Source organism: Mesoplodon bidens (genome assembly GCF_964165515.1).
Source record: "Mesoplodon bidens genome assembly, chromosome: 7".
Classification (NCBI taxonomy): domain Eukaryota; kingdom Metazoa; phylum Chordata; class Mammalia; order Artiodactyla; family Ziphiidae; genus Mesoplodon; species Mesoplodon bidens.
The window spans coordinates 90310463-90594360 of NC_138164.1; the positions used below are offsets into that span (position 1 = coordinate 90310463).

At 38.0% G+C, this 283898-nt stretch overlaps 3 protein-coding genes and 1 long non-coding RNA gene across 5 annotated transcripts; 2 read left to right on the forward strand and 2 right to left on the reverse strand.

Annotated features, from left to right (window-relative positions):
* Window positions 1-16274: 16274 nt before the first annotated feature.
* Window positions 16275-76674, reverse strand: LOC308620672. The gene is made up of 3 exons (XR_014016353.1): window positions 76614-76674; window positions 46023-46072; window positions 16275-16380 (listed from the first exon to the last, which is right to left on the reverse strand). It is a non-coding gene; the product is annotated as an uncharacterized lncRNA (long non-coding RNA).
* A 219-nt stretch (window positions 76675-76893) lies between these two features.
* Window positions 76894-93280, forward strand: EIF3M (eukaryotic translation initiation factor 3 subunit M). The gene is made up of 11 exons (XM_081240509.1): window positions 76894-77013; window positions 79475-79607; window positions 80418-80556; window positions 80840-80963; window positions 81120-81214; window positions 86038-86121; window positions 87255-87354; window positions 87980-88061; window positions 91605-91748; window positions 92564-92624; window positions 93086-93280. The coding sequence occupies exons 1-11, from the start codon at window positions 76972-76974 to the stop codon at window positions 93204-93206; spliced, it is 1125 nt and encodes a 374-aa protein (XP_081096635.1). The 5' UTR covers window positions 76894-76971; the 3' UTR covers window positions 93207-93280.
* A 99-nt stretch (window positions 93281-93379) lies between these two features.
* CCDC73 (coiled-coil domain containing 73) lies at window positions 93380-231202 on the reverse strand. Its single transcript, XM_081240508.1, has 18 exons — window positions 231033-231202; window positions 196550-196702; window positions 179851-179922; window positions 169103-169174; window positions 167422-167457; window positions 166410-166484; window positions 153417-153455; window positions 147532-147667; window positions 147210-147289; window positions 134424-134555; window positions 133850-133909; window positions 132351-132455; window positions 114428-114538; window positions 109935-110069; window positions 104730-104916; window positions 102140-103645; window positions 98983-99116; window positions 93380-93907 (listed from the first exon to the last, which is right to left on the reverse strand). The coding sequence occupies exons 2-18, from the start codon at window positions 196685-196687 to the stop codon at window positions 93689-93691; spliced, it is 3237 nt and encodes a 1078-aa protein (XP_081096634.1). The 5' UTR covers window positions 196688-196702; window positions 231033-231202; the 3' UTR covers window positions 93380-93688.
* A 30340-nt stretch (window positions 231203-261542) lies between these two features.
* On the forward strand, window positions 261543-278255 carry PRRG4 (proline rich and Gla domain 4). 2 transcript variants are annotated; one of them, XM_081238645.1, is made up of 6 exons: window positions 261543-261672; window positions 262367-262479; window positions 267782-267945; window positions 269343-269391; window positions 270674-270806; window positions 275106-278255. In XM_081238645.1, the coding sequence occupies exons 2-6, from the start codon at window positions 262377-262379 to the stop codon at window positions 275338-275340; spliced, it is 684 nt and encodes a 227-aa protein (XP_081094771.1). In that variant the 5' UTR covers window positions 261543-261672; window positions 262367-262376; the 3' UTR covers window positions 275341-278255. The 2 variants fall into 2 exon arrangements, with proteins under 2 accessions (XP_081094771.1, XP_081094772.1); XM_081238646.1 differs by lacking the exon at window positions 261543-261672 and adding an exon at window positions 261712-261973.
* The last annotated feature ends 5643 nt before the right edge of the window (window positions 278256-283898 follow it).

Here is a 283898-nt window from a genome sequence, read left to right on the forward strand (position 1 = left end):
TCCAAAAGGGGTGAAGTGTCTCAAGTTGGTGTTTTCCTTCTGCTCCCAACAGAAGCCATTAAGAGCCATCAAATTTGAGTTCAAATCCAAGATCACTAAGCACGGAAGGAGGCAAACCACCAAGAGAGAGTGAGTTGATGGAAAAACAAGCATCTAGTTTAGACCCCAAGAACTTTGGATATATATTTTCATTTGCAAAAGTGTATAGAGCAATTATTAAGTGCTAGGCACTATTGTAAAGTTTTTTTTTCCAATTTTAACTTATTTAATTCCCATAGCAACTCTATGAAGCAAGTACTATTGTTATCCCCATTTTATAAAGGAAAAAACGGAGGGACAGAGAGATTAAGTAATTTCTTCCAGGTCAACATTTCTTTTTTTTTTTTTTTTTTGCGGTACGCGGGCCTCTCACTGTTGTGGCCTCTCCCGTTGCGGAGCACAGGCTCCAGACGCGGAGGCTCCGCAGCATGTGGGATCTTCCTGGACCGGGGCACGAACCCGTGTCCACTATATCGGCAGGCGGACTCTCAACCACTGCGCCACCAGGGAAGCCCCCAGGTCAACATTTCTAGAGTGGTAGAACTACAATTTGGATTCAGGCAGTTGGTTCTAGAGTATGCACTCTTCATCTCTACATTTTGTTGACTTTCTAACATAGAATGTCTATGTGTGACAAATTTAAAGAAATGAGGACTTCCCTGGTGGCGCAGTGGTTAAGAATCCGCCTGCCAATGCAGGGGACACGGGTTTGAGCCCTGGTCCGGGAAGATCCCACATGCCACGGAGCAACTAAGCCCGTGCACCACAACTCCTGAAGCCCTTGCACCTAGAGCCCGTGCTCCGCAACAAAGAGAAACCACCGCAATGAAAAGTCCGTGCACCGCAACAAAGAGTAGCCCCCACTCACTGCAACTAGAGAAAGCCCGTGCACAGCAATGAAGACCCAACGCAGCCAAAAATAAATAAAATAAATTTTTTTTAAAAGTTAAAAAAAAAGGAGTGGAATACCAAAGATAACCAAGCAACAAAGGACCATCAAAGGATGACCAGGTAGATTTGAAAAAGAATAAAAAAGAGACAAAAATAAAATGGTTGAAAATAAACATTTAGTAAACATGTTAAATGTCTGAAGAGATACTTAGTGAATTAAAGAAATATCTGAAGAAAACATCCAGAATGTAGCTCAGGAAAAAAAGGAAATGGAAAATATGAAAGAAAAATTTAAATATATGGAAGATAGAATGAGAACTTCTGATATAAATTTAATTGGAGGTTTGGAAGTAGAGGATAGAGAGAATGGAAGATACATAATATCTGTAGCTGAGAGTTTTTCAGAACCGATGGAAAGACCTAAGTCCACAGATCTAGGAAATACAGCACATCCCTGGAAAGATAAACGAACAAGCAATTTATGCTTTAGGCATGTTATAGGGAAACTGGAGGACACCAAAGACACTGAGAAAACCTTAAAAGCAGCCTGAGAAAAGAAAGATCACCTGCAAAGGACTAACAATTAGACTGTCAGGCTTATCAAGAGTAATTGTGGATGCAGGGAGTCTGTGAAATAATTATTCAAAGTGTTGAAGGGAAATAACTATCCACTGCACATCCAGAAAAGCTACACTTCATAAATAAGAGTAAAATAAAGTCATTTGCAGCTAATCAAAAGTCAGCAGACATTTACTAAAGGAGTTCACATCCATCTTTCAAGATTCATCTCAAATGCTGTTTCTTCCATGGAACTCTGACCTTTGAATCCCCATAGCATTTTATTTGAGGCTTTCTCATGACGCTTCCCAAATTCAGACATAGACTGAAGTTATTTGTGCCCTTTCATAACATGCTGTCGCCCCTGCCACCGCTCTTACCCCACGCCCACCACCAGTAAATGCCCCAGGAACTCTTTGGTGTCTAACTCACTTTAACTCTTAGTATAGCTCCTATCATGATACTTGCATGAAGTATAGGTGCATGATAAGTATTTGCTGAAGCCTACTGGCCAGCCTTCTCCTATGGGTTTCATAGACCATCAGTTCCAAAATATGCTCCCTTCAAAAGGCGTTTTATGAAACTGGTATAGACAATCTGATTTACAAAGCAGAAATAGAGACACAGACATAGAAAAGAAACGTACAGATACCAAGGGGGAAAGGGGGGGTTGGGAGGAATTGGGAGATGGGGATTGACATATATTCACTATTGATACTGTGTATACAATAGATACCTAATGCGAACCTACTGTATAGCACAGGGAACTCTACTCAGTGCTCTGTGGTGACCTAAATGAGAAGGAAATCCAAAAACGAGAGGATATATGTATACATATAGCTGATTCACTTTGCTGTACAGTATAAAATAACACAATATTGTAAGGAAACTATACTCCAATTAAAAAAAAAGGGGGGGTTGCGTTATGGCCGAACCCTCTTCCAAGTGCTGAGATCCACAGTTTAATTGTTTTAAGCCTACATTTCCCCCAATTTTTTGCCCACAGAACAACTCCTTCCACTTTTTACTCCATGAATATCCCAAGAGACTGGTGTTTCTAAGAATACCTTTTGCAAAAATACTGCAGAAGGCAATCACTTATTTGAGTGTCCAAGGCCTGAAGTCAACATCTTGGATCCTGGTTCTATTCAGAGCTAATCATATAATTAGTTCTAAGTCATTTATCCTCAGGTTCCTTATTTGTGACAACATTAGCAGGTGACCCCTTCTAACTCTAAAATTCTATGAATTAAAGGGCATTGCCTTAGATCCTTTTTGACCCACCTCCTAGAGTAATGGAAATAAAATCAAAAATAAACAAATGGGACCTAATGAAACTTAAAAGCTTTTGCACAGCAAAGGAAACCATAAACAAGATGAAAAGACAACCCACAGAATGGGAGAAAATATTTGCAAAGAAGCAACTGACAAAGGATTAATCTCCAAAATATACAAGCAGCTCATTCAGCTCAATATCAAAAAAAACAAACAACCCAATCCAAAAATGCGCAGAAGACCTAAACAGACATTTCTCCAAAGTAGACATACAGATTGCCAACAAACACATGAAAAGATGCTCAACATCACTAATCATTAGAGAAATGCAAATCAAAACCACAATGAGGTATCATCTCACACTGGTCAGAATGGCCATCATCAAAAAATCTACAAGCAATAAATGCTGGAGAGGGTGTGGTGAAAAGGGAACCCTCTTGCACTGTTGGTGGGAATGTAGATTGACACAGCCACTATGGAGAACAGTATGGAGGGTCCTTAAAAAACTAAAAATAGAACTACCATACGACCCAGCAATCCCACTACTGGGCATATACCCTGAGAAAACCATAATTCAGAAAGAGACACGTACCACAATGTTCACTGCAGCACTATTTACAATAGCCAGGACATGGAACCAACCTAAATGTCCATCGACAGATGAATGGATAAAGATGTGGCACATGTATACAATGGCATATTACCGAGCCATAAAAACGAACGAAATTGAGTTATTTGTAGTGAGGTGGATGGACCTAGAGCCTGTCATACAGAGAGAAGTAAGTCAGAAAGAGAAAAACAAATACCGTATGCTAACACACATATATGGAATCTAAAGAAACAGTACTGATGAACCTAGTGGCAGGGCAGGAACAAAGATGCAGACGTAGAGAATGGACTTGGGGACACAGGGTGGGAAGGGGAAGCTGGGATGAAGTAAGAGAGCGGCATGGACATATATACACTACCAAATGTAAAATAGATAGCTAGTGGGAAGCAGCCACATAGCACAGGGAGATCAGCTCAGTGCTTTGTGACCACCTAGAGGGGTGGGATAGGGAGGGTAGGAGGGAGGCTGAAGGAGGAGGGGATATGGGGATATATGTATACATATAGCTGATTCACTTTGTTGTACAGCAGAAACTAACCCAACAGTGTAAAGCAATTATAAAAAAATAAAGTGCATTGCCCCTTATAGTCAGTCAGTCAGTCATTCTACACATACTAAATTCCTACTGTACGGCAGTGTGCACAATCCTGGGCATAGCGTGGTGAACAAGATAAGCATAGTCACTGCTTTCATGGAGCTACAAGTTGAGAATAATTTTTCTAGAGCTCACTATTAGAACAATGACTTCCAGAACCAAATGTCCTCTAGTTAAAAATTGGGAATTTACTGTTTCACGTATTATGTGTATCAGGTTGTGGAGTAAATCTCTAGAATCTAAACGTATGGTCTAACTAGGCTTATGATTCTATTTCACCTAGGAGCTCCATTGTAAGCATCGAGAATTGAACACGTCAAAAATTGAAAACTAAGTGTATCTAGTTTTTAATCTTCATCTTTAACTTTCCTTGTAATGGCTCAATCCTCTATAGTTTAAAAAGCAAATTTTGATGATACAGCACCAATTGAGCACTTTTGTGAGCAGACACTGTTCTAAGCACTTTATACATCATACAGCTGGTGAAACTAGGCTTTGACCCCAGGAAGTATGGATCTGCAGTCTGTGCTCTGAACCTTAACTCTAAACTGCCACTATTCCTATCGTCAAACACTGTTCAGTAGGTTTTCTGCTGGAAATTTAAGGGTTAACATCTCTGAAGTGCTGAACAATCATACAGGATTTTTAAATGTTTAACTCCAGCCAGGTAGTGTACTGAGGGGGTAATGAAAAAATTAAAAGCTTTTTTTTTTTTCCTTTTTGACTAAGCACTAATCTTCGTGGTTATGGATGTATCCATGTGCCAGAAAATATTGAGATAATAAGTTAACATAAAATTGGTGATAGAGTTTTAAACCTGACAGCACCATGTGTCTGATACGTTTTCTGAAAGTAATTGTAAGATAAGACTCCACTCTCAATTCTAAAATTCTTTCCTCAAAGACTGCCAGCACCACACAGTTTTTGTCATTGTATCAATTATATAGAGAAAAACTACAGTGCTAGGAGTAGAGGACAGTTTTAAGCATAAAACAGTAAAATAACAAAGTATAATCAATGAAATGCGAACCACACAATGTCAGTGAGAATTCTTGGCATTTAGTTTTAGAAGCCATTTTGCATGGAAATGAATAAAATATAAACACAGTACTTTATCTAGGATATGACAAGAAACTTCAAGATTGTAGTGTGCATTAAGATAACATTCCAAACCTATCCTTTCAAGTTTTCAGCCAAGAATTTGTTTTTATAATTTCTTTGCAGTTGGCAAACAGCTAGCCTCTACTTGAGAATATCAATTTTCATGCTTATGGTCCCAGTCCCATTGTGTGTAACTGTTAACGTGCTGTGTGACCTTGACTAAATCACTCCCCGCCACCCCAACCCAAATGGAGGAGTGGGATCTCTCAGGCCCCTTCTGGTTTTAAAATTCTGTAGTTCTAGCCTATGGATCATGACATAAACACCATAAAAAATGCTTGCTAGAAGATTGGATTTTTAAAAATTTGTGCTATTTAAGCATTTTCAAATGACCGCTCTTATAGCCAGCTGTACAGACCATAAACCACGGCAGTCAGTTCCTATGGGTGATTTACTTGGTTTTGATGCTGGTTAGCAGCAGCTGTGCTGTCTCAAGTCACCAAGCACCTTCTGTAGTTCACAGAAACAGTCCATCCACATGCTTCCTGAACTCCCCAACACGGACAGGGTCTGAGAGATTCTGGGCAAAAGAAGTAGGATCACAACCGCCATGGGCCATCAGATGGCCTTGAACACCCTCCAAAGATGGAGGCGGTGTGGACCCCTTGATCCACTGCTTAGATCCCCGCCTCGAGACTGAAGTGCTTATGCCCCCAGCTGCTGGGAGTGTTGGCTGCTGATGGTTCTTCAGCGGAGACCCTCTCTGGAGATAGCCTTTGGCTGAAGAGAGCTGCTTTGCCCAAACCCACACCCCTGTTGGGGGCAGGCTACATGCAAGGACTGCAGATTCCACCGACAGGCCAACCCCTTGCCCCAGTGGGGTCCAACTCTGAAGGGCCAGGCCAGTGCTGGAGCTCTGGTAGGGTGGCCTTTCATCATGTAGGGTGATGCACATGTGCTGCATCACAGAACACCTTCTCCCTTGGCCCACAGGTGTTGCCCCCGAGCACTCCCCTTAAGCTTCCGGCACCAAGATCTCTGTCTCGGAGTCGGTGCCAGGAATCAGAACCTGCCACAGAGACTTACAGACCTGAGTTCGAATTATATCTGCTTAACTCTGGGTCCAGGAGTAAATGTCCTCTCCAGTGAAATGGAATAATAACTACTCATAGAATTGTTTATTATATGAATATGAGGAAATGAACCCAAAGCACGTAGTGGATGATTAGTAACAACAATTTCACATTTATCAAGCATTTATTATATGTCCGGTGCTGTTTTATGTACTTCACCACATAAGAACTCTATGAGGAAGATAATATCCCTATTGTACAGATGAGACAGCTGTGGCACAGAGAAGTTAAATGATTTCTCCAACGTTACACAGCTAATAAAAGTCAAGAATTCAAACCCACGCTGCTTGACTGCAGAAATAGCATTTTTAGCTGAAAAACTCTGCTGCTTCCCACTGAGAAAGGAAAATTGTTTAAATATTTGGATGATGGTACACAAAAGCCTAGTAATGTCACCTGATTCCAGAAGTATCTTTAAAACAAAACAGTTAGAAAACATTTACAAAGAATTTCTGTACTCCTATTGTTTATATTTTTGTGTTGCTATAGATTGTTTATCTTTGCTTCAGATCGACCCTTTTTCATCAGTTGCAGGGTAGGAGACCTAATCTGATGTGATGGTGGTTGTTCCACAAGATAACTTTTTTTTTTTTTTTTTTTTTATTATTATTTATTTATTTATTTTTATCTATTTATGGCTGTGTTGGGTCTTCATTTCTGTGCGAGGGCTTTCTCTAGTTGTGGCAAGTGGGGGCCACTCCTCATCGCGGTGCGCGGGCCTCTCACTATTGCGGCCTCTCTTGTTGCGGAGCACAGGCTCCAGACGCGCAGGCTCAGTAATTGTGGCTCACGGGGCCAGCTGCTCCGTGGCATGTGGGATCTTCCCAGACCAGGACTCGAACCTGTGTGCCCTGCATTGGCAGGCGGACTCTCAACCACTGCGCCACCAGGGAAGCCCCACAAGATAACTTTTTGCTATTTGTTTCTCTTTTAATGAAACATGTGCTGAGTTTCTATTTTAATGAAATGTGCTAAGTACAAGGTCAAAGAGTAACTAAAACAATGACATGTTTCATTATTTGGTCGTAATTTTGTATACTAATAAGGTTTAGGTTCTATCATATTTCCTACAATTTAAAGTATCTCCCTCACCTGGGTCCTTATAATGGAAGTACCTTATAACAGAGAAGACCACTATGACAAAGACCCCTACTATGCCCCTTCTGACCCCTCATTGGCAGTTTACCCTTGTATTCACTTCAGAGTAGTTATCTGTTAGCATCCGATGGAAAGCATTTGTTTCACATTTCACTTATAATCCGAAGGAATTTACACCATAATTTTTATCTCAGGGGATAATGTGTTAACAGTACTTGTTTGGATCCCTGTTATACTTTTAAGGTCAGGAAAGCCTCTTTTACTCTTTAAGGCACAAGTCTGTTAAAGTTTTTATGATTGGCCAACAAAGTGGTTTTTCATCTTCTGCTATTCGATAACTAAGGTATAAGAGAGTTCCTTCTACACCAAATAAATTAAACATCTAAATAATTTATAGCTCCAGGTACATTTGCCAGACTAGCATAACTGAATAAAGCCAACAGATTAAATGTTCCCTTGGCAATCAACAAGGGCATGATATACAGCACCTGGGCTGCCCCATTGGGTCTCATTATTAAATCACAGGCAAGAGCTCAGAATCCCAGGGTCCCGAGTGACAGGTAGGAGCAGACTTTGGGCGGAGCCTTTGCTCCTCCCAGGTATCATAGCAGTCATGACTCCTGATCTTTGGAAGTGGAAAACTCTTAGTACAATGGAGATAGAGAGAGAAAGAGACGGGCGGAGGCAGAGAGGAAGAGAGACAGACTGCATGTTTCAATGAAGAAAGACTCCAGTTATTTATATATCACTAAGTTGGGAATTCATCAACACAACACTGTGCATTTGCACAATCTCAGAGCAAAAGTTAAAAAGAGTTAGGGAATATTTTGTATATGGGACCACCGTTTATCACCATCAAGGGTCAGAACAAGAACTAGCTTCAAAAGTAGACTACATTTCCCTTTCTACTCTCCAGGTTTTGACCAGCACCTGCCTTTGTGCAGGGAAGGAAGGTTTGGTTTCCAGAGCTGATGGCAATGTTTCCAGAGAAACATTAGAACTCAGGATTTAGGGAGTTACATGTAATATCCAGTCTACCTCTTGGAAAAGTTTTATGTGCCAGAAACCAGTCATCGGCTCTTTAACAAAGGGAATTTATTAATCAAAATGTGGTTTTAAATTTGCATATTTAATGATGGGAGGGTCCAGATGATCAGTAGAAAGATGAGGTGGGAGGCAGCAAATATATATTTAGTCAGTGGAGAGCCCACTTTTAGATGCTATTCTCTGCACCAGGCAGACAAGCAGAGAACCACTTAAAATAACAGCAATGTCAACAACTTCTCTCCCCTCTTGAAAGGACTTATGGAAATCTAAGTGCCATAAGGAAACTATGGAAGGTAGAACTAGGCTTGTACTTCTTAACTATTGTTGGCACAGCTTCTCTGAGGACGAATGGGATAGAGGAAAAGAAAAAACCAAAACATTCCCAGTGTATTGTATACTGACACCTCTAGCAATTACCTGATGTCTGGTCCTGTGATAGTCCCTCTGGGATGGGGGAGAATCGGAGGAAGCCAGGATAAGGGTAGTGGGGCAATGATTTAGAGCGCCTAAGCTCCTAAGTATCTGAATTTAAAGTAAAACCATTACACTGGGTTCATTGCTGGATTCTCATGGGGTACACTAATTTTTCATTTTCATTTAGGAAGAAAGGGTGAAAGAGAAGCTTCCCATGCCTGGTGCACGAACGTGGCCTTGAAAATGTCCACAGAACTATTGTTGTCTTGTTGAGTCTGCAGCCAGGAAGGCAGAAATCACTGCAGCAAAGCAGGTGTGAACGTCCCCCTGCTTCAGAGGCAGCTCTCTTTGAAGCTGGAAAATCAAGGACGCTGGTACCTTCAAGGAAACAAGGATATAATTATCACTACACCCAATTGGCCCGTGACCTTCCATTCCTCAGGCCTGCCCTACTCCCTTCACTGGCACCAGCCCAGGTCCTCACAGACTGAGCTCTGTCCCAGATCGCTCAGCCCAAGGAGCAGCCCACTCCCTCGCCCTTTGAAAGTGTTCTTAATCTCTTTCTACTGCGCTGCTCTTGCTGACATAAATCCGCCAGCCCAGGGGGCCTCTGAGCCCCCCACAGAGGGAGGCCCTTCAGGCCAAGTGGAGTCTGAGCAGCGAAGGCGTAGAATTTATGCTTCCTCTCACCTGTGCCGTCTGTCTGTGGCCTCTGCTCCAGGCTGTTTTTGAAGGTTTGACCAGAACCTCCCAGCTCCCTGCCAAGTCTGCCATCATCACCTCAGTCACAGAAGCAGACTTCTCAAGGCCACTGGAAGCTAATAACAGGGACTCTCAACTTCATTATTATATTTGAAATGTTGAAAGCCAAAGCCTAATAAAATAAGTTCAGAAAAACAAAAAGAGCTATAAATTATCATTTGAAAGTAGTGGCTAAAGAACTCATCTACTCAGAATACCTGGGGGCTATTTCTCAACCACAGCAATAATCCAGTATTTGGTTTCCTTCCCTGCACTGTGCGAAAGGCTTGGCTGTGTTCTCTTAGCACAGATTCTTTTCTGCTTCTATGATCAAGTGTCTAGAATCAAAAGTTACACAACAGACACTCTCTACCCAACTTTTTCACACACACCCATACTCCCCACCCAGCCTTGGTCCTAAAGGTTCCACTGAATTGTACTAATTCTTTTTGACCGCAAGGAATTATCCTACGTTATCACCAATCAATATTCATTGCAAATTTACCTTTTATTTATTTTAAGATAAGAGTCAAATTCTATTTCCTTCATTTCACAAAGACTACCTATGTTAAACTGATATATTAATGGAAAAACATAATAATGGAAGCATTATTTCCTGTAAAATCAGAAATAAACTAGGGATGCCCATATCACAGTTATCATTATACAATATTAGGATTTTTGGAAATTCTAGACCAGTGGGTCTCAGCTGGTGGTAATTTTGCTTCCCAGAGGATATTTGACAATGTCTGGAGCCATTTTTGGTTGTCACAACTTTGGGAAAACTATTGGTATCTAGTGTGTAGAGGCCAGGGATTCTGTTAAGCATCATACAATGCACAGGACAGCCCCCACAAGAAAGAATTCTCCAGCCTAAAGTATCAATAGTGCTGAGCTTGAGAAACCTTGTTCTATACAATGCAACAAAACATAAAACATAAATAAGAGAAATAAAGTTTAGAAAATAATTTTCATTAATTGAAAATAACAAGTATCACCTAGAAAAGCAAATAAGAAACAATTAAACATTATTAAAATTTATAAAATAATAAATAACATAGTTGGATAAAATATTTTCAATTGCATGAGAGACTAAGAGTCTTTAAATTTTCCTATGGGCCTATTTATCCATTCTACAAAAATTTTCTGAGAACAGAAGGATTAGTTTATAAAAGAATACTCAAGAGGTATGCGAAGACTTTTGCATTTCAAAACTATGGAAACAACTAAGAAATTTTAATAATCTAGCCTATAATACTGTAATACAAAACATTATAGGAAACCTAAGTAGACATATCTTCCCAAACCATAAGTTGGACTTGAGGACTTTTAAAATAAATTTATTTATTTATTTATTTGGCTGTGTTGGGTCTTCATTTCTGTGCGAGGGCTTTCTCTAGTTGTGGCGAGCGCGAGCCACTCTTCATCGCGGTGTGCGGGCCTCTCACTGTCACGGCCTCTCTTGTTGCGGAGCACAGGCTCCAGACGTGCAGGCTCAGTAGCTGTGGCTCACAGGCCCAGTTGCTCCGCGGCATGTGGGATCTTCCCAGACCAGGGCTCGAACCCGCGTCCCCTGCACTGGCAGGCAGACTCTCAATCACTGCGCCACCGGGAAGCCCCCTAGGATTTTTTTAAAAGGTTGTCTAAAGCACCAAAAAATTACTTTGGGGTGATGAACACACACACACACACACACACACACACACACACACACACACACACACACACACACACACACACACACACACACACACACACACACACACACACACACACACACACACACACACACACACACACACGCCCCTTTGGCAGATAAGAGCTTTCCCAGTGTTTCTAAATAAGGACAGTATTCAAATGCATCATGGAAACCAAGGTAATCTATAACAATAGGTTATTATGATTCAGCAGATCATATTGTAGGTAGATGTAAGTTTCTTGAGGGAAGGGCCCATATCTTACTGATTTTTCCATCTCTGTAATTGACACATATCAGGAACCCAATAAATATTTGTGAATTAATGAAATAAAGAAAATATAAGCAGAGATGATCTTTGAACTCTCTAGACAAAAGTTAACTTACAACTCTAGCAGTTGTAATTCGGCATCTAAGAACCCACATCTGAAAAGTTAAGTGAAAAGTCAACATTTTAATAGAAAGTTTTGCCTCATGTTACAGCTATATTATATAAACATAGGGTGAGCCAACAAGAATCAACCAGTGATGTTCTACTGAGAACAGTAAACCCAAGTTTTAAATGTTGAAGACTTGAAAGAATCTATAAATATCTACATGATATACCTAAGTATATCGAAAATTTCCTTCATCTTTCAGTTCATTTTCATAATAAGCCTTCAAAATTTGAGGGGAAGGGAGGGAGGAAAGAAGCAAAAGAAGGCCAGATGAAAAGTAAAAATAAGGAAATAATCAAAAGCCTTCCCTTTATCCCTTCCATGCAATCTCACAGCCTCTCCCTAGAATCCTTGGTCCTGAATGTTTAATAACGAGTATTCCATAGTTTCAAGGGGATGAAGGCCCCACAATCCAGTTTAATATAAGGTCATCTGAAATGCTGTAGTGGGACAGGTTCATGGTCCAGGAAGCCTCAGACAGTTTCACCAGGGAACATATTCCAGAAGGTCATTGTTCTCTTTGATATAAACTTCAAAGCTTAGGGACAAGAAAAATAATAGTTACTGTTCACTGAGCACTTGCTCTGTGCCAGACATCTTCCTAAGGATGTGTTACATTTTTCTGGGCTAACCTTCATCACAGCCCTCATCTTCCGATGAGGAGACAGATGTTTTGGAGGTAACATGAGCAGGCCACCATGAGCTGGCAGAGCCACGATGGGAATCAACACCTGTAAACCTCCAAACCCAGGCTCTTATACAAGTACCACACTGTAGATGTCACCACAGCACCACATTTCCCTCAGTAACCCACTCTTCATGGTTTAGTCATAAAAGCTTCAAGTCAGCAAGCATTTGGTGGGAAAATACTAGCACATGAAGGGAGAGAAGGGACATAAAGGAAGCACATGTCCTTGGCTAGAAGGACATGCCATCTTCTTGAAAAGATGTGACAAGAAATAGGCAGCAAAAAGTACCAACTGTACAGAGTGCCAAAGGGAAGTTACACCACATGTCAAGATGGATGGTATAGGCAAAAACATGTGGATGACCAGTGAGCAGAAAGATAAATCACCACATGGCATTAGTAGGGAAAGTCTCACTGAGGAACCGAGATATGATGGGAATCTCACAGGATTTGGACAGAGAGAAGAAGCAAATGTTGTTCGGGTCAGTTCATGCTCACCTGGGCTGCTAGACCAAATGGTGGCCAGGCTGCAGAGCACGGAGTAGTGCTTGGCCGAGAAAGAGTATTCAGGGTGACAGCTTATCAGACACATAAGCGTGTCTAGAGTTTGATGAGCAAGTTGACATTCATGTGATCAGTATGACTGTTTGAGACTTGAGTCCTACTTGGCGTTTGTCATCTGCTAAGAGTGAATCTCAGCTCTGCCATTTACCAACTGTATGACCCTGGGGAAGTTACTTATCGTCTCTGTGCCTCAATGTCCTCATCTGCAAAATGAGCATAATAATAGTATCTACCTTCTAGGATAGCTGTGGGTTGAATAGGTTAATTTATATCACATGCGTGGCACGGAGCCTGGCATGTGCACGTGTGATATGAGGGTTTGCTATTGTTCCTTTTCCATTTTCACCATTCCGCACTCAATGTTGCGGGGTGTTGAGGTGGGGTGGGAGAAGAAAGGAAGGTTTCACACAGCAATTCCTTCTCCTAATCACCTGATTTATTTGAAATGCCTCTTTTGGATATTGTCCAGCTTCTGAATATCTTTCCTGTGTTCTCCAGAATGGCACAGAGAAACTGTCAAGTTTGCTATGAAGACTGCAGCTCTATAACAGCTTTGGGTTCCAATATTCATCCCTGGCCTCTTTTCCCATCAGCAGTATACTGGGCTGATGTCTAACAGTTATGACTGGTAGCACGGGGTCCTCCACCATTTTTTCTATGTCATGTGCATTATTTCAGCAGACTTAGTAAGAACAAGGATGAGAGTAAGGAATCAAAAGAGGATGAAAGGTAAAGAAGAGAAGATAAATAAAGTGAGAAAAAGAATTTCCTTGTACTTAGCTGTCACTCTTCAAATGGCTTTTTGCCACTACTCAAATTGGGAGAAGGCAAGAAAATCAGTATTTATTGAAATTACTGTAAGCCAAGCATGGTCCCATATATTTCACACATTCAAAGAGATTAAGTACCTTGCTCGTACTCGTGCAGCTATTAAGTGGGAGAGCCCAGCTTTAGATCCAGGTCTACATTTAATTAGACTCAGTAAATATTAATGGAGCAGCTTGACAGTCTATGCACTGTTCTAGGAACTGGGGAGACCAGAGTGAAGAAAACAGATCAAAATCCCTGCCCTCATGGAGCTCACGGTCCACTGGGCAGACAGATGATAAGCCAGATAGGCAAGTGAAACATAAAGTGTTAGACAGCAGTAAGCCTTATATAGGAAAAAAAATAAAATGGAAGAGGAGGAGAGGTTGGGATGGGAAGGGTGTAATTTTGGAAAGGACCGTCGGGGAAGGTGTCACTAAGAAGGTGACAATTGAGCAAAGATATGAAGAAACCAAAAGTACGAGACAGGTGTGCATCTGGGGAGACAACCTTCCAGGCTAGGGGAAGGGCAAGGGCAGAGGCTTTGAGGCAGGAGTGTGCCTGCGATGGTGCTGGAGGAACAGCCAAGACCCAGGGTGGTGGAAGTGAGGCAAAGGAGGAGGGGAGCAGGAGGGAATGCAGCCAGTGACGGGGCAGAGCGCCCGTGTCTGCAAAAGCCCCAGCAGGGACACCTTCTAGGGAGGTGAAAGGTAGCTGGAGGTTTCTTTTCTTTCTCTTTCTTTCTTTCTTTCTTTCTCTCCTTTTCTTCCTTCCATCCTCTTTCTTCCTTTCTTTCTCTCTCTCTTTCTTCCTCTGTCTCTCTTCCTTTCTTTCTTTCTCTCTCTTCCTTCTTTCCTTTCTTTCTCTCTGCCTTCCTCCCTTTCTTTCTCTCTCTCTTCCTTCCTTCCTTCTTTCATTTCTTTCTCTTTCTTTCTCTTTCTTCCTTTCTTTCTCTCTCTCTTTCTTCCTCTCTCTTCCTTTCTTTCTTTCTCTCTCTTCCTTCTTTCCTTTCTTTCTCTCTCTCTGCCTTCCTCCCTTTCTTTCTCTCTCTTCCTTCCTTTTTCTTTCTCTCTCTCTTTTGCCCTTTCTCTTTCTTTTTCTTTCTTTCCCTCTCTCTTCCTTCCTTCCTTCTTTTGTTTCTTTCTTTCTCTTTCTCTTTCTTCCTCTCTTCCTTTCTTTCTCTCTCTTCCTTTCTTTCTCTCTCTCTCTCCCTCCCTCCTTCCCTCCCTCTCTCTCTCTTTCTTTCTTTCTTTCTTTCTCTGCACTGCACAGCTTGCTGGATGTTACTTCCCCAACCAGGGATTGAACCCCTACCCTTGGCAGTGAAAACTCTCAGTCCTAACCACTGGACCGTCAGGGAATTCCCAAAAGGTAGCTGGAGGTTTCTGACATGATCTGACTTGTACACCTAAACAGGCTCATCTTCTTGATGTGTTTGAAATAGAATGAAATGATCAGAATAAAACAAGGGGGAACAATGAAGGGGACATTGTAATAACCAGGAAAGAGATGGTCATAGCCAAGGAGTAGCAACGAGAGTAGTTAATTTAAAAGGGTCAAATTGGCTTGGATATATTTCAAAGGTATAGCCAATAGGATTTCCCTGCAGACTGGACAGGGGTATAAGAAAAACAAAGCAAAACAAAAAGCCAGGAGACAAGAGGGACCCCAGAGTTTTCTGCTCCAGCAAATAAAAGAATGGAATTGTCACTAACGGAGATGGAGAGAGAGGTTCAAGATGACTGTTAACACATCAGGACGGGGCTTCCCTGGTGGCGCAGTGGTTGAGGGTCCGCCTGCCGATGCAGGGGACACGGGTTCGTGCCCCGGTCCAGGAACATCCCACATGTCGTGGAGCGGCTACACCCGTGAGCCATGGCCGCTGAGCCTGCACGCCCGGAGCCTGTGCTCCGCAATGGGAGAGGCCACAACGGTGAGAGGCCCGCGTACCGCAAAAAAAAAAAAAAAAAAAAAAAAAAATCAGGAGGGGTAGAGCAACCTGGGCTGCAGGTATAAATCGGTCTCAAAGCCCATGCTCTAGCTAATAGCTTAAGAACTTGGAATTTGGGGATTTGTACCTGTTTATGGGGACGGGAGGAAGAGTTTTCCAGAGTAATGAGAATGAAAAAACTAATCAGAAAATCTCAGAAAAAAAAAGTCATAGTTGGAGTTATGACTTTTATTTTTATTTTTTTTTTTTTTTTTCTTTTTGCGGTATGCGGGCCTCTCACTGTTGTGGCCTCTCCCGTTGCGGAGCACAGGCTCCTGACGCGCAGGCCCAGCGGCCATGGCTCACGGGCCCAGCCGCTCCGCGGCATATGGGATCCTCCCAGACCGGGGCACGAACCCGTATCCCCTGCATCGGCAGGCGGACTCTCAACCACTGCGCCACCAGGGAGGCCCTGGAGTTATGACTTTTAAAGTCCTGATCCACCCAAGCTTTTTCTGATTATCTGGGCCCTTTCTTACCCTCCCACCTCAAATAAAATCTGTAAATGCCCAGGTTGGTTCTGGCCATCACTCTCAATGGGAACGAATGGACCTTTTCACACTAACCTTTAGAGAAACAGTGGTTCTCTACGTGTTGACACTCCTTCAGGACGACCATGAACTCAGGCGCTCTTTCCACTCTTCAGTTCGTTGGGCTACTGGCTGCCTTGGAGCTCTTGGCCATTTCAGAGTTTTTCTAGATTGACAAAGGAGGAAAATGGCAGGTCAACTTAATCATTCAAATAACCCTGCAGTGTGTCAGGAGATTCATCAGTTTCCTTATCACTTGTGTTTTCTTATCTTGGTTATAAGTCAGGGTCACTGTGATTTTTTAGGACAGCATATGAAAGGGAAGAGGCAATTGATCATTGTAGGAATAAAAGACTGAGCTTGACCCAAGAGCAGATGTCTTTTCTCATGAATATAGGAAGTTTCACATGCTCACATCCTCACTGTTCAGTGCTTGTGAGCTGGATCTGGGATTTGGGTTCAACATGTACTGATCTCCTACACGACAGAGGTCAAGCGCCCCTGCCTGTGTTAACCTCATTTAATCCTCACAACACTGAGAGGTGGCATTACCTTATGTTACAGTGGGGGGAAATGAGACTCAGAGAGGGTGAGCAACCGGCCCAAGGCCACACGGCCTGTGAGTGGCAAGAGCCAGCCTTCCCACCCAGGTCTTTAGGGGCTCTTACTTCCAAGCCACATTTTTTTGCCTCATAATATAAGGAAATAATGAAAGATTCAAATGCAAAACAGATAATCTCTAACTCCAGTGTTAGTCAAAGATGACTTTTCTTCTCTTTGGAAAGGAAATATCCATGTAGAGAAATTTGACCTTTGAATGTGGAAATTATACTTATTTGGCAGGAGAAAGTAGAAAAACACTTTATTCAATGCCTAAAAGATGCGATAACAAAGACAGGAACTTTCTTTTTTCCATTTGCTCAAAAGAGTATCCAAATTCACGACATAACGTAACATTGTGTGTGTGTGTGTGTGTGTGTAGGTGTGTGTGTGTGTGTGTAGAGAAAGAGAGAGAGAGAGACAGAACACTAGTAAATGCTTATTCTGGGTAGGTACTCTGTTAAGTGCTTTCCAAACGTGATTTCTCTGAATCTTTGCCTCGTGAGGCAAATACTATTATCTCCCCTGTTTTACAGGTGAAGAAACTAAGGTTAGGGTTTGTGTACTTACCTGCAGTACACAAAGCTTGAGACCCAAGATTCCAATCCAAGTGGACCTGAGTAACTCCCCATTTCCTCTGCAGCCCAATACACACCATTTGAAAACAGTACCCCTGTTGAAGTGGCTACTCTCAAACTTCACATGTGGGTTTGTTAATTGATAGTTTTCAGGCTGGCACTTTTTTTTTTTTTTTTTTTTTTTTTTTTTTTGCGGTATGTGGGCCTCTCACTGTTGTGGCCTCTCCCGTTGCGGAGCACAGGCTCCGGACGCACAGGCCCAGCGGCCATGGCTCACGGGCCCAGCCGCTCCACGGCATGTGGGATCCTCCCGGACCGGGGCACGAACCCGTGTCCCCTGCATCGGCAGGCGGACTCTCAACCACTGCGCCACCAGGGAAGCCCCCAGGCTGGCACTTTTGATTCCATCAGAAAAGTTAGCATATTCTTTGGGCCCAGCAATTTCATTTCTAAGAATTCTCCCCAAGGAACTAATCAGGAATATGTGTGCAAAGATTAATATGTAAGTTCTATACATTCTTATTTAACTTATTTATCATTATGTTATTAATACAGATACTATGTTATTAGACTCAAATGTCTACTAGGAACTACATTAGATCCATTATGGCACATCCATATTGAAATAATATGAAGTCATTAAAAATCAAGGTACATTAAGTGAACACAAGCAAATACTATCTCAATTGTATAATACACATGTAAAGCATATAGTATGCACTGAAAAACATACCTAAAGAGATATACTAAACTTTCTGTAAAGACACAACCTTGTTTAATTTGACCTAAGGCTGAGAAGAGGCCTATTTTAGCCAGAGGTTCCATGCAGTGTCTTCGCGAGGTACTGTAGGGATCTATACATCTTCCCATTGCTCAGGGAACAAAGTCCAGACTTCTTAAGTTGTACAGTCCTTAAGTGACTCTGGTCTTCTGATCATCTATCCTCCTTCTTCCTGCATTGCTCGCTACGCTTGACCCACACAGGCCCTTTTTAGCTCCTGGACTGTACCTGCTCAGTCCTACTCCTACGCGGGGCCTTTGCACATGCTGTTACTTCTGCTTGGAATGACCTTCCCCATGCTTCTCGTGGCTGGTTTCTTTCTTCAGGTCTCAGCTTAAATGTCATCTCTTCAGGGAGTCCTTCCTTGACTACAAAACGTAAAGTCGGCCTCCTCTTTTATTCTGCCCACAGCATCCTGCTCTTTTTCTTTTTTTAGCACATATGATGATTTGTAATGACGTATTTATGTGTTTCATGTGTTCAGTGTCTGCCTTCCCATAGAAGCGATGCCCCGTGAGGGTAAGATCCACATCTGTTTTGCTCACCACTGTATACTTGATGCCTGCTCAGAGGTTATTCATGGCAGGTACTCAATAAAGACTTGCTGAATGAAGGAATGAAGGAACAAGGTTAACACCAAGTTATTAGGCACTGACTCTGTACCTAACAAAGTGCAGGGAACATTTAGAAGCTTGTTGGATAAAGAAGACAGGGCTGAGATAGTAGGTGGCTGATAATCAGTTTAAGTCAGTGTAACACACAAGCTATAGGAATTCATACAAGGAAATGCTTCACTTGTTTCTAAACCATTTTCTAAGAATGGCTCATTGGATCTGAACTGTGTTCTGCATCCTAGAAGGAATGTGAACTGGAGAGAAATATCACTGAGCACAGGTCTCCGATTTTCTAAAGGGATCTAGGGCCAGGTACATAGGTTGATGTGGAATCATTGTACCACTTTGCATGTGCTCACAGCCTCTTTTGCCTCACACCGTCCGTCAAAATCTGACTTGCTTCTTTACGCAAAGAAAGAGGACCTGCAGTCCTTCAGTCTGAGGGCTTGTCCAAATCCCTAGAACAGCGGTTCACAAATAGAAGTCATGTCTCCGGAAGAACCATTTGAAATACTAAAATAGTGGGGGAAGAAAACAGCAAATCACTTTTGTGTTGAAAGAGAAACTTTTATACGTAAAATCTTGTAGGAGGCTTAAGAACAATTATAGGAAAAATAAAACACATAATTCTACATGTTAACTGAATATTTCCCCCCCTGCAGATTGGAAAATGGCAACACGTATCTGATTTTATAAACAGAACATGTAGGGCTAGCTTAGGGTCCATCAGCGTTCCTAGGGAGTGCTGTCTTCAGACATGAAATTGGGTGTTTGCAGTGGGGGCTGGCATGGCATAAATATTTTCCAAGCTCTATTCAAACAGCAACTTCTATCTGCTACCATGCTATCAATTTTTCCAACAGTTGATTGCAAATTCACCACATAAATCAATCTGTACAAGAGGTCAGAAGCCAACCACAGCCAATTAAAACCTCTCAGCAATAATTCATCCAAGATCTGAGTAAGGATTTTTTTTTTTTACAAGTCCTAGGAGGCTCTTGTTTATTCTAATCAGATCAGTAGAGGAAGAACTAAATTGGGTAGGACCCGCATTTTTCTCTTATCCCAGGACACAAACTCAGATGTTTTTATAAGGAAAGGAAGAGGAAGAGGAGAAAGATATGAGGAAAGAGTGGGCTGAAGAATTTAGAACACTTTCTCCACATAAAGTAGTGTTCCCGGGGCTCTCCCCAAGGCTTGACCTGCTGCTGACTGCTTCCCCTGCTTGACGTGGGGAGCTTGTATGCCAACCTATTTGGGGTCTGAGTCCTGTCAGTGTTGTGTGCGACAAATAAATACAACTAACTACTATTTAGTGAGGGCCTGTGACACGTCAGACCCTGCGGGAGATTGAAATAAATTCAATATGTTTATTGCTTTTTTAGGAGACTTTAGACTAAAGAGGATTAACCAGGTGTGAGAAAGTGCTGGAAAAACTAGGAGACTATATAGCATGTACCATAAATATATAAACATATAACCACACACACGTATTAATATACTATAACTCTGCAGCTTTAACTATATTTTCACTATAGAACTGTGTTGGAAGCTGAGTGAACTTGGACAAATGACACAGCTTTCTAAACTTCTGTTTCTCATCCGTTAAATGGGTAATAATAGCAGTACCAACTCATAGGCATGTGGTAGATTAAAGAAGAGATTTGCAAAGCACTAGCATGCTCTCTGGGCCCCTGAGCACCCACTCAGTGCGGGCTACAATTAAGAATGATGTTAGACTCTAGGCCTTGCTGACGTGCTCCCTGCTTATCAGCTCGTTTGGTTTCAAGATGCTCCCTCCAGCCCCAGGTCTAGCCAGCCTCTTGATTGATCACTCCCGGGGTCTGTGATGCCATCTGCTGGAGGTCAGGACTGAGGACGTGCAGGCTCCCCCAGGCCCGTGGCCCATAGCCGCCTGGACCTCCTCCTTGTGGCAGCACAGCCCAAGGGGCAGCCCTGCTCTGTCGGAGGCGCCCCGTGAGGCTCAACACTCTCCTGCCTGATCAGCAAGGCTCTCCTTTAATCCCGCTCTCAGACAGCCTCGGGTGCACAAGCAAACCTTCCAGATCCTTTTTATAACAGAATGCTTTACTTTCTGATTATAAATGTAAAATAAACACTTACTATAATAACTTGAACAGATTTGAAGTGTATAAAGGAGAAAATTAATAAGCCCAGATTCGAAGTGTATAAAGGAGAAAATTAATAGTCTCCCTCCACCCTCTTTACTCCCTACTCGCTATCCCCATCCTAAGGTAACAAATGGCAATCATTCTGTGAATATCCTCCCATGACTTGTAAATACTTTAAAAATACCTCTGAAGTGTTTATACAAGCACATGCAATCATACAGACATATGATAAATATTACATCTCCGATACTGCTTTCCTTTCCCCGACCGTGCAAAGTATTGTGACATCTTTCCCAGCCATTATTTAGAAACTCTAGACAAAACCGTGAGATCTTTACCCAAGTTCTGCAGGACATTCAACAAAGTAAATAGAAATATCAGCTTTGTCTTCCTGGTGACTATCTTTTAGGTTTCATCCAAAGAGGTCCAAGTCTTTAGGTTCCAAAAACCTTTGGGATGAGGAAGCAAGTCAAAGAACTCCTAACTTTTATTTCTCAGTAAAACCAGAGTATTTGTGGCTATTTATGGTCTGTTTCCCATTCCTCGGAACTTCTCTGTCTTCAGCGTTTTTCTAGGTTTGGAGATGTGTGCAAAGGAAAGCTGGAAGCAAGAGACACTGTCTCCCTCTCAGAGATCTCTAACTACCCACACATGGCCCTAGCTGAGGATGAGGAAACGTGTGTGCTGTGCAAATTTTGCCCACTCTGTGGTTACCCTGTACAGAGAGACCCGGCCCTCAACCTCACCAGCCAAGAGTGCAGGGCCCTTCAGGAAAACACATCACAATAAACAGGGTATACCTGAGACATTTAGCTGTTGGAACAGCTGGCATTTTCATGAAACTGGCTGAGGCGAGTCCAAGAGTAGTTAGAAGTCACCTTTCTCATCAAGTCCTAGGTAATTCCTGAGAAACTGAACATGAAGCCAAATCCTGCCCCATACCCAGGACTCCAGAGAGACAGGAGGGAAGAGTAGAAGTTCACGATGGTGGTGGCCAACCCGACTGTCCCCTTCCCTTGCTCTGAATTCATCCCCAGCATCATCGGCAGGGACAGAACCATCTAAAGGGATGGTTTAGATGAATCTCACCTCTTTGGGACAAGAGACCAACACATCCTCTCATCCACCCTGTGTTGGGGCAAGAGCATAAAGAGAAACAGCTGAGTGAATCAAGATAAGAGCTAAGAAAAAGTAGTGTATCCTGGGAGAGAAAAAGGTGCTCTGACACCAAGCTTAAGCCCCTAAATCCCGCTGAGCACTAACAAGGATAAGGAGGCTCCTTCCAGCTGGAAATAGAACAGCCCTCATAGAGTTATTTATCACCGGCCCACCGTGTTTATTATTGTGAGAGCCAGAGAAAGTGACCACGTTAATGGCAGGTTAAAGGGAAATCAGAACACGGGATTTGTGAGACTCCTGGAGCCTGATGGAGATTAGAAAGCCAAAGTCACAGGGCATGGAGACCCACTCTGATAGACACACATACACATTCCCTTATCACACTCTGTGAGTATGTTTACCATTGGACTGTGAGCTTCCTGAAATAGGGGTGATGGTTTATTCCGTGTACATCCTCTCTCAATCACCCTTTCACAGGAAATGAGATTTATGAAGCAGAAGCTCAATAAATATTTGTGAAATGAACTCTATCAGTGAACAGAATCTTTTCTGATTGTCAGTGAAAACAACTTAACCTTCAGCTAATGCTATTCAGAGTCTGGTATATGAGGGACAAGACTAGCCAGGGCACGAGGAAGAGACAAGCTGAAGTTAAAGAAGATGCTGTTCCCAACCTTTGCAGCGGATTGAGTAGATGAGCTTTCACAAAAGGGATAACTCCATGTGTTAAAATAAACTTTTTTTTTACTTTCTCACTAAAACTCTTTTAACATGGTGGTCAAATCCCTTCCATGTTTTCATTTTAGACATGAGCCTTAAGATATAAATATAAATATATATACCCCAGCACAGTGGCTGATATATGCCTCCCCCCAAACCCCCCATCAGTGCTGGTTTCCTTCTCCTTTCCCCTGTCCTGTGGACTTTAATTCATGGAAGTTGGAGTAAACTGATGCAGATTCTTTCCTGAGAGCGCAATTAGGCAGGAAGAGGGAGGATGAGGGCCCAGGAGGACTATCAGTGAGAAACTGGGGAAAAGGTTCTGTTTTGGTGAACACTATAGTTTGCCTGCAAAAAAAGTACACATGGGAACCAGGATGAACATATTCAAGAAAAGTCCAGCTGATAGGGATCTAACTTAGACTCTCCTCAGAAATCCATTTCTACATTATACGCTGCAGTTTGTTCTAGTTCCTCATCTCTCCACTCTAAAAAAAGAAAACATGTTTACAGACTTTATGAAGAACCCCATGTTGACTTTCTTTGAACAGGACATAGAAAAAAAATTGACAATGGAAGGTGTCCCACAAAAGCTGATAACAGAAAGAAATGAAACCTTCCCCCAGTCCTCCAACCCCACCCCTTCTTTGAACAATGAAATTTAAATTATTCGTGGCCTATTCTGGCATTTACTTAGAGGAAGCATGCAGATTCATAATGTTAGTAATTAAATATGTTCTTTTGTTTGAAACTTCTTTACATTCTACAAGGAGACAGAAAATGGAAAGTAGATTCCTCAGATTCTATAAAATAATAGAATAATATACCTATATATACTAGAAAATAGTATTACAGGTAACTCTGCTTTCTGGCAACGTAAACTCTGATGTGAGCATTACTCAGTTTTTGAGAAGTCTTTGTCAAATTTGGCATTTCTCAAATTTGTGTAAGACTCCTTAGAAGTGCTTAACTGAAAAGCTACAGAATTAAGACAGAAAAGCCAAAGTGAGAATCTGAAGCCATCTTCCCCTCTGATTTAGTTTAATTCTGTTAATATATTTTTCTTCTAACTTTTTCTTTCCCAGCCATGTTTTTCCAATGCCATCATTTTAGTTTCAAATACTATTGCAACTGTGCTTTTAGAATCTCAATATTTTGCACTGACATTATAAATGAATTCTTTTATTCAATAAATATTGATTGAACTGCCAACACTGTACCTAGAACTGAGTTTTAAAAGATTAATAACATCTCTGAGTCCGCCTTTTCCTATAGCCCTGCTTTTTAAACCATAGTAATATTTCATATACCTTGTTCTATATGCCCTAAAAAATAAAACAAAACTAACCCGGATATAGAGGGAACGGAAAGTAGATTGCAAACACGACAAATGAATAGCATAACTACACTAAAGGAGGGGGGATGAAAAGAGCTGAGCTAAGTAACCATGGAAAACAGCATCTCGACTGAATACTGTCAGGCCAAAGACAACTACTGTAAACTACTGTATTCTATTTAGTAAACACGTGTTTCATTAAATGTTTACTAGAACAAATAAATCAATATGTTGTAGATAATCACAGCCTGATTTCTCACTGTTGATGAAAGACGTTGCAAATAAGGAAAGGGGAAAGGTTAAAATGAATGCTGTGGTGTTGAACTGAAATCCAACCTATCAGTATAAACTCATAATATTATATATATATATGTATATATGTGTACATACGTACACCGATCAAAACATAAAGATACATACAGAAATAGAGATGGGTATAGATGGTATTGATGCATATATATGAATGGTTTATAGATATATATAATAATTTCCTAGCTGTCTGCTGAGAGGGCCTAGAAACCATGGTACTCAGTCTCAGTGATCACATCTAGTGCCCAGATCTCGGTTTCTAAACATCATTCTCCAATAAAAGGAACCAGGGCTCCTTGGAGAAGTGGCAGGGCAGGGGCAGGGAAAACACAGAGAGAAAATGCAAAGTCCCAAAATATGTCCCTAAAGATATTTATTAGCTACAAAGGGAAAGACGGTCACTCTTCAGTGGAGAGACTTTTCAGATACTACCTTAACCAAATGATCAAAGTTAAAATCACCAGTTATAAAATATACTGACATCATGATCCCCTTGGTTTGAGAAGGACACCACATCATTTCTAGCGTTCTGGCCAAAAATTTATCACCTCACTCTCATCATGAGAAAACATCAGAAATCTAAATTTAGAGATATTCTACAAAATGAGGGTTACTCCTCAAAAGTGTTAAGGTCATAAAAGATTTAGAAAACCTAACAAATTGCTACAGACTAAAGGAGGCTAAGGAGAAATAACAACCAGATGCAATGTAGGGTGCTGGATAAGTTCCTGGAACAGAGAAAGAACAGGGGAGGGGGGGAATTGTGAAATTCAAATTGTATCGATGTTAATTTCCTGGGTTTGATAATTATGCTGTGGTTATGTAAGACATTGTTAACATTTGAGGAAGCTGGGTGAAGGGTATCTAGGAACTCTTTGCACTATTTTTGCAACTTTTTTGGTAAGCTTAAAACTAGTTAAAAACAAAAGTTTTTAAAAAGATGTAAAAAAAATGTAAAGACATTTTTGCCCTCAAAGAGAACTTAATGGGAAATAATAGTGGAGGAGATTGTGGGTTAGGATGCTTCACCTACATAGTGCATTGCTGCTTCTGACAGCTCCCCTATTTACCTGTATACTTAACCACCTTCTAACGTATTATGTAACTTACTTACTTATTACATTAGTGTTTATTGCATGCTCCCCTACTAGAAGACAAGTTCCTCGAGGGAGGGTCTTTGTTTTGTTTACTGGCTTATCTTGAGATCCCAGAACAGTGTCTGGCATAATATAAGCAATCAACATATATGTGTTTGATAAATGAATGTAAACATATTTGCAAAAAAAGAAATGCAAGACAGCCTAATGTATAGAAGATGCAGCAAACTCAGATGCTTCAAGGTCTGGCCAGGTAACTAAAGTATGTGAAGGGGTGACTTTTGTTTACTGGTGTATCTCATGTGACCCAGACAGTGCCTGCTATATAGAATATACTCAATAAAAACTTGCTAAAAGAATTAATATGAGACTTTTTTTTTTTTTGCAGTACGCGGGCCTCTCACTGTTGTGGCCTCTCCCGTTGCGGAGCACAGGCTCCAGGCACGCAGGCTCAGCGGCCATGGCTCACAGGCCCAGCCGCTCTGTGGCATGTGGGATCTTCCCAGACCGGGGCACGAACCCGTGTCCCCTGCATCGGCAGGCGGACAATATGAGACATTTTTTATTAGTTAGATGCAAATTATGCATCTGACATTTTAGTAGTGTTTTAATCATGTAAACATCACTATAATGACTTATACAAGATTTAAGGAGGATAAAACTAAATTTACTGGTCAATGCAAAAATATTTTGAATTTTACTTTTTTCTGCTCCATACTAAGAATTTTACTTCCTCTGTGATTTAAAAAAAGAAACGTTTGTTGAAGGGAAGAGATATTTCTCAAATATGCTGTACTAAGATGTAGTGATAGTATCATATATTGCTGATGGCAATGTTAATTGCTATAACTTTTCTAGAAAGCATTCAACACTGTGTATCAGGATTCTAAAAAAAATGTGCTTTGGTTTTCACATAGCAATTCCTCTTCTGGAATCTATCTTCCAAATTGAACAATGTAGACATACTCATCACAGAGTTGGTGATACAATTGAAAGAGTAACCAAAAAAGTATATCAACAAGGTGAAAATGGGTAAGTACATAATAATATATCCAAATTATGGACTATTTTGCAGGCACTAAAATGCATGTTTATGAGTCGCTTTTAGGACCATGGGAAAGTGCTTATGCTAGAATGTTAAGTGAAAAAGAGGAGGATACAAAACTGTATTGGCAGTATTATCACAATAATACAAAATATTATTGTAAAAATGAAAATATGCACATATGTAAACTGAAATTTTTTCTCTGCTTCTTTATACTTGCTTTTCAATCTGTCTACAATTAATGTATACTATACTTTTCTTTTTTTTTTTTTTTTTTTTTTGGCTGCATTGGGTCTTCGTTGCGGTGCGCGAGCTTCTCACTGCAGTGGCTTCTCTTGTTGCGGAGCACCTGCTCTAGGCGCGCGGGCTTCAGTAGTTGTGGCACGCGGGCTCAGTAGCTGTGGCTTGCCGGCTCTAGAGTGCAGGCTCCGTAGTTGTGGTGCACGTGCTTAGTTGCTCCTCAGCATGTGGGATCTTACCAGAGCAGGGCTCGAACCCGTGTCCCCTGCATAGGCAGGCAGATTCTTAACCACTGCGCCACCAGGGAAGTCCCTACTATACTTTTAAAAGCAGAAAAGATGCCTATGATAAAATATAAAAACATTTGATTGATTAATCTTAAAAATACTATTAAATAAAGAAAAAGTCAAATGCCAAATGAAATTTGTTTAAAAACTTACAGTATTACCAGAATAAATGCTAAATGGATCCAAGATCTAAATGTAAAAAATAAAACCAGAACATTACTAAAAGGAAACATGTTGAATTCCTTTATAACCTGCACTGGGGAAAGTCTTTCTAACTATGACTCAAAGGCTGGAAAACAATAAAAAGAAAAAAATAATAAATTTAAATGCATTAAAAACTTTTTATTGAGTAACAAAATAGCACCATAAGCAAACTACATCAATAATAATAACAAAAGATAAATGGTGGAAGGGGGATATTTGCAACTTTTATTTATAATAAGGACTAATTTCCTTAATATACAAAGGGCTCTTAAGAAAAAGTACAAAACTTGACAGAAAAATGGGCATAAAACGTGACCGTACAGCTTATAGAAACAGATATACAAATAACTCAAGTATATTATAAGATGCTCAACTTCTTTCATAATAAGAGAACTGTAAACTAACACTGCATGAGATGCCATTTCTTACCCATTAGCTGACAGAAACCTAAAAGCTTGATAACTCTGTGAGGCTGTGGGGAAACAGGTTTCTCACACATTACTGGTAGGATGCACAACGGTATATTCCTATGGAAGAGAACTTGGCTATATCTATCAAAATTATACATGCAATTACCCTTTGACAAGCAGTCTTACTCCTAAGACTCTGCTTTGAAGACAAGATGAATATGAAACAACGTATGCATGAATGAATATAGTTATTCACTATATCATTATTTCATGGCAAAAGATCAGAGATGGCCCACATGTCCATTAAAAGGGAATGGCTGGATCAACCACATAACAGCAAGTTTCACAGCCATAAAAAAGAACGATGAACCAATACAGAGACCTCTCCAGGATATACTGTTAAATGGAAAAAAAAAAATCAAGATGCAGAACTGCATTATAGTACACTACCTTTTATGTGAGAAAGAAGAGGAATGTGAATATATACATGTATTTGCTTATTTTTCTAAAAAGAACTACAAGAAGGATAAGTTGCAATAGGATTAAAATGTTTATTTATGGGGAGAGGGGTTGGGGATGGGAGTGAGACTTCTCTGAGGATATAAAAAAGATACATTTTATATCATCTGGACTTTTGAAGACTGTAAATGTTTTATATGTTCTAAAAATACACTAACATCAGATGGAAAAAACAAACAAGCCGTAAAATTGAAGCAAAATAGAAATAAAAGAACTTAATTGTACATAAAATTGATATCATAACCACACAGAGAAAAGAATTTTTCAAGGTAACTTTTGAGCATAGTATTCTTTAATGGGATATATTGTAAGGACAAAAAGAATTGTTCATAAGTCTTAAACTCTACTCAGGTTTACAGAGAGCAAGAGAGAAAAATATCAAGCAAATGTGGCAAATATTGAATTTGTTGAACGTATGTAAGTACCTAGTGGGTGTGGATCAAGAATTCAAACCCAAGACTGTCTAAGCCCCAATTTTATGTTCTTGATTCTTATGCCATGATGCCTGTGGGAAGGGGAAAGTCTGGAAAAAGTGCTTTGTTCCCTGACCCAAAGGAATGAGTTGACCTATAAAACTTTTTCTTTTGATAGTTTTGATCAATTACTGTTTCATATTTAACATTATTTCTATAAACCAGGAGTTGAAAACTATTCCTAAGGCAAATTTTTATAGTCCCCACCACCTCCTTTTGGCTTACACCTACCCTGCTTCCCTCATTTACATTACCTGCCTCTCCCCTTTGACAACTGAACTTATGACTTTACATGAACCTTTTACATTTCTTAGAGTTATTCTTGCAAAAAGACTTGGTGTGTCCACACAAAGACTTATACACAAATGTTCATAGCAGCTATATTAAAATAGAAAAAAACGGGAAGAAAAACAAATTTTGGTACATCCATACAATGAAATGCTGCTCAGCAATAAAAAAGAGCAAGCTAGGGATACACACAGAAACATGGATGGATTTTTTTTAATGTTTTGCTGAATGAAAGACAGACACAAAACAATATATACTCTATGATTCCATTTACATGAAATTCAAATCTATAGTGGGAAAACAGATCAGTGGTTGCCTGGGCCTGGAAAGTGGGATGGATGGGGGCCATGGACCATGAGGGACACAGGGAGATCTGGGGGGGTGATGAAAATGTGCTTTATCTTGATTGCACTGGTGGTTACACAACTGTGTGCATTTGTCAAAACTCATTAAACTACACATTTAAAATAGATGCACTTAATTGTATGTAAATTATACTACAAAAAGTTGAATTTTTTTAAAGCACCCTTGTGTCTATTTTTTTTTAAATTCTCCTTGCTCCATTACCATGTGTACAATTTGTGACCACTGTGCTGTAAAGATGTTCTAAGGAGACTGGGTCTTCAACTTGCCACTGCCTACAAACAGATCTTTCTGGGAAAGATCAGATGGGTCTGTTTGGAAGTCAGCACTGTTTTTCCATCACCAAGGGGACTGCTGCGGAACACCGCCCCCAAAGTTCATTATCTCAGCATTTAATGTTTTGTTTTTGTTTTTTCAAAATACAGAAAAGTAATTAGAAGACATGATGGGCAATAACCTCTGTGCCAAATTACCTTGTTTTAATTTGATGATGCTTTTGAATTGTTCAAGCTCAAATAATTAATTTAAAAACTGCCAGTCTCATAATAGGATTTTTTTTTTTGGAATGTGCATGCCAAATATTATAAGGAATGTTTTTCTCGGTAAAATCTTAACCCCCTAAGACACACAATGACCACCGGACCACTGATCTGCTTCAAATATTCGAAAGCTAATAAGCCACAAGTTCACAGGGGGAAATTATTGCCTGGCCAGCCTCTAGCAGTCTAGGTTCGACTATTTCTTTAGTGACATTTATAAAACCCCATTCCTTTAATCAGATCATAAGAAGACCGAATCAGGTTTCAGATTCACTCGGGGTTGATAATTGAGCTCATTCTTGAAAGGCCTGAGGAGCACTAAAGCACTGAGGTGAAACCATGGAAATTAGTGATTTGAATAGGAGAATCATGAACTTTGGTAAAGAAAACATTCCCCGTCGGGGCGTTCATGGAACAAGCTTTGCCGAAACCTAATAAGATTAATGAAGGTAAAATTAAGGAAAACACCGTGAATCTTGTTTTCTGTGGGAGAAAAAAAGGGAAAGGGGAAGAAAACCATCAGCCTCATTTACAGCCTGAACTATGTAATGAGGGGCCCAAGTGGAGGGGCCCAGCCCTACGGGCCTTCTTGCTGAGGAAATGCAGCCTCCAATTCTTTGTTGTGCGGCTGCGAGGGTTTGCCTTGGGAATAGCTGGCCTTCCTAAATGACACTGGAGCAGAATTCCACGCCATCTTTTGTAAATGTTTGTTCTGCGCAAGGGCAAGGCGAACTTCCTAAGTGGGTAAGCTGGCTGAAGATCTGAGCAAGCTTAGAGAAGAGAGTCAGGCCTGCCCTTGAACTCCGGGAGCTGAGCACAGCAGCTCACACATGCTCAACCCTGGCTTGGGGCCCGGAAGCAGAGCCCCAGAGCTCCAGAAAGGTCGGGGGCATCCAAAACCAGGCCTCGCGTCTCCTTCTAAGTAGGCATTTTAGTGAGGGCAAGTAGGGGGTGACCCTGTTTAAATCGGGTTTTTGCTGATACAGCCTTATAGGATGGCCTCTCAGCCCCTGAAAGGGTGGCTGAGTTTTAGTCTCATCTATAAAATGGTTGACAACCTCTCGGGTAGTTCATGGAAGATAGATCTGTGAGCCACATAGAACCCATTAAACGTTCGGACTATTCATTTACCATTTATACCTAGCGCCTGCCAGGCTGTGGAGTAGGTACTCAGAAGTGATCGTTGAATATACAGACATGACTTCAAATTTAGCCTATGAGCAAAGCCCTCCGTCTAATTTTAGCTTTTACTTTTCTCCCAGCATCTTCTCTTCCTCTAGAACGTGTTCCCTGAACCTTCAAGTTTACTGTCCCTGCTCTTCAGTTGACTACAGTCTCCTCCTACTGTCCCCTCGTTCATGTCACCTGGGCCACACTGGCCTTCAGGGAGTCTGTAAACCCAGTAGGGCACACCCCACCTCAGGAGCAGCCTTCCCCCAGACATGTGTGGCTGCACTTTGTGATAAAAATCACAAAGTTACATGTCTTTTATGGAGTCAGTGAGAATTGACTGTGGGGTCTCTACTCATTTATTCAGAGCCTTTTCAAGAGTTATCCCTTTGTCCTAAATTCTAGATCTCTATCTTGGTTTCTAGTGTTGAATGCCATGTCATCTACCAGTACCTCTTGAAATCGTGAACTGAACTTTTGTCAGTTCTCATGGTGGGTGTAAGAATGGCTTTTTAAATAAAGCATCTAGTGAGATGCTTTAATATTCCTATCCTTAGTTAATACTTTCATGTTGTCACTGTTTTAAGAACTCATTGCATATATTTGGCTTTTATTACTCCGAACTTCCAAACCTAACAGTGTTTTTCATGTGCTAAGAATGCCCATGCTTCTTTGAAGATAGAGGAAGGGGGCATGGGCCAAATCATGTGGCTATGTGGGCAGACTCTGGAAGCTGGGAACAGCCCTCCGATGACAGCCAGCGAGAAAACGGAGATCCCAGCAAGGTCTCTTCTACCAACAACCTGAATAAGCAAGGACCCTCCAGAAGGGAACCCAGTCCTGCCAAAACCTTGATGTTAGCCCGGTGAGACACACATTAGACTTCTGACATGTACCAACACGTACATGAACTTACGTAGAACTTCAGAACTCTAAGATAATACATTTGCATCATTTGAGCTGCTAAAAAAAATGCTCATGCTCTTATTGATTCTACATTCTCAACAGATAAAGAGGCATTTAAATATTCTGAGGCTGACCACATTCTGTTTTACAGTATGTTGTTATAACTGTTCTATTTTATTATTATTATTAATCTCTTACTCTGCCTAATTCATAAATTAAACTTTATCATAGATACGTATACATAGGAAAAAACATGGTGTATATAGGATTCAGTACTATCTGCCGTTTCTGCCATCCACTGTGCGTGCTGGAATGTATTCCCTGTGGATAAGGAGAGACTACCGTATTATTATTTTTTGAGCCGCAAGCATGTAGTATGTGTGAAGCAATGTGCCAAGCATCATGGAGGACACACAAAAAAATTCTGAACCATGATGCCGGTGTGCCCTATAGCGCAGCCTGAATAAGGATCAGATAAAATCCTGGCTCTTCCTCACAGAAGAAGCCTGGGGGCAGAATCTGCAAACAATGGGCATCACGTCAGTATCTGAGCTGCTGGCTGGAGTCCTGACTCTGATGGAACAGGCTGTCCTGGGGGCAGGCAAACCATGGATCAGGACCTTTTGAATAAGGACTTCCACACTTCCACACTTCCCTCTTTGTTTTGTAGCAGGATGTCAGAAGCATTCCAGTAAACCTCAAGAAATCAGAAGTGCGAAAAAGAAAGATTTTTAGTTACTTCGTGTGCACAGACCTTATCCTAAAATGGATTTGTAAAATTTTACCAATGATCACACATTCAATGGGAAAAAACCCTTATAAGTCTGTTTCACGACACCATGCATGCTGATATCATGCTCAGCGCCTGTGCTAAACAGAGGCTTCACTCATTCATTCATTGGTTTGTTTGTTCTTTCTTTCACAGATTCATTTCTTTAACAAATGTTTACTGAGTATATATACGGTGCTAGGAACTATGGGTGATATAAAGATGAATAAGATACTACCTCTGGCCTTAAAGCACCTGGAGGAAAGAAGAGGATATAAAACATGCGCTTAAAGAAATATAGATATAAAATGTGATAAATCATCCAAAAGAATTAAAGTACCAGGGAACAGAGATCTGGCTAGAGAAAAGGGCTTTGTAGAAGGGTTAGCTGAGGCCTTGGAAACAGGGGTAGGAAAAAGCTGTGTGGGAATGGGAATGGGGTTGAGGATTGGGACTTAACAGAAATCAAGGCCAAGAGGCAGAAAAATACAAGACGTGGATGTGGAAAGTGAATAGTGTCATTTGACAGGAGCAGAATGTGCATCAAAAAGAAGGAAGTGACAGTTTCTCCAAAAACTAAAACTAGAACCCACCGTATGACCCAGCAATTCCACTCTTGGCTATACATCTGCAAAGAAAAAGAAAAAACGGGAACACTAATTCGAAAGGATACATGCAGCCCATCTTCATAGCAGCATTATTTACAGTTGACAAGACATGGCAAACTAAGTGTCCATCGACACACGAATGGATAAAGAAGAAGGGGTATATAAATACAATGGAATACTACTCAGCCATAAAAAAGAATGAAATTTTGCTATTTGCAACAACATGGATGGACTTCGAGGGCATTATGCTAGGTGAAATAAGTCAGACAGAGAAGACAAATACTGTATGATATCACTGATATGTGGAATCTAAAAAATAAAACAAACTAGTGAATATGACAAAAAGGAAGCAGACTCACAGATACAGGGAACAAACTAGGGGTTACCAGCAGGGAGAGGGAAGGGGGAAGAAGCAAGATAGGGACAGGGGATTAAGAGATACAAACTATTATGTATAAAATAATCTACCAGGATATAGTATACAACACAGGGAATAAAGCCAATATTTTATAATAACTATAAATGGAGTATAACCTTTAAAAATTGTGAATCACTATGTGGTATACTTGTTACATATAATATTGTACAGCAACTATATATATCTCAATTTAAAAAAAAAGAAGGGAGTGGAGAATCATGATACCCAACGAGGGAAGTTTGGGTTACATTCACAGGTGAGGTGACCACATAATTTATCATCCAGATCACCAATGTGAGAGTGAAAGGAGTGTAAAAATAATTAAAATTATATACTTTTTTGAAATATTTATTTGTTGATCAAAACATTTTTTATTAGTAAAGTAGTGGTATAGTTGGATATTCATGAGTTTCCACTCTAGTCCTTTTGAGACCCACTCTGCTCCTGTCAAGTGGAACTATTTTTTCATATGCTTGTTGGCCATTCATATGTCTCCTTTAGTGAAATTTCTGTTCAAATCTTTTGTCCATTTTTAATTGGGTTTTTGTCTAATTATTGAGTTGTAAGCACTCATTATATATTTTAGATACAAGTCCCTCGTCAGGTATATGTGTTGTGACTATTGCCTCCTAGTCAGTGGTTTATGATTATGGGTGATGCTAGACGAACAGAAGTTTTCAATTTTAATGAAATCAAATTGATCAAATTTTTCATTTATGATTTGTTCTTTGTGTGTGTGTCCTATCTAAGAAATCTTTACTTTCGCAAAGTCACAGAGTTTCTTCTATATTTTCTTCTAAAAGTTTTACTGCTTAGCTTTGACATTTAAGTTATGATGTTTTCATTATGGGATTATAAATAATTTTTTATGTATGGTTTGAGGTAAGGAATGAGGTTCATTTTTTTCCATAAGAATATCCAGTTGGAACACTTGCATTTGCTGGGGGTAGGGGGACGTGGGATGGGGACTATCTTTCTTTGTTAGAGTACCTCAACACCTTTGGTGATCAACTTTCTTGAAATATGAAAACTCAGTCATTTTTATAAAACTAACAAACCTCCCTCCCTTCCTTCCTGCCTTCCTTCTCATTGCTGCTGTAGTGAATATCGCGAGCTGTGCTGCCCAGACTCCCCCTGCAGGACTGTGGTGAGGTTTCCCCAGCTGCTGGGAACGTTGGCTGTTGACAGCTCACAGTTGATTCCAGCACCAGGAATTGCCCTTGGCTAAAACATGCTGCCTGATCAAATGTCATGTTCTTGCCCCAGGGGCAGTTTCCAACCTATAATTGGTCACTGGTAAGGAGGGTGGGAGATGTAGGTGAAAAATAAAGCCCTGGCCTCATTTCAGGACAACGCTGACAGGGCCGCCCAGCTCCAGGACTCCTGTGGGATCAGCTGAGGCCTCTGCTGCATCCGCATCACAGTTCAGTTTTCCTTCTGCCCAAGCCTGCTTCCCGCACTCCCTCACAGGTGGGCTTCCCAAGAGCATTCCTGAATAAACCTCCATTTCAGAGTCTATTCCTCAGAGACCCAGTCTAAGACAGCTGCTGAGAGGGTTTATTGCAACATTTTAAGAAAACATTACCAAAAAATAAATGCTATTTCCATCATGCAATAAGTGGTAAAACTTCTAAAACCACTTCATGCATTTTTGGTAGGACTGCTCTGCCTGAATTTCCTGCACATGTTTCATGTACACCTAACCTATAACCTCCCCATTTCTTTCTGACCCAGCCCACTGATGGTCTGGCAAGTATACCAAGAGCCCAGGAGGAGCAGCATCGTTGACTGTCTCTCCCACCATCACTGGAGATGGAAGGAAATAGCTGTCACTAGCTGCTCCCTGTCTAAGGATGCTGGTTTTTATAGGCAAGAACTCTGCACGCTGTCCTTGAAAGAAAGGTGTTAATTGCTTTGCACCTTGAAAAGGTCCCGTAAAGAGAGGAGAGTTAGTCTCCACACTGAACCAGTGTTAAAGTGAGAATTCTATTCATTACACATATGTCTCACATCCAGTAGAGACCATGACAAAAGCTGGCTGTTCAAAGTGGAGGTCTGTCCAGCTACATGCAAAAGAGTCAAACTGGACTACTTTCTCACACCATGTACAAAAATAAACTCCAAATGGATTAAAGACTTGCATGTAAGACCTGAAACCATAAACCTCCTAGAAGAAAACAGACAGTACTCTCCTTGACATTGATCTTAGCAATATTTTTTTGGATATGGATCCTCAGGTAAGGGAAAAAAAGGCAAAAAATAAACAAATGAGATTACATCAAGCTAAAAAGCTTTTGCACGTGAAGGAAATGATCAACAAAATGAAAATGCAGCCTACCGAACGGGGAAGATATTTGCGAACGATGTATCCGATTATGGGTTAATATCCAAAATATGCAAAGAACTCATACAACTCACATCAAAAATCCAATTAAAAAATGGGCAGAGGACCGAATAGATATTTTTCCAAAGAAGACATACAGATGGCCAACAGACACAAAGAAAGATGCTCAACATCACTAATCGCCAGGGAAATGCAAATCAAAACTGCAGTGAGGGCTTCCCTGGTGGCGCAGTGGTTGAGGGTCCGCCTGCCGATGGAGGGGACACGAGCTCGTGCCCCGGTCCGGGAAGATCACACATGCCGTGGAGCGGCTGGGCCCGTAAGCCATGGCCGTTGAGCCTGCGTGTCTGGAGCCTGTGCTCCACAACGGGAGAGGCCACAACAGCGAGAGGCCCGTGTACCGCAAAAAAAAAAAAGGCCACACAAACAAACTTTGGTTTATCAACACAGGTTCTGGAAGGATTTGAATTGGTTATTTATAAATCAGAGGCTTCTGGGATTTCCCTGGCAGGGCAGCAGTTAGGACTCGGTGATTTCACTGCTAGGGCCCGGGTTCAATCCCTGGTTGGGGAACTATTATCCCACAAGCCGCCAAAAATAAATAAAAATTAAAAATTAAAGAAAATAAAATCAGAGGCTTTTGTAGCAATTGTAGAAATATGTAACTTGTACTATTGGAGGATTGGGGAATGATGTCATTTCTCAGTTAAATTAAATTTAGAAAGATGTCAATTAAATCTCTTAATATTAGATACAGATTTCCATGTTTGTGTAAGAACTTTATACACTTTTAATCTTTATAGCAAACCCATGGCATTTTGATAACTAAGTTAATACATGCAAAACACTTAGCCCAGTGCCTGATACCTCGTAAAAACTTAATAAATGTAAGTTGCTGATATTAATTTTCTTTTTAAGAGAATTAGAAACAGGAGAAATTTCAGAAGTAGGTAGAGTTTACTGGAAAATTTCAAGCAACTATGTGGACATTTATTTGGTATTTTTTCCCATTCATTATTCATTTACTCAGCAAAACATTTATTGAGTACCTAGTCATTGTGACTATCCTGATTATTTGAGGCTGGTTGTCATGGAATCAATATAACTTAAATTCCATCAACATATGATCAATATAATTCTATTCTTGCACCTAATTTAATTTCTTTAACCAGCTTTACTGAATCAAATAAACCATATAATAAGCATTTATGAAGAAAGTAGCTTTAAAAAGAGTCTGTAGATTAAATGAATTCATTCTTCTGTTCCATTTCCAGATGATAATTACGCTTCAGAAATGCCAGCAGGACACAAGATGCTGTAAAGCCAGAGAAATGTGAACATTAACGGAACAGCCTGGTCAGTTATGATGTCATTAAATAAAACACACACTCACATAATCCGAAGCCAAATAGACCATAAAACAATTTATTTCTTTCCACATAGAAAGACCAAATGCAGCTATCTTAAGAGCGAGGACTCTTTATGTCAATTGGGTTGTATTTTAGACATTTTCCATAAGTGGGGAATGATTATAATCAGAAGCTCCTAGGATTTGATAAAAATATATTTAAAGCATGTGGCAATATAAAATAACTTTAGCAAAAAAAAAGTATCAACAAAGGAGTTTTGAAATTAAAAATTTTTTTGATATACCCCAAATCTTGCTGAACTTAGTGGGTTAAATAAGATAACAGCTAGGTGAAAATGTAACAGATATAATTAACAGTCATCCAATAAGTTTTGCTAAAAACTTTGGGTTTATGTCCCAGCAATTGAGAAAGCAAATTATTCTAATAGCTAAAGCACAAATCCTTTTACAAAATTAAGGGAGCATATAATATAGTTGTTAACCAAAAGAAAATTTTAAATAATTTTTTATGCTAGATAATTATGTTATTTTAAGCGCTCATTTTGGAGGGAGCTCAAAGAATCAAATGACGTTGCCCTAATAAAACTTTGATGTTTGTGATTGAGGTTTTGCAATAAAATTGGAATAGAATTGATGCATTATCGCTATCTCATTTGGGTAATAAGTAATAACCATCCATGGATAATATAAATCAATTTTTATAAAGGCCTGTCTCATTAATCATTTACCTTTGCAGTTAATAATTATTTATTAAAATTTTGTAATATATTTTATAATCTTTTGCTTAATTGTGTACTGCCATGTGCTGTGTAATTGCAATGAAAACTTGATCCAGAAAAAAGAAAATGTAACTTTTAAACGTTTGTGATCATAGGATTTTTTTTAAATTTCAATTTATTTACATATTTCTGTGGCAAAGAGCTATGAGAGAGTGATCAATAAAAGACTTTCAAGATTAAAATAATTTACATGAGGGTGAAATTCTATGGGAGAAGTAGAATGAAAATATAAATTCAAAGGGAAAGAGAAATGATACAGAGAAATGATACAAAATTTCCAACTGTTAAAGAGCGTGTCCATCCACTCTTTAAAAGGGTGATGAAAGGCATCAAATCACTGAAGTATTTAAAGTCCAGTTTTATTTTAAAATGTCAGTGTTTCCAGTAAACCAGAAATTACCTCATTTGCAACTGCCTAAACTTATGATAACACTTTCTGATGGTCAATATAAATTGTGCAAGGGTATGCATGGTTTTTTAAATGAATTTGGTACCTATGAAAGCAAAAGCATTGGAAGATCCCTGCTGTGAGATATAATGTCCATGCTGAATCCAAAAAGATGCATAAGAGATATTCAGAGGAAATGGACTGGGGGCTGGTGGCAACCCCTGTAGGGCATGAGCCAAGGCTGGGAGACTAGAGAGAGAAGATGACATATTTAAGGGAAAAATGTTTTAGGACAGCTGGAGTGGAGCCCCATGAGGGCAGCTGAAGCCATGGGAGCAGTCAGATCACCCAGGTGAAAAATTAGAATAAGCAGAGCAGCAGAATCTAAGGATGGAGCCTAGCAGGTAGAGCAGGTAGAGAGGACCCCCTGAAAACACCAAGAAGGACCCCCTGAAGACACCAAGAAGGTGTCATCCAAGAAGGGGGAAGAGAATGGGGAGAGGGTATCATGAAGACCAATGGTGAGTTTCAAGAAAGGGAATTGACAAAAGTGTCCATTGAATTTAAAGAAAAAAAAGGATTACTGATGAACAGGCTGGTGAAGAATCTCTGGGTGGAAAGCCTCAGAAAGCAGTTTAAGCAAGAAAAGTAGTCATGTAAAAAGTCAGAGGAAGAGTTGAATCAAGGCAGCTGCAGGAACTCGTGCTGGAGCACCTGGTGGCCTCTGTCTCCAGTGAGCTGCCATTCACCAGCTCAGCTCCAATCACTCCCGGTCTCTGTATTTCTATTCAAGTTTCAAAGTTCTGGGAGATTGGCCCAGCTCAGGTCAGGTATCTACTCTTTTTTTTTAAAATGTATTTTATTTCTTTATTTTTGGCCGCGTTGGGTTGCTACGCATGGGCTTTCTCTAGTTGCGGCAAGCAGGGGCTACTCTTCGTTGCGGTGCATGGGCTTCTCACAGCAGTGGCTTCTCTTGTTGCAGAACATGGGCTCTAGGCACGTGGGCTTCAGTAGGTGTGGGATGCAGGCTCAGTAGTTGTGGCGCACAGGCTCAGTTGCTCCGTGGCATGTGGGATCTTCCCGGACCAGGGATTGAACCTGTGACCCCCTGCACTGACAGATGGATTCTTAACCTCTACGCCACCACGGATGTCCCAGATATCTACTCTTAAATGATCAGCCATTGTCGTGGGGTATGATAACCTCGTGCAGAATGGCCAGTGTGGGCCTGTTCCCGCGTATTTGGGCTGAGTTAGAGAAGGGGGCACTACTGTCAGCCAAGAGCCCCCCTCCCCCCACCCCTGAGCTGGGGCTACCACAGACCGCCTTACCGAAGAGAAGTTTTGGGAGCAGAAGTCAGACTGCAGCGCCCAAGGAGTGAATGGGAAGTGAAAAAATGGTGTTTAAGGACTTGGCCATGATGAGACTGAGGGACAGAAGGTGGTAATCAGATAGAGTGATTGGATTAAGAGAGGGTATCAGCTTTACCCACCAATGGAACATTCTATATACAGCCAGTGTTCGCCTCCCATGCACATAAGAATCTGGTCTTAAAATTCACCTGTAATGGTTTCTCAATGTGCCCGAACTATAGAATAGTTGATGTGGGGGGAAAGAACATGGACTTTAGATACAGAAGACATGGGTTGGAGCCCCGGGCTCTGTCCTTGAGTAGATGTATGACTTTAGGCACCTTGCTTAGTTTCTCCAAGTAAAAAGAACTGAGGAATGATCAAATCACAAAATCTATGTAACTATTTTATAAACTGTAAAGAACTAAATAGATAATATGGTGTAATATCCACAACAAACATACAGATTTGAATTGGCTCACATACACCACCAGCAGCATCATTCACTCTTCAGAAAATTCTATGCGCTTGTTAGTCTAATAACATTTTTGTTTTGGAAAGCATAGAGCTTTGGAGGTAAGTAAGGTCTGTAGCAATCATCTAATCAAACTCTCAGATTTTGTCAAAAAGAAGCCGATGCTCAGAGAAGTTTAGTGACTCATCTAAAGTCACACAACTAGTAAGAGACAGGATGAGGACTTGACTTAAGCTTTCCTGACTTCTAATCCCATACTCATTCCACTTTATTATGCTTCTTGTATTTGACTTATATGTTGAAGTATAACATACTCTTTCTGCTGTATCACATGTGATTTTTTTCAAAGTCTTTCCACCATAGTAAAATCTACTTCTTTGGAAAAAGAGAGAAATCTATACTGCACAGTCTCAAATGGGAACAGAAATTTCTGTTAGGTCATAGAGTCCTTGGCTTCCAGTCTTGGGGATAAAGAAATTGCCCTGGTATAACTGAAGGGAATGGCTACTCAGGGCCAAGAGCAGTCTCAGAACATGTAGCCGTCTTGCGAGCACAGGTCTGAATCTTGGCAAGGTCAACACGAGAGCTTAACCTTTTAAGACAGATAAATTGAGTTCTTGGAATGCCCCTGTTTAGTGGGCTCGTAGGGGTCTTTCGGATGAGCCCCTTGCTAAGTGAAGTTCGGTCTGCTTTGCATCAACTTCACACAATCTCAAGATAATCTCAGACTGGGTCTCCATGAAGCCAAAGCCAGCAATAGGAAATTCAGTCTATCAACTCTTTATTTGGCATGGGAGAAATTGCTATATTATCCATTGCAACGTTATTTATCTTAGTGAAGTTTAGAAACTGCCTACACGTCCCCAAATTAGGAAATGTTTAAATGAATTATGACCCATTTCAATGAAGGCATATTGTGTAGTCAAAGAAAATTATGCTTTCTTAGAATCTAAGCATCTTATAGTTAATTTTTAAAAATAATTTACCTTATATTTTTGACAAATGTTGACACCGTATTGACTCAGCCTGGGTGATATCATGTATGAAGCACTTTATAATGTTTCCATTTACCAATCATATTATCTGGCCCATCCTGTAGCCTCTTACCTATGACTACTACAGAAAACTTCTGAGTTCTGTTGGGATTCATGAGGATGGGGGTGTAGTTACATAACTCTAGAAGTGGGGTATTAATCCTTTACATTATACTGAAAGGTATGACAATTCTCTTAAAGTTAAAAGTACTATCTAAATTTAAATGCTATATCTCTGTTAAACACTTTTTTAGTCTTATTATTTAATTAAATATTTTTTCTACTAAGTAAATACTTTTTTAATGTAATACTTTTTCAGTGTCTAATTCCGGCATTGTAACAATGGTACAAATTAAATTCAGACAGGCTAAAATCAAAAAGACTGTAATAACAAGTTTTAGAAAGTATGTGGCGATACTGGAGCTCTCATACACTGCTTGTAGGAACGCAAAAATGGTGCAACCATTTTGGAAAACGGTTTGGCAGTTCCACAAAATGTTAAGCATAGGGTTACCATATGACCCAGAAATTCCATTCCTGGAATATCCTAAGAGAAATTATAACACATGTCCATACAAAACTTTGCACACAAATGTTAACGGCAGCATTATTCACCATAGCCAAAAAATTTCTGTCAACTGACGAATGAAGAGACAAAATGTAGTATATCCATAAAATGGAATATTATTTGACCATGAAAAGGAATGAAATACGAATACATGCTACGACATGAATGAACCTTGAAGACGTTATGCTGAGTGAAAGAAGCCAGTCACAAACTGCTACATATTATATGATTCCATTTATATGAAACATCCAGAATAGTCACATTTATAGAAACAAAAAGTAGAATAGTGGTCACCTAGGGCTGGGGGTGTTTGGGAGAAAATAGGGATTGACTGCCAGTGAGTACAGTTTCCTTTTGCAAAACGGATTGTAAAACTGTTGTAAAACTGATTGCAATGAGGGTTACACAACTCTGTGAATATACTAAAAACCACGGAATTGCACATCTTAAATGGGTGAATTGTATGGCATGGGAATTATATCTCTACGAAGCTGCTAGAAAAATAAACTTAGATACTAAAGGGCTGTTCTCTGATTAAATGCAAGGTCACACACGTTGGGAAAAGGAACATTTGTTTCTTCTCTGAAATTGAAAGATTTGAAGTCCCTAAAGTCAAGATTTCAAATGAATGAGAAAAGGCGTATGTGAAATCAACAACAAATGGGGAAAATATCCAATCTAAAACTTAGATCAGAAATGCAATGCACCTAGCTTCATTTTTAAAACACCATCAAATGGTAGAATACAAACTAAAGCATTCTGTTTTATACATCTCTCATAACAATAATCTAAAGTGTCACAAAAGTCAGTGGAAAATGATAATTTGCATGGTATGTGGTGATACCAGCTCTGTGATTTCCTTAACCAATTGATCCTAGTTTTGCCTATCATAAGCAGAGGCAATTTTGATATATCTCTTGCTTTTGCCGGAGGGAGGAAGCCATTCCCACATCATAATCACATCCTTATAGAAACTGAAAATGTGTGTTCAAGCCATGGTGGTCCTGCAAAAGTGTAAACTCATAAAGGGGTTCTTGATTCATTGTCCTCATTCATTTTGTTCACTGGAATAACCAGAGTTTTGCCAGGTTATACAATGACTGATAGCTTTTTCATAAAAGGGTATTTTACAAAATATTGAAATGTAGCTTATTTCTACCTGATAAATGCCTGGACCTGTAAACTTTGAACCCTCATTGGCCTTTGTTGCTTGTGACCTTGCTAAAATGATTAATGTTCTCTTAACAACTGCAGGCTGCAGAAGGCAGCATGTACTTACTGTGCGCAGATTCTTTATTCGAGGCAAAATGAGGCCGTTCAAATATAAAACTGCTAATAATATTCACTCTAGTCCCCAGGGAGTTGTATCATTTTTTTTTTCTTTTCTTTTTTTTAAATTTCAGGTACCCTACGAGAGGGCAAGTATGTATTTTTGAGATACATATTTTTTATGTTAAAACATTACAAAGGACCCTCAGATTTTAATTTCAAAAAAGTGTATGTTAACACAATCTACTCATCATCTCTAAATGAAAAATAAATGAATGGACATTAGGATTATTTTATCACACATTTAAAGTTATTATTGTTTTATGAGTGTTTAGTAGCATTTTGTACCAGTTTGCTGTTATCATCAGAGTTGGTGAGTTATATCATTACTGAGCTATGTGAAGTCTCAAACCCGCCAACTCTATCCACTGTTAATATCCATCACTTAAATATTAAAGATCTGCATTTGCCAGAAGTCAGCAGAATTGCTTTCAGGGACTAGGTGAAAAATGGACTGGCTCTTTCTTAATTAACATCACTCTGGAAATGGTGAAGATGTAACAAATTTTTCTCACTGGCTTTACACCAGAGTTGAAAACAAAACATAACAAAACAAAAAGTTCTGCTGGCCTACAAAATGTTTTATGAGCCCAGTGTTCCCTGAAAAGGTTCATGGGAAATAAATAAAATTAGAAGTCTTTAGCAACTTGCTCAATGTACATCATTACTTCCAGTGGATAAAAGGATATTTGCAACTCTGAAAATGAATGTCTTGGACAAAATACATTTTCTTACGACTATAGCAAGGAAGATCCTCCTTGTTTGGGGATAGGAGGAAGCAGGGGATGGAGGGTGACCCAAAAGTATTAGGGAGAGCAACTTTGTTTTAAAGAGCTCATCTACAATGAAATCAATGGATTATTACATCAGCGCTACAAACAAGGCATTTCCTACCTCATTCAGGATCCACATCACCATAGGCAGGGTTTCTGTTTAGCAATTTACATAAAATATTACTAGAAGTAAGTTTTTTTTTTCCTTAATGGCTCCAAGGTTAAAGTTGAAAATACCAACTTGAGGTTGTGCAGAGATGTGGCCATATTGAATGTCATTCCACGTATTCCAGTAAATCATTTCATTATCCATAATAATAATCTTCACTGGCTTTACAAATAATTGCTTTGCTAAACTTAAAGGAAGTCTGATTTTAATTTGCTATCTACATCTACATTCTCATATTCTTTTTATAGATTTTTTAACAAGTTATCAGTAGGATCTTCCTTCACTCAAACATAAGTGAAAGTTTTATCTATCTTGAGATATCACTAAAATAATTTATTGCTGGGGAAACAAAACCTTTTGTCTCAAAATATATTTCTTCCCGACAGCTGTGGTATTTCAGGGAAAGCACCAAAGCTATGATGATCTGGACTGCAATCAACCGTTCTTAATAGGAAATTTTACAGACTTTTAATAAGATATCTTCAAATAATTTATGGGGAGAGGTTTTGAAGTGAAGAGGCATTGTTTGGCAATATGTTCTTCCTCTAATCTCAGGAAATTTAAATAAAAGAGCACTCATTTCCTCTGAACTCAGCAGTTCTCCTTTTTTTTAAAAAAAGAGAAAGATTAAGAAAAACACCTGCTACAACAGTCCCAAAACATGGTTTACCTGCTTCAAACAAAATTGTGCTAAAACAAACAAACAAACAAATACTTCAGTACTACTAAAGACTTCTCTTGTAGACTTCCTGGTTAGGAATTTCCACAAACAAATCCAGAGAGCCAGGATTGTTTGAAAATCATCAGAGAATTGTCCCCTGTTTACTAAATGTGTAGAATCACGCCCAGGTCACTTTGCTCCCTTGGACCAGTGGTTCCCAATCTGTCCTCTATCTTGACCCCCACCTCCAGCTGTTTGTTGGTTTTGATGTTATCTTGATGTTACTCTGAATTCTTCCCATTACAGTTTCTACATTCATCTTCTTTGCTTTCCCACCATTTTGTTGTGGGTTTTGTCTGGCTGATTGGTTTTGGTTTATAATGTTGCTTTCCTACTTGACAATGGAACTTTAAACTCTCTTTACCTGTCATCATAATGATAATTTCACCATCTCAGGATATACTGACATTCGTTCTATTTGGTTCCTACCTAGGGTAGGAGATGGACTACATCCAAGCCTCTCATGCTTTAATGTAGATACATGTAAATCACTTGGGTGTCCTGTTTAAAATGTAACTTTGACTTAGTGGTCCTCCTGTGATGCTAGAAATTCTGCATCTCTAACAAGCCCTCAGGTGATACCAATGCTACTGACCCTTGGAACACACTGAGTAGCAACGACTAGATGATATCAAAGGTCTCTTCCAAGTTTAAATGCCATATCCTAGGAGTTTCAGTGAGGTTCCTGTGGGGTCACTGAAGACTCTATGAAATGACCCAAAATTCTTATCAGAAAATTAAAAAAATTTTTGACAGCCACATATATTGCCCTTCTTCAAGAAATGCAACCAGGAGAATAAAAATAAACCAAACATTAGCTGATTAGAAGCAACCATGATGTTGAACATAATCTTTGTCTTGGGTCAAGAGAAAATTATTTTATTCATTTTCACACTAGCTCTTTCTGTCCTTCTCTTTTTTCTTCCAATAACCTTGACCCCTCTCCTCCACACACATTCAGTTGGATAGCTCCTGTACTTACATAAATTTTGCTTTCATTCATCAACCGTCATCCAGAAACTCACAGCTGTACTGTTAAAAGAAAAGAAAAGAGATACTCAGCTATGCCTCTGATAAGATGTACACAAATTTACTCAAAGCCTAGTTGTGTTCTCAAGGAAGGATGGGAGGAAATGTGGATTCATCATGTATGTTCCCAAGATATCCTGAAGCTTTAGCCACTAATCCAGGAGAATTCTTTCTCCAATACCAACTCATTCCTGTATCATTCAGACTGTATATAAGGCTAGAGATGGATAATTCTTAAACCTTCAGCCAAGATATAAATTGAAATTTTCTCCAAGCTTAAAAAAGAATTGTCTAGCTTAGAATCTATTGCTGTGGGCTGGGTTTCATGGATTTTTCCTTCTTTTCTCTTATGAGTAAGAGATATAGTAATTTAGAAACATGGAAAACTGATAACCCAGTTTTCTTTTTCTGTTTTCTGTATTTTTCAGGAGTACAGATCAAGAGTGATGACCTCAGTTTTCCACTTCACTTTGTAGATGAATATCCAATTTAATGAAAGCAAAGATTTCAAGAACATTTATGCCATATTGGACAAATATAAGTGGAAAGAATTTTTAAATCCTTCAAGAAATTAACTTTTTGTAAAATTTCCAAATGCATTTGCATACTATAAGCCTTAGAGCATATTGTTTGAACTATTCAGAGACCAAAACAACCAAGGTCAGATTTAAATTCAAAGGCCTTCAACAAGCACAAAGTAAACAGAAACAAAACGATGGAGAATGGAGCAGGGCAAGGGAGGGAAGAGCAAGCTAGAACTGAAAGAGCTGTCTCTTTCTGGGAAGGCTGCTCTTTGGAGAACATTTAGAGCTGTGAGGGAGGGAGGGAATATCAGTTTAGCCAGTAGAATCAATCCAAGGGATCAACAGTGTAGCTGATGACGCAGACATTATTGCTGTGTAACAAGCTATCCTGAAACCTAGTGGCTTAGAACAACAGCTCTTCTTATTGTGTCTCATAATTTTGTGGGTCAGGATTTCGAGAAGGGCTTGGCTGTTCCATGTGGTGTCAACAGAATTCTCTTGGGGGTATTCAGCTGGTGGATAGGCTCATCTGTAGGATCCAAGACGGCTTTGCTTATATGTCCGGTGATTTGACAGGGATGGCTGCAAGGCGAGGCTCAGCTGGGACTGTCAACCAGAATGACTTCATGAGGTTTCTCCAGCATGGGAGCTTGAGGGGTCAGACTTCTTACAAGAGCCAGTGTCTCGGTGAACAAGGCAGAATCTGCATGGCCTTTTGTGACCCAGTTTTGGAGGTCACACAACATCACTTCTCTGTACTCTTTTGGTCAGAGTAGTCATAAGCCTACACATACTCAAAGGAAGGGACATAGACCACATGTCTTGAAGGGAGAAGTGTCAAAGAATTTGGGGCCATCTTCAAAAACTGCTACACCCTCAAATCCATGAAATACTTCTAGAAATGGCAGAGATCAGTATTTAACTACTGGCTACCATAGGGAATGCAAACTCAAACAAATGTTATCTTTTTTTCTCGGTGTGTGTATGGAAGGATGTATATGAAGTAAAAGCTGTATCTCCTTATTCACAGTATATTCAGAAGTACAGAATCAATTGTCTAAAATTTTATATTTGGCAATAATTCAGTTACTTATTTTTAGATTACTCACTACTGGTATTGTATTCTAGTGCCACCTGCTTTGTAAGGCACGCAAATGTTGTCTCCCCTGTCAACTACATGACAATAGATTGTAGCTCTCACTAATAACGATATACTGTTAGCATATTGTGAGGTTTTTTCATGTTAGGATTTTACTCAATTCCCCTGAAAAACAGAAAATGAGTGGTTTACAAAGTCCTTTGATATCTATGAATTAATTTTTTTTTTTTTTTTTTTTTTTTGCGGTACACGGGCCTCTCACTGCTGTGGCCTCTCCCGTCGCGGAGCACAGGCTCCGGACGCACAGGCTCAGCAGCCATGGCTCATGGGCGCAACTGCTCTGTGGCATGTGGGATCTTCCCGGACCAGGGCACGAACCCGTGTCCCCTGCATCGGCAGGTGGATTCTCAACCACTGCGCCACCAGGGAAGCCCCTATGAATTAAATATTACATGGCACAAATCATCATTGTTAGTAACAGTAGTCATTGTTTGTTTAGTGGCTTTGGGCCAGATGTTGTTTTAGATCCTTTATTTACAATTTCCAAACTCCTGTCCACGGGTTTGTAAGTAGCTTATTAAAGTTTTATTATTATTAACCAGTAAAATAACTCAAAATCCAGGGAAGATTTTTTTGAAAGGGAATGATGTAAAATAATATATAAAACTTTGTACACCACTCATTATCTGACACTTTTAACTGTTCACTGTCCAAATTGTTCTTCTCTGCTCCAGGAGCAGCTGAGATTTGCATGCAGTTAAAAAAAAATTTGGCAAGAATCAAAAAAATCGAGAGCAGGCCACAGCTGGTTCATCAGAGAAAGTGGTATCCTCACATGTCTGAAGGGTCCATCTTAAGTACCTGATTCTCATGGGTGATATATCCTTGAACAACCTCTTCTACCCTTTTATTTGTAGGTCAATTAAATATAAAAACACTTGGGGAGTGACTGCTAATGGGGATGGGGTTTCTTTTGGGGTTGATGAAAGTGTTCTGGAATTATGTATGGATAATGATCGCACAACCCTTTGGAAAAACTCCCCACTGAACTGCACGTTTTAAAAGGATGAGTTTTATGGTATGTGCATTATAGCTCAACAAAAATATAAATATACTGTTAATAATACATGATCCTTACAGAAAAAATTGAGAAAGGATTAATGATCAAAAACTTTAAAAATACTTTAACAGGTGAAGTTATTACATACAAGATATCATAGAGCACGATCTAATTTATATTTTCTACTATTGTGTTGACAGTACCAGCCACAGTGAGGTATTAAATTCTGCACTTGGGCAAATGAACAGTGAGTTAATCTTTGCCACTTGTCCCCACTTACTATCACCACACCAGCCACACTCCCTAAATCGCTCATTAAAATGTCATGGAAAGAATGTGACCCAACCCCTTCAGCCCCGGCTCTAACAAGACTATCACTGCTACCAAATCAATATGTAAACTCACACACTCCATTTGATCAACTATCCAAAGTAATGTTTACTTTGAAATTCATTTGAAGCCCCAGCACCAAAAAAAAACCCACCAAACCGAAAATTGCTGCTTATGGTTATTACAGTTTTCTTCTTTTTTTTGTCTTTTCTCCACTTTAATGGTTTTATCCATTATTAAGGCTCACATTATGTTAAAAAATAGAGATTTTTATTTGACTACTGAAAGAAAGGCCCCTAAAATGCCTGCCAATAACTAGAATTTACAGAGTATGACAGTGGTGCTAAAGTACTGAGATAATACACACAAAATATCCAAGCATATACTGGTAAAGGAAAGTTCTTGAATTAAGTCACTAAATCCCAGGGTTGTAGCTATCATTCAATAGCTCCCCACCCTATTCTTCCACAACAAATAAAGGGTCTCAGATTTTTGCCACTGGACATCAATATATGGTGGTTTTGCCTCTGGAAATAGCTGGGCCATGGGGCTGCTAAGCTCACTGAGAGAGTAGATCGAAGTCATATAGCCGAGCGGCAAAGAGAATGTCAGCAAGCTCCTCGTTCTGAGCTGGGGGTAAAGATGCTGACGTAGTGAAGTCACCTGGAGCGCAGCTCTCCTTGGCAGCGCTCCCTCTCCTGGCCTTCCCAGGCCCCTGCTGGCCCCGAGTGCCCCCGCGATGCCTGAGGCCCTCTGATGCGTCTCTCCACTCTAGCCGTCACCTCTGACCATGGCCTCTGCTCCCAAATTAGTCCTCCCATAGCTCTCCATCAAAGCTCCTATTTCCTCCCTGATCTCATCCCATAAATGTTAGAAAAGTGATACGGAATATTTACAAGATGATGCTTTGAAAATGGCACGGCTCTACAGAAATGGCCTTTGTTAGTGAAACTAATATGTTATTACTCAGCGTGGTTTCTTTACATATGAAAAGAGGTTGTTTGTGGTGATACCTTGGCCCTAGGAAGGAATTTGTAATGGTAGAATGGTAAATGGGAAGAATGTTTTGGGAGATAGAAGTTTCCCATCCGTTCATCCAACCATCATTCCAACACATCACATCATAAGGCTGCTATCTACTCTGTGCTGTTGTTAAACATAAAAGGGTTCTGAATTTCATTAATTTATAGTTTGAGGCTGAACTGTGCATCTTTAATGCTAAATCGATTATTATTATATGTATACTATCCATATGGCTGAGAAAATGTGGATCACTTCAGTGAGTCTCTGACTATGTTTATTCAATGCTTATCATTACCCTGGAGTGTTCCTTGTCCCAGGGGTCCCTTCTACTCTGGCCCTTTAAGTTGCCTAACTCACCACACGCCCTAGCTCTTCCTGAAAGGAAGGCACAAACAGCAGAAGCCTCCACGCCTTATTTCAGTATATGCTACTCCCCCTTCTGTTTGAAGACCCATCATGTTCCCCTTCTAGCTTTTCGAACTTTGGATTTTCACAAGATTCTAAACTCTGCTGTCTCTCCTGGTTCTGGTCTCCCCCGTAGTTTCAAATGAGAAATTCCACCTGCACAGAATCTAACAGGGACCAACCAGTCCAATCTTCCCAGCAAAAAGGTGGTAGAATTCACATAGGAAGAATCTTACCTTCAACACTAGTAATTGTCATATAATAATTTGTTATGTAATGGCTTACTTAGATTCGATTTTCCTGGGACAACCTGAGAAATGATTCTTTTATTCTGTTAAGACTGTTAACCCCATTTAATCAACCTCATACGATGCCAGAAACATGACATATTCTTGCATATCTTCAATAGAATGTGTATGTAAAATATACCATGGTATGGTATTTTATGCCTCACACTTAACTTCAGGAGGCTGTCGACTGAAAAAAAATGTGCAACGTGAGAGTTGTGAGTTCAGTTTTATCTGGGGCAAAATGAGGACTATAGCCTGGGAGGCAGCATTTCGGATAGCTCTGAGAAACTGCTCCAAAGAGGTTACAGGGAAAGGTTAATATATATGTGATTTTGGTGAAGGGGGAGTACATGAAATCAAGCACATATTTTTTGCAGAAGGTTTCTGCTAGTCATGGGGAGCAGACTTCACCATGAAGGATTTTAGTGCTTTTCTAAATATGAGGAGATGAAAGAATTGGGCTCATAAAATCTTCTCCTGAAAGTCTCTAACTATCTGAAGACTTGTTCTGCCAGTTTTTCCCAGATCACAGAGTGCCTCTTTCTCAATCTCCACCCTGAACTCCTTTCAGGGGGTGTTGAAAGTCAGCAGCTACAGGAGCTCATAATTTAACCCTTGTAGAGGTAGATGGTAAGTGCCAATTTGTAGTTGGCAAGGCATATTGTTTGTCATGTGCCATCAAAGGCCGCTGTGCATACAGCAGTGGAAATAAATAATACCCAAGATTTTTTTTTACAAAAGAATATACCTCCTGATACTTCATAAATCAAGATAAAGTCATCCAATTTATACTTGGCCCAGATTCTTTACACAGGCAACATTTTTAAAGGAAAAGGAAGGACAATGCTACTGGCAATGTACTATGTGTGTTTGGTTGGTGTGACTGCGTTAAGGGCATATATATGAGGGCTGGATCCATGGATTTACAAATGCAAACAAGATGGTTTGAATTTACCTATCACAGAGCAGACATGCTCAGAAGAAGCATGATCCACATAATTTCTGTTTCCTAGTGGTAAACATGGTAGATTAGCACTCAGCATCCATCCAGCCTTCTTCTAGTAGTGTTCTTATATGGCAGGCTGGAAAATTGAAGTGAAGGATGCTTCCTAGAGTCACTTGAAGCTAGGTATATTATTTCCTAGGGTTGCCGTTAACATATTACTACAAATTGGATGGCTTAAAACAACAGAAGTATATTTTCTGGAAGCCAGAATTCCAAAATCGAGGTTTTGGCAGGGCTGTGCTCTCTCTGGAGGCTCTGGGACAGAATCCCTCTTCCAGCTTTTGATGGCTCCAGGCATCCCTTGGTTTGTGGCTGCATCACTCCACTTTTGTCTCTACCTTTATCTTCACATGGCCTTCTCTTCTTTCTGTGTCTTCTCCCGTCTCTTACAAGGATATTTGTCATTGGATTTAGTGCCCACCCAGATAGTCCAGGATGATCTTATCCCAAGACATAATTATTTCTGCAATGACCTTTTTACCAACTAATGTAAATATCCTCAGGTTCTGGGTAGACATATTTTTTGGGGAGCCACCATTCAGCCTGCTACACTAGGTTTCTGGATGCGAACTTGGTTCTGTCCATTGGATGCACTGCTTGAGAGGTGGAAGGCAGAAGTGAGGAGGGGGCTAGTTTTCTACTACCTTGGCTGAAGCTGTTGGCAATCACAGTTATTAAGATCTTGGGATTTTCTGCAGCAAGTTAGCAAGGACAGCTTTTAAATTTGTAAAGAGCAAGGGCAGTTGCAGGACTTCCTGATCTCTAGAAGGCAGCTCCAAACCTGTCTTATTGAAGCCAAAAGAGTCCTCCTGATTCCCACCTTCCCAAATGTGGCAAAGGTAGCAGCTCTCCTGGCAGGTCAGTTCTTTGGTGGTGTTTTTGGAGTAATTCTGGAGATCCAACCTAGAATCCTAATTAAATCACTTTCTGCTTAAATAGCAAGTTAGTCAACTAAACCCTACCAATACCTTATGGCAACTAAAAAGAAAATTTTAGTATTTAAAATAGTATAGTTTTAGATTGAGCTCCATACTGTTTCTTATGTCTGACTCATGGTGACTAGACCAAAAATCATTTGAACAGTGAAGCACAGGGCAATTTTTTTAGGGTAGTGAAACTATTCTGTATGATACAGTAATGGTGGATAATTGATGCTATACATTTGCCAAAACCCGTAGAATTTCACAGCACAAAAGGTGAACCGTGATGTATGATGATTTTTAAAAACTCATTTAGGAGGCTGGGGGATCCTCCTGAAGAATGTGGCAAAATAGTCAGCTCTATTACAATTGTATGAAACAACCTGTCTGGAGGTGCAACTTTGGAAATAAGTAGTCTGTGAGATTAAAGGCCAAAAGAACTTTTTTTTTTTTTTAAGTATCATTTAAGATTTCCTTTTTAAGTGATTATTTTCCTTCTTCATTCTTACCTGGGACATTATCTATAGAAGATATAAGGGAACCCCAGCCTTTTCTTACAAATAACCAACATGTTCTTGAAAATGCAAAATTTGTTCTTAAGCTAATGTGAAAGATGTGAAATGGTGACCCAATGCTCAATTCAGCTTACAGACACAATTTGCTTAGTCTGCGCTGTGTTTTAAGAACAGGGCAAGTAGTTGATTATATTTCAAAATCAGGGGATTGCATATAGAAATTTGGATTCCCAGATTTTTGGAAAAATCAAAAGGTCCAGCAAGACTGAGCCCATACTTGCACCTGACAATGGCATGGCAACAACGGACTGCAGCTAAGAAGATGCTGACCTCTTTAGACAAGACCTGTTATCCAATTTCCCATGGTCTTCACTACTTACCTAACTTACCTTGTAGCTTAAGATGCCCCACAGATATCTGAGCTAATATGCCCCATAGACATGTGAGTTTGCATCCCCTGAGATAACGGGAAGATTCAGGGCATCCTATGAAAGATTGTGAAGAGGAGGCAGCTTGTCCTTTCAGCCTACATCTCCCCTTTCAACACCCTTTCCCCACCTTTCAACTTCACTTTACCCCTATTTCCCAAGGCTTCCTAACATCCTCCCTGTTTTCCCAGCGAAAAGTAATCTGACAATGTGTGACTTAACATAGCGTCCTTTGCGTTTGCAGAGAAGAGAGTCTAGAAAAGGCTTTTTCACTGAAAGCAGTGGATTTTTAATGACAACATTCTAGGCACCATGAGGCATATTCTAGACCACAAGCCTTTACATCACTAGTCTTCCTATTCATGAGACAGGTCTTGGGCACATCCTCTATGTTAAAGCTTGCGAGGTGTGTCCATTAGAATCGAGATTCTTTTTTTCTTAACATGGGCATAGTAATAGTGAAACATACTAGCTAGTGAGCCTTTAGTGTTGAAAACTACTCATTAAATATATTGGTTCTTTGATGTCCAACTCATAGCAAACTCTCACGGTTATTTTGCCAAAGGAAGTCAAAATTATCAAGTTGTGTTTTTTAATGGGGATTGATACACTTTTATGAAAGGGACTTTGCAGAATTTTAAAGCAACATTCATTTCCCTTCTTCCTAAGTACAGTAACCTTGCCGTGGCCCCGTGAGGCTGCTCGACACCAGTGTGAACTTGCTGCTCCCTCGTGAATTTCACAACCCATCCAACAAAGTACTCTGACTTTTTCACCTAAATATCAAAACCTTTCAGTTAGCCAAGAGAAGAAAACATCATTATCAAAAGCCTTTCTCATACTTGATTCTATGGAAACCGCTGACCATATATAGGAAAAATAGCAGGCCTCTGAGATTTAGATGGGGGCATTCATCTTTCCTTTGTGATAAAAAGTTCGGCTGGTGACTTGGGAACTCACTACACGCTTCATTGACAGAAATGCTCTCTTTCTGCTTGAAAGCGTGGGCACTTCAGAAGTGCCTCCCCTCGCAGGATGAGTAAAAACAATATCATTTTCCCTGATAGCTGCTGAATTGAAGTGAAGGATTATTTATTTAAACTTTTGAAGCATGAAGCAAAATGCAGCCAGTATGTACTGTGTCTGTCTTAGAAACCATAAGTCAGAGGGAAGAGTTTACGAAGCATTCGGCCAGGGGGCTGATTCCCACTTTCTCGTGTAAACCACACAGACCGTAAGGTCGCAGCACCAGCCTCTGAACTATTAACGAAGCGATCGTTTTCAGCTCCCTGGTTCCTACTACGGCGCAATCCCATTACCTCCTCTTTCCTCACAAAAATATGTTTCGAATTATTCCACGGCTGGTGGTTGATGAAAAGCTCTTTTATTACTTGCTAACAGTCATTGTTATTACCAAGAACCGTGGGTCTGAGTGCCTTTGCTGTCCCGCCTCCCATCCTGCTGCCAGTCCGTCCCATCTAACCCATCACATCAGCACCTAACTGCTCCTGTGAGTTTCACACATTCCTGAAAACCTGGTGTGGTTACCTGCAGTCAGGCCTCCTGCAAATCACCTCCACTGCTGCTTGAGCCTAAGTTCAAGATGCTAAAACAGATGTGGAAAGTGAAGTTTAATAACTACGCTGTTAACTAGTCCTTTTACTTTCTTTTATCTAAATACGAGCCTCTCAACAGATCCCAGAGGGCCCCTAAGGCACAACTTTTGGGTTTTTTTCTTCTCATTTTTAAGGTATTATTAGACACTTACACCTGAGAGTGAATAAGTTTATCAGCTTGTTCCTGAGAACAGGGGGAGGGGAGCACCAAAGCATTCAGTGCTTGGTCGGAGCAGCAGGTCAGAGACGTGAGGGAGAACAAAGCAGGGGACGAGGCCCGGAAGACAACGCGACTCCTCCAGCCTGGCAGAACAGGCCCGGGGACAAACGGGGTGGACAGGACCTCCGAGAGGTCCACAGAGACACCTACTTGGGTGCAGATCAGACAGGTGACCCTGGGGTTCTTGCGGGACAGCATCGCCCTGTCCCTGGAAGGGAGCTGGGAGGGGGAGCCGTCTCTGGACTGGACGCCGAGGCCCAAGGTGCAGATGAGAGCAGAAAAGCAGAAAAAGTCCAAAATATATTGCCCTCCTTCCTATCTCTCATTTTAGAGCAAGTCTTTATATTAGTTTTCTGCTGTTGCTTTAATAAATTACCACAAATTTAATGGCTTAAAACACAGACATTCATTCTCTTACAATTCTGGAAGACGGAAGTCCAAAATAAGTTTTCTGGGGCTAAAATCAGTGTCGGCAGGGCCAGTTCTTTCTGGAGGCTCCATAGGAGAATCTATTATCTGCCTCTTCCAGCTTCTGGTGGCTGCTGGCATTACCTGGCTTGTGGTCACATCACTTCCATCTCTGCTTCTGTTGTCATGTCACCTTCTCCTCTTCTGTAGTCAAATCTCACTCTGCTTCCCTCTTACAAGGACACTTGGGATTACATTTAGGACCCACTTGGATACCTCAGGGTAATTTCCCCATCTCAACATCTTTAATTTAATCACAGAATCTATGAAGTTTCTTTTGTCATATCAGGTAACATCTTTGGAGGCGGGATGGGGGTAACACACATTCAGCCTACCATAGGTGCCAAGTATGAAGTAATTATATTGTATTACTATTTCCTTCTAAATTTTAAACTTGGATGTTCCAAGAACACAGTGCTTTATCTAAGTAGTAACTCTCTATGGGAAAAAAATCTTCAGGCATCTTGAGAGCCCCTCTAAATGAATGGTGCTTTAAATATTGACAGGTTTTGATATTTGGATCCAGAATTTTTTTTAATTCAAACAAGTCCTAGTCCCCCTAGTCTTCAGATTGTGGTTTCTTAGTACCATTTCCCTCTAAATGACTGGATAAATAGCTGATTCCAGGTCTAGGGTAGGAAATCTACAATATGAGCCTGAAACATCTCTCTGTGAAAGTTAGAAGGTCAAGAGACAACTTGCAAAAGATCCCACTGGCCAATAATCATAATGGATTGAAATATATCAAATATATATAAGTCCATGAGTTTGAACTGATTCCTCGACATCTTTGGAGGATGCTGGGGAATCAATTTATTATTTTAAAATCTGGTAAATAAAGGGAAAGAATCATGAATTTGTCCTGCTTTTTTCATATGAACTATACCCTAGGGAAATCAAGTAGTTGATGAGAGCAATTTTCTCTTTATAGAATTATTTCAGCTGTAAACATTTAGGGAATTCTAGAATTAGAAAAATCAAGGTAACCCCTAATGAATCAGTGAATTGTGCAACTCCTAATGAATTAATGGATCTAGGCAATGATGATCCGTGGCTGCTAATGTCATAAAAATTAAAATAACCAGGTATAGGGCTCCCCTGGTGGCGCAGTGGTTGAGAGTCCACCTGCCAATGCAGGGGACACGGGTTTGTGCCCCGGTCCGGGAGGATCCCACATGTCGCGGAGCGTGAGCCATGGCCGCTGGGCCTGCGCGTCCAGAGCCTGTGCTCCGCAACAGGGAGAGGCCACAGCAGTGAGAGGCCCGCATACCGCAAAAACAAAACAAAACAAAACAAAAAATAACCAGGTATAGATGCCTGTTGATAGAAGTACACACCTCTGAACCACTACTAATAAAACATCTTGCTAAAATGAATCTAATCAAAACTCTAGAGCTAATAACGAATTCACAGGACATACGAAGGAGAAAGGAACATGCTAAAAAAAAATACTTGTTTAGGTGCAATTTGTAAAATCCACCTGTGAGGTACTCTTCAGAACCAAAATTACAAGGAAAAAAAAGAGATGAAGGCGGAACCTATAAATTAACAGAGACTCAGTGGACATTACAATCAATCACAAGGTATAGAATCTAGCTGTATCCTTCAAGCAAACTACAAAAATCTAACAATAAGACAATCAGGGAGACGAACTCTGACTAGATATTTGATGTTAAAGAAGTATGGTTAATTCTGTAGGTCTGGTAAGTTTAACAAAGGAGTTTTTATCATTTAGAGCTACAATGATATGGTGTTTGGGTGTTTGGAATTTGCTTCAAATTAATCTGGAATGGAGTAAGGACCAATGGATGAAACAAGATTGGCCACAAATTACTAACTGTTGAAAGTGGATGATAGGTACATAAGAACTGATTATACTATTCTCTCCATTTCTGTCTACATTTGAATTTTTTCATATTTGTCTTTTGGTTTTGAGGTAAAATCTTGCTTTTGCTCTCGGCTTAAACCTAACAACAACAATATCAATACTACTAAACACAGATTATTCAGGGCATTTTATTTTAAGCTAAACACAGTGAAATGTCTTTAGCTGCAGTGCATTAGTAGTCCAAAATTCCCCGTGGACTTGTTAGTAAGGAACAGAAGTTTCAAGTTCAGGCATTGGGGCACTAGCTAGCTATTCCATGCACCTTGCATTCTACATGAATTTTACTTGAATGTCCCACTGTGTTTTGTTATATATTAGGGCTAGACACAAGACTTAAACATGCTATAAATCCTACCAAGTTCATAGATTGCTCTTATTAGCTGTTCTTAAATATCTTGATAATATACTAGTTTATAAATCTCAGATTGGTTCCTGCCCTATCGTACCTTGGCATTGGAGAGAAAATTGCAAGCAAAGTTCAGCCCATTTCCTAATGCAGACTTTTCTAGGAAGAAAAGCTGAAAAATATATAAATTGTTCAAAATAACAGTATGCTTATTAGGCTGTAAGGATCTTCCAACTAAAGAGTTAGCTCTCTCTCAGTAGCAACATCCTTCTCTCAGTAAACCAGACTCAACACTTTGGAGTCATCACTGATGTGTCCCATGTGCTCTTTTGGGTAAATATTTCTGAGTGGTTGCTGTGTGCTTATGTGCTGGGCACTGTGCTTGGCACTGTGGATACAGAGAAAATACAACACATTCCAGTCCATGAAGAAATCAGTCTGATGGGTGGGAGAGGTACATGGATGAAAATATCTGGCAAATGCTCTGATGGAAGTTCCTAAGTTCTCCAGCTTTTGTATGTTCTTTCCCTCCGAGTCTCAATGGATGCTGCCTGAACCACCATGCTGTGTGTCGGCAGATGGCATGCATGATCCCTTTCCAAGAGACTAGAGTTCAGTGGTTAAGAGCACAGACTTGAGTCTCCACTACTTCCTAGATATCTTTGATTTGTTTAACTTCTCTGTGCCTCTGTTTCCTCATCTATAAGGTTGGTTGTTGCTGGGATTAAAGGAATTAACATCTGTAGAGGTCTCAGAATAGTACGTACCTGACGTAATAAGGATTTTATCCATGTGTCTTAAGTGTCTTATTCATTTCTTCAGGATGCTATGTTCCCATAAGTCTACAGCACTTCTAGCTGTTATAGTTGCTTCCTTTAATTCTGCAAAGCACTGCTGATAAATACTCTAGTGTCTATGAAAGCATTGCTAGAACCTAGAGTTCATTAATGACGCCCCTTTTGAAGGAAGTCAGTTACAGGGCATCTCTCTGCTCAGCCCTCAGCCTACTTTTGGATTGCAGGAGTCAGCTCATAAACCTCAAGAGGCCTGTTCTCAGGCCCCACCCAAGTCAAGCACCCCAAAATATCTCCTTTGTCCCCCCAAGTAAAAGCCCTGTTTAAATAATAATTTCTACAGAAACACTCCCTGATCACAGCCTGTCTTTTACGTTGTTATGTAAAGCAATTTAGCACCTCACCCTGAACTGCTTTATCCCAAAGCAGGATTTGCTTTTCCCTTTGCAGAACTCAAAAGGCACATTATAAGTTGTTTCGCTTACAAATAAAAGAGCAATCCTCCTTTAAAGAATTCTGCAGCACTCCTAGAACAACTGACATTAATTACATTAATTTCATTTGGCTTAAAATTATTTTGGGCTCCTGCTACATATGTACAAAATATTATAAGCACAGAGAATGAATCCTGCATGGAAATCCAAGAAGGCTTCCCAGAAGAGTGACATATAAGGTTTATATCATCTTTATTTCAAAATTCTCTCCAAATGTCTATTAGGGGTAATGAATGTGGAGGGACTCAGAAAAAAATATGACAAAACATAAGCAATGAGTATCTCAGGGTGAAGGACTTTTGATAATTATTTTCTTCTTTTGATTTTGTGTACTTCCTGACTTGCTGCAATGCACGTGTTACATTTAGTATAAGAAGACAAAATGGTGTTTTTATTTTTTAATTTTTTTGCGGTACGCGGGCTTCTCACCGTTGTGGCCTCTCCCATTGCGGAGCACAGGCTCCAGACGCGCAGGCTCAGCGGCCATGGCTCACGGGCCCAGCCGCTCCGTGGCATGTGGGATCTTCCCCGACCGGGGCACGAACCCGTGTCCCCTGCATGGGCAGGCGGACTCTCAACCACTGCGCCACCAGGGAAGCCCCCAAAATGGTGTTTTTAAACGTCTCATATCTGCTTTTTCCCTTCCATGCCCATCTCCCCCAACCTCTCCATGTTCCATCACTTTTATCTTGACACTCCCTTGCTCAAGACCTACCAGTGGCCTCCTATTGCTTTTCTCCTCAAGCCTTAATAACTCTGCCTGACTTTCAAGCTTCTTCATAATCCATCCCACCCTACCTATCCAGTTGTTCTTCCTACTACACACTCTCTGTGGGGAGACATTATCCTAAATTTCAATAGGAAAATGACTATCTTTTCCTTGTTTTGGAGGGTTCTCAGGAAAATACCCCACACTAGCTAATTTTGGGGTAGGTGGTAAGAGGCAGAACTAAATACAAACATGCTGACATATTACTCTTCTTTCTAGAAATTGCCATTATTTATTTACAAGAGTCATGATTGCTAGTATTAATAGCTGTATTTCAGGAATTCCCTGGAGGTCCAGTGGTTAGGACTCTGCCATTTCACTGCTGGGGGTTCAATCCCTGGTCAAGGAACTAAGATCCCGCAAGCCATGTGGCATGGCCAAAAAAAATTTTTTTTAATAGGGAATAATTTTTTATAAATAGCTGCATTGCATGGATGAGGCTAAATAATTTGCTCAAGGCCATAAGGCTAGAAGGTATCAGAGCCTGGATTAGGACCCAGGTCAGCTGGATGCCGAAGCCACACTCTTTCCATTGCACCAGGCCCTTGGCAAGGGGAACAGTCATATTTATATTCACTATCAGTTGCACTTGTTGATAGATCAGCATCAAACCTAAAAAATTGTTTCTAACCAAGCTAATCACTCTCATAGCTCTTTTAGCTTATGCCTCATAATTTAGCACATTTTATACTATAGTGTATTTTTTTTTTTTTTTCGGTAAGTGGGCCTCTCACTGCTGTGGCCTCTCCCGTTGCGGAGCACAGGCTCCGGACGCGCAGGCCCAGCGGCCACGGCTCACGGGCCCAGTCGCTCCGCGGCATGTGGGATCCTCCCGGACCAGGGCACGAACCTGCGTCCCCGGCATCGGCAGGTGGACTCTCAACCACCGCGCCGCCCGGGAAGCCCAATAGTGTATTTTTGATAACTCTTTTTAATTTAATTTAATTAATTTATTTTTAATTTTTGGCTGCGTTGGGTCTTCGTTGCTGCGCACAGGCTTTCTCTAGTTGTGGTGAGCAGAGGCTATTCTTCGTTGCCATGCACGGGCTTCTCATTGTAGTGGCTTCTCTTATTGCAGAGCACAGGCTCTAGGTGTGCTGGCTCCAGTAATTGTGGTCCATGGGCTCAGTAGTTGTGGCGCTCGGGCTTAGTTGCTCCACAGCATGTGGGATCTTCCTGGACCAGGGCTTGAACCCGTGTCCCCTGCATTGGCAGGCGGATTCTCAACGACTGCACCACCAGGGAAGCCCTGATAATTGTTTCTTATGTGTAAATTTTGTCTCTTAATCAGGTTACTGGTTTAATGAGGTGATGACCATGTGCTAAGTACATACTTAGAACTATAGCACATTCTAAGTACATACTAAGAACTCACATAATGAGAACTCCATTTCAGTTGAATGCTTGCTCTATCAAAGTAGTATCTTAAAGATTATATAATTCTTAACTAAAAACCTTGAGTAAAAGGATAATTCACCAACTCAGAGGGTGTTTAATAAATGAAATAATGTTTATACAAAAGCTAGGGAGAAGCTAATATATCTCTTATTAAACTAATTATTACATCATCCTTTATCAATATCTCCAAAACACCAAGGATTCTGCCAGTCATACAAAGATACACACCTTGTACCATCATCTACAAAAGAAAATACAGATGGACATGAAATTGTCAATGTAATATATTTATGGAACAACATGGGCTAGCAGGAGATAGAAAGGTAGAATTCAAAGGAGGAGACTTGCATTCAAGGAGCCTAGAGAAATATTTTAATATGCCTAGAATCTGTTTTTACCTAAAACATACCCGAGAAGGGAAAAGCAGTTGGTAGATGGACTCAAGATATTTCTGTAATGAGGTTTACTCAAGTTTGTTATCAAGTAAGTCATAATTTTGAAAATGTCAAAATGTCATAATTTATTAGCATTGCTTTTGGAAAGATGATCTGTATGATGCAACCAATTATGAAATAAAATTTTCTCCTTGGTGAAATGTTTTCCTAGTTCCTCTACGCATTTCTGCCTCATCAGAGGGAGTAGAATAACAGAGATTTTGTTATTTATAAAATCATCATCTTCATTAGAGCAAATTACATGACTTCCGTTTCTCGTAGGGAGTCTCTCTAGACTCCTTCTATTTCTGTCCCCCTCCAGCATTTTCCTTTGGGATTGGATCATATTTTCATGTACTTGTTTTCATTTTCTAGAGGTACTATATCTCTCCAGTTAGACTATAAACTCCCTAGGGTTGGTTTTCTCTATTTTCTATAAAATCCCCTTAGCTCTTTGTACAGCAGAGGGCCGAAATAGGCATTTAATAAATTAATAATTGGGTTTTATTCTTTTAGGAAGACAGAAACGGGGTCGTCCCTCTGCTTCGCTCCTTGATTCCTTGGGCTTCTCTAAAATCACATTCCCAAATGCAGCACAGCTGAAATAACAGCAGCACCAGCTTGCATTTTTACAGTACCATCTACTTTTCAAAATGTTTTTACATCTCTTATCTCATTTATTTCTCACCAAAATCCTATGAGGTAAGTAGAGCAGATATGGCTCGTCTCATGTGATAGACGGTAAAACAGAGGAAGGGAGAGGTTAAGTGACTTGTCCAGTCCCTCACCACTGCAGTCCATCTGCCAGAATTATCTTCCTAAAAATAAATATAAACATGACATTCCCCTGCATAAAATCATCACAAGGACTCTGGCTGTCTACAGGGTAAAGTGCAAACTCTTTAGCAGGGCACACAAGTCCCTTCACATCTGGCCCCATGCTCCTCACCAGCTTCGTCTTCCACGGCTTGCGCCCGGCACGGCACCCTCCCCCAGCCATGCTGAACTCCCACCATTCACGTCAGCGGCTCTCAAGACCGCAGGCCTTTGCACGCGTTGCTTCCTCTGCCTGGAATGCTCTTTTGGGTTTAAACCTCTCACTACCACCTTCCACCTTAGAGATTCCTATTCAGTCCCCTATGGGTAGGTCAAGTGAAACTTCCCTTACAGTCTTGCTTCTGGCTTCCGGCCTGTGGGGTGAGTTGGCCACTCCGTTATAAACCACCGGCCCCTGCCTGCTTGCTACCTCTCATCCTGATCGGATTTTTTTTCTCAGTGGAACTTATCACCTTCCAGTATAGTATATCATTTGCTTGTTTATTAAGTCTTCTTGTCTGTCTCTCTGTGATGCGATGTAAGCCCCACAAGGGCATGGGCCTTTGCTGGTTTTGTTTGCTGGTGTGTCCCAGGTGCCCAGACAGTGTCTGACACACAATAAGTGTGCAGGAAATTCAGAAAGCATTAATTAAGGAACTGCGATTCTGGCACTGAGGCTACAGGGATGAGATACAGTCCTTCCGGCCCAGGAGAAGGAGAAAGGAACGAAAGCACCATGATGAGAGCAGGATGCTGAGTGCAGTGATAGTGGTATGTGCTGGGGGAGATGAGAGCACAGATAAGGAGGGGGCCAGGCCGGGTGTAGATGGAAACAGCCCCGACAGGAAAGGCTTAGGCTTCATCCAGAGGGCAATATGTAAAGAGACTTGACAGCCGTGCACAAGTTCACCGAGTTCAGAAGGAGGTGGGGAGAAATTACAAGGAATTTTTATAGCTTAATATTAGCGTGCATATGGGGGTGGGATATAAGGCCAGAGAAGTAAAATCTGTTTATATCCATATAGAAGAGGGAAACAGAGCTCCTGAGTGTGAAGGGCCAAGTCTCTGCCTCAGATTCAAAGGTAATTAGGTTGTTTTTACCTCCAAAACAACTATGCTTCGCAACACCCTTTCTCTGTAATGAAAAATGCCAGAAATGATTAATTCTGATGTTAATAATTTAGAGAGGAAAAGTCTGGAGTCAGGGCATTAGACCTTGATCTCCTGAGACTTTAGAAGAAACTCCTAGAGAGCGTATCTTGAAATATTAATCCTGCTCATTCATGGAGCTTCTGGATCAGCAGAAATTTGATATGTTTTCCTTTATTAAGCTCTTTCTTTTGCCCTTTTATAGTTTGAAAAGAACTTTCATAGCTAGAGGTATATCTAGTTAGAGATGAATTGTGGTACTTGGCTTAATTTCAAGAGAGCAATATTTTTATTCTTTGAGCAGCTCAATGTTTTTAAGCCATCTGATGAGTATCAAGCACTGTGCTAGGCCCTTGCTACAAAGACCAGTAATCCAGGGCCATGGCTGTTGAGGGGCTCATAGACTATAGGGATAGGCAGACATGTGAGTATAATGAAATGTTGTAGGGATCAAATATGGAAGTATGCACGGGAAACAAAGTGCAGACAAAGAAGAGAGTGCTTCATTCCTCTGGGGAGATGGAGAGAGGGAAGTGTGCACACCACACAAAGTTTCCCAGGAGAAGTGATGCTTGATCAGAGTCTTGAAAGTTAGTGTGTGTTCATTGGTGGACAGTGGACATTCAGGGTAAAGGGTGAAGCACAAGCACAGGCTTGAGGCTATGAAACAGGCTGGTGAGTAAGGAAGTACAAACAATTCAGTATGACTGGATGTGTGTGTGTGTGTGTGTGTGTGTGTGTGTGTGTGTGTGTGTGTGTGTGTGTGTGTGTGTGTGTGTGTGTGTGTGTGTGTGTGTGCGCGCGCGCGCGGTGAGGTACATGACCCTTTATATGCTATGTTAAGGAGTTGGGATTTCATTCGATCGGCCAGTGTTTCTCAAATTTTGATCCAAGGAACACTTGTCTCAGACTGTTTTAGAAGGTCCTCATTAAAATGCAGATCCCTGGGCTCTAATGATTCAGAATCTCAAGAAGAATGATGAGTGAGGTCAGAAAGACCAAGAGTCTGCAAAGCTGTCTAGGAGATCCCTAAGTTTGAAGACTGCTATTATAGGCAATGGGGAGACATTCAAAGTTTTAAATAGAGGACAACAATCAGATTTGCTTTTATGAGGATTTTGTTTTTAGTAGTATTGTGCAAGATCCTCATCCCAGATGCTTACATGGTCTAGGCATGTAAAATAAATGACTAAAGTAGGCTGCATGGAATGATCCGGGAGTGGTGGGCACTGAGGCAAACCAAAGAGCACAACCTTGGCTAAGGGAGTGGTCACTGTGTAGCCTCAGTCAATTACTGACAAGTAGGAATTGTAAGCCAGTGCTGTCAGACTGTTCACTTTTTCAAAATAAAGTGATCATCTATATTTTCATGTAAAATCTCCCGGTATTTACATACTGGCTATATCAGTAAGGTTCTTAGTTACAAAGAACAGAAACAGATTCTGGATGATAAAGCAGAAATTACATTTATTACAAAGATGTTTAACCTAGGAAAGCTACTTAGAAAATTATTTGGCAAACATAGTATACCTCGTGTTCCAACAACCTCATCCCTAGATACATACCTAATTAAAAGGTATGTTCCCCAAAAGACATGTAGTAGGATATTCATAGGAGCGCTATGAATCTTACAAGAAATGGAAATGTCCCAAATGCCTATTAACAATAGAAAGGATAATACAGTATAATGCCTTTACACAGTGGAATACTGTGTACAATGAGAATGAATGATCTACAACTACATGCAGCAAATGATAAATCTCACAAACATAACATTGAGCAAAAGAAGCGAGAAACCAAAGAGTACATACTGTGTGATTCCATTTATATTTAACACAAAAACAGGCAAAACTAATCCATGCTGTTTGAAATCTAAATATTGTTTACCACTATTCTGTTGTGATTGTTGTGTTAGGAGTGTTGTGATTGGAGGGGAACACAACAGGGTATTTTGAGGTTCTCACGGTGGTCTCTTAGTTTGGTTCTGGGTACATTGTTATGTTTGTTTGTGAAGATTTATTAAGCAATACATTTATGATATGCGCAGAGGTGTCCCTAGCATGTTTGTTTTTAAACACCTACTCGCTTACATGACAAAATAATTTTCAATGATAGTCATGAAATAAAACTAAAATAATAGTGGCCATAAAAGAAATGTAGATAGTGAAATCTTTCTTTACTTAAATTTTATATACATGCATATACCTATGCACACACACATATATATGTTTTTAAATAATTTACAATCTAAAAAAAAGAAATTTTGATTTTAAATATATTGTTCATATTCAGGAAAATATATTATGTATGAAGTAAAATTTACACTTACCATACAAAAATATTACATCTTGCAGTTTCCTCTCTGTTTCACTGTTTCATATTTTGAACACAAATAAAAACTTCAAGTACTCACATAGACTGATAGAACTGAAGTAATTCAAGTTCTGTTTCTTTGTTTTTATAACCGCTGTACTACCAGTCATTTATTCTAAACCTCCTATTTAAATGCAAAAGTCTGTAGAACCATAATCTGTGCTGAAAGCCAGCTCAAAAGGTTTCAGGACCTTAAGATGTACTCTTGAAATGTATACATGTAACTGAGCCCACAGTTGTCAGGGCCTAACTGTATAACTGGGTGTCCTCCAAATTAACTTCTTTATAAAATACAATGCTTACTTAAGGATGGGAAATAAAACGGTGCTGATTTGACTCGTGTGTGTGCATGTGTGTGTGTGTGTGTGAGTGTGTGTGTGTATAATGTATATATAGTTCTCTACATATTATATATGTGTATATATATAGTTACTTCTAAATATGTCAGTGATAAAATAGTCCTCCCTGAAAAAAATCTTTTCATGGTTAAGTTTTAAGCATTTGGTGCAGTTACTACTGAATTTTTTAATGAATATATTTATATTGATATTATATAGTTATATAATGTCATTATATTATGTTATATATAATATTGTAGAGAGATATATATATTTTTAAATAATCCACAGACAAAGCACCTCATTATTGTGCCCTTTTCTGTATGCATATTATGTTTCAATAAAAGGGTAAAAAGAAGAAGAAAGAATATCTGGAGCAGCTCACACAAGTGTTGGGCAAACTGGACTAACAGGCTTGAGGCTATTTTTGTTTATTTTTTATTTTTTATTTTTTTGCAGTATGTGGGCCTCTCACTGTTGTGGCCTCTCCCGTTGCGGAGCACAGGCTCCGGACGCACAGGCCCAGCAGCCATGGCTCACGGGCCCAGCCGCTCCGCGGCATGTGGGATCTTCCCAGACCGGGGCACAAACCCGTTTCCCCTGCATCAGCAGGCGGACTCTCAACCACTGCGCCACCAGGGAAGCCCGAGGCTATTTTTGAAACAACACTTCGGACCATGTGGCCCACCTGGCCTAACAGAACCATTTCTGCAGCTGCTGCTGCCCCAGGGAACATAAGAGGAAGTCACCGCTGCCAGTGATGCCCCTGAAAGCCAGAGACCTCCACCACCACCTTTGCCCAGCAAACAGATATGCACAGAGCTTTCTTCTTCAATTGCCATATATTAGTTTCAAGTGGGTCTATCTAACTGATGGAGCCTAAGGTCAAATTTGGAGGAATTTGTCTTCTGGATTCCCCCTCAAGGGAGATGGGAATTAGAAGGCAGGAAATCATAACAAGTATGTCCAAAAAGTGATAGGTAGCCAAAAAATCTGAGAAAGTCCACTACAGCATACTTCTTTAGCTGTTCAACATTAAAATGTCATTTTTATTTTTTTGCTCCAGACACGCAGGCTCAGTGGCCATGGCTCACGGGCCCAGCTGCTCCGCGGCATGTGGGATCCTCCCGGACTGGGGCACGAACCCGTGTCCCCTGAATAGGCAGGTGGACTCTCAACCACTGCGCCACCAGGGAAGCCCGATATGTCATTATTTTAAACTTAATAACAACACATGAACAATCACGATAAAATTCTCCTATTGATCACAGTGCAAATGTCCCTGATGCAAATAAAAACACTCTCCTCTGTCCCAAAGGGAGACAATCTAAAAAAAATCTCATCCAAGTACAGTACCCAGCTGAGTCTTAGCACTCTGGATGATGTGCAGGTCCAGATATGACACCTCAGGGTCCCCTGACCTTAACACTAAAAGATAAGATAACTGCCCCCTATGTATTGAATACACAATAGAAAAGGAGCAGGAATGCAGTAGTAACTTCAGTTCAGGAAAGAGAATAGGAAACGTTGCAGCCACAGGAAATATCAAACCCTGTATTCTGGCAGTGAGAAGGAGGACTCCGTGCCTTGGTGGTGGTATAAGATCTGGTTCTGCCCTCTGGAGGAATCCTCCTGGTCCATTATTATGCATGGCCTCATGGATAATAGGCCATGGATAAGGGCTTTAGAAAGGATGCCCTTCCTGGGCACCTCACAGGACCCTCTCAGTCCACTTCTAATAGGTGTGAGTTTAGGAACCTGGGGTGGCTTAAGGGGTTGAAGAATTATAGGCTGTTGCTAGACAAGTCTGGAATTTCTTTGACAACATACTGTTGTGAGACAATTTTCCTTGAGTTTCTTGTCTCTCTAATATCTTATATGCAGAGGCACTGATCACCCTTTGTCTCAGACTATCTTTTCAAGGGTGTTTGTGCAGAAAACAGCCTTGGAAGATAGAGACAGTGTTTCCCTCCAGAACAAAGGGCAAACATGCTTACAGTCCATTATAAACTATTTGGGCTCCCTAAGCTCAGGGTTACCTTCCTGTAACGTACACATCTGACACACATCTGGGCCCATCCACCCCATCTTTTGAGACTTTGCTGAAAGTGGCAAGGAGTAACCAGAATATGTCAACATGGATTATATCTATTCTTTCCCCCAACAACATAAATAAAATATCATGGTTTATGTCCCAAGAAATAAAAGAAGACAGTTTTCCAATGGAGAATGTTTTGACATCATTTAACAAGGTTCATGCTGTTTCTAAGCCTGAAAAATCTGGGTCCTCATTGTCAAATCCTTACTTCTTTCCGTAAGTCAATACCATACTTTAGGTTCTCTTGTTGGAAGCACTCTACTTCTGGTACCAAATCTGCTTGGTTAAATTGGCTCCAAGTAACAAAATAACACTGACATATAGTGGCTTAGACAAATAAGGTGTGAATTTTCCCCACAAGGCTAGAAATCTAGAGTTCCCCAGGGCTGAAAGGGTGGTTCCATAGTGAACCAGGACCCAGGTTCCTTCTAGCTTTCTACTCCAGCCCTTTAGCAACTGAAATTCATCCTCAGCTTGCTACCTTGTGGTTGCAAAGTGGCTGCCCCACCTCCAGCTTCATGTCTACAACCAAGGTAGCAAGAAGGGGAAAGGCAGAAGTTAAGTATGCTTCCATTCAAAGAACTTTTGAAAAAGCCCATGTAGCAACTTTCCTGTCATTTTATCAGCCCAAAGATACATCCTCACCCCCAGCTGCAAAAGAGGCTGGGAAACACAATTCTTTAAGTAGGCATGATGCCATACTGAACAAAAGACGGATTCTGCTAGTAAAGTAAAAAGAGAAAACGTGTATTGGATACGTTAGCAGCAATGTCTGCCACAGCAATTAATTTTTTAAAAATGTAAGTGCTATATAGGACAAATAAATATACCTTTAAGCTGTATCTGTGCTGCAGATTCTCTGAGTACAATCTCAGAGAATTCACAGCCAGATAGTTAAAGTGAAGGTAAGAGAACATATTGGAGACAACTTCAACAGTCCAGACAAGAAATGATGAGGGTCTGAATCGAAAAGTTAATCAAAAGGGTAGAAAAGCTGTTCAGAATTGGGGGAAAATAGTGCCTCCCTATTTCTGACGTTTCCTTCCAAGTGAAGAGAGCTCTACAGAGTGTCCATTTTGACACCTGTGGTTTCTCCATACCTTTACCTCCCTCTGCCCAATGGGCAGTTGAGTGATTTCTCTGACCAGTACCTGTGGGAAGAATAACTAGGAGCATTTCAGGTCCACCATTTTGCACTAGGGAGTGGACCTCCCCGTGGAGCGCAGCCTTGCGCTGGAAACTGGAGGTTTCTTTCCCTACTGGCCTTTTGTAGTGGGCAAATAGTCCATCACTGCCTTTTCTCCTCTTGGCCACAGACAGCATGAGTTCTATCCTCCTCCACTGTGTAAGTCTTACGTATCGGAGGCCTTCCTATCCAGGAGGCTAGGTGGATACATCTTCCACTTTCTGCAGTTGAGGTTTACCCAGCATATTTAGTTAACAGGTCAAAAGCCACACCATATTATCTATCTCTATCAACAAGGAAGACGCTACTTCTTCCCCCATCTGCCTCTCCTGTATATTATTTATTTCTTTTTTAAAACAGCTCTGTTGGTATAATTCACATACCATACACTTCACCCATTTAAAATCTACAATTCATTCGTTTTTAGTATATTCACAGCATTGTGCAACCAGCACCACAATCAAGTTGGGAACATTTTCATCACTCCCTGAAGAAACCTCTTACCCTTTAGTTATCGTTCCCCCGCCTTCCCCTCCCAGCACACACACACACCACCAATAGAATCATACAATATGTGTTGCTTCTGGCCTCTTTCACTTAGCATAATATTTTCAAGATTCTTTCATGCTGTAGCATGTAGCAGTCCTCCATTCCTTTTTATTGCCAAATGATATTCCATTGTATAAATATACCACGTTTTGTTTATCCATTCATCAACTGATGGACATTTGACTAATATGAATGTTTTTGGCTATTATGAATAATGCTGCTATGAACACTTTGTATATGTTTTTGCATGGACATATATTTTCAGCTCTCTTGTATATATGCCTAGGAGTGGAAATTCTGCATCATATGATAACTCTATGTTTAGCCTTTTAAGAAACTGCAGACTGTTTTCCAAAGTGGCTGTACCACTTTACATTCCCATCATCAGTGTATGAGCGTTCCAAATTCTCCACATCCTCATCAACACTTGTTATTGTCTACCTTTTATATCATAGCCGTTCTAGTGGGTGTGAAAGGGTATCTCATTTTGGTTTCGATTTGCATTTCCCCAGTGGCTAATGAATGCTCTTCTTCTGACCTGGATGATAGTTACATGTATATGTTCACTGTGATAATTCATCAAAGCATACACTTAGGATTGGTGCATTTTTATGAACATGTTACACTTCAATAAAAAGTTTATTTTGGGGCTTCCCTGGTGGCGCAGTGGTTGAGAGTCCGCCTGCCGATGCAGGGGACACGGGTTCGTGCCCTGGTCTGGGAAGATCCCACATGCTGTGGAGCGGCTGGGCCCATGAGCCATGGCCGCTGAGCCTGTGCTCCCGGAGCCTGTGCTCCGCAACGGGAGAGGCCACAACAGTGAGAGGCCTGCGTACAGCAAAAAAAAAAAAAAAAAGTTTATTTTGAAAGCACATATTCCACATCAGGTAAGGACTTCTTATATTCTATTTTTAAAATGAAATCGTTACCAAGCAACAAAAAAGGAGACAAGAGCAGCAGCTTTCAAGTGAGACAGACCTGGATAAGAATCCATGCTGACTGATGCTCTGTGTCTCAGGCTGGCAAAGCTGCCTAACTCCTCTGAGCCTCTGTTGCTTCATCTTTCAATAAAATTGTAAAAATAATAATACCTCACAGGATTGTGGTTAGTGCAGCTCATATAGGAGCTAAAAATCATGTTTTTTCCAAAAATGTAAAAATTATTAGCTCATAAAACTACTATTGCATTCACATGGTTTGCAGTTGATACGCCTCTTGACTAGCACGGTAAGATTTTTCCTCTGGTATAGACATGTCTTTCTGAAATCATTTTAAAAACATAAATGATGGGGCTTCCCTGGTGGTGCAGTGGTTGAGAGTCCGCCTGCCGATGCAGGGGACACGGGTTTGTGCCTTGGTCTGGGAAGATGCCACATGCCGCGGAGCGGCTGGGCCCGTGGGCCATGGCCGCTGGGCCTGCGCATCAGAAGCCTGTGCTCTGCGACGGGAGGGGCCGCGGCGGCGAGAGGCCCGCGTACCGCAAATAAATAAATAAATAAATAAATAAATAAATGATGAATGTGTCTTCTTTGGATTCAACAGGTTTATGAATGTCTCAATAATCGTTTATGTCGTGAAGAAGTTAACCTTATGAATTTGGGGAAGTTAATTGGGAAGATTAATGTTTTCTAACGGTCAAAGTGTTTGAGATTTAAAGCATTGTATTAGTTCCACTGCTGAATCTACAGCTCAGGTGCAATACATTTCAGTAAGCCACCAATTAACTGCTTAAACAGTAGTTGTTTCACCTGCAAAGTGACTATAATCATATGTTGTATCACTAGTATAAAATTTAATTATTAGTTATAAATCTCTGAGACCCTAAAATGATGGTTGCTTTGTAAATTCAGTGTTATACCACAACAGCACTAAGAGATATTCCAAGATTCCTACCATAAACACACATTACAAAAAACTGTTAACTTACACTTACATAAACTTTTTATTTACAAAATTATGACTTTAGATTTCAAACTTTTCTCTCTGTGTCAGTCAGGATTAGATTCAGTTGTATATGAGAGAAATCCTATATAATGGTAGATTAAATGAGATGGAGGTTTATTTTTTTCTTATGTAAAACAAGTCTAGAGGCAGGCAGTCATGGCCTATTAGTGCATCTTCCTGATGTCATCAGGGATATAGGCTCTTCCATCTTTCCTTTCCCTTACCTTGGCTTCTACCTTTAAGGCCACATCTTAGTTTTAGTTTGGTTACTGCAACTCCCACCATCAAGTACATGTGTTCTTAGGCAGCAAGAAAGAGAAAGAGAAAAGGACAAAAGAGGCTGGGTCTACTCCTTTTATAGAGCTTTCCCAGAAGCTCCTCCCAATATTTCCATTTACATCTCACTGGCTACCCCAGCCATAATAAAGCTGATAAATTTAGTTACATGGAAGGGTTCATTGCCACATCTACACTATAGGGAGGACTTGCTACTAAGGAATAAGAGGATGGATAGCAGGCTGACAAGCAGCAGTCTGTACCACACTTTTTTCCCTCCACTCTTTTCCATGTCTTTCTAGAATGTTGTAATCATCTGTTTTTCATTCAAAATTTAAAACAATGATCGGATATCATTGCTTTATATCTGACATATCAAATATATGTCAATTTAGTTAGTTAAATTTTATGGTATCATTCACTAATATAACAAATATTTATTACTCCTTCTTTGTATCAGCCACTTCCATAAGCAAAGGAATGAAATAATGAACACATTTCCGCCTTCTCAAAACTCCCAGGATATTGATTCAGTAAAAGGACGATAATTAAGTATTATAAATTATGCCTATTTCGAACGGGTTACCGTTTAAAATATAGCATTACTATTTAGGTAATCAACTACATGTACTATTTTAGTAGAAAAATATACTTTTATTTATCAGATGAATAATTCTATAGTTTTGAGATACTTGATATATACTTGAAGACAAATTTTGGATATCAGTATCATGCAATGCATTCTTCTTGCAAAAAAATGTAGTTTTTGTTCAATAATAAAATTTCAGGTGAATATATTAATACGGTCCTTTCACATAAGACAATTGAAAATAGAGCGAAATCCAGGTTTTCCAGAATTTTTAATCATAAAGAACAAGGAGATATTATTAGAGGGAAAGCAAAATAAACAGTAAAGAAAAACCATAAATACTTGGTTGTAGTTTTCAGGTTAAAAAAATCAGCTAGAGAATATTGTCTTTCAGAAGATAGGGGACCTGTTCAACATCTTGGTACTAATTCATTTTTTGAAAGTGCCTAGATATGTTTTTAAGAAACTCTAAGAATATGATACAACAATAACAGGTTGCTATTGTGGCAGTATAAATGACAACTCTTATTTTATTGCCTTTAACACACCAGTTGACCTGTATTTTATTTCGGGCATAGGATAAAGTTAAAATTGCCCAGCTCAAATTTCAACTGGCTCCAGATTTCTTCAATTGGCTCCAAACTTTTTTATCTAAAACATTTGGAACATATGGAACATGCCATATATAGAAGAATAGACAATATTTCTTGTATCACTTGTCTAAGTTAAGGAAAATTTGTCTCCTTTAAAAAGGAAAACAGAAGTCCACAGAACACTTATTTTGTTTAACAAAATAGAGCTAAAATTTTTTGACTCATTTAAAAATCAATTAGATCTGAGATATTATTTTTAAATGAATATTAGTCCCCCTCATCCAGGCAACGACAATCTATAGTGTTGCCACTTAAGATTAGTTTGTATTTTCTAGAGATTTATATAAGTGGAATTACACAGTATGTCTGGCTTCTTTCACGCAACAAATTATTTTGATTCATCCATATTGTTACATGTATCGATAGTTCATCCTTTTTTTATTGCACAGCAGTATTCCATTACGTGAATATATAACAATTTGTTTATCCATTCACTTGTGGGTTGTTTTTTTTTTGGCTGGGCTGCACGGCTTGCAGGATCTCAGTTCGCCGACTAGGGGACGAGAGATTGAACCCAGGGCCACTGTAGTGAAAGACTGGAATCCTAACCACTAGGCCACCAGGGAATTCCCTTCTTACTGAGTTTTGAAAGTGCTTTATATATTCTGGATACAAGTCCATACCAGATGTGTAATTTGCCAATGTTTTCTCTTAGTCTATGGCTTGCCTTTTCATTCTCTTAAGTGTCTTTCAGAGAGAAGTTCTTAATTTTGATGAAGTCCAATTTGCCAATTTCTTTTCATTCATGGATCATGTCCTTCAGAGATGTATCTAAAAAATCTTTGGTCACAAACCCAAGGTCACAAAAATTTTCTTCCGTGTTTTCTCCTAAAAGTTTAATTAAAAGTTTTAGATTTTATATTTAGGTCTAAGATTCATTTTAAGTTCACTTTTCCATATGGTAAAAGTATGGATTTAGTTTCATTTTTCTCAAATATGAATATACAATTGTTCCAGCACCATTTGTTTAAAAGATTAAACTGACTTTGTATCTTAGGCAAAAATCAATTGACCACGTGTAAGTCTATTTCTGAGCTCTCTTTTCTCTTCCTTTGATCTAACTGTCTACCTTGATGTCAATATCACACTATCTTGATTACTATTACCATTTTGCATTCCTACCAGCAATTTATCAAAGTTCCAGTTGCTCCACATCCTCATTAGGACTTGGTATTGTTTTTTTAAATTAGCTTTTGTGGTAGTGTGTAGTGGTATCTTATCATGTTTTTGATTTGCATTAAAACTGGGTTGTTCTCTTTCTATTGAGTTTCCCATCTTTTTTTTTTAAACTTAATTTTCCCTAATTTTCTAAACAATACCCATCTTGGGTGCGTATCAAGGCCTCCATGTTGTTTTTCTTGCTTTTTCAAATAAGAAGCAAGCTTGTGATTACTCCAAGCAGACAGTCTGCCCCAGAATGTTAGAAGGCATTGGCTTGAATTCAGGCCAAATTTTGGAGTCCCCTTGAGTTCCTATTTCTCTCACACCCCTTACCTGATCTGTCAGTAAATCTTATCAGTTTTACCATCGAGAATTCAATCAATTTCTCACCACCACTCCACCATCTTCTCTTGCTCTGTCTCTGTAATAGATTTCTAACCAGTTTCCCTACTTGGGCCCTTGCTCAACTTATATCATTTTGCAACACACCTGCCAGAGTGATCCTTTACAGAAAAAGTTTGACCTCCTCACTCCTTTGCTCAAAACCTGTTAGAGGCTTGTTAAAGTCAAAACCAAATATTTTATTATAGCCTACAAGACCATGATCTGGCCATGGCTATCTCATCTCCTATTCCTCTCCTCCTCAAATCCACCCCACAGGCTTCCTTGCACCTGCCTCGAGTACTTTCCTTGCTGTCTTCTGCATGAAAAGCTCTCCTGTAGATTTCTCCATTGGTACTTTCCTCATTTCCTTCACTTCTCAATGACACGTGAGCCATTTTCTTTGCTCACTCTATCTAAAATGGCATGCACGCACACTAATACACACACCACCCCTTTCTCTGTTGTTTTACTGGTGCTAATTAACATGTTACATAACTACTGAATAACAGCTAATACATCTACAGTTCACCGTGTTTTAATTGCTTTATATGTTAATTTACTTAATCCTAAGAACAACATCATGAGTTAAGTACTTGATCTAATTTTTCCAGAAGCTGGAACGCAGCGGTTAAGCAACTGCCCCAAATCACACATCCATCAAATGGTGCAGCAGGGATTCCACCCCAAGAAATTCGATTCTGGAGTCTGTGCTGTAAAACACTATGCCATTCAGGGCTGCGTTTCTAATTACTTTGTACTGTTTGTGTTCTGTGTGCCTCCAATGGAATGTAAGCTGCACGTGGAGGAGCTTATTTTGAAAACTACTGCTATCCCCGGGGTAGAGAGCACTGCCTGCTTGCTAGCTAGTCCCTCAATAAAGGCTGAAATGTGGGTTAAATTATAACTCGAAAAAAAACCGCCCCCAAATTTCAAAAGGGTAGGTGGGCTCCGCAAGGCGCAAGCGGGGCGATAATACGGAACACAGACCACACCCCACCTACCGGAGTTCGAGGAGACGAGAGACCACGCAGGAAGGTAGCCGCTTGCACTCGTGCCTCCGCCTCCGCCGCGCCTCCGCCTCCGCCGCGCCTCCGCCTCCGCCGCGCCTCCGCCCCCGCCTCGCCTACGCCCCCGCCTCGCCTACGCCCCGCCTACGCCCCCGCCTACGCTCCGCCCCGCCCCAGCCAGAGCGCGAGCTGCGATTGGTCTCCGTGGCTTCGCCCGTCCTGGTGACCCCGCCCCTCAAGGCCCGCGCAGGCTAACCCGGAAGCGGTTGTGAGGCGCCGGCGCGCGGCCCAGCTCCTTTTTCCGGTTGGCGTGGTTTGCGAGCCGAGTGTCCCAAGTGCTCCGGCCTTCGCCATGAGCGTCCCGGCGTTCATCGACATCAGCGAGGAAGATCAGGTATGCTCCCGGACGGCGGATGCCGCCAGGGTCGGGTGTAGGGGAGGCTTAGGAGTGTGAGATGTCGAGTCGGGGCCGAACCAGGGCCGGGCGAGCGGGACGCCGCCCCGCGGAGCCCGCCCCGGAGCCGAGAGCCGCGGTTCAGTCCTCCACACCCCAGAGTTGGGAGGCCGCGAGGCAGGGGCGCGCGTTCTTGGAGGCCTGGGGTTGCCCGCCGGCCAGCACTCCCAGTGCTGGGCCCGAGGCTTGACGGCCAACTTCCTGGTCGGCGTCGGGACTCTTCCAGCCTGGAGTCACTGCTGTCTGTCGACACGGTACTTTTTGACTCATTGCGAAGGGTATCTGCTTCCGTCCTCCAAATGCAGCCACATCCGGAGTGGGAGGTGGCGAATCTTTAGACGGCGTAAGCAGTTCAGGGAAAAATAATTTGGTACTAAAGATCAAAATGGTTTTATTATTATGTGACCACGAGGGCACAGGTGACGCCTATTTTATATGTAGGCCGTATTTTATATTTTTACTTGAGCAAGAGTGAGAGTTCTGTAACCTGAACGCATAACGTCAATTCCATCCTCATACTTTGAGGCATACACTTGGTGAACAATCTTAATATTTTTAAATTTTCTGTTTGTGGTTTGCTCTTTGGTTTGCATAGCTCATGCTTCTCATTTTCCCCATAACAAAAGTTAAACTTTAGTTGGTGGGAGTTAAACTAAACTTGAAATGATTTTCTCTAATTTTGCAGAACTGCAAATTATTCTGTGAAGTCGTTAAGGGTTGTCATTTTGTATTTTTCTGCTACTCCACTAACATGGAAATTTTGGTTTCGATAGAAGAGAAAATATCAATACTAGTGTAAGATAACTTTTAGAATTGCAGATGTGATTTTTTTTTTCCCCCTTGGTAGACATGCAGACCTTCAGTCCTGAAGAGCAAAGTAAGAAGGGGAAAGAAAAATGGGGGAACAAAAGGCTAGGGAACGAGTTGAGCATAATTGGAAAAGAAGACGTGGAAGGAAAAAAAAGCCTATCTGAGTAGGAATGGAATCACGTTATCAGCAATTGGCTATTAGGTGACTGAAAAAAAGTGTTTGGTTTTTTTTCCTAACATGGAAGAGGGTTTGTAGATGGAGGAAGTTCTTGTCATTGATTATATTAGTTTTAAAGTGTCATTTCCATTTAGGTTATGCTAATGTTCTTGTTTCACACTGGCCATTACTTTTGGGTAAATAGGTGACTGCTTTGGGAGTTAAACTTTGGTTATATTCTCTGATTAGAGTGAAGTGGCGTTCAGAGTCCTTGTTTCCTTTTCTTTGCTTTTACCACTCCATAACCACCTGTGGCCAGTAAGGTTGACAGATGAAAACAATAAACTGTTGATTGAATAGTTTGCTTTGTGGGTACAAAGCAGAAACTGAACAGATGCCTTTGGGGGGTAGGGGGGAACCATACCATGTTTCCTTCATAGAGAAATATGCAGTGATATTTTTGTGCACTCTGATATGGTGAGGTTTGTTTTATGAAATCTTGTTTTTGATACCAACTCATGTGAAGTTACTATGTTATCTGAAAGGATAGCACCATCAGAGCAACAGCTTTAATACACTTAGGTAGCCAGACATATTTGTGGGTTTAGAAATGTGATGCCTACATATTTACTAATGGTATCCCGACATCTCCATTTCAGTTCTTCATTTTATTATCTTAAACACTGTTTGCCCTCATGTGTGGTTGCCATAAATACCAAGTCCTCAGAAGAATAAGTTGTTAAATATTATATATGCATTAGAGTAGAAAATATTTAAATACCTGGATGTAGTACTATAATTGTGTTTTTATAGGTCCAAAAGTGCTTTCTGATCCAGGTATGCATTTTAAAAGAGTAGTTACATCGTAGATGCAATTTGATAGAAACATTTTATTCAAGGTGACATTCAAAGGCATCACCTTTTTATCTTTGTGTCTCCCACAGCGCTTATCTTAGATAGGTCCTCAAACATTTAATTGACAAATGATTACTCTCTTGCCAGGGTAATGTCTGTAACTTTTTAAAGTATTGTGTTATGTAGACCTGAGAGTAATAAAACTTCTTTAAAAGAAATCAGATCAGTTATTCCCTTCCTGCACTCCCCCCCCCACACCAAAAAAAAGCTTTGTGTTATAGTAGAAAGGTTTGTGCTGTATACTGGAAGTCCAGCAGGATATATAGGTGATGTGAGAGAAATTTGACAGTGATCAGTGTGGGTCATAGTGGGTCCGTGTAGCCACTTGTTGAGGAAAACGTGTGGGGCTGTGATGGTGGATGAGCTGGGGGAAAGGCACTTTAACATAATTTAAAGTTATCATTAAGTGCTATGTTTACATTTTATTTTTTAGAAATACGTCAGAATGGTTTGAGATCTTGTGTTTTGTGATTCATAGTTCGTTTTGTAGATATATAGCAACCCTATTTGATTCAACAGGCTGCTGAGCTTCGAGCTTACTTGAAATCTAAAGGAGCTGAAATTTCAGAAGAGAACTCAGAAGGTGGACTTCATGTAGATTTAGCTCAAATTATTGAAGCCTGTGATGTATGTCTGAAGGAAGATGATAAAGGTTTGTCTTTAATTTTTTGTAATATTATTTACTAATCATAAGGGACCTACTTTTAAAACTTTCATGTGAATTATATTTGTTTTGTTTTAGACCTTAGAACTTTTAAGCACTGTTGCTTTTAATGTTATCTTTGCACACACTTGCAGTTTATTCTCATCTGTTATGCTCATGAAATAAGCCTATTTTGATGAAACATCTTTATTACATGTTTTTTGAGTGTTATTGCACACGGTAAGTATTGGTAATTTCAGAATGAACTGAAGGAAAAAATCTCTTCTTTTCATAAGGTTTAGAGTAATATGAGATGGAATACAATTTCAGGTAATCTAAAAGCCGATTTAATTATTTGGCTGATTCCCTATTTATTGAGATAAAATGGGAAATTTTGAAAATTGGGAGTCCTAAAATCTCTGGTTAAGGTTTGAGATTAAACTTGGTGTACGATTAGTATCTTGCTAGTAAAAATTGAAACTGTATACTACATAGACATGTAAATCAGTCTTCTGTTTTACTGGTTGAAAACCAAATCTTGGGTAGTAACTTCCTCCTTCTTCAATAAAATGTGTGAGTTGCTTTCTGAATGATAACTATACAACAGAGCTGGTTTAGTTTGAATTCATGTGCACTATGTTTTTTAGTATAATGCACACCACTGAAGGAAAAGTGTTCCTTAGAACTGCTTTACAGTAGCCAGAGTACCTTGTGTTTTAGGTTTAATGGTCTTTGGTGTATTATAACACTGGAAATACATGTTTAACAAGATACATTAAATATTATAGTATCACTGTTGTGTCATCCATACATGTGTAGATGTTGAAAGTGTGATGAACAGTGTGGTATCCCTCCTGTTGATCCTGGAACCAGATAAGCAAGAAGCTCTGATTGAAAGCCTGTGTGAGAAACTGGTCAAATTTCGGGAAGGTGAACGCCCATCTCTGAGACTGCAGTTGTAAGTTAAGAACTGGAAGAGGCTCAGCTTTTCAAGGGGCTCTTCGTGTTACTGTCCCTTAATGGTTAAAAGCAAGAATTCTAGAACTTGACTGTCACCTGTGACTTTTTTTGGTGGTGTGTCTTTGGCAAGTCACTTAACTCTCCTGTGCACCATTTCCCTCCTTGTAATGTGACGTTCTTTATAGTATCCCTTTCAAGTTTGTTGTCAGAGCATATAATCTCAATTTAGTCACCATAGTTACTGATCTCCAGCATTGTTTTATTATTTGTTTGTTAACCAGGCTAAGCAACCTTTTCCATGGGATGGATAAGAATACTCCTGTGAGATACACAGTGTATTGCAGCCTCATTAAAGTGGCAGCGTCTTGTGGGGCCATCCAGTATATTCCAACTGAGCTGGATCAGGTGAGTTACCGTGTGAAATACTTGTTCTGCTTATAAGTAGTATAATTTTAGAGCTCAAATAAGAAGCAAATATGTCTTCTAAATGTTATCTTTTAAATTGTGAAAATATGTTCACTGTGTCACTAAATTTTCTCCTTTTTGTCAACCTCATTGTAGGTTAGAAAGTGGATTTCTGACTGGAACCTCACCACTGAGAAAAAGCACACCCTTTTAAGGCTACTTTATGAGGCACTCGTGGATTGTAAGAAAAGGTATTCAGAATTAATGTACTGACTTAAAACATAATGGCAATGTAAGTCGTTGAGACTTTTTTAAGGACAGGTAGGATAAGTGATTTTGCTCTAGTTCATTCTCTAAGGAGTTGCTATAAATCTCTTTCTGTAAATTTCACCTACTAAATTAAAGATAACTGCAAAGTTTAAAGTAGTCTTTCCCATCTTTAAACTTTTTAAAAAGCAAAACTTGCTTTTGTTCTAAAAATGGTACAACTGTTAATCCCGAAGCTGTGTGTAACATTAGACTAAGTTATTTAATGGTGCTTTGATGTCTTAGTACAGGGTGGTGCTATCACTGTTGTTTAATGGTGGTGAGGGTCTATCAGTCAGAGTCATAGTCCAAGTCTCTTAATATAAACAGTGCCCCTGAGATGGAGCTTTGCAGTAGACTGTACTAAATGGTACTTAGTTGTGCTTCTGCAAGGTCTTGAGTTTCTAAGGCTTGTATTCAGCCCAGCAAACTTCATGCCCAAAATATTTATTCTTCATCCAGTTTGTGGATGCTACCAAATGATATATTTGGCCCAGTTTTTAGAATTAGGGTTGAAGGATACGCCTACCATTTTGACCTGGCTTTTCAATTTCTCTTTTCACATAGTGGTTAAAAACTTTTAGGAAAAGTAATCAGTCTTCAGTTTAGTTTTATTGCACAATTTTTATAGTTGCTTTCAGTGCTAGGGTGTTTAATATATTAGAGACGATCAATAAGATTAATGTTTCTGTTAAAGTAATGTAAAGTTTCTGCACATTATTTACATTTAACAGTACAAGAGGAAGTTATATTTTTGTTGTGAAAGTTGCGGCGTTTTATTATAAAAGAAGTTAAGCAGGGAATCTTGCATTAATGGCCGATTTCATTTTGTGTCAGTGGCTACTGTCTGTTCCACGCTAGCACGCTTGTGGCAGCATTCTAGCCAGTTGTCAGTAACTGTTAAGAGTAGGTAGTTGTATATCGGACAGTCTCAAATGGGGAGGGCATAAAAGCTATTGGAGAAAGAATCCGTATTTTAATACATGCTATAAACGTGCAGGCTGTGGAATAAAACTACTGGGATTTCAAACCTTGGCTTTCCTACTTGTATATGACCCTAAATAAATCTCTGTACCTCAGTTTCCAACTTCAGAGTGGAAATAATAGTAGTACTTACCTCATAAGGTTGTTGAAAAGATTAAATAAGCTAATGTACACATGAAGTTCTTAAAATAGTGGTTTCATTATTGAGAAGGCACTCAGTAAATATTGGATATTTCATTCCTATCATTATCCTTTTCATTTTTTCAAGCTCATCTTTAAAAAGTTAGTCTTTTCTGGTACAGTAATTTAAAATGATGAGTGTTACTGTTTCCCTTTGAATGTCTGGTGCTTCTCAGAGATGATGACTACTCATTGGATGGTTTCTCTAATTGCTGTTTAGTAGATCCTCAGTCTTTTCTGTGTAAAAAGGAAATAACTAAGGTAACGGTCTAAAGAATTACAAAGCTAATTCTCAGAGAAATTGAGATAAGACATCATTACCCATCTTGTGCTCTCCTAGATATACCCTAATGTTAACATATTGGGAAGTGTCTGTAGCATTTGTCACAGGTGATCACTCTTTCCTTCTTGAAACACTTGCTTCAGTTGGCTTTCGGGACACCTGTCTGTCTAGATTCTTTGCTTCATTCACACCTCATTTGTGGCTCCCTCCCTTCTTTGAATCTGCTCAATTTTTACCTCATCAGAAAGGCCTTCTCTGGCTATCTGTAAAAATAACAGTATTCCCCTACCCTCGCATTGCTTTTTTCCCCTCATCCCTATTTTATTAGCGGCCCCACTACACTTATTACTAACTGACATACTATATTTTCATGTTTATTATCTGTCAGTCCCCTCTATAATGTAAGTTTCCCAAGGGCAGGAACTTTTTGTTCATTACTAGCACAGTGTCTGACACGAGTAGGTACTTAGTATATAAGTGCTAAATGAATATTTCTCAAAAATGAACATGTTGCAAAAGCAGTGGATGTAAGAAGCAGTGACTTAAGACAGTATGAAGTGGTGGTTTATGAAACTAGAGTGTATGCTCTTCCCAGAAGCGTTCAACCCGGGCTTCTCTTCTGAGCTTCAGACCCTTATGTCCAACTGCTTTCTACCTGATTCTACTTAGATGTGGCCCATAGTTGCCTCAAACTCAATGTGACCAAAATGAATTTTATCATTTTCTCCCTCTAAATTAGTTTCTATTTTCCTAAGCAAGACATGTTGAAGTGGTCTTCTGTTTATTCTCTCTACAGTGGTTTTGTGAAACAGAAATTTCAGCCTATCATTCTTTAGGTTTACATTTTCTTTAGCATACAGTACAGAATTCTTAGTTTGGCATATAAGTCCTTTCTGACATGGGCTCCTGTTTATTGCAGTAGCATGGGCTTGGTGAATGTGATGATAATACTCTTGCCATTTTTGTATGGTGCAGTGACAAACCACAAAAACCTTGTTTTCTTTATATGGATATTCCCTCCCTCCATTTCTCTCCCCCTCTCTCCCTCTTTCTCACATACACACAACCCTATACCCTTCCTCTTGGTATATCATACCCTAGACATAGTGAACCTGTGTCAGCTGCAAAAGCATCCATGCTCTTTCCCAGTCTGAACCAGAGGCTGGTACCTGTTTTTACATGGCCTACAAGCTAAGAATGGTATTTACATTTTTAAGTGGTTGACAAAAAAATTCAAAAGGAGGAGGATATTTCTTAGATTGTGACCATTACATGAAATGCAAATTTCAGTGTCCATAAAATTTCATTGGAATGCACCCATACTTATCATTTATGTATCATTTTTATAGAATGCACCCACACTTATCATTTATGTATCATCTGTGGCTGCTTTTGCCTAGACTTGAGTAGTTGCGGCAGAAACCAGGTGGCCTGCAAAGCCTAAAATAATCATTACCTGGTGCTTCATGGAAAGTTTGCCTATGCTTGGTCTAGAACTACACTCAACTCCTTTTCTCTGCCTGAAATGCTCCTGCCGTATTTACAGCACCCTCTACTTTATCATGGCAATTCACACGATTGGCTAAAAGGTTTATGAGGTTTTAGGCTCAGTGAAGGCTAGGAACCTTGAACCTTGTCTGTCAACCATTGTATTCCCAGCCTGTTGCTGGTGATGGGCCCTGAGTCGATGAATGCTACCTGCACTTAAGGAACTAGGGAAGGATGGTTATTCAAATTTCTGTCGTGCTGCTGATTTAAATTTTAAGATTTGGTTTTTGTCTAGTACACAGAAAATGGTCGTTTTTTTGTTGTTGTTTGGTTTTTTGTTGGTTTGTTTGTTTCTGCTTCTAAATAGAATTCTGAGAGTTGCCTTGCCCTCTTAGTAAGAATGCTTACATTTATGGGTGCCCCCTTCATGATTTTGTTTATATTGGTGGTTGATGAGTGCAAATTGTGTAATACCTTCTGAGTCCTCATTATATGTCAGATATTGTGCACTTTAAATGGACCTTTTTATCTGATCTTTGTGAATTCAGATTTCTTTAACTGATAAGATGTATTAGACTGAAGTATATATACCATGGTTGCTAAAACTGGAAAGTGTGCCTGTGCTTGCAGTGTGGCACAAGATAATAATTTAATTGAATCCTGGCTTTGTGGGGAAGTTTTAGAATATCATTTAAGTTTTTAACATAAATGGTATAGCTCTTACTGATTTTACCCAGGTTGAATCCAGATGTGGGGGGAAGAAGGGCTTTTAGAAAACGAAAAAAGGGGGTGGGGAACTGTTTCTCCTACTTAGCAAACTTGAGCTTTCTGTAACTGGCTGAAGATTCATCAGTTTAGAGGAAGAAATGGAGGGTGAAGATAAACATCTACAAAGAGTTCAGATTGAGAAAATGCATTTAAGTATTTTGTACTTTGCACTGCAGTTAAAATTGATCATCTACATAATTCTAAGGATGATTCAATTGGAAGGATATCATTAGTAGAATTATTTAAATATCTGGTGTTGGCTCAACTTCAGCTGTACTATCCTAACAGTTTCTCAGACACAAAACCTTTTTCTCACCTAGGGCTTTTTTTTTTTTTTTTTTTTGGCTGCGTTGGGTCTTCGCTGCTGCGCGCAGACTTTCTCTAGTTGTCACGAGCAGGGGCTACTCTTGGTTGTGGTGCGCGGGCTTCTCGTTGCAGTGGCTTCTCATTGCGGAGCACGTGCTCTACGTGTGCAGGCTTCAGTAGTTGTGGCACGCGGGCTCAGTAGTTGTGGCTCACAGGCTCAGTTGCTCTGCGGCATGTGGGATCTTCCCGGACCAGGGCTCGAACCCGTGTCCCCTGCACTGGCAGGCGGATTCTTAACCACTGTATCACCAGGGAAGTCCCTCACCTAGGGCTTTTATACCTGGTCTTCTCTCTGCCTGGAAACTCATCCAGCCCCCACCTTCTACCTCTAGTACGTTTCATGGCCAATTATTTTACATCCTTTAGATCTCAGCTTACATGTCATTTCCTCAGAGAGAGACTTCCCTTGCTCATTCTATATGGAGTAGCCTCCTCTTTCCTGTCTCTGCTCTTGTAACTCTATTACATCACCATTTATTTCCTTTATGGCACTTAACTTGTTAGTTGTTACTTTTCCTTAGTTGTCTCTCTTGCCTACTAGAAGGAAAGTTCCATGACTTTTTCCATAGTGGAGGACTGGGTCTCTGGGTCACCATTGTATGTATCATCAACACAGTTCCTGGCACTTAGTACATATTTCTGAATGAATGGATAGCAGTAGTGATACTGTGAAGTTCCTAAAGCTGTATTTCTTTTTAGTGATGCTGCATCAAAAGTCATGGTGGAATTGCTAGGAAGTTACACGGAGGACAATGCTTCCCAGGCTCGAGTTGATGCCCACAGGTAACGTTAAACACAGTGTTCCAGTGATGACTGTCAGCAGGGTAGAGGTGAGCTACACCGTTAAGTCATATAGCTGAAGTCATGTTTGCATCTACCAGTGATCCAAAGCCATTTGATACCATGTGTGCCATGAGGATCCTAATGTAGATACCAAAATTCAAGATTTGGTGTTGAAAGAAACCAAAGCATGCATGTGAAATAGCCACATGGTGTTTGCTGTTTGGGGTATTGCTGCAGTGGGGGTTCCCAACCTGAGTAGTAGAACCTAATCTTTGGTTGATTTTACCTTAATATTCAGGTACGTAGATGAGGAAAGGCTGGTGGCTTTCTGTAAAAATTAGCTCATTGCTAATGGGAATAACTGCTTCAAACAGTCCTAGATCTGTTTAGTAGCAATAATAGTCAGTTTTTTAAATCTATGAAATGGAAATTATGATAACTTCTTTATAGGGTTATTCCATCGTTGATAAAATGGGTGTGATACTACTTACTATATGTCTCTCAGGGTGCTGTGAGGATGAAATGAAGTAATACATGTTAAAGCACTTACCTTAGTGTCTGGCATAAATAGTAAAATACTGCTGCTGTTTTATTCTTTGATTACTTTGGTGGTGCTTTCTCTCCAGCTGTGTTTTTGTCTACGAGTAACTATTATTTTAATTTTATTTATTTTATTTTTGGCTGCGTCGGGTCTTATTTGTGGCACGTGGCATCTTTGTTGCCGCATGTGGGATCTTTTATTGTGGCGCATGGGCTTCTCTCTAGTTGTGGCGCGTGGGCTCTGTAGTTTGCGGCACACGGGCTCTCTAGTTGAGGGCACAGGCTTAGTTGCCCCATAGCATGTGGGATCTTAGTTCCCCGACCAGGGATCAAACCCGCAGCCCCTGCATTGGAAGGTGGGTTCTTAGCCACTGGACCACCAGGGAAGTCCCTCTACGAGTAATTTTATTAAAATGGACATCACTGATAGATTTATTGGCCTGTTTTAAGCCCAGTTTTGTAGCTTTTTTAATGCAGTGTATATTGAACTCATAGATAGTTTACTTAATTGAATATATTTTGCAGTCTGCAAAGGCAGTGAAAAGTACCTAAATTTCAAGACTCTGAGCTTGGGTTTTTGTTTTCTAATTAAGGTGTATTGTGCGAGCATTGAAAGACCCAAATGCATTTCTTTTTGACCATCTTCTTACTTTAAAACCAGTCAAGTTTTTGGAAGGCGAGCTTATTCATGATGTAAGTAGTTTATCCTTAATGTTAAAAATATTTTCTCCTAAATCTAACATACTGAACCATAACTCTACTTTGTATTAGTGAACATGACTCTTAGAGAAATATAGAAAGAGAAGAACTATATTCATTTTTGTATCAGGAACAGACTGAAATTTAGGACTAGAATTTAGCTTTTCTCCAACCACCAAACACATGCCTGCTGTTCTTTCTCCCTTTCCTTCATCTCACTTGCCTGGCCATTATGAACTTAGAGAATACAAATTTCTTCTTAGTATATAGTGTCAACTATCCCCAATTAGAAAGACAAATCTGATATTTAAAAAACAGATGAATGTACTTTTCAAGTGCAATTATAAATACATTTTGGATTATTTCTATTTGTACTGTGTCATTTTCACCATCTTTTGGGGTAGATCGTTTAGAGGACACTATTTACTGATTCTTTCATCTAAGTGAGTTTTAATGAAAGCAAATTTAGATGGTAATTTGATCAAACAGATTGAAATTTCTGCTTGAAGGAAATGTGGAGCCTTGTTGCTGGGAGTCAGTGTCTTAAAAGTACCTTAAGTATAAATCTTAATTGTATATTTAATATTGTATCTTTGTCTTTTTGTGTTTATCTGTATAGCTTTTAACCATTTTTGTGAGTGCTAAATTGGCCTCATATGTCAAGTTTTATCAGAATAATAAAGACTTCATTGATTCACTTGGTAAGTTGTGGGGATTTTTCTTTGGAGGGGTAGAGAGAGATAGGAATGAAAGATCCAGCAAATATGATCGTGGCCTTATGTGTAGGTTACCCTAACCAGTGGTGTAAAAGATCTTATTCCTTAGATGCTTGGTGATTTACATTTTTGGTACTTCTTTTAAGAAGCCATAGTCACATTTGTAGCAAATAGCTTTTTTCCTTCTAATATAGTCTTTTATACTTGGTTCTCCCCCTCCCCCCATTAACAAATTATAGAAGTATATATATACTGTGTTGCTAAGCACATCTACATGAAGCTGAAGATAGAGTTAGAAATGGAGTTGTGATTTTGTGTGATAGGAGAAATTTTCCTAACTACAGTTTGTTGAAGACAGCATAGTAAGTTTAAGGTTTATGATTTTTATCTTGGAGTTTTCTTTCTAGACCAACAGAGTTCAGTAAATGTTGCCGAATTGAATCTTATCCTCATTGAGCAAACTGCATAGTATATATTCAGTATTTTCCTTCTGGAGCATGTTTTTATCATGCTAAAATTAAAAAGGGAAAACTTAGAAAATCTGTAGTTGAACAGGTTTAAATTGTTCTAAAACTACCCATTTTTTGAGAGTGAAGTCAACTGAAGCTAAGGTGCTTTGTTTTTCTACGGGGCAATAATCAGAACACATTAGAGGCTAGTTGTATTTTCCATATTAAAATTGAATTTAGTTTTCCTGGTTGGTTGAAGTGTAGATAAAGAATACATTTATAATCTACTTTGATTATACTATTAGTCCTCAATTTGGTAATCATTAATTCCTGTCACCTGTAAATTTTGTGCAGCCATTGGAATTGGGAAGATTGAATTATTCTGAACATAATAAGGCGTTTGAAATACACCAAGATAAAGTAGATGCAAGTGTGTTTGTGTTGAATGCTTTGCCGGGTGCACTAGACCCAGAAAACCACATTCTGTCCCAGTTAATTTGTTTCCTGGCATGAAGCTATGTGATGGAATGTTAATGTCAGCAACCTCTTTATTTAGGCACCAAAGAAAAAGGAGTAGTAATTAACACTTTGACACTCCCCCATTGATGTGTAATTGACTGTTTCAAAGGAGCACTGGTTCATAAGCTATTGCATGCATTAAAATTACGTTTTCTATATTGCAGCATTTTAAGACAGGGGTCAGTGACAATGCAGAAATTGCTCAATGATGCACATTTTTTTATTACTGCATTAAGGTTTTGACATATTAGTAATGAATAAATGTTTCCATAAAATTAGATTTTTTTATAACTTTAAAATTGAAATATGACAGAACACTGTGACTTCCTCTTTGAAGGTAATATTCTACTTTCATGAAACAAAGCACAGCTTCCTACAAGTCTAAACTCAGACTTCACTAGCTTAATATGTTTGATTTTGAGAACAAGAGTCCTAAAGGCTTTAAGTTTGGTTCTTTGCTTTACTTTAAACATCAGTTTGAAATGTTTTTAAATGCAGGTTTCTATGTGTTAGTTAGATCATGGTTTTACATAATTCATTCTAGAAACAATCTTCATTTCTCTTAAGTTTTTTGATTTACGGTAAGCTTGTCACTGCACAGGGCGTAGCAGTGAAACAAATCTAATTTCTAAAGTATTTTAAATTATATATTAAAAATTTTAGGAGTTTCTATCATTTTATCATATTAAAAGAGGACTAAATATGTCCATTGAACTGGTAATGTTAAGGAACTTTCTTATATTGCCAAATATTGAGACAAATCTTTAGTATTCTCTGTGATAGAAAAAACATAATAGAATTTCTGTGCAAACCAGAAATCAGATTCCCTATTTTGCCTTTTGTTTCTCGCAATCTGTGCAAATTAGCAACCATTTATTGGAAATTTGTTTTTGAAAGATGTTTCCGGGAAAACATCTTACTAAAAGTTTATTTTTGTTTTTTAGATGTATTAAATATTTATTACAGCTGAAAGTCTGGTTACAAATGTCTAGGTTCCACAGGTGGCATCAGTTTATCTCACAACACTTTATTAACACTGACAACTTGGGCCAACAGTAGCACTATCTTGTGTCAACTGAATTGCCCTAACATGTCCACATGTAATCTGGTGTTATCCAGTTGCTACCTTCTTGCTTCGGAAAGTTAATCAGAATCTAATTTGCATTTGTTAATTAGGGTTAATGTGCACTAATTGATTTTTTGATGCTTGTAGATTTCCATTAAACCTGGTTAGCAGTACTTACTTGGGTACCTCATTCATTTGAGTTATGGTGATCATGTTTTTGTTGAATCTGTGCCAAATAGAAAGCCTGCATCATAATTACAGCTAATTAACAGACGAATGTCCTATATTAATGGGCTTCCCTAGTCTTCTGCTAATATTCTGAATGTTATAAATTTCAAATTTATTTATGGAGTGCTTAGAACTTTTTTTTAACAGTACAAACTTGAGGCTCTTAATTACTAGGGGGTACGTGATTGGTCATTTGCTGAGTTTACAGAAGTTGAAAGTTTAGAGAAAAGGAACGTGTTACGTATTTCTAAATTAACTTTAGAAATTTGTTTTTATAATTAAGAAATAGCATCAAATCAAGTGTGTTTGTGTGTTATAATTCAGCTTCTATTTAGGAATAGGTAATTTGGATATTCAGGATTTGTAGGTATTTGTATTTCTAGTTATTTATTTTATAAATGGACGTATTTTCTAGGCCTAGTACTGCCACCTTGTTATTAAAAAGTAAATCACTTAATCTCTACTCCTCAGTTTTATTGTTTTTTTAAAGTGAAAGGATCGGGACTAGGTAATTCATTGTTCCTTTAAGGTTTAACAGTTGTTTGTGATCTGAATAATTGTAGCAGAATGTTGTATTAGAAATTATAAGGCAAAATTTGATTATTTGTACAGTTTTTCTACTTTTGCCTTAAAAAGAACAGGTATCACTGTTAATTTTATCTAGTACTAATCATTTAAAACCTATAAATGTTAAATACACTTTTGCAGTTTTGATTTTTAAGTATTAAGTCCAAAGTGGCCTAAAGGGAAATGGAATATTTTCATAAGTGAATGTATATTAAAATATTTTAAAACTCCATGTTTGCCAGTAACATGGACACAGAACAAAGAGTAAGTAGATAAGGAATCTTGTATTTAAATGGAGAGCTATTAGTAAAAGTAAGTTTAATTCAATTAAATAAGAATGTTTTTACGAAATGTACTTTGTATACTTTATCTCCTAAAATATATAAATAAATATTAAAAATGTAAAATGTATAAAACTTAGGGCCTAAAAATACCATTTTATAGCTTATTCTTAACTTTGAATCTATCACCTGTGGCACTGAAGCAATAAAGAAATGTAGTTACAGAAAAATAATTTTAAATGCTTCATAATTTAATTACGGGGTTAGTTTATGGTTTGTAAATATAAGAAGCTTTGTGAAAATTACTCTGTATAAGTACCCAAACACAGTGACTTCCACGATTTTACACAAGAGTTGTAATCATGCAGGGCTGTAATTAGTATGGATACTCATCTGGCTTCACTACTGTGTTACTCAGGCCTACTACATGAACAGAATATGGCAAAAATGAGGCTACTTACTTTTATGGGAATGGCAGTGGAAAATAAAGAAATTTCTTTTGACACAATGCAACAAGAACTTCAGATTGGAGCTGATGATGTTGAAGCGTTTGTTATTGATGGTAAGGCAATTTGAACATTTTCGTTTTTTCCTAGAATTTCTCTTCCTACCCCATGAAACATAAGATTTTTAATCTTGAAACTGAGCTTAGTAGATTAGCAGATTATATTTGTAGCAGAGTGAAAAAGTTCAGTGGAAATATAAATTGCTATGTGGTTTTTGGTGTGTGTCTATTCCTTGAAGTCATGTAGAACAAAGGCCTTTAGGCAGTATATCATAGTGGTTAAGAGCCTAGATTTTAGTATTAGACCTGTGTTTGAGACTAGGTCTTCCTCTGTGAAACAGGAATGTAGGAATTAATTTGTGGTTGTGAGGGTTAAATGAATTAATGCAGGTAAAGCACTCACCTCAGTGCCTGGCACATAGTAAATGATCTGCAAATATTAACCATTACCAATATTTTATGATTGGCCTAGAAATAGCACCTTCTTCCTCAATAATTACATTATAAAGTGGCTTAACTGTTAATTAGTATTTTTAAGAGTAATAACATGTATTATAATATCTTAAGAAACTAGCCCCCTCCCCCCCCCACCCCGCCCCCATGTGATTTCAGAGAACACCAGAATTCTTAATGAAAACCCTATGTGATATTTAATATAGATAGGCACAGCAACCAGAGGACAAATTTATGGCCTTCCTTTTGGTTGCATCACATTGCTGGGCTTGTTATTAAATTCAAAGAGCCTGTTTGTAAAATAATGTTGGAAAACTGTAAAGTTTTATTATGGCTTACTTGGTCACAGTTTCATACCTTAGGCTGTTTTCCTTGGGAATATTCCATACAACATGTCATGTAAAACATCTTTTTTTCAGCAGTAAGAACTAAAATGGTGTACTGCAAAATTGATCAAACCCAGAGAAAAGTAGTTGTCAGGTAAGACACAATACTTTGCAGCATTTTGTAGAACAATTTATTCTATTTCACTTAAATGTTTAGAGAACCAAGGTGGTGTTAGCAGTTGACTGTAGTTAAATAGTTGCTATTTATCATAATTTTATTAAAGTTCAGACTGAATGTGATTAGCTTATTTAATGAAAGAGTCCTATTTTCCAGCACATTTCATTTAATGGCTCAGTACTGGCTGGAATATTAATGACTTCCGTGTCTGGTTTATGTAGTTCAGGAAAATAGATGGTTTAGGATCAGTATGGCAAATAAAGGTTTTTTTTAAAAAATAAGCTTCTAGTCATTCTTACAACTCTACATTATGTCTTCTCTGTGTATTTAACCTTGCTTTTAACTAGATACAAGTGTGTAATATTGTAAAAAAAAAAAAAAAAAAAAAAAACAGAGGATAAAAGGTTGAGTAATAACTTTGTTTTTAATTTTTCCAGTCATAGCACACATCGGACATTTGGAAAACAACAATGGCAACAACTCTATGACACACTTAATGCCTGGAAACAAAACTTGAACAAAGTGAAAAACAGCCTTTTGAGTCTTTCAGATACCTGAATTTTTATGCTATATAATTTTGTTCTTTTTTGGAAAATCTAAATCACAGTAAAACATTATAGCCTGAAATCTGACTACAGTCTGGATAGTTATTGTCTCAAATTTAAAAGAAATCACAATCTTCAGAGCATACAAAGTAATAAATTACAAAGGGTCACTACGTCTGTTTTGTGTAACACATAAGTTGTATTCTGTAAGGAAGGGTTTTGGAGTGTGCAGCAAGAGCTTTGATGAAAGCATATGGAGGAAAGACAGATTTAATTAAGGGAAACAATGCTAACATCAAACCTTGCAGTCTTAGCTATCTTAAATGAAGCATTTACTAAGAGAAAACGTTAACAGTAACACAATTTCATCACAGAAAAAGTTGGAAAACTGACTACAGCTATAAAGTTTTAGATGTAACAGTCGTATTCTAGTCTAAACCACATCAACATTTCAATTAAGTCAGTTCACCACTGAAAGCATTTATCAACATTATTTTAATCAGTTTTTCCTACCATCTCTTCTGCTTTTCTTTTTTTAGGTTGGTTGTCATTTTCGGAGCTTAGAAACTTTTCAATTTCATTTATTTGATTTGTTACCAAGCTCTGCCAGTCATCTTCACCAGTAGAAGACGCAGCCAAACCAGTAGTGGTTTTAATCTTGATTGCCTGAAAATGGCTTTGTGGCAGGGTTGATTTCAGAGGCTTTGTTTTCACCTAGGAAATACCAAACTTGTTTTACCAGTGAAATTTTTACCCATTTTCTAAACAATCATCAAGTTTCAAGAATATCCTTAAGCCTCTGCAATTATGAGTATGTGATAAAAGCCACCGTTTTCTTGGCTACTTTTCAACAACTACCTTAGTAATTTTGGCACCAAAAAACTATAAAATGTGAATCTGTAGGCTTATGTAGTAGCTCTTCAGGATCCCTAATGTATTCCAGGAATACCACAAACGTTTCCTTAAAGGTCTTAAGCTTATATTGAAAGAAAACATTTAAAACAATGCAGATAAAAATCTATTTTGTGTTCTACTCCCCTTCCCTTCCCAAACATGTCTATGTTTTGTAACTTTTATCAAAGCCAGGGGAAAATTTAAAATGCTAACGGAAGTAAACTGCCATATAAAAACTGCCTTTTACTTCATGTTTCCTCTTACGCTTCAGAACACCATTGTTGGAGAAACAGGAAAGAGCAATGAGGTATTTGGAAGCTGGCATGTTTCCAAGGCACCACATTGGGTCGTACTTCTAATACCATGTTAAATAAGTTTTCCATTTTAAGGTTTCTTCTGATTATAAAATAATCACTGGAAATTTAGAAAACAGAGAAAAGTGTAAAGAAATTAAAAATCACTAGTAATCCACGATCCAGAGAGATCTGTCAACATTTTGGTATTGTTTGCTATTAGTCTTTCTATTAGCGTATTTGACCATTCTATCTATAGAATTTTATATCTTGATTTTTCCCTCTGTGAGTTGTTTCCTAGGTCATTAAAATTTCTCATAAGCAAATATCAGTGGCTGCAAAATACTTCTTATGGATGTGTGATCATTTAAATTTAACTATGCTATTGTTAACATTTGTTTCCAATTTATCCCTATCAAAAATTAATTTCTTGAAAAAAATCTTTTATGGTCTTCTCAGATTCTCAGATAAAATCCTCTGTTGAAAGGGAATATATTTTAGAGGTATGGAATAGGATAAGAATTAGATTAAAATTTCCCAAGATTCCAGCCACCATCAAACATTTTGATGTAAATATTCAGGACTCCTCTATATATACACACTTGCAAAAAATTTGTATCAGGGCTTCCCTGGTGGCGCAGTGGTTGAGCGTCCGCCTGCCGATGCAGGGGACACGAGTTTGTGCCCCAGTCCGGGAAGATCCCACATGCCACGGAGCGGCCGGGCCCGTGAACCGTGGCCGCTGAGCCTGCGCGTCCGGAGCCTGTGCTCGGCAACGGGAGAGGCCACAGCGGTGAGAGGCCCGTGTACCGCAGGGGGGGAAAAATTGTATCATTTATATCATTTTCTATGTTGGGTAAAAAAAAATTTTTAACATTTCCCTCTAGAAAGAGCATGGCTCCATCATATTCCATGTTCCATAATTTAATATATTGTTGAACATTTAAGTTGTTGGAAAACATTTACTGTTATAAATTAGGCTATAATGAATGTCATTTCATAAATCTTTGTGAAGATCTTTGAGTACTGCCTTACATTAAAATCTTTTCCAATCTGATAAAAATGGCATATTTGTAACATTGTGTTTTCAAAGTGAGATTATATAGTAATAATTTTTAAAATGAGTTTAAATGTTTACATTTAACCTCAGTTCCCTAAAGGGAACTTTTGGATTGCTCTGTTTGGTTCCTGAGAATTCTAGTCAGCCACCAGTCCCCTCAGAGTTTAGCCTCTGATCCTTAGGGTAATGCTGGGTTCATATTTGTCTGATTGCCTGTGTTCCTATGAAATAACAGATGAAAAAGTATCAGCACAGGACCACCAAGAGACCTTAAGTCGTTTAACTTTTGTGGGCTTTAGTTTTCTCAGCTTCTTTTAGTTACAAAATGCTGTTACTGTAAAGAGAGTTAACATAATGGATAAAAATGCGCATAAATGTATATTTCTCATAATGTCTGGCATATAAATGTTCAGCGTACTTCATGTATCTCACAGGGCCAAAATGAATGTTAGTCATCCATGCAACACTGAGAACCTGCTTCCTAAGTGCAGTGGGCAGTGTGTCAGTTCCATGCACTACTGAGAATAGTTACAGAGAAATAGACCAAATCTAAATGTAGGTTGCTACTGATTTTGGAGTAAAATGATTGATGATCTATATAACATAATGGTCCTATTTTGCCAACAAAATGCTTGAAGCGTTTTGGTGCATTTGATATCAAGTACAAATGACCCAATTTTCCAAAATCCTGATTCTTTGACTTTTAATCTTGAAAAAGGAAGGAGACATTTATAAATATCTGCTTTAGTTTGTTTCCCTTTACCTACTTGGTGGGAGGGGCAGGAAGGATTGGCTGTAGAGAGAAACAAGGTGTAATTTTAAAGTTTACACTTGATAAAACTTGTCCTATTTAGCTTAATTTAGGTTTCGCAGTCTACAGAAGTAATTCTAGTTACTTGGATGCTCCCACATATCTTTGCTCCTTCCTTTCCTTCTCATAAAAATCACTTGCCTCCTAACCTCTTTCTGCCTGACTCAAAAGATCTACTCTGGCCTAGAACTTCCCCTACCCTGGTGGGTGCATTTTAAAATTTAACTTAAATGAACCTAATATCATTGGCTGTGTAAAATAAGTGGCTTTCTTTGCTTACTCTGGCCCCTCTCTCCCATCCTCATTCCTGGGTATAAGCAAGATTGCAGCAAGCTACCAACCTAACCCCTGCTCTAAGAATAAAAAACACTCTTCATGTTGCTCTGGATCTGTAGGGGAAAAGTGGATTAGCTCATAATAACTACCCAGAATTTTACAGGATTGATGTGGACAGTATGCATAAAAATATTATATTCCCTTTCTGGCTATAAGTCTTCATAAAATTTACTTTTCATTTGGAACAGAAGTTGGCAAACTTTTTCTGTAAAGAGCCAGAGTAAATATTTTCGGCTTTGTGGGCCAAGTGGTCTCCTCACAACTGCTTGATTCTGTCATTGCGATACAAAAGCAGCCACAGAACTACAGGCAAAGCAAAGCAGTCGGCCGCGTTTGGCCCGCCAGCTGTCATTCAACAGCCCCTGATTTAGGAAAGTGTACATAAGCAAGTAAACAGGCATCATAAAGAGACTACATTGGCCTGGTTTAATCCAGGGATCAAAGCATTTTCAGTAGACTAGGCAAGAGTTGATCTGCTTTTAAATTTGTCCCACATTAGATAGTTAATTGGTAATCAAGGTTCAGCTGGGACAATGATACATAGCATAGTGCTTGATGCCTAGTGATAATCACTTAGCTAAACAGACATTTAGTGTTTTACATGCACCAGTATTTTGAGAAGAAATTTTTTATATTATGAAAATTGAGAAGGTTATGTAGCATGCAACTAAGCCAAGATACCTAATCAAAGTCCACTGCAGACTGTGTTCCTAATGACTTTGGAAAATTACTTCACATTTGTTTCACTGCCTCATCTGTTTTTAAAAATGTAGGCCTGTTGTGGGAATATTTCTACGAAAAAGTTTTAAATTCTATAAATGTAAATTCTTAACAACATTAATTAACAGAAAAGGCATTAGGAATCAGATACAAAGAACTTCCCTTATTGGGTTCATTATAAAAATGGGCTTGAAAGGGAGATGGGAAATGTTCCATCATACCCTGTTTGAAAACAGGGACAATTATCTTAGAAGTATTAAGTATTCAACCCAATTAGAATGGTGTCCAGGGCCTCCCTGGTGGCGCAGTGGTTGGGAGTCCGCCTGCCGATGCAGGGGACATGGGTTCGTGCCCTGGTCCGGGAAGATCCCACATGCTGCAGAGCGGCTGGGCCCGTGAGCCATGGCCGCTGAGCCTGTGCGTCCGGAGCCTGTGCTCCACAACGGGAGAGGCCACAACAGTGAGAGGCCCGCGTAACGCAAAAAAAAAAAAAAAAAAAAAAGGTGTCCAGCTTTGATGCTCAAGCTTCTTTTTGCTTTTGCTTTGATTCTATGACTTATCTAATTAGCCAAGGTCAGAACTTAGATTTCCCAGTGCCCGGCCCACTGCGCTTTAGTTACCATAGTTTAAAGATTGTACACTTGAACATCAAGCTGAAACTATTTGTTTTTGCGCTCAATTATGCAAAGGTGGAAGAGGTAAATCCTGCTTTTAGTTTCAACTTTCCCAAAGGGAGAGTTATGCTATCTTGAGGTTTCTCCAATTTAAAAATGGAAATTAAATGTACTGTTAGAACCTATTACTTGTTAAGGCTGTGTTAGTATTATAATTTTCACTTTAGATGTGCTAAAGGAAAAGTTGTTTAATGTGCATCTCTAAAATTTAAAATATACAGTGACTATGCAGGGGTTTTTTTGTCATTTTTCCTAAACTTTTTAGGTTACATTTTAGCAGTTATACCTGTAATTGTTTTTTAGACCTTGAACAATACAGCCTTTTTGGCACTAAAGTTTTGCACACTAAGTTAAAAAACTTACAAATTTTCCAAAAAAAAATCTGTCAGTTGTAGTTACTTGCTTTTCATATGACATGGACTCTTGGAGCCATATAATCTCTACAAATACTTTGCTTAATATTTATATCCATACTTGATATATTTATGAATATTTGATCCTTTCACATACTGTGTTTTAATTGAAATAATTAAAAATAGACATTCTTCCTTTGCAATAGTCAGTTTCCCAAAATAATATAAATTAACTTAAGCACTATTAAAAACAACTGAACTCTATTGATTAGATTGTTTAAGGCATGTTTTATTAAAATTTTAAATGCTCAAATGAGTGAACTATTTCTTTAGTAGTTTAAATAAATAAATAAATGCTCAAATGCCACTATTCCTAAACTTAGGTGACTAAAAAATATAAGTGCATAATACACTACCTCACACTGTCCTTCCCAAAACAGGCTGGATTATATCTATTTGATTTATACACTGTGACTTTTTCCTGCTGTTTTCCATCAAACTTAATTGTGAAAAATGGTGCCATGTTGCCCTCTTGATATTATTTTGAAGATCAGTTAGGTCTTAAAGCATCCAGATGCACACAGTTCTACACATATCTGTAGAATTAGCTCACTAAGGTCTGCTCCGCAATATTTTTAATTGACTTACATGTTCTGTGGGAAAAGAAGAATCACAAAAAGTCTTTGCAATTGCATTCCTCTCTTCACTGGGCTGTCCCCTGGGATCTGGATGGATATTCGAGTTGTTCAAAATGTCAGCAACTCTGTTAATGCTGGTAGTATCTGGTTGACAAAGAGGAAATGACAACTGAATTTTATTCTCCAGGCGCTCATTTTAGTGACTAAACTTGTTTTTCTCTGATCCTATGCTTTGTATTTAAAAAGTAACAATTTCTATTTTCTTCTCACTTTGAACACTTGTTTCCATAGACTTTGCTCTTATATTAGGCGTTTCATTTCAGAAAACATTTTTATTGCTACTTTCTAAAACCTGCTGATTTCACATTAAAATTAGTGACATGGTATAAATATCTTCTAAAGCAATATAACATACCTTAAAATGTTATCCTTATTCCCCTGGTTACTGCACTGCCTACACATATAGACATTTATATAGTGAACATCTTACCAATTCAAAGGGAAAAGTCTGAACCAACTGAAAGTCAGATTTGTAAAATATATTTAAAAAATTGGCCATGATAAAAAAAATCCAACAAAGGGCTATCTAGTAGTGTTAATAAATAGATAACAATGATTTAGAGAAACATGTAAGGTTAAAAGACATTTAGGAGTATCTTTTATAAGTTTGAGTATTTTACAAGATGAATTTCTATAGAATTTTAGTCATCTCTCCTTCCATCCTAATTTATATCATTGAGATTTAATTTAGAAGAAACGACTTGTGAGAAAACGGTATATGTTAGACCAGTCCACTGACTAACAGCATTAAACTTAACCACAGCATTTGACAGACAAAATTAATGGAATCTGAAGTTTAATACATTTTATTATATCAGGAAAATTACAGTTTGTGAAGTGAGATTTTACAGTGTTTTGGTGTTTTCTATTTTCCCCTATATTACTTCTCCATTCATGTCAGTAAACAAGATATACTTATTTTGCTTTTAATTCCCACATTTTCTTTTTAAAATTTTCTCAATTTCCTTTTTAAAAGAAGCCTGTTAAGTCAGAAGGCCATGTAAAGCTTTCCTTGTAATCTGTATTTCTTCACTGGGTCTAAACGCATATTGTTAAACAGGCAAAGTTCCCGTAAAATCTAAGACTGTCTTCAACAACCTCAACAACTTTAACTATGAGATTGCTATTAGCCAAATAAACATTTTTATCATGATCATACTTCTGAAACAATAGTTATTTTTAAGTTACATTTATACAGCACCTATATATGTTATGTAGTATATCTCTATGTTAAAATATCTTCAGTATTAAAATTTTCAAATACATGAAAGAGTATGAATGTCAATGTACTCATCACCCACCTTCAGTACTTCAATATTAAGTCACATATTTCATCCATTTACCTCCCTCCCTATTTTTTTTTAATTCTGGAGGATTAAAAAAATTGTTTTATAATCTTTTGTTTCTGATTATTTTAAGAATGATCTAAGTTTTAGGTAAACTGCAATCCATTTAAGTTTCTTTTGTTATAACTTCCCAAGTTTCCTATACTTTGGTGTGTTTTTTTTTTTAACATCTTTATTGGAGTATAATTGCTTTACACTGTTGTGTTAGTTGCTGCTGTATAACAAAGTTTATCTGCTATACGTATACATATATCCCCATATCCCCTCCCTCTTGTGTCTCCCTCCCTATCCCACCCCTCTAGGTGGACACAAAGCACCGAGCTGATCTCCCTGTGCTATGTGGCTGCTTCCTACCAGCTAGCTGTCTTACATTTGGTAGTGTATATATGTCCATGCCACTCTCTCACTTCGTCTCAGCTTACCCTTCCCCCTCCCCATGTCCTCAAGTCCGTTATCTACGTCTGCATCTTTATTCCTGTCCTGCCCCTAGGTTCTTCAGAACCATTTTTTTTTTAAGATTCCATACATATGTGTTAGCATATGGTATTTGTTTTTCTGACTTACTTCACTCTGTATGACAGACTCTAGGTCCATTCACCTCACTACAAATAACAATTTCGTTTCTTCTTATGGCTGAGTAATATTCCATTGTATATATGTGCCACAACTTCTTTATCTATTCATCTGTCGATGGATACTTAGGTTGCTTCCATGTCCTGGCTATTGTAAATAGTGCTGCAATGAACATTGTGGTACATGACTCTTTCTGAATTATGGTTTTCTCAGGGTATATGCCCAGTAGTGGGACTGCTGGGTCATATGGTAGTTCTATTTTTAGTTTTTTAAGGAACCTCCATACTGTTCTCCATAGTGGCTGTATCAATTTACACTCCCACCAACAATGCAAGAGAGCTCCCTTTTCCTGGAGGATTTTTAAAGCAAAACTTGCACATTGTTATTTCATGTGGTGGTTTGAAAGAGTAAAACAGTCTCCACTATCTGAACTATTTAATATTGGAATGTATTAATACAGGCATATAATTATTAAGTGATTCAATTTAAAGTGTTTCAAACAATGATAAATATCAATGATATGAAAGGTATTGTTACACCTCACTATTACTTGCAAAATAAAAGAACAAAGCTAGATTTGTGGTGCTGGTGAAGGGACAGATAAAAATAGAAAAATTAAGGAAAGAAGGAAAAAATTGGGAGAAGAAAGTGACAACATAGGAGAGAAACTAAAACAGTTCTGAGAGAAGGTTTTTTGTTTTTGTATTTTTTTGGGTTTTGTTTTTTTTTAGTATAGAAAGAAAAGGAGTAAACATAACACTGGCAGAAGCCATATCAACAACTTCACTGCATTTGCTCTAGAAAGTAAAAAAAGAGACTTGGATTAGGTAGATGTTCCTAAAATTAATGACCCAGACTTGCGGTTGTTTTTGCTATTTTCAGTTCTCTGATAATGAAAGGATTTTTTTTTTTAATTTCCAAAATGCAATTGACCTCTCTACATGTTGATAATACTGGCTCAGATTTAGGTGAAAATAAGTCCACTTCCATTTAAATAAAACTTTTCCTACTTTACATACATATCAATACATATAGGGAGTCTTTTAGGTTTAGGCAAAAAAAAACCCATATATATAGTAATATAAATAAATTTTCATTTTAAACAATCTTGGTAAAAAATTTTTACCAGGAATAATAAGTAGAAATACAAATTTTAAAAGAATTAAAACATAACCCTTATTTTCTTACCTGGTCCACTATCCTTCCTGTCATCATCCACACCAACATTTTTACAAGGTGTCAACGAAACCATCTTTTTGTTTTCTAATAGACCTATTGGTCTCTTCTTCAGCAACAAAGGAATGCTAGATGTTGAAGTGCTCACTGTTTGACTTTCAATTTGATTTACTTTTGGCCAGGAACTGGGGTCTAAAAAATTCACATATACTAGGGTTTTCTCAGTTTTTTTATCTGAAGTTGAAAGATCAAAGGCTGACCTTCCACTTCTGTTTACTAAATCTCCAGATGGCTTTATGTGAAATGGACATGATTCTTCCAGCCGTCCTTCACTGTAAATTTTTCCTGAAACAATGTCATTTAATGACTCTGTTTTCTCTGTACTATTTAACAATGTATGCTGTCTTTCATTAGGGAAGAGGTCAATTTTTTTTACTTCAGTTATCTGATTCTCATCAATCTGACTCTCTTTACTGGAAAACTGTATTTCTGTGGAAGTTTTCACATGAATAGCAGTTTTCATATCTTTGGCTTGTGAAGCATCTATATTCTCATTGTTAATCTGAAGATGGGAAACAGTCATACTGTTTTCTAGATACCCCAAACAGTTCTTAACTTGACTGTTATGCATATCATTCACATTTTTCCTATATATAGTTCTTTTCACAGGGCTTGAGTTGGGTGTCACCAACATAGGCATAATATTAACAGTTTTATCTGAATTCTTTAAAAGTACGTTCAAATTGTCACTGAAAACAGCAGAAGAAATGGGGTGGTTGATTGCTATATCACAGGGAATAGTTAGTTCGGGTTGCTCTGAAGTGTCATCACCAACTTGTTGAAAATCTGAAATTTCTTTAAATGGCAATATGCTACTTTCACTTTTTTTATTTAACAGTTGTATTTGTCTTATTTTACATTGTTTATCATCTAACATAACATTACTTGAATCCGGTAAACTATATTTCTGACACTGGACAAGATTCCTTTTTACATCTAGAGATGAATCCCAATCTGCTTTGGTTTGGCAACTATTTGTAATTTCCTTCTCTGTGTCATTTTCTTGAGTCCCTGGAAGCAATCTGAATTGTTGTTTGAATGGTTCATCTTCAGAAACATCTTTTTTATGATTTGTACTGCAAGCCATCTCATCTAAAATACTGTTAAATGCTGTTCTGTTATTTTCAACCCCCAGGTGTACATCTGCATGGTGATGATCTAATCCTTCAGTTCTTTCTGGATGTATCTTTTCTCTTTCTATTGATATATCTGCCACTAAAAAAGAAATATTTGGTGATTTAAATTCTGTACACCCATTATCTTTTTCCAAGTCCACCTTGTCTTGTATTTCTGTAGTAACCACTTTTGTAAAGTCAGTAACATCCAAGGTTTGTCCTTGACTAATTAATTCTTTTTCTATGCCGAGGGTTTTGCTTAGGGAGATTTCACTTTGATTTTCATTCTGAGGTACAATAGTATTAATTTTCTTCTTGGGGCTTTTTTCAAAAGGTTGTAAGTCTGTTATAATGAGAACACAGTAAATTTTAGGGTTATACACAAAAGCCTGCTTTTATAAGATGCATGTTAACTATTTTTATAAAAATATATTTAGCTTTAAATATTTCACTGGCAAGGTATTACACAAATATAATGACACCAATTTTATGTAAATATTGAGTTCCCTTTAATAAGCATGCTAAAATGTTCGACTCTATTCACACTAAATTTTTATTTCATAACAGCGAAAGTATTTTTGGTTTAAAAACAACTAAGTTGAGGGCATTACAAAATGGTTATTTCTCTAGTCTGCTGCTTCCTTTTGGACATACGGTACAATTCCATATAAACACACAGCTGATTAGATAAAAATTAATTTACTCTAACGGTCATACTGTAGTTTCTCTTACTACCTAGATGCAGAAATTGCTAGCTGGTTTCTTCAAGGCTAATAATCATCACTTTCTTACTCACTACCTTGTAAATATTTTTAAAATTTGGAATATTTTTGGGCAAAATATATAGAATATCTACTTAAGATATTAATTTTATTCATCTGGGTTTTAACCATAGATTTCAAAATTTCAGTATAGTTACAATAATCTGGACTACAAATTTAGGGCATGAAGGGTCTTTTTAATCCAATCATTCTCTCTACAACATCTCCACCAAGTGGTTGTTCAGCCTAGGTTTGAACAACCTTCAAACTACCTTCTTTAAACCACTCTTTTTCAATATGGACGAATCAGTCACTTTTTCAGTGGTTACAGAAAGGTCATTTGAACTAAGAAAAGTGCTCTGGAGTCTGGTCATCAAAAGGTTATTGGTAGCTCATTCTTGGCAAATCAGTGAAGGCAGAAACCAGAATGCAAAAAGCCAATGAATAAGTGATGAGAAGGGAAAGCAAAAATGTATTTTTCCCCCTAATATTGACTCTATTGAAGAATAGCTCAAAAGACATACAAGTACTTTTGTTAAAACACATACAAATGGAAAAGTATTTCTCCAATTATACTACTAGGTCCTCAAAGCAAAGACTGTAATTGATATTCCCCTACAATGATCAATATAAAAATTAGAAAATATCAATATAACTTTAGGTTACCTTCATTACCTATAGTGATTTCTTCTATAAATGGGGCTTCTTTCTTTTCCTCCTTTTCTCTGTATTCAGTATCTAAACAACAACTCTCAGTATTTTCTTCCCTTACTTTTTGCCTGGAATTATATTTCTGTATGATGGTGTTTTCTGATTTTTCCACTGACATTTCAGTATGTACTTCTGGAAGGTTCTAGTGTAAAATAGAAAAGATTCCTTTAATGTAAAAACAGATTGTTAAAAAGTGTAAAACATTTGAACAAACTTTGCTAATGAAAGTGGAATCTATATTTCAGTTCAACCATCCAGCAATTTCTATTTGAAAGCCAAATGATTTTTTGACTAAATTTAATATACTGTTCTTTGTAACAAGATCACTGTAAGTTCATTTTGTATAGTCTATCATATTTAAATAAAATGGAGAGCCTTAGATGTTTTCAAACATGCATTCTACATTATTATATAATACCACATATTAAGAACCACTCCTTTATTAAAAGCAAAGTAGTCATGGCAGGCAAACTGTTCTGAGTGTTTGGTATTTTTATGTATCTTTAAAATAGTGAATCAATTCAACACCTTTTTATTCCCCCTAAATATTGAGCACATATTACATGGAAGCACTGCACTAGGCTTTGGGATACAATGATGAACAAAATATAGTCCCTATCCTCAAAAAACTTATGGTCCACTGGGGAAGATAGTAAAAGAAATGACAGGCAATTTTAATATAGATGGGGATAAGGAGGCACTCCAGGGAGAACAAATGGCATTCACAGATGTTAAAAGCAAACAAAATTATAGTCTTTTCATGTAGTTTTACTTTGTGGAACTACTTGGGATTTACTTCAGCTTGAGCTTAGATGCTGGGAGAAGAATGGAGAGAAATGAGGCTTGAACTAGGCCTATGTCGTTAAGGGCCCAATAGGAGTTCCAACTCTACCAGGAAGTCAATGAGAAGTCACTGAAGGATTTAGACAAGATGATTAATATGAGCTGACTGGAAAGACCACTCTGGCTGCAGTATAAAGAATGGATTAGAGTAATGTTTTCCAAACTTCACTGTTTAAAACCTGCAATAAGAAATAAATATGTTTTACAACACAATGAGCATACCAAGTAACACCAACTCAATGAGATACATTCTAATGTTTTCTATGTTACATTATTTTATTTCATTTTTAAAGGAATGCCAGTCACGAAACCACCAGACTGATTTCCATGTATCACTAATAGGCTGCACTTAGAAGTCTGAAAACACTGAATTAATAAAGGGAAACAACATGAGGCAGAGAGATGCATCGTAAGAATGCCACAGTAGTCCAGGTGATATCAGCAAAGATGAAAAGCCTAAATAGATTCATGAATTATTTATTAAGCTAATATCAACTGTTGAATGATTGGCTATGAAAACTGAGAGGAGAGGAGAGACTAATTTGCAGAGTTTGGATTAGGTACCTAGGTGACTGGTGGGTGTTATTTACTGAGCTAGAAAACAGCAGTAGGAGGTTTAGAGAAAAATATCACGAGTTCATTTTAAATCTCTTGATGGGACTTTCCTGGAGGCGCAGTGGTTAAGAATCTGCCTGCCAATGCAAGGGACACGCGTTCCATCCGTGTGGTCCGGGAAGATCCCACATGCCACGGAGCAACTGAGCCTGTGCACCACAACTACTGAGCCTGCACTCTAGAGCCCATGAGCCACTAACTACTGAGCCCACACACCACAACTACTGAAGCCCATGCCCCTAGGACCCATGCTCTGCAACAACAGAAGCCACTGCAATGAGAAGCCCGTGCACTGCAAGGTGGAGTAGCCCCTGCTCACCCCAACTAGAGAAGAGCCCGTGTGTGGCATCGAAGACCCAATGCAGCCAAAAAATAAAAAAATAAATTAAAAAAAAAATCTCGGGCTTCCCTGGTGGCGCAGTGGTTGAGAGTCCGCCTGCCGATGCAGGGGACACGGGTTCGTGCCCTGATCCGGGAAGATCCCACATGCCGCGGAGCAGCTGGGCCCGTGAGCCATGGCCGCGGAGCCTGCGTTCCACAACGGGAGAGGCCACAATAGCGAGAGGCCCGCGTACAGCAAAAAAAAAAAAAAAATCTCTTGAGTTTGAAGAGTTAGTAAGACAAAAAGGTGGGAGATGTCTAATGAACATTTAGATGTATAGAACTGGAACTTTTAAGAGAAAACTGAGCTGGAAATGTAGATTTGAAAATCACTGGCAGAGAGAGGGCAGCTGAAGACATACAAGTTGATAAGACTGACTAAGAGTATATTTTAAGAAGAAAGAGAATAAAGAATAAAATGCTAATGAAAATCCCCAAGGGAGAGGCAGGGGAAGGGAAACTTGCAAAGGAGAAGTTTGCAAAGGAGATGGAGAAAAATAGTATGGTAGTTACCAGGAGTTTTGGAGTTGGATTAAATATAGGTTCAAATCCTGTTTCAGTACCTATTAGCTGTGAAACCCTAGAAGGATACTTACAGAGTTGACCCTTGAACAACATGACTTTGAACCGCACAGGTCCAATTATACACAGGTTTTCTTCAATAGTAAATACTACAGCACTACACATCTGCAGTTGGTTGAATCTGTGGATGTTGAACCATCGATGTGGAGGAACCGCGTATATGAAGGGCCAACTATAAGTTATACACAGATGTTTGACTGCTCCGAGGGTTGGTGCCCCTAACCCTGGAGTTGTTCTGGGGTCAACCACTTTAAGAGTTATCCATTGCTGTATAACAAATACCTCAAATTTGGTGGTTTATAACAGCAAACATTTATTATCCCATAGTTTTGATGGGTCAGGAACTTAGGAATGGCTTGGCTTGCTGGTTCTGCCCCAGGTCTCTCAAGAGGGTCTAGTCAAGCTGTCTGTCGTCTGAAAAACTTTAACTGGAGCTGGAGGTTCTGTTTCTAAGAAGGCTCACTCCCATGGCTAGCAGCTGTGGGGGCTCTCGGGTGGAGGAGTGCCTCAGTTCTCTTTTATGTGGCCTTTCAACCTCCAGAGCCCCTCTTCACTATGTGGCCTCTCTGGCAGAATAGCTGGGACTTCATTACACGGCTCAGAGAGAAAGAGAGAGAGGCGGAGAGACAGACACAGACTGAGAGACAGAGAGCGTGTTCACCCACACTCTCACAGAAACCACCGTCGTCTTCTAACCTAATCTCAGAAGTATTGTAACATTGCATCACTTCTGCTGTAGTCTATTAACTAGAAGCAAGTTACTAAATCCAACTCACACTCAATGGAGGGTATTACAAAAGAACATGAACACCAAGAGGTGGGAATCACTTGGTGCCACTCCTCAGTATATACCTTCCAAAAATTAAAAGCAGAGATTCAGGGCTTCCCTGGTGGCACAGTGGTTGAGAGTCCACCTGCCGATGCAGGGGACACGGGTTCGTGCCCTGGTCCGGGAAGATCCCACATGCTGCGGAGCGGCTGGGCCCGTGAGCCATGGCTGCTGAGCCTGCACATCCGGAGCCTATGCTCCACAACGGGAGAGGCCACAACAGTGGGAGGCCCCCATATCGCAAAAAAAAAAAAAAAAAAAAAAAAAAAAATTCCCACAAAGAAAAAGCCTAGATAGCTTCACCAATGAATTGTACATAATATTTAGTAAGTAACACTAGTTCTACACAATACTCTTTCAGGAGGAAAGAACACATTCCAACTCAATTTATATGGCCAGTATTACTCTGATACAGAAAACAGACCAAAAGAATGCAAAGAAAAAACAAAACTTACATATCAATATTCCTCATCAATTCAAAACCCCTAACATGGCATTAGCAAATCAAATCTAGCCATATATAAAAAGGATAATACAAAGCCCAGGAATGCAAGGTAAATTTAGAAATTAATTAATGTAATTAATTGGTTAATACTGACACATTAACAGAATAAAGAAAAAAATATGATCTCAATAGATACCGAAAAAGCATTTGACAAACTTTAATACCCACTCATGATAAAAATTCATTCATGATAAAAACTCAGCGAAAAAAAAAAAAAAAACAACTCAGCAAACTAGGAATAGAAGGAAACTTCCTCAACCTAACAAAGAGCATATACAAAAAAATCTGTGGCTAACATAATATGAAATGATGAAAGATTAAACACTCTCCATCTAAGATGAGAAGTAAGGCAAGCATGTCAACTCTTACAACTTTTATTTAACACTGTACTAAAGAGTCCTAGCTAGGGCAATAAGTTGAGGAAAAAAATAAAATGTATACAGAGCAGAAAAAGAAGTAAAATTTATCTGCCCTAAATTCTCAGATGACATAATCATATACATAGAAAACTCCAAAGTCCAACCAAAAAAACCTACTACAATAATAAGTTAATTAAAAAGGTAAAAGGAAAAAGAAAAGGTAAAAGTATACAAGGTCAATGTACCAAAATCAATTTTAATTCTATATACTAGCAAGAAACAATTAGAAAAATTAATTTTTAAAATACTATTTACAGTAAGAGACCAAAACATGAAATATTCTGGGATAAATTTAACAAAATACTTGCAAGACCTGTGCAATGAAAACTACAAAACATTTCTGAAGGATATTAAAGAATATCTAAATAAATGTAAAGATATATACCATGTTCATGAATTGTATGTTAAGATGTCAATTCTTTGCAAATTAATCTATACATTCAACACAATCCAAGTCCAAACCCCAAAGACTTTTTCTTTTAGAAACTGACAAACTGATTCCAAAAGTTATATGGAAATGCAAAGGACTTAGAATAGCCAAAACAATTTTGGAAAAGAACAACAAACTTGAAGGACCTATACTACCACATTTTAAGACTTCTTATAAAGTTACGCTAATAAAGGAAGTGTTATATTGGCTTAAAGATGGACATATAATCAAAGGAATACAATAGAGGGTGCAGAAATAGACCCACATATATTTATTTGGTTAACTGATTTTCAAAGAAAGTACCAAGGCACAATGGGAGAAAAAATTGTCTATTCCACAAAGGTATGTGCTAGAACTGAAAATTCATGTCCAAAAAAATGATGCTTGATCCTTATGTCATATTGTACATAAAAATTAACTAAAAATGTATTACAGACTATACGTTTATACTAATTTTTAAAAGTTGAGAAACAGAAAATATGAAGCATGGAGAAAATCATCAGTGATGGTCCTAATTTCTTTAAGAGCTTATACCCCCAACATACTTGAATTTTACCTGAAACTTCTTGTCTTCCTCAAACTTTTTCTGATCGCATAATTCGTCATAATGTTCTTGTAACTTAGCATGAGTTTCTTTAAGTGATGATAACTCATTTTTAATCTCATTAATTTCTCCATTAAGTTCTTCAACCTAATATAACATTTAACCAAAATGAACACGTATATAAATTTATTTTGTATAAAAATACTTTATTAACACAAGTCTTTGGAAATAGTAAAAAATGAAAACATTCCCAAAGTAATTACTAATGTTAAAAGCTACCATTTATTGAATTGTGCTGAGTACTTAATAAATATAATTTTATACTCATAAAAATCCTGTGAGGTATTTTTAGTCTCCAATTTACAGGCGAGAAATGTGAGGCTCACAGATGTTAAGTAACTTGCCCAAGATCAGGTAGATATAAAGTGGCAGTCAAGATTCAAATCCAAGGCTAAGTCTAGGGGTTGTGCTTTCAAGTACTAGATTAAACTACCTCTTGTTACAGATGAAAAATTAATTTATTTTTAATCATAAAAATTCTATAAAAGTTACCACTTCATTGCTTTCTTAAAGTTTTATTTTCTTGTTGCAAATTACGATATACAGATTTTACCTCAATTAGATGAAGAATACTGAGCACTAAGCAGTACAATAGAAACTGACTCTTCAGCCTAATACTTACATCTACACACTGGGCTTTTACTGGCTATAAAATTTCATAATCTTTTTCTTGGGGGGGGTTCTCCTTCATAGGAACCTCAAATGTAAGACAAAGTAAGTTCCATTGAAGAGAAAAATACCTTTTTGTCATAAAATATTACAAAAGTTTCTCTTAATTTTAAATGACCAAAAATTCCACAAGTGCTCTCTATCCCATCCTCTCCTGTCTCCCCCTGCCCCTCCTTTTTAAAAAGATTTTTTTGATGTGGACCATTTTTAAAGTCTTTATTGAATTTGTTACAATATTGCCTCTGTTTTATGTTTTGGGTTTTTCTGGCTGCGAGGCATGTGGGATCTGCTCCCCGACCAGATATCGAACCCACACCCCTGCACTGGAAGGTGAAGTCTTAACCACTAGACCATCAAGGAAGTCACTCCCGTCTCCCTTAGAGCTTAGCTCTAGCAAAGATCTCTTCTCTCCTGCCTAGTCTCAGTCTTTCCCACTATACCATCATGTTTTCAGCCCACAAATATGCTCTTGTCACGTTCCTAACTTTTTTCTCCTTGACTCAATTACTCTCTCTCTCTCTCTTACTTCTTAAAATAAAGTCCACTCTTACTACTTTCAAATTCTAATCTCTCACCACTCCTTAACAACCGACTTCTGCCCTCATTGTTCTACTGATTATTCTTCTCAGCTATCACCTGCAAATTAGCCAAAGGACTTGTTCCAAGTTTCACACCATTTAACAGCACTGTAGCTCGACTATGTTGACTACTTATTCTTGAAATAGCCTCTTTTCTTCATTTTCATGGTACTACTCTCTTTATCCTTCTACCTTTCTCACCATTCTTATCAGGCTCCCTCTCCCCTCCTGCCCCAATATACACACACTAACCACTCGCAAAATGTTGGTGTTCCCCAATGCTCTTTCTTCTTTAGCCTTCTCTTCAAGTCTACCACTCCTTCCACAGATGATCTTATCATACCCTCAAATTTCATCTTTATGCTAATAAGTCTTAAATCTATATCTCATCTCCCAACCTCTCTTCTAAGATTAGACTCACGTTTCCAAATGCATGATATACATTTCAAGTCAGATGTCCTGCCGTCACCATAAATTCATCAGTTCCCAAATTAAACTCATTTTCATCCACCAAATGTGCTTCTCCTTTCACATTCCTTATGTCAATTAGTGACATTATTATTCTGCTCATTATATTAATCTCAGAATCATAGTTTACTCCTTTTCCTTCTAAAATCCATTATACATAAAATGTCACTAATCCTGCTAATTCTACCTCCAAAATGCTTCCTGTATCTATCCCTCTTCTCTGTTCTCACTACTGTTGCCCTAATTTACACCCTCATAGGCTCGTGGTTAGATTATTTGCAACATTCTTCATACTAATCTCTTTCCATAACGCCATTCTCCATACTGTTGCAAGAGTTATTTTTCTAAAATGCAGATCTATGTCACCTTTCTGCTTAAAAAATCTCAATGGCTTCCCATTACTTATAAAATTCAACTTCCTTAGTAAAGAACTCTTCAGAAGGTGATCACAACCTAATTTCCACTGTCACATTCTAGATCAGACTATTCATCATCCTTGAGAATGCAGTTTCATGCCTCCATCATTTTTCCCTTTCTTAAATGGAATACCCACAGAGTGGAATGGGAAGTATAGGAAGCAGGCACCTTCTGCCTGGTGAAACCCTATTCATCTTTCAAGTCCAAATTCTAGTGTCATCTTTTCTCTAAAACTTTCTCCAGCCTAGTTAAACAATATGATTTATTTTGTGCTTTCGTAGTAATTTGTTAATACTAATGTTAACACTACTAAAAACACTCAACACTATTGTGGTTAACTTAATAATTACCTGTCTTTTGAGAGTGTGAGCTCTTTAAAAATCTTTGTTTTTTAGGCATCTTTGAAAATCCAGCACCTAGAATAGTTCCTAACACATAACAGATGCTCAACATATGTTGTGAATTGAATTCCTTTTTTGATACCCCCTTTCCCTAAATAATTTCTCAACATCCCCATTTATTATCTTTTTATCTATACATAACCATTGGCTGTATAACTAGCCAAATAAAAACAGATACACATACCATGTTCTTTAAGACATTTCAATGAGTTTTAAATATATTATCTAGTAATATTCACTGTTTAATTTGTACAGTGTTTTCACTGTTTATTTTTTTTAAACAGCAGTATATGATTTCATCTTATTTTTGCCAGTATCTTTTAATGATTTTTAAAAACCCATCTTGGTCCGATCTCAGTAGCAACATTATAATTGTCCTTCACTCAAGAATGGTGAAAAACTTATATCAAGATAGAAATACAGTTAAAGAGTAGATCTGACCTCCCATTCAAGAAAACTCCTATAGAACCAAAGCAGCTTTTTAGAAATTTACCTATGTTGTTTAGTATGAAATCATATGGAAGTGAAATGATTGTAGATGCTAAAAATACTAAGACAAAACCAATTTTATCTAAATTATAGACTGCGGCCTCACCAGTGAAGCTGAATGCTTATTTTCTTAATTCAATTGACTTTTTTTTCTTGGGGGAGGGACATACTTGAAATATCACTAGGAAAAATAAATGCTTAATTTTCTCTTATCTCAACTAATTCTTTTTGGTGTGGCTGGCATATTCAAGTTTATATTCTCTTTTTACTTCATAGTTTCCTTATCCTGACAGTACTATTTCCATGATCTTTTAAGCCTTAGAAATGAGAAGGAAGTGTTGGGATGCAAGGTAGATTAGCTGAAGCTAAAATGAAAATTACTATGCTTGTTGCTTAATGACAAACTTTACCTATTTAGGGTCCACTAAGCATTTTATAGTATTCTGATACAATTAATTACAAAATATTTTTTGAGAATTAGGTAACGCTTATCAAATTCATCAGTGAAGATTTGATCTCTTCAAAATACAGATTAAGAGAACATGTTAGCTGCAAATGGATCAAAAAATGAAGAATTACTTACATAACAATTTATATCAAACAAAATCATCTACAGAATAGTATGCATATATATTATTATAAAATATATTAGTATAGTATTAGAATTATATATTATAATTAGTATAATAGTTTAAAATATAATCTTACTTACCCAAAATATAGCTTTCATAAACTCTTAAATAATTACCTTCTATTTTTTTTAGTTCTTTTAAAAGAATTGAAGGCAATAAAAATAGATAATAAGGTAGAGTAATCGACTTGGGGGTTCACCAGTCTTAAAAGTGAACCTTATATTTCACAACTTTAATTTACATCACTTTTCACTTTTATTATCTACTTCACTGAAATTAAAATTTAATGTAAAATAAAGAGTGTGCTTTAAGGAAATAGTCATGTTTATAATATAACAATTCTCATGATAAAATGTTAATACTATAGAACCCAACTACTGTATATATGTTCTAAACATGGCTTTAATACAAGTCAACAAAACTGCTGAGGAAAGCTGAAGAGATCAGCTAACAATAAGACCTATATAATTCTTTATGATAATCATTTACTAAAACACTATCAATGGTTTTGTGAAAAGGAAAATTAATTTTTATTTGTCACATACGAAAAGTCATACAAAATATACATAAATACACACATATATGTATGGTTTTTCATGCACGAAAGCATTACAGAAAATTTTATTAAATTAGCTTTAAAAACATTCACTTCTTGGAAATATAAGTACAAGAAGACAATGTGTCTGACTTCATTCCTATATTATTTTTGCAATATTTTCTTAGCATTTAATAGTTATTTTAAATGTCTACTACTTCAAATATTTTAATATTTTACTATTGAATAAACCTACATGCTTTTCCCAAGTTTCTAGTGATTTCTCATGCTTGTTTTGAAGACTAAGGAACTTTTCTTCATTTTCTTTCACCTTCTCCCTTTGCAGCTCATTATCTCTTTCAAGGGTCTGCAATAAAATTAATTATCCAAAAAATAATCAATACCACATTAATGAATTTTGATGTGTTTTATGTTGCTTGGACCTTTGATTCTAACATGCTGAAAGTGCCATACAGATCAGTGATAATGTGCTACCTCAACAATAATTTTCATAAATTAACAGAAAGGTGCTTACAGTTTAGTGAACAGGAAATAGGGGGAGGTTATGAAAAAGAAATGGCTATAAAAGGGTATAAAAACATTGCCATTATTCAGTTTCACTGCATAAGTTTTAATGTACTGAAAAAGTAATATAAACTACAGCACTGAAAAATATGAAATGTAGCACAATCCAGCCTAACCCTACTAAAAATTTTTATCTACCACAGAATGTATTTTCCACATCTGTTTATTTCAGAAATTAATCGGCTAGAAAACTCTTAAATACAATTTAAATTTTTAATTTCAAATTAACACTTTTTTAGTAGAACTTCAATATTTATTATATTAACTTATTACTTCATAAATTAACATATTATATAATCACCACCAGACTCCCCTCTCCTGTTCCCAAAAAACCTTTAAAGGGTAAAAATACTACTGTTTTCTAAGACAAGGGTTTAAAAGCAATTAAATCAGTGTCACCACTATTATTAGGTTTCTTCAGTGTCTGCTGATAATCCAAGTAAACTTCTGTAAAAGGACAAATAGTAAGAACTCTCCCTACATGTCTAATATATCTGAAATTTTTATGTTCATTTGTTTATCATTATTAAAGCTAAGTACATTCAGGGTAAACATCCAAGCCACACAAAGATAGAAAGAAAAGGCAAAGTTTTCCTCTACTGTTTTTTCAGCTCTCCTCCCCAGAGGTAACCACTCTAGTAGTTTCTTGTGTATCCTTCCAGAAATTATCTATAAGCATACAAGTACATAAAATATAGCTTTTTAAATAGAGATGAAACCACATCATACATACCATGTTGTTCTGCAATCTGCTTTTCTAAAAATATGAATAATGTATCTTGCTTAATTTCCATATTATATATAGATCTATCTCATTTTAAAGGCTTCATAGGCCTAGGGGACTTTCAAGATGGCAGAGGAATAAGACATGGAGAACACCTTCCTCCCTACAAATACATCAAAAATACACCTACAGAACAGCTCCTACAGAACACCTACTGAATGCTGGCAGAAGACCTCAGACTTCCCCAAAAGGCAAGAAACTCCCCACGTACCTGGGTAGGGCAAAAGAAAAAAGAAAAAACAGAGACTAAAGAATAGGGATGGGACGTGCACCTCTGGGAGGGAGCTGTGAAGGAGGAAAAGTTTCCACACACTAGGAAGCCCCTTCACTGGCGGAGACGGGGCAGGGGGGAAGATTCGGAGCCACGGAGGAGAGCGCAGCAACAGGGGTGCAGAGGGCAAAGTGGAGAGATTCCCGCACAGAGGATCGGTGCCGACCAGCACTCACCAGCCCGAGAGGCTTGTCTGCTGACCCACTGGGGCGGGTGGGGGCTGGGAGCTGAGGCTCAGGCTTCAGAGGTCAGATACCAGGGAGAGGACTGGGGTTGGCTGTGTGAACACAGCCTGAAGGGGGCTAGTGCACCACAGCTAGCCAGGAGGGAGTCCGGGAAAAGTCTGGAGCTGCCGAAGAGACAAGAGACCATTGTTTTGGGAGAGGAGAGGGATTCAGAGCACCACCTAAACGAGCTCCAGAGACGGGCACGAGCCGTGGCTATCAGCACAGACACCAGAGACTGGCATGAAACACTAAGGCTGCTGCTGCAGCCACCAAGAAGCCTGTGTGCAAGCACAGGTCACTCTCCACACCTCCCCTCCCGGGAGCCTGTGCAGCCCGCTACGGCCAGGGTCCCGTGATCCAGAGACAACTTCCCTGGGAGAACACATGGCACGCCTCAGGCTGTTGCAATGTCACGCTGGCCTCTGCCACCGCAGGCTCACCCGGTGGTATTCCGTACCCCTCCCTCCCTCCAGCCTGAGGGACCCACAGCCCCCTAATCAGCTGCTACTTTAACCCTGTCCTGTCTGGGCAGGAGCAGATGCCCTCAGGCAACCCACACGCAGAGGCGAGGCGAAATCCAAAGCTGAACCTCAGGAGCTGTGCGAACAAAGAAGAGAAAGGGAAAGTTCTCCCAGCAGCCTCAGGAGCAGCGGATTAAATCTCCACAGTCAACCTGATGTACCCTGCATTTGTGGAACACCTGAACAGACAACGAATCGTCCCAAAATTGAATCAGTGGACTATGGGAGGAACTGTAGACTTGGGGTTTGCTTTCTGCATCTAATTTGTTTCTGGTTTATGTTTATCTTAGTTTAGTATTTAGAGCTTATTATCATTGGTAGATTTGTTAATTGATCTGGATGCTCTCTTCCTTTTATATATATATATATATTTTTTCCTTTTTCTAAGTGTGTATGTGTATGCTTCTTTGTGTGATTTTGTCTGTATAGCTTTGCTTTTACCATTCGTCCTAGGGCTCTGTCTGTTTTCTTTTTTTTAGTATAGTTTCTAGCTCTTGTTATCATTGGTAGATTTGTTTTTTGGTTTGGTTGCTCTCTTCTTTCTTTCTTTCTTTCTTTTTTTTTTTTTGCGGAACATGGGCCTCTCACTGTTGTGGCCTCTCCCATTGCGGAGCACAGGCTCCGGACGCATAGGCTCAGTGGCCATGGCTCACGGGCCCAGCCGCTCCATGGCATGTGGGATCCTCCCGTACCGGGGCACGAACCCACGTCCCCTGCATCGGCAGGCAGACTCTCAACCACTGCACCACCAGGGAAACCCTCTCTTCTTTCTTGCTTTCTTTTTTTTATTACTTTTTTATTAAACATTAAAAAAAATTTTTAAATAACTATTTTATTATTATTTTCTCTCTCTCTCTCTTTCTTTTCTTTTTTTTCTTTTTTTTGTGGTACACGGGCCTCTTACTGTTGTGGCCTCTCCCATTGAGGAGCACAGGCTCTGGACGTGCAGGCTCAGCGGCCATGGCTCACGGGCCTAGCCGCTCTGAGGCATGTGGGATCTTCCCAGACCGGGGCATGAACCTGTGTCCCCTGCATCGGCAGGCGGACTCTCAACCACTGCGCCACTAGGGAAGCCCTCTCTTTCTTTTTTTTCTCCTCACTTTTCTTCTGAGCCCTGTGGCTGACAGGGTCTTGGTGCTCCAGCTGGGTGTCAGGTCTGAGTCTCTGAGGTGGGGTACTCGAGTTCAGGACACTGGTCCACAAGAGACCTCCCAGCCCCACATAATATCAATGGCGAAAACTCTCCCAGAGATCTCCATCTCAATGCTAAGACCCAGCTCCACTCAATAACCAGCACGCTACAGAGAGGCTGCATAAAATCATAATAAGTTCACAGAAACCCCAAAACACACCACCAGATGCGGTACTGCCAACCAGAAAGACAAGATCCAGCTTCATCTACAAGAACATAGGTGCCAGTATCCTCCACCAGGAAGCCTACACTAGTCACTGAACGATCCATACCCACTGGGGGCAGACACCAAAAACAATGGGAACTACGAACCTGCAGCCTGTGAAACGGAGACCCCAAGCACAGTAAGTTAAGCAAAATGAGAAGACAGAGAAACACATGGCAGATGAAGGAGCAAGGTAAACACCCACGAGACCAAAGAAATGAAGAGGAAATAGGCAGTCTACATGAAAAAGAATTCAGAATAATGATAGTAAAAATGACCCAAAATCTTGGATATAGAATGGAGAAAACACAGGAAAAGTTTAACAAGGACCTAGAAGAACTAAAGGGCAAACAAACAGTGATAAACAACACAATAAATGAAATTAAAAATTCTCTAGAAGGAATCAATAGCAGAATAACTGAGGAAGAAGAATGGATAAGTGACCTGGAAGATAAAATAGTGGAAATAACTACCACAGAGCAGAATAAAGAAAAAAGAATGAAAAGAATTGAGGACAGTCTCAGAGACCTCTGGGACAACATTAAATGCACCAACATTCAAATTATAGGGGTCCCAGAAGAAGAAAAGATAAAAAAAGGGGCTGAGAAAATATTTGAAGAGACTATAGTTGAAAACTTCTCTAATATGGGAAAGGAAATAGTCAATCAAGTCGAGGAAGCACAGACAGTCCCATACAGGATAAATCCAAGGAAAAACATGCCAAGACACATATTAATCAAACTATCAAAAATAAAATACAAAGAAAATATATTAAAAGCAGCAAGGGAAAAGAAACAAATAACATACAAGGGAATCCACATAAGGTTAACAGCTGATCTTTCAGCAGAAACTCTGCAAGCCAGAAGGGAGTGGCAGGACATATTTAAAGTGATGAAGGGAAAAACCTACGACCAAGATTACTCTACCCAGCAAGGATCTCATTCAGATTTGACGGAGAAATTAAAACTTCTACAGAAAAGCAAAAGCTAAGAGAATTCAGCACCACCAAACCAGCTTTACAACAAATGCTAAAGGAACTTCTCTAGGCAGGAAACACAAGAGAAGGAAAAGACCTACAATAACAAACCCAAAACAATTCAGAAAATGGTAATATCAATATCAATAATTACCTTAAATGTAAATGGATTAAATGCTCCAACCAGAAGACATAGACTGGCTGAATGGATACAAAAACAAGATCCATATATCTGCTGTCTACAAGAGACCCACTTCAGACCTAGGGACACATACAGACTGAAAATGAGGAGATGGAAAAAGATATTCCACGGAAATGGAAATCAAAAGAAAGCTGGAGCAGCAATTCTCATCAGACAAAATGGACTTTAAATAAAGACTATTACAAGAGACAAAGAAGGACACTACATAATGATCAAGGGATCAATCCAAGAAGATATAACAATTGTAAATATTTATGCACCAAACATAGGAGCACCTCAATACATAAGGCAAATACTAACAGCCATAAAAGGAGAAATCGACAGTAACACAATCATAGTAGGGGACTTTAACACCCCACTTTCACCAATGGACAGATCATCCAAAATGAAAATAAATAAGGAAACACAAGCTTTAAATGATACATTAAACAAGATGGACTTAATTGATATTTATAGGACATTCCATCCAAAAACAACAGAATACAATTTCTTCTCAAGTGCTCATGGAACATTCTCCAGGATAGATCATATCTTGGGCCACAAATCAAGCCCTGGTAAATTTAAGAAAATTGAAATCACATCAAGTATCTTTTCTGATCATAGCACTATGAGACTAGATATGAATTATAGGGAAAAAATCTGTAAAAATATAAACACATGGAGGATAAACAACACACTACTAAATAACCAAGAGATCACTGAAGAAATCAAAGAGGAAATAAAAAAATACCTAGAATCAAATGACAATGAAAACATGACGACCCAAAACCTATAGGATGCAGAAAAAGCAGTTCTAAGAGGGAAGTTGATAGCAATACAATCCTACCTCAAGAAACAAGAAACATCTCAAATAAACAACCAACCTGGGCTTCCCTGGTGGCGCAGTGGTTAAGAACCTGCCTGCCAATGCAGGGGACACGGGTTCGAGCCCTGGTCCGGGAAGATCCCACATGCCGTGGAGCAGCTGGGCCCGTGGGCCACAACTGCTGAGCCTGCACGTCTGGAGCCTGTGCTCCGCAACAAGAGAGGCCGCGACAGTGAGAGGCCTGTGCACCGCGATGAAGAGTGGTCCCCACTTGCCACAACTAGAGAAAGCCCTCGCACAGAAACGAAGACCCAACACAGCTAAAAATAAATTAATTAATTTAAAAAAAAAAAAAAAAAAAAAAAAACAACCAACCTTACACCTAAAGCAGTTAGACAAAGAAGAACCCAAAAAACCCAAAGTTAGCAGAAGGAAAGAAATCATAATGATCAGATCAGAAATAAATGAAAAAGAAATGAAGGAAACGATAGCAAAGATCAATAAAACTAAAAGCTGGTTCTTTGAGAAGATAAACAAAATTGGTAAATCATTAGCCAGACTCATCAAGAAAAAGAGGGAGAAGACTCAAATCAATAGAATTAGAAACAAAAAAGGAGAAGTAACAACTGACACTGCAGAAATACAAAGGATCATGAGAGATTACTACAAGCAACTATATGACAGTAAAATGGACAACCTGGAAGAAAGGGACAGATTGTTAGAAAAGCACAACCTCCTGAGACTGAACCAGGAAGAAATAGAAAATATAAACAGACCAATCACAAGCACTTAAATTTAGACTGTAATTAAAAATCTTCCAACAAACAAAAAATCAGGAACAAATGACTTCACAAGTGAATTCTATCAAACATTTAGAGAATAGCTAATACCTATCCTTCTCAAACTCTTCCAAAATACAGCAGAGGGAGGAACACTCCCAAACTCATTCTATGAGGCTACCATCACCATACCAAAACCAGAAAAAGGTGTCATAAAAAAAGAAAACTACAGGCCAATATCATTGATGAACATAGATGCAAAAATCCTCAACAAAATACTAGCAAACAGAATCCAAAAGCACATTAAAAGGATCATACACCATGATCAAGTGGGGTTTATCCCAGGAATGCAAGGATTCTTCAGTGTATGCAAATCAATCAATGTGATACACCATATTAACAAATTGAAGGAGAAAAACCATATGATCATCTCAATAGATGCAGAAAAAGCTCTTGACAAAACTCAACACCCATTTATGATAAAAACCCTCCAGAAAGTAGGCATAGAGGGAACTTACCTCAACATAATAAAGGCCATATATGACAAACCCACAGCCAACATCATTCTCAGTGGTGAAAAACTGAAACCATTTTCTCTAAGATCAGGCACAAGACAAGGTTCTCCACTCTCACCACTATTATTCAACATAGTTTTGGAAGTTTAGCCACAGCAATCAGAGAAGAAAAAGAAATAAAAGGAATTCAAATTGGAAAGAAGTAAAGCTGTCACTGTTTGCAAATTACATGATACTATATGTAGAGAATCCTAAAGATGCTACCAGAAAACTACTAGAGCTAATCAATGAATTTGGTAAAGTAGCAGGATACAAAATTAATGCACAGAAACCTCTTGCATTCCTATACACTAATGATGAAAAATCCAAAACAGAAATTAAGGAAACACTCCCATTTACCAGTGCAACAGAAAGAATAAAATACCTAGGAATAAACCTACCTAAGGAGACAAAAGGCTTGTATGCAGAAAACTATAAGACACTGATGAAAGAAATTAAACATGATACAAACAGATGGAGAGATGTACCATGTTCTTGGATTGGAAGAATCAACACTGTGAAAATGACTATACTACCCAAAGCAATCTGCAGATTCAGTGTAATCCCTATCAAACTCCCAATGGAATTTTTCACAGAACTAGAACAAAAAATTTCATTATTTGTATGGAAACACAAAAGACCCTGAGTAGCCAAAGCAATCTTGAGAAAGAAAAATGGAGCTGGAGGAATCAGGCTCCATGACTTCAGACTATACTACAAAGCTACAGTAGTCAAGACAGTATGGTACCGGCACAAAACAGAAAGATAGATCAATGGAACAGGATAGAAAGCCCAGAGATAAACGCACGCACATATGGGCACCTTAACTTTGATAAAGGAGGCAAGAATATACAGTGGAGAAAAGACAGCCTCTTCAGTAAGTTGTGCTGGGAAAACTGGACAGCTACATGTAAAAGAATGAAATTAGAACACTCCCTAACATCATACACAAAAATAAACTCAAAATGGATTAAAGACCGAAATGTAAGGCCAGACACTATAAAACTCTTAGAGGAAAACATAGGCATAAAACTCTATGCCATAAATCATCCTGTTTGACCCACCTCCAAGAGAAATGGAAATAAAAACAAAAATACACAGATGGGACCTAATGAAACTTCAAAGCTTTTGCACAGCAAAGGAAAGCACAAACAAGACAAAAAGACAGCCCTCAGAATGGGAGAAAATATTTGCAAATGAAGCAACTGACCAAGCAGCCCATGCAGCTCAATATCAAAAAAAGAAACAACACAATCCAAAAATGGGCAGAAGACCTAAATAGACATTTCTCCAAAGAAGATATACAGATTGTCAACAAACACATGAAAGAATGCTCAACATCACTAATGATTGGAGAAATGAAAATCAAAACTACAATGAGGTATCACCTCACACTGGTCAGAATGGCCATCATCAAAAAATCTACAAACGATAAATGCTGGAGAGGTTGTGGAGAAAAGGGAATCCTCTTGCACTGTTGGTGGGAATGTAAATTGATACAGCTACTATGGAGAACAGTATGGAGGTTCCTTAAAAAACTAAAAATACAACTACCATATGACCCAGCAATCCCACTACTGGGCATACACCCTGAGAAAACCATAATTCAAAAAGAGTCATGTACCAAAATGTTTACTGCAGTTCTATTTACAATAACCAGGACATGGAAGTAACCTAAGCATCCATCGATAGATGAATGGATAAAGAAGATGTGGCACGTATATACAATGGAATATTACTCAGCCATAAAAAGAAACAGAATTGAGTTATTTGTAGTGAGGTGGATGGACCCACAGTCTGTCATACAGAGTGAAGTGAGTCAGAAAGAGAAAAACAAATACTGTATGCTAACACATATATATGGAATCTAAAAAAAAAAAAAGTGGTTCTGAAGAACCTAGGGGCAGGACAGGAATAAAGACGCAGATGTAGAGAATGGACTTGAGGACACAGGGAGGGGGAAGGGTAAGCTGGGACGAAGTGAGAGAGTGGCATGGACTTACATATACTACCAATGTAAAATAGATAGCTAGTGGTAAGTAGCCGCATAGCACAGGGAAATCAGCTCGGTGCTTTGTGTCCACCTAAAGGGGTGCGATAGGGAGGGTGGTAGGCAGATGCAAGAGGGAGGAGATATGAGGATATATGTATATGTATAGCTGATTCACCTTGTTATACAGCAGAAACTAACACACCACTGTAAAGCAATTATACTCCAGTAAAGATGCTAAAAAATAATAATAACAATTGGGGCTATTCTGCAAAAGGCCATCCAGCAAGTCACTCAGAATTGCATGACAGGTCCCCTCAAATGGGAACTCAACATAGAGGAACTTGCCCCACTTAGGAATGGAAAATAGACTTTACTCAAATTCCCCAAGCCCCAGGAAATTTTAAATCTGTGTTAGTGTTTGTACCTTTTTCGGGATGGGTGAAAGCATATCCCACCTGGACAGAAAAGAATCTCTGAAGTAGTTAAAGCCCTCATTATGGAAATCACTCCCTAATTTGGATCGTCTAACACCCTTCAAAGTGACAATGGACCGGCTGCTGTCTCTAGCATAACCCAACAAGTGTCTAAAGCATTGTGTACTGATTAGAAACTACATTTATCCTGAGACTACAATCAACAGGAAAAGGTGAGAAAATGAATCATACATTTAAAAAAAGAGCAATGCTAAAGTATGTCGAGACTAACTTCACTTGGGATAAGGCCTTGCCAGTTGCCCAGCTATGGATTAGAGTGGATTCCAGAAGCAAGCTTAAATTAAGCCCCTTTGAAATTTTGTGTGGCAGGCTTTTCCAGGTGTCTACCCAGGCAGAAGAATCCAGTGATGTTTTAAAAGGACCTACTACTGCTAATTATGTCAAAATTATAGCCACTATACCAACCTCTGTTTTTAAGTGTGCTTCCAATAGGTCTGCCAATCCACCTGAAGTACCCCTGGACCCTATTCAACCCAAACACCTCATCCTCCTCAAAAGCTGGAAAGAGCAAGGACATGACCATCAGTTGGCTGTGAAGTGGACAGGATGGGGCCATATGAGGTCTTGCTAACAACTCAGTTATGAGTGAAAGCAGCTGGGGTTAAGCCATGGATTCACCACACCCGTGAAGGCAGAACCCACAACATCAAAGCACCAAGGAGAGTCTCTAAGCTAGAGGAAACTATAGTAGACAGTGGACTTGTGAGCCTCTGAAGATTTAAAATTTCTGTTCAAATAAAGATAATAAAAGCAAAAAAAAAAAATAAATAAATAAATAAATAAAATAAAATAGAGGCTTCATAGTATTCCACCTATTTAGAGTTCTCAATTACTATACAGATTATCAATATGCAAGGACGTAATTATGCAAAATTAGGGAAACATCTAAAAAAAGCATTTTGTAATTTCTTTTTTTTTTGCCGTACGCGGGCCTCTCACCATCGCGGCCCCTCCCATTGAGGAGCACAGGCTCCGGACGCGTAGGCCCAGCGGCCACGGCCCATGGGCCCAGCCGCTCCGCGGCACGCGGGATCCTCCCGGACTGGGGCATGAACCCGCGCCCCCTGCATAGGCAGGCGGACTCCCAACCACTGCGCCATCAGGGAAGCCCCATTTTGCAATTTTAACATGAAGATTCTCCTCTAGCTCATAAAGAACTACGCACCTGAGAGCACTCAATGAATACCTATTTTGACTGCCTCTACTTTAGGACAATGCAAATATTTTTATAGAAGTCATGATTTCATCTTAATTTATAGGTACATATTATAATAACAGGGGAGTCTCTGAATATTTACAATGGTATGTATTTAATAGATGCTTAGTACTTTAACATTGTAATAAATATTTACAGTATTTATATTAATAACACTGTATTTTAAGATGGACAAATCAAAGTTTAGAGGAGACATGGGAGAGTATACCACAGACTTTATCCTAGTAATAATAAATGACCAAGAGCATTATATTCTTAAAAAGTATATTATATTAATATATATCAATCATTTCCTGTCCCTACTTATACCCCCATCTAAAAGAAACTGCCAGGTTTTCTCTCAGTTTCCATGTGTTGGAGACATTCCATCCTTCCCTTAGAATTTGGACCAATTGCTCTTTCATTCTGCTACACTGATCAGGTAATCTCTGAAAATGTCCTTTTTTCTTCTGTGATGGGTCTCCTGTTTCCTAGATCCCATGATTTCCTCTTGGTTTACTCCCTTGTCTTGATAAAGCAACCTTTCTACTACTCCTTGATAAAGGAGGCAGATATGGTATATTTTTTGAGACCCTGCTTGTCTGAAAATATGTTTATTCTACCAATACTCAACAACTTCTTTGGGTAAATACCATACAATTCTGCTTTGGAACCTTTGAAGGCATGGTTCTATTATCTTCTACCTCCAGTGCTGCCAATGAAAAGTCTGAAGTCATTATGTTGCCATTCTCATTTTGGATCCTTCTTCTGTGACCTACTTTTTTTTCTCCCACCAAGGGTTTTATAATCTTCTCTTTAAGTGTAGTATGAAATTTCATAATGATATGCACTGGTGTTAGGCAAAACAAACTTAGATCCTTCAGTTCTGGGTTACTTTCCTGCATTATTTCTTTGGTCATTTGCTTTCCTTCCATCTTCTCTGTTCTCTCTGAAACTCACCAGACCTCTTAAACTGACCCCTCATTTTCTTCCTTTCCTGTTTTCCATCTTCTTGTCTTTTGGTTCTACTTTCTCAGATCATCTCGATATTATCTTCCAACTTTTCCATTGTACTTTTTCATGTCTACTAATATATTTATTTTAAGGGTTCTCTTTTATTCTAGGAATATTTCTTTTTTTAGACTCAATTACTGTTTTGTGGATTAATAAATATATTTCTCTTAACAGTATATTTTCTTAGCTTCTCCAAGTTTTTTTCATTACCCTGTTTGTTTTGTTTGTTTTTTACATTGGAGACTTTCTTCAAATATCCAGTGATCCTTAACTGCTTGTTCATATTTAACAATGAAATACTAAAAAGCTGGCTGAAAGCTTTGTCAACTACAAAATTTTGTCACTATAGTGGTGGGCTTCACTGTGCACTGATCTGGCTGAGCTGTTTCATCGGGAGAGCTTAACTGCAGCAGCTATAGTCTCTTCTCTTGAGCAGGTTAGTTGCCCCATAATGGAATCTTCCATTATGCTGCCTGGATGTTACAAGGCTAACTGTCCTCTTAAGGACTAGGCTGGGAGGCTTCAGAATTCAGTATTTAGACTTCCCAAACTGTTTTCAATACAATACTCTTAGTACTGTGCTGGTAAATTGGGTCTCAAAAAAAAAAAAAAAAAAAAGCCTGATTTGCAGCACTTGGCAATTTCATTAGTGTTAAAAACCCCACCATGGTCAACTCAAGCTACCAGTCATTTAAACCAGCTTACAAAATGACAACAGCTCTAACAACTAGCTCTCCCTGGTACCAGTTGCCTCTAGCACACTACTGAATCTCCCCAACCGCAGTTGCTCCTCAAACTCTCCAAAGTAATTCTCCAATCTTCTGCCAAATAGAAGACAGGGAGTGCCTATTTATGCAGGGTAGGGGAAAGAATCTGGATATGCAACAGCTTCCTATATAAACCTTCTAGTTTTTGGCTTCAGTTGGGCACCTTACTTCTAGAGGCACATGATGCTTGCAATTCCTGATTATTTCTGTATCTTCAACTTGGGTTTCTACTTTCTCTCATTTGCTAAGTAAACTACTAATTTTCCATATGGCTCCCACTTTTAAAACTTAATTTTTAGTTTCTTCTCCCTACTTCCTCATCCTTGTGGATTTATTAATGTCATTTATTGCAGTTTCAGAAGGAAATAGAAGGGAATGTATAGGTTCAATCTGATATGCTTAACCAGAAGCCCTGACCTAGCAATATTTGAACTTGCAAAGAGTCTGAATTTACTCATTGTTAATCATTCATTAATTTAATAAGATTTAATGAGCTCCTACTATGTGGCAGATACTCTTTTGGGCTCATATTAGTGAAAATGTTACTCTTTTTATGGAATTCACAGTCTACCAGGAAGTTATTCGCTATTATTTGCATCTGGATTAACAAGTCTGAAAACCCTCTCTGAAAAAATGTATATTGTGGAAAATCAAAATAAAACCACCTGTTAATGCTTTAATATACCAAAAACTAAGTAAATTATTCTGGTTAATACTATGTTAACACTATGACTCTAGGAGCAAACTAAATAAATAAATTATTCTTCCTAACACTATGATAATAGCAGCATAACTATACTTTTATCTGGACTAAACTATGATTAAATCATAGTAGAAAATATTCTCTATCATGAGAATTTAGGTCTCTATGCTCCAAATTGTACTTAAAAAAAAATAAGACAGATGATAGCATGATTGCAGAGCACCGAAAAACAGTAGGCCATTATGAAGAGTAATGATCCCTTTTAGTACAGGTGGAATTAGAATGCTCCTCGGGAAAACACTTGAGATATCTATGCAGCATAATCCTCAGCAACAGTTCAACATTAATATTTTGTTATACTATATATCAGTGGTTCTCCAACACCAGTCTGTAAACAAGTACTGATCCATGACAAAAATCTCACTAGTCCATGGCAAAAAATGTCAATATAAAGTCATCAAATGTGTTCTCTTGTAAAGGACTGTCCTTTATCTGATATTACATCCTTAATATACTTTTGGTGTTAAAGCGCTATCTTTTATAAAATGAAAGTGATGATAGATGGTATTGTTTTTTTTTTTTTTTTTTTTTTTTGCGGTACGCGGACCTCTCACTGTTGTGGCCTCTCCCGTTGCGGAGCACAGGCTCCGGACGCACAGGCTCAGCAGCCATGGCTCACGGGCCCAGCCGCTCCGCGGCATATGGGATCCTCCCAGAACGGGGCACGAACCCGTATCCCCTGCATCGGCAGGCGGACTCTCAACCACTGCGCCACCAGGGAGGCCCTGTTTATTTTTTAATGTCCTTATCTGTTAAGAAGCTGACAATTCTATCCCGTTTCGCCAATACTTTGTTTGAAATTTTTTTTTTTTTTTTTTTTTTGCGGTATGCGGGCCTCTCACTGTTGTGGCCTCTCCCATTGTGGAGCACAGGCTCCGGACATGCAGCCTCAGCAGCCATGGCCCATGGGCCCAGCCGCTCCGCGGCATGTGGGACCCTCCACATGTGGGATCGGGGCACGAACCTGTGTCCCCTGCATCGGCAGGCGGACTCTCAACCACTGCGCCACCAGGGAAGTCCTGAAATTTTACTATATGAAATCTAGTTTCTCCATGTACTATCAAGGCTCAGGCAATTATGAGGCTAGTAAAAGAGAGAGGCATTTGGATTATCTAAAATACTAGCAGTTATAGTTAAAAGATCCTGGAACCATAGTTACCTTCATCACTAACTCAAAGAAACACATGACTACATATATTTATGACTACTGTAGGCCCTGTAGAATTCAACAATACATAAATATTGGATTTAGAGCCAATGAAGGACAATTTGAAAGTTGCAGTCTTTGTATAACTGATGTAACTAGAATGGCAGTTCTCATAGATCTAGGAAAAAATATCTTAACAATGTAATGTTGTAGAAATAGTGCTGAAGTAGAATCAAGACAAAGATTTAATTCTGGTTTTGCCACTAATTATAGGGCCTTGAACTACACTGCTTACATTTAGTGGATCTCTATTTCATCACAAAATGAAATGGATGGACTGGCTAATCTCTAACATTTTGATCATCCTAAAAATCTATGCATCAACTCCTTTAAATGGATTGAAAGTTATCAGACAATCCTGACAACTGCTACTCATCAATATTTTGGATAAATTATATCATATGTTTCTTGAGAGAAGGTTCAACACCTTAGAGAAACAGTCCAAGTTATGCATCTATAGGGTGGGTAGAAGAGGTGAGGGGGGAGATATTTGCTGATAACTGGACTTTAAGAGAAATTTTTTTAAACTAATCTTTTATTGGAGTAGGTGAAAGCATTACAAGAAGGGAGAGATTTGGCTCTAGCATCCTCTTTCCTCTCCCTAGTACTGGGGGACAGGCAAAAGAAAAGAGGAAGGCAAAGCTCTCTTTACATGACTAGTCATAGAACATCAATGGTAAGAAGATAAGTGTTTCATTGTTCAGGTTAAGTTTGGTTTCATTCAATAATGATGGACTCAGCATAATTTCTGGGGTCGGGTGCTAGAAATTAAAGACACTTAGATACAAAACGTTTTTTCTTTTTGGTTCCTCCCTCCCTCTTTCTCTCTCTCCCCCTCTCTTTTTTCCTTCCTATCTACCTACCATGGTGCTTTTTATTTTCTACTTAATGCTATGGTCCCCTGGAATATTCACAGGCCAAAGGCAGACCCTCACAGATGCCTAAGGGCCTCACCACACGACTCAGCACTGGGTTCTACCTCCTACAAGCTGTTAGACCTATGTATTATGTCCTGGATGAAGTTGGTGAAGTCAGTCTCTCCATCCCATGGTTCCTCTGCCCCAACCTATGGCAGGTGGGTAACTCTAAAGGACTGCAACTGCCAGGCAGGGATGCAACTCAGTACCTGGATTGGGGACTCACTCCCTGCCAAGGCACCTACCTAATGTGCCGGGCCACTGCCAACCTGGGACAGAGGATGCTGCAGGGCACATGTACTCAGCTCAGACCCTCCCTGCTACATCTAGGCCTCCACCTGTGTTAAAGGGCAACAAGAGAACACAGGCCTCTACCCACCAATGTGACCCAGTCGACTCACAGCAGTGGCAAGACAGGAGCAGGGAGGCTAAGGCTGTGCCGGGCCGAGGGCACCGAAGGGTAGAAGAGTCAGCAGCCAAGAATGGTTCCTGGTAGGCAGTAGGAGGCAGGAGAACGCTGGAGTTGAGGCTTCAAGCCCCAGCACATGCTCCATTTTCTCATCAGACTTAATTTAGAAAACATATATTCAAATATAAAAGTTTAAAAAGGGGCTTCCCTGGTGGCACAGTGGTTAAGAATCTGCCTGCTGATGCAGGGGACATGGGTTTGAGCCCTGGTCCGGGAAGATCCCACATGCTGTGGAGCAACTAAGCCTGTGCGCCACAACTACTTAGCCTGCGCTCTAGAGCCCACGAGCCACAACTACTGTAGCCCATGCCTAGAGCCCGTGCTCTGCAACAAGAGAAGCCACCACAATGAGAAGCCGGCACACCGCAATGAAGAGTAGTCCCCGCTCGCCGCAACTAGAGAAAGCCTGCACACAGCAACAAAGACCCAACGCAGCCAAACATAAATTAAATAAATTAATTAATTTAAAAAAAAAAGTTAAGACAGTGACCACAGAATATTAAACCTGAAACTCAAGGCTCCTCTGGGCTTTATGCAACTGTACTGGTTACATTCCCATGAAGCTGGCCCAGGCCTCTGCTGAGAGTGGTCTTTTTGTGGGAGGTGAATGTACTTTTCTTGGGAAATGTTCAGCTCCACCCTTGATTACCAAGAATCCCTTCAGAGACGCACAAATATTTTCCACTGGCCACCCCAGTGGAACATGTCCCCAACGCCTTCTCTTGAGTTGGACATCCCATCACTTGACAGTTCCTGCTCTTCCACTAACCTCCACATGCCTTCACGTGGAGCCAAGGAACCACTATGTTCTCAATTCTGCACGCTTCCAGGGCCATATAGCATTAGAACAAGCATAATATACACTTCAAGCTCCACTGGAACAGATTACTCCAAAAACTTTCCTCCTTGAAATTTCTAGACTAGCACTGGGCATCAGTCTATACGTTCTTGGTATACACTTCAAAACTTCAAGAAACATATGTCAAGTTCTCCCACATGAACTTATCACATTTTACTGGCAACACCACAGTGGACCTTCAGGTTTCAATAGCATCTCAAGCATCCATCTAAAAAACAAGATGGAGGTTTCCCCTTTTTGTACCCCAATTTTTACACGATTTTCCTGTAGACTCCTTCACTTAGATTCATGAGGGGAAGTGCATCTCTCTCCACTAGGGATGTAAGAGAAAAATCTCTCTTAATGAACTTTCACTCCCAAAACATCAGTGGGCATAACTTCTCCTCCGCAATCATTTTCATATATATACTGGGAAGAGGATGATGGGGTGATTGTATGGTAACAGGGCCAGTTCTATCATGTTCCTGTGAAGAGGGAGCTGCCCCCCTCCATTTCTGTGAGGTCACGGATTCCTCTCCTAGAATGTGGTGACACTTGTCACCTTTTATTTTCAGTTTTGGATCTTGGCCACAATTCTAAGACACAGAAAAAAACCCACACAAACCCATCCACTCTGCTACAAAATTAAATCAGTTACTTGATAAAACTGAACATTTAACTAGCAACTTAAATGTTAAAACATGCTCATAAATTTTACCTCAAAAAGCAAACAAAAGATCTGTCAAATACTGAACTCTATTTAATAATGCTCATGATGTAATATGTTAAGGGTGAAGTGTACGGATGACTGCAATTTACTTTGAAATGCATATAATAAAAAAGGGGTGGAGAAACATATGATAAAGCAAATAGGTAAAATATTAATTGTAGAATCTAGGTGGTAGGTGTATGATTATTTATGATACAGTTCTCTCAACATTCCTGTATGTTCAAAAATTTTCATTAAAAAATGCTGGAGAGGGCTTTCCTGGTGGCGCAGTGGTTGAGAGTCCGCCTGCCGACGCAGGGGGCACGGGTTCGTGCCCCGGTCTGGGAAGATCCCACATGCCACGGAGCGGCTGGGCCCGTGAGCCATGGCCGCTGAGCCTGCGCGTCTGGAGCCTGTGCTCCGCAATGGGAGAGGCCACAACAGTGAGAGGCCTGCGTACCGCAAAAAAAAAAAAAAAAAAAAAAAAAAGCTGGGGAAAACATAAATAAATAAAATAAAATAAATGCTCATTACTTTGGGCATTGATAACAAGCTGATGAAGGAGACCAATATTTTACCCTTAAAATTCAAAATGATCTCAGATAAAGTTGGACAGACGAATGCAACTAAACAGGTAAAAAAAAAACTCATTAGATGAAAATATACTAATATATATATATATATATATAAAATCAGGATATGTATATATATCCTGATTATTTTCTTTTAGCACCTTCAATTCTTCTTCCATTTTAGTATTAGCTTGAGTCTGTTGCTGAAGTAACTGCTGCAATTGTTGGAAAGAAATGATGATGTCCTATAAAAAAGTATAAATACGACATATTAATTGAAAAAGTTTTAAGGCAGTAGGTATGTTTCTAAACTCATTCTTAAAAATATATTTTGTAGTTTCTTATTATCTTTACAGTTTAATTTCAATGCCATAATAAACAATATACTGAAATAAACTAATGACATATTTTATTAATTTAATATTTAACATAATTTGTATTACATGATTTCTTACAAAGTATTATTTCTAAGAGGTCCTCAAATAATTAACAAAGTTTTTGAAATGGACCACGAATTCTGTGACACTACTGAAAAATGTAAAGAATTCAAAACTAAAACTTTTGTTGGTTTTCCCCCCAAATGGTAAATATTATCACTACTAAAATATATCACTGCTGGTGGGCTAGGATGGCAATGGTATGCATTCAGAATCAAACAGAGGAAAAGCAGAAGAGAAAAAAAAAGAAACAGGAGAAATTTTCTTTCACATATCTTTTTTTAGAATAGAATAAGTATAAATATCAAATAAATGCAAATGAGAGTATAATGTCCTGTAAATGCATGCTCTAAGCATACATACATTTAAATAATTATCTGCTAGTGGTCCAAACTAAGGAAAAAAACTAATTTATTTTTATTCTTTTTATTTTATTTATTTATAAAATATTTTAATGTAATCTTTTTTCCAGTTTTATTGAGATATAATTGCCATATAACATGTAAGCTTATGGTGTACAACGTGATGATCTGATACACATATTTATTGTGATATAATTAACACAATAAGGTTAAAATCTCTATCACCACACATAATCACCAAGTTTTTTGTATGTGGTGGGTGAGAACATTTAAGACTCTCCGTATAAAATAAATAAGCTACAAGGATATATTGTACAGCACAGGGAATATAGTCAATATTTTATAATAACTTTAAATGGAGTATAATCTATAACAATTTTGAACCACTATGTTGTACACTTGAAACTAATATAACATTGTAAATCAACTATACCTCAACTAACTAAATAAATACTTTAAAAATAATATGTCTTCGGAGTCTCATAAAAAAAAATCTACTCTCTTAGCAATTCTCAAATATATGATACAGTATTTTTAACTAAAGTCATCGTGCTATACATTCCATCCCCAGAACTAACTCATCTTACAACTGGAAGTTTGTATCTTTTGATGAACATCTCCCCATTTCTCCTCTGATTTATTTTTTAATGGGAGTATAGGTGAGACCTGGTTAAAAGAGGTACACATGTATCCATTCAATATACACCAACTGAGTGCTTACTATGTGCTAGGAATTGACCTAGGCATGATTCCATTTGTTACTTAACTTAGTTTATTTCCCACATTGTATTTGGTTTTTAAAATATTTACTGGCTTCCAAATTATCTTATGATTGCTTGCCTGTTTTTCTTCTTGAATATGGGTAATCTCTTCATTAATCTTTTTATTTAATTCCAATTCCTAAAAAATGTGAATAATTTTAAAGTTATGATACAAAATTCAGCAAATTATACATTCAATTCAGTGCTTAACAAATTTGGGAGTGTGATGACCTATTATTACTCCAGAGAACCAATGTTTGTTTACTGTTGAAGCAGTGACTCTAGTGAACTGAAGATGGTGTTAGATACCCAGTACAGGCTGGTGCAAACTTATAAACATTAATGTTAGAAACTATAGAATTTCTCATCTCCAAAAGCTTTCCTGAGGATACCATTATACCAGAAGATTACCTGATACCATATTAAAGTGAAAATAAAGTGGTTATAGCTAAATTTTATTATCCTAAAGTTTTGTTGATAATGCCAAAAATTATCTAGCAATTTTTTTTAAATTTGTAAAATCTTTTTTACTATATATATTAACTCTACAAAAAAGGAACGTTTTTGTATTATAATCCTCTTATTTGTTTATATATCTCATAAATTTTACAAAAATGTTCATTTTATAAACATGAATATATTTAATTAAATACCATTTTGAGTCTTTCTTGAAGTTCTTGAAATTTTTGTTCTTTAATTGTTAAACTGATGTTTTCTTCTCCCATCTTATGTTGTTGACATGTGACCTTGGTCTTTATCAAGTCTGAGGTTACTTTTTTAAGTTCCTTAATGTAAGAAACATCAAACAGATAATTCAGTACATGTTTCATCAAAGCAAGGCACTTTTCTGACAGTTTTAAAGTTCATTTTAAACCTATCACTATAATTTACTATATTTCATATATTAAGATACTACTAGTTGCCCATCAAGGTTCTTTTTCCCTAGTTTCCTTGCAAGATAATTAGCCAATGCTATTTGTAGTTATGGAATAGGCAAACGCAATGACACAAAGATAGAATGCATGATCTTTGTTCTCAAAAAGAATACACGAACTAAATGAACTAACCAACCAGAAGCAGGGTGTTTTCACTGATGACTTATTCAACAAAAATCTTTTAAGATAAATACATGATATAAAAGATTATCAATTCCCAAGTTATTAGCAGCTAATAAGAAAAATTTATGTAAGAAATAATTATAACGTGATGAGTGCTATAATACAGGAAGGAATGTATAGAAGTATAAAGAATGAAACAGTTTGGTTGAGGGCATCAAGAAGGCATTACACAGGAAAGTGGTATTTGAACTGAGTCTTCAAAGATAAATTTTTGAAGAGAACAAAAAAATGAGTAGATATTCCAGGCAAAAAGATTCAGAAAGGTACAGAAACATGAAAGAGCACATTTTTCAGGGAAACAGAACTAATATGATATGGTTGGAGCTAATATGTTATGGGTAAGGGGGAGGAGTAGAGTACTAGTAGTTGTGACTAGAAATTTGGCAAAATTCAAATATTGAAAGATTTGTAGGCCAAGCTAAAGAGTTTTAATTTTATCCTATAGACAATGAGGAATTAACCACTGAAGGATTTTAAATAAGAGAATGACGTAACAAGGTTTGCATTTTAGAAGAATAACTCTGCCATCATTTTAGAGGATAGACTTGAAGGGGATACAAGAGAAGTCTTCACTGTGAAGTTATATGTCCACTGAGTTTAACAGATACATCCAAACACATTTAAATCCCGAAACAACAACTTCTGAATGGTGTGTACTTTATTGTACTGCTGTTCTGTGTATATTGACTATATTAAATACTCAAGGATCTGATTTTCACATTCTTGATTACACAGCACCTGAACTCCCTTTGAATTCTGAAGGCCCACTAGAGAAGCCGGAAATGCCAAATACTAGCTTTATAAGCATGACACCAGGCTCTGCTAATCAGAAGCACCTGTCTTGGGTATTGGATCAGGAACTAAACACAGGAACAAGAACTGTTGCAAACCTTTCTGTTGGTGGATAGCAGGGGCTGTGCTAGTAACTTCAACCTTCCATGGACAACAGTGATACTGCTGTAGCAGTAGCAGTATCTACTATGGTCAACAGTGATGGTACAAGCTGCAGTGTACAACAACTTAGTAGTGGAAGTTGGTTATATACCTTCTCTTGTTTCTGACAATTTTCCAAGTCTGAGATGACCAACATCCAAATTCCTTTGCTGAAAAAAATCATCTTACAATTATGAATCTTGATTAATATACTTCAATTTTTAAAAGGTTGTATTTAAGAACCGAAGTTGGTTCATTAGTGTGGTGAGATTACAGGAAATTTTTATTTTCTTCATTTTTCTGTTAGGTGTTTTCTCTTTTTTTCTAAAATAAACACATTTCTCATGTATCAGTTTTTAAATAGTATGTAAAGCTATGGAAACAGGTGCAGTCACTTAGTAATTAGTTAGAGGAAAGATGATGACAAATGACTGAGTCTTAAAGAACTCCAAGATTCATGGATTAAAGAAGCTGCTAATACAGAAGGCTGAGAAATACAGTCAACTGAGGCAGGAAGAAAACCAAGAGAATGTGGTATCAAGGAAGCTGAAAAAGGAACGGCAGAAAACAGGGCTGTCGATACCTCCAGAGTTCTACATGTTATAACCTCAGCCACCTAGAGGGAAACTTGCCTGACTGATTACCTTTTAACCCCTAGTCCAAAATCCAGGAGAATGGATTCATTCGTCTTAGTTCACATACTCCCTTTAGATATGTGCACTACATAAAATGACTGCTAAAGTAACCGCCTGGGTTAAGAGATACGGCTTTATTCTTAGGAAAGCAGGCAGACAAAATAATGTACAAAGAGAACAATCAGCATGTACTGAATAATTAAAGAAGTTTGAATGAAGGACGTAGGCCTTGAAGAATGAGTAGTATACTGGATATCCTTCATTTGTCGCTCCTGATTCACCCTCCACTTTCTCTGTGGCCTGTGTGGCATCTGTGGATATAGCAAGCAAGCTCCCTTCCCTCTGGCTTGTGGGGTTCAATCTCTGGGAGGCATCAGTAAATCAGTATGCTGGGAAGAGAGAGAGATGGAGGTGTTTCCCCAGCTCCCTCCCTACATGACAACAAATTGGCAATAACTCTGTACCTTTACCAAAGGTCACAGCTTCTGAACTGTAGCTTTCTTCTACAGCTTTACCTATAGCTCCCTCTAGGTTCCAGCATCTGCTTCCTTTGCTTGCCACCATCAGGTCTAGCTTCTATCCCTTGTTGGTTTCCCTTAACTCTGCCTACAACTCTGTAAATAGCTCTTTCATCAAACTTTTCTCAATTTCCCATACCAATGTTCCATCTGTTTCCTGCCTCAATCCTGTTTATTTAATACAAGTAAGTTGAGAGAAGGCATTTCAAGTTGGGGCAGGGAATATGGAGGAGAGAAAAGGTAAAAAGATAAGGAAAATTAAGAATTATGATAATGGCAACAAAGATTTTGGATTAAACAGAATGGAAGATGCTTATTAGGAAGTAGTAGGAAACAATGTTGAAGATGTAAAATGGGACCAGACCATGGAAGTTCTGGAAAGCCAATTTAAAAAGTTTGGGACTAAATCAACATGTTGTACACCTTAAGCTTAAACAGTGTTATATGTCAATTATATCTCAATAAAGCTGGAAAAAAAAGTTTTGGACTTGATTTGGTAGACAAAGGAAAACTATTCAATTTATCATTCCTTCTACATATGCTAAGTATCTAGCATGTGTCAGGCAGGTAGAAGCAACAATATTAAACTAGTAACTTAGTAAAGTTAGTCTAGCAAAAAGAGTGAATAAAAACTGGAGAATAGAACACTGGCTACAAGGTTATTTTATTAATCCAGGCATGAGATGATGAATGTCTATACCATTGAGAAATGGATAATAAAAAATGAGACATTCTAAAGGAAGATATAATTGAATAGACAAAAGAAATGAAGGAAAAAAGATGATTTCAAAGCATTTAGATGAAGCTAGAAGAAATAAGAGATCATGAAATGTGAAATAGAGATGCATGAAAATGGAAAGGAAATGAAAAATCTGCTTCACTGATGAAATAGATGAAAAATCTATTAAAGACAAGATATAAGAGAGGGACAATATTCTGAGATTGACTCTTAAGAAAGCCAAAAAGCACAAATCAGTAAGCCTAAGCCATAGGCTGTTACTGTTCTAAAAAAATCATTCATTCATTAGTTTTCAAATTATAAAAGGTTACATATGATGAATTCCCTCAAATGAAGTTTCAAGGTATCAGTGATGGTTCACCTTCATAGGCAGCAAGATGGTTTCCTTTGAAAGGAGAGTTGTATGATTTTTTTTTTTGGCAGGGGGAGGAGGAAGGATGGGGAGAATAAAGAATCAATCCAATGGGTGACCCTGAAGTTACAGTAAGTCATAAAAGGCGATGACCTGCAGGCAGTTGAAAATACAGAACTGGAGATTAAAAGAAATGTGAGGCTAGAAATATAGATATGAAGTCATCTACATGAAGTGAATGATGGAATTAAGGAGGATGAGCTAATTGAAAAAAAGAATATGAAGAAAAGAAAGAGATGTTATGATACAGCTTTGGAGGAATCGGAAAAAAAAAAAGATCATCTGGGAACCTGAGGAATTTATTTGTACCCAAAGACCCTTAAAAAGTGAACTATCACACAGATCTTCAAAATTAATATATTTTATATTTTAAACATCATTTTGTACAAAATACAATATTCTGTAATGAAAAGCATGAATTGTCAGTATAAGTTAGGATGCTTTGGTTACAACTATCAGAAAACCATACTTAAACCATTAAATAATAATGAAATATATTCTGTAGCAAGAGGTAATTTAGGTATTCCACAGCAACTGTCTCTTCCTGGAACTCTTACTAAAGAGTTAGAAAATTTTTCTTTGAACCACTTCCTGCTAGCCAGAATTAGATCACATGCTCATTCCTGAACCAAATACTGGCATAAGGAATGGAGATAATATTAATTGGCTTAGAGACAGACTGATCATATGAGGTGCGCACTAGATGTTGAGGAATTATCACAATATCCACTACATGAAGAATTTCAACTAACATTATAAAATTTATAGGTTTAGAATATTACTGACTACAAATAGTATACAGTACAAAGTGAGGATAAATGGAGACTTTTTTACAAGATGTTTGACTTTGAATAATTCAACTAACTGTTGGATCCAGTTAAGTTTTTAAATTGCGCTCTGAGAAGTCCTAGAGATTCCATGGAGCTCCTCCACAGCTGCTGATAGAGAAGAAAGAGCCAACTGGCATGGCTCCAGCATTCCTAAAACTCTCCCTTCAAGCACAAGTAGCTCTACTTTGTTTTAATACTGAGCTTCCACATCTCTAATAGAAGGTTCTACAACTCAAAGAAAGATAAAAACCAGTAGATCAGATGATCCTTATGATCCCATGAAATTTAGAGAAGATCTGAAGATGACAAATAGTTGGGAGAGAACTAGTCATTGTAGAAATAGAATATAATTCAAGCATGAAGGGGGAAAAAGCAATTAATGAGTTGGAAGAAATTTCAGACCTTCCTATCTCATAGAAAATTTATCAGATGAGGCAATCCTTTAGTTGTCTTGAAAGCCTATGCATATAACTCACCTATAGTTATGGTGCAGAAAAACTGCACCACCAAAATTTGCTTAATTTTAACCTACTTTCACTTGCAAGTAACAATAATCCCATAAATTTCTAAGCATGTTAAACTTTCTGAAGTGCTTTTCCACATATTATTTTATATTTTTTACACATATATAAAACAGGAAAGGCAGGTATCATTAAATTCATATTGCAAATGAGAATATAAGGAGAAAAGCAACACTAGTATGATCTAAGTTACGTACCTCCTTAGGATGACTATAGTTGAAAGGTTTAGTTTTAGAGAAAAAAGGTAAAGTATGAGTTAAAATGAACAGAATAAATGAGAAATATTATGCAGGGAATTATGTGTAGGCAGGAATAGGCCAATGGACTGGGTGAAGTAATGGAAACTAAAAGACTAGAGGTCAATCTAAGAACAGAGTGTGGTGTGTAAATGGTACAGGTGATAGAAAAGGATGCTCTGGTTGGAGAAGGAGAAGGGCTGAATGACAGAGCCCAAAGGAAGCAGTATTTAATGATGAGTTTCAAGGTAATGGAAACACTAGTCTAGACATGCAGAATCAAGGTCTATGGGGACCTAGTAGCTTAGGACGATGAATATTAGCAACTTCCCCTTTTAATAAACATATACTTTCTAATGGTGAATGAAGCAGAGAAGAAACTTATGTGGATGAATTGCTTATACTGTTACTGTTACCAGTAGAATGGTTAAGATCACAGGTTCTGGAGCCAAATTCGTTTGGGTTCCAAATCTCACTCTATTTTCCTTGTTGTGTAACTTTAGGTAACTTACTTAAATGCATTCTGCCTCAAGTTCCTCATCTGTAAAATGGAGATATAATTTTTAAAAAAACTAACAAAGTGCCTGGCATGTAATAATCTATGCAACAAGTATTTGTTGAACATCTACTACGTTCTAGGCATTGTTACCTGTTATTACTACTAAGGTGAATTCAAGGGATTCTATGATTATTTTCTCTACTTTTAGAATAAAGTGGTCTGAAGTCCTAATGGTGTTATGAATAACTAAGTATTCTTTATTTAAAGAATTAAGATTCATTATTTCATAACTAATTACAATAAGAGTTTTTTTGTAGAGTATGAACTCCTCAAGGAAAAGAACCACGTTTCATACTTATCCCATAGAACCTTAACACAGTCAGGGATCTAAGAAGAACTAAAAATTTTAATGAACATAAGAAGAAAAGAGTGATGAACATGATATCAAAAAAATGTGACACCTTTGCCTAAAATAAGATTTGATGAAATCAAAGTTGATTTATTCAGGATAAAGCAAATGGCAATAAAAATACTTGATGACAGCAGTCAATGTCAGCCAAATAAGACTATTGTTAATGACACAATAGTTCATAGTCAATTTGTAAAATTGTATAGAAAGTGGTAGGCGTAGTATAGTGCTAAGTATATTGTATAGCATATAGGAAAAGTACAGTGCTGGGGGTTTAATCACTGATTGAACCAGATGGCTTCCCCTGATCAAGGTAACAACCACAACCCTGTAGACCACCATGTTACAAATAGATGCTCCTCATTCAAATGTGAACAGACCACTACAATTTTCTTACCGATAATAAAAAAATAAAGCATAGTAGGTGGTGAGTCACTAACATTATGCTAACTTTAAAAGAACAGCATATTTTGGGGCTAGAACCTTGACTGTCTTAATCAACAGCCCTAAACTTGTGAGATTAAAATGGGTTAATTCTGCATTACAAATTCAGATCCAAGAATCTTCTAGAAAACAACAATTACAGACATAAGACAATATAATAAAACATTCTAGTTCATAAGCCATATGGTCATTGACTCAACAAACTTTCTGAATAAAAGAATTTATTGATCTTATTTATCCACCCTGGATAAACATTCAAAAACAGGATGATAGTTAAATTGACTATGCGCACTGAAGGATATAAAAATAAAGACAGTCATTTCAGCAATTAACTTAAGCTTTTAAAAATTTAGGAGATTATTTCAAAGGAAAAATATCTGTTAGAGCACCTCAAAGTTTTAATCTCAACTCAGATTTTCAGGATGTTTGACTAATATTTATGTTGTTACTTGTTATTTAGTCAAACACCACCTGAGTAATAAAAAATCTTTTATGCTGAACTGATTTTTTTAAAGGACACCAATGACATTAGGTTTAAAATAATGTACATCTTTCTCTGCTTTGCACATGGTGTTCTAAAACCTTGCTTTCAAGCTGCTTTTTTGTGCACTAAAATGGTAATTTTTAAAAGAAAACTTCCAACAATTTTTCTGAATTTTAAATTTTTTTATATTGGGTTTTCCTGGAGCAAGATACACCTGTATAAAGTAAACAACTTAGAAATTAATTAGATGGCTTGTTTTAAATTAGTGATCTGTTCTAGATTCACTCCTAAGATACAATGTCCTATTGATAAAAATATAATTAAACTGAGGTATATGGCTAAAACTTAAAGTAGTTTACAATTCTCTGAATTAAAAAAAAGGATTGGTTTTCTAAAAGTTTTTCTTCTGTCTAGGTTACAAAGTGCAACAAATGTCTTATGTCTTTCTGTCAATACATTTTTCCACAACTGAAAGCATGGAGCTGTTGTAATCAGCTAAGTTTTATAGAAGATACTCTAAAATACATAATTCCTATTACAATAACTGTTATGAAACAACAGGGAAGTGGGAAGGGAGTGGCAAGGGGCAAAAACCCAGTATGTGGCTGACAAAAGTAAAAACTAATCATTTCTTATGTCTTTCTTTTTCTCTTATTATTAATTATGTAATCTTAAGAGCATATTAAATTAAAAGCAGAAACCTTCACAAAATGATTTTCGACTGAAGATATGTTTTTGATTTTATAGCTCTTATAGCTTTTAAATACCCTGAACTTTTAGTACATTGTCTGTTTTCTAACCATTTTATTCAAAGCTGTTAGTGCAGCAAATAAGCATGCAGCACATGCTTTGATCTCATTAAATTACAACTTATAGTTCCTAGAGTCATAAATATCAAGCCCTTTTCTCCTTTACCCCTCCTCTTCTGGTATGAGGTAGTCTGTTAAATATCACTATCTCCTTGAGTCCTCTGACGTTTACTCAGACAAATAGCAGAGGTTATGAATGCTGCTCACAGATAGTATCAGGAATTCTTCATGATTGCCATAATGGTGAACCCAGCATTCAGAACTGTAATACTTAGTTTTATCTAACAAATAAGTTTGGTCTGTTTAACTTTGCTCCACAAAAGGAAAAAGAAAAAAAAAAAAGAATTCCATCTTATCACAAACCAGTAACTTAACTGTCCTGGACATAATCATAGAACAGCATAAAAGAAAAATAAAAGTTATCTTTGGAAAAATTAATGATTAAAAGTGTTAAATGAGTAATGGAAAACAATGTTAGTAGGCTTGATTAGCCTCTGAAAAAGAAAATCAAAACAGAAAACACTTTTCTTAAAGTTAAAAATTAAGGCTACAGTAAAAACTACAAAATTATTGTACTTAGTATGTCTGAAATATTAAAAACTATCTGTTAAAATATATCTGTAAATTCTTACCCTTTCAGCTTCTCAAACTTGGAACTCTCAAAGGTAATAACATTCTCTCACCTTAGCCTTCTCTACAATCTCTCTTCCAAGAACTATTTAGCAGCATGATTACTGACTTAATGCTTTCTATAGAGACAGAGGCCACCATCACATGACACCTGAGTACATTAAGGCAGCCCTGGCCAAGGCTGCAAGACCTGGGAAAAGGGGGCAAGTGTGCTCATGAGCAACACTATTCTACTTGTGTACAGAGAAATTCTTTACTCCTTTCACAAAAATCCAGCAAGGGAAACGCTCCATGGATTTACATGAGCCTCATCTCCATCTACAGGTCAGTCTTAAACTGTACATTAGAAATACAATAGTCTATTACGTTACAATGCAACATTTGTCCTTATTTAATGAAAAAAATACATAATTTAATAGAGAAATTTATGAGGTATAATATTTTCATAATAATGCAAAAACTAACTGAATAAAGCACATGACTATTTTAATATAATCATCAAATTAATGATCTAACCACTTAAGACATTGATAACAGTATTAAACAAAAAATAAACCAAAGAGATATCACTGAAAATGTGCTTATTCACAACTACTCAGTCAGTATTATTTATTTATATTTGTTTTCAAAGTTTATATTGATAAAAATGAATGGTCTATTTAACAATTGATTTGAAATGACAGATGAAATTTTCAAATTACAGTTTTTTCTCCTTATATTGTAAGAGCCATCTCTAATATTCTTAAATGTGACTGAAAAGAAATATTCTTTACATATAAACTGTCCTCTTGGGACCTCCCTGGTGGTCCACTGGTTAAGAATCCACCTTCCAATGCAGGGGACGCGGGTTCGATCCCTGGTCAGGGAACTAAGATCCCACATACCAGGGGGCAACTAAGCCTGTGCGCTCTAGAGCCCGCACACCACAACTAGAGAGCCTGCATGCCAATTAGAGAAGCCCGTGTGTCGCAACAAAGAGCCCACGCGTCACAACGAAAGATCCCCCATGCCACAACAACGATCCCGCACACTGCAACTAAGACCCGATGCAGCCAAATAAATATATAAATAAATATTTTTAAAAAACTGTCCTTTTAGGTAGTTTGCTAGATAGACAGAAGACTTTTAAGGGCTAGGGACATACACTTATTACCATTCTAATATTCTGTACTGGGCTACCCCTATGCTCTTACTTTCTGATCCCTCGGGTATAAGGAGAGAGTCCAAGGAATATGAAACCAATTTATTGGCAGTTATAAGAACAAGACCTAGATATAACAGAGTTACAAATATTAATGGTCTTTGAACTCTGGCTTAGCATTTAGAAGTCACGTCAATCTTTAGCCCACGTGGTCCTGGCTTTCCTTGAAATGGTACTAAAAGATAAAATAGTAAAATTTCCTGATTTCTTGAATTATATATTAAAGTATATGTCATTCATCTGGTAGCACAAACACTCCTCTTCAAAACTTAAGCCTGTGTCTCTGTAAATAATAAGTTGGCTTAATAAATTTTTAATTTTTGTAAAATTATAGTTAAATATAAAAACAGAGGGTCTTCTGGTTTGTGGTCCAGCATGTAATGAGCTTAGCTAGATGTTTCCACTTGATCCTACCACAAGTAAAAAGCTGAACAAACTGAAAATCAACAACTCCTCTTACATCTGCTAGACAAATGAGGTCATAAGGCAAACTGCTGCCTCAAAAACTGGAGAGATGGACAGGTAAATACAGAGAATCAGAAACAGAAACCTCCACAGGAACCAATGCCACTGTAGGAAAAATTGAACTGTAATTGACTAATTCCCAGAGGCTCAGAGTGGATAATTCAGAGTTAAAAAATTCAGTGGGACACAGTCATGGGGGTCTCAAACTTTTGTGAAATTTTACCTCCAGGTCCTCTCATAGTGAATATCAGAGAAAATTCCCTCCTGCTAAAAGCAGGAGGAAAAGGAGAGAAAAAGTAACCATTTTGAAATACACCAACTCATTTTTTTCTTATCAACAAGTCCTGCCCTCAGAAGAAACTATTTGACCTGAGTCTAAACTACCTGAGGGAAGGGTAATACCCAACTCTAGCCCCCTCTAACCATCCTTGTGCCATATAGGGTGGGTGGGCAGGGACTGAGAAGCACTGGTGAAATTCACAGTCCAGGGGCAACAGGCTCATCTAATCATCGGACACCCATTCCCCTACCTTACCACTACATTACCATACGCCTATTGACTTCAGTTTCTTTCACCCAGTATATCATGTCTGCCTTCCAACAAGTAAATTACAAGGCATACTAAAAGGCAAAAGACACAATTTGAAGAGACTGAAGAAGCCTCAGAACCACAGTCAGATATGGCAGGAATATTAAAACTATCAGACCCGAAATTTTTTTAAATTATGATTAATATGCTAAAAGCTTTAATGGAAAAAAACAGACAAAACATGGGAGAACAGATGGATAATGTAAATGGAGAGATGGAAATTCTAAAAAAGAATAAAAATGAAATGCTTCAGATCAAAAACACTGCAACAGAAACGAAGAATGACTTTGATGGTCTCAATAATAGACTGGACAAGGTTGAGTAAATAATCTCTGAGCTTGAGAATATAACAATAGAAATTCTAAAACTGAAAACAAAGAGTAAAGACTGAAAAAGCATAAGAGACTATCCATCACCTGCGGGTCAGCTAATGTAACATATGCAAATTGTAACATATACATAATGGGAGTACCAGAAGGAGAAGAAAGAAAGAAAAAGAAGCAATATTTGAAGCACTGATGATTGAGACTTTCCCCAAATTAATGTCAGACACCAAACCACAATCCAAGAAGCTCAGAGAACATCAAGAAGAAAAAGTGACTAAAAAAATTAAACCCAGGCATATCATATTCAAACTTTAGAAAATCAAAGATATTTAAGTGACACTCAGTAAACGTTGTTTCAAAGCATTTATTCAGTGTCAGTAAAGACAGGTACTTAATTCTCTCAGGGATAAGGAGGTGGTCCAAAGTGGTATTATTTCAGTTGGGGCTTTGAAAAGATTAAGAAAAGGAAATAAGTCATTCTCTGTAGAAAGAACAAGGCTTTGCCTACTTCACCTTGCTCTCATAATGTTCTCCCCTGTTATTAGTGGGGATATTTTTAGTTGCAAATAATGGAAAATTAAACTGGCCCTAAGGAAACTGGCTTAAATAATAATGCGGATTTACTGGCTCACATAACTGAAAAGTCTAGAGGTAGGGCAAGTGCAGGGTTGGTCCATTCAGGAACTCAAAAATGTCATCAAAGAACAGGTTTCTTTATATCACAGCAATTTGGCATCCACATTTCAAGTTCCTCCTTTTTAGCTTCTCATGATTGTAGGATGACTGCTAGCCCCAGAAGGAGTTACATTCTTCCTGGTTTATAATCACTGGGTAAGGTCATTTATCCACTCCTGTGGCTAGAGTAATGAAATATATTTATGGCCTTCTGCCAATTTAGGGCTCCTCTCTAAAGCTGGAGGCATCAAAACAAAAATCTGGATAAGTTTAGGAAGGAGAAAGGGGATATTGATGCTCAGTAAGCTACCAATAAATATCCAATGCACTCCTTCAGTCAAAATGCTCCAGCCATACCAGACTTTTTCTTGTTCCTCAAATATATTAAACTCTTTCCTGTCTCAAGGCTTTTGCTGTTCCCTTGCCTGAAACATCATCCTCTTCCCTCCCCCACCACTTTACCCCCAATGTAATGAAGTCACCTATGATAATGTCATCACATCCTCTACTTTTTCTTCATATCACTTATAACAGTTTTAAATTATTTGATCTGTGTGACAGTTTTATATGTAACTCCTCCATTGGACTATAACTCAAAAAAGCAGGAACATGTTTCATTTTCTTCATACCTGTACCCTAAGTGCCATATAGTACCTGGCACACAGAGCCACTCAAAAGTTGAATGAATGAAGGAAAGGTGCTAATGAGATTAACATATAGTGAATGCTTATTGGTTATTCATATCACCATAAAAATGCATGTCACTGCTCACAAGTCAAAGAAACAATATTTTGAATGGGTTGGAACAAATTCATTCATTGCATTTATTGAAATCATAACTCAAAGTTTATAAATCTATATTTAAAACATTTCATTTATCTTTATACAAAAAAAACCCACCCAACTTTTCTGGTATTATTTCATAAAACTAGTTTTATATAATACAATAAACTATATCAATCATACCTTCTTTAAACTGCGTATTTCAGATTCTTGTTTTTTATTTAAAGCTGAAAGTCTTTTGTTTAACTGTATTGCTTCCTGTACTGTAACATGAAAGACACTTAGGAAAACATTATATTCACTGTACATTTTAAGGAAATATTACTAACATGAACAAGGAAAATAGCCTCAATGCAATATATATAATTATTACTGAATTTAATAATATTAATTAAACTGCCATTTACTATTACCAGTATCAGATAAGTTCATTTTATTCATTATAAATAAGTCCATTTAAACATTTCCTCTTAAATATGTTAGGTTTAAATAAGATAGCACCTACCATTTTGTTCTAACTTTTCATGATTCTCTTTTACTAATCCAAATTGACCTGTTATTGTAGCATAGTATTTCTCAATTTCATTCAGTTGCTTCTGATGATCATCTTTAGCCAGAAAATGTAACTGGACTTTTTGTTCCTATTTTGAAGAGTTATTTTAAATGTTATACATATATTACACATACATACATATATATATATACATACACACATATTTATTAAGCATACATAACAATTTGTTTTTAATAACTGTTGTTATTAACATAAGTATGTCATGAAAAAGTACTCTCTGAGTACACCTTAGGGAGGAAATATTAGTTAGGTTCTAAATCTAGGTAAAATTAAAGCATTTTTTTTTTCCTGTAACAAAATAGTCACTTAAGGTTATGTTTTCCTTGTTTATAATTTCTTTTTCAAAATCAACTGGTTGTTTTATTTACCGAAAAGTTAATTAGTCCAGTACAGCACTAAGCAAAGTGAGGGGAATATTATTAAAGTAATACTCCTGATAATTTAGGAAAAAAGTTTTTTCTCTAATAGCTGGCATAATCATAATGTGCATTATCAAAACTCAGATAAATTTTCTGAGATTAATATTAATGAATATAGCACCTTCTCACTGCATTAAAAACTGGAACAATAAGAACAATATCTATCAGTGATAGGGAGACAATATAGTATAGCAGAAAGTTTACTTAAACTAGGAGACACAGTTGGTAAAAATTGGACCCTATATATAATACAATATGGGCCTTCACTGCTTTCAGCTAAAGGAGCTTGTTTTACCATACTTAGAAAAATGACTTAAAATTTTTAAAAGAAATATTATGGTAACAGAATCAATAACACTCTTCAAAAGTTTTTATTTTGGCATTAGCAGAATCATTGATTGATTTCACAACTTTCATTCATTGCTGCCACACACTTCAGTTTCTACTGAGAGAGGATAAACAAAGAACAGTGTAGGCCCATCAATAGGCACTCAGTAATTACTTTCTGAATGAACTGTTGTCTCAGAGTTCTGACAGTGGCAATTTGTTAGATTTGCCTGGACAGAATCTATTTCCCTTACCCAAAAGTAACACAGTTTCAAGTATTTCCTTGAAATACTTCTTGAAATACTTCTTCATTACAATCTAGTAGACCAAATTCAGGGGTCCTATTCTCCCCTAGTCAAGTATAGGGCATATTACTCCAAATAAACCAATTGATTTCTACATTCTTGGAATTTGAATCTTAAGCAAAAGAGACTATAAAGCTAAAGAAGTTCAGTGGTGATCCTATCCAGACTGATATGAGACCTCTTCTGTCCTGGGTTCCTACATCCTGCTTCTCAAACCCTGGAATTAACCTAGTCCCTGTTCATTTTCAAAACCATTCTTGACTCTCTGATTGATTCCAAGTGTCTCCACTAAATTTCCTTTTGCGTAAGTTAACCAGAGCCATTTTGTACTGCTTAACACCAAAGTACAGGCAGTATAGTAGAATGGTCAAAAGCTATTCTGCCTATGTTTAAATCTTGTCTCTGTAATTTAGTTGCTGTGTGACCTCCGGAAAATTATCTACCCTGTCTTTAAAATAGAGATTATAACAGTATCTCCCTCATAGGGTTGTTGTGAAGATAAGACAAATTAATGCCTACAGAGCACTAAGAACAGAGCCTGTCACATACCAAGTACAATATAATGTTTTGTTATTACTATTCCTTAAATGATAAAAGTGCCTTCAATAGCCTAATTAAGTTTTATTTGGACTAAGAATAGCCCTCTCTAATATTAATAAGGAACACACATCATAATTTAAGTTGTACCTAACTATATTAACTTGGCAAACATGGTGAAAATCTTAACTTTTTCAAAGATTTTTTTAAACAATTTTAAGCAAAGTGATAAGTACACTGGCAATGGTTATGAAAGATGAGTTAAATTTTTCTCATGCACTTCTATGGGCTTTTCAAATTCACTACTTAGTCATTTGAATTAAGCATGCAGCAGTTATAAATTCAAACAAGTTGACAAGTGCACTTACCCCCGAGATCTTATGCTTACCTGGGTAGTCACTATTATCAATAACTAAACAATGAACAATAATGACCCATATTGTGTTCCTCTCAAATACCACTTAATTCTCTAGAGAATTATACTCCTGTAGAAACCCAATACAATTTCACTAAAAATTGGTCTAAAGACATTTTTTTCAATTCAAGGAATTCTTTCAAATTTTCAAGTCGTATCAATTTTTAGATAGCCTTTATAAGAATACCATCCACTACATAATACACATTAATACTGTCAATGCCTGCAAAGGTTAACTAATCCCGTTAAGTAAAAATGCAGCAAAGATCAAAGTGAGTTCATATGTATTCTCTACATACATAGAGCTCTGTACACATTAGATTAGTTTATAACATACTCTATCCCAACATCCTTTGCTTGAAGCCAAAGTCGAATTAAAATGCAGTTTCATTTGTTTGCATGATACAATTCTGATTTTCAAATACATTAGTCTATACAATGGCCATGATAAATGCTATAAAGACATTTAAATCACAAGGGGCACCTACAGCTCATTAGCTCATACAGGCCTATATGCGACTGTTCACATATGAACCTACTTGGCTGCCCTGATTTAGTTTTGATAATGAGATGAAGAGGGCAGCTTGCCACTAACTGCATCACTGTCAGCAAATAGTTTAAATTCTTTGGGAAGCAACAACAAAAAGCAGATTGGTAACACCTGCCTGAGAAAGCTAAGAACATTATAAAGAATAATACAACTAAATTGATGGTGTTATTATAACTTTAACATTACATACTATAGCATAATAAAGATTACTTTATTGCAATGACTAAGAAATGGCTAAGTATGTAGTGTTTTTGTTCTTTTTACCTCTCTGAATTGGGTCAAGTTATTTTCTCTTTCATACACTTTTACGACTAAATGCAAAGACTGTCAACAAGAAAATAATATCAGGATTGCCTGCTTTCCAAATACATATGTACCTCATTTTAAACAATTTTAATCTTTGAAAATCAAGATTAGAGAAAGACAGCACATGCATAATTACAAGTGTGTGTGTGTGTGTGTGTGTGTGTGTGTGTGGTCTAAAAGTTTACTTAAAAGCCTCTTAAGGCATTTAAAATAGGAATAATTTAAAAATAACATTTACACCCAACTTTTAAGAACTATACTTACTAATAAAAGCCATAGCTGCTCATTTCCCTCATTTCTTATTTCCTTATAGAGACTGATTTGAAAACTTTTGGAGATAAAATTAATTTCCCTTAAAACAATTAGTTTGTTATAAGTAAATTGTAGAGAAAAAGATTCAAAACCCAAAAATAAACTTCATATATTCCTCATTCCTGTTTTTGCAAATTACCTTTTAATTTCTTCAATATAAACCCAAAATAAATCGATGGGTTATAAAACTCACTTTTTAAAAACCCATGGCATCTTTCTTAGGATATTGATACTTTCACCTTTTTAGTCACAACATTAGGTATATACTACTTAAAAAAACTAAAGTTACAAATTTTATGTGTACAGATGTATATAATTATTATAATCATGGAGATTACTTCCAGACAAGTCTTTAGTCCAAAAATATTCTACTCTGAAAGAAAATATGTGGTAATTCCAAATCTCATCAAAACCTTCAATACTGAAAAATTGTTTTCATTTAATAAAGACAAAATAAATCCTTCTTATAAGTCTTTTCTTTAAAGGAAAATGATATACAAAAAATAAATAAACTATAACTAAGAGATGGTTGGATAAATTTTTATTTTGTTCGTTAAGCTCTATTGGCAACTCAGTTACACAACATAGTCACCTACACAGTAATTATGGGAAAAAAGCAGGAAAGATTTTCATCAATGACCAAATCAATTTTGATGTTCTATAGTTTATTTTTATCATATTTAGTTGCATTCGTTTTATTGGTAATGATCAATGTGATCATTTGTTCAAGAGATTTGGGTACTTTTAGAGATAGATGAATCTTTCCATTCATAATTGCATTAATTTATCTAGAGACATACCACCTCTACATGAAAATCACCTTATTGAATTCCCACAAGACAGAAATTTACTAGTAGTTAAGAGCTTGCCTATAGTAAATCATGAACTTCTTTAAAAGTGTCTTAATACTACTTTTAAAATTATTTCTTTTGGCACACTTATCAATTGCTCCCCAAAGTCCTGCCTTGGCACAAGTGACCATCTTGTTTCATGTCTTGCACATAGTCAAATAATATCAATATAAAAGGGTAATGTGCTGATTTGAATAAAATTAACTGCATTACTGAATACTGTTTAGTACTTTGTATAAAGAAGAGGTCACCTGAATTATATAAGAATAATGTAAAAAGAATAATGTAAGACTGTTTAGTTCTTTGTATAAAGAAAAGGTCACCTGAATTATATAAGAATAATGTAAAAAGAATAATGTAAGAATGTTTAGAACAAGGTTTATTTTTAACTTTTAAATCCATCATCTAAAATATACATAATATTCTGCCAAAATTGGCATGAAATATTGTATATCTATCAATATATAAAATTATTTTAATGCAAAGTGATTTATTTAATGCTTTGAACTGTCAGAAAAAATATAACTATAATTCAAATTTTAGTAGGTGCTTAAGAGTCTTAAATTCACATTAACAAAATGCTCAAAAGTGACCAAAAACTATCAAAAGTATATTGCATGTTTCCATTTTTTTTAAGATTATAAGTATCTGTTTGATGAAATTTTAAAGTGGAATAAAACACATTTTATGTTGCCTTTGATCTTTAACTTGTAGCCTTATCTCCCAGGTCAGAGGGTACATTATTCAATTTCACTATATTTTGTGTAAAACCACTGTAGCGTTGAAGATGACTTTCAGTACAAATGTCATGGTACTTAAAGCTAAACCAGAATCTAGTTTTTCAGCTCCTTAATTAAAATCATAGTTTAAAATAGTCTGACAATATTATCTGTAGTCCTTCCAGTTGAACAATGACAGAATTTTCACATCTTTTATTCAATCAAGCTTAGCAATCTTCCTATGGCTCTTTTATTTTCTAACACACCAAAACATTTCAAGAATCAAAATACTTACTTTATATTTTTGTATTTAACGTCATAAGGAATGATCTCTCATTTCTTACTTCTCATAGATATAATACATAAACCTTACTCAAAAATTATTTTTACTTGCCTTACAGTCTGCTCCAAAGAAGGAAGAACGAAATAGCATAAACCCACCCAAGAAGCCCTCTGAAGATATAAGTAGATATGGGAGAATTTTGCTCAATCAAAAATACAGAGAAAAAAATTCTTCTGAATCAAACAGGGATAGAAAGATAGAATATCAAAGTAAATATTTCATAAAATGTTATGCTGTAAAAATGTAAATATTAATTTTAATATACTACAGAAGAGGAATGCACAACAAATTAACACTTGTTGAATGACAAAGGATGAGTACCATATCCCAAGTGTAGTATTCAAATGCTACTTCATATTATTTCAATTTTTCAGGCTAAAAGTAATAACTACGTGTTTACACAAATACCTAGAAAAGATATTATTAAAGTAAGGGGTTTCAGAATTCTGTTGTTTTCACTTCTTTGTTGTTCAATTTTCATATAAGACCTCTACCAATAATTTGGGAACTGTGTTAAATTTATTTTATAACATGTAAACACTATATGGAAATAAATTTGTGAAATAAATTCATTTAAGCTATATCTGAAATTGTAATTCAGCCCTTTAAAGGGGATATTAATATCCAGTTTCAACTTTTTTTTTTACAATAAATGTCACATTAATATTGACAAAAATACTGTGCACATTATGTACTAATCTGGGGTGGGTGTATATTTTGAAATTTCCTTACCATTTCACTCACTTTCTTCTGTAAAGAATATTTAGAAACCTTGAAAAAAATAAGGGGAAAAAAATCTCATGAAAACTTTTTAGTTATTTGTCATAAATTCCTTCTGATATTAAAATTGTATGTTATATAATGTGACGTGTATCTTATATGCACTTTTTTCCAGTGACACTTTTTCAAAATGTTACTTATCATAACTTTATTCCCTATAACAAAAACAATACATTTATTTATTTATTCAACACATATTTATGGAGCACCTACTATATGCCAGCCATTTTCCTAGAATCCTGGGATACAACAATGAACAAAGTCCCTGCCCGTAACAAGCTTTCTGTCTAGTGGGGGTGGTGGTAGACAGACAATAAAATATAAGTAAAAAGTACAAAAGTTTAGAGAGTGACAACTACTATGAAGAAAAATAAAGCAAGAAGGACAGCAAGAAAATCTTAGGAGAGTTTGCTACTTAATATTAGCTCTTCGTTGAAAAAATTTTGATAAAATAGATAAGCATAGGGGAAAAACATTGTCTTAAACAAACCATCTCGCAACCCAGAAATAACAATCATTAATACTGTGGTACTTCCAGATATTTTTCTATGTATTTATACTTTAAAAGAGAGTCAGTAGTGGGTAGAATAATAATATATGTACTCTTTTGTAACCTATTTTTACTTAATATATAGCAAACATTTTTATATTACAAATTAATCTACGACGCAAGTTTTTAATGGCTACACAGTATTCCACTGTTTAACTTTATACCATAGTTTATCAAATCACTCTCATTTTTGTAGATTTACCGAGTTTTCAGTTCTATGAAAGAATTCTGAAATAAACATGCTGTACCAAGAAAACTCTGTAGTTATTCATTTTAGCATAATAAATTCCAAGAAGCAGGACTCCTAAGATTTGTTCATTTTTATAGACTTAACAATTGTTATTACACGCATAGTCCTCCAGAATGGTGGACCAAGTTAAACTCCAACTAGCCATGTATGGGTGCTTATTTACTTAAACTCACCTAATATTTGCTAAAATTTAAGCAAAAGTTCTTAAAATTACCTCACATTTCCTGTGAAATAGATTTTTAGCATACTGCCTTGAACAAACTAATAATTTTATTTCATTTTGGTGGAATGAGTTATGTGTGATTCATTTCTTCAACAAATATTGAATGCTTACTAAAGTAAAGCACTAATGTAGACATTGGGGGTATAGTATTGGACCAAAAAATCCTGTCCAGCTTAAATTCTGGGGAATGTAGATAATTAGCAATATAAATAAGTTAAAATATATAGTTCTATTAGATATTGATAAGTGCTAAGGAAAAATAATAAATCAGGGAAGGGGATTATATAGGATGGCCAGGAAAGTCCTTTCTGAGAGGGCAACTTTTGAGTAAAGATTCAACAGAAAGTAAGGAAGAGTATTCCAGCAAGTGCAAAGCCCCTAAGGTGGGAAAATGTCTTGTGTGTTCAAAGAACAGCAAAGAAGCCAATGTGGCTGGAAGATTTAGTAAGCAAGGGGAAGAACAGCAAAAGATGAGTTCACAGAAGAGTAGGAGAGGAGGTAGGGCCAAATCACTGTAGGTCTTGTGGTGCATAATAATGGTTTACTCTGAATGAGACAGGAAGCCACTGAAGAGTCCCAGACTCTGTGACAGAGCCTGACTTACTCCTTGAAAGGATCACTCTGACTGTTATATTAAAACTGAAGGAGAACAGAAGTGGAAGCAGGAAGAACACTTAATAAACTACTGCACTTGAGATGAAAGAGGATGATGAAAGAGGACTAGGGTGTTAGTAGTAGATGTAGTGAGAAGTGGTCAGATTCTGGATATACTCTGAGGGAAAAGCTGAAAGAAATCTGCAACAGGAGTTGTAATTAACAAAAACAGAAAAGACAAATAAGTTAGTTAGCTTTCAGGGCGAGATTTTAGGAACTTAGTTTTGGACATGTCAAGTTTGAGATGTCTTTTAGACATCCAATAGTCAATCCAGGCTGGAGTTGGGGCTGGAGATATATACATTTGGAAGCCCTCTGCATGTAGACCCCATTTTAAAGAAATGAGACTGGATGAGATCAGAGTATTTTTAAGGCATACAGACAAAAGCAAAGTAAAAAGGTAGAGGTCATCTAGAAAAATAAGAGGAAAAAAAAAAAGACTGGCCTTGGGACTCAGACTGGAATTATACCTCCAGCTTTCCAGAATCTCCAGCTTGCAGACAACAGATCATGGCACTTCTCTGTCTCCGTAATTGTGTGATTGTGTGAGCCAGTTCTTCATAATCAATCAATCAACCTCTTTCTTTCTCTCTCTATATATACAGGTTCTGTTTCACTGAACCTTCACTAACACAGCTACCATTAGCCAAAGATAAAACTGATAAATGTAGAGCAAATTTACCAAATTCTTTCAGGTCACTGTTCTTCAAACATTAATATCTCTGCATTTTATTCTTTCTGAACCATGATTCACAGCTCTATTTTATCAACACCTCTAGAGCACTTTCCAACTTAAAAAACTACCATGTAGCTGCATTCCTGTGTCAAATAAGTCAAATTTGAAAGTAACATAACTAGATTGACATGAAATATTTTTATAGATGTTCTATATAATGATTATTCATTCTGAAATCACATAAAACTGGTTTATAATACCAGATATAGGCAGCTTTCTAATACTGGAACAAAACTATACTAACACTAATTAGTGTATTAACAACAGAAAGCAATTTGAAAGATAAAGTACAAATGTTTTCCTAGTTATAGCTATCCTTCACTTTTTGGAAAATTTTATGAAAAGTTGACTGTAAAGTACATTTGTTTAGAGCAAATCTATTTTCCCATTAAATTAACGGGATTTATGTTACTTGGGAATAAAGTCCTTTAAATACTGTGCTAAAAATATTTAACCCCTCCCCTTCCTGAACAATTCAGTCCCAAGTTCATTAGGTGGGGAAGAGGTGAAGGGGTAGTGGTGGCAGCATTCCAGAACAGGGTATCAGGCCTGAATGGGGAGTCAAAAGCTGAGTAGGGTGCTTAGTAGGCAGTGCTGAAAAAGGGCAACCCAGGTATCAGAGTTGAAGCAGGGAGAAGAAGGCATCCACATTAGGAAGGACTAGCAGAATGGTGGCCTGGTCACATACAGGGTAATTTGTCAAATAAGTAAATATATTAAGAATAAAGGAAGTCATATTTCTTACTGTAACAGAAAAGAAATATATAAATATGGAAGGGAAATAAATTAAAATTAACCTTATGGTTTTGGATTGGAAATGGAAGTAATGTGAATTCATGGTTTTTGACATGTATAGATTGATAGAGAAACAAACATAATTATAAATGTGTGTTTATATATTTGTGTGTATATAAATACATACATAGATTCCCTAGCTCTGTCTACTAAGAAGGTCTGAGACCAATGACACCCCAATAGTAGTGAGTGTAAGAGTGCCCAGATCTGGGTGTCTACATTCCATTTTCCACTAAAAGGAACCAGGGCAATGTGGAGAAATGCTGCATTCCAGGGCAAGGTTACGTAAACTACAAGGTGATCCTGGAACATTTTGTTTTTACCTGAGAGCAGGAAAGTGTTGAAAGAATGATAAAGTCATGTCCAAAAGACTAAAAATCAGCCTGAATGGACTCCTACTGGCCAAACTAATGATAATGTGAGGATCAAAATAAATAATGATAGTCACAGATTTTTATCCATTGAATAAAATAAGAAACGACTATTCTAAACTGATATAAATAAATGAATATATTAAATGTTTGGAGAGAAACAGAACATTTCTATTCAAAGTACCTGCTTATAAAATACTCTGATTAGAAAGGGAAAAAGAGTAACTTTCCAGTGGAGAAACTTGTCAGATACCACCTGAATCAAATGTTCAAAGTGAACATCACCAATAATAAGACAAACTGAAATCATCAGCTATCTGATAGAATTCAATTATAGGAATAAGGCCTTATTTCTGTAATATTCCTGCCAAAAATGCATAAACTAACTCTAATCATGAGGAAATATCCAAACAGAAACGGAGGGAGATTGGTACAACACTGTAAATCAACTATACTTCAATTAAAAAAAAAACCAAACAGAAATTGAGGGACATTCTACAAAATAGCTAGACTGTGATCTTCAAGAGTTTCAAAGGCATTAAAATCATACAAAGACTGGGGAACTGTTCCAGACTGAAAGAGATCAAAGAGACATGACAACTAAATGCAACATAAGATTCTAAACTGGATTCTTTTGCTAGGACAATTGGTGAAACCTGAATGGGGCATGAGAATTAATTTACAATTATATATCAGTGCTAACTTCCTGATTTTATGGTTGTGTTATGGTTTTGTAGGAGAATGTCCTTGATTATAGGAGAGATATTACAGTATTGGGGTGACAGGGCATCAGATTGGCATACTACTTTTATTTTTTAAAAAATATTTGTTTATTTGGCTGCGTCGGGTCTTAGTTGTGGCATGCGGGATCTTCACTGCAGCATGTGGGATCTTTTAGTTGCAGCATGTGAAGTCTTAGTTGCGGCATGTGGGATCTAGTTCCCTGACAAGGGATCAAACCCGGGCCTCCTACATTGGGAGCACAGAGTCTTAGCCACTGGACCACCAGGGAAGTCCCTGGCGTATTACTTTTAAATCATCCAGGAAAATAGTTCTCTGTAATGTATTTCTAACATCTCTGTAAGTTTATGATTCTCCAAACTACAAAATTTCCAAATATCTAAGAATTCCTTAAGGATAAATGCGCAGTCAAAGCTCCAGGAATTTAGTTCCCTTTTATCACTGTGGTTAGGTAAGGCGTAATAAGATAAAGATTCAATAGTAGAAATAACACATTATGTATTAAATATGTCTTCAGTTCTGTGAGAGGAATTAATGTCTTAATTTATAAATTCAGTAAGTTTAAAATTAAGTGAAGTAGAGTAGAGAATATGATGTTATTGCTTCACAAAATGGTCCAGTTTGGGAAATGCTGATGTATTTCAATTTCCTCGTTTTACCTAAAGGAAAATCGAGGTTCAAGAAGATGAAGAGTCTTACCACAGGATCATGTATAATAGTAAGTCTTTAATAGGCAGAAATAATTTATTTAAAATCTACAGGATACTCAGCAAAATTTAGCCCTTAGGCATACTGTTTACATAAACAAAGTTTAATTTGTCAGGTAACTTAGATATAAGCAGGTTGCCCTGCTCTAACTAATCCCTTTATTATTTTTTTTAATATGTATATATTTTTTTAAAATTTTATTTATTTATTATTTTTGGCTGCGTTGGGTCTTTGCTGCTGCACGTGGGCTTTCTCTAGTTGTGGTGAGCAGGGGCTACTCTTCCTTGTGGTGTGTGGGCTTCTCATTGTGGTGGCTTCTCTTGTTGCAGAGCATGGGCTCTAGGTGTGGGAGCTTCAGTAGCTGTGGCTCGCAGGCTCTAGAGCGCAAGCTCAGTAGTTGTGATGCATGGGCTTGGTTGCTCCATGGCATGTGGGACCTTCCCGGACCAGGGCACAAACCCGTGTCCCCTGCACTGGCAGGCAGATTCTTAACCACTGCGCCACCAGGGAAGCCCTAACTAATCCCTTTAAAATCAAGTAACAAGGTACCATTTTAAATAGAAGTTAAACACATTCAAAGAATCCATTGGGGCTTCCCTGGTGGCGCAGTGGTTGAGAGTCCGCCTGCCGATGCAGGGGACACGGGTTCGTGCCCCGGTCTGGGAAGATCCCACATGCCGCGGAGCGGCTGGGCCCATGAGCCATGGCCGCTGAGCCTGCGCGTCTGGAGCCTGTGCTCCACAGCGGGAGAGGCCACAACAGTGAGAGGCCTGCGTACCACCAAAAAGAAAAAAAAGAATCCATTAAAGGAAAAATAATTCAGCTTTTGGTGTGTTGTGGTTTTGTGTCTATTTGTTTTATTTTAGAATTTAGTAGGTAGAGTGGCTTGGCTATGAGCTTTTCAAGAAAAGTAATTATCTGATTTCTTATTCCTGCACATGGTAGGCACAACCTCATGAAAGGAAAAAAGTAGCAACCTAAGTAAAGGAGGGAGGGAGTTTCCTACATGATGGTTAAGAGGCTGTGGACTTTCTTTGCCTAATGGATTTATATCAGATCCATAATTAAAAAGGAAGGTTTTTTTCTTTAACTTGGAGGGGAAACACCAGAAGTATCTTCATTGTTCTACACTGTTCATATATCATGTTCATCCAGCCATAAAGTAACATATACATCACCTGTACTATGTCACGGGCTGAACAAGGCAAAACAAATCCTTACAGCTCTTGCACAGAGGGTCAGCCATATGAAGACATTTCTTTTGATTTGAAAATACTCATTACATTATCCAGATAATTAAACATGCATGAGTGGTATCAAATGAAACAATTTAAGAAAAAGTGCTAAAATAACAAAGCACTTATAACAAAATTGGCATATTTCTTTACTGACAACATTTTAGTAGGAAAAAAAGTAACACTTTTTCAAGATTTATTCAGAAATAAGAGGTAAGTTATGCCTAGTTCAAGATACTGTAAGAAAACACATTAGAGTCTTCTATAATAGCTATAATGGTAATTTCGGTGTACTCAATTATAAGAACAACTTTTTAATTTAAATAACAAAAAAAAACGTTTACCTACAGGGATCATTTTAAACTGGATATATGAGGTATGATAAGAATCACTAAACTGTATAACTACATAAACTTTAAATAGTAGCCTTAAACCTCTATTTCTTTTCCATCAACTTTAAAGAATATTTCTGGATATCACCATCAACTTCATCTCACTGCACCTTTACTTTTTCATCAACAAGGTTAGTAACATTTCAGTTTTGTTCTGTAACCATAATTAAGTCTCCCATGCTTTGCTTATAGGGTAATTCTAAAAACTGGAAGTCAACAGTGTTTATGTTCTTACAATCAATATAGATATTGCTTAATGCAAAGCCCAACAGGGTATTAACACCACATTTCCTTCGTATAGGTCCAATGTGCTACATGAAGGATGATTTTACTAGGGTCAGGACCTAAATATCTTCTCTTGTTTTAACCCATCAATTGCTCAAAACCATCCCAAATTTTAATTTACTTTATGCCTTAGTTATATGGTAATCTGTTTTCTCTGGAGTTTCGAATCACTTACTGCTTTGTTGCTGTTGTTGTTGAACAAACAAGATGTAAGGATTCTTTACTGTATCACTAATATCTTCCAACCTCTAGTTTATCCAAATTGAGGCATGGAATCCATGCCCTTCTTTTTATTAAAAACATTCTTCTTGGAACCAATTGACATTTTGTTGTACTTAATTTTTATTCACTTTGTTACATCAAAGTAACAAATGAAATCCAAAATAAAAATTCCTTAATATCTCAAATGAGGAGAATCTAAATAGTGTTAAGACAACTGAATAACAACCTGAAAAAATATAGACTTAGATCTGTATCTCATACTGTGTTACAAAGATAAACTTCAAATGATCAAAGATCTAATGTAAAATTTGAGTACTTAGATGTAATAAAAGAAAACATTGACAAATCCTTTTTATAACTTTGTAGTTGTGAATGCCTTTCTAACCATGACAAACTCCAAAAGCCGTAAAAGGAAAATAAATAATTTATAGCAAATGTTAAACAAAAAGCCAAACAAACAAAATCAAAATACAAATGACAAACTGAAGGAACAATCTGAAGCCCAGAATACAAACAAAAAGGGCTTATTTCAGAGAAATATGAAAAATTCATGGGAGTGATATCAGAAAGATGGTAGACCAGGAGGTCCCAGCCTTCCCACCCCCCCACACATGATTTAACAAGTACCTACAAATGAAAATAGTTCTGGAAGAGCTCTGGAGTATAATTAAGAAGCTGCGGCAACCCAGTAGAGCATAAAAAAACAAGGATGTCTGAATAGAAAAGTATAGGAAGCATTTCACCTGTGTCATTCCATCCTCTAGGTTCACACAGCTGGCACCAAAAGAAATGCCCTCAGCAACAACTCCTCCCAAATGGGAGAAAAGGAGTGCAGGAAGACACCAGCAGCCTGCACCACCAAGGACCTCAACAGCCCTCATCACTACCATGGACACCAGCAGCTTTCACTTCCAAGGACACTTACACTCTTTGCTAATGTCTACACCTACCTGAGCTGATGGAGCTGCCTGGAGCCCAGGCCACTGTGCCCTTTCTTGGAACCAGAAGCATCACTGCTCCCCAGCCAAGCCAGAGCTGCTAGACCCAGCACTACACCTGGCACCACCACATATGCCACCCAGCCAGGATCCTCACATCTACCAGTAGGTCAAGGTTTATACCCACCAGAGCTAGTCCAAAAACTCTGAAAGAGGTCACTGCTCCTTCAATGCACAAACACCAACAAAGGGCTACAAGGAACACAAAAAATCAAGGAAATATGACACCATCAAAGGAATACTACAAATTTCCAGGAAGTGTCCCCAAAGAACTGGAGATCTATGAACTACCTGACAAAGAATTCAAAATAACTGTTTTAAAGAAGCTCAGCAAACTACAAGACAACACAGATAGATAACTCAAAAAAATCAGGAAAATATTACATGAATAAAATGAGAAGTTCAATAAAGAGACAGAAGTCATAAGGAAAGAACCAAAAAAATTCTAGAGCTGAAGAACACAATGAATGAAATGAAAAATGTAATAGTTTCAACAGCACACTCAATGGAACAAAAGAAATAAACCAGTGAACTCAAAGACAGATCATTTTAAATTATCCAGTGAAAAGAAAAAAGAATGAAAGAGGGTGAAGAAAGGCCATAAGATTTATGGAACACCATCAAAAGATAAAAGGAGAAGAATTTTAAAAATCACCATAAAAAACATCAAATAACAAAAGAAGACAAGAGAGGAAGAGATGTACAACACAACTAAAACAGAAAACAATCAACAGAATGACAACATTAATTCCACACCTATCAATAATTACTTAAATGTAAATGGATTAAACTCTCCAATAAAAAGGCACAGAGTGGCTAAACAAATTTTTTTTAAATCCAATGATACATCTGTAAGAGACTCACTGTAGATTTAAGGACACATGTAGACTGAAAGTAAAAGGATGAAACAGATATACCAAAGAGTAACCAAAAGAAAGCAGGGGTGGCTAAACTTATATCAGATAAAATAGACTTTAAGTCAAAACTGTCTATAGAGACAAAGAAGGTCATTCTATAATGCTAAAGAGTCAATTCAGGGCTTCCCTGGTGGCGCAGTGGTTGAGAGTCTGCCTGCTAGTGCGGGGGACACGGGTTCGTGCCCTGGTCTGGGAAGATCCCACATGCCGCGGAGCAACTAGGCCCGTGAGCCACAACTACTGAGCCTGCGCATCTGGAGCCTTTGCTCCGCAACAAGAGAGGCCGCGATAGTGAGAGGCCCGCGCACCGCGATGAAGAGTGGCCCCCGCTTGTCACAACTGGAGAAAGCCCTCGCACAGAAACGAAGACCCAACACAGCAAAAATAAATAAAAATAAAAAATTAATAAACTCCTACCCCCAACATCTTCTTTAAAAAAAAAAAAAAAAAAAAGAGTCAATTCAACAGGAAGATATAATAAGTATATATGTACCCAACATCAGAGCACTTAAATGTACAAAGCAAACATCAACAGATCTGAAGAGAGAAACTGACAAAACTACAATGATAGTAGGAGACTCCAATACCTCACTTTCCATAATGGATAGAATATCCAGGCAGAAAATCAATAAAGAAATAGTTGATGTGAACATCATTACAGGTTAAATGGACCTAATAGACATATACAGAACTTTTCACTCAATAGAAGAATACACATTCTTCTCAGGCACACATGGAACATTCTCCAGGATAGATCATATGTCTATCATATGGTGTATCACAGAAAAGTCACCTTTTATGTGATAGGTCATCAAAAAAGTCTTAAATTTGAGAAGATCAAAATCATTCCAAGTATCTTTTCTGATCACAGTGGAATAAAATTAGAAATCATTAACAGTAAGAAAACAGGAAAATTCCCAAATACATGGAAACTAAACAACATACTCTTGAACATTCGTTATGTTAAAAAAAAAAGGAGAATTTTAAAAGTATCTCAGACAAAACAAAAACAATAACACAACATATCAATACTTATGGATGCACCAAAAGCAATACTAACAGGAGATTTCCTAATGATAAATGCCTACATTAAAAAAAAAAAACCTCAAATAAACAACTTAACTTTACATCTCAAACAACAAGAAAAAGAAGAACTAGGCCAAAATCGGCAGAAGGAAGAAAATAATAGAGATTGGAACAGAAATAAATCAAATAGCAAATACAAAAACAATTGAAAAAAAACAAAATTAAGAGTTGGTTTCTTGGAAGAATAAGTAAAATTGACAAACTGTTAGCTAGACTAAGAAAAAGACAGAAGAATCAAATAAACAAAATTAGAAATGAAAAGGAGACATTACAATGGATGCCTCAGAAATAAAAAGGATCATAAGAGTAGTCTCTTGACTACTCTTATGTAGGCATCCAAATCACAAAGGAATAAGTAAGATTACCTCTATTTGAAGGTAACATAATCATACATGTAGAAAACCTTAAAGACAACAAAAAAACTGTTAGAACTAATAAATGAATTCAGTAAAATTGAGGATACAAAATCAGCATACAAAAATCAGCCACATTTCTATACACAAACAACAAACTATTTGAAAAGAAAATTAAGAAAATAATCACAATAGCAACAAAATGAATAAAATATTTAGGAACAAATTTAAGCAGAGTGGTTAAGGTCTGTACACTGAATATTATAAAACACTGATAAAAGAAATTTAAAAGACACAGATATATGTAAAGGCATACTGTGTTCATGGATGGAAAATTAAATATTGTTTAAATGTCTGTATTACCCAAAGTGATCTACAGATTCAGTGCAATCCCTATCAAAATCACAATGCCAGTCTCTACAGAAATAGAAGAAACAATCCTAAAATTTATATAGAATCATGAAAGACCCTGAATGGCCAAAGCAATCTGAGCAAGATGAACAAAACTGAAGACATCATACTTCCTGATTCCAAAATATATTTCAAAGCTACAGTAATCAAAGCAGCATGGTAAGGACAAGAAACAAAACGAAAGCAAAACCAAAACCAACATGAGACATATCGACCAATGGAACAGAATAGAGAGCCCAGAAATAAATCCACATATCTGTAGCCAACTGATCTTCGACAAGGACACCAAGAGCACATAATGGAGAAAGGATAGTGTTCAATAAATGGTGTTGGAAAAACTGGATATCCACATGTAGAACAATTAAACTGGACCCTTACCTCATGCAATAGACAAAATTTCATACTATAAACAAAAATCAACTCAAAATGGATTAAAGACTTAAACATAACTCCTGAAACCATAAAACTTCTAGAAGTAAATCTAGGAAAAGAGCTTCTCAACATTAGGCAATGATTTTTTAGACATGACACCAAAAGCACAGGCAACAAAAGCAAAAATAGACATGGGGGACTGCATGAAACTAAAAAGCTTCTACAGAGCAAAGGAAATAATCAACTGAGTGAAAAGGCAACCTACGCAATGGGAGAAACATTTGCAAATCATGTATCTGAGTAGGAGTTAATATCCAAAATGTAGCAGGAAGTCATATACACACTCAATAGCAGAAAACTCCGAATAACACAATTAAAAAATGAGCTGAGGACCTAAACAGACATTTCTCAAAGAAAGACATACAAATGACCAACAGGTATATGAAAACATGCTCAACATCGCTAATAATCAGGGAAATGCAAATCAAACTCACAATGAGATTACCTCACACCTATCAGAATGGCTGTGATCAAAAAGACAAGAGATAAGAAGTGCTGGTAAAGATGTGGAGAAAAGGAATCTTTGTACTACTGTTATCAGACTAAAGGAAGAAAGCTTGTCAACTGCTTAAACAAATCCACACTACAGTGTGAATTACCTGATTCAGGTAGTAACCATCAAGATCCTTCCACTGTAAAAAAAATTACTTTGCTCTTTGTAATTAGTATTATCTATAGGGTGATACTCTGAAATCATGTGAATATCTTTTCCCCCAACAATCTCTATTTCACTTTTTATCTCTTTTTATTGTTTGTCTTCTCCATTAGAATGTAAACTCCACAAGGGCAGAGGTTTTTGACCCTTTTACTCACAGCTGTATTCCCAGTGCTTAGAGCAGGGTTTGGCACATAGTAGACCTTCATAAATGTGTATTGAATGATTCATCATCTGTTGTATACCTCTGTATTCTGTTGTATACCTCATACCTCCGTATGAGACTGAATGACTTAAAGGCAAAGTGATGTTTCCTTCATCTTTGTATTTGTAGAAAATAAGCATAGTACTTAGCAAATAATAACAATAAATGCTTTTTTTTTTTTTTTTTTTTTGCGGTACGTGGGCCTCTCACTGTTGTGGCCTCTCCCGTTGCGGAGCACAGGCTCCGGACGCACAGGCTCAGCAGCCATGGCTCACGGGCCCAGCCGCTCCGCAGCATGTGGGATCTTCCTGGACCGGGGCACGAACCCGTGGTCCCCTGCATCGGCAGGTGGACTCTCAACCACTGTGCCACCAGGGAAGCCCAATAAATGCTATTTTATGTTAATTTTTAAGGACCATGGATAAATCAGTTATAATATATAGGCCTAACTTGCTTTTGTCATTTATAAAGTGCTAAAAATAACATATATCTAATTATATTACTGTGAGAAATAATGAAAGTTATGTTAATATTTCCTTTTAAAATAAAAGATAAAGCAAAAATCCTACTAATTTGAAATCCAAGGCTCTCAGGAAAAAGTACTAAATTATATATGATATATGAATTTTTTTCAGCTTCACTTTGCTACACTACATGTTTACAGCATTTTACTGATATAATGCTAAAATACCAAATTACTTTTCAAGCAATACTAAGTTACATTACCTGTAATGCCTTTAATGTTTCCTTCAATCCTTCTATTTCTTTTTCTTTTATTTCTGTAGCAAGTTGATATTTTCCCTTCAAGTAAAAAACTATATTTCAGTACTTTCCAATGTAAGTGACATTATTAACAGGGAAAACAAGAGTTCAAGAACCAAAATCTCTACTTGAAACCTAATACTTCACAGAATTTTAAAATGTATCTGTACTACAACTTATATTTCTAATGACTTCAAGATATCATAAAATTACAATAAGGTCTATACAAGGTTACAAATATCAGGAAATGGAAAATCACATTATAACAATAAATCATTTTATCAGTAGAGCATTCCTGAGAACTTATGGATACTATATAATTAAGTATTTAATTCATATGGCTAGAATAAATATATTCTAATCAATAAGACACAAGTACATTTGTTTTATAAATATAAGGATATGAGAAAAATTTTAAAGAAAGTCTTTTGCTAAAAATTACTCTAAGTTTTAATATTATAAATGACATGTCCTTTGATATAATAAAAACATGTATGAACTACTGAATAGCTAGAGAAAACATTTAATGCCAGATGAATTTCTAGCATTGTTCAGAGTTGTATACTCTTTTCCTGTTGGTCTGCATGCAGATGCAAATCATCTTACTGTTTTTTAAAGAAGGTAGTTTCATTGAAAATGGCACTAAAAATATATTATACTTAATAGAAACACTGCAGTATAGTGGAAAGAGCATTAATTTAGGGGCTAAAGAAATCTAGGTTCTAGTCCCAGCTTTGCCACTTCAAAATGGGAGCTTCAGGAAGTCATTTATATCTTACTAGACCTCAGTACTCTCAAATGTAAAATGATAAGCGCTCAAGTAACATGATTCCCTTAGGTCCTTTCTGTTTCTAAAATTTTAAGAAATTAACAGTCTCTATTTGTTTATTACCAATGCTCCTTTCCATTATGGTGAACAACTGATAATTAAATGCATTTAAACTACGTTTCAAATTATTAAAAAATTAATATATACCTTTTCTTCTTCCAAGGCACACATCTTCATTTGCAACTGATAAAGAATTTTAAAAATTAAAATACAGGTAAGTGAAATGTTACCAGTGATTTACACTGGTCAGTGAGACTACAGAAATGTTTTACATGTCTATATTGTTTGAACTTAGTACAATGTGATTATGCTACTTTTACACTGAGAAAATAAATAATAAAAGGGGGAAAAAAGATAGTCACCAAAGAAAATGAACAATTTAATCTCACGATCAGAGCACCAATCATCCTTGAAAGTTCATTTTTTCCCTCCAGTTTTTTTTAAATGTTTCAATATTTTGCCATCTACTCATAAACAATAACATATAACATTTTCTGAAGGCATACTTTTATAAAATTGGTATCATTTGTATTTGCACTGACAGTATTTTCTGAAATTTTTTTTAAATGCATGTGTTAGTCTAATAAATAAATAATGGCATTTTAAAACAGAAAAACTAAGGTGAACTTGCCAAAGGAAACTAATTAAATATTCCAAGCAACACAAGGATACTAGGCAAAGTTGTCAAGAAATAAAACTTTTCTTTGGAATTTCTCCATCTCATTTTCCATATTCCTCACTTACCTTCAAGAATCCTTTTTTTTTAAAGAGAAAGAAAAGAAGAAAAGAAATTAAAAAAAAAAAAAAAAAGAACCCAGTAGCACTTTCTCTTCTACCCTTCAATTACCTGGATATTCTTTCTTGCCCAGAGTCCCTTGTGGTAACAGAGACATAGAACTGCTCTCGCCTAAAGAATACTATGCTGCACATTTGGTTTCTGCTTCCTTACCCTTCAATTAAAACTCTCATAACTTAGGTAAAGCCAATTTCAGACTATAAGGAAGTTTATCATCTGCTTAAACAAATCCACACTACAGTGTAAATTACCAATAACCTTAACCCACTAGTGATTAGGTTATATAGGTTTATTTTTTTTATGCATTTCTCTCTAAACACACACACTTGTATGGAGATAAAAACAAAAAAGGGGGAAGGAAAAAGGAAAAAAAATGGTGATGTTGGCATGGCTATAAGGAAAAGCACTTCCAGAGTACATTTTCCATAAGCACATTTCTTACACTTACATTTTATAATTAGAGACTGAAGAGAAATGTGAGGTAGTAAAGAAGAGCTATAGAATTCAAAATAACAGAAGAGTTGTTCTTCATTTCTTTAAAATTTTTTTTTCAATTCTTCTACTGATCTTTCTTAGTTGTTAGTAGTTGATATTTATGGAGGTGCATGATAATCACATATCTTCATCCTTTTTATCTCCCTACTTGCATTTCAGCTTTTCACCAATGTTATAATGTTAGCTTGGGTAAAGGAGTAATGTGGAAAAGGTAAGCTCCTAGGATATGTTAATTAAAGACAGAAAAGGGAGAAGGGAGAGAAAGAGCAAGAACACACATATCACTAACATATTTTATTTAGGACCAATAAAAACACATCTCCAAGAAAATAGTATTCCTAATTTCTTTCCTTAACTAAATCATTCTACTACATTACATTATTATCAGTTGTGATTTAAAATAACCTTATTTCCTGCTTCCAATAATAACCTTTTTGTCTTCAGTGAGTATGGAGAACAACCTGTCATAATATTCATGAGAAGTGGGAAAAGTGCAATATTTAAAACTGTCATGTTTGTCTATCCTTATGAAATTACCTGCTTTTTAAAAACTGCCATTGCTTCTTTGTGTTGCTTTGTTAATGTTTCCTTTTGATTCTGAAGAGTTTCCTATTTTAAAATCATGAAAAGTTAAAACAGATTCTAGCCACTTTCAGTTTTAATTTTTAATTGGGTTCACAAATTAAACATATTCATTGCACATATTATTTTATGCTCTTAAAATGCAACTTATGACAATTTTATGATTTTTTTAACTGTCATGGACTCAGCATACAATAATTTTGCTTCCAGTTGCTTCTTCATGATAAAACATGTTGCTCTCTAAAATTTTAAACTCTGAATATAGCTTACTTTAAAGTTTTCTTCAAGAAAATATCTTCCATCAAAAGTTATTAAAATTAAGTCTAATATACAAGCAGACTATAGTCTTATTAGTTTCAAAAAAAACCAATTTTATTATCTAAGCACAAATGTTTACATGGTAACATATGATTCTTTAAATTCACTGAAATAATTTTTTACAAAACCAAAACTACCACAGGGCATTTTTGAAAAAAAATCCATGTATACAATTCCATTTCTTTCCCCTCCACCTTTTTTTTGGTAGAAGTTGTGTGTCCTGTCCTTTAGATTCAAAATGAATTTTTTCTTCTATTTTTATCAAATAATTCTCATAATTTAAAAAATTAGAGCTAAAACTGGCAACCACTTTCAAATGCTTCTGTTATCTTACTCCATGATTCTACAATTTAAAAAATTTATCTACTGACCTCCTATATCATAGCTTACTGACCTCCTATATGATAGCTTTCTTGTACAACCATAATCCTGCATGTCCTCCGTCTATTCTTCCAACAGAATTATATAAAAATTGTGGCTTAAATCAATAGTCAGTATTTATACTCTTATAACTGCAATTTTTATCCAATGCTAAGCCATATGGTATATCATGATTACACTTCTTTTTTTTAAATTTATTTATTTATTTATTTTTGGCTGCATTGGGTCTTCGTTGCTGCGCGTGGGCTTTCTCTAGTTGCAGCGAGCAGGGGCTACTGTTCCTAGACCCAGGTTTGAACCTGTGTCCCCTGCATTGGCAGGCGGATTCTTAACCACTGCGCCACCAGGGAAGTCCCATGATTACATTTCTATTCTTTTTTTTTTTTTTTCTTTTTTGTTTGTTTTTTGCGGTACGCAGGCCTCTCACTGTTGTGGCCTCTCCCGTTGCGGAGCACAGGCTCCGGACGCACAGGCTCAGCGGCCATGGCCCACGGGCCCAGCCACTCCGCGGCACGTGGGATCCCCCCGGACCAGGGCACAAACCCGTGTCCCCTGCATCGGCAGGCGGACTCTCAACCACTGCGCCACCAGGGAAGCCCCTACATTTCTATTCTTATACAACTTTTATTTTTCCTGAAGTTAGCAATTACTTTAAAATATTTTAATTCCTATAACTAATTTTGAAAAATAATACTGCCAGTTCCAAGGTCTGTATCAATTGGTTCATATGCTCAGAGGCAAAAAAAAAAAAAAAAGAATAGAAAAGGCAAAGTGAGAAGATCCCAAGAATGACTTAGGAAATCCCAAACTGCATAGGAAAACAGACATTTTTTTTTTTAATTTTTAAATTTTTGGCCACACCATGCAGCTTGCAGGATCTTAGTTCCCTGACCAGGGAATGAACCCGGGCCCTGGCAGTGAAAGCACCGAGTCCTAACCACTGGACTGTCAGGGAATTCTCCGGAAACCAGACATTTAGAAAAGCTGTAGATATTGGACAAAATTTTTCAGAGGATACTGCCCAGTTTTCTTATGAAAATATATTAGACTCTACTCCTGCAAACAAGGAAAGAATGAAGTTATAGGACACTTCAGGGATAAATTCTTTGAGGAGCAGATTCTGAAGTAAATATGAACTCCAGCTCTCTCCCGGTTTTTTGTGAACAGCCGTAAATCTAGAAATAGGAGATTTAATATGCAACAAAAACTGGAATGGGAAACAGCCCCATTACTAGATCTCCAAATTCAGATCTTCAAAAAGCCTTAGAACAAAAGAAGAATAAACTGGTACCCTTACAGATAAAACAATTTAATACTCCCACTCCAGTCATCAAGCATGAGAGGAGTGAGTCTCATGGTAAAAACACCTGTAGATACTTATTATAAGCATAAAAGACACTGGGGAAAAAAAACATCCTGAACTAGCTAAGAAAATGAAGGGAAAAAATATCAGGTGGGCAAATCAATGTCACTGCTCTGACACACACCCAACTTCCCATTTATTCCTCAAACTTGCAAAGAGCAATTTCTCTAAATATTAAAAGAAACCTTGAAATTTTATTCACACCATAAACTCTGGCAACATCACATAACCTTTCCCTCAGGGTCAATGAGCTACTCAAATAGGGCGTATCTCTAATAATCCAAAGATACTCGCCCCGTTTTAGCCTATAACCGTTATCCTTGGATTCTCAAGTGAGGAATATTATTTTCTCCTTTATGACGCCACACCCATTAACTTAAGAGATATGAATCTACTATGCAAATAGAATTGAAAAATTAAACTCCTGTTTTTTTGGAGGAGTTTTTTTTTTTTTTTTTTTTTAAGATTCCTGGGGATTCGATTCGCAATCAGATCATAGCTTATTTGGATACTGACTTAGGTACCTGTGTGTACCATGGAACCAAATTAAAGATCTCCATGAAGTGGACTCTTTGTGGGCAAAATGTCTTAACTGATATTGGCAGCAGGGTTCAGATTGACCCATCCAAACCTCTACTTAACTTTATATAATACCTCTAAAACCAGAAACGAAGAAGAACTAAAGTCAATTGTCCTAAAGCCTAATAAAGGAAGGATGAATCAATCATACCTATATCAGTTTTAAAATTTTGACTTGTTCCCCAGTCAAAAACCCAATGGGTGAAGATTTGTTTAAGACCTTAAGGCCATAAAATAAAACATCAATTTCCCCAATTCACTGAGCCCAGATACTATTTTATCTTCAGTGCCACCTGACTCTACATACTTTACTACTATATATTTATCTGTGTTCTGCTTTTATGGCATCCCTTTAGATCAAAATAGTTTTACCTGTTTGTTCTGTCCTGGGACAGTCAACAATTTACCTGGACAGTTATGCCTCAGTGGTTTACTGAGGAACTTAGGGACCTTAAACCTCCCTGTAAACTCTACACTTATACAATATGTGGGCAAGCTTTCGTTATGTTCTAAAGATGAAGAGAGCTCTAAGACTGACTCCATTTATCTACATACTGTTTTAGCTCAGAAAGGACAAGAGAATTCCAGAAAAAAGTTTACTATTTTGTAAGAATAAAGTGCATTATTTAGGGTATAATTTATCCCAAGAGGGTAAATCTATCATTCCTGATAAATTATGAGCCCTTCAATACTTTCCAAGGCTGGTTACTAAGAGAAAATTAAGAAGTTGTCTAGATTTCACTGGCTACTGTAGACACTGGGTTCCAAACATCTCTGAAACTGACACATTTCTATATAATTTAAGTCCTCAACAATGGAACCTCTCCCTTAGGAACTTAAACACGGACAAGAATTTTGTGATTTAAAAATAACTCTCAACAGCCCCCCTCGCACCCCCGCAATTGGGGCCCTCCAAATTGTCATAAAGCTTTCTATCTATTTGTATCTGAGCAATGTAGACAAGTCCTTAATACTCTAACAGAACACCACAGGTATCATCAGGGCCCAGTTACTTACTACAATCTTCCCCTCAACCCAGTGAGGGGAAAATCCTACTCCTTATCTAAGGATAGTAATAAGCAGCAGCCCAACTAGTAGAGGCCTCTACTGACTTGGTTTAAGAATCTTGTTTAAATTTGATGGTTCTGTATGCTGTACAATCTGGATGCTACTGAAAACACACTTCTTGGCAAGCAGGCTTACATCCTATGAACTTTTTATTATTTTCTCCCTCACACATTTCAACTCAGTGCTATACTTTAAAGATTGCTACTCTTTTCCCATTACCCAAAGAAGGGGAATTCCATGAGATCTAACCTCTGTCCAAACAATGACTATGCCTCAAATGGATTTATTAGAAACTCCTCCTAGAAAATCTAGGTTTAATATTATTTGTTGATATACCATTTTTTATAACTGAAATGGGAACTATCAGGCAAGATATACTGGAACAGTCTCAAATGACCCCTAAAACATGACTCCTTACCAGAGGTAAAACCAGTCCTGATGACACTACTTACCCTCTCAGCAGAGCTTGCCAATTGTCAAGAGATAAGAGAGTTAACATAAGACTAATATCAGGTATACCTTTTGGAGTAGTCCATGATTTTGTAACACTGTAGAAACAATGAGAGTTTCCAACCTTAATAGGAATCCCAATGTAAAATGAACAACAGTTTTAAGTACTCTAATGCTTCTTAAGGAGGTGGCTATCATGAAGCCACACTATTAAGGGATAACAAAGGCTAAAAGAAATATCCTAGGTTTATCTTTATGACACACAGGCGGCCCTCAATCAGGTCCTGGCCCCATTATACTCTAAAAAGCTAAATCTTTCTGGAGATTAAAAAATCCTATTTTGGAATGCCCACAACTGGCTCCAGAATTTGAAAAGAATACATGGTTGTAGAGTACAAGAGAATCCCTGGCACTTTCAGGACAGACACTTGGTGGCACCAGAGAACCTTGACGAAACTCTGCAAACATATTTTACAAGGAATTACCCATCAGAGCAAGGACATATTGAAAATGATATTCAATTAGCATTGGTGGGGAAATTTTACTAAGATTTTTGAGGATGTCTCTGGTGCAAATCTCATGTGTCTACCTCATAATCCTAGTAAAACTGTTATTCTTGTAAATCCAAGTTTCAGGACCCCACTGAACATGTCCAAATGGACTTCCAAAAATAAACCCCTACAGTGGGTTCTGAATATGTTCTGATCATTGCTTGCTACTTCTCTGGATGGATTAAAACTTTTTCTTGAGAGAGAGTTATAATTATGAGAGTAGGAAAAAAATTACTTGATTTTGTGTTCCCAATATGAGGATCTCCAGTAACAGAGGCACTCATTTTATTGGACCTGTTTTTAGAGAACGCTGCAAAGCCTTGTCATTTATTTAGATATTTCATTGCCCCAATCATCCCCAATCTTGAGGAAAATTAGAGAGAATTAATGGCACCTTAAATCTGACACTCTTAAACTTCCATGACCAAGAAGGTTATGTCTAACTCTCAAGACTCTTAAGTCCACACTCTCCTATACTTCACTGGCTTCTACCATACACACCTATTAGAGGTTACCACATGAAACTGGCTACTTGTGCCCCAATCTTGGACATTTTCTTACTTCAGACAAACCTGGCAAAGTAGTCCAAGGACTCAGGAAATATACTTCATAGTCTTATCACCATCTCACATAAGTTGCCTTTCCTCTACATGATCTAAAATGCAGATAAACATAAGCTGAGAGAGTTCATTACCATTAGACCTGCCCTGCAAGAAATGATATGAGTCCTACAGGTTGAATTGAAAGGACATGAGAGAGTAACTCAAAGCCATATGAAGAAATAAAAATCTCAGTAAAGGTAAATACATGAGCAATTTATAAAAGCTAGTATTACTCTAACAGCAGTTTTTATTTCTTTTTTAAGAAACTAATACTTTAAAAAAAAAGACAATTATTAGGCTAAAAGCTAGTATTACTGTACCTTTGGTTTGTAACTCCATATTTGCTTTCTACATAATTCAGAGACTAATGCATTTTTAAAACTACTAGTTTATTCTCTTGAGCGCACAACATATAAAGATGCAATTTTATAATATCAACAACTGAAAGGGGTGTAGATGGAGTTATAAAGGAATAGAGTTCTTGTATGTTATTGACATTAAGCTGATACAAATTCAAATTAGAGTGCTACAATGATAGATGCTAACTGTAATCTCCATGATAACCATAAAGGAAATAGCTAGAGAGTATACACAAAAGGAAGTGAGAAAGGAATTTAAACATCTCACTACAAAAAACTCAACTAAACACAAAAGATGATGGTAATGTAGGAAATGAGGGACAAAAACTATCAGACACATGGAAAACAAATAGTAAAATGACACAAGTTAGTTGCTCCTTATCAATAATTACTTTAAATGTATATTTCAACTCTCTCGCCTAAAGACAAAAATTGGAAGAATGGATAAAAAACATGATCCAACTTTATGCTGTCTACAAAGACTCACTTTAGATCTAAAGACACAAACAGGTGGAAAGTAGAAAAATGGAAAAAGATATTCCATTAAAATAATAACCAGGGCTTCCCTGGTGGCGCAGTGGTTGAGAGTCCGCCTGCCAATGCAGGGGACACGGGTTCGTGCCCTGGTCCGGGAAGATCCCACATGCTGCGGAGCAGCTGGGCCCATGAGCCATGGCCGCTGAGCCTGAGCATCTGGAGCCTGTGCTCCGCAACGGGAGAGGCCACAACAGTGAGAGGCCCGCATAATGCAAAAAAAAAAAAAAAAAAAAAATAATAATAATAATAATAATAATAACCAAAAGAACAAAAAAAAACAAAATTAAAAATGGCCTTTAAATTTTAAGAAGTTACATTAGACAAAGAAAGATATTATATATCCATAAAACATTCAATAAGGAAGAAGATATAACAATTATAAACATTTATGAACCGAATGACAGACCATCAGAATATATGAAGCAGGGCTTCCCTGGTGGCACAGTGGTTAAGAATCCGCCTGTCAACACAGGTTTGATCCCTGGTCTGGGAAGATCCCACATGTCGTGGAGCAACTAGGCCTGTGTGCCACAACTACTGAGCCTGTGCTCTAGAGCCTGCAAGCCACAACTACTGAGCCCACATGCCACAACTATTGAAGGCCGCATGCCTAGAGCCCGTGCTCTGCAACAAGAGAAGACACCACAATGAGAAGCCCTCACACTGCAAGAAAGAGTAGCCCCCGCTCGCTGCAACTAGAGAAAGCCCATGCACAGCAACGAAGACCCAATGCAGCCAAAAATAAATAAATAAATAAATTTTAAAAAAAGAAAAGAATGAGAGAAATCCCCCCTCCCTTTAACAGAACAGAAAAACAATAGAGAAAATCAGTGAAATTAAAAATTGCTTCTTTGAAAAGATAACAAAATTGATAAAGCTTTACCCAGATGGACTAAGAAAAATAGAGGAGACTCATTACTAAAATCAGAAATGAAAGTGGAGACATAACTACTGATTCTGCAGAAATAATAAGTATGATGAGAGTACTATGAACAATTGCATGCTAACAAATTGGGTAACCTAGATGAAATGGAGAATTCCTAGAAATGCAAAACCTACAAAGACCAAATTATGAAGAAATAGAAAATTTTAATAGACTATAGGAGATTGAATCCATAATCAAAATCTCCCAATACAGAAAAGCCCTTAACCTGATGGCTTCACTGGTGAATTCTACCAAACATTTAAAGAACTAACAGCAATCCTCCTCAAATTTTTCCAAAGAGTTGAATAGGAAGGAACACTTCCTAACTCATGCTTGATGCCAGTATTACCTTGATACCAAAGCCAGATGAAGACACATCAAGAATACTACAGACCAGTACCCCTGATGAACACTGATGCAAAAGTTCTCAAAAAAATACTAGCAAACTGAATTCAGAAGCATATTAAAAGGATCATACACCATGACCAAGTAGGATTTATCCCTGGGATAAGAGAGTTCAACATACAAAAAAATCAGTCAATGTAATACACCACATTAACAGAATGAAGGCAAAAAAGCACATAATCATCTCAACTTATGCAATAAAAAGAATCTGACTAAATTCAGTACCCTTTCATGGTAAAAAAAAAAAAAAAATTCAACAAACTAGGAATAGAAGGAAACTACCTTAACATAATAAAAGCCATATTTGAAAACCCCACAGTGAACATAATACTCAATGGTAAAGGACTGAAAACTTTTCCTCTAAGATCAGGAACAAGGCAAGGATGCCCACTTTCACAACTTCTATTCAACATAGTACTGGAAGCACTGGTTAAAGCAATGAGGCAAGAAAAAGAAATCCAATTTGGAAAGGAAAAAGAATTATCTGTTTGCATATGATATGATCTTATATGTAGAAAACCCTAAAGATTCCACAAAAAACCTGAATGAATGAATTCAGCAAAGTAGTATGATACAAAGTCACACAAAAATCAATTGCATTTCTATACGCTAACAATGAACTACCCAAAAATGAAATTAAGAAAACAATTACATTTACAATAGCACTAAAAAGAATAAAATACATAGAAATTAACTTAACCAAGGAGATGAAAGACTTGTACAATGAAAACTACAAAACACTGCCAAAAGAAATTAAATTAAAAATAAAAAATACACACACATCTTTTGCTCTGGGATAAGAAAACTTCATATTTGTAAGCTAATACTATCCAACGTTATCTACAGATTCAATGTAATCTCTATCAAAATCCCAATAATATTTTTTGCAGAAATAGAAAAACCCATCCTAATATTCATATGGAATCTCAAGGAACCCAAAATAGCCAAATAATCTTGAAAAAGAAGATCAAAGCTGGGGGACTCACACTTCCTAATTTCAAAACTTACTGTAAAGCTCCAGGAATCAAAACAGTGTTGTACTGGCATAAAGAAAGACACATGGACCAATGGAATAGAATAAAGAGCCCAGAAATAAACCCTCACACACATGGTCAAGGGTGTCAAGATCATTCAATGGGGAAAGAACAGTCTTTTCAACCAAAGGTTCTGGGAAAACTGGATATACACAAGCAAAAGAATGAAGCTGAACCCTTATATAACACTATATACAAAAATGAACTCCATCAAAACACCACCAAACAACCTGTTAATAAAGCAAAACCATGTTTATTGGAATTCATTGCAGTAAGTGAGGACACTACCTTGACAGTGTCTTAGTAGTATCTCAAAAGGAACAAGTTAGAATTGGGTTATATAGAAGGTTATGGGATTTAGGTGTTTGGGGGAACTTAAGATACTTTTAAGATACATTGCCAATAAGCAATATATGAAAGTTCTATTTTTCTACAACTTTGTAAAGTAAGGTAGGAATCTCGTTTTATTTTTCTTCAGATGGTATACCCAGTTCTAATATCATTTCTTGAATAATCTACTTTTTCCCACTGATCAGAAATGTCACCTTCATCATTCACTAAATTATCTTATGTATTTGGATCTATTTCTGGACTCTATTATAGTCTATCTGTTCATGTATACTACCAAGCTATTTTAACTATTATAGCTTTATAATATAGTTAAGAATCTAGTGTGACTAGATTCCTTTTCAAAACTTTCGCAGCCACTCTTGTAAGTTTATTTCCACATAAACCTTAGAATCAGCTTAAGTACACCAAACACACGCTTGGTATTTTAAACTGGATTGTATTAAACTTACTGATTAACTTAAGGATTCTGATAATTTTCTACTATTGACTCTATTCAAAACAAGATATGACTTTACATTCTGACTCTACATTCTGACTTTATGTCTGCTTGGAGCTTTAGATTGTATTTGGTGTTTACCTGTTTTTTCTCTCCACAAACAGGTCTCTTTTTTTTTTTTTTTTTTTTGTGGTACGCGGGCCTCTCACTGTTGTGGTCTCTCCCGTTGCGGAGCACAGGCTCCGGACGCGCAGGCTCAGCAGCCATGGCTCACGGGCCCCGCCGCTCCGCGGCATGTGGGATCTTCCCGGACCGGGGCACAAACCCGTGTCCCCTGCATCGGCAGGCGGACTCTCAACCACTGCGCCACCAGGGAAGCCCAAACAGGTCTCTTTATTTGACCTGTCCCTCATATGTAACCCAACTCTGGTTTCACTCCCATTTCTACACAACCTTGGAATCTCTCTGGCCTCAAAATTCCCATCATTGGCCTATCCTCTGTCATTTGAATTCTATTTCTGACATGTTATCTCCAAGTGCCTGTTTCAATATTGCCAAATACTGAGAAGAAGGGTCATCTTAATTAAGCTTTCAATTTTTAGCTGTTAAGATTACTTTGGTGGGGGACTTCCCTGGTGGTCCAGTGGTTAAGACTCCACACTCCCAATACAGGGGGCCTGGGTTCAATCCCTGGTTAGGGAACTAGATGCCACATGCTGCAACTAAAAACCCGCAACCCGCAACTAAAAGATCTTGCATGTCAACAAAGATCCCACGTGCTATGACAAAGACCTGGTGCAGCCAAATAAACAAATAAATAAATATTTTTAAAAAGAAAAGATTACTTTGGTGGAAAGGCAAGAGAGGCACTATCAAAAATGCCTCTATATGGATAAGGATCAAAAGAGAATCAGAAATGATACCATTTTTTTTAAAGATTTGGTTATAGTATATAACAATAGCCTAGGAAAATACAGTACTATTCTGAAGTTTCACTTCTTAAAAAATATTTTGACTCCTCTATAACACACAATATGTTTCTCAGATATGAAATAGTTCATAGTAGTTTTCAGAGTTATCCTTGTCTATTTTCTTTTCAGAAAGCCTGGGGAAAAATGGTTATTCTCACAGAAGAAACTAACACAACATTGTAAAAAAAAAAAAAAGTTATTCTCAGTTTTCTGGAAGCCTAAATGTTCTTAACAGTTTTAGTTGGAATTTTCTTGAGACTCTAAAATGATGCACAATTCCCCAAACATGTTTAGGAAATTTAAAAACTAACTTCACAATTAAGGATTAAAATACATAAAATAAAATGCTAATTAGAGGGGGGAAAATACTCACCTTTTGCCATTTAAGTTCCTGCGTCTCCATAATAATTTTACCAATCTGCTCTTCATACTGAGCTTCTGCTTCCTAAGTCAAAAAGAAGAAAAATACTAGGAAAATTAGGACTTGAAAATTTCCAGTTTCAGCTCTTTCTAGAGAGATAAAAAGAGCATCCTCCCACATATACAACAAGAAAAAGGGCTGGAAAATTTGCAAATTAAATAGCCAAATCCATCAGAGAACTGAGGTCCCAGATCAACCAAGTAATCCAAAATCTGGATAGAGAAACGGGTTACTGCAGGGAGAACAGACCCACAGCATTTGCTTACCTGGGACATAAGCCATTGAGTACTGATTGAAGAACTCAGCTAAAAGTCCTTAATAAATTTCTAAAGGCAGAACATGGGCTGGTGTAAGAACATGAATCTCCTGAGGGCCCCAGAAATAAGGAGGCTTGTATCTTCTAGAAATAAGGAGGTTTATACCTTCTAACAGGTTTTTCTTCCATGAAACCCACCAGGTGGTTACAGGAAAGGATGGGAAGAATCTGAGAAAGCTTTTCCCCTGTGGTACTGGCTGGGGAGGAGAAAAGCAGTCACAAGCCTTCTTCCCTAAATCTCCTACAGACCAAAAACCTTAATCTGCAGGGGATAGGACAACAAAAACTATATCTAAGGACACTAGTGGAAATCCTCTGCAGAGGGGAAAAGGGACCAGCAGACACCACTGAAAACTCTACCTAGACAGACCTGTCTTTCTTATCTCCTCTAAGGAACAAAAGCCTTAATCTACAGGGGGAAGGGCAATAAAAACTAGCCCATGAGAGCACTTATGGAAACCCACTGCAGCTGAGAGGAGAAGGCTAGAAAAATAAAACAGCTCTATCTTTGGGGAGGGGAAGGAATACATGCTAGGCCCACAATTAAATAAAAAAGAGGGATCAGAATTCTTGTGGAGGCCTCACCTTGAGACTTGGGTTCACCAAAACTGAGGCTTAATAGAAACATCAGAGAATGCTCCTATTCCCCACCTGCCACCACCACCCAACTAACAAGTGTCAAGTAAAAAACAGTGAGACATAGCTGGGAGAGCTGAAAGGATAGACTCTCTCTGGGAAGCAGCATAAAAGGAAGACCCAAAGTCAAGGGGGGAAGCCCAAAGCCAAGCAAGAAGCAGTTATTTAGAAAAACCCTCTGATTTCATTTAAAATATTGTAATACTCTTGAATTAGCCCACACAATAAACACAAGGTATCACTAGAGAAATCTGAAGCTTCTGTTGGAAGCTTCAATAGGTAGACTTGAAAGCTGCCCGGTTTAGTGTTGAAGGCATACCCCAACACACACACACAGAGCTCTTCTGCAAAGACTGAGATTTTGTTTGTTTGTTTTGGTTCCAGGTATTTAAGGAAATCTATGTCAAACAAAGCATTAGCTGATCGCTAAGCTAAGAGCACATGACAAAATCTGAAGACTTAACAAAATTATTTCAGAAAAGTCACTACACAAACAAATAATGACAAAAACAAGAAGCAACCCTGAGAAGAGGGAGGAATCTTATTTCCAGAGTTGTCACATATTCAAAATGTTCATGTCCATTTCTCAAAAAAAATTTACAAGGCATGCAAGTAAACAGAAAAGTGTGATCCAGCACTTCCCTGGTGGCACAGTGGTTAAGAATCCACCTGCCAATGCAGGGGACACGGGTTCAAGGCCTGGTCGGGGAAGATTCCACATGCCGCAGAGCAACTAAAGTTGTGCACCACAACTACTGAGCCTGTGCTCTAGAGCCCACGTGCCACAACTACTGAAGCCCGTGTGCCTAGAGCCCGTGCTCCGCGACAACAGAAGCCACCACAGTGAGAAGCCCGCGCACAGCAACTAGAGAAAGCCCACGTGCAGCAACGAAGACCCAACGCAGCCAAAAATAAATAAATAAAATAATTATTAAAACAAACAAAAAAGAAAAGTGTGATTCATACACAGGAAAAAAAACAATTTAATAGGAACTGTCCCTGAGCAAGTGCAGACAACGGACCTAGACAAAGACTTTAAATCAATAATTTTAAATATGCTCAAAGGGCTAAAAGAACCATATACAAAAGTCCTAAAGCCATTAAAAAGTTAAGGGAATGCTACAAACAAGTTTATGCTCATAAATTTGACAACTTACAGAAACAGACCAATTCTTCTAAAACCACAAACTATCAGACCTCAACCAAGAAGATAAATAACAATCTTCAAAAGCCCTATAGTCATAAATTTAAAAGCTCCAAAAAAAGAAATGTAGAGGTCCACATAATTTCACCATAGAATTCTAAATGATAACGCATTCTGAAGTATTTAGGAGGTGCACTGATGCCTGCAATTTACTCTGAAACCATCAAAAATTAAGCTGAAGGAGGGATAAGTAGATGGATAGACGTGACAAAACAAGTACAGTAAAATGTTAATGGTGTATGAGCGTTCACTGTCAAATTCTGTTAGTTTTGCTGTATGTTTGACAATTTTCATAACAAACTGGGAGAAATCAAAGAGTGGATGTTAACAGGTAAAATACATTTTGTTATGAAATATTTTCCTACGACTCTCTCACATGTTCTTTGCTTTATTACACACAAACATACACACACTTATACAATGGTATTCAAAGAGGCTTTCATGAAAGCTGTCTCACTGAAAATGCTTTCAGCAGCAAGTAGCAACAACAAACCCCGACTCACAATGGCTTATGGGACTTACTGTCTCACATGACAAGTCCAAAGGCAGAGTCCTTCTAGAATTTATTTCAGTGGCTCAACAATATCATCAAGGACTATAATTCTGCCCATCTTTCCATTTTGCCATTACCCAAGTGATTTTCCTTAAGCTTTTTCACCCCTTGGCTACTTTAATTTTAGGCATCAAGGACAGAAAGGACATTAGCCTACAGTAGAAAAAGTGTAATCTCTTATTAAAAGGATAACAAAACTTTTCCCAGATGCTTCCTAATCATATCTTCTAACATCTCATTGGCCATAACTAGGTCATATGCCCACTCCTAAACCAGCTGCTGGCTGGTGAAATGCATTGAACCTTCGTGAGTGGTTAGGACAGTCAGGATTTACCTAACTCATATTGGTGAGAGTTGGACCCTAAGACACAGTCAAGGTTCTTCCAGCATGGAATAAGGGACAGAATGTATACGAACAAGGTATGCTATGTGATAAATAAAGTGAGGAGAGAACAGAAGCTCTCAAAGTAATATGTACCTATAGTCAAAACATTGAAAAAAGAAATAAGTGTATACACATTTTGGGGGGGAGGTGTGTAGAACATATAACATGCATATCTTCCCAAAGCAGGTGGATTGAAAATGTACAAGATACAGCTTTCTTCATGTGGGCCTGGTTATACACTTCTCTTTTGTTTTTTATTTGTTTTAATTTATTTTATTTTTGGCTGCATTGTGTCTTTGATTCTGCATGTGGGCTTTCTCTAGTTGTGGCAAGTGGGGGCTACTCTTCGTTGTGGTGCATGGGCTTCTCACCACAGTGTCTTCTCTCGTTGTGGAGCACTGGCTCTAGGTGTGCGGGCTTCAGCAGTTGTGGTGCGTGAGCTTCAGTAGCTGTGGCTCGCGGACTCTAGAGCACAGGCTCAGTAGTTGTGGCGCATGGGCTTAGTTGCTCTGCGGCACATGGGATCTTCCGGGACCAGGGCTCGAACCCATGTCCCCTGCATTGGCAGGCGGATTCTTAACCACTGCACCACCAGGGAAGCCCTACACTTCTCTTTTAGTGGCTACAGGGGATTCTCAGATCTTACTATGATTTAGATATTGTTCTAAGCAACTTTTATATATCAATTTAATCTTAGATATAATTTTATGCGTTACTTGTATTCTTGTTACTGCCATTTTATAAATGAGGAAACTGGGTTATCAGCAAGAGGATAAATAACTTGCCTAAAGTCATATAGCAGGTAAACAGCAGAGCAAGTATTTGAACCTAGATGATCTGTCTCCAGAGTCTCTTAAACATGCCATTATATCACCTTTAAGAAACTGTGGGTGGTATAGGACAGTATGAATTGCTATAATATACTCCTTTCCTTCAAAAACCTCAGAATTTAATCTTCATATCCCATAAAAGTTAGAAAACCATTCAAAATCACACTACCTATTTTAAATATACAAGTACATTCTGATTATTTAGTCGAACACTTCAAAATAAGAAATATTTGTTGAAAGGAAAGGCAAAAAACTTTTAAATTGTTATGGATATTCTAATATTAATATTTCTCTATTTGAGAAGTCTTTGTAATAGATTAAGTTGACTAACATGAAAACAGTAGTTTAAATACAAACTAGGAAAGAGATTTTTTTTTAATGTGAACTTTTAGGCTATGCCATGCATATTAGAGATATTTATCTTGGATATTTTGTAGATAATCAAACCAAGAAACTCTCAGAAAGAGAGATTAGTATTGTATTAGACAACATGAGGAACTGAATTGGGCAATTTCGTAGGAGGTGGATTATGAGTTTGAAAAGGAAAATAAAAGTACCCAGTAACAGTTTTGGCTGCTTGGACAAGTGCCTGGTGTATGTACTATGTCCCTAAATCTGTTCAGGGTCAAGAATTGAAGAGGCCTGACCAATACACAGCCCATCTTGTAAAACTACAGCCTGAAGCAAGTACTTTAAAGAAAGCATGGCACTTTCTAAAGGTTATAAAGAGTAAATAAACCATCAAATTACTCCTCTTTTATTGTTTTTATAAAAACACTTAAATCCTTGTAGTCCTAAGGCAGCTAATAAAAAATAAACACTTTTAAGGTTCTATCTTGTATACTTTATTGAAGTCACACATGGGATTTTCTTACCAAATTTAATATATATTTTCTCATTGACAATTTAATAAGAATTTTTGTTAATAACTTTTGAAAGCTGCTTGAATGAATAAAATGAAAAGTTCAAATAAAATGTAAATAATAATTTTTAATAAAAAGCATGAAAAATCAAAATCCTAATATAGTAGAAGCATATTATAATGTTATCTTTCAACAATGTGGATAACACTCATTTTATCAGTTTTCCATGTAGTGTAAAGATACAGATTCTACAAATCATTATAATTACAAAGGGGTATGACTTCACTCATAGCGTAACTAATTTTATGGGGCATTAAAATGCTGCTTAATGTTATTTACCACATATTATACCATTAATTACCCAGTTTCCTTCACAATTTCCCTAGCAAATCATTGTGGGGTTTATTGTTTTGTTTTGTTTTGGCTGCGCCCCACCAAAAGGTCAAAAGACCAAAAATGAAGAGAAAAAAAGATACAATAGAAATGGATCTACAAGGGGTCCAGATATTGGCGTTTATAGACACAGACTTGAAATAGATGAAACTAATATGCTCAAGAAATTATATGACAAAATCAATTTCAGCAGATGAATTAAAGTTATAAAAGTAGAACCAAATGAAAATATTAGGACTGAAAATTTAAGAAGTGAAATTAAGAACCCAATAGATTGACTTAATCATCAGATTAGGTAAACTGAAGAGAAAATTCATTAACTGAAAGAAAAAAAAAATAACCAGACTGAAACATGAACAGAAAAAGAAAAAGAAGGAAAATACAGACAAAAAAATCAATAATTATATAGAAGATTTGAACAAAACTGACAAAGTTGACCAAATTCACAGTCATAGTATACTGTACCCAAGAAATACAGAATACATATTATTTTCAAGTTCATCTATGTTGGAATATTTACCAAACTTGATTATATGCTTGGCTAGAAAGAAAAGCTCCAAAAATATTAAGTGATTGAAATTATATAAAGCTTATAATCTGACATAGTAAAATTATGCTAAAAATCAATTTTTAAAAGTTAATAAAAAGTAAAATTTAAAAAAAAAGTAAAATAAAACTCCCAAATATTTATAAATGAAGTAGTACACATCTGAATAACGCATGGGTCAAAGAATAAATTACAATGAAAATTAGAAAGTAATTTGAACTGAATGATAATGAAGATAAAATCTACATAAATTTGTAGAATCCAGCTAAAGGCATGCTAAGAGAAAAGTTTAGAGCCTTAAATACTGTATATTAGAAAAGAAAAAAAGGTTAAAATTAATAACTAAATACCATCTTCAAAAGTTCAAGAAAAAAACAAAAAATTAAAGTAAGGAAATAATAAAGATAGATCAGATAGTAATAAAACATAAAACAAATATGCAAGAGAATCATCAAAGTCAAAATTTAATTCCTTGAAAAGACTAACATAATTGATAAACCCTTAGAAAGACTGATCCAAAATTCCTACTCATTCATAATATCTCTGCATGAGTTACTTCTTCCATGAAGCTTCCCTCACTCTCCTTAGTAAAGTTAGGCATTTCCTTAGCCACACTCTCACAGTATATTCTGCACTGCTTTATTATTACATGGTATTATAATCTCTAAAACCTATCACAGTAAGTGCTCAGGAAACATTAAGTGAACGACCAAATATAGTCTTGCTTGCTTAATATCTCTCAAAAATAAAAAAAAGAATCACATTAATTTGTACTATAGTATTTCTTGAATTTTCACTGTTTCAAAGTCCTAATTTCTTTTTACAAACTTTTTATTTTGAAATAATTTTAGATTTACAGAAGACTTGTGTAAAGATAGTAGAGTTATTGTATACCCTTTACCCAGCTTCCCTAATGTTGAAATCTTACATAAGTAGGATAAACTTATCAAAGTTAAGAAAGTAACATGATAACAATATTATTGATTACACTACAAAGTTTATATATTTCACTAGTTTTTCCACCAATATCTGTTCCAGAACACAATACGGGATACCATGTTACATTTAATCATATCTCCTTAGACTCCTCCAATCTGTGAGAGTTTCTCAGCCTTCTTGTTTTTCATGACCTTGATACTTTTGACAAGCATTGTTGAGATATCTTGCAGAATATTCCACATATGGGGTTTGTCTGATATTTTCTCATGATTACACTAGGTTTTGGGGAAGAATACCACAGAGGTAAAGTTCCCTTCTCATCACATCATATCATGAGTACTTGATATTCACATGAATTATTGATACCATACAAATTCTTTCTGGGGAACTTAACCTTAATCACTTAGTTAAGGTGGTATCTGCCAGGTTTCTCCACAGTAAACTTAACTATTTTTCCCTTTATATTTTCTATCTGTTAGAACTTAGTCCACAATCAAGGCAAGGGAAATTAAGCTCCACTTCCCAGAGGGAGGAGTATCAAACAATATGTAAACATATATAAAACCACCACAGTAACTTACTAAATAATTTGGGGAAGATATTGTGTGACTATGCAACTATTCTGTTTCTCCTTAAAATTTCATCCACTAATTTTAGCATTCATCAGTGGATCTTCCCTGCAGGAATTATTACTGTGATGTTCTAAGGGTGGTTTCTATTTCTCTGCTTCCTCCTACATTTATTAATTGGAATTAAAGATTTTTCCCGAACAACAGCCAGCTCTACCCACCACCAGTCACTCCATTCAGGAAGCTTGCACAAGCCTCTTAGATAGCCTCATCCACCAGAGGGCAGATAGCAGAAGCAAGAAGAACTACAATCCTGCAGCCTGTGGAACAAAAACCACATTCACAGAAAGGTAGACAAGATGAAAGGCAGAGGGCTAAGTACCAGATGAAGGAACAAGATAAAACCCCAGAAAAACAACTAAATGAAGTGGAGATAGGCAACCTTCCAGAAAAAAGAATTCAGAATAATGATAGTGAAGATGATCCAAGACCTCGGAAAAAGAATGGAAGCACAGATCGAGAAGATGCAAGAAATGTTTAACAAAGACCTAGAAGAATTAAAGAACAAACAAACAGAGATGAACAATACAATAACTGAAATGAAAATTATACTAGGAGGAATCAATAGCAGAATAAATGAGGCAGAAGAATGGATAAGTGGGGACTTCCCTGGTGGTGCAGTGGTTAAGAATCTGCCTGCCAATGCAGGGGACACAGGTTCGTGCCCTGATCTGGGAAGATCCCACATGCCATGGAGCAACTGAGCCCGTGCGCCACAACTACTGAGCCCGCGTGCCTAGAGCCCGTGCTCCACAACAAGAGAAGCCACCACAATGAGAAGCCTGCACACTGCAATGAAGAGTAGCCCTCGCTCACTGCAACTAGAGAAAGCCCTCATGCAGCAATGAAAACCCAATGCAGCCAAAAATAAAATAAATAAACTTACTAAAAAAAAAAAAAGAATGGATAAGTGACCTGGGAGACAGAATGGTGTAATTCACTGCTGCAGAACAGAATAAAGAAAAAAGAATGAAAAGAAATGAAGACAGCCTAAGAGACCTCTGGAACAACATTAAATGCAACAACATTCGCATTACAGGGGTCCCAGAAGGAGAAGAGAGAGAGAAAGGACCCGAGAAAATATTTGGAGAGATTATAGTCGAAAACTTCCCTAAAATGGGAAAGGAAATAGCCACCCAAGTCCAGGAAGCGCAGAGAGTCCCATACAGGATAAACCCAAGGAGGAACATGCTGAGACACATAGTAATCAAATAGGCAAAAATTAAAGACAAAGAAAATTATTGAAAGCAGCAAGGGAAAAATGACAAATAACATACAAGGGAACTCCCACAAGGATAACAGCTGATTTCTCAGCAGAAACTCTACAAGCCACAAGGGACTGGCACGATATACTTAAAGTGATGAAAGGGAAGAACCTACAACCAATGTTACTCTACCCGGCAAGGATCTCATTCAGATTCAATGGAGAAATCAAAAGGTTTAAAGACAAGCAAAAGCTAAGAGAATTCAGCACCAAACTAGCTCTACAACAAACATTAAAGGAACTTCTCTAAGTGGGAAACACAAGAGAAGAAAAGGACGTACAAAAACAAACCCAAAACAATTAAGAAAATGGTCATAGGAACATACATATTGATAATTACCTTAAATGTGAATGGATTAAGTGCTCCAACCAAAAGACACAGGCTTGCTGAATGGATACAAAAACAAGACCCATACATATGCTGTCTACAAGAGACCCACTTCAGACCTAGGGACACATACAGACTGAAAGTGAGGGGATGGAAAAAGATATTCCATGCAAATGGAAATAAAAAGAAAGCTGGAGTAGCAATACTCATATCAGATAAAATAGACTTTAAAATAAAGAATGCTACAAGAGACAAGGAAGGACACTACATAATGATCAAGGGATCAATCCAAGAAGAAGACATAACAATTATAAATATATATGCACCCAACATAGGAGCACCTCAATACATAAGGCAACTGCTAACAGCTCTAAAAGAGGAAATCGACAGCAACAAAATAATACTGGGGGACTTTAACACCTCGCTTACACCAATGGACAGATCATCCAAAATGAAAATAAATAAGGAAAGATAAGCTTTAAATGACACAATAGACCAGATAGATTTAATTGATATTTATAGGATATTCCATCCAAAAACAGCAGATTACACTTTCTTCTCAAGTGCACACAGAACATTGTCCAGGATAGATCACATCTTGGGTCACAAATCAAGCCTCAGTGAATTTAAGAAAATTGAAATCATATCAAGCATCTTCTGACAACGCTATGAGATTAGAAATCAATTACAGGGAGAAAAACATAAAAAACACAAACACATGGAGGCTAAACAATATGTTACTAAATAACCAAGAGATCACTGAAGAAATCAAAGAGGAAATCAAAAAATACCTAGAGACAAATGACAACGAAAACACGACCATCTGAAACTTATGAGATGCCACAAAAGCAGTTCTAAAAGGGAAGTATATAGCAATACAATCCTCCCTCAAGAAACAAGAAAAATCTCAAATAAACAATCTAACCTTACACCTAAAGGAACTAGAGAAAGAAGAACAAAAATACCCTAAAGTTAGTAGAAGGAAAGAAATGATAAAGATCAGAGCAGAAATAAATGAAACAGAAACAAAGCAAACAACAGCAAAGATCAATAAAACTAAAAGCTGGTTCTTTGAGAAGATAAACAAAATTGAGAAACCTTTAGCCAGTCTCATCAAGAAAAAGAGGGAGAGGACTCAACTCAGTAAAGTTAGAAATGAAAAAGGAGAAGTTACAACAGACACCGTAGAAATACAAAGCATCCTAAGAGACTACTACAAGCAACTCTATGCCAATAAAATGGACAACCTAGAAGAAATGGACAAATTCTTGGAAAGGTACAATCTCCCAAGACTGAACCAGGAAGAAATAGAAAATATGAACAGACCAATTACCAGTAATGAAATTGAATCAGTAATGTAAAAACTCCCAACAAAATCCAGAACCAATGGCCTCACAGGCAAATTCTACCAAACATTTATACAAGAGTTAACACCTATCCTTCTGAAACTATTCCAAAAAATTGCAGGGGAAGGAACATTTCCAAACTCATTCTATGAGGCCACCATCACCATCAAAATCAGACAAAGATACCACACAAAAAAGAAAATGACAGGCCAATATCACTGATGAGCACAGATGCAAAACTCCTCAACAAAATACGAGCAAATCGAAGCCAACAGTACATTAAAAGGATCATACACCATGATCAAGTGGGATTTATCCCAAGGATGCAAGGATTTTTCAATATCCACAAATCAATCAGTGTGATACACCACATTAAAAAATTGAAGAACAAAAACCATATGATCTCAATAGATGCAGAAAAAACTTTTGACAAAATTCAACATCCATTTAAGATTAAAAACTCTCCAGAAAGTGGGCATAGAGAAAACCTACCTAAATATAATAAAGGCAATATATGACAAACCCACAGCTAACATCATACTCAATGATCAAAAGCTGAAAGCATTTCCTCTAAGATCAGTAACAAGACAAGGATGTTCACTCTTGCCACTTTTATTCAACATAGTTTTGGAAGTACTAGCCACAGCAATCAAAGAAGAAAAAGAAATAAAAGGGATCCAAATTGGAAAAAAGAAGTAAAACTGCCATTGTTAGCAGATGACATGATACTATACATAGAAAATCCTAAAGACACTACCAGAAAACTACTAGAGCTCATCAATGAATTTGGTAAAGCTGCAGGGTACAAAGTTAATACATAGAAATCTGCTGCATTTCTATACACTAACAACAAAAGGTTAGAAAGGGAAATTGAGGAAACAATCCCATTTACCATAGCATCAAAAAGAATAAAATACAGGGACTTCCCTGGTGGTCCAGTGGTTAAGAATCCACCTTCCAATGCAGGGGATACGGGTTTGTTCCCTGGTTGGTGAACTGAGATCCCACATGCTGCAGGGCAACTAAGCCTGCATGCCGCAACTACTGAGCATGTGTGCTCTAGAGCCCATGTGCCACAACTAGAGAGTCCACGTGCTACAACTACTAAGCCCACGTGCCACAACTAGAGAGAAGACCATGCACTGCAACAAAGAGCCTGTGCACTGCAACAAAAGATCCCGCATGCTGCAATGAGGATCCGACGTGCCGCAACTAAGACCCAATGAGGCCAAATAAATTTTTAAAAAAATATAAAATACCTAGGAGAGGGCTTCCCTGGTGGTGCAGTGGTTGAGAGTCTGCCTGCCGATGCAGGGGACGCAGGTTTGTGCCCCGGTCCGGGAAGGTCCCACGTGGCGTGGAGCGGGGGGGCCCGTGAGCCATGGCCGCTGAGCCTGCGCGTCTGGAGCCTGTGCTCCACAACAGGAGAGGCCATAGCAGTGAGAGGCCCACGTACCGCAAAAAATAAAAAATTAAAAAATTAAATAAAATAAAATACCTAGGAGAAAACCAACCCAAGGAGACAAAAAACCTGTACTCTGAAAACTATAAGACACTGATGAAAGAAATCAAAGATGACACGGATGGGAAGATATACCATGTTCTTTGATTGGAAGAATCGATATTGTCAAAATGACTGTACTACGCAAGGCAATCTACAGCTTCAATGCAATCCCTATCAAATTACCAGTGGCATTTTTCACAGAACTAGAACAAAAAAATTTTAAATTTGTATGGAAACACAAAACCCCCGAATAGCCAAAGCAATCCTGAGAAAGAAAAACAGAGCTGGAGGAAATAGCCTCCCTGACTTCGGACTATACTATAAAGCTATAGTCATCAAAACATTATGGTACTGGCACAAAACCAGAAATATAGAACAATGGAACAGGATAGAAAGACCAGAAGTAAACTCATGCACCTATGGTAAATTTACCTACAACAAAGGAGGAAGAATATACAATGGAAAAAAGACAGTCACTTCAATAAGTGGTGCTGGGAAAACTAGACAGCTACATGTAAAAGAATGAAAGTCGAACACTCCCTAACACCATACACAAAAATAAACTCAAAATCGATTAAATACCTAAATGTAAAACAGGGTACTAGAAAACTTCTAGAGGAAAACATAGGCAGGACAGTCTTTGACATAAATTTCAGCAACATCTTTTTGGATCCATCTCCTAGAGTAAAGGAAATAAAAACAAAAATAAACAAATGGGATCTAATTAAACTTAAAAGCTTTTGTACAACAAAAAAATCTATAAACAAAAGACAAGCTACAGAAGGGAAGAAAATATTTGCAAATGATGCAACTGATAAGGGATTAATCTCCAAAATATATAAACAGCTCAATATCAAAAACAAACAAACAAGCAACCCAATCAAAAACTGGGTAGAAGATCTAAATAGACATTTCTCCAGAGAAGACATACAGACGGCCAAAAGGCACATGAAAAGATGTTCAACATCCCTAATTATTAGAGAAACGCAAATCAAAAACTACAATGAGGTATCACCTCACACCAGTCAGAAGAGCCATCATCAAAAATTCTACAAATAGGGCTTCTCTGGTGGTGCAGTGGTTGAGAGTCCGCCTGCCGATGCAGGGGACACGGGTTCGTGCCCCGGTCTGGGAAGATCCCACATGCCGCGGAACGGCTAGGGTCGTGAGCCATGGCCTCTGAGCCTGCGCATCTGGAGCCTGTGGTCCACAACGGGAGAGGCCACAACAGTGAGAGGCCCGCGTACCGCAAAAAAAAAAAAAAAATCTACAAATAATAAATGCTGGAGAGGGTGTGGAGAAAAGGAAATCCTCCTACACTGTTGGTAGGACTGTAAATTGTTACAGCCACTATGGAGAACACTATGGAGGTTCCTTAAAAAACTAAAAATAGAGCTACCCTATGATTCTGCAATCCCACTCCTGGGCATATATCCAGAGAAACCCATAATTCAAAAAGATAAATGCACCTCAATGTTCATTGCAGCACTATTTACAATGGCCAAGACATGGAAGCAACTTAAATGTCCATCAACAGATGAATGGATAAAGAAGATATGATATAGATATCAATATATAAATATACACACAATGGAATATTACTCAGCCATAAAAAAGAATGAAATAATGCCATTTGCAGCAACATGGATGGACCTAGAGTTTATCATACTAAGTGAAGTAAGTCAGTCAGAGAAAGACAAATATCAGATGATATCACTTACATTTGGAATCTTAAAAAATCATACTTACAAAACAGAAACAGACTCACAGACATAGAAAACAAATTTATGGTTACCAAAGGGGAAAGGTAGTGGGGAGGGATAAATTAGGAATTTGGGAGTAACATATACACACTACTGTATATAATAGATAACCAACAAGGACCTACTGTATACCACAGGGAACTATACTCAATATTTTGTAATAACCTATGTGGGAAAAGAATCTGAAAAAGAATACACACACACACACACACACACACACACACACACACACATACATATATATACTCACACACATATACACATATATATACATACACATACCTATAACTGAATCACTTTGCTGTACACCTGAACCTAACACACATTGTAAATCAACTATACTTCAATAAAAAAATAAATTAAAAAAGAAAGAAATCTAAAATGTTCATACTGAGCTAAAATCAAGGTGTTGGCTGAGCTATACACCTTCATGAAGTCTCTGTGGGGGAACTCCTTGCCTCTTCCGGCTTCCGCTTGCACACTTTGACTTGTGGCTTCTACCCTCCATCTTCAAAGCCAGCAGTATAACATCTTCAAATCTCTCTTTGACCACACCCTCTGCTTCTGTCATCACATCTTTTGCTCTGATTCTGATTATCCTGCTTTCCTCTTATAAGAACCCTTGTGAACAAATTAGGCCCGTCTGAATAATTCAGCATAATCCATCCATCTCAAAATATGTAACTTTATCACATCTGTAAAGTCCCTTTTGCCATGTTAGGTAACATATTTACAGGTTTTGAGAGTTAGAATGTGGACATCATTGGGGTGGCCATTATTCTCCCTACCTTAGTGGGTATATGGGTGTTCACTGTGAAATCTTTCAACTATTATGCATTTTTTAAATTTTCCTATTAAAATATGGATGAAAAATAAAATCCAGCAATATGGATAAAGTGTTGCCATTATGGTAAATGTGAAAATCATAACTGTCATTTTCCAATGAAAGGAGGAATTTCCCCCTTTTTAAGAATAAAGTTCTCCTTTCAATGGGGAATGTTATTAAAAGTAGTATACATTCGGGACTTCCCTGTTGGTCCAGTGGTTAAGAATCCACCTTCCAGTGCAGGGGACATGGGTTTGATCTGTGGTTGGGGAACTAAGATCCCACATGCCATGGGGCAACTAAGCCCATGCACTGCAACTACTAAGTACACGAGGCACAACTAGAGAGCCCTATGTGCCACAACTACAGAGCGCATGCACTCTGGAGCCCATGCACCACAACTAGGGAGAAGTCCAAGCGCCGCAACAAAGAGCCCATGCACCACAACGAAAGATCCCGCATGCCATGACAAAGATCCCTCATGCTGCAACTAAGACCCAATGCAGCCAAAAATAAAAATAAAATAAATAAATATTAAGAAAACGTAGTACACATTCCTACACTTGATTACTAAAAACCACTGTTCCTACTGTTACCCTGAAATTTTTCAGAAAATTTTTAAGGGAAGCTTATTTTTCAAGTAAGAAATATAAACAGACAAAAATATAATGTTTAAAACATAATAGGGCTTCCCTGGTGGCGCAGTGGTTGAGAGTCTGCTTGCCGATGCAGGGGACACGGGTTCGTGCCCCGCTCTGGGAGGATCCCACATGCCGCGGAGTGGCTGGGCCCGTGAGCCATGGCCGCTGAGCCTGCGTGTCCGGAGCCTGTGCTCTGCAACGGGAGAGGCCACAGCAGTGAAAGACCCACGTACCACAAAAAAAAAAAAAAAAAAAAAAAAAAAAAAACATAATAAAACAAAATATAACGCTTTAAATAGTTACCTAAACTTGCTTTACTTAGAAAAGATAACATCTTAAGCTAATTTTATAATAGTAGTTATTTTCAATGCTCATCTAAGATACCTTTTTTTAGCGGGATTTCTTCTTTGTTTAATAGAGTTTTGTGATACTGATAGTAAGTAGCTTTATTTTTATTTATTTATTTTTTTAAAGTAGAGGGAAGGAATTTTTATTTATTTATTTATTTTTGTTTGTGTTGGGTCTTCGTTTCGTGTGAGGGCTTTCTCTAGTTGCGGCAAGCGGGGGCCACTCTTCATCACGGTGTGCGGGCCTTTCACTGTCACGGCCTCTCTTGTTGCGGGGCACAGGCTCCAGATGCACAGGCTCAGTAGTTGTGTCTCAAGGGCCTACTTGCTCCTCGGCATGTGGGATCTTCCCAGACCAGGGCTCAAACCCGTGTCCCCTGCATTGGCAGGCAGATTCTCAACCACTGCACTACCAGGGAAGCCCGTAAGTAGCTTTATACACAATGAGCATTGTGGTAATTAAATTTTCTTATTATGACAACAAATCTCAATATATTTAAATCCTAGAACAGCGTTCATATAATAAAAATGTTGTTTCAGATCTCTTTTTCTCTCACTTATACCTTATTTTCAGGAAGTTAGCAAATTCTATTGATTCTCCTTTCTGTCTCTTTTGTTCTATCTTCAGTTACACATAAGTCCTAGTGACCACATCCCTAGATCATTATTACAGTGTTTTAGAGTTTATTTTCTTCTTTTCAGAATCTTACCAACTCCAACCTATCTAATAGAGAGCTGACAACATGCTCTGCAAATTCAGACCCACAGAATCTCAGAAATGAAATGCTTTTAAGGGTTTTTGTCCAATACAGATCTCCTGCTAAAACCAAACATCTTTTACAATTTTATACTAGATATCTCCTTTCTAAAAATCTCAAGGTTATCACTTCCAAAAATAAGGATATTTTATTATTTGAACTCAGAATACTTACTACATACACTTATTTTGTCACTTAATCATGTTACTTGTTTCATATTTAATCATTTCATTGGCACCCATCTTACAGCTGTAACAAAACTATAATCTCCTGAAAGAGCAGTTCTTTTTTTTATCAGCCATAGGATCCAACTATAATGCTATCTATGCATTCCAAGGCACTCAGTACTAGCTGACTTACCAAATCTCTGTTTTATTTTTCACTTTAGTTTATAACTTCTTCTTTTCCATCTCCTGATGTTGACTAAATCTGACCTTTTCTCTTTTACTCCATTATCTGGGCTGTATTTCTTCTTTCTAAATAAGAGGTTATTTCATTGCCTTTTTTTTCCCCTTAAGACAAAAAATTGGACAAAATCAAGTTCTCTGATTTAAAAAAGCATTTTAAAAAGAAACTTACCCTTCTCATACGTAACTCTTCTAATGCTTCCAGTAAACTTGTTTTGAAATCTAATAGCTGAATAGAAAACAATGTCTCTGAAGGACTTTGAAGAGTGAAGACAGATGATGCTGACTCAGTCTTAAAATCATTCTCCATATTAACATTTATTTCCTGTAATACAAAAAGGTTTTTTTTTCTTTTGCAATTCAATTTATCTGCTGTTTTACAACTTATATTTCCAAAGGCTTTACAATGTCACATTTTCTTGTTTTTTGATACAATGCTTTAATAGTTCAATCAAGAGAGATATCATATGATGTAATATTTAGCTCTTCCTTGAAGCTGGAACTCAGCAATTTATTTCCTATGAAATAACAATGGAATACATTTCCTTAAATTGGTTGTGTAACAGATTCAAGATGTTATACAGAGAATCATTACCAATATCTTTAGTTTCCATTTTTAGGATAAAGCCAAAGGTCTTGACATTTTGCCTGAGCTTGGTTATCAGTCTTCCCTTTATGACCACTGCAGGGCAGAAATGGCCTTTAAGGAGCCATCAAGCCACTGTTCCAGGACCAGGGGTTGAGGTGAGGCAGGGTTACCCAATGCCAAGACTCTGTGTAGGGAAGCCTGTCAAGCTACTGCCCCTTAAGGGAGATGCTAAGTTTCCAGCACCCAGCTCTAAGCTGGGACACTAAGAGTGAAACTGCCAGGACCACTTACAAAATCCCATTTTAACCCACTACAGATCGGGAGTTAAGTGTGAAAGCCAGCTTAAAAATAACATCCCACAGAATTGAAAGGCTTTGGCTCTAATCTTGTAAGGTAGGGCCTTCTTTACAAGGTATGTCTGTTACCTGGGTAGAACTCGGCCATTTGTCATTGCCCATAAGCAGTGTTAGCTTTGAAGGGCAGACCAGTCACCAAGTAGGAAACCCCAAACAAAAGAAGTCCAAAAAGCAAATCATAAGACGAACTGGACACAGGATAGATACCAACCTCTAGAGCTGCTGGGTATTTCCTAAACTTTATAACATCTGCCTAGAATCTCTGTTACTTTGTAGGGAAACTTGGTTTTTGATCTCTCACAGTTACCTGAGGGAAGAAGTGATTCATACATTAAATAATCCAAATTGCTTAAAAACCAAAAGGAAAAAATAAATCAAAAACACATCTTTCAAGAAATTGACCTGTTTTTCATGATACTATTCTATATCATTCTATAGCTCTTGGCAGCAAAAAATATCATTGGCAAAAATAGTAACAGACAATTTATAGAAGAGAGACTCCAGCCTGGAAATTAAAATATTGACTGTGTAACCTGGAGTAAACTGAAGTTCCCATTATCTTCTTCACAGGACAACTCAGTCAGACTTTTTTTTTTCCCAGCTGCACCGTGCAGCTTGCAGGATCTTAGTTCCCCGATCAGGGATCGAACCTGGGCCCTCGACAGTGAAAGCAAGGAGTCCCAACCACTGGACCACCAGGGAATTCCCCAGACTTTCTTTCAGACATGGCCAAAGGAGAAAGTGCTAAAAACTACTAAACTACAGTATTAAGAAGGGGGAGAGGGAGTAAATTTATAACCAATGTTATTACCCAAAACAGAAAAAGATTCATACATGCTCTCATGGGAAGTGACATGGGAATACAGAAGCAGATAAGACTTTGAGCAGGCTAAAGGAAAAGCTGCCGGTGTTTTAGTTTATGTATTTTACAATGTTAGACATCGTGATCTAGGGCTCACACACATCTGGAATGGTCCCATTCATTATGGAGCTTACACAGTGCTTCTTTCTTATGCATGAGGGGTCTCTAAGCACAGTGGTCCAGAACAGTCTCTCTTGCCATCTTTTATAAGCAGGGACTAAACATACCAAAGCCAAACAACTCTACTCATATTGTAAAGTCACCGTATTTTTAAAAACCCCTTCCAAATTACTGAGCATGAATCGAAGTCATGACAACAGTCCAGAGTTAAGATGTGACAATACCCCAACTTTTAAATGGAAGTGGTAGGCATAAATATGTCGAGTCTAAAGGTTTTGGGACTAAGACTGGAACTTATTTAAACTTCGCTGTGGCCCTTATACATCCCATTTTTCACTTAACCTGCTTTGCTTCATTCTTTGCACCCCAGAGGTAATCATTTCCCAAAGCTCTCCTTTGGGCCCTCCCTCCCTCCCCACTCCTGTCAGCTGTGGCCTGCCAGTCATAGGATGGTCCAAACTCAAGCTTCAACCAGCTGTGGGAGGGCTGCTAGTCCAGTCCCTCAATCTCACCATTTTATGGCCCTCCCACCATAACCCACACAGCAAAGCAAAACAACTTCTCTTCCCAAGTTAACTCTTTTCCATGGATGTTACCATTTTTTTCTACGTACTCAAGTTCAAACTCCAGCCCTTTTTTAAAAGATTCAGCTGCGTTAGTCCTCTCACATGTCTCTATCTTTTTTTTTTTGTATACCTAGTTGTTAAACAATTTAAGTTTTATTGACCTCCTGGTTTTTTAAACAAAATTTAAATTTAAGGTCACACCTCTAAGTTTGATGCACTATATACAGATCGTGCAGAGTATGACTATGAAGAGATAAAAATTAGTCCACGCTGAAAAAGATTTACTAGAGTACAGAATCATTTTCATAAATACATGTCTCTATCTTATACTCCCATGTGAGTCAGGACCCTCACCACTCTGTTGAATTATTGGGATGGCCAAAAAGTTCATTCGGGTTTTCTGTACGCTGTTACGGTACTTTTTGGCCAACCCAATACAACACTTTTTGTTGAATAAAACTGGTTTTGGGGGACTTCCCTGGTGGTCCAGTGGCCAAGATTCCACCTTCCAATGCAGGGGGCCCAGGTGCAATCCCTGGTTGGGGAACCAAGATCTCACATGCCACGCAGCCAAAAAATAAAATTAAAAAAAAAAAACCAAACTGATTTTCAGCCATATAGGTACTCTCCATCCACGCTAATTTCTCCTATAAAATACTGCTGGTTGAAATTCCTACAGCACATTTGTCTCATTTCTCTACTCAATCTGGATTAGCCCCTTATCGCCTACAGGATAAAAATCTATAAGTGAAGAGAAACACTACTACTTTACCCCATTCTCCTATTTCCCAATTCCTCTGCCAGTCTTCCCTTCTCTGGCAGGATGGGCTCGAGAGGAGTCCTGCCCTGGCTGCCCATTTGAGCTCACGCTACTGTCTCCATTCCCACTCCAAACTTGCTCCTCTTTTGTCTCCAAACCACAGAACCTAAAACTGTGTCAAAATTCTCTGCCTCCACATGGACTGCCCATTCTCAGTTTTAACTAAAAAAAACTTACTTAGGTTTTTCAAGTAGAAGCACAGTTACCATAAAAATATAACAACCTGTATCCCATAACCCTCCAGGTTTAACACTGAAGAACAGTTTTGTCATCACTGCTATTCTGATCCTCATACACAAAACAGCAACTATGATCCTATTCTATTTCTCTGTGGCTGAGGCTTTTTCTGTTACCTTAGTACCCTTGAGACCAAATTTTCTGCCCTTTAACACCCAAAGGCTGGGTTCCTAATGTTACAGACAAGGCTTGACCCATCACTAATCCCTTTATACCAAGGCTGAGATTGATACTGTGCTTCCTAAACTTTGCTTTTATATAAAGCATTTTGTAAGGGTGGTGTGGATACTAATTAACAGCAATGCAATCCTTAAACCCAAGAAAGTTAAAAAAGGACTGGGATAACTGCCTTTTACTAAAAACCAAGGCATTTCAATGTCTTTCTCAACCCAGAAAATGTATGAATCAGGCTGCAATAAGCTCTTCTTTTTTTTTTAAATTAATTTATGTTTTATTTATTTATTTTTTTGGCTGCATTTGGTCTTCATTGTTAAGCGCGGGCTTTCTTTAGTTGCGGTGAGCGGGCTTCTCATTGCGGTGGCTTCTCTTGTTGTGGAGCACAGGCTCTAGGCACGCAGGCTTCAGTAGTTGTGGCTCACGGGCTCTAGAGCACAGGCTCTGTAGTTGTGGCGCACGGGCTTAGTTGCTCTGTGGCATGTGGGATCTTCCTGGACTAGGGATTGAACCCGTGTCCCCTGCATTGGAAGGCGGATTCTTAACCACTGCGCCACCAGGGAAGTCCCAAGAAGCTCTTCTTTTTTTTTTTTTTTGCGGTACGCGGGACTCTCACTGTTGTGGCCTCTCCCATTGCAGAGCACAGGCTCCGGATGCGCAGGCTCAGCGGCCATGGCTCACGGGCCCAGCCGCTCCACGGCATGTAGTATCTTCCCGGACCGGGGCACGAACCCGTGTCCCCTGCATCGGCAGGCGGACTCTCAATCACTGTGCCACCAGGGAAGCCCGAAGCTCTTCTTTTTAACTTTTCATTTTAATAATTGATTCACAGGTGGTTGCAAAGAAATGTACAAGGAGTCCTATGCACCATTCACTCAGCCTCTCCTAATGTTAACATCTTATATAATAATAGTGCAATATAAAACTGTGTATTTGACATTGGTACAACTCACAGAGCTTATAATGATCCTACCAATTATACATACACTAGTTTGTGTATGTGTCTTTGTGTGTTTATAATTCTGTGCAAGTTTATTATTTGTATAGCTATACCACTACAATCAAGATACAGAACTGTACCATTAACACAGGCTCCCTCATGCCGGTTCTTTGTCTCCATATCCACTACACTGATCTTTTCTCTATCTCTCTAATTTTGTTATTTCAAGAATACTATAAATTAAAATCATATATCATGCAACCCATTGAGATTGGATTCTTTTCACTCATAATAATTACTTTGAGATTTGTCCAAGTTGTTGTGTGTATCAATAGTTCATTCCTTTCTATTGCTGAGCAACATTCCATGGTGTGGACATACTATGGTTTGTTTAACTATGCACTCATTGAAAGACATCTGAGTTGTTCTGTTTTTGGCTCTTATGAATAAAGCTGCTATGAACATTCATGTACAAGTTTCTAACATGAACACGTTTTCGTTTTTTAGTGATAAGCGTCCAAGAGTGCAACTGCTGGGCTGAATAAATATTGAGTCAATTTTCCATTTTAAAAGAAACTGCCTATTTTTCAGAGTGGTTATACCATTTTAAATTTTGTTTGGTTCTGTACAAGTGATCCAGTTTCTCCAAAGCCCCATCAGCATTTGGTGTTATCACTATTTTTTTTTAGCCATTCTGATAGGTTTTATATTAGTAAGTGTTCTTCACAGAAACAGAACCAATAGAATGTGTATATATAGAAAGATTTATTTTAAGGAATTGGCTCACGTGATTGTGGTGTCTGGCAAGTCTAAGACCTTTTGGGCAGGCCAAAAGGCTGGAGACCCAGGAAAGAGGTAGTATTGCAACTCAAGTCCAGAGGCAGTCTGGAAGCAGAATTCCTTCTTCCTTGGGAAACCTCAGTCTTTTTCTCTTACATCCTTCAACTGATTAGATGAGGTCCATCCACATTATAAAGGGTAAGCTGCTTTACTCAAAGTCAACTGACTTAAATGTTGATCTCATCTAAAAATTATCTTCACGGCAATATCTAGACAGGTGTTTGACCATGTATCTGGGTACTGTAAGATCCTGCATGCCTAAGACCCAGCATAGCCTAAATAAATAAATAAATAATTTTAAAAATATATGCTTAGTATGTTTAAAGAAATAAAGTCAATAGGAAAGGAACAGTCTCTTTGTTAAATGGTGTTGGGAAAACTGGACAGCCACATGCAAAAGAATGAAACTGGATCATTAACTCACACTGTACACAAAAATTAACTCAAAATGGATTAAAGACTTGAACAAAAGACCTGAAACCATAAAACTCCTTGAAGAAAACAGGAGTTAAGCTCCTTGACAACAGTGTTGATGATGATTTTTTGGAGTTGGCACCAAAAGCAAAAATAAACACATGAGACTACATCAAACTAAAAAGCTTCTGCACAGCAAACAAAAACAAAAACAACAATGAAAAAACAAAAAACAAAAAAATCAAGAAATGAAAAGGCAAACTACCAAATGGGAGAAAATATTTGCAAATCATGTATCTGATGAGGGGCTAATATCCAAAATACATAAAGAACTCATACAATTCACTAGCAAAAAAAGCAAACAATCCAATTTAAAAAGGCAGAAGCTCTGAACAGACATTTTTCCAAAGAAGACAAACAGATGGCCAACAGGTATATGAAAATGTGCTCAACATCGCTAATCATCAGGGTAAGGCAAATAGAAACCACAATGAGATATCACTCCACACTTGTTAGAATGGCTATTATCAAAAATACAAGAAAGAACATGTGGAGAAAAGTGAACCCTTGTGTACTGTTGGTGGGAAAGTAAAATGGTGCAGCCATTATGGAAAACAGTATGGAGGTTCCTTGAAAAATTAAAAATAAAACAACCATATTATCCAGCAATTGCACTTCAGGACATTTATCCAAAGAAAATGAAAACACTAACTTGAAAAGATATATGTACCCCTAGGTACACTGCAGCATTATTTACACTATCCAACATATGGTAACAACCTGAGTGTCCATTAATGGATGAATGGATAAAGAAGATATGGTATATACATATGTATATAATGGAATAGTATTCAGCAGTAAAAAAAGAAGGAAATCTTGCCATTTGCAACAACATGGATGAACCGTGAGGGCATTATGCTAAGTGAAATAAGTCAGACAGAGAAAGACAAATACTGTGCAATCTCAGTTATATGTGGAACCTAAAAAAACAAACCCAAAAACTAAAAATAAAAAACTTCATAGATACAAAGAACGGATTAGTGGTTGCCCGATATGGGGGTGGGGGTGAAACTGGATGAAGGTAATCAAAAGGTACAAACTTCCAGTTCTAAAATAAATAAGTCATGGGCATGTAATGTACAGCATGGTGACTACAGTTAATAATATTGTAATGTATATTTGAAAGTTGCTAAGAGAGTAAATCTTAAAAGTTTTATCACAAGGAAAAAAATTTCTATGTATGGTGACAGATGTTGACTTATTGTGATCATTTTGCAATACATAACAAATATTGAATCATTATGTTGTACAACTGAAACTAATATAACATTACGTGTCAGTCATACCTCAATTTTCAAAAAGAAACAAAACATTTATTTAACTCAAGATTCTGAGGATTGGCAATTTGGGCTAGGCTCATCTAGGTAGTTTCTCTGTTCTCTGCTAGGGTTATTTATGAGTTTGTAGTCAGCTGCCTGTCAGGTGACTCTGCTTTAGGGGAATCACTGTCAGCTGGAGTACAAGATACCTATCATCATTTATTAAGGTGGTCTAAGTTTGTTTTTATAGTGGCTGGACTGGGTTCCAAGAGGAAAAAAGCAGAGCATACAAGGCTTCTTGAGGCCAAGGCTCATATATCGTGTAATATTTTTTCTGTCATATTCTATTAGCTAAAGCAAAGCATAAAGCCAGCCAAGATTCAAGAGGTGAAAAAATACACTCCATTTCTTAACGTACAGCGATGCAAAGTCACATTGCAAAGGGTGTATATACAGAGAGGGTAGAAATGGTGTCCATTTATGCAATACACCAGACACCCCTATGACCTAGGAATTACTTTCTTCTGTATATATCCCTACTCCCATTTTGATCTGTATAAATCTTACCATACTTCAAGGCTCCACTAAAACGTCTCTTCCCCCAAGAAGTCATTTTGGTCTCCTTAATTAGAGTGGTTCTCTCCTTTTGCTGAGCAGCTATAATAATATGGAACTATCTTAAAATACATCTTATATCTGGAGTCACAGTAACTAATTCCCAAACATCTTCTTCACCATAGAAGATTAAACTAAACCAATTACATAATCCCATTACTCCTGCCATTGACTGATTTATAAATAGCAAGCAACTCAATCTTGGCCAAAGAGTTCAGAAGGAAAGTGTATTCTGAAGGGAGGCTTCTGAGAAAGCTCTCCTTGCTCCTAGGAGTCACAGGAAGAAATGAGCCTTTTCTTATGCTGGATATTGTTTTGTCTAGTCTTAACACCTGGAATTGCTGAGGCCACATTTGACCACAAGGTATAAGTCAGCTTGAGGGCAGTGAGGATGACAGAGTAGTAATAAAGAAAGAAACTTGGTCCTTGACAACACTGCTCAGGCACCAACTATACCATACCAGGAATCTACTCAACCTCTACATTTGCATAATGTTAGATAATAAATGTTCTTCTTGTTTAAGGCAGTTTCAGTCAAATTTTATATTATCTGCTGCAAAGGAATTCTAATCTATCATGCTACTATATCATTGAGAATCTATTATAACTATGTATATCTACATATATTTACAAGTAATTATTGTTACATAAGACAACTCATATTAGATGACCCCTAAGGGCAGGGTCATATCTTATTTAATTTTCTTTCTTTGTTTTGTTCTGTTATTTAATTTTAACCAAAGTAATATTTGCATTTGGTTTAAAAAAAAAAGAGCTGATATGCAAACACTGGAAAACAGTGATGATCTGGCCTACATTTCCCCGTTCCCACTTCCCAGATTCAGCTACTTTCCATAATTTTGGCCGTTTCTTCTGATATATACCTTTATATTTCCAAATAATGTAACTCTATTTCTTGATGTATCCATTTTACTGTACTTTTTACGTCCTGTTATAGTAATTGATTTAGCTCACTTATATCACACACAATCACCACCACTTTCCCTTCTTCCATCTTCAGTTTTTGATTGGCTCAAAGGTCACCTTACATCAGTAGTTCTAAAACTGTGGGAAGGGGGGTCTGCAAGGTTAAAAATATTTTCACTATAATACTACAGTGTTATTTGCCTTCTTTATTTTTATTTTCTCATTAGTGTACAGTGGAATTTTCCATAAGCTACATAATATGATACTGCAAAAGCATGCAGAAGCAGATATGAGAATCCAGTTGTTTCCTTTTAAACCAGATATGAAGATTTGCAAATAGAAAACAATGCCTTTTTGTGTGTGTGTGTGTGGTACACGGGCCTCTCACTGTTGTGGCCTCTCCCGTTGCGGAACACAGGCTCCGGACGCGCAGGCTCAGCAGCCATGGATCACGGGCCCAGCCGCTCCGCGGCATGTGGGATCCTCCCAGACCGGGGCACAAACCCCTGTCCCATGCATCAGCAGGCGGACTCTCAACCACTGCGCCACCAGGGAAGCCCAACAATGCCATTTTTAATCACTAAATTTTTTTGCTTAAGGAGATGTTATTTTTTATAAAAATATTATTTCATGTTACAATTTCATGATTTGTTATTTTTATTTGAATAAACATTTTAAAATTTTCTCAGTTTTAATTTCTCACCTCATACAGAAAAGAGCAAAAGATATATCCCATATAAATAAAAGCTCCTTTTAAGGTCTTTAATAATTTTTAAAAGTATAAAAATGTCTCAAACCTTTGAGAACTACTGGTTGAAATTATTAAAACTATGTAAATATTGTTTACTGCCAAGCCAAGTAAAATATTATTATATGTCCTTTTGAGCTGTCCTCAAGTTTAATAACTGTTGAGACTTTTTTCCATTTTTTATTTTGCTTTGTACCTGCCACTTACTTTCTCCAAATGCTCCAAAAAATGTCAGTCAATAATTTTTCTATGTTTTCAAAAACATCAAATGATTCTAGTCACAACTCTCCCACATCCTTCCATTCTGTTGCTCCAACCTAGCCTGGTTCAGACGTACAACCACTGTTTTCGAGTTTTCCACTGACATTTTCTTATGTTGGAACTGCTGTTTCCTGTCGTCTATGCCTTCTTCTTTTTTTTCTTTTAATTTTAATTTTTTAACATCTTTATTGGAGTATAATTGCTTTACACTGTTGTGTTAGTTTCTGCTGTTTAACAAAGTGAATCAGCTATACATATACATATATCCCCATATCCCATCCCTCTTGTGTCTCCCTCCCACCCTCCCTATCCCACCCCTCTAGGTGGTCACAAGGCACTGAGCTGATCTCCCTGTGTTAGGTGGCTGCTTCGCACTAGCTATCTATTTTACATTTGGTAGTGTATATATGTCAATGCCACTCTCTCACTTCTTCCCAGCTTACCCTTCCCCCTCCCCCTGTCCTCAAGTCCATTGTCTACATCTGCGTCTTTATTCCTGTCCTGCACCTACATTCTTCAGAACCTTTTTTTTTAGATTCCATGTATATGTGTTAGCATACTGTATTTGTTTTTCTCTTTCTGACTTATTTCACTCTGTATGACTGACTCTAGGTCCATCCACCTCACTACAAATAACTCAGTTTAGTTTCTTTTTATGGTTTAGTAATATTCCATTATATATATGTGCCACAGCTTCTTTATCCATTCATCTGTTGATGGACACTTAGGTTGCTTCCATGTCCTGGTTATTGTAAATACAGCTGCAATGAACATTGTGGTACATGACTCTTTCTGAATTATGGTTTTCTCAGGGTATATACCCAGTAGTGGGATTGCTGGGTCATATGGTAGTGCTATTTTTAGTTTTTTAAGGAACCTCCATACTGTTCTCCATAGTGGCTGTACCAATTTACATTCCCACTAACAGTTCAAGAGGGTCCCTTTTCTCCACACCCTCTCCAGCATTTGTTGTTTGTAGATTTTTTGATGATGGCCATTCTGACCGGTGTGAAGTGATACCTCATTGTAGTTTTGATTTGCATTTCTCTAATGATTAGTGATGTTGAGCATCCTTTCATGTGTTTCTGGCAATCTGTATATCTTCTTTGGAGAAATGTGTATTTAGGTCTTCTGCCCATTTTTGGATTGGGATGTTTGGTTTTTTGATATTTAGCTGCTTGTAAATTTTGGAGATTAATCCTTTGTCAATTGCTTTGTTTGCAAATATTTTCTCCCATTCTGAGGGTTGTCTTTTTGTCTTGTTTATGATTTCCTTTTCTGTGCAAAAGCTTTTAAGTTTCATTAGGTCCTGTTTGACCCCTTCTCTAGGAGGTGTGTCAAAAAGGATCATGCTGTGATTTATGTCATAGAGTGTTCTTTTTTTTTAATTTTATTTATTTATTTATTTATGGCTGTGTTGGGTCTTTGTTTCTGTGCGAGGGCTTTCTCCAGTTGCGGAGAGCGGGGGCCACTCTTCATCGCGGTGTGCGGGCCTCTCACTGTCGCGGCCTCTCCCGTTGCGGAGCACAGGCTCCAGACGCGCAGGCTCAGGACTTGTGGCTCACGGGCTTAGTTGCTCCATGGCATGTGGGATCTTCCCGGACAGGGTCACGAACCCGTGTCCCCTGCATCGGTAGGCGGATTCTTAACCACTGCACCACCAGGGAAACCCCCTGTCATAGAGTGTTCTGCCTATGTTTTCCTCTAAGAGTTTTATAGTGTCTGGCCTTACATTTAGGCCTTTAATCCATTTTGAGTTTATTTTTGTGTATGGTGTTAGGGAGTGTTCTAATTTCATTCTTTTACATGTAGCTGTTCAGTTTTCCCAGCACCACTTACTGAAGAGGTTGTCTTTTCTCCATTGTATATTCTTGCCTCCTTTATCAAAGATAAGGTGACCAGGGCTTCCCTGGTGGCGCAGTGGTTAAGAACCTGCCTGCCAATGCAGGGGACACGGCTTCAAGCCCTGGTCCAGGAAGATCCCACATGCCGCAGAGCAACTAAGCCAGCACTCTAGAGCCCAACAGCCACAACTACTGAGCCCGTGTGCCAGAACTACTAAAGCCCACGCACTCAGAGCCCATGCTCCACAACAAGGGAGGCCACCGCAATGAGAAGCCCATGTACCACAATGAAGAGTAGCCCCCGTTCACCGCAACTAGAGAAAGCCCACACACAGCAACAAGACCCAATGCATTCAAAAATAAATAATAAATTTAAAAAAAATTTTTTTAAAGATAAGGTGACCATAGGTGCATGGGTTTATCTCTGGGCTTTCTATCCTGTTCCATTGATCTATATTTCTGTTTTTTACCAGTACCATACTGTCTTGATTACTGTAGCTTAGTAGTATAGTCTGAAGTCAGGGAGCCTGATTCCTCCAGCTCTGTTTTTCTTTCTCAAGATTGCTTTGGTTATTCAGGGTCTTTTGTGTTTCCATACAAATTGGGAAATTTTTTGTTTTAGTTCTGTGAAAAATGCCGTTGGTAGTTTGATAGGGTTTGCACTGCATCTGTAGATTGCTTTGGGTAGTACAGTCATTTTCACAATGTTGAATCTTCGAATCCAAGAACATGGTATATCTCTCCATCTGTTTGTATCATCTTTAATTTCTTTCATCAGTGTCTTATAGTTTCCCGCATACAGGTCTTTTGTCTCCTTAGGTAGGTTTATTCCTAAGTATTTTATCCTTTCTGTTGCAATGGTAAATGGAGTGTTTCCTTAATTTCTCTTTCAGATTTTTTGTCATTAGTGTATAGGAATGCAAGAGATTTCTGTGCATTAATTTTGTATCCTGCTACTTTACCAAATTCATTGATTAGCTCTAGTAGTTTTCTGGTAGCATCTTTAGGATTCTCTATGTATAGTATCATGTCATCTGCAAACAGTGACAGTTTTACTTCTTCTTTTCTGATTTGGATTCCTTTTATTTCTTTTACTTCTCTGATTACTGTAGCTAAAACTTCCAAAACTATGTTGAATAATAGCGGTGAGAGTGGGCAACCTTGTCTTGTACCTGATCTTAGAGGAAATGGTTTCAGTTTTTCACCATTGAGAACAATGTTGGCTGTGGGTTTGTCATGTGTGGCCTTTATTATGTTGAGGAAAGTTCCCTCTATGCCTACTTTCTGGAGGATTTTTATCATAAATGGGTGTTGAATTTTGTTGAAAGCTTTTTCTGCATTTATTAAGATGATCATATGGTTTTTAATCTGTCAATTTGTTAATATGGTGTATCACATTGATTGATTTGCATATACTGAAGAATCCTTGTATTCCTGGGATAAACCCCACTTGATCAGGGTGTATGAACCTTTTAATGTGCTGTTGGATTCTGTTTGCTAGTATTTTGTTGAGGATTTTTGCATCTATGTTCATCAGTGATATTGGCCTGTAGTTTTCTTTTTTTGTGACATTTTTAACTGGTTTTGGTATCAGGGTGATAGTGGCCTCGTAGAATGAGTTTGGGAGTGTTCCTCCCTCTGCTATATTTTGGAAGAGTTTGAGAAGGACAGGTGTTAGCTCTTCTCCAAATGTTTGACAGAATTCACCTGTGAAGCCATCTGGTCCTGGGCTTTTGTTTGTTGGAAGATTTTTAATCACAGTTTCAATTTCAGTGCTTGTGATTGGTCTGTTCATATTCTCTGTTTCTTCCTGGTTCAGTCTCAGGAGGTTGTGCTTTTCTAAGAATTTGTCCATTTCTTCCAGGTTGTCCATTTTATTGGTATATAGTTGCTTATAGTAATGTCTCATGATCCTTTGTATTTCTGCAGTGTCAGTTGTTACTTCTCTTTTTTCACTTCTAATTCTATTGATTTGAGTCTTCTCCCTTTTCTTCTTGATCTTTATTGATCTTTGCTATTGTTTCCTTCATTTCTTTTTCATTTATTTCTGATCTGATCTTTATGATTTCTTTCCTTCTGCTAACTTTGGGTTTTTTGGGTTCTTCTTTCTTTGATTGCTTTATGTGTAAGGTTAGGTTGTTTATTTGAGATGTTTCTTGTTTCTTGAGGTAGGATTGTATTGCTATAAACTTCCCTCTTAGAACTGCTTTTGCTGCATCCCATAGGTTTTGGGTCGCTGTGTTTTCATTGTCATTTGATTCTAGGTATTTTTTGATTTCCTCAGTGATCTCTTGGTTATTTAGTAGTGTTTTGCTTAGCCTCCACGTGTTTATATTTTTTACAGATTTTTTTCCTGTAATTCATATCTAGTCTCATAGCATTGTGGTCAGAAAAGATACTTGATACAATTTCAATTTTCTTAAATTTACCAAGGCTTAATTTGTGACCCAAGATATGATCTATCCTGGAGAATGTTCCATGAGTACTTGAGAAGAAATAGTATTCTGTTGTTTTTGGATGGAATGTCCTATAAATATCAATTAAGTCCATCTTGTTTAATGTATCATTTAAAGCTTGTGTTTCCTTATTTATTTTCATTTTGGATGATCTGTCCATTGGTGAAAGTGAGGTGTTAAAGTCCCCTACTATTGTTGTGTTACTGTCAATTTCCCCTTTTATTTTATGGCTGTTAGCATTTGCCTTATGCATTGAGGTGCTCCTATGTTGGGTGCATAAATATTTACAACTGTTATATCTTCTTCTTGGATTGATCCCTTGATCATTTGTAGTGTCCTTCCTCGTCTCTTGTAACATTATTTATTTTAAAGTCCATTTTGTCTGATATGAGAATTGCTACTCCAGCTTTCTTTTGATTTCCATTTCCATGGAATATCTTTTTCCATCCCCTCACTTTCAGTCTGTATGGGTCCCTAGGTCTGATGTGGGACACGTACATACAAAATTCAACACCCATTTATGATAAAAACTTCAGACCTTCCCTAGGTCTGAAGTGGGTCTCTTGTAGACAGCAGATATATGGGTCTTGTTTTTGTATCCATTCAGCCAGTCTATGTCTTTTGGTTGGAGCATTTAATCCATTTACATTTAAGGTAAATATTGATATGTATGTTCCTATTACCATTTTCTGAATTGTTTTGGGTTTGTTATTGTAGGTCTTTTCCTTCTCTTGTGTTTCCTGCATAGAGAAGTTCCTTTAGCATTTGTCGTAAAGCTGGTTTGGTGGTGCTGAATTCTCTTAGCTTTTGCTTGTAAAAGTTTTAACTTCTCCATCAAATCTGAATGTGTTCCTTGCTGGGTAGAGTAATCTTGGTTGTAGGTTTTTCCCTTCATTACGTTAAATATGTCCTGCCACTCCCTTCGGGCTTGCAGAGTTTCTGCTGAAAGATCAGCTGTTAACCTTATGAGGATCCCATTGTATGTTATTTGTTGCTTTTCCTTTGCTGCTTTTTTTGGCTGCATTGGGTCTTCGTTGCTGAGCACAGGCTTTCTCTAGTTGCAGCGAGTGAGGGCTACTCTTTGTTGCAGTACACGTGCTTCTCATTGCGGTGGCTTCTCTTGTGGTGGCTTCTCTTGTTGTGGAGCACGAGCTCTAGGCGTGTGGGCTTCAGTAGTTGAGGCACACAGAGGCTCAGTAGTTGTGGCTCACAGGCTCTAGAGAGCAGGATCAGTAGTTGTGGCGCACGGGCTTAGATGCTCTGTGGCATGTGGGATCTTTCCAGACCAGGGCTCGAATTCGTGTCCCCTGCACTGGCAGGTGGATTCTTAACCACTGTGCCACCAGGGAAGTCCCTCCCTTGCTGCTTTTGATATCTTTTCTTTGTATTTAATTTTTGATAGTTTGATTAATATGTGTCTTGGCGTGTTCCTCCTTGGATTTATCCTGGATGGGACTCTCTGCGCTTCCTGGACTTGATTGACTATTTCCTTTCCCATAATAGGGAAGTTTTTATCTATAGTCTCTTCAAATATTTTCTCAGTCCCTTTCTTTTTCTCTTCTTTTTCTGGGACCCCTATAATTCGAATGTTGGTGTGTTTAATGTTGTGCCAGAGGTCTCTGAGGCTGTCCTCAGTTCTTTTCATTTTTTTTTCTTTATTCTGCTCTGCGGTAGTTATTTTCACTATTTTATCTTCCAAGTCACTTATCCATTCTTCTGCCTCAGTTGTTCTGCTATTGATTCCTTCCAGAGAATTTTTAATTTCATTTATTGTGTTGTTCATCATTGTTTGTTTGCTCTTTATTTCTCCTAGGTCTTTGATAAATGTTTCTTGTATTTTCTCCATTCTGTTTCCAAGATTTTGGATCATCTTTACTATCATTACTCTGAATTCTTTTTCAGGTAGACTGACTATTTCCTCTTCATTTGTTTGGTCTGGTGAGTTTTTACCTTGTTCCTTCATCTGCTGTGTGTTTCTCTGTCTTTTCATTTTGCTTAACTTACTGTGTTTGGGGTCTCCTTTACGCAGGCTGCAGGTTTGTAGTTCCCATTGTTTTTGGTGTCTGCCCCCAGTGGGTAAGGTTGTTTCAGTGGGTTGTGTAGACTTCCTGGTGGAGGGTACTGGTGCCTGCATTCTGGTGTATGACGCTGGATCTTGTCTTTCTGGTGGGCTGGAGTGTGTCTGGTGTTGTGTTTTGAGGTGTCTGTGAACTTATTATGATTTTAGGCAGCCTCTCTGCTAATGGGTGGGGTTGTGTTCCTGTCTTGCTAGTTGTTTGGCGTGGGGTGCCCAGCACTGGAGCTTGCTGGTCGTTGAGTAGAGCTGGGTCTTAGCATTGAAATGGAGATCTCTGGGAGAGCTCTTGCCGACTGATATTACGTGGGGCCGGGAGGTCTCTGGTGGTCCAATGTCTTGAACTCGGCTCTCCCACTTCAGAGGCTCAGACCTGACATCCAGCCGGAGCACCAAGACCCTGTCAGCTACACAGCAGTTTTGCAATTCAACCAAGTCTCTTCTCTGGATCTGATTCCTTGCCAGGCTCGCCTTGGGCAGCCGAAAGACAAGATCTCCAAACCTGTTACCAAACCAGGTTGCCCGTGCCTGACATCCTGCAAGCCAAAACGCTGAGATGTAGAGGTCTGCAGCAAAGAGAGGGTTTATTTGCAAGGCAGGCAGGGGATGAAATGGGAGAACAAATCTCGAATCCGCCTCCCTGAAGGCAAGGTATTTGTGGCATAAAGAATAAAGAAGCAATGTGGTGTGAGGATCTCAGGAAATGTGATTGGTCTATGTGATTGGTCTATGCCTTCTTCTTTTTTTGTTTTTTCCTGGTCTTGATAAAGAGTAGCCCCCAGTAATTTCCTATGGAAGCGTGAATGGGAGCTAAACTTTTTAAATATAAAATTGTCTGAAAATTACACTATTCCAACCTCATACTTAATTGACAGTTTGGCCTCCATTGTAGAATAGTATGCCTATACTATTTCTTTAATAATATCCTCCCTGCATTCTTTGTTCTCTCTTTCTGGAACTCCTTTAGTAGGATGTTGGATCATACATGTTGATCATCTAATTTTCTTTTCTCTCCTATTTCTATCTTATTGTACTTTTGTTCCACTTTCTGAGAGATCTCCTCCCCTTTATCTTCCAATCATTCTGTTGAATTTTTTTTACTTTTTTAATGTCCAAAAGTTATTTTGTGTTATAGAATTGTATTTTTTTCATAGCATCCTGTTTTTGTTTTATGAACATAAAAACCTCTCTTATCTGGTGATTATTTATATATAGTGTATATTCTTACATACATGTTTAACAGCCACAAATTCCTCCCATTCAATATTCGCACCTCTTTGCAGTATGAGCTTTCTTGCTCCTCTCATCCAGAAATGGAATATATTTCTTAACCCTTCTGAATCTAGGCTAGCTGTATTATATTCTTTGATCAATACAATGTGAGAGAATTGACACTGTCTGAGTACCAGAGTTTAGGTTTCAAGAAGTCTTGTAGTTTCTGCCTTTGAACTTTTGGAATACTTCCCAGAGATCACCATGCTATTAAGCAATCTGGGGTGAAAAAACATACAAAGAAAGCAACCCAGGAGTTCTATCTTTTCTATCTGAACTCAGCCCCAGAGAAACCCATCAATTAAATAAACTTGTATGAAACAGCTTACATAAAGTCAACAGATAAACATCCCAGTCAATCCACAAAATTATAAGAAATAATAAATTATTGTTGTTTTAGACACTAAATTTTGAGTGGTTTGTTATTTTCTGCAACAGGTAACTGATACAGAAATGAATATTGGAAATGAAATGATGCCATACAAAACCCTAAAATTAAAAAAAAAAACCCTAAAATATGTAGCACTGATGCGGTGACTGCATGGTAAGCAGAGGCTGGAAGAGTGGCAAAAAGACTATGGAAACTGGAAGAGCCATGAGGAAGTGTTACTAGAGTCTGTAAAGATGGCACAAAATAACTGGCCAAAGTACTAAGGTAACTTGGAAGATAAAAAATGTGCCTAATTAAAATGTGAATCTGACTAAGGAGATTACCAGGCAGAATGCTGGAAGTGTCAAGAAGTCTTTTTTTTCCTAGCTGAATATTAAAGGTATATAAAGACAGATAAATTAAAGAAGGAATTGTTTAGGTTCATTAAGTCAAATTTGTAGGAAATATAAAGGGCCCAAGATGTGCTGGGTTGGAAAATTAAAACCATTTCACATTTCCAGTCTCTAATCAACAAAAATTTTCACAGTAAGAGTTCAAAATAAATATCAAAGCAAGACCCTTTAATGCCTCCGAAAATGCAGGGCAATGTTACTATATAAGAATCCCAAGGGCATTATCTCAGAGCAGCCTGTTATGTCCAAAGCAGACAGAGATCCATCTTGAAAAGAATTATGGGTGTGGCTCTGGAGAAAAAATTCATAGGAAACTCAGAAAGTGTTATGTTTTTTTTTTTGAGTTAGTTTATGGGTTTTTTGGTTTTGGTGTGTTATTTTGTATTTGGTTTTGTTTTTTTTGTTTGTTTGTTTAATCGTACTGGTAGAAGCACTGCCAGCTTGGACTAAAAAGGACTGAGACAGCTCAAAGTGAAGGAGCCTCTGGGCCACCAAAGTTCTACAGGTAGGAAACAAGACTGAAACAGTTACTCAGTTGCAAACAGAGATCATTTCTCATGGAAAATGAAAAGCCTTTCAAAGAACTGAGCCAAGAATCCAGAGGTAGAGCCAAGAAGAAACCAACAGACTAGAGGAACACATCCAGGGAGCAGAATGGAGACTATAAAGAAAAACTCTATTGTTTTCCTTCATACACAATACTTCACTTCTGACACTTCTGGTCACCAAATGTGTAGGGGTTTTCCACACACCAAGCACTTCTGCAACACTAGCTGGGTGTCCTACAACTTAACTCAATTCTGACACTATCTACCTAGAGATAGAGTCAGATCCCACAGGTTAAGGCCTCAGTCCTACAAGACTGCCCCCCCCACCACTTTAGATGCCAATCACAAGTCCAGGTTGTCACCTGTACCTCTGACCAACTGGCTGTAATTCATGTAAATCAGAGGTTTCCATGATCCCCCTCTGCAGGTCTGATTAATTTGCTAAAACAGCTCAGAGAACTCAGGAAAAACAGTTTACTTACTAGATTATCAGTTTATTACAAAGGACACTAAAAGATGTGAATGAACAGATACACAGGGAGAGACCCAAAAGGGTCCCAAACACAGGAGCATCTGTCCCTATAGAGTTTGGAGTGTGTCACCCTCTTAGCACATAGATGCATCCTTGTTCATCAATCTAGAAACTCTCCAAACCCCTATAGTTCAGGGAATTTTATGGAGGCTTCATTACATAGACATGATTGATTGGCCATTAGTGACCAAGTCATTCTCTAGCCCCTTTTCCCTACCACAAGGTCTAGTTGAGGGTGGGGAGGCTGAAAGTTCCAATCCTCTAATGACGTGGTTGGTTCCCCTGGCAACCAGTTCCCATCCTTTGGGGCTTTCCAAAAATCATCTCCTTATGGCCAACAGGCACATGAAAAGATGCTCAACATCACTAACTATTAGAGAAATGCAAATCAAAACTACAGTGAGTACCACCTCACACTGGTCAGAATGGCCATCATCAAAAATTCTACAAATAAAAAAAAAAATTCTACAAATAACAAATGCTGGAGAGGGTGTGGAGGAAAGGGAACCCTCCTACACTGTTGGTGGGAATGTAAGTTGGTACAGCCACTGTGGAAAACAGTATGGAGGTTCCATAGAAAACTAAAAATAGAATTACCATATGATCTAGCAATCCCACTCCTGGGCATATATCCAGAGAAAACTATAATTCAAAAAGATATATGCACCCCTATGTTCATAGCAACACTATTCACAATAGCCAAGACATGGAAACAACCTAAATGTCCATCAACAGATGAATGGATAAAGATGTGGTACATATATGCAATGAAATAGGACTCAGCCATAAAAATGAATGAAATAATGCCATTTGCAGCAACATGGATGCAACTAGAGATTGTCATACTAAGTGAAGTAAGTTAGAAAGAGAAAGGCAAATACTGTATGATATCACTTACATGTGGAATCTACAATATGACACAAATAAACCTATCTATGAAAAAGAAACAGAGGCACGGATACAGAAAACAGACTGGTGGTTGCCAAGGGGGAGGGGGTTGGGGAAGGGATGGAGTGGGAGGTTGGGGTTAGCAGATGTAAGCTTTTATATAGAGAATGGATAAACAACAAGGTCCTACTGTATAGCACAGAGAACTATATTCAATATCCTATGATAAACCATAATGGAAAAGAATTTTAAATATATATATATATATATATGTAAAACTGAATCACTTTGCTGTACAGCAGTAATTAACACAACATTGTAAATCAACTATACTTTAATAATAAATAAATAAGGCTAAAAACAAAAATTAGCTCCTTAACATAAACTTAGGTGTGCTTAAAAGAGGCTTGTTATTGGGCTTCCCTGGTGGCGCAGTGGTTGAGAGTCCGCCTGCCGATGCAGGGGACACGGGTTCGTTCCCCGGTCTGGGAAGATCCCACATGCCGCGGAGCGGCTGGGTCCGTGCGCCATGGCCGCTGAGCCTGCGCATCCGGAGCCTGTGCTCCGCAACGGGAGAGGCCACAGCAGTGAGAAGCCCGCGTACCACAAAAAAAAAAAAAAAAAAAAAAAAAGAGGCTTGTTATGAATAACAAAAAAAGTTTACAGTTCCTTAAGGGTTTAAACATAGAGTTACCACATGCCCCAGCAATTCTACCTCTAGGTACTCAAGAGAACATTGTACATGAATGTTCATAAGAGCATTATTCGTAATAGTCAAAAAGTGGAAACAACCCAAATGTCCACCAACTGATGAATGGATAAATAAAACACGGCATATCCATAAAATGGAATGTCAGTCAGCATAAAACAGAAGTACTGATACATGCTACAATACAGATGAACCTTGAAAACATTATACTAAGGGAAACAAGCCAGTTACAAAGGGCTACATATTGTATGATTCCATTTATGTGAAATGTCCAGAATAGGTAAACCCACACAGACAGAAAGTAGACTGGTGGTTGCTTAGGGCTGGGGGTTGTGAAAATTAGAGGGGAATAAAGAGAGAATGCTGGGACCTCCCTGGTGGTGCAGTGGATAAGACTTTGCACTCCCAATGCAGGGGGCCTGGGTTCGATCCCTGGTCTGGGAACTAGATACCACATGCATGCCGCAACTAAGAGTTCGCATGCCACAACTAAGGAGCTGTCAAACCTCAACAAAGGAGCCTGGGAGCTGCAACTAAGGAGCCCACCTGCTGCAACTAAGACCTGGTGCAACCAAATTAATTACTTAATTAATTAATTTTAAAAGAAAGAGAGTGCTAATGAGCTTGGGATTTCTTTTTCAGGTGATAAAAATGTTCTAAAATTGATTGTAGTAATGGCTGCACAACTCTGTAACTATACTAAAAACCACTGAATTGTACACTTTGAATGAATGAATTATATGGTATGTAAACTATATCTATATAAAACTATTATTTTTTTAAGTGGAATAATATACTAAAAAGCTGAATGGGGCTTCCCTGGTGGCGCAGTGGTTGAGAGTCCGCCTGTCGATGCAGGGGACACGGGTTTGTGCCCTGGTCCTGGAAGATCCCACATGCTGCGGAGCGGCTGGGCCCATGAGCCATGGCCGCTGAGCCTGCACGTCCGGAGCCTGTGCTCCGCAACCGGAGAGGCCACAGCAGTGAGAGGCCTGCATGCCGCAAAAACAAACAAACAAACAAAAGCTGAATGGAAGTTCTGGGGAGGGCTTACTGACTAACAGCCTCCAATAGTGGTCGATTGGGTGGCAAGACAGTCTTTTCCTTAGGGGAGCACCTACCCAACACCAATATGTAGACATCGCTTCTCTCAGGACTTTCATTTTCTCCAGAGAAAAACTCCATTCTTCTGTCTTGGAACACAAGAGGAGAGGAAGAAGATTTTATCTGTCGGTGCACTGTGATAGAAGTGTGATAGACCGGAGGTAAGGGTTCCACAATTCAGTGGACAGATTTTTACTCAATTTTCATTTGCAGTCCTATGCCTCAACCCTGTTCTCCACTGTGTCTGATGTACTCCTGAATAGAACTGCCATGGTTTAATTTTTTTCAGAGCATAAATTTCCCATCTCCTGTGGGGAAGGAGACTGGGAAGGTTCAAGTATTCTATACCAAGATTTTCAACAAATCTCCATTTTTATGCCCAAGCCTTATTCCTGTCTTTAGTATTTGGTTTTTCCAAGTGCCAAGCATACTTCCAAACTTTTAAGTCAGTCACCACTCCTCTATTTGCTTTCTGAGAGATGCTACTGAATCATCTCCTGATCTCTCTTGTCTGAGTTGATATGCCTTTTATGCATTTTAATGAGAATGAGAAAAATAAATTTTTGTGGTCAATCCATCATGTTTAACCAAAAGCCTCAAACAGGATTGCAAAACCCACATCCTATTTAATTAGAGAAACTGCTGTGCATAGAACACCTTGAACAATGTCAGTCCTCAAAAAAATACATGATGAAATGCACAGAGCAGTTGATTAAAGAAACTTTTATTAGGTTAGCATATGCAGAGCACATGCTACCGCATGCAGAGCACTATGCAAGTTTCCCAGGATATGAGCTCACAAGCTGGAGAGACAGACATGGAAACCAACAGTGTGAAAAGCACTAAAATAGATGCATATACAAGTGTCAATGAAAATGCAAATAAGAAAGCAACTAGGGCTTCCCTGGTGGCGCAGTGGTTAAGAATCTGCCTGCCGATGCAGGGGACATGGGTTCAAGCCCTGGTCCGGGAAGATTCCACATGCCACGGAGCAACTAAGCCCATGGGTCACAACTACTGAACCTGTGCTCTAGAGCCCGCAAGCCACAACTACTGAGCCCACGCACCACAACTACTGAAGGCTGCGTGCCTAGAGGCCGTGCTCCTCAACAAGAGAAGCCAGCGCAGTGAGAAGCCCATGCACCGCAACAAAGAGTAGCCCCCGCTCGCCGCAACTAAAGAAAGCCTGTACACAGCAACGAAGACCAAACACAGTCAAAAATAAATAAATTGAAATAAATTTAAAAAAGAAAAAAGAGAGAAAGCAACTAATTCTGTCCACAGGGCTTAAAGAGAGTGTTACAGAAAAAGATAATAAGTGTGCTAGGCCTTAAATATTGTTTGGTAAAGACTATGGGGGGAAAATAACATAAACAAAATGATAATTATATGTTTATATTGTTTATCATTTACATAAAGTTATCAATTTACCAAGAGAAGTGTCTAACAGATAGTGCAAATCTAGATGATTTGCCACTTAGTTTGGGGAGCCAGTGTTGTTGTTCTATTCACTGCTGTATCCCCCAGAGCCTAGCATCATGTCTGGTATATAACAGAAACTGAATAAATCTTCTTTCAGTTCAAAAACATACCAAATTTACTTCAGCTTTAACCTCTACATACTTGCTGTTCCTCCTGAGATGTTCTATCTCCACCTTTACACAGAACTTCTTGAATGTTTTTCAAGTCCCCGATCAAATGTAACCTCTTCAGTATGCACCACACCTCATCACTCTTCAGTACATCATCCTGTTTTATTTTCTTCACAGCACTTTCCATTACCCAAAATTATGTTATGTATCTGTTTACCTGGCTTATTATGTCTCCTCCTTTAAAAAAATGAGCTTTGTGAGAGCAAATCTCATCTATCTTGGCCATGCTGTGTCTTCAGCACCTAGGACAGGGCCTGATATAAAGTAATATCAGAGATTAAATAAATATTTGTTAACTATTCAATGAATTTACCTCACTTTCCTACTCCTTAAACGTATTTAGTTAGTGACCCCTGCACTAGGCACATAAATAATCATTCAAAGAGCAACAGACCCCAATCAGTTGATATTAACAAATCTGTTAATAGGTAGTCATGTGATTTCAGACAAACAAGCATGCTTGACTTTTCTAAATCTACTTTCTTACTTTATCTCTAAATTTACTTCCAGTTCCAAAGTTCTATCTTGTGACTACCTTGTGAATGATTCCCATGTATCTTCAGTTATCTCAAAAGTTCTCACTGCACTTTTTCACCCCAGATTTAACAAATCAAAATTTGCATTTCTCCCTGAAATCTTTTAAACTTTTAAAAATATGTGATATATTTTATTTAAATCTCCAATGAACATTCACAAAATCTTTGATCTCTTTCTCTCTCCCTCTCTCTCTCTATCCCCACCGCCCTCTCTCAGTCTCATTTTCACTCCCCTCTATCCCCTAAATCTAACCTCTAAATGGACCTGTTTGCTCTTCCTTCTAATTGGCCCTTGGATTCATTCTGCATCACTACTCCTACTGCTATCAATCTAGTCAGACTCTCATTACCTCAGACATGAATTATAATCACATTTTCCTGTTATCCCTTTATTTAATCTTCTCCCCCACTTCAATCTATCCTGCATATTTTCTCCAGAATTATTTTTCAAAATACCACTTAAATCTCATCCATCTCCAAATTCAAGAGGGCTCCTAGAACTAAGGACTTGCTAGAAATGCAAATTCTAGGGCTTAAGTCAGATCCAATGAATCAAGAACTGAGGGCGGGGTCCAACAATCCTGTTTTAACAAGTCCACTCAAGTGTGGAAAAACACAGATACAAATTAACCTAAGCACGGGATACTTATTTGGTCATTGAATTTTATTTAACTATATAGAAAATGTAGATTTTAGATCTCATCTAGCAAAGGATTAGTTTCCTTGTTTTAGTTTACCAAATGCTGATTTAAAGGACTAAATGAAACTATGAGGACTATACTCAAGCCTTAACAATAGAAATGAGAAACTTGATGACAACTCTATCTTTTGTATTAAGAATCAGAGAAAATTAATGCTAAGTACCCACAAATTTGCAAATATTCCCAAAATCTGAACCAGGGCAAATGATTAAGAAGATTTAATTATTTCCCCATTTGGTACACTTTTTAAATTCATAATCAGAGTTAGAGTGTTATAGAAGGAGCAAAATAAGCAAAGGCTATGGGAATCAATCCCATGGTCTTAAGTTCATAAGTATTTTGTTCTAACCCAGAGTTTTCCAACTGGTGTGCTAAGACAGTATACTATGAATAAGTTACAGGTTTGAGACTCATTACTCCTCACAGTCATGCAAAAGCCAGGCACAGCCTGGGAAAGCCAAACACCCAGGGCTGTTTGCAATTGGTCAGGAGTAACTTTGTCCACATACCCCTCTGCACTGTACCAATATCATTTTTCAATTGTGCCATGATGTGAGATGTAAAAAAGTAGGAAGCACTGCTCCAACTATTACTGCTACTCAGTGAGTGGGATACCTTCAGCTGCAAATATAGAAAACCCAACTCAAACTGGCTTAAAAAGAAAACTTATTGGCTTGTCTGATTTAAAGACTAGAATTATATCTGGTTTCAGGCAACCAACGTGACCAGCACCTGGATTGTTATTTTTTTAATTTTTGATTATGCTCCCTTGATGTTGGCTACATTCTCCATAGGCTATCATTTCATAAAGCCAAAATGGCTGCAAGCAGCTACCAAGGCTACACACTTCCTTGTTCCTTCTTTCAGAAAGAAAAAAGAGAGCCTGTGTCCCAATGAAAGTAAGGTTACCTATTTGGGGCTGCTTGGGTTACCTTTCCATCCCTGAACCAATTACTGAGCTCAGAATTAATGGAAACACAGTTCAACAAGCTCATCCTTTGCAGCTGGAGATGAAGTCAATCCAGGTAATTCTCACAAGCATCACATGCCCGAGAAAGTGAAAAGGACTACTTAGGGAAATGTCAGGTACTGTCATCAAGAAAGACGAAGAGGGAATTCGCTGGCGGTACAGTGGTTAGGACTCCTTGCTTTCACTGCCGAGGGCCTGGGTTCGATCCCTGGTCTGGGAATTAAGATCCCACAAGCCATGTGGCACAGCCAAAAAAAAAAAAGAAGAAGAATATATGTGGATCAATAAAACAACTTTCCATGATAGCTTAGCACACATCTCTAAATGAGCTAAAATAGAAGATAAAACTGACTGCTTTTCTTCTTGAAAAGTGTTATACTAGTAATCTAAAAAATGTATGTTAAAATGACATATTTTTACCTACCAAGTTAGCAAAGGTTTTTTAAAAAAATAACACTTAGTACTGGTAAAAGGATAGTAAAAAAAAGCATTCAAACAGTTCTGGTAGAAATGTAAGCAGAAACAATCCTTTGGAAAACAATTAAAAATATCCCAAGAGTCATAAACTATACAGATAGACACTGACTCCACTTCTAAGGATCTATTCAAAAGAAAAAATCCTAACTGCAGGAAAAATTTCATGTTAACATATGTTTACTACTAAATATTTGTTAATAAAAACAAGAAAGAAAAATTGGAAACAACGTAAGTGTACAGTAATAAGAAATTAGTCAATTAAGTTATCACTACCTGATGAAATATATGCAGCCACTTAAAATGAAAATATAATAATTAATATTTATTGAGCACTTACTATGTGCAAGACTTAACACTATATTTAGTTCTCCAAACAACTTTAAGTATATTTACTATTAGTATTTCAGAAATGAAAAAAAAAAAAAAAGGGCAAAAAGAGATTAAGTACCTTGCCCAAGGTTACACAGTAAGGGGTGGATATGAACCCAGTAACCAGATTCTAGGCTTCACTCCTAACCACTACATTATAGTGCCCCTCAAAAATGTGTTTGTACAGTTTATAGTGACAGAAAATATTTATGTTGTAATGTTTTGTTAAAATATCAACAACAACAACAGGACTCAGAGTCTTCCAGTTAAAGATAGTGGGTTGAACACAGGCATTTAGTTTGGCCCCAATAAATGACAGTGCACGATTTAAGGCATAAAACCTTTGACCAAGAGAATGAGAGGTGAGACAAAACCAACAAAATTTTGGTTTTTGGCAGGCAGATAGGGGAGTAATAATATTTGCAAGACCTGAAAAAGCAAAGCCAGTAACAGGGAAAACTAAGAAGCAATTTGATTTACATCACTTGCCCCACTTCCCCAACCCCTTCCCTGGTCCCTCCTTTCCCACCCCTGCAAACAAATGGTCTGGTGATACCAAGGGCTTCTAAAGTAAAAGTAAAGGTGAAGTTAATGTGAAGCCAAAAACAGGACAATTGCTTGAAAGTCTATTTAAGAAGAGGCTAGACCCACAGATTCCCTCTCTCTTTCTGGGTAGCCAAATGACTACTCTTCCCTTACCTGGACAAATTAGAAGTTGTTTTGAACATGATAAAACAGGGTCTCTAAAACAGGAGAAAACAGGCACAGCTGAGAAAAGTTTATCTACTGAAAAGTTTATCTACCACATTTTGAGACATCCCTGGCCCACAAGCCTTCTTCCTCTACAGGGCTCCCACACCTGCTGACAGGCAGACAGCACTCAAAGCAGGAGACGGGAAGTGTGTTTTCAAGGATCTGCCTGGCCAAGAGAAAAAACATAAGTAATATGACATTGGGAGTTTCCTCACAAAATGTTCTGGTCAGATTACCCTAAAATGAAGACCACAGTCAATAAGCCTTATCCATATAGCTAGAGCTTCCAATCCACTTTTTTGGTGCCCCATTCTTAAATACAGAGCAGAGAGCTAAAGACCAATTGACTTTGGGGGAAAGTGTCTAATTTCAAAGACAGACAAAATCTAATAGAAAAAATTTTAAAGCAATTTAGAGGAAGCAAAGATTAAGCAGAGAAACATCATTAATAATCTTACTAAAAAATAAGAGTAGGGCTTCCCTGGTGGCGCAGTGGTTGAGAGTCCGCCTGCCAATGCAGGGGACACAGGTTCGTGCCCCGGTCCAGGAGGATCCCACATGCCGCGGAGCGGCTGGGCCCGTGAGCCGTGGCCGCTGAGCCTGCGCGTCCGGAGCCTGTGCTCCGCAACGGGAGAGGCCACAACAGTGAGAGGCCCGCGTACCGCAAAAAAAAAAAAAAAAAAGTTGACTGTATCTTTATTTTTAACATTTGGCATCAAAGTGTTACTAACAAACTCTTGTAAATAGTTCATTTATAGTAATTTATAATAATAAATTTATTATTTATAATATTTATAAATATAATAAATATACTTATAAAACAGTTATGACATTTATATTATTTATAATATTTCATTATTAACATATGTTTAAAGTCAATATAATATTATAAAATGCTCAAAGCATTACCTCAGCATTCACCATATAATTCAGAATTTTACAAGTATTGCAGTTTTTTTTAAAAAGAGATTTTTTTTCAGAAGCACATAATAAAAAAATCTATATTTTACCACAATTTAAGAGCTCTAAAGGCTTTTTTATCTTTGAAAGTATTTATTAAAAATTACATTTTAAATACTCTACAGAAGAAAGTAAGTTAGCCTATAGTCCTGATAGGGGTCAGAGTAATAACACAAAATGGACAAATTACACTGTCATTCTACTTAAATTATTTAAGTTATTTAATTTGACCTGTAGATAGTCTCTTGTCTTCTCATCATGCCTGACTTTTAAGTGGGAGGTCTTCATTCATGATGATCCTTTAATAGAAGCAAAGCTTTCTCCATTTAACCCATGCCGTTATCAATCATGTACAGGGATAAATGAGCCTGTAAGATTTTGCCAGTATCACAAATGACACTGTGACCTGAGGCCAACATCTTTATTTGCTTCTCCAGTGATTCACTTCAGCAGATATTAACCAATTTTATAATCCATGAAAGGCAAAATTAAAGGACACCATCCATAAAACAGAATAATTCCTATCAGCAACAAAGTGATGTGTGTATTATCTTATAAATTATATGGCCATACAGTGTGGTAATGTAATGAAGTAAAGATGGTAATAATCAAATGCCTAGGGCAAACGCTAATATGCATTTAATCACACAGCATGAAGCCATTTGTCACTACAGCTGAATGAATGTGTACATAAAATACATGAGTCACGTCCTTATTGTTATACTATAACTGCATCAATTTCACACTATCATTTCACATAATAACAATTGGTAGACTCTGACATTAGCTAAAACATTCAGAGTATAAACTAAATCATCAAAAATAGTTTTACATATATAACAAAAATTTGATTTTTCAGTTACTAGAACTTCTCAAGAATTTTCCCCCCAAAATTCTTTGTTAAAGAGCTCTAAGTTCCAAGTTTCCTTTTTTTTTTTCTTAAATAGCCCATAAGTTAGTTTTTCATATTGCTTTTTATTCTTGGAAATACTCTTATGACTTGAACTCAATGCTAAATCAGTTTTATAAGCATGTCTCCTTCATAAGTAATTATTAATATATTTGAGTGTAAAATATGGATGACATATGTCACAGAAAGTGAACCCTTATGTAAAAAATTGTATTCATTAATCACACACAAGCTGGTGTATGTGTAGATTGAAAAACATTGAGAAAAAATTACCAAAGCAGGATTTAAAAATATATAATCACTATTTAATTATCTGATCTTGGATTGCTATAAGATTCATTGGAAAATTACCTTAACTCCATCAGGACTGTTTATAACAGTATGATAAACATTACAAACATTTCCTAGAGTGTATCCCCTCTAAAAGGGAAGAACCAAAGGTTTGGGGTTTTTTTTTAATTATTAATTTATTTATTTTTGGCTGTGTTGGGTCCTCGTTGCTGCGCGCGGGCTTTCTTTGGCAGCAAGCGGGGGCTACTCTTCATTGCGGCGCTTAGGCTTCTCACGGCAGTGGCTTCTCTTGTTGTGGAGCATGGGCTCTAGGCATGCGGGCTTCAGTAGTTGTGGTGCACGGGCTTAGTTGCCCCGCGGCATGTGGGATCTTTCTGGACCAGGGATCGAACCTGTGTCCCCTGCATTGGCAGGCGGATTCTTTACCACTGTGCCACCAGGGAAGCCCCCAAAGGGTTGTTTTTTTTTTTCCCAAAGGGTTTTTTATATTCCACGTAGCACAGTGCCAAATGGGAAGTGATTAAATTTGCACTCACATTCTATCTTGTATTAGCAATAGTTATGTGTTAGCTGTTACATTTTAAGTAGTGAGACTAGTGGCCAAGTCTCATTCTTCTTTTTTTTTTTTTTAGATTTAAAAGCATTTAATGACATAGCATATATTTAACAGATAGGGCAAAAGTTGACAGGTACAGGTCATATGACTGAGCATGGGCCTGAGTGACCACCTCCCCCGCTCAGGCCCATACTGCCTCATACAATAATTTACTAAAGTCTGGCAGTCAATTAATTTTTGTTGCGTTGCATTGCATGTTGCACTGAAAGTGTTTCTTGTAAATGTGCTTGTATCTTAAGATATATTAAGATGACTGCATTTTATAATAAGGTATCTTAAGAAAGATTCTGTAACACTAGGAAGACCTAGGGAAGAACAATTGTGTAATGAAAAAATGGAAAAAGTGCCCCCCATATAGATTTTTAAAATTAGACTTCTTATATATAGTAAAGAAAAGAGTGATATAATTAAATATCAGTACATCTCTCTGTTCAAGAAACTACAAGTGATACAAATGTGAGTTAATGGTCTTTACCTTCAAAGTCTAGAAATGTAAAGCATTTATTCAAATAAGTGTAATCCCAGACATGATAACACGAGGCATGATAAAAAAGACATGATAGGGCTTCCCTGGTGGCGCAGTGGTTGAGGGTCCACCTGCCGATGCAGGGGACGCGCGTGCACAGGCTTCTCATTGCGGTGGCTTCTCTTGTTGAGGAGCACGGGCTCTAGGTGCATGGGTTTCAGTAGCTGTGGTGCACAGGCTCAGTAGTTGTGGCTTGAGGGCTTAGCTGCTCCGCAGCATGTGGGATCTCCCCAGACCAAGGATCAAACCCATGTCCCCTGCATCAGCAGGCATATCCTTAACCACTGCTCTACCAGGGAAGTCCCTAGTTTATAGGTTTCTTAAGCTCCAGTGGGAAATGCACTGTGGGAACACTTGATAAGTATTTCTTTAAATTTTCTATAAATTATGTGTAATTACTAAAACACTGAGTTTCTCACAGAAAATGTTTTACACTATTATGAGTAAAACATTCTCTATTCACATTTGGTAAAATCTTTGTCAAATTTCTCCTTGATTTAAGAAAAGGAGTAGGGATTTCATATACAAATTTTAGAAAGTTAGAAATACCTAAATTCTAAAATTGAATGGTCTGAGATCTGTGAAGGAAATGAGAGAATTGGAAATTCTCTCCCTAGGGATCATTATGGAACCAAACATGAAATAAACTATTAAACGCACCATAAATTCAACTAATCTAAAGCAACACAACAGAGATCTCTGGATCAAATATATAAGCGCTGATTTTGTCCAGCTTACAAATAAAATGTAGGAAAATCCTTTAAAAATTTCTTAAAACACTTATAACCTTTAACTAAACTCCAAATGTTTCCAAATATGAAACACAAATTGCCAAAATGTCTTAATACGGTTGATTCTAACACACCTGGAAATTTGCTGCTCATTGAATTTAAACTGAAAATAAAAGTTTTAGTTTATATGAAATTAATCAGTGCCAGAGTATTTCATAAAGACTTTCCTTATTATTAACAGAAAGTTTCCATGGGTCAGAAGAAAACTAAGAAGCTAAAAGGTTTTCTGACATATTTCTCTGTCATGTCAATATTAGCAAATAGGATAAATGACTTACGAAAATTAGGTGAATAATTTACAATAAACTGAAATGCATACAGCAAAAACATTTTTGCCCTAATTGTCAATATGATCATTTCCCAAAGTGTATTCTAACAGGCACAAGATCCACAAGATCTAAAAATAGGTTTCATGGTCAAATAAATCTGGGAAACACTGCACACTAATTCCCCATCTCAGAGATTAACAATACCATTAGCATAGGTAGAACCTGTTTAAACCGAATTTCCCAAGTTTATCTTGACTGTAGAACACTTTTTTGATAATTCACAATGCCAGCTAATATTCTGGGGAACATGTGTGCCAAAAAATGTATTTTGGAGAATTCTAACAATAAAATTGTTCCTGTGTTCTTACTTTGCTAGTGGCCTGCATTGATTATAAAGGATAATTTCCCAACAGGAAACACTGTGTTCATTCAACTATTACCAGGACTAATAAAAGAATATATATCAACAAAGATATTTACCATTTTAAAAAAGACTAGAAAAATATAAAATAGAAAATATAAGAGTATATTGCTCATACTAAAGGTAAGTATTGCCTCGTGTATTTATTTTAGTATTTCATTTCAGGTGTATATACATATGATTATACTGGCGTGCATATAAAATGTAATTTTTAATGTGGGATATAATCAGAAAATCTAAGAACGCTATCAGTTCCAAAAAAGTTGGGTTAAACAGGTTCCTTTTCGTTAGGATTTTCGAGAGCCTTTAATGAATATCCAAGAGCATTTCTGGTCACAGGAACCTTTTTTTATTGAAGCATCTCCCAAGACTGGTGCTCCTTGGAACACAATTTAGGAAATACTGCCTTTTGGAAACCACGCACCCCCAACATTATATAAAACCAATGTTCAGTTCTCACCTCTTTCAGAATATCCAGATTTCTCATTTTAACTGTTGGTTCTTCACTATTTGGTCAAACTTACAATAACTTTAATTTGACTAGCAAGAAGTAGCAGTTAAACACCTGTATTCCAATTCTGGCTCTACCACTTATTGGCTGTGTAGTTTATCAGCCTTGTAGTTTATCGGTCTTGCATTATTATTTAATCTCTTTCCCACAGCTTCCTCATATGATATAAGAATAATGGAAATACTTATGTCAGAGGGTTTGGGATTTGTTTTTTAGGATTAAATGAAATAATATGCATAAAGTACTTAGTCCAGTGCCTGGCATTCAGCATATGATAGGTATCTACTACAATCAGAATATCACTATTATAGCAAGAGGAAGTATGAAATAGTCAAAGCTAAAGAAACTGAAAAACACCATGCTGCCACCCAGTGGGCACTATGATATAAAAACTGATGCTAGTATATGTATATGTATAGGTATAGCTGATTCACTTTGTTATAAAGCAGAAACTAAAACACCATTGTAAAGTAATTATACTCCAATAAAGATGTTAAAAAATTTTTTTAACTTAAAAAAATTTAAAAACTGATACTAGTTCCTGATAATATGGTATGAAGCAGTATAAAATTTAAAATATTCTCTCAAGTTACATTAGCACACTTTATAAATCATCAAGTGGGGAATATAATTTTTAAAAATTCACTAACTACTCCAAACCAACCCTGAAACCAGGGAAGGTTATCATAAACACTCAAATTGGCTAAAGAAATGGCTAGCGAAGAAAACTGTGAAGGCCTGCAGAATAAATTCCACCTACATAGCATTTGCTGATTTTCAGGTTGGAATATTTCAGCAAGGGTTTTTCCTTCAAGGTACAAAACAAAAACAGCTATAGACATTTATCACAACCAAGACAAAATAGCAAACAATCAAAATTAAAGGATTTCACTAATCTAAGGGGAAGATTGTTAGTGGAATATTCACATTTTCTTTCTAAATGAACTATACTGCTCTTTTTCTTTTCTGGCCACACCAGGAGGCAGGCAGGATCTTTGTTCCCAAACCAGGGATCGAACCCATGCCCCTCTACATTCTAAGCACAGAGTCTTAACCACTGGACCGCCAGGGCAGTCCCCTAAATGAACTATACTGATTATAAAGGTTCCCATAAACACCTTGAGAGTCATCACTGACTATGTCCAAAAGCAAAGCTAAGTGGCAGATTAAGACAATAACATGAGTAATTTAAATCTACAATTCATGGGGAGGGGGAAGGGTAAGCTGTGACAAAGTGAGAGAGTGGCATGGACATATATATACTACCAAACGTAAAATAGACGCATGGCACAGGGAGATAAGCTCGGTGCTTTGTGACCACCTAGAGGGGTGGGATAGGGAGGGTGGGAGGGAGGAAGATGCAAGAGGGAAGAGATATGGGAACATATGTATATGTATAACTGATTCACTTTGTTGTAGAGCAGAAACTAACACACCATTGTAAAGCAATTATACTCCAATAAAGATGTTAAAAAAAATCTACAATTCAGCATTATCAGGATGAGGTCAGTCATTTCATAACCAGGGAGATTCCATTCCAGTTTGCTTGTGCAAGGCACTTCAGAATAAAATAACCCTAAGAATAAAGAAAAAAGTAACTTTCCTTGAGAATGTACACACTTCGGTAACTGCTCATAGCCCTAGAAGGATTTTTGCACTATACTTCAAACGTTCCGCCAAGTAACATCCACCAAAAAAAATCGAGACTCACCAGTCACAGTCTGAAATGTTAGAAACTTCGAGCACCAGACTCATTCGAAATTTTTCACAAGAATAACCAACATGATTACATTTATTCAAAACGCGAATGCGAGGTTTAAAAACAAAACAAGTCTAAAGCACAAGTATAGGATGGACGCGTCTGCGCTTCCCTATGACGAACAGACAAGACACACATTACTAACCCGCAGCCTTGACGTCGTTTTCAGGAAAAGTCACGAGAAGCCCAAAGAGAGGGAGGTCCGAGGGTGCCAGCCTCTCCCTGATCCGGTGAGTGGAAGATTTTAGACGCCACCAACGCACAGTCACGGCACGAGGGAGCAAGTCAGGCCCTGAGCAGCCAGAGATGCAGGTCAAACTCTTAAATGGACCCGGGATGAAAACAATCTGGACTGCTTCTAAACGGTCACCCGCAAGCTACTGACTGCTCTGAATTACCTCAGCCAAAGGACTCTGGAGCCCGGCTGCCCTCGCGCTTCCGGTTCACCTTTCCCAACCCTAGGGCACTTCCGGTTTTCAGGCCTTTGGAACCCTAGTCCAGCGTGGGTGGGGAATCTTGAGCACCTGGGGCAATATGATTGTGTTTTTTTTGTTTTTTGTTTGGGGCTTTTTTTTTTTTTTTACAGTAAAGCTCCTGGAAAGTCGTCTCTGGATGTTCGATGCTTTTCTCTGTTTACTTTCAGTATTGGTTTATATATCCATGTTAAAAAAAAAAAAAAACGGCTTCCCTGGTGGCGCAGTGGTTCAGAGTCCACTTGCCGATGTAAGGGACATGGGTTCGTGCCCCCAGACCACAACAGTGAGAGACCCGCGCACCGCAAAGAAAATAAATAAATAGCCCATCATTATGTTAATAACAATTAAAATTAGGCACATTCTTTTACCCCGTAATCCCATTCTTGAGATAACATTCCAAGGGGAATAATCAAATGGAGACAGGAGAAAGGAGAATAACAATTGTACAAAGGTGTTCATAGCAGTGCTATTTATAGTAATGAAAACTTTGAAATAATTATCCTGAAATGTTGGATATTTAGAAAATTACATAGTATATTAATATATTCAAACCCTTCATAACCTTTAAAAAATAAGTATACTGTTTCAGTGCATAAAAATATAAGTAATCTCAAAGAACACAGCAATGGGTACACTGATTAAAACTACAAATATATCTTTGAATTCTGAGAAGGATAAGAGAAAACTTTAGCACAGTGTAACTTGCCAAGTTTAAGTGTAAACTTACGGAATTTTTTAAATTATTAAAATATTTAACAAAACCTGGTAAATTCTAACACCTTATTCTTTTAAGTTATAACTATGTAGACTTGCCTTAAGCCAAAATTGGAATTTTCTTTTACATACAGTAAGAGAACCCATGAAATGACCATCCTTGTAGTTCCTCAAAGATTTGGAGGTCAAAATAAACTTGAGATTTTTTTTACTCCTATTATATCAGCAATTTTTGTTGTTGAATTGTAACACTTGATGCCAGTGAAGTAGGAGACTAAATTGGTCACTCATACCTTTGGTACCTTTATAAATACCCTTTTTGGAAAGCAATATGGTAATATACAGAAAAGCTATGAAAAAAAATTTTTTTTTTCCTCGCACTCCTGGGAGTTTATACCAAGGAAATAACATGTGGGAAAAAATATGTACACAGTGTTATTTATTGCAGCATTATCTATAATGGCATGAAATTGAAAATAACCTAAATATCATATTAAAGAATGATTGAGTAAATTATAGTACACTAAAATTGAAGATTACACAAAAAACAATAGGGAAATTGTTGTGAGGGAACAAACACCTTTCTATTATAATCATAACATTTTTATTGTATGTAACTATCATATGATTACCATAATACTTTTTTTTTCCATAATACTTAATTACATAATTATCACATGATTATTTAATGGACTCATACTAGAAACAGTGCTACCTGCCCCTCTGTATCTGTCAGAGATCTAATTCATGGTATTTGTCAAGTGTGTGGGGAAGAGTTGAAAGGAAGAGTCTAAAGACTAAAAGTGAAAAATCCTAAAGAGGGCTTTAGGATTCTTTGACCCCAGCCCCAGATTCTTTATGAAAGGGCCTGTAAAACTCAGAGGACCTAAGTGAGGACTCAAGCTAGAAACCATTCCCCAAGTTGAGATTTTCTCTATCATACCTCACAAACAGAAGACTTAGGACTTCATTCTGTAAGTTATGTTGCCGACCTTGTTTTTTCTGTCTCTGAACACCAGACTTTTTTTTTTTTTTTTTTTTTTTTTGCTGTATGCGGGCCTCTCACTGTTGTGGCCTCTCCCGTTGCGGAGCACAGGCTCCGGACGCGCAGGCTCAGCGGCCATGGCTCACGGGCCCAGCCGCTCCGCGGCACATGGGATCCTCCCGGACCGGGGCACGAACCCGTATCCCCTGCATCGGCAGGCGGACTCTCAACCACTGCGCCACCAGGGAGGCCCTGAACACCAGACTTTTGATGCTGGTAGCCAGATGGAAACTACCTGGTCCAGATATCTATGTCAAAATATCTAAGAGGGGGCTTCCCTGGTGGCGCAGTGGTTGAGAGTCCGTCTGCCGATGCAGGGGACATGGGTTTGTGCCCCGGTCTGGGAGGATCCCACATGCCGCGGAGCGGCTGGGCCCGTGAGCCATGGCCGCTGAGCCTGTGCATCCGGAGCCTGTGCTCCGCAACGGGAGAGGCCACAACAGTGAGAAGCCCACATACCGCAAAAAAAAAAAAAAAAAAAAAAAAAAAAAAAAAAATCTGAGAGGTATTTTAATACAGTGTAATAAGATGGAACTTTGTTTTTTGAAATGTCTGTGTGTACAATGGATATCACCCAGAAGTGATATTCCCAAAGTGAAAGTGATACCCTTGAAGTGAAAATAACTGTTGGGAAAGTCTTTTACTTTTTAAAATTTTTATCAAATTTGTTACATTTTATAATGAATTCTATTTAATGGATGGCTATCTTATCTTTGAATAAATTGCTAATACAGACATGCCTTATCTAAAAGTTAATAAACATAATAAAACTGTTTAGAATTCCATACACTTCTTCCACTTGCCTGGCATATCCTTGGAGTCCTCCTTTCCAGTCTCTCCCTCCCCAGTACCTCGCCCCAACTTGAAGTTCCCTTAGCTTTTACAAATGTTGCTCCTTCTACTTTCACTATTACCCTGCCTGCCTAAAAATCACCTTCTCATTCTTTAAATTCCCGCTCACAGTTTGCCTCTTTGAAATTTCATCAACCCTTTACTCCCATCTAAGCAGAATTAATCATTCCCTCCTTTGTATAATCACTGGATTCTACATACGTTTATTGTAGTGTTTATCACACTGCAGGGCAATTATTTGCACTTTCTTTCTCCAGTAAGACTGTGAACTCCTTCAGGACAGGGAATCTGGTCATATTTATTTTTAAATCCCCAAAGGCTAGCACAGTGGATGGCACATTCCTAGTGGTTAAGAGCAGATGGCTTAATACAAATTCTGACTCTGTCATTTACTAGCTGATGACCTTGGGCAAGGTATTCAATCTCTTTGTGCCTCAAAATCCACATCAGTAAAAAGGGAATAATGATAGTAACCACCTATAAGATATAACTATGATAGGTAAGGTGCATAAAGGGCCCAGTACTGTGCCTGGTAAGTAGTAAGCACTTCATACCTGGTAACTGTTATTATTATTATTATTACTATTATGTATTACTATTGTTATTAAGCCTGTTATTTTTAAGAACTCAAAAAGTATTAATTAAGTGAATGAATGAATGAATGAATAAGTATTAATTGATTAAGTGGCTATCAGGCATCTAAGTCCTAGCCCAGTTGATGGGAAGTTCTTCCTCTTTCTTCTGCGCTCTCTCTCTTTTTTCCCTTTTAGCTCTCTTTCCTCATTTCCTCCTCTCAACTAATCTGATGTAACTTTGCACATATGCAAAGTAAAAGCTTTCCTCACTACAAAGTGTGTGTTCTTTTATAAATAGATTGTGAATCTTTATTATAATGTAGAATCACTTTTACACTTGACACAGATTAAGGCTTCAGAATGTCTTAATCCAACCTTAACCATAATTGTCAGAGAATGAAAGTATGTCATTTTTACCTGGTGTCGTAAAGGGAGTGAGCATATTTACATGTCTCCCAAACTAGGTTCTCTATAATCACAGTTTTCACATCCTATATTAATAGGCCTGGAGCTACTTAAGAGTTTGTCATGAATAAGCACAATGACTCCCTAGGAGAATAACAGGAGATAATATGTACATCAAAGAAAAATGTTATATGCACAAAATAACAGGTTTCTATAGCTTTTATCAAAATGCTATAGTGAAAACAAGTGCTTGTAACTTGTTAGTCACAGCGTTTATCACATTTTATCATAGTTATTTGTTTCATGTTTGTGGGAAAGGATTGTATCTTTTTTTTTTTTTTTTTTTTTTTTGCGGTACGCGTGCCTCTCACTGTTGTGGCCTCTCCCGTTGCGGAGCACAGGCTCCGGACGCGCAGGCTCAGCAGCCATGGCTCACGGGCCTAGCCGCTCCGCGGTATGTGGTATACTTCCCGGACCGGGGCGCGAACCTGTGTCCCCTGCATCGGCAGACGGACTCTCAACCACTGCGCCACCAGGGAAGCCCCAGGGCTGTATCTTATTCATCTTTGTATCTGCAGCCTCAGCACAGTGCTCAGCACATGATACACATTTAATAAATACTTATGGATATATACTTAAATTTAAAGTCAGATTTGCATGTAACTTAAAGAATTTCATGTTGGTAGTGCCACAAATTGTAGTCGAAATCTCTCTAAAATTTGCAGTACATATTGGGTCTTCACTCTGGCTTTTCAATTTGACATAACAATGTAACATGTCAATTAGCTATTGAATTGTAGGTGTCAATATCAGGACAATAGATTAATCAACTACAAAACATTTACTATATGTACTACATATACTGTGGGAGAGGTTTTATTGTGAGCTTATGATTTGGTGGGTTTTTTTTTTTTGGAGCTTATGATTAGTTGACTTTATTTAACCTTATGTTGCATGTATACTACATAGGAGAACAAATCAGAAATTCCTTGGGGGCTTCCGTGCTTCCCTGGTGGCGCAGTGGTTGAGAATCTGCCTGCCGATGCTGGGGACATGGGTTCGTGCCCCGGTCCGGGAAGATCCCACATGCCGCAGAGCAGCTGGGCCCGTGAGCCATGGCCGCTGAGCCTGCGCCTCCGGAGCCTGTGCTCCGCAACGGTAGAGACCACAACAGTGACAGGCCTGCGTACCGAAAAAATAAATAAAATAAAATTCCTTGGGAATTCCCTGGCAGTCCAGTGGTTAGGACTCTGCCCTTTCACTGCTGAGGGCCCAGGTTCAACCCCTGGTTGGAGAAACTAGGGGAACTAAGATCCCGCAAGCCCGCAGCAAAAAAAAAAAAAAAAAAAAAAAATCCTCATATCAGAAAATTTGCATTAAACATATTCTTCCTAAGACTTTTATTTTTTTCCTAATATACTGGGTTTTTCTTTTAACATCCAATCCAAATCTTAATGAAAAACAATGAGACAAATCCAGCAAGTTTATAAAATGTATCTTATTTGCCCCTTCAACCAGATCCTCTTTCTGACCCCTTTACTTGTATTATGCCATTACTGGCATTATTCTCCTAATCAAGGTAAAGACTTCAGAGTAACAGTATTCTTGTCTTTTCCTGTCTCTTATTCCTTTACTCCAAGTTTTACGACTTACTGATGGATTTTGCCTAGGGCTTCAAATACCGAACTATTCCTCTGTTCAATAGGCCAAGTATTTTTCTAAAATAGTGTGGATGGGCTGCTCTGAGCCTTCCACACTCTTCTTCCCTCTCTTTCTTTTTTTACTAGATTAAAGATTTAGTCCATAACCTCAAAACAAAGATTTACTTAAGCCCTGACTGTATACCTTTGATGAATGAAGCTGGGATATTCCTTACTGAGTATTTACATTGAGATAAAAAAAGAGACCCACTTGGGGCTTCCCTGGTGGTGCAGTGGTTAAGAATCTGCCTGCCGGGGCTTCCCTGGTGGCGCAGTGGTTGAGAGTCCGCCTGCTGATGCAGGGGACGCGGGTTCGTGCCCCGGTCTGGGAAGATCCCACATGCCGCGGAGCGGCTGGGCCTGTGAGCCATGGCCGCTGAGCGGCTGGGCCTGTGAGCCATGGCCGCTGAGCCTGCGCGTCTGGAGCCTGTGCTCCTCAACGAGAGAGGCCACAACAGTGAGAGGCCCGCGTACCGGAAAAAAAAAAAAAGAATACGCCTGCCAATGCAGGGGACATGTGTTCAAGCCCTGGTCTGGGAAGATCCCACATGCCTCGGAGCAGCTAAGCCCGTGTGCCACAACTACTGAGCCTGTGCTCTAGAGCCCACGAGCCACAGCTACTGAAGCCTGCGCACCTAGGGCCTGTGCTCTGCAATGAGAGACGCCATCACAATGAGAGGCCCTCGCACCGCAACGAAGACCCAACACAGCCCCAAAAAATAATTAATTAATTAAATCTATTAGGAAAAAAAAAAGAGAGGCCCACTTACGCCAGAATGTATAATGGAATGTTCAACCTCCACCCCCTTCTTCCTCCAAAATTAGTTGTAGAATATAGATAAAACACCCACCTATTTTCCCCTGACTCAAACTGTGGGATAAAGGAATGGATGCAGAGACAAACCATCTTAAGAGAACAGAAAAGAAAAAAAAAAAAATTCATCTGGAAGAAAGTGGTTCTATCCTTGCAGTCCTTGATTTATTAACTCAAATATACAGAACCTTATATCTGAAAGAAGGCACTTCGTTACTCAACCTGAGTAGTGAGCCTCTGTCCCAAACTTAAAGTGAAAAAACAAGGCAATTGCCCAGATAATTAATTCAATTTCCTCTCCAATTCTCTTCAATTGCTAATACAGACATATCTTTATCTTATTTTATTCTGTTCATGTTAATGCTATTTAAACTTTTATATGTTGTTCATAAGTACGTAATATCATTTATATATCTAAAGACTGCTTACAAACTTTTCAAGGACACAGACTCCCTTCATTTCAATCATAGTAAATCCCGCTGACATTAACAGGAATTCCACATAAGTAGGGAAAGGATGAAAGAGCTCTTAAAACTTATACTGCTATAAAATACACTGCTTGTTGGGCTCCTTTATTCACAGAGTTCAGTAAAGAACTGTATCCAAAATGTGGATCTAAGTTAAATAAAGATATAAAACACAAGGCCAACTTGAGATAATTTTATGAAGATCAGATTTATCTAATAAATTTATATTCTGGCCAAATGTGGCTTGAAACATCCCTATTAAGTCAGTTAAAAACAATTTCACAAGAGCAAGTAAGAGAGATCTGGACCAGTCTTGGGAAAAACCATGGTATTACTTTTCAATTATTTTCTACATCATTATGCCTTTCCCCTGCCTCCTAGCCGGCCCTCTGATCAACCAGGGCTCCTCTGTGGAGACTCGTTGGAGCTTAGCACTAGTACAGGCTCCAGGACTACACTCAAGTATAGTTATAGTAAAGGATTTTAGAGCTGGAAGGAGATAAAAGTCTCAATTCCAAATACAATTCTGAAGCTTGAATAACCAGAGGACAGAAAATTCAAAGATTTTTCCAGAAATCACAAATAAGCTAACACTAATACCAAATCTATGGTTCATTTTTTCGTACTCAGGTCTAAGACTCATTTTGGAAAGTCCTCTTTTCTGGTTCTGAAGTAGCAAACTAATGTGACCTGAGATAATAATGGTGGTTTAACTCACATTGCCCTGTGTGAGTTAACATGCGTATATGTGTATAATCTATACTCTGAGTAAGAAACCAGTTAAAGGAGGTTAACAATGCAAGTTTAGGGCTTCCCTGGTGGCGCAGTGGTTGAGAGTCCGCCTGCCCATGCAGGGGACACGGGTTTGTGTCCCGGTCTGGGAAGACCCCACATGCCGCGGAGCAGCTGGGCCCGTGAGCCATGGCCGCTGAGCCTGCGCGTCCGGAGCCTGTGCTCCGCAATGGGAGAGGCCACAACAGTGAGAGACCCGTGTACCGCAAAAAAAAAAAAAAAAAATATATATATATATATTTTGGTTACTTATTATAGCTGTTTATGTCAAGCCAAAGCAGCTTAAAATAACACTTTGATTCCTATCGGTTTGTATTAACATAGCGGAGAAACTGGAAAAAGCATGGAGAAAAAACTAGTGTTCCAAGTAGACTACGTCCAGGAAGTTAGCCTCCCCAGGTACAAATTACACAGCTGGCCATAAAAGCAGACGGTCAGAGCATCTTCTTGACAGTGGAGCCAGGGTAGTGAGAGAAAGAAGGTTGGCACAACAGAGAATTCTGATTTGGTAGGTCTAATGTGGTTTCCAGGCAGGCAAAATTTGAAAGGGCCCCCTTTTGATTCTGGTACTAACCCTTTGTTCATAATCCTTGTTGATAGGCAAATAAAGAAAAATCTCTGGAATTATGAAAATACTCTGCAATTCAAAAGTAAGATACCACCTAGGAAAATGGTCAACAAACGTTTTCTATAAAGGGCCAGATAGTAAATATCTTAGCTTCTGCAGGCCATACAGTCTGTGGCAACTAGACAGAGTGGTATTGTAGCAGGAAAGCGGCGATTGTAGCCTTTATAATGCAACAGCAGCCCTAGACACTATGTAAATAGAGGGGCGAGGCTGTATTACAATAAAACTGTTTTCAAAAACAGGCACCTACAAAAAAAAAAAACCCAAAAAAAAAAAAAAAACAGGCACCTGAGAGCTGTAGTTTGACCACCCCAATCTAGAATGATCAGAGGAATGGAGCCCTCTAAAATAAATTTAATAGAAAAACAAGAAAAGTCTAGAAAATTTTCTGATTCTTTTTCTCAATAAGATCGAAGAATTGATTGTTTATGAGAACAAAATAAGCATTCATAAAAATGAAACACTTTGAGAATAGAAAAGATTGGATTTAAAATTGCATTGAAGACAGTACACAACAAAGTTAGAAGCAGAATTAGTAAAGCCCGAGGCAAACTTAGAAATTTAACCAAAATAAAGAGATAAAGGATAAAGGAAAGAAAAATATGAGAATAAGGTTTAAAGAAGTGAAGGAAACAGTTGTTGATTATGAATTCCTAAAAGGGAGAGTAAAATATGCAAAAGAAGGACTAATCAATTAAATGAAAAAAATCTTTCTGAGCTGATAATTTAGCATTAGTGGGAGTAAAGCATATATCAGATGAAACAAGAAAGGCCATGTGTTGGTAATTGTTGAAGCCAAATTATGACTAATTTTCTTTCTATGTTTGCAAAATGAGGTCTAGTTTTTTCTATTTTTGTAATGGTATAAAGTAACCAGATGAGGCCCAAGCTGGAGTCGCTCATGCTAAGCCCCATGTCAGCAAAACAAAACTTCACTACATTTCTATGCTTGGCTCTCCCAAGAAAGGAAGTCCTAGGTCAACCAATCAGTACTTGCCTGCTCAGCACAAGTTACCCGACCTGCTCCAAGATGCTCTTTTGCTCCATATAAGGAAAGTAACTTTGCTTTAATCAACCAGCTAATGCCCAGTATAACTTCCTTGTTCCCCTCACTTTAGTCTATAAAAATCTCTCATCTTGTGCAGTTATTCAGAGCTCCTCTCTATCTGTTAGTTTGAATGCTGCCTGATTCATGAATCGTTGACTAAAAGCCTACTAAATCAGTAAATAGTCTGTGGAAATGTTTCTTTTAACAGTAAATTTCCATTTCAAAAAACCCAGAAATTTAAGTTATTACGGGTTTTTCTTAATTATGAAATAATACATGTCAATTTTTTTTTTTTTTTTTTTTTTTTTTTTTTTTGCGGTACATGGGCCTCTCACTGTTGTGGCCTCTCCCATTGCGGAGCACAGGCTCCAACCGCGCAGGCTCAGGGCCCTGGCTCACGGGCCCAGCCGCTCCGCGGCATGTGGGATCTTCCCACACCAGGGCACGAACCCGTGTCCCCTGCATCGGCAGGCGGACTCTCAACCACTGCGCCACCAGGGAAGCCCATATGTCAATTTTTTAAATGTCAAAATAAAGCACAAAGAAATCAAACTTACATTCCCACTACACTTGTGTTTTGGGGTTTTGGGGGGTTCTTTTTTGTTTTGGGGTCTTCGTTGCTGCGTGCGGGCTTTCTCTAGTTGTGGCGAGCGGGGGCTACTCTTCGCTGTGGTGTGCGGCTTTCTCACTGTGGTGGCTTCTCTTGTTGTGGAGCACGTGCTCTAGGCACATGAGCTTCAGTAGTTGCGGCACATGGGCTCAGTAGTTGTGGCTCGCTGGCTTAGTTTCTCTGTGGCATGTGGGATCTTCCCAGACCAGGGATTGAACCCATGTCCCCTGCATTGGCAGGCAGATTCTTAACCACTGCACCACAAGGGAAGTCTGAGTGTTTTTATTCCCTATTCTTCCAGTACTTTTTTCTATTCACCAATATGTGTATAAAATTGAGAATATTTTATACATTCTGCTTTGTATCTTGCTTTTCCTTGCTCAATATAATGGAAATATTTTCAATCTATAATTCTATTTTAACTTTATTGATTAGGTCCAATAAAAAATATGTGGTTGACATTATCCTAAATGCTATATACAAAGGCTTATGATTTTGCAGCTAGACTTCAACTAATATAGCAGAGAAATTTTTTAATTTAGTGCAAAATTTAAATATCCTAAGTATACAGGACAACTTAGTGATTAAAATATGATCCCTTTGGGACTTCTCTGGCGGTCCAGTGGTTAAGACTCTGTGCTTCCACTGCAGGTTTGAGCCCTGGTTGGGGAACTAAGATCCTGCATGCCGTGCGGTGCAGCAAAAAAAAAAAAAAAAAATCATGTCTTCAAAAGCAGTTAGATTAAGAAAATCTGTGCTCTTGTGTGCAAGTAATTGAAATCAACTCTGGCTAACATAAGCAGAAGAGGAATTTATTGGAAGGGCATTGGGCAGCTCACAAAATCAATGAGAAACCTGGAGGAGGAGATTCAGAAAATGGGCAGACGCCAAGGAAGCTTCATCATCAGGAACCAGAACCCAGATAACACCAGAGGAATCACCTGGCTAGGACGCTGGGAGAGGTCACACCACAGAACACGATTGACAGCAGACACATAACACCATAACACCGTTGTAGATTCTGGCTGTCTTTGCTAGTATGTACAAGTAATTCTTAATTGTTTCTGCATCTGTGCGTTACTCCCTCAAGATTCAAGGCCCTGACCAAAAAAGTACATGAAAAGATGCTCAACATTGCTAATTATTAGAGAAATGCAAATCAAAACTAAAATGAGGTATCACCTCACAACAGTCAGAATGACCATCATCAAAAAGTCTACAAATAGGGCTTCCCTGGTGGCTCAGTGGTTGAGAGTCCGCCTGCCGATGCAGGGGATGCAGGTTCGTGCCCCGGTCCGGGAGGATCCCACGTGCTGCAGAGCGGCTGGGCCCATGGGCCGTGGTCGCTGGGCCTGCGCGTCCAGAGCCTGTGCTCCGCGGCGGGAGAGGCCACAGCAGTGAGGGGCCCGCATACCACAAAAAGAAAACAAAAGAAAGAAAACAAATTTATGGTTACCAAAGGGGAAAGGTGGGGGAGGGATAAATTAGGAGGTTGGGATTAACATATATACACTATTATATGTAAAATAGATAATCAACAAGGGCCTACTGTACACAGAGAACTCTACTCAGTATTCTGTTATAACTTATATGGGAAAAGAATCTGAAAATATATATATATATGTATAACTGAATCACTTTGCTGTACACCTGAAACTAACACAACATTGTAAATCAACTATAATGTCAAATAAAAATTAAGAAAAGATAAAAGGGGACTTCCCTGGTGGTTCAGTGGTTAAGAATCCTCCTGCCAATGCAGGCGACACGGGTTCAAGCCCTGGTCCGGGAAGATCCCACATGCCGCAGAGCAACTAAGCCCATGTGCCACAACTACTAAGCCTGCGCACTGGAGCCCACGAGCCACAATTCCTGAGCCCTCACACCACAGCTACTGCAGACTGTGTGCCTAGAGCCTGTGCTCCGCAACAAGAGAAGCCACCTCAATGAGAAGCCCGTGCACCGCAACAAAGAGCGGCCCCTGCTCGCTGCAACTAGAGAAAGCCCGCGCACAGCAAAGAAGACCCAACGCAGTCAAAAAATAATAATTAATTAATTAATTAATTAATTATTTTTAAAAAAGAAAAAGATTCAAGGCCCTGAACTAGAATGTCCAAATCCTATATTCTGGATAATGTGCCCTTACTCTGGCTGCCCCAAGCCAGGGAGAGGGGATATCACTGCCCTTTGGTTTCAGTAGTGGAAGGCAGATCCCTGCATCCCACTAGGGTTGTGAATGGTAGGGAATTTCCCCTAAATAGGAAGTGGGTGGGGGAGGAAAAAAAAAAATATATATATATATATATATAGAGAGAGAGAGAGATCTAATCTTAATGTTCATGACAAAAATTACTGTATGATCATGACCTATGATCATTGACTTTTCATATTCTCCTCTAAGTTATGAGAACAATACTTCTCCTACTAGCTTCACTGATATGTTATAAAGATAAATGATTTAATATCTGCTAACTACACTGAACACCTTAGGAAAATAAGGCATTATAGATACAAGTTACTTTAATTAGGAAAATTATAATTAGTAAAGATCATAATATCTGCTGTGCTTCAGACACAGAAGATAATAAATGCTATAAAGTCAAAGATACTGGAAACTGTCTGCAGGTATTTTGCTCTAACTACAGTACTATATATAAACTTAAGTTTAAAAAGACATTCGTTTTTAGTTAACTATTTAAACTTTGTTTATATAAAATATAGTTCCCAGGCTTGGAATGGGAGAGGGGAAGAAAGATGCATAGACCGTTCAGTTGGTTGAATCTGTTACATTAATTTCACAATCTGTGAAGGAGTGGATTGCCCCTTGAATGGTAATGGAAAATTAGTTTCTTTATTTCTTCATTAAGACTGTGGGAGGAAAATTAATACTCTCTTCTGCTTTTCCAAATTAATAGAATATATCTTTATTAAAATGATGAATTTTAATGAATTAAAATGATGAACATGCCTACTTTCTTTTTGGTTGAGAGGCTCTCTAACTCACAGAATGACTGAAGTTAAAGCTGAGTCTTATACTACAGTATAGTTTCTCTATTCTTTCATTTTCCCCTTCCCCATTCCTTTATTGTACATAAAGTAACTGGTGTATGTGCACAAGCATATTGAATTTTTTTTTTTAACTAAATGGCCAACGGTATGTTTTGATCGACATCAAATGGAGATGGAATGGGGAAAAATACTGGTTCTGTGAAGATACCCCCTTTTCTCCATTAGTGGCATGCTCATCAGCTCTTATCTTTATATTCCAGTAAGTTATTTTGCTCTCACTGTTTAACAAAAAAAGAACAACATAAAAATTCTTGCATACCTTGTTCGATTGGAGAATTTTAATGTTTTTCATTTATCATTGTAAAACCAAGGACAATTTTATAACTTTTTTGTACGTAGCTGTTACATGTAGGGCAATCTGTCTTTAAGTAGGGATAAATTACTCTAAAAGAAATGAATCCTAGATAGTTTTCCCTTCAAGTCAAGCGTCTTGTTGTTTAAATAAACTTCTTGTTTAAAAAAAAAAAAAAAAAAAAAAAAAAAAAAGCTGAGTCTTAGAAATAATCTTGCTAAGGAAACTGAGATTCAGGGAGACAAAAGTAGTTACCCTAGGTCACACAATTAATTAGGACAGAGCAAAACTAGAAACTTGGTTCTCTGACTCTTAATCCAGGGCTCTTTCAAATTTATCAAGCCATTTAAAGGGGAAAAAAGGAAATTCCTTTATTGTACTTTTCACATTGTTAATGTATGTAATGTTTGCAGTTCCTATGCCCTGAGGGGTAGTCATCTCTTATGCAAAATAATTTTTTAAAATGTACATTTTCCCAATTCTTTGTGACATTAAGGTGTAAAGAAGTAGAATCCCTATCTTGGAAAAGGCCAACCTTAGGCAGAACTGTGAAGTGAAGACTTTCTTCAATACCTCCCTTCCGCATTTCATACTCCTACACAAACCCAGGTTCCCAATTAACCCATTCCTCTCCCCACTACCCTTCTTCGTGAAAACTCCGCTGAGATTTTATTATACTACTTCATACATAAATAGCATGTGTAGACACACACACACACACACACACACACACACATCCCATTTGTATACCACTTCTTCTTTATCCCTTCTCGACTGCATCTTTTCTCCCATGCTCAGAAGTAACTGTCACTTCTTTTCTACTATTTCTTTGCTTTTCTTTATAGTTTTACTACATGTGAATGTTCCCCTAATCAATACACTATTTAGCTTGTGCATGCTTTCAACCTTAATAGAATTGGCATAAATGTAAATATGTTCCTATAACTTTCTTTTTTCACTCATTTCATTTGTTAAAAATTTTTATGTGTTGCCTTAAAGTATTGTTTTCAGTGCTGTATTGCTTGTCATTAGATGAATACACCAAAATGTTTCTTTTTTAATTTATTTATTTAATTTTATTTATTTTTGGCTGCATTGGGTCTTCGTTGCTGCGTGTGGGCTTCCTCTAGTTGCAGCGAGAGGGGGCTACTCTTCCTTGAGGTGTGTGGGCTTCTCATCACGGTGGCTTCTCTTGCTGCGGAGCACAGGCTGTAGGCACGCGGGCTTCAGTAGTTGTGGCACACGGCCTCAGTAGTTATGGCTTACGGGCTCTAGAGCGCAAGCTCAATAGTTGTGGCACACGGGCTTAGTTGCTCCGCAGCATGTGGGATCTTCCCAGACCAGGGCTTGAACCCGTGTCCCCTGCATTGGCAGGCGGATTCTTAACCACTGTGCCACCAGGGAAGACCGCCAAAATGTATTTATGCATTCTTTGGTTGATGGCCAACCCAATTTTTTTATTACAAACAATACTGCCAAGAATATTATTGTACCTCTATCCTGTTTCATGGACGCAAGAGTACTCCAGCAGTGGAATTGCTGAGTGGTAAGGTATGGATGGGCATCTTCAAATTTGAGAAAATGCTAAATTACTTTCTGGAGTTATTTTTCCCAATTTCACTCTACGTAGCAGTAATTATGAGTTTCCATTGATTGATATCCTTTCTAACACCTGGAAGTGTCAGATGTTTTTATCTCTTCCAATCAGGTACTAGTTTTATTTTACATCTCTCTGATTAATAATGATATTGAGCATGTCATATATTCACTGGCCATTCTGATTTCTCCTTTGCACATTTTTTATTGGGTTGTTTGTCTTTGTCTTATTGACTTGAAAGAGGTTTTTTAAAATATATTCTGAATACCAATTTTTTGTCAATTATGTGTTTTGAAAATATTTCTTCTTGTTCGTAAATTGTCCTGTCACATGTTTTCATTATGTCTTCTTGCTGAAAATTATTTTATTTCACTTACCTATATTCTTCTCTGAGGATGTGCTTTTTTGTGTGTCTTGCTTAAGAAATCCTTTCCTTCCTTGATGTTGTATATTCTTTGATATTTGTTCTTAAATATTTTAAACTTTTGCTTTTTACATGTAGGTCTTTAAACAGCCTAAAATTTATTTATTTATTTATTTATTTTTTGCGGTACGTGGGCCTCTCACTGCCGCGGCCTCTCCCGTCGCGGAGCACAGGCTCCGGACGCGCAGGCCCAGCGGCCATGGCTCACGGGCCCAGCCGCTCCGCGGCATGCGGGATCTTCCCGGACCGGGGCACGGACCCGTGTCCCCTGCATCGGCAGGCGGACTCTCAACCACTGCACCACCAGGGAAGCCCCTAAAATTTATTTTTGTATATCATATGAGGACTGAATTTTTTTGCCACATGGATAACAAATTGTTTCAGTACCCTTTATTGAAGAGTCCTTTTATCCTTATGATTTGTAATGCCAGATTTCTTCACATACTAAGTCATGTGTTAATCTGGTAGGGCAACTCTCCCACCACCATATTTTTCTTCAGGAGTGTTTTAGTTTTTCTTGGCCTTTTGCTTTTCCAAATCAATTTTAGAATTATTTTGTCAAGTTTCCACAAAGAAGCCTGTCAGAATTTTTATCATATTGCACTGAAATAGATTATATTAGGGAGAATTAAATCTTTCTGTCCTTGAACATATTATTTCTCTTCATTTATTTAGGTCTCCTTTGATTTCTTTCAGTAAAGTTTTATAATTTTCCCCATGAAGTTTAGGTACCTCCTCTATTTCTATGTGTAGTATATTATATTTTGCTCTGAGAGTCAGTATTCACAATTAAGTTATGCCAAATGGCTGTAACCAGGACCTGAAAGCTCAATTATCTATGGAGACAAGTAAAAACAAACAACGTGGAAAGCGACCCAAGTGTAAGGCAGTAGAAAATGATGAAGACTGGAGAGTCTCTACTCAGCTCCAGCCAATTGCTGCCCAGTATTACCAGAACTTCCAAATATTCTAGACTTTCTAGAAATGTCTTGATTTTTAAAACACTGTGTAGACTGCCAATTTCAATCATCCTCAGATGATTTAAAATGAAGAATGACAAGTGAAATATCAGGTTTCAGCCAGCAAATTGGATAGGACTTCAGAGAGAGGAAAGGAAAGGAAGGCACTAGCATGGCTGTAAAAACAAAAACAAAAACAAAACAGAAAATGACAAGTGCTGGCAAAAAAATGTGGAAAAATTGTAATCTGTTGTTAGGGGTAATGTAAAATGGTGGGCCACCTTGGAAAGTAGTTTGGCAGTCCCACAAAAAAGTTAAACACAGAGTTACCATATGACCCAGCAAGTCCATTTCTAAATATATACCCAAGAGAAGTGAAAACATACATCCACACAAAAACTTGTAAACAAATGTTCATTGCAACATTATTCATCATAGTCAAAAAGTGGAAACAACCCAAATGCCCATCAAGTGATAAATGGATAGATAAAATCTGGTATATCCACACGATGGAATATTATTTGAACCATATAAGGGATGAAGTACTGATACATGCTACAACATGGATGGACTTTGAAAGCATGATGCTAAGTGAAAGAAGCCAGTCACAGAGGGCTACATATTGTATGATTTTGTGTACATGAGCTATCCTGAATAGGCCAATCCATAGGGACAGAAAGTAGATTAATAATTCCCAAGGGCTATAAAGAGGGAGAATCAAGAATCAGTGCTAGTGGGTATGGGGTTTATTTTGGAGGTGATAAAAATGTTCAGGAATTAGTTGTGACAGTTTCATAACCTTGTGAAGATACTAAAAACATTGAATCATACATGTTAAAAAGGTGAATTTTATGGTATATGAATTACATCTTTATTTCAAATTTTTTTAATATAAAGAAAGAAAGAGAGAGAGAGAAAAGAAAGTATGTATTGGGCCTTCCTCCAAAGTCAAAATCTGCCAATATAAAACTACTTCTGACTTTGAAATTAAACAAATTCACTCATGACTAAGAAAGAACATTTATGTTTGTATTATTTTTCCTTTTCTAATAACTGCTTTTAATAGTAACACCTTTGATATTGTACATTTAGCAAAACCTAACCTTCCAGATGGGATGGCAACAGTTTTGTAACATCTCTTTGCTTATTAAAAGACTGTGACTGGGGGGCTTCCCTGGTGGCGCCGTGGTTGAGAGTCCGCCTGCCGATGCAGGGGACAGGGGTTCGTGCCCCGGTCCGGGAAGATCCCACATGCTGCGGAGCAGCTGGGCCCGTGAGCCATGGCCGCTGAGCCTGTGCGTCCGGAGCCTGTGCTCCGCAACGGGAGAGGCCACAGCAGTGAGAGGCCCGCGTACCGCAAAAAAAAAAAAAAAAAAAAAGACTGTGACTGGGGCTTCCCTGGTGGTGCAGTGGTTAAGAATCCACCTGCCAATGCAGGGGACACAGGTTTGAGCCCTGGTGCGGGAAGATCCCACATGCCACAGAGCAACTAAGCCCGTGTGCCACAAGTACTGAGCCTACACCCTAGAGCCCGGGAGCCACAACTACTGAGCCCGCGAGCCACAGCTACTGAAGCCTGCGTGCCACAATTACTGAAGCCCGTGTGCCTAGAGCCTGTGCTCCACAGCAGGAGAGGCCACCGCAATGAGAAGCCCGCGCACCGCCTCGAAGAGTAGCCCCTGCTCACCGCAACTAGAGAAAGCTTACACGCAGCAACGAAGACCCAACGCAGCCTAAAATAAATAAATAAATTTATTAAAAAAGGAAAAAAACTGCTTCTCTGTGTGCTCTTCCACTTGTTGTTGTGCTATGTCTCTAATAACAAACATTGTACCTGTTTAAAAAAAAAAAAAGACTGTGACTTATGTTGCCTTGTTGGCATGCTTTTTTTCTTTACTAATATTTCTAAAAAGAGATGGCCTGAGTGTTTCCTCCAGGTCCCTGCTTAGGTCCTCACCCAAACCTGCTTGCTGCCTTTGCTCTGAATCCCATCCTCTCCCACTTCTGCAAGGACATCCTTTCCAGCATCTCTTTAAAACCACATGGACCTACCACCCTAATGTACCTACTACCCTAATGTACCTGCAGTTTCCTCAGACAATCCAGTCCTCTTAGGTCTCTGTGCCTTTACACATCATGTACTTTCTGCATGGAAACTTCTGGTGTGGGCATAGCAGTGGATATAAAAAGAGATTGATGGCATTCTTTTGGAGGCAGTACTCAATGGACTTGCAAGTAAATTGGATATGGGGTAGGAAAGAAGGAAGGAATTAAGAATCAAGATTGTCTACTAAGCTTCTAACTTGAGTAACTTTTCAGATGGCACAGCCATTTTCCAAGTTTAGGAAGACCAGGATCAGGGAGGACCAGGTTTAACATAGCAACTCTGAGCTGTCTATGGGACATCAAGTAGAGATACCAACTATACATATGTTAGTCTGGAGTGAGATAATATGTGTCTGGAACACAGAGGAAAGATTTGTGCTAGAGGTATAAAACTGGGAGTTGTCAGCACAGAAGTAATGTTTAAAACCATGGAAATGAATACACCTAGGGAGAAAATGTTTCCAAAGAGTGATCACTCAATAAGTGTTAGGTAGTAACAAGCTGTGCCATAATTTATTCAACAAATCCCTCCTATTTTTTTAACATATGTTTCCCAATGTTTTGTGTAATTCATAAGTAATTTTTATATCTTCCATAAGTATTTATGATACTTTTTTTTTCTAATAGAAACCAGCTTTTAAAAAAAGAGGCCCACTTGCAATAGACTTTGATTCCCAAAATCAAGCAGAAAAAGTAATTTGGAACAGGAAACAAGAGGAGGGGCAGCAGGGCTAAGTTCTGTGTAGGGAAGGGGCAGAGAGACGAGGCTCCCTGCTCAGCACTGCGGAGGAAGCAGAAATGTTTAAGGAACATTTATCAAGTTTACTGAATTTTTAAAAAATTTATTTATTTTATTTATTTATTTTTTGCTGCATTGGGTCTTCATTGCCGCGCATGGGCTTTCTCTAGTTGCAACGAGCGGGGGCCGCTTTTAGTTGCAGTGCGCAGTCTTTTCATTGCAGTGGCTCTTGTTGTGGAGCACGGGCTATAGGTACGCGGGGTTCAGTAGTTGTGGCACTCAGGCTCAGTAGTTGTGGCTCTTGGGCTCTAGAGCGCAGGCTCAGTAGCTGTGGCGCACGGGCTTAGCTGCTCCACGGCATGTGGGATCTTCCCGGACCAGGGATCAAACCCGTGTCCCCTGCATTGGCAGGTGGATTCTTAACCACCGTGCCACCAGGGAAACCCCCTACTGAATGTTTTTCAATTTTTTTTTAAGTCTTTTTTCCATCTCCCCTACATAATCTTCAGTAAACTCAACATTGCTAACTAAATGTTTTTGATGCAGTGTGTTCTCCACGGTGAATTAAATGCCAAGTCCTGACTCATATGGGCTGGTGACAAGAGAAACTGCCAGTCAGTAACTGGGCTACATTTGTTTTCTAAAATGGCAATGCAATGAACACCTTTGGAGCTACATCTCTGCATATGTTCAGAATTACTCCCTTGGCATAAATTTACAGATACTGAATTAAAAAGAATAAACCATTATTAAGGCTTTTTATACACATTGCCAAAATGTCCTCCAGAAAAGTTGAACCAATGTATCACCAGCAGAGTATTAGAGTGTTCATTTCCTCACATCTACATTTTCAGCTTTAAGGAATTAATGGGGGAAAAAAGGGTAGTTCCCTGTTTTAACATGACTTTATCACCATCTACTAAATTTTTTTAACATTACCCTAACTGGTCTCCTTGTTTCTAACCTTTCTCCATGTCAATGCATTCTGTATGCCACCAGATTAATCTTCTTATAGTAGGATTCCTATGCCAATATTCCCCTGTTCGAAAATCTTCAGTGACTCTCATTTTCTACTGAATTAAGTACAAAGTCATCAGCCTGTCATCTAAAACACTGTGCAATATGGCCTCATCACATATTTCCAATCTTATTTTGGCCTCCACTTTCTTACACATACCCTATGATCCAGTCAAAATCATATAGTCATTGTTTTCCAGAACGTGACCCATAATTTCTCATCTCCATAGCATAATAGTCCAGCGATGAAAATTCATATCACGAGGTCTTCAAATCTCCCCTCCCTCACCCATGGCAGATTTTGCTAATTACTCATCATACTCTTTCCCACTGAGCTGGCATACAGTGCTATAGACAGTCACTACCACTGAACTGGAATTGGCACTTGATATAAAACTAACTTGCAGTCCCTGTAATAGTCCTTTCACCTAGTTGGCTTTCACCCCAGCTCCTCTTCTTGAACTTGTTCCCATAAATTAAGGTTGCCTTCAAATATTCCCTTTAGAAAGGCTTTCCTGAATCTACTCTGCACCTCTATAATCCTCTTAACACATTACAGGTGACTTATACTTCTTACTTCATTTCACCTTGTTTCATTATTGTGAGCTATCTTCTGCCCATTCGAACCATATGTGTCAAGGCAATAAGTAGTAAAGAGTTCAGATTCTGTCACCAGACTGCCATAGTTCAAATCCTGGATCTGTCCCAACTAGCTGTGGGTCCTTGAGCAAGTTTTTTAACATCTCTGAGTTGCCCTCTTTTGTAAAATGGACATAATAATTGGACCAACCACAGAAAGTTGTGAGGATTCAATGAGAAAATGCAAGTCAAGTGCATACTAAGTGTCACACACATATTAAGTCTTCAGAAATGTTATGTATCTCTCAAAAATTTAAACATAGAGTTACCATATGCCTTAGCAATTCCAATTCTAGGTTTAAATCCAAGAGAATTTTGTTCACATATGTTCACACAAAAACGTATACAGTACATGAATGTTCATAGCAGCATTATTTATGAGTCAAAAAATAGAAGCAGCCCAAATGTCCATCAGCTGATAAATAAATAAAATGTGGTATATCCACACAATGGAATATTATTCAGCCATGAAATTGAATGAGGTGCTGATGCATACTACAACATGCATGAACCTTGAAAACATGCTAAGTGAAAGAAGTCAGACACAAAAGACCATTATATGAAATATTCAGAATAAGCAAATCCATAGACTCAGAAGTAGGTTAGTGGTTGCCAGGGATGAGGATGAGGGGAAGTGGAGAGTGATTGATTAAGGGGTATAAGGCTTCTTTTTTGAGTGATGAAAATGTTCTAGAATTCGTTAGTGGTGATGATTGTACAATATTGTGAATATACTAAAACCCACTGAATTGTGCATTTTAACATGGTTAAAATGATAAATTTTATGTTACGTGACTATTATCTCAATTTTTAAAAATGTTATTTATATTACTATTCATCTCTGTATCCCCTAGAGTGCCTAAAGAGACATCATTAAGAAAGTGTGCTTTTTTTTAAGGGAGAAAGATTTAATATGACCTTAAATGCAAAGGTGAAATGATTTGAGCAACTTCTATAAATTATAGTGATTACAATTTGCATGTAGAACAAATCATAGATAAAAGGTAATTTATTGATCTGTAGAAATTCCAAGAATTGACTGGGCCCAACTAAAACAAAACAGTTCCAACAATCTTGGGATTGCACTTGGCTAGAATACAATCCAGCAAAAAATATTAATAGGGAACTCAAAAAAGCAGATCTATAAATATCCACTGAGTATGTTAAAAAAAAAACAACTAATTAAAACAGAAAGGCTATTTTTAAACCATTTAAAAATCATTTTTAAAAACGTTAATATCCACTGTTGACAAGGGAAAATTATGATCTTGCTTGTCATTTCCCACTGCATGTAGGTGGGCATATACATTTATAAGCTTTCTGGAGGTTAATTTGACAATATGTATACTACATACATATATTTATGGCTAGAAAAAGGTCTAAGAATTATGTCCTCCAAGTGGTACACTTGGAGGTGGAATAAGGCAACTTTACCCCTTGTCTTTATCCCCTACATTTTTCTACAATAAACATAAATATTGCTTTTGTAACAGAAAACAATAAAAGTATTTCTTAAATTTTTGAAAAGTAATGGAGGCAGGAGAAATCAGTTCACTTTGTTGAAGTCAACTTGTTAATTTTTTTAAACTGTTATGAATAAACTAGAACTTTATTGAGGTTGTTAGTGGTATACCTAGAAAATGATAAATAGGTAAAATATAGAAATAACTGAGGAGACATTAGTCTACAATTAGATAGATGACCCATGAGATATTATCTTTACAAACCATCAGTACAAAAGTGCAATAGTTAGTTTGATGAAAATGGACATGGCAATAATCTCTCATGATGTTTAAGAGCAGAATCTCCACATTAATTGAATTGCTAAATTGCCTTCTAAAATGGATATTTCAGTAGTGAACAAAGAATGTCCTTTTTACCACACCCTTCTCAGTACAGGATGTAACTAACAAAAAAGGAATCTCACTTACTTTTCATCTCTTCAATTATCAGTGAAACTGAACATTTTCTAAGGTTTATTTATTGGCTATTCATATTTCTTCTTCTGTGAGTTGTCTGCTCATGTGTCATGTGTATTTTTTAAGATTTTTTTAAAGCCTTTTTTGAATTTGTTACAATACTGCTTCTGTTTTATGGTGCTTTTGTTTTGTTTTGGTTTGGTTTGGTTTTTGGTTTTTTGGCCATGAGGCATGTATGTGGGATCTTAGATCCCCAACCAGGAATCGAACCAGCACCACCTGCACTGGAAGGTGAAGTCTTAACCACTGGACTGCCAGGGAAGTCCTGTCATCTCTGTTTTTAGGTGATCTTTTTTTTTTTTTTTTAATTTTATTTATTTATTTATTTTGGCTGCGTTGGGTCTTCATTGCTGCACGCGGGCTTTCTCTAGTTGTGGCGAACAGGGGCTACTCTTCGTTGCAGTGTGCGGGCTTCTCATTGTGGTGGCTTCTCTTGTTGCGGAGCACGGGTTCTAGGTGCACGGGCTTCAGTAGTTGCAGCACGTGGGCTCAGTAGTTGTGGCTCACAGGCTTAGTTGCTCCATGGTATGCAGGATCTTCTTGGACCAGGGACTGAACGTGTATCCCCTGCATTGGCAGGCAGATTCTTAACCACTGTGCCATGAGGGAAGTCCCGATCTTTTTTTTTTAATATAAATTTATTTGTTTTTATTTATCTAGTTTTGGCTACGTTGAGTCTTCCTTGCTGCGTGCGGGTTTTCTCTAGTTGCGGTGAGCGGCGGCTACTCTTCATTGCAGTGCGCGGGCTTCTCATTGCAGTGGCTTCTCTTGTTGCAGAGCACGGACTCTAGGTGCACAGACTTCAGTAGTTGTGGCTTGCGGGCTCTAGAGCTCAGGCTCAGTAGTTGTGGTGCACGGGCTTAATTGCTCTGCAGCATGTGCGATCTTCCCGGACCAGGACTCGAACCCGTGTCCCCTGCATTGGCAGGCAGATTCTTAACCATTGCACCACCAGGGAAGCCCGATCTTTTTTCTTGTTGATTTGTTACAGTACTTTAAAGGGTAAAGATCTTAACTCCTTGTCTGTCATGTATGTTTCAAATATTTTTCCCAGTTTGTCATTTGCTTTTTAACTTTAATGGTGTCTTATAATGTCTAAAAATGTTTAATTTTTATGAGGTCAAACATATCAGTCTTTTCCTTTATCATTTTTCCTTTTGCTTTTGCTTTTATTATTAGACAGTTCTTCACTCTAGGAGAAGATATTCTCCACCTGTATTTTCTTCCAATTCTTTTATGGGGTCATTTTTTTTCATTTCATTCTTAAAGCCATCTGGAGTTTATTTTGGAATAAGATGTGAGAGAGACAACTCTTAAAAACACATTTTTAAAACATTACACATTATAAAATAGAGTCTGTGCAAAGAAAATATTTGCAGTATTAAATGTGCCCAAGGAGTCATCACTTAACATAAAAAAAATTTCCCATGACATAGCATTTAAACAGTTCTTCAGAGTTCACTAAAAAAGGATTGGGCTGTGTTGAAACCTACTTTAACAGTTTTCTTTTGGAGCAGTTGTCTTTTTACTAATTAACTTTTATATTATTTGAATGTTTCACAAAGCGTACATATTGCTTTCTTGAAAAAGTATGCGCTTCATTGCATGAGAGGTTGATGCCACATGTCAGAGACAGATCTTGAATTTCACCTTTTCATGACTAAAAGAAAACAAAAGAAACTCTTCATGATTCCTAGGGCATGAATCATAAATGAAATTACTGAGTGATTAAGTAAGTCTAACGACAACGGAGTGAAGTGGAAATCCTATTGTGTAGAAATCACAAACCTGGGTTTCAATGTGCCCCCTGATTCACTTGCTAAATTTCCTTAGATAAATTTCTTAAAATATCTGCACCTGTTCATCAGTGCACGAAACAAAGATCTTAGTTGTCAGAAAAGATGGGCTTATGAGTTAACATATTAAAGTATTAAAAGCATCTTGAACTAAATATCTTCATGAACAGGGTCAGCAATTCTAGTCATCAGCAACTCAGGAAACCTAAAAATTTCCTCATTTAATGTCTCCTCTTCAAGGCTCAGCTGTTCTTTCAGTGTGCGTAAATTCTCAAAGGTTCATTGAGGGTAGCAGAATATCAGAGGTGAATGTTTTGGGAATAACAGATATTTCATGTTACTGCTAATGAGGCTGAAATAGTATTTTAAGAAATCTAACCTTCCTTTCTATTTCTGCTACTTCTCTTTTAACAGATTTCAGCTTTTTGAGATGCTAATCATATTCATGTCCACAAAAGTTCACAAGAAGACACATGCTCCAGAAATTTACGCTTACTAACATTCATGCAAATACGTATATAATACCACTGATGTGGGTAACCACATTCTTGTGCATAAGCATATCCTCAGGTTTACCTTGAGCACATTAATGAAAAGAACTAAGAAGACCAGGTAATGAGTAAATCAGTAAGATTATTGATGATTAAAAATTTCTGAGTCCACAACTGGTAAAGAGTTCTCTGCTTAATGTTATCCAGGCCCTCAGAGAAACCAGTGAAAAGAATTTATTTATTAATTCATTCAACATATATTAATTGAGCATCTGCCAAGCGCTGTGCTAAGCACTAAGGAAAACTATTAGGTTGAACCACATGAAATTGCTGATAGTCAAGCATTTTTTTAACATACAGCAATGGCAATTTCATGTAGTTCAACCTAAGAAAATTACAGAAATTCCTTAGAGAGGGAAAGAAGACAGAGTTGAAAATCATGAGAAAAAACAAAATTTTCCAAAATAGCAACTTAGAAGAAATAAGAGGGAATAAAAGGAAAAAGAAAAAAATAGGATTGGGAAATGGGAAAAAGGGAACATATAAACAAAAATAGAATAGAACAATAAAAACATATGGAGGGCTTCCCTGGTGGCACAGTGGTTAAGAATCTGCAGGGGACATGGGTTTAAGCCCTGGTCCAGGAAGATCCCACATGCCACAGAGAAATGAAGCCCATGTGCCACAACTAGTGAGCCTGTGCTCTAGAGCCCGTGTGCCACAACTACTGAAGCCCACGTGCCTAGGGCCTACGCTCCGCAACAAAAGAAGCCATCACCATGAGAAGCCCAAGCACCACAATGAAGAGTAGCCCCCACTCGTTGCAACTAGAGAAAGCCCATGCACAACAACAAAGACCCAACCCAGCCAAAAATAAATAAATAAAATAAATAAATTTATTAAAAAATATATGGCAATAAAAACTAATAAATTATTTTTTAATTTTTTAGATTGAAATATAATTGACATACAACAATTAGTTTCAGGTATACAACATAGTGATTCAGTATTTTATATACTGTTGTGAAATGATTACCATGATAAGTCTAGTTAACATCCATTGCCATACATATTTACAGAAAATTTTTTTTCCTTATGATGAGGACTTTTAAGATCTACTCAGCAATTTTCAAATTTGCAATACAGTATTATTAACTATAGTCACCATGCTGTACGTTACATCCCCATGACTTATTTATTTTAGAACTGGAAGTTTGCACCTTTTGACCCCCTTCACCCATTTCACCTACTCCCCACCCACTACCTCTGGCAACCACCAAACTGTTCCCTGTATCTATGAGCTTAGGTTTCTGTCTGTTTGTTGAAAACTAATAAATTCTTTTTCTTTCTTTCTTTCTTTCTTTCTTTCTTTCTTTCTTTCTTTCTTTCTTTATCTTTGGCTACATTGGGTCTTCGTTTCTGTGTGTGGGCTTTCTCTAGTTGTGGTGAGCGGGGCTACTCTTCGTTTTGTGGTGCGCGGGCTTCTCATTGCAGTGGCTTCTCTTGTTGCAGAGTACGAGCTCTAGGTACGTGGGCTTCAGTAGTTGTAGCACATAGGCTTAAGTAGTTGTGGTTTGCAGGCTCTAGAGCGCAGGCTCAGTAGTTGTGGCACACGGGCTTAGTTTCTCCGCGGCATGTGGGATCTTCCTGGTCCAGGGCTCGAACATGTGTCCCCTGCATTGGCAGGTGGATTCTTAACCACTGCGACACCAGGGAAGCCCAATAAATTTGAAATAATTTAATTCATCCAATGTATATTGTGTCCAACACTATATAGATAATCTCATGGTAGGCACAACGTGTACCTCAAAAGAAAGAGAAAACATTCTCCTTAGAGAAGAAAGACAGATCAATGTGCCCCATATTTTAAAATTCTAAATTCTAATGATACAAGAGAAAATGAAAAAAATATTGAGGCAGTTGGAGAGCCAAAGCAGGGAAAATGATAGTAGAAATACCAAAAAAAAAGATATAAATTCAATATAAATCCAAGAAAAAGCAAAGTTGGAAAGAAATAAAATAGGAGTCCTGATAATAGGAAAAAGATTCTGCAGCAATGTCTCCTGATAACACAAGAACGAAAAGTGTAAATCAAGTTATCAGAGAAGCCAAAGAAAGTAAATTTAAAAAGGTTTTACTATCTCTTTTGCCACATAGAAAATTATATTAACCTCCCATTTTGTACAATTAAGGGTGAACAAATAATAAAATAGGTAATTTGTGTATATAGATAAATTCCAAATTTTATATTTTGATATAATGACTTTATTTGAAATAACATAAATTATATAAAAGCAAATAATCCAAAACTATCCAGACAGGAAAGAATAAATTAGAAAATTACTTAATTAGAGCCCTCTTTATACTTTCATGATTAAGAATGGTCAAAGACCCATACAATTTTAGCATAAGAAGGAGTCTTAGAGTTCATTCACACCAAACCCTCACTGTCTCAGAAGAGGCAGAGAGAGTGATGAGAAGTGATTTGTTCAAAACTAGAGAGAACAGACTTAGGACTAGAACTTATTTCTTCTTTCATTCACTTAGTGGTCAGGAAATCCTGCCATGTGCCCTACAAGGTACAAAAACTGGTGAACTTTGTTCCTGGCTCTCAAGTTGCTGTCAGAGTGGCAGTGTTGAGGGTGGGTAAAAGAGACCCATAAACTCTACTAAAGCCATTAGTGTACATCAGTAAAATAAACAGTGCTTTAAAACCCACATTTTATATGTCAAAACTCAGTCATTGAGAACTCTCATTTTGAGAGCTTCAAACCAGGGTGGTACATAAAATAACAAAGAAGAATCCTTCACCAAAGAAGGATAAACAGGATCCTAGGTTGTAGATTTCCTAACAGGTCTTCCATATAATGTATGTCTTTAATCAGTACCAGCAACATCAGCACTCCGTTATTACCCTTCTTTGATGCAGAATAAGTGAATGATTCTCTTTTTAAAAAATATTTATTTATATATTTGGCCATACTGGGTCTTGGTTGTGGCACACGGGCTCTTAGTTTCGGCGTGCAGGATCTAGTTCCCCGACCAAGGATCGAACTTGGGCTCCCTGCATTTGGAGTGCAGAGTCTTAACCACTGGACCACCAGGGAAGTCCCTAAATGATTCTTAAACACTGTCAGCTGTGTAGCTAAAAATACATGATTTGTCTAACCTCTCTTTTCAGACATTGTGCATGAAAGTATGGTTTTGCAACTGATGCCAAATAAACTTGTGTATGGAAAACAACAACAACAACAACTGATTACTTAGCACATTATTGTCTGAACTTGGGTTTACAAAAAAGAGGCCCCAAAAAATTGTGTGGCAATCAGAGAGTAAGATTATGATGATAAGATGAGTCCAGTGAGTGAAAGAACTAATCATAGCTGTAAAAACGCCAAGGTCTGAACAAAGAGTGAGAGTTTTGTGACCAGCTATGACACAGGTCCTTGTCACAGGGCCCAGAGGGCAGCTCAGAACCACACTGATTCAGGTTCCTGTGTGCCCTGTAAGGACTCTAAGGATTACTACTTTTTTTAACATGACATGTAATTCTTGTTACTAACCACAGTATGACATAAAATCAGGTGACCAGGAAACCAGATAACCTCTCACACTTTTTAAAATTTTATTTTGTTATTAACAATCATTGTTCTTAAATGATAGAATTAAATGTGAGCTATAGTCAAAAGTTCCTTTAGAGGGCTTTAAGCAAATGATTAAAATAAAATCTTTAACCCCTCTGCCTATTTGTTGAATCTGAAAATACTTGCATAGAGATATATAATCAGTCTTGAACAGTAGGAGTCTTTCATTTTCCATCTACTGATTTTACGGGGATAAATTAAAACAGCAAACAACCAATGTTGAAATGTCAAGGCTAAAATGTCACAGAAACATAAGTTCAGTAAAGTAGCATCTTCTGTTCTGAGTAGTCTGATGACACAGCTAACGCTGTGCCTTTAAGGATGTGGATGTGACCTTAACATCGCTGAGCTTCATGGCTGCAACCTTAACATTTCCTGTCACAGTCTTTGAGTCAATTCTCATGCCCACACAATAGAGCGAGTTTCCATTTCATTCTTGAGTTCACACAGGTAAGTGGGTGGGTATGTGCTCAAACTCAGAGATGCATTATCATACTAATCCAAGTCCATTAACCTCATTGCTCTGATTTTTTTTTCTTTCTTTTGAAATTAAATAATTCTTTACCTCCTGCCCTCCACTGCTTGGTAATAACTCAAAAAAGCACTGGAAAGAGTCAAGAGCTGGGCTACTACTTGACCAATGACTCTCCAAGATCGTTTACTTCTTCATGCTTCAGTATCCTTTGTAAAATGAGATTCATAATATCTGGCCCAATTCTACAGATGGCCAGAATAAAAGCATTTAAAATGTTTTGGGAGAAAAGCATAAGAATACTGTGACTTTAAAAAAGCAAATGATACAAAATAAGAAGATGAATACAGCAAATAAATAACAGAAGAAATTGACAATCTTGAACAATGTTGTTACTGACTAGTCTCTTCTCTCTTTGCTACCTAATCTCAAAATATCTTGCAGCTCCATAGTGGCTGAAGTTTGTGTTCATACTGCCAGATGCTATAAGTCATTATAGGTGGTGGACCCCAAAGAGCTTTTACTTATGTGAATTCTATCTAATGGTATTTATCATATTACCTGTTAAACTGAGAAATTTTCAAAATATTATTTCAAATCAAGACAACAAAGTGTACTTAGTTTTTGTTGTCTTCCTGCCTAGGCTCAAAGAAAAGCTCAAGATTTCAGATGATTACTTGTTTGAAAAAATGATGTTATAGCTATCCTGCCAGGTATGACTAAAGATAGCGAATAACAGTACAGAAAGCACTAAGAACAAGCAAATTTTATTAATCTCTCTGAATCTCTATAAAAATGTACATATTGATACTTAAACCTACTACCATAGAAAATACTGGAAAACAATACACATGCAGGCGCCCTGTTAACTGAGTGATGACATCATTACACGTCAAACAGCCTCTGGAAATTTCCGCTGTATATTCATGAGAGAATGAAAGTGAAAAAGGCAAATCATGTCTTTGTACCATAAAGGATATCATTTTGACCTCGGAGACCCCTTGAAAGGATCTTGGAGATAACCCAGACCTGGGGGACCACGATTTGAGAACCAACATAATCGATTAATTTTAAGGTCACTTCCCAGTTCATAGTACGGCTCCGATGAATGTTTTGCTCTCCTTCGCGGACCACCCTTTGAGACCTAAGGTCTCAAGACAGAGCCCCTAGCCTAGTGGAACCCAAAGCGAAAAGCCCCGGACGCTCCGGGGGACGCTCTGCTTAGCTACTGGGAGCCGAACACGCTCCCCTGAGTCGGCGGAGGACGCAGGATCTAGAAACCAGTCCCAAACCTGCGCCCCGAGCGCCAAGGCGGGGCCAGAACTGGCTGCGGGCGGCCAGGCTAGCCCAGGGCTCAGGGCAGGAGCGGCGGCGGCGACAGCGACAGCGAGGGACGGCTCCCCGGACACGCCTGCCAACTGCCCGCCCGCCTCAGGTGAGCCGGCCCCCGGGAGGAGGAGCGCGGCCAGGTACTCCCAAGGAGCTGCTTCCTCCTTTCCCACAGCTCCGCGGCCTCCCGGGATCAAGGCTGGACCTGCTCCGCGCGTCCCCGTGCCGGCTAGGGCGGCGCTCCGCTGACCCCAGGCGCTTCCTCGAGCGTGCGGGCCACTCCGGCCCTGCGGAGAGCAAGGCGAGGGTTTTGGGGGCGCCGAGACGGAGGGTCTGGCGGCCGCAGGGACTACCCAAGCACGGGGCTCCGGCCCGGGAGCTGCTGGAACATGCGCCCGGAGCTGCAGGTGCGGGGCCCGGCGGCTCGGCCCCGACGGGGAATGGGCGACTCGGAGGGGGCCACCTCGGCGGACCGGGCTCGATACCAACGGAAAGCAGAGGGCGGCCGCGGCGATAGGTGCCCGCTCTGCCGTCGGCAGAGTCCGGAGGGTGGGGTGGGGAGGCGAGGGGTAGGGCGGAGGCGGCATTTGTCCCCGGGCACGCTCTCGGGGCCGCTTTCCGGGCGCGGGTCGGACGCCGGCGACCGAAACCGCGCGCGGGGCGCAGTCGCGCGGTGGCTTTGAGCACAACAGGTAGGTGACTCAGTTCCCACAGGAACTCAAAGTGCTGAGCCGGGGCCTTTTTTGACGTGTTTTTTGTTGGTTGGTTGCTTATTTTGTTTGTTTCGGTTTGTTTGACAGTTGCCAGACTATGTTTACACTCCTGGTGCTACTCAGCCAACTGCGCATACTTACCTTCGCGTTCCCTCATCGCACAAGAAGTCCAGAGGAGTCTAGGCATGCGGGAGAAGAAGGTAAGCCTGGCTTCCGGCTCCAAGTAAACCCTCCTGGAAACCCGACTCGGATTACAGAGCTCAAACCAGAAAGTGCAGTCTTTGAAACTACATGCCCCCATCAATCATAGAAGCACTAAAATGTCCTTTAATTTGTGGTTTATTTGGTAATGTTGTGGTTTGTTATGTTAAGTGCAATTTATACACATTCATTTCTGTGAGTTACTTTTGCTAAGTATATATTTAAGATCAGGTTGGTGGTTAACTGAATGGAAAACCTATTTCAACTTCTGAAAATCAGTGAGTGCCATTTTTCTAGATGAAGCTATGTGGTAATTATAATGAGCATAATTCTTCCAGTTCTTCCTGGAAAGATGGACAGGGAGACCAGGATCTAGTCCAGATGTGTTAGGAGACTCTGGGCAATTTACTTAACCCCTTTCAGCTTGTAAAATGATGGGGGATGGGGAGTGGAATGATCTCTGAGGTCCTTTTTTACTTTTAAATGCCTGGTTATCTGAAGGTATGAGAAGATTAGGTTTGGGGCTTGCTAACCTAGAATTCCATACCTTGTGGACTCCAGGTCTTAGACTGATTCCTGCCCATATTTTGAAAGCCTAACCAGGAAAAATAGAAAAGAAAAAAAAAATGGCTTTCATTTCTCCCTGCGTAGTCATTGTGCTTCCCTACCCAGTGCCAGTGCTTTGGATCTACCTCTCCACACATTCCTGTCCCTTATTCATTCTCATCAGATCCTACTCTCGTTTCCTTTTGGGAAGGATCTGTTACACTAATACTCCTGGATGACTTATTAATGATTAATACAGCTTAGTGTCTCAAACCTTCTAGGAGTGTGTGTGTGTGTGTGTGTGTGTGTGTGTGTTAAGATAGGGCAGTATCTTAACCTGAAGGAATCAAACACTGACGGCAGAATTTTAGGCAATTGGATAGGCTAGCCACTGGGATGGGGGAGATTTGGAAGGAAATCCTTCTTGGTGCCTCCCAAGTTGCACCATATATGTAAGTCCAATCATATATAAGGTGGATGATCCATGCTCAGCAGGACCAGATGCTGATCTCCAGAATGCTTGTGAGTGTATTCATTCATTCACACGATACAGCATAAAAGACAGTCTCAAGGACATCACAAACTATGGAAGGAATTAAGAGATCATACTTGAGTGCAGAAGGCTGGAGATATCTGTGGGAAGTGTAAATGAAGAATCCTGTATATTTAAAAAGCTGATTTGTTCCGTAATAACCTCTTTATTAACATATACTATGTGCCAAGCCCTCTGCTAGGCACTGGAGATGTAGAAATGAAAGACTGTAATCCTGACCGGGAGGACTACTTCATCTAGTGGGAGAGGCAGGGTGTAAACTGATAATCTCCATAAACTCTATGACAGAAGTTAAAACAGAGAGTTTCAAGAGCAGAGGAAAGCGTGAGTTAGCAGTAACTCTGTCTCCAGAGAGTCGTATGGCACAGAAGCCAGTGCTCTCTATCTGCAAATGAGATATAATAAATGTAGATATGAAAAGTAATTAGGAAAATAAAGGACCTTCAGCTGCATTCTGATAAAGCCCAAAGGTGGGGTTGAAATGACCTAAAAAGAATTTATTTAGAAAGCATGGGGAGACAGGAGAGAGGAGGAAAATGGAATATCTCAGTTGGTGGGCTTAAAATAGGGGAATGCACAGGTAACTTCCTAGGATGGTCTAAGACAGGAGACATGGAGATGGAAAGACAATCTGAGGAGGCAGATACCAAAGTGCAAAGGCCAGTGCATCCTTCAGCAATGGCCAGAGGGAAAATAGGAACTCTTGCTGGAAGTTCGGGATGCTCCAAGGGCAAGGAAGTTTGCCTCTTTCAATTAAAAGCAAATCCAGGGCCACTTAGAACCCAAATAACAAAGGACAGTGTTTCTCCTAAGATCATAAGGGAGGCAGGAAGATGTTTGATAAGGCACTGAAAGTCTAAGGTCAACCACGGACTGAATCAGAACTTTCACACTCAGGGAAGTGGTAAACAGCAGCCCCTCCTGGAGGGCATGTTTTATACATCAGTGAAGACTTTCGTTGGCATAAATATCATTTCAGGAGCAATAAAAATATTTATGACTCGCTTTTTAATTTTCCTTTTAAGTTGAAAGTCCCCTTTGGAGGGCAGGGTCAGTTTATAACTCAGATAACTGACTTGAATAGGAGACCAACAATGAGAAATTTGGCACTGCTTTTCTAGCCAATAAAATGTAAAGATCTGGGCATATCTGAGAAGTGGCAATACAGAGGCAGATTCTAATTCTCCATTCTGAAATTAGATTTCATGTAGTAAGTACAATATAGCTAAGTTAGGCAGGCTCAGAGTTACTTCATTACTGGTTTAATATTTTAAACCTATGCCAAGCTGAGTAACGGACTATATCTCTGAATTGCTTCAACTGGTAGAATTTAGGTCCAAGAGTTCCTTCCCGCTACAGGAAAGTCAAGTTCATTCATTTATTTTTGTAAGTAATTTTTTTGGCATCTCTATGTGTCAACATCCCTTGCTTTAATGGAACTTTCCTTCTAGCTAGGGGAACAGAGTGGTAACAAGTAAGTAAAGCATACAGAACACCAGATGGTGGTAAGTGCTATGAAGAAAAACAAAGTATAGTAGGAGATGGGGATTGCCAGAGGTGGGTGAGTGGGGATGGGGTTCAAGGTAACGTTGAACAAAATCCTGAAGGAAGTGAGAGAGCAGAGTGAAAGAAGAAAGTTCTATTTAGAGGAAACAGCAAGTTCAAAGGCAGGAGAGAACCAGGCACACTGGAAACCAGTGTAGCTGTAGGGGACAAGGAGAGCCCTTAGAGCAGCCGTCCCCAACCTTTTTGGCACCAGCGACCGGTTTCGTGGAAGACAATTTTTCCACGGATGTTGCGGTGGATGGCTCAGGCAGTAATGCCAGTGATGGGGAGCGGAGCGGCAGATGAAGCTTCGCTCACTGGCCCGCTGCTCACCTCCTGCTGTGCTGCCCGGATCCTAAGAGGCCTCAGACCGATAGTGGTCTGTGGCCCGGGAGTTGGGGACCCCTGCCTTAGAGGGCCATTGCAAGAATCCCAATGAGAGATGATGTAGACTTGGAAAATTTTGCATTCTGTCTCCATTAGGTGGTAGTGTAAAATCTACAAGAAGACGAAGAAGAACAAAAATATTTTATCACACTGATCTACCCTTTAGAATATTTCTCAAAACACCTATCACCAATGATCCCATTCTGGCTTCCCCCTTGGTTCAAATAGCTCATATGTGTTTTTTCTAACATAGAAATGAATACACTAGAATAGCACTGGCCAAGAAAAATAAAATACGAACCACATAAAAAATTAAAAATTTTCTAGAGCCATATTTTAAAAAGCAAAAAAAAGTGAAATTAATTTTAATTATGTAGTTAATTTAACTTAATATATCCAAAATATTTAACCCAGTATTTCCAAATATAAGCAATAGAAAGCACTGAGATATTTCATATATTTTTAAACCATGTCTTTGAAGTCCCCTGTGTATTTACACTTACAGCACATCTCAATTCACACTAGCCACATTTCAAGTGCTCAATAGCCATATGTGGCTAGTGGCTACTGTATTGGACAAATCCAGCTCTGTTAAGATTCAGACCTGCTTGGAAAAGTGATTGATTAGTAGGGAAAATATCTTGGCCAAGGTGTGACTGGTCTCAAAGGCTAAGAATAAATGGCCAACCTGAGGTCACTCTCTAATCATTATTAGTCTTCCAGACCATGCACTGTCGTCAGTCTTTTAGTTTTTGGCTGCATTGGGTCTTATTTTTGGCTGCACGCGGGCTTTCTCTAGTTGCGGTGAGCGGGGGCTACTCTTCATTGCGGTGTGCAGGATTCTCATTGCAGTGGTTTCTCTTGTTGCACAGCCCGGGCTCTAGGCACGTGGGCTTCAGTAGTTGTGATGCGTGGGCTCAGTAATTGTGTCTCGTGGGCTCTAGAACACAGGCTCTGTAGTTGAGGCACAGGCTTAGTTACCCTGCGGCACGTGGGATCTTCCCAGACCAGGGATCAAACCCATGTCCCCTGAATTGGCAGGCGGATTCTTAACCACTGCGCCACCAGGGAAGTCCCTGTCATCAGTCTTGATCCATCTTTCAGTTGCCCACTTTAATTTATTCTTCCTTTAGTATTGGTTAACAGTGAGAAATACCAACACTTTTAAATTCTTATAAGCAGTTGGGGTAGTTCTCAGAGAGTTTCTGAATTCCAGTCTCAGTAATATGATCTGGAGCAAGATCGCTTCAGCTTTGTGTGACACCAGAACAAGTTTGAAGTTTTCAGGTTTTGAAAACACTGCCTTGGTAGGATATTTTGGTTTTGTGTCAACCTGTGCTTAGCTATGGTGTTTACTTACCATTTACCTTCCCGACATGCACATGTAGATGGAGTCTTATAAAACTTTGTAGACACATGTTTAGGGGCTGGGTGGAGGGAGCTACTCCTTTGGGAGGGACTGAATGGCTTTTAATTAATCTTATAAGTAACTTATGATTTTATTAGCTTAGAAGTTTAAAAATTTTTGGTATAAACCTGATAGAACAATTTTAATATAAATGTATGAATTTATAATTTTAAAACATAAAGAGATCTTAGTTATAATTTAGTTCCTATTCCCATTTTCCAAATGAGGAAATGGCAACCCAGGGACTTCCCTGGAGGTCCAGTGGTTAAGACTCTGTACTCCCAGTGCAGGGGACATGGGTTCGACCCCTGGTCAGGGAATTAAGATCCCACATGCCACACAGTGTGGCCAAAAAAACCCCAAAAAGTGTTTCAGGAAATGGCAACCCAGAGATATAAGTGACTTATCCCAGGATATAGCTGATAGCTAAGCCAAATCAAAAAGAAGAGTCTCTGTCTTCTAACTCTTAGTCCAGTACTCTGTCCATTACACCAGACTAATTTTTCTCAGTCAAGATAATAGGAAACCAATGCTTTAGAAATAGAATAGTCTGGCCTGTCATTTATTGGAAAAATAATTGTCTAGAGGGAAAAGTGATACTCAAATAATTTTTATTTATGCTGATAATTTTGGACATAATCTACTCAAGTATGTTCTGGAATTTTGTTAGTATCTGTATTTCATATTTAGCAGGAATTATTTTTACTGATGATATTTCTTTTTGTCAGATTTTAAAACCACACAAGAAAGTTTGGTATAATTTAACCACATCAAAAGAACTATATGCTTTTACCATAATTAAAACAGGAATTTTCTGCCTTATTTTTTATCAGTGTTTGAAATCTTTCTATTTTTTTGCTAGTCTTTACATCAAAAGAAGAAGCAAACTTGTTCATACGTAGACACCTCCTATATAATAGATTTGATTTGGAGCTCTTCACTCCCGGTGACCTAGAAAGAGAATGCAGAGAAGAACTTTGTAATTATGAGGAAGCCAGAGAAATTTTTGTGGATGAAGATAAAACGGTAATTTGGTTGATGATGTTAATTGGCTAGACATCTATTAAACTGTACTTAAGAAAGTGGCACTTTCAGTCAGTAGAGATTATGTGCCTTAAATAAAATTCAGATTGTATACCTGTTATCTCTTTCTACTTTCTTATATTGTAATTAGCCCATTTAGACTAGGCTTTATACTTAACTGGGCTTATAGTAATTAGCAAATTATCAATTATGTTGTGATTTTCTGTGTTTAACATTATGATATTCAAAGACAATCACAAAGCAGAGTGAATTAAACTTCAGGATATTATCTGAGTTAGTTCTCTGACTCAGGCTTCAATCATTCAAGACTCAGAGCAATTTTTTCTATTAGGACTTACTACCATTTTTGATTACTGTATTTATATTTCAAGTACTTATTGATGACCCACTATGTGCCAAGTGCTCTGCTAGAGACTGAAGATAAGATATATGGTCCCTGCATTCAGGGTTTTATTGCTTGGCAATAAACCTTTAGACGTTCTCCCTTAAAATATAATTAAATCCTATCTGTTAATCCTGAAAAGGTACAAAACAAACAGCCAGCGCTGTCCCTGTTATAATCTGGCATATTCTTTAAGAAGGACAAGTGACCCAGATTTTTCACTTTTGTAGATTAAATAACCCCAGCTCCTTTTCCCCTTCCTCAAGAATCCCATTTTACTCTTTGGTCAATAAGAACCTCTCTAGGTATCCTTTAAATGCAGGTGCTATTGAAACTTAGTTCTTTTTTCTTCCAAAATTGTGCCCAGATTCCATTCCCTGCTATTATCTGCTGCATCTATTAGAGAAGGGAAAGAAAGTCTACTCTGCGTTGTAGTTGTGCCTGTTGAAATTCTATTGTTTTTCACAAACCCGTTTTCTAATTTTATCACAGTTCCTTAAAAATGGCTTCCATTCTCTCAAGTAACACTGAACTTAAACAGTCTCAGGAATGTCTTTCCAAATCAATAAATAACTTTCAATAACATTTTCTAGGAAACTGAGGGCTCACCTAATGTAGAAAAAAATCAGACTCCTTTTCAAACACGATAATGAGTCCCCTGCTTCAACTTCCACCTCTGCTACTTTCATCGACTCTCTAATGCGATAGTGTCCCCTGATGCCTGAGCGAGAGCTCTGGGCAGGTGAAGGGAGACTATCAGCACACAGTAGTGGAGAGCTAGCACTGGCAATAATCCCCTGACCAATTCCAGAGTTGGAAGAAACAGTGGTGGATAGCAGTACTTTATTAGAGTGAGTCACGCCCTCCAGCATGAATGAACTGGTATCCTACCTGTGGCACATGCCAAGCGTTTACCACCCCTAGTCTAGGTCATTGAGACCAAATGAAATGATAATAAAGAAATTAAATAAACTTGGAAATTTTACCTTTCTCTTAGATGACATTTTGGCAAGAATATTCAATTAAAGGACCAACCACAAAATCAGGTAAGGCAAGAACTGATCAATTTTCATGTTTTTTCCCACCCTCTATCAGAGTACATTTTTAGTTTCATTGTTTGAGTTTGGTTGTTGCACAACATACATACCTTGTAAAGCCAAGGAAGATTTCTCAGTTATACACTGGGCTATCTAAGACAGAGGAGGCCACATTCATCTATTTACACACTGAAAATCAAGTTTGGTGAGATAGTAGGGAAATGAGATAATAGGCTTAATGCTACTTTAAACAGTTCAGCTAAGTCGAGACTTGCACAGAATAAAAGTAGAACTCTATTAGTTTCAAATAGTAAACTATTTTAATTTTTTTTTCTTTTTTACCATTACAAGTAAATGGAATACTTATGCTACTAGGTAAATTAGAATTGTTAGGGAGAATTAAGTAACTCCTAGAGAGGGGAGATCCTTTATTTTATCTACATTTATCATCTCTAGCTGCTTTTTAGTCAGGTTTGTTTTGTTTTGTTTTGTTTGTGTTTGCCAGCTCTTTTTTTCATTCCCCCTAGGTAGGGCCCCAGCTATAGGGAGACTGTATTACATAGCTACACCGGAATTGCTTACTTCATTTATCTTAGTAGTTAATACCAAAATGTGTATAGTTGAACAAAGAACATGTTTATCCCGCTTAGTCTTGACTTTCATCCATTTAATATAACATTTAAAATAAATGAAGCTGGGCTTCCCTGGTGGCGCAGTGGTTGAGAGTCCGCCTGCTGATGCAGGGGACATGGGTTCATGCCCCAGTCCGGGAAGATCCCACATGCCACGGAGCGGCTGGGCCCGTGAGCCATGGCCGCTGAGCCTGTGCGTCCGGAGCCTGTGTTCTGCAATGGGAGAAGCCACAACAGTGAGAGGCCCGCGTACCGCAAAAAAAAAAAAAAGATTAAAAAATAAATAAATAAATAAAATGAAGCTAATAAATAAATAAATAAAGTAAATGAAGCTAAGGACTTCCCTGGCGGTCCAGTGGTTAAGACTCCATGCTTCCAGTGCAGAGGACGCATGTTTGATCCCTGGTTGGGGATCCTGCATGCCGCACAGTGTGGTCAAAAACTTAAAAAAATTAAAAATAAATGAAGTCAGAACTAGGGCTTTTAGGAAGTATATCTAAATGTTTTCTGGGCATGTCTGTAGCACAGACTTGTAAAAGTAATCAATATTAATTATTAGATGCTTAATAGCATGCTTACACCCAGCCTTGAATTTATTGAAATCATAGGTGGTGCTTTTCAGTTGTTATATTCATGTTATTTTAATGATTTATCTTAAGATGCTAACAGAGAGAAAATCGATGTTATGGGCCTTCTGACTGGACTAATTGCTGCTGGAGTATTTTTGGTTATTTTTGGATTACTTGGTTACTATCTTTGTATCACTAAGTGTAACAGGCAACAACATCCAGGGTAAGTACCAAATAAAAATATTTAATTCACTATTATACATTCTATACTGTCATTTTTAAATGGCTAAAAAAAATGGCTGCCTTTTTTTTAAAATACACTTTTGATTTTGGAATAATTTTAGATACACAGGAAAGTTACAAAGATAGCACAGAGAGTTCCCTTATATCCTTCACACAGCTCCCTCATTGCTAACATCTTATGTTACCATAGTACATTTGTAAAACTAACAAACCAACATTGGTACATTACTATTAACTGAGTTCCAGCACATTAGTAAAGCTTCATAAAGGCCATAATTGTTTGCATAATAGAATCTCAACATCCTTATTAGAATAAAAAGTTATTATCTTCTCTATTATCTTATCTGTAAGTAGAGATGAGAAAGTGAAGATCTAACCTTATTCAGCAAAAAGTACCACATGCGAAGTAGGCTATCGAAATTAATGCTTATGTATCCCTATTTACACTTTCAAATTCTATGGGGAAGCTAATGATGGTAACCAGGTGATAAAATGATTATGGAAATAGATAGTGGTGATGGTTGTACAACATTGTGAATATAATTAATACCATTGAATTGTACACTTGAAAATGGTTATAACGACAAATTTTATGTTACACGTATTTTACCATAATAAAAACTTTTTCTTTATTGTTAAGGTAAGAGTTTAGGGCAACAGATATGGAATTTAGATAAATCCATTGGAGGATAAAAGCTGAAGCCACTGGGGCTTCCCTGGTGGCACAGTGGTTGAGAGTCCGCCTGCCGATTCAGGGGACACGGGTTCGTGCCCCAGTCCGGGAAGATCCCACATGCCGCGGAGCAGCTGGGTCCGTGAGCCATGGCCGCTGAGCCTGCGCCTCCAGAGCCTGTGCTCCGTGGCGGGAGGGGCCCCACAGGGGTGTGAGGCCCGCGTACCGAAAAAAAAAAAAAAAAGCTGAAGCCATGAGAGTAGGCAAGTTCTCTGAGTGTGATGCAAGGACAGAAGGCAAGTGACGGAGTCTTAAAAGATGCCCACAGTAAGCGTGCAGAGGAGGACATGCCAGCAAAGGGGGCAGAGGACAGGGGCAAAGTATAGTGTAATTCTATCCCCAGGCTGGAATTCCTCAACAACTCCCTGAGGCATTAATGTGATCATGGGCGGGGACTAAGGAGATTGTCTGAGACTTCTGTAAATCCTATAAAAATTTGAAAAGTGAGAGAAGATAAGGAAAATTTTGTGCAATTTTTCTTAAGCCACTATGTTTTAAGCTGAGAGGTTTCCCTTACTTAACAGACAGGAAATGAGCAAGTTCTTCCTGCTTTCTAGGGCTTTTGACTAAGATTTTATTCAATATGTCCTTCTCCACAAGCTGCAGCATACCCGGAAACTCACAGGTTAATGAAGAAATTGGAAAATATGCCTTCAAAGACTCTCCTTTTATCTTTCCTTCTTTTCCACCCCATTTATAGTATTTTCCCCAAAAAGTCCCTGAGTGCCCTCACATTTAATAATTTCCCTCAAGGTCTGTGAGTACAACCATTGTTCAGTGTCCTCATGCTCTACATTGTCTTCTCTCTTCTTTCTGGTTTTTCTTCATTTTTCTACTTTTCTGCACCACTACACCTTCTTACCTTATGCCTTTTTTCTCTGAAACCTTCTAGCTTCTTTCCTGCATGAGGTTAGAAGCAGAATTCAAAGACACAGGGAATAAAGAGGTGCCATTATTATGCATATTTTCTATGTATGTTATTATAAAATTTTGAAAACCTGGATATCTCTTATTTTATTTTATTATTTTTTATTTATTTATTTATTTTTTTGCTGTATGCGAGCCTCTCACTGCTGTGGCCTCTCCCGTTGCAGAGCACAGGCTCCAGACGCGCAGGCTCAGCGGCCATGGCTCACGGGCCCAGCCGCTCCGCGGCATGTGGGATCTTCCTGGACCGGGGCACGAACCCGCGTCCCCTGCATCGGCAGGTGGACTCTCAACCACTGTGCCACCAGGGAAGTCCCATCTCTTATTTTAAAAGTTTAGTTATACTTAATGTTAGTACAGTATAATGCTGTACTGTTTACAGGTCATTTTTACATCTACTGTCTCACTTTGATTCTCACAGAAACCCTTTATAGGGGACATTTCAAACTAGGTTAACCAGACATTCACTTGTGTTAAGATTAACTTTTAAATACTTAGTGAAGTACCGTTCATCAATTGTCCCAAGAAATTCTTGCAGCAGAGTTATGTGTTCTCTTTCTACATTTTGCAAGTATGGAAGTGGGGGAAGGGTGAGGAATATTTGAAAAAGAAAAGAGTAAAAAATAAGATCATTGTTAGAATAGTTTGTCTCATTCCTCTGTAAAAACATGCCAAGAAATGGGCAACAAGATCTTTTCATTTCTTAGTCCCTATATTTTATGGAGGAAAATAGGCATAATATAATGCTGTCAGCTTATTTGAGATGTTCCTGGTGCATACTTTCTGATTTCAATCATGTAAGAAATCACTGTGGAGACACTTAATGACTTTAATATAATTATACTGTTCCTGTAACTTAAATTTTGAAGGTCAACATGGAAAAATTCATTTCTTCAAATAAAACATCTGTCTCTCCTGTTTCCTATAAACAAACAAGTAGAACTTTTCGTCACAAGCTAATGAATGTGGCAAGTGACAAGCCTACCATGAATACATTCCAGATTTCTGACAGAGGAGGAATTGTGTTGACTCCTCTAAGTAAACTTCTGAGGCTATCAGTCACCTCTCAACTATTGAAGGGCTGATTATCCAGTTCCTAGATTTACACAGATTTTTTTCTTCTCTTCTCTCTGCAATTTTCCTCTGTCCTTCCATCCAATTCCAGATCTCATTATAACCTCCAAAGGAAAAGGCATTCTAAGGGGCAAATTGATTGATTTAGTTTGCAAAAGTTTGCAGTATATTGGGTCTGCTAAGCTGTCTCTTATTGGGAAGAATACTGTAAATATTGACTAGATGTTGGGGATTACCTATACATTTTAATTATCTTATTAGTCATAACTATAATAGGTTAATTTATGCCTAGATGCTTCATAGGCAGCCAACTTCACAGTCTAAACAGATCAATTTACTAATGTCTGAATTTTAATTTGTAATTCACAAGTGAGAAGGGAAAATGTAGTTTCAAAACACCAGACCTGTGTTGCCTTTCAAATTTCATTGGCTGGTGGTGTAGGTGACAGAGTTTTGTGAAAACAGTGGCCATATTGAACTAGGCCATGTTTTTTTTTTAATTAAAAAAATTTTTTTTGTAATTGTTGGACTTAAATCAATGGAGATCAATGGGGAAAAGATAATAATCTGAGAAAGGGAACAGTACAGGTGAAACCACAGAGATAGACCAGAGAATTCATTGCACATACAGAGGAGAGTAAAGAGGCTACCTTGGCAAGAGCAGAGAGCTATAAAATAAAGTGAGGCCAGAATAAGGGAGGCTTTGAAAAGGAGGCACAGGAGTTAGAACTTGATTCAGTAGAAAGTAGGCTGCAGGTTAGACTTTTGCGGAGAAGAATGGTATGATAGAAGTCCTGTTTAGGAGGGATGGCCCAGGCAGCAGGGATTCAGTGGGGAACAGAGGAGAGAGAGACGGGCATCCCTGTTGTGATTATCTCTGTGGCATCAATTTCCTAGGCTTGGAGTTATGCTGCCTTTCAACAAAGCCTGGATTTGGTTTCACACCATACTTTGAGAAAATTTTAATTCAGGAGCAGGAGAAAAAGGGAATTCACGTGTTTTGACAACAGAATAAAAGTAGGACTTGCCAAGGACTTGTTACAGTGTTCTAGACATTGCTTAGACGCTTTACATAAGACATCTTTCTCAATCCACACAAAACATCTCTGTTGAGGTAGCTATTGTCATCCCCATTGTGTAGAGGAGGAAAGCTGAGTTAGGTTACCTCGCCTCTGGTCACATAGCTATGAAATGACAAGATCCTGTTTCTTACCCATGACTGACTTCAAAGTTCTTGATCTTTCCATTATATCAAGATTCTTTCAGAGTTTATGGGTAAAATAAAACTGTTGTTATATTAATAAGTCAGGTTCAGGGACTTCCCTGGTGGTCTGGTGGTTAGGATTCAGTGCTTTCACTGCCATGGACCGGGTTCAGTTCCTGGTTGGGGAACTGAGATCCCACAAGCCACGCAGCACGGCCAAAAAAATTAAAACAATAAAAATAAATTGGGTTCACCTTTATCAAAATGGTTGGATTTTTTAATATTGCCATCTTAACCTAAAAATGCTGCCTTTCCTAGACCTCAATGCTGTCTCTGTTTAGTTCTTCAGCCACCTACGCAAGAAGCGGCAGACACACTCCCTCCATCATTTTCAGAAGACCTGAGGAGGCTGTCTTGTCTCCATTGCCACCTTCAGTGGAGGACACAGGGTTACCTTCTTATGAACAGGCAATGGCACTGACCAGAAAACACAATGTTTCACCGCCACCACCATATCCTGGGCCAGCAAAAGGGTTTAGGGTATTTAAAAAATCTATGTCACTCCCATCTCACTAAGCCCACCTTGTTGTCTTGGTGATATAGGACATTCACATTATTTAAATGGTTTGTTTTCCCTGAACCAAAAAGACATGTCAATTCATCCCTTTATGACAAACTGCAGAGAGTAAAGGAGGAATAAGCACGTGTACTATGCCACTGGAGATCTGTTAGCATTCTGGACCTGAACTTGATCATAATCAGCTGGATAAGGAACTTTGTATCTTTGCAGTTAAGAAGAGAGCACTTTTTTGTTCCTTTTAATGGTTCAAAAAATCTGTTATGGATGTCACAGCTACAACTGGGATATCTGTATCCTCTGTACAGAAAAAGTTTGTAGATTTCTTGTATTGAATACTAAAAAGGTAAGAATTTCTAATTGTTAGATTATCCCAAGTCATAATATTTGACCTACTCTTTTTTTAGGATTTCTTTTTGGTTGGAAATACTTCACAGAATTTGGCATTTAAATATAAATTGGTGGCCTTTATATAATCACTTGTTTTTTTATTTTAAATTATTGCATAGCATTCACCATATTTTGCACGTTTTTATTGTGAACTCTTGCTATCAGTCATGTTTTATTATGGGGAGTGGGGTCAATAGTTTTCTTTAAAAAAAAAACAAAACAAACAGTTGCTAGAGAGTTAGTTCTTCAGAGGGAACAGGGTTGCAATGTTACGGATTTGCAAGGGTTGTTATACCACCAAATAAAGATACAGGCCTCAAATCTAGGAGTGACAACTTGATAAGTTGTGCATATTAATGATGAGTAGACACACCCATTTTCATTGCTACGTTATCTGTATCTGACTATAACTATTAATCTGGAAAATTTGTTGAATTTTATAAATAATAGTTTGAGAACCTGGAAGAAGTAACTTACTTTTCTGCTATCAAAATAATATTGATTAAAGTTACCAGCAACCCCCTGTATCTCTTAATGTCTAGACACAGAACACCATAGGTAATCATTTTGACCTATATTTTGTATTTTCTTCTAATTGTATATATGACCAATCTCCCCTTAAGAACATAGTAGAGTATAAGCTATAAACTTCTGGAATGAATGTTTGTGCACAAATTTATTTGAGTGGGTGCGTACGTATATGTGAATTTGTTTCCTCTTTGCAGGAGCTCAAAAAAAAAACATACTCCTGAGAAATAGAAAATTCTGTTCTTTATGTTTTTTGCCAGGCATTGCTTTTTTCCTATTTAAGACCATTTATAAAATTGTATTTTGTTTTATAATTTTTACAGAGGTGAGATTAAAACTCACATGCATTTGATAATTCCTTCCAAATTAAATGTTTAGAAAATATAAATCATATTATACTGTGTGTTTGGGTGTATGTCTCTCTTTTAAGACAGCATGATCTTAATGCAGATAAAAGAAAGATCTTAATCATTATAGACTGCTACAGACTTTACCTTTTATATTTTCAGAGTCTCTTTGGTTGCGTGTTACAAAGAAATCATCTGGCAACATTTAGATATAATTAGGAAGAAGTCTTTTTAAAGTCACCTACATTACCTATAAAAATTTTACTATTTTTCATACCTTGGCTTACATAAGCACTTTTCCTCATGTAACTTTGCACTTTGCCCTTATTTTAATCCTCTTTAAAAGGTCGGAGGCAAACTCTAGTCACTTTAGCAATCACACTGAGGCATAGAAGGATAGCTTGACCAAAATCTAACATGTTGATGAGAGCTAGGTTTAGAATGAGCAAGCACACTTTTCTAGGCCCATCTCATACCTATAGAATTACACTGTCTCAAATTATGAAATTATAAAATAGTGACAATTCTAAGTCTGTATGAGAAATGTATAAACATTTGTCATATATACATAAATGTATATAGGTGCATATATTACATATCTGTATATGTATTCTCACACATGTGTTTCTTAGGATGAATAAAAATATAAGATATGATATATCTTTTATTGAATCACAATTTGAAATATTCCATGAACTTGTTTACTCCCATTGACTCACAAGAATCTAACTGCAAATCTATCTTCAGAGCCCGTGACAACCCCTGTCACCCCAGCAGTAGCCTAGATTTGTCATGTGCCATCATTAAGTGTGAAACTGTTGCTCTGACTTGAACAAATCTAGAATTTATCATTAAGATAATGAAATAACTGGTATTTGTAGAGCATCCAATGTTGAGCTCATAATACTTTAAATATAAAAAAGAAAATGTGATAGAACCATAATCAACAAATACTTATAATAATTAAAAGGAAAATATCAATATAAAATTATTGACACATATTTCTGTCCCATTCAAGCTTTTCTATTCCTTGTATACTTTTGGTGGTGGGTTTTCTGGTTTGATTAATTTGTTTTGTTTGTGCTTCTTCCCTGGGTAACTGATTAGTGTTAACCATTAAATCTATTTTTGACACAAAGCTTTCTAGTTAGGTAGATCAGTTTTCCCCTCTATCACAATCAGGAAATGAATGTAATATGGGTATGAAAAGGGAATAAACCTAGAAAAAGACAAATACACATTAATAGGGTTATGCCTTCAGTAGGCTAGATAATTCTACACAGAATATTCTCTTTTCAAGATGAAAAAAATCAAAGAGAGCACAAATTATGACTGTGTCAAAGTTTTGCATCTGTTAATATTGTGCCCTCTGAGTGATTATACAGAGCTGAGTGATAATTCTCAGAACAATTAAAAACTAGAGCAACAGCGTCCTCTGTGTCTGGTTTCCCGTTTGCCTGTAAAATTCTAATCATTTTTTCCTATTTCTCAGATAAGTTATGTATGTGTGTACTTTTCCTATATGTACAAGAGAATTTTTTAGTGAGAAAAAGTTTGTTAGTGCTGTTTAAAAGCTTAATTTCATATTATTCATTTTCCTTTTGTTCTAACTGAATGTGAAATAAATTAGTTACCAGTTTGATTTGAAATGTTGTATGTGACATTTATACTACTAGAAGAGTGTCTAGAATTTCTGTAATTTTTTTAAAAACTAGATTCTTTTGTAGATCCTGCCTGTGTAGCATTTGGAACACTATGACATATAATGATGCCTTCAATCTTCTGTATTGTGTGTTTCTTTCAACATTTTTTGTTGTTTACAGATGTTTCCCTAACAGTTCAAGAGTTTAAGGCAATTCAGTACAAATTTATCAGCATTTTCATTATCTGGAAAAAGCAACCCATTTTTTGAATACATATTTTTCCTACAGGTTTGATTATATTTTGGTTTTAACGGATTTGTTATCACAGACGCTGTTTATACATGTGAATAAACTTTATGCTAAGTAAATATTTGTTGTTTGTTTCAATTAAATATTCTTCTTCATATAGTGGCGTATAATTATATGAGTTAAATGTGAACAACATGTTGCATGTTTTCAAAACAATGTTTACAGCATGGTATTGCTGTATGTATCTTTCACCCAGTGGTGCTAGCTTTCTATTTAAACAGTTTAGTTGCAGTTGTGGAAGTGCAATATTCCTTAACACTGTTTTAATACTTAATATATTGTTTGAGGCAAATTTATAATATATTACTCCTTAAAACTGAATTTACTTCTGTGACCTATATCTATACATAAATCAATAATCAAAAATATATAGTAATGTTATACTAAATTATAGGAGTAATAGTACCCCCAACTTAAGAGAAACATAAGTAATACTATGTATCATACACATAAATAAACTGATTATTATTAAACATAACTTCATGTTCAACATTTAGACCACCTTAAATTTTTTTATCCAATTGAATAATCCATAAATGTTAATACTTATACTCCTTAAAATTACTTTAATCAAGGAAATGAGAAAACAAGGTAGTGACTAGGAGAAAACATTTGCAAAGGACACATCTGATAAAAGACTGTTATCCAAATTATACAAAGAAGTCTCAAAATTCAACAATAAGAAAACCAACAACCCGATTTAAAAAATGGGCAGAAGACTTGAACAAATACCTCACCAAAAAAGATATTTAGGGGCTTCCCTGGTGGCGCAGTGGTTGGGAGTCTGCCTGCTGATGCAGGGGACGCGGGTTCGTGCCCCGGTCCGGGAGGATCCCGCATGCTGCGGAGAGGCTGGGCCGGTGAGCCATGGCCGCTGGGCCTGCGCGTCTGGAGCCTGTGCTCTGCGGCGGGAGAGGCCACGGCGGTGAGAGGCCCGCGTATCACACACACAAAAATATTTAGGTGACAAGTAAGCATATGAAAACATGTCCAACAGTGTGTCATTGGAGAATTGCAAATCAAAACAACAAAGAGATACACACCTATTAAAATGGCCAAAATCCAGAACTGACAACATTAAATGTTGGTGAGGATGTGGAGCAAAATGAACTCTCATTCACTGCTGGTTGGAATGCAAAATGGTACAGCCACTTTGGAAGACAGTTTGGCAATTTCTTATAAAACTAAACATACTTTTACCATTTGATCCAGCAATGATGCTCCCTGGTACTGACCCAAATGGGTTGAAAACTTATGTCCACACAGAAACCTGCATATGGATGTTTATAACAGCCTTACTTATAATTGCCAGAACTTGAAAGCAACCAAGTTGTCCTTCAGTAGGTGAATAAACTGTGGTACATTCAGATAATGGAATATTATTCATTGCTAAAAAGAAATGAGCTGTCAAGACATGAAAAGACCATAGTGGAAACTTAGATGAATGTTACTAAGAGAAAAAAGCCAATCTCAAAAGGCGACAAACTATGATTCCAACTATATGACATTCTAGAATTGGCAAAACTATAGAGGTATAAAAAGATCAGTGGTTGTCAGGGATTGGGTGAGGGGGTGGGTGTGGAGTATGAATAGGTAGAGAACAGAGGATTTTTAGGGCAGTGAAACTACTCTGTATGATACTGTAATGGGGGATGCATGTCATTATACATTTGTCCAAACCCATAGAATGTACAGCATGAAGAGTGAACCATAATGGACTTTAGCTGATAATGATGTGTCATTGTAGGTTTATCAATTATAATGAATGTACCACTATGATGTGGGATATTGATAGTGGGAGAGGTTGTTCATGTGTGGGGATGGGGTATATGTGAACTCTCTATAGTTCCCACTCAATTTTGCTCTGAACTGCTCTAAAAAGTAAAGTTTATTAATAAAAAAAATTACTTTTAAGAGGAAAAGTTTTCTTAGGGCCAACTGAAAGTTTTTGTTTTTGTTTTTGTTTTTGTTTTTGTTTTGCGGTATGCGGGCCTCTCACTGTTGTGGCCTCTCCCGTTGATGGAGCACAGGCTCCGGACTCGCAGGCTCAGCGGCCATGGCACAAAGGCTTAGCCGCTCCGTGGCATGTGGGAACTTCGTGGACCGGGGCACGAACCCGTGTCCCTTGCATCGGCAAGCGGACTCTCAACCACTGCGCCACCAGGGAAGCCCAAGTTTTTTTTAAAAAATACTTCCTTATATTCCTTTGAAGAGTAGGAAAAAAAGAGTGTATTGTTTTCGTTATCATTTTTATGTAATATTTAACTAGGTGAAGTCTATAAGTAAAATTTCAAGAAATTCAAAAATATATCCTTGGACTTCCCTGGTGGCACAGTGGTTAAGAATCTGCCTGCCAATGCAGGCGTTCCGGGTTCAAGCCCTGGTCGGGGAAGATCCCACATGCCGTGGAGCAAGTAAGCCCATGTGCCACAACTACTGAGCCTGTGCTCTAGAGACCTTGAACCACAACTACTGAGCCAGCGAGTGACAACTACTGAAGCCCGCGTGCCTAGAGCCCATGCTCCACAAGAGAAATCACCGCAATGAGAAGCCCACGCACCGCAACAAAGAGTAGCCCCTGCTCACCGCAACTAGAGAAAACCTGCACACAGTAACAAAGACCAATGCAGCCAAAAATAAATAAATTAAAAAAAAAAAAAAAAAGAATCCGCCTGTCAATGCAGGGGTCATGGGTTCGAGCCCTGGTCTGGGAAGATCCCACATGCCACGGTGCAACTAAGCCCATGTGGCACAACTATTGAGCCGGTGTGCCACAACTACTGAAGCCCACGTGCCTAGAGCCCATGTTCCGCAGCAAAGAGAAGCCACCACAGTGAAGAGCCCGTGCACCACAACAAAGAGTAGACCCGGCTTGCCATAACTAGAGAAAGCCTGCACGCAGCAATGAAGACCCAGCACAGAAAAAAAAAAAAACCAATATATGAATCTCTAAAAAAAAGTTATAAAATATATGTATATATCTCCTAGATTTTGATTGCTGTGACAAGATAATGAAACACAGACACAAACTCTAAAAAAGGTGGAATAGCCACATTTCATCTAAAGATAGAATCTGTCCTAACAGCTTATTAAATATGCTTAAGAAGGAAAACTTTGAGGGCTAAAACCACAGAGATTTGGAAGGTGAGGGTGATTAGAAATGTCCTTACAAAGTTAATGCAGGATTGTCAAGTCCATTGCTGACTCAGCGTATTTTTCTCACTGAGGGACCAGAAGAAATGATGTCAGGGTCACTGGTAAATAGATTAGGAGGCAGAGTCTAAAAGACGCTACATAGGGCTTCCCTGGTGGCGCAGTAGTTGAGAGTCCACCTGCCGATGCAGGAGACACAGTTTGTACCCCAGTCCGGGAAGATCCTACATGCGGCGGAGCGGCTGGGTCCGTGAGCCATGGTCGCTGAGCCTGCGCGTCTGGAGCCTGTGCTCTGCAACGGGAGAGGCCACAGCAGTGAGAGGCCCGCGTACCGCAAAATAAATAAATAAATAAATAAATAAATAAATAAATAAATAAATAAATAAATAAATAAATAAATAAATGAAAGGCGCTATATAAGTCAGAACTCTAGTTGAAAGTCACAAAAACTTAATTCAAACTGGTCTACAAAACTGGGAAGTCTGCAGTTGGAACTGTCCTAAGGGACTTAATATCTCAAGTTCTAAAATCTGCTTCTTTGTGTTAACACTGTCCTGCTGCCCACAGGCTTTCTCCATTCTCAGGGGAATGCACAGCCACAGGCTTACATTGTACCTGCTTAGTGACTGCAGAGAAGCAATTTCTCCCATCCAAAGCCCACAGGTTACCACCAAGATTCTAACTGGCCATGCTTGGGTCACATGACCTTAGCTGGGCCAATGAGGGGGCAGGCCTGGTTCATGTGCCCACCCTGTATCCAGAGGATAGCATACCATGATTGGAAGTTGGAGAGAGACAGTCCCCTAAAAGAAGATGATGCTGTTACTAAATCAGGGGCAAGCAGATATTGGGCAGAAAAACTAGCAGCTCTCTACTTCAGACATCAAGAATCGTCCCAAGGCGGGCGGCAAGGTGAATCAGAATCTCTTGTCACAAACCAGATGACATGGGGCAGGGGTTAAACAATGCAGAATCAAGAGGATGGTCAGAAAGAAGGCGATTAGACAGTAGACCTAACCTCATTTACATTTCAAATCAACATTTGTTGAGCACTGTAGTAGTTTTCTTTCGCTGCATAACAAATTACCACAAATCTAACGACTTCAAACAAACACACATTTATTATCCCACAGTTTCTATGAGTCAAGAGTCCAGGCACCACTTAGCAAGTCCTCTTCTCAGGGTCTGACAAGGCTGCACTCAAGGTGTTGGCCAGGCTGTGTTCTCATCTGCAGGCTGTATCGTGGAAGAATCCGCTTTCAGGCTCAGTCAGATTGTTGGCAGAATTCATCTCCTTGCATCTGTAGAACTGAAGGCCTTTATGGACTGGAGGCTAGAGGCCAACCTTAGCTCCAGAAGCCACTTGCAGTTCCTAGAAGCCACCAGCAGTTCCCGGCCACGTGGGATTCCTCTATACTGCTGCTTATTTCATCAAGCCAAGAGAGAGATCGCTAGAGTGTGTCTGCTAGCAAAATAAAGCCTTATATAATGTAACATAATCACAAGGGACACATCACATTATCTTTGCTATATTCTGTTGGTTAGAACAAAGTCGCAGTTTCCACCTGCACTTAAGGAAGGAGATTCTACAAAGATTTGAATACCAGAGGTGAGAGGCCATTGGGGATCACCTTAGGGTGTGTCCACCATAAGGATCTATCATGTGCCAGTCCCTAGGCCAAACGCTTACTTTACAGCAGGGGTCCCCAACCCCTGGGCGGCGGACCAGAACGCGAACCTGTTAGTAACGGGCCGCTCAGCAGAAGGTGAGTGGCCAGCGAGTGATTGAAGAAGTTTCATCTACTGCTCCCCGTCACTCCCCATGGCTTGCTTTACTGCCTGAACCATCCCCTGCCCCCACCATCCGAGGAAGAATTGTCTTCCAGGAAACCACCGGTCCCTGGTGCCAAAAAGGTTGGGGACCGCTGCTCTACAGGATCTTTCATTTCTTCTGACCACGTTAAAAGCCTTTCAATTGTAAAGTTTTATGTAAACGTGAGTTAACACCTAATAGTAGTATTATTACAGCTTTCGAAAACTTTGTAATGTTTCATTATTTACCATTTTCATTTCATTTCATTCTTGTTCATTTTCCAACAATTCCTAGCATTAAATAGCATTAAACAGATTAAAGTACTTATATCAGAGATTATAATACTGAGAACAATTTGAGAAATTGGTCCTATT

What these genes read in the sequence shown, in the direction of transcription:
- EIF3M (XM_081240509.1), top strand. Translation starts at nt 76,972, where the DNA reads ATGAGCGTCCCGGCGTTCATCGACATCAGCGAGGAAGATCAG. An exon ending in AAGGCGAGCTTATTCATGAT is followed by an intron (nt 87,355 to 87,979) that starts GTAAGTAGTTTA and finishes TTATCTGTATAG; the next exon opens with CTTTTAACCATTTTTGTGAG. An exon ending in CAGAGAAAAGTAGTTGTCAG is followed by an intron (nt 92,625 to 93,085) that starts GTAAGACACAAT and finishes TAATTTTTCCAG; the next exon opens with TCATAGCACACATCGGACAT.
- CCDC73 (XM_081240508.1), bottom strand. Translation starts at nt 196,687, where the DNA reads ATGGAGAATGATTTTAAGACTGAGTCAGCATCATCTGTCTTCACTCTT. An exon ending in AAACATTAAAGGCATTACAG is followed by an intron (nt 153,456 to 166,409) that starts GTAATGTAACTT and finishes ATTTTTTTCAAG; the next exon opens with GTTTCTAAATATTCTTTACA. An exon ending in TAGAAACTTGGGAAAAGCAT is followed by an intron (nt 110,070 to 114,427) that starts GTAGGTTTATTC and finishes ATGTTATATTAG; the next exon opens with GTTGAAGAACTTAATGGAGA.
- PRRG4 (XM_081238645.1), top strand. Translation starts at nt 262,377, where the DNA reads ATGTTTACACTCCTGGTGCTACTCAGCCAACTGCGCATACTTACCTTC. An exon ending in TAGGCATGCGGGAGAAGAAG is followed by an intron (nt 262,480 to 267,781) that starts GTAAGCCTGGCT and finishes TTTTTTTGCTAG; the next exon opens with TCTTTACATCAAAAGAAGAA. An exon ending in TTGTGGATGAAGATAAAACG is followed by an intron (nt 267,946 to 269,342) that starts GTAATTTGGTTG and finishes CCTTTCTCTTAG; the next exon opens with ATGACATTTTGGCAAGAATA.